The 248,659-nt window shown below is 32.6% G+C and overlaps 5 protein-coding genes across 9 annotated transcripts; 2 read left to right on the top strand and 3 right to left on the bottom strand.

Annotated features, from left to right (window-relative positions):
- Window positions 1–9,907: 9,907 nt before the first annotated feature.
- LOC143063446 (isocitrate dehydrogenase [NAD] subunit gamma, mitochondrial-like) lies at window positions 9,908–36,220 on the bottom strand. 4 transcript variants are annotated; one of them, XM_076235630.1, is made up of 14 exons: window positions 36,074–36,220; window positions 34,184–34,234; window positions 33,222–33,316; window positions 32,490–32,605; window positions 28,006–28,063; window positions 26,656–26,788; window positions 18,374–18,507; window positions 17,797–17,899; window positions 17,273–17,419; window positions 16,181–16,275; window positions 15,411–15,471; window positions 13,913–14,001; window positions 13,289–13,319; window positions 9,908–10,225 (listed from the first exon to the last, which is right to left on the bottom strand). In XM_076235630.1, coding segments are annotated over exons 1-13 (1,155 nt in total). In that variant the 5' UTR covers window positions 36,146–36,220; the 3' UTR covers window positions 9,908–10,225; window positions 13,289–13,318. The 4 variants fall into 4 exon arrangements, with proteins under 4 accessions (XP_076091745.1, XP_076091719.1, XP_076091737.1 ...); XM_076235604.1 differs by lacking the exon at window positions 13,289–13,319 and adding an exon at window positions 13,092–13,148; XM_076235622.1 differs by lacking the exon at window positions 13,289–13,319 and adding an exon at window positions 10,831–10,856.
- On the top strand, window positions 36,201–42,094 carry LOC143063467 (uncharacterized). The gene is made up of 5 exons (XM_076235642.1): window positions 36,201–36,324; window positions 38,766–38,907; window positions 40,403–40,554; window positions 40,824–41,023; window positions 41,310–42,094. The coding sequence occupies exons 2-5, from the start codon at window positions 38,766–38,768 to the stop codon at window positions 41,818–41,820; spliced, it is 1,005 nt and encodes a 334-aa protein (XP_076091757.1). The 5' UTR covers window positions 36,201–36,324; the 3' UTR covers window positions 41,821–42,094.
- Window positions 42,095–56,163: 14,069 nt separating this feature from the next.
- Window positions 56,164–63,726, bottom strand: LOC143063431 (carnosine synthase 1-like). Of its 2 annotated transcripts, none has more exons than XM_076235593.1 (3): window positions 63,511–63,726; window positions 58,126–58,241; window positions 56,164–57,469 (listed from the first exon to the last, which is right to left on the bottom strand). In XM_076235593.1, the coding sequence occupies exons 2-3, from the start codon at window positions 58,237–58,239 to the stop codon at window positions 56,294–56,296; spliced, it is 1,290 nt and encodes a 429-aa protein (XP_076091708.1). In that variant the 5' UTR covers window positions 58,240–58,241; window positions 63,511–63,726; the 3' UTR covers window positions 56,164–56,293. The 2 variants fall into 2 exon arrangements, with proteins under 2 accessions (XP_076091708.1, XP_076091699.1); XM_076235584.1 differs by lacking the exon at window positions 63,511–63,726 and adding an exon at window positions 62,329–62,480.
- Window positions 63,727–64,107: 381 nt separating this feature from the next.
- LOC143063424 (protein O-linked-mannose beta-1,2-N-acetylglucosaminyltransferase 1-like) lies at window positions 64,108–141,133 on the top strand. Its single transcript, XM_076235572.1, has 31 exons — window positions 64,108–64,202; window positions 64,669–64,753; window positions 65,221–65,310; window positions 67,670–67,717; window positions 68,287–68,389; window positions 69,348–69,406; window positions 76,400–76,450; window positions 77,637–77,718; window positions 78,450–78,576; window positions 79,947–80,013; window positions 80,258–80,435; window positions 80,734–80,843; window positions 94,895–94,979; window positions 95,881–96,007; window positions 96,457–96,526; window positions 97,017–97,115; window positions 98,785–98,880; window positions 99,184–99,204; window positions 103,317–103,393; window positions 104,197–104,290; window positions 106,206–106,255; window positions 108,370–108,496; window positions 109,271–109,403; window positions 113,257–113,418; window positions 119,868–120,029; window positions 122,233–122,364; window positions 134,119–136,133; window positions 136,182–136,427; window positions 136,748–137,391; window positions 137,444–137,497; window positions 137,550–141,133. The coding sequence occupies exons 2-27, from the start codon at window positions 64,711–64,713 to the stop codon at window positions 134,228–134,230; spliced, it is 2,505 nt and encodes an 834-aa protein (XP_076091687.1). The 5' UTR covers window positions 64,108–64,202; window positions 64,669–64,710; the 3' UTR covers window positions 134,231–136,133; window positions 136,182–136,427; window positions 136,748–137,391; window positions 137,444–137,497; window positions 137,550–141,133.
- A 25,790-nt stretch (window positions 141,134–166,923) lies between these two features.
- Window positions 166,924–200,064, bottom strand: LOC143063416 (uncharacterized). Its single transcript, XM_076235559.1, has 4 exons — window positions 199,906–200,064; window positions 172,890–172,973; window positions 168,939–169,470; window positions 166,924–167,280 (listed from the first exon to the last, which is right to left on the bottom strand). The coding sequence occupies exons 2-4, from the start codon at window positions 172,954–172,956 to the stop codon at window positions 167,277–167,279; spliced, it is 603 nt and encodes a 200-aa protein (XP_076091674.1). The 5' UTR covers window positions 172,957–172,973; window positions 199,906–200,064; the 3' UTR covers window positions 166,924–167,276.
- Window positions 200,065–248,659: the final 48,595 nt, after the last annotated feature.

Here is a 248,659-nt window from a genome sequence, read left to right as displayed (position 1 = left end):
ATAGATAGATAGATAGATAGATAGATAGATAGATAGATAGATAGATAGATAGATAGATAGATAGATAGATAGATAGATAGATAGATAGATAGATAGATAGATAGATAGATAGATAGATAGATAGATAGATAGATAGATAGATAGATAGATAGATAGATAGATAGATAGATAGATAGATAGATAGATAGATAGATAGATAGATAGATAGATAGATAGATAGATAGATAGATAGATAGATAGATAGATAGATAGATAGATAGATAGATAGATAGATAGATAGATAGATAGATAGATAGATAGATAGATAGATAGATAGATAGATAGATAGATAGATAGATAGATAGATAGATAGATAGATAGATAGATAGATAGGTTTTGGGCTTTCCACTGAAAAGGTCTTCCTTAATTTGAAATATGCTTTCATTCCTTTGTTATAAAGTTCTTTCTTTGCTATTTGGAAACTCCCGGATGATGAAAAATTTATACCTAAGTATGTGTAGTTCTGTACACATTCTAAAGTCTGGTTTCCTAATGATATTTTAATATTTTTAAGTCTTCCTGAGTTGTTAAATACAAGAACCTTGGTCTTTTTTGTGTTAACTGTCATTTTATAAATAGATGTACCTCAAGATTCAATTTTAGGACCTCTATTATTTAATATTTTGCTCAATGATAGTTTTTAACTTCGTAAAACAGAGTTCTTTGTATAATTATGCTGGTGATATTTTTTGTCTTTCAGCATACAAAAACACAAAAACGGGTGTACCTCAAGGTTACGTTTTAGGGCCTGTGTTGTTTTTTACTTTTATAAATGATCTTCCTTTGTCTCATCTTAATCATAACATCGATTTCTTTGCTGATGATAGCACCATATTAGTCATTAGACAAATCAAAAGTTGCATCAGTCAAAAACTTAATACGGTACCAAGTAAGGAATATGACAGTGGTTTTCCATTCGTTTGATGTGTTTTATCATTTGATTTTGCCATTTGATTAGGGACTTTCCGTTTTGAATTTTCCTCGGAGTTCAGTATTTTTGTGATTTTACTTTTCACAAGATATTTTACGCAAATGAATGGTTTCACGTGACACTTGTCATTTTGGAGTCCCTTTTGTCTTGTTCGTTCTGTATGAGCCTAGGCTCTTTGTTTAATACCGTACTTTGGCCTATAATGGTTTACTTTGAAAATTATGACTTGGAGGGATAGATGTCTCATTGCCACTCATATCACCCCCTCTGAAATCTATTTAAATACAAAACTCGATACAAACTTGGGAGTATCGCATATGTATCTGATGAAGTGAATTTCACACGTATTGCTTTTCTTTTTATAATTTGTTTATAATTTGCAACTTGTACGGAATTTTTCCGGACTGGTTTTTATTATTATGTTATCAGTATCACATGAGCAGTCACGTGCTAATCATCGTACCGTCAAAATGGCGAAAGGATTCTCATTTTCCTTCTTCTTCGTACTTTTAGTTTTGACATTATTGTTTCCTGGAGTTCATGCATTTGATGCAGGGGACGCAATAGCCCTCGTCTTGGGACTAATTATTGGAGTTCTTGGTATTTGTGCATGCCTTGGATATTACGCCAGAAAGCGAGCGGGATGAAAAACTCGTGACACATCATCATATTGACTTAAACATTACATTAATTTCATGTTCATCTATGATGTTTCATTAACTATTTATATTTTAACAATGAATATTGAATAACTCGCGGCTTTGTTTCAATCCAAGTATGAAAATTAGATTCCATTTGATGAGAATGGTCGATGTGAACCGAAGACAGGATGAACTGAAGATTCTTACCAAGGAAAATACAGGAGAGATTGTGCAGTTTGAAATTTAAAAATTACTTTACCTATACAAAAAGTTTGAAATAAAGACGGCAGATCAGTGAAATCCAGTCCAGAGACCAAGCAAAGGTGTCCACACATTAAGTTAACAAGAAGAAAACTGTCTAGTGACATTTAAGTTCAAACATTTCATTTTCTGTAAATTTACATAAACAATTATCGAGCATAAACTATTATGTGCAGTATAGATTGTATATTGAACAAATTAGGGCGGGGGTTTTCACAGAAAAAAACTTTCTACACCATAGGCATACAGAATGTGATATAATTTTAATAATGTCAGATTAACATTCCAGTGACTTTCATGTTGCTTAAATATCAGTACATGTACATGTATGTACAAAAATGTATGAGAGTATATAAGTGTATGAGATTAAAAAGTGAGTTATTAGATACAAATGTTGTGCAGGTTTTTTTTATTCAATGTTGACTGATCAATGTAAAAGATTTGACCTTCTTTTGCTTTAAAGGTTCTCGCATTGCATTCACTTTTAGTGTAGGGTTACAGCTAGTTCATTTAAAACTTTATGGTTGTCAGGTCTTTATGTTTTTGCAAATTTAACTTGACATCAAGCTGCTTGGGATCATGCTATACACATGATACTGGCACCCTGTCCCTTTCAATTTCAAGCTGGAGCACTGTGTAATAATGTGTAATGAACTTTTAGACCACCTCTCGTCCATTTCATATTTACCAAGTAAATGTAGCAGTGGTATCATAAGTAAGCACATGTTCACAGTTCAGCTTGTTAAAAGGTGGTTGTTTTCAGGAAAAGGATACATGTACATCTACTGGAATAAACTTGGGGAGGTCTTAAGAGCTATTATCATTTAATTATTTGGCACCTGACATAACAAAATGAATAGTGAAGAATCCATGACAAATCGCCCCACTGGCAAATCGCCCCACACCTAATCGCCCCACTTATGAAAAAGAGTAAAATCCCATTGCAAATAGATAAAATCAAATCTGCTGTTACTCTGTTACTGAGTAATTGGAATCCTTCAATTGTATGAACAGGTTTCCTTTCAAGTGTTATACAAATAACTTATAAGCTTACAAGTATAAAGTTATTCTCAAATAATGATACGAAAATGTATTTGCAATAATATTTTAAATATGTAAAACATCATTTAATTTAAAAAAAATAATGATTAAATAAATTTTGGGTTTTTCTTATTCTGTGTAGATTAGTTTTTATTAAGTGGGGCTAGTTCATAGACCTGAAAATTTGATTTTTATCATACTGTATCCTCTGGTTAAAAAAAAAATGGCAATATAAATAATCAGTAATCACCTTCAAATAGATTAAAAATCTAGAGGATCACCCCTTGAAATTTGAATGCCAGGATGCCCGGATCTGAGAATACATTGAAGTAGATTTTACCTTTTTTTCAATAAGTGGGGCGAGTTGACAGGGGGGAAATTAACGGGATTAAACACTTTTCACAAGTGAGGCGATTTTTCAAAAAGTGGGGCAAGTTGGTAAACCAGTTTGGGGCGATTTTCTTAAAAGTGGGGTGGGTTGGTGAAAAAGTGGGGCGATTTGTCCTGCTTCTGTAGTGAAATTAACCAGTAACTTTAAAAACTATGATTATTGTATTGGTAAATGAACATTATGAAATATAGTCATTAGAAGGTAGAAGACCTAGATGGTAATTGCTTCATGCCTTGTCTTATGAAACAAAGTTTATGTCTATCATATGCATATATCTATTGTCTAATGATCCCCTTTTTATGGTTTAGCCCCTGCTTGATATACATATTTAGAGTGTTTTTGTCATTTGAAATACTCACCATTTTGAGTAATTGAATAAGTGTATTTGATTTATGGGATCCCTGCTAGGTAGAAAATATCTGACAAATACATGTAGTGTTCACCTGAACTTGGCTTCATTTCATTGATGAGTTTCATGTTTCTGACCTTGACTTCATTTCATGGATCAGTTACATGTTTCAAGGTTTATAACAAAAATAAGGAGAAGTGGTGTGATTGCAAATGAGACAACTATCCACCAAAGTTCAAATGGAGTTGATGTAAGCAATTAAAATCAACCAAGAGAAAAGCCCATATACCATATAGTCGGCTATAAAGTACCTGACTTAAAAAAAAAATAAGAAAAAATTCAACTGAGAAAACTATTAAAGGACCTAATTTATGACAAAACAGTCTTTGAAATACAGATATAACCCAACAACAACCATTGAACTATACATGCTATAGGGCATATGCTCATTATTTTGGACAGGCACATACAAAATGTGGCAGGTTTAAACATGTTTGCAAGTGCTCAACTCTCCTCTTAACCAGAGGCAGTGGTGTAACAGTACAACATAAGAACAAACAATGAAAAATCAATTGAAAAGGTTTAACTCATCAGATGGATACAAATACATGTAACAAAAACACATAACGGACTTGGACAGGTGCTTATACATTAATTTGTACATCCAAAAAACAAAAAGTGCAGATCTGAGAGTACTCCCAGTGAATGACATCTAGTTCAAAGCCACAAACAACTCATAAAAAAAACCATGTATCTTAGACAAAAATATCAATCCGTACACATCCAACATCCAATGGATTTAGTGTTAAAATGCATTAACAGGCGGAGAAAAACATGACCTTGTGCAATGCCAAACTGTGAGTATCAACAGATTGTAGTACAGACATGACAGTGAAAGGACATTTGTCGGGCGAAATCGTGGGCATATACAGCTTGTAAACTGTTGTAGGATGAATTTTTGTAAAATATATTATGACTGGAGAATTTCATATCAGGTATCAAAAGCCTTCTCTCTTTTTTCCAAAGTCCGTTTATATTTGTTTCCTTTCTGTTATTTCAATTATTTTTGGTAAAAGTCAAATTAAATTAAAAATTTGCACCGCTTCAAACATAAAACTGCTAATAGACCATTATTATTCTAATAAAATGTGCTTCTAGGACAATCCATCAGTGCTTTTTCTTTCGAGAGCCCTATTAACATGCCAATGGTAGGATTTAAATCTCGTATAATTGACGAAGGCTCATTTGAGAGGTGACCAGTCTGAGGGGCCCTCATCCCGAAATCCCGGGGTTAAAAACATGAAACCCGAGGTGCGTATTTCAACGAAATTCATATCCCAACATCCCGAAATTAAAAAAATAATTTTCCCGCATCCCGTTAAGATCAATTACGAAATCCGGAGCTTAAAAATCCCCAATCCCGACGTACCGAATAAGTCCTGCCTCCCTCTAAATAAGTCTAATTCAGTAGGTCATATTCATGAAAACGGAAAGGGGTTGTAGTTACGACATAACCACAGGCACTTGTTTCTATCCATACGAAGGTCGACCTTCGTATGGATAGAAACAAGTGCCTGTGGACATAACGTATGAGTTAGGAATTGTATACTACATATGCTGATTAAGTTGGAATACTGCTGCTAAGGTGAATAATTTAAAATTGAAATATACTCCTTGTGAACTAGGCCATGAGAATATATTATTTCACGATGTTCCAAGCGGAATAAACTCGACTCAAATTAACTATAGCATTAAAGTAATCTATGGATTGGCTAATTACAGGGCTCTTCAGTGAAAAATCATTTAAACACCAATAAAGAGTGATCAAGGTAGAGCTTGATAAACTTATGAGCCAGAGCATGTGCTATCAATCATTGACTTAGAAAAGGAAGGCTCGTCCCTGAGGTCCGCCGGCATAAATAACGTTTGTAAATAAAGGCAACAGACTAAACCAATCGCCAACATACATGGAGACGGACTATCCATATTCCTGACTTGGTACAGGAAATTTTAAGTAAAAACAATTGTGAGTAGAACCTTGTTTTATGGTCAGACAAACTTGCCGCTTATATGGCAATGTTAAAAATACCATTAAAATAACAACATTATGTGACAGAAATACAGTACAAATAAACGCAAGAACACTTAGGACAGAGAAATATATAAATACATAATATCACAGTACATAACATGTTAACCACAGATAACAACGGACACCTTCCATTAATTTACGACAGTACATCAGTACACCACAATAGAATTGTGAACCGCGGTGTGTCGCATATTGTCAGTAACTTTGACTATTGAATACCACCTTGCAACTAAGGGAGCAACCATTTGATTTTTATGGGAGGGCTAGGATGAAATTTGAAAAAAATAGGCAGGACAGGAGTTTTGAGTAAAAAAAAAAAGGCAGGATGAGACAATTGCCAAAAAAAAGTCAGGACGACAATTTAGGTAAAAAAAGTCAGGATAAACTAAAAAAAAAAAAGCAGGACCAAACAGAGTGAAAAATAAAAAGGCAGGACAGAGATTACAGCTAAAAAAAAATGCAGGACAAAATTTTTCATCCTAGCCCCCCCCCCCCCCCCCCCCCCCCCCCCCCATAAAAATCAAATGGTAGCTCCCTAAATCAAATTCGCCACTGTTGTTTTATTATGGTGAAATCCTTATTGGAACTGTACGACCTGCCTACTGCTGTTACCTACTTCAAATCCCATCGGGAAAATCTACCTGGAAAGAACTAGTGAGACAATACCTATGCTACCACAAAGGCGGTAATAGAATGTGGGATGTTAAATTACAGGCAAGAAACATAAATTACATCATATACGGCTTGTCCATTGTGTAAGGGAGGACCAGAGGACAGGACTCTGTTTTTGTCATGTACAAGCATTTAACTGATGGACTATTGCACACTGAAATCCATGACACACGGTGCGATTTCGACTTCTCATTCTCAGCAGTAACATACCCTCTGCTCCATCGTATGGCAAGCCGTTTTACTATTTATTCTAACTTCAAGATATCTAATAAACTTTATAAGATATCTCTTATAGTTTATAAGATATCTTGTATAGTTTATAAGATATCTCATATAATTTTCTTTATAACATATTCTATTAAGTATATAAGATATCTTATAAACTATATGAGATATCATATAAAGTATATAAGATATCTTATATAAACAATATTTATAAGATATCTTATAAAGTTTATAAGATATCTTATATACTTTATGAGATATCTTATATAGTTTACAAGATATCTTATAATGAAAATTATATGAGATATCTAATTCTTATATACTTTATAAACGCTACTTCAACCATTATTTTTAAATAACAAACGCTCCCTACATCAGAACCGCAGAAAATTAAAAATTATAATTAAATGCGGTTCCTTCAACCAACCTACGTAATATAATTAGAGAGATTTATTACGTATGTTGTTTGAAGGAACCGCATTTAATTATGATTTAAAGGGAGACTTTGATTTTCAGTGCAATTATTTATATAAGATATCTTATAAACTTTAGGAGCTATCTTATAAATAATTTTTATATAAGATATCTTAAAAAAACATATAAGATATCTTATAAAGATATTTCTTAAAGAAAATTATATGAGAGATCTTATAAATGATATGAGATATCTTATAAACTATATAAGATATCCAATAAAGTTTATACGATTATCTTATATCATTTATAAGATCTCTCATATAATTTTCTTTATAAGATATCTTAAATACTTTATAAGATATCTTCTAAAGTTAATAAGATATCTTATAAAGTATACAAGATATCTTATAAAGTATATAAGATATCTTCTAAACTTTAGAAGATATTGTATAAAAACTGAATAATATAAGATATCTTATCATAGGCGGATTTAGGGGGGGCCCAGGGGGCCCGGGCCCCCCCTTTCTGGGAAAAAAATTGGTTGCTTATATAGGGAATCACTGAAGCGTGACTGGAGCGGGCCCCCTCTTAGGTCAGTCAGTGGGCCCCCACTTATGAAAATTTCTGGATCTGCCACTGCTTATATATTATATGAGATATCTTGAAGTTAGAATAAATAGTAAAACAGCTTGCCATACCATCGTATGGTTTTTACATATCTCAATTGAAACGTTTATATGCTCGTGCATGTTCACACTATACCGAGTTTATATACTGGAGTGTGCTCCTTATGCAAAACTACTCCAACAGAGTTATGAGGAAAGATTAAAAATGACACTCGGTAAATTTTATGGACACCATCACGAATTGGTTGATTTACACGAGATATAAAGGCAACATTACTCATGATACCCATTGGCGGATCCAGAGGGGGGGTCCGGGGGTTGGACCCCCCTTTTTTTGGCCGATCAATGCATTTAAATGGGGACATATAGTTGGAACCCCTCCTTTGTCCTTGATTGGGAACCCCCCTTTTTAAAATGGCTGGATCCGCCACTGTGATACCGCTGTTCGAAATATTTGTGTCTAAACTAACTAATGACATTTTTACCATGTATAGCTTCAGTGTTTCTCTTGTTTCGTTGTTTTCCTCTTATAACTGATGTGTTTCCCTTTGTTTTAGTTTGTATAAAAACGGATGTTTTTCTTTCAATCGATGTATGACTTTTAAACAGTGGTATACTACTTTTGCCTTTATTTAGATTGTGATTTCACATGTAAGTTGTCTGTCTGCTGAGTACTGAACGTGACCTATACCCGAATAAAACTGTTATGCCGAGTGTAAATAAGCATTGTTATACGACATGTCTCGCTATTTTGTACATCCAACATTCATGTATTTATTTTTAATTTTCTGTTATGGTTTCGTTTTGATAATGTTATGTCTTATCATTTGCTGCCAAACTAATTATAAGTTTGACTTTCAATGCCATCATTGTCATATTTCCGAATATGACTGTTATAACGAGTGTGTATTTGCAATGCTATACGTCAGGTCTCGATGTTTTGTACGTCCAACATTTATGTATTTATTTTTTATGTTTCTGTTATCATGGTTATGGTTTCGGTTTGATAATATGTTGTCTGATCGTTTGTAGTCGAAAGAATTGTCTTTCAATACCATCATTGTCATGCAAATTGTTTGGATGAGTATTTTGAAAAAAACTTTATAAAGTTCGAAAATGCATATTAGTTACGTAAGCATGTAATAGTTTGTTGTATCCTGTGGTGTATTTCGTTGGTGGAGTATATTTGTTGTTGTTCTGCAGTTTGGATGTTGTTTCGACTCTTTGTTTGTGTGTTTCTCTATGTTCTCGCATGTGTTTGTGCTGTATTTCTGTCACATAGTCTTGTCGTTTTAGCGATATTTCTTATCATTGTCATTAAGCAGCAGGTTTGGCTTGTCATAAAACCAGGTTCGACCCCACATTTTGTACCAAGTAGGAGAATATGGCAGTTGTTATGAAATAGTTCGTTACTGTGTATGTTGGAGATTTTTTGTTTTTGTTGCACTTCAGTGTTTCCCTTGGTTTTGTATGAAAACTCAATAAGTTACTGTATGTGTAAAAGTCATGGAACATATATCTTCTAGAAAAATATATATCCAGAGTCAGACATATATGGTCATGTAAATACAGATTACGATATACCCAAACATCTGGATATGAAGTAGATAAGCTATAACAAAGTGTAAATATGAAAACTGAAACACTATGGCATAAAAGGCAAAATGGTGTACTGGAAATGGCATGGCTCATACAATTTGTTGAAGGTTAAACCTCTAGAGCTTTAAATATGTAAAATTACTGAAAATGGTGTACTACAAGAAACAATGTTATACCCTCTGATATTCTTTTTGTATTAAATGGTATTGAATATTGGAGATGTACATGATAGCCTTTTATACCTGTTAACAGATTGGTATGTACTGCTGTCTTAAATCATGAAAGAGTATTTCAAATTATAGAAAGGCAAATTTTCATATCAGGAAAACCTCTTTTGATGAGATACATTACCTAGGATACTTTTGGCTTTTTCATGATGGGGGATAAACAAGCAACTGATGTTTAATGTAAGGAGCGGATATTTTTTGCTCTATTTTTATCTTGTTAACAATAATCCAAGATGATTGTGGCCAGGTTTGGTTCCAATTTGCTAAGTAGCTTCATAGGAAAAGATTATTATAAAAGTAAATTAATGATGACAAGTAAATGATACCAAGGGATGAGAAACGTTTACTTGGACACGGAATGTTGGGCAATATGCTTGAGCTAAAAGTGAATTCAAATTTTAGACACAACAATTTAATAAATAATGAAACAATATTGCTAATCTGTGTATACAGTAAAACTACAGTTAAAATACAACTTTTACAACAATTTAAGGTCTTATATATGAACTGATTCTTTGTTCTAATCAAGAGAATTTCACGATAAGAGTCTTGAAGATAATGTATTAAATTGATAGCTAAAAGTAATTGACTTTCATCAGCTGTAACTGGTTTTTGTAAAATCCGATATAAACATCCCAATTAAAACATTTGTTACTTTATCACAGTCCAGAAATGTTGAAGCTAATAGATCAAGAGATTCATCTCATCAGTTTCCTGCAAATAAAAAAGTACTTCTTAGTAACAATAAAAAAATATGAGAAATGTAAACATAGTATTTTGACAAAAAGCTATAAATTAACATTAAATAGAGAAAGGTCATAGATTTTAAAACAGATATTTTATATGAATAAAACCTTTATCCCTACTAGTATGTTCAATACAATTAGTCTAAATAACATAAATAGTTAAGCTATTCTAACAACATGATAAAAGAATAAGTCACCTTTGCAAAAATATTTTTCCAGTTTATGATCATTGGTCTGAGAATCAGATTCAAGTAAATATATATTACCTTTGTTTAATATCAATTAGTTTTAAAATAAGACAACATAAATATCACAAAAACAAAAGGTTGAAAATAAATCTGATCATAGAAACATTCAGGTTGGCTAAAATGTTTTTTTTTTAGTTTAACCTTGATTGGGGAGTCAGATTCAGTAAACACAACTTTAATTGTTACCTATACATAATAAATGTTGACAACAATACCTGTATAACAAAAAGATTTTAAAACATAAAAAACATCAATCACTAACAAATTCAATAAAAAATTGACAACAATTTTAAAATGCAACATTCACTGACAATGTGCAACTCACCACTTTAAACATTCAATCATTCCAAGCTACAAGCAACAAGTATTTATATTTTAACTGTTTAGGTTAAATTTCAATATTTCAAAATATGTCTGTCATCAAAGGGAGAGGTTTAGCACTATAAAACCAGGTTCAATCCACCTTTTTCTACATTTGAAAATGCCTGTACCAAGTCAGGAATATGACAGTTCTTTTGTTTTTGAAGTGTTTTGTCATTTGATTTTGCCATGTGATTATGGACTTTCCGATTAGATTTTCCTCTGAGTTCAGTATTTTTGTGATTTTACTTTTTTGAATGTCTTTTATAATAATATCAGTAATAGGTAAACAGCTGCTCCTTGAGTGCATGCTATGTCTATCACTTTATATTGATCATTCAAATCCTATATCTCCAGAAAAACTAATCTTACTTATGAATACAAATTAATTAAAGTAAGAATTTGGGTATATTTACATACAAATTGAATGTGATAGAATTAGGCAGAAGTTTGTTTGTGTGAAATTAAAGATATATGATAAAAGTTCTTCTGTTGGTGATACAAGTTATTGGGAATAGAGTATCTTTTTGATAATATACTGTTACTGTATAGCGGGTTATTTTCGCATGTGTAAAAGATATATATATATATATATGCAATTTGCATTGAAAAAGGTATACAAAATATTTTTGCAGTTATTATTTTGGCGGATTAAATCTTTTATCGAAATCTTGCATGTACACTTTCAAATTGGCAGAATTTATTTTGGTGATTTTGTTCTATCAGCGATAAATAAGTAATAATTTACAACCCACTTAAAATAACCCGCTATATGGTATATGGCCTTAGTTATTCTCCAACTTTTAAATTAATTCTCCCTTGAGCTCACTCGTACAAAATGTCTTAAAAAATGTATGCTGCATTCAACATTTATTGAAAGTCTGATTACTCAACAAGTTATGTTATCAATCAAGCTTTTTAACAATTGTGGACATATTTTCCCCCATTTTTAATTTTTAATGAATTCAATTATCATGTTTTTTGTTGTTTCTTTTGCAGTCTGCTGGAGTAACTGAACTAATAATATAGTTATTCAATAGAACATCACTGAGCTAGTGTCTGGGCACTTGAAAGGAGGCAAAAAAATAATTACACAAATAATTAAACAAATCTTCATTCTTCTTTAATTTGTTTATTGAATGTATTAATTTATGATATGCGTAAAAGAGAAAAATTCGAATTTTTTTAATTCATTACAATATGAGTACTTTCTAATACCAAGCATTGTGAGTAACATCACATGATACAAATTTTGATAAACTGATTCAGAAACAAATGTTTAAGTTAAATATATTTATCTATATACACATTTCTTAAGCTTATTTGTGTATAATTGATTTGTTAACACCCTAGGTGTTATTTCAGTATATTCCTATGATCTTATATAAATTCTGAATACAGACTAGCTCAAGCAGGGCTTAACAAGATATCTTGTACATGTTGCAATAGAATGCTTTTCTGAATACATGTAGTACAACAGAATATTCCAACCTTGCAGCTCTTGATCTAGAAAAATACATCTTCTTTATCTTAATATTTGATTCCTTTATTTTACGTTTAAACAAATGAAAACAAAACAGTAGACACGTTTTAGAAAGGGAAATACCAAGAAATATGTGGTCTCATATTTTATTTGCTTTCAAAAAACTAAACCTAGCAACAATTGAAGAGTGATTTCCCTCAAATTACATAAACATAAGAGGAAAAGTCAGAGGAATATAGCCAGTAATTAAAAGACATATTAACAGGAATATTATTCTAGCTGTGTGCAACTTGTGGAAAATCTGCAATGTATTTGAAATCTGAAAGCTAGAGGTGCTGTTATAAATGACAGAAGCTCCTAATAACCAAATACATTTGTATGTAGTTTTAATTTGTGATGAACGTGCTTATCATATCAATTTTCAATTTCATAGTAGTAGTATCACTAAAAATAAAAATATCAAATCAACCGTAAATTTTTGTGAAGTCTATCAATAATATATATCAACCATTTAAGTTATACCCTTGACTGTTTATTGAAAAAAATTGCTGCAAAATGAATAGATTTTTCTTAGAGATACTTTGACAGCTGATTTTTACAATGATTAACAAATATCTTGAAATACACGTTATCTAAGTCATATGCAAAACACATTAAACATGTGTTATTTGTGTAAGACCTTAAAACTACATACTGAATGCTCTAATGCAAAGGTTTAGTTGGTTGTTCAAGGTGTTTGTTACCAATATGACCGTTGTCATGGTTTTGCACTGTATAAATTTTGTGCTACATTTCCACTCCTAATTGGAAGGAAATAGGAACAAAACATAAAATAACATGATACAGTCTAAAAGTCAATCCTACAAAGAACTTTGCTATGGTTAAATTAATAATTCTATATTAGTTTATATTCAATCTTCACAAACAATGCATTTAATACCAAAGTTTATTTCTTTTGTTTCTCCAACCATCTAAAAGTTAACATAATAAATTTACACTTCCATTAAAAAAGGACATTAGAAAAAATAACTCCATGACATAAACTTAAAATAGCTTTTTATACATTAACATAGCCTGAAAATAATGTTTATGTAATTATCATTTTTAGAGCAAGTAAACATCTATTTACATCAACTTAATAACTCAGTTAAAGCAACACAATCAGTGACTATGTGTTATTACAGTGATTGCAATGTAAACAACAAAACTTGAAGTACCATATCTTATAAATGTGCCATTTCAAATGGAATATGCATACACTTGTGTATATTATTGTTGATGTCTCATGATACAGGTATCAATCTATGTTTAGGAAAAGTCCAGACTCATAATTGAATCTAAATCAAGATATTCTAGTTTGATTACAGCAATGTGTGTTTTGCAGCTGCTTCAGGTAAAAAGATTTCCTGCTAAATTATTTGATAAAAAATCAATTAGACTTATCAATTACGATAGTTGACAAAACCAAACCTTGTCAGTTAAGACATTTTCTGTGTCATATCATGTAATGCAGTATTTGATATTAAAACCTTTAAACTTTCAATGTACTCCAATATTTGCTTACCAACTTCTAGCTTTTGGTTTGATATCATCTATTACAGCCTGTACAACCTCTAATGTTGTTGCTTGTCCTCCCAGATCTGGTGTATGGATCTACAAAACAAAGATTCTTCATTAACTTATACTAATTTTTATCTATTAAAATTCAATTCTGATAGTTTTATATGGATTGTAGAACAATAGACACACATTGTAGATTAATCATTCTATATTGTAGAACAATAGACACACACTGTAGATTAATCATTCTATATTGTTGAACAATAGACACACATTGTAGATCAATAGACACACATTGTAGATTAATCATTCTATATTGTTGAACAATAGACACACACTGTAGATTAATCATTCTATATTCTACAATAGACACGCATTGTAGATTAATCATTCTATATTGTAGAACAATAGACACACATTGTAGATTATTAGGGCCCCGCCAAAGGCGGGTCCCCTATAGTGACCAGTCTGTCCGTCCGTCCGTCCGTCCGTCCGTCCGTCCGTAACACTTTGTGTCCGCTCCATATCTAGAGAACCATTATGATTTCATACTTTTTACTTTACATGTTTATTAACCACCACCAGAGGGTGTGTCATGATGTATGTACAGCTTCCTAGGTCAAAGGTCAAGGTCAAAAAACTTTGGTTTCAGTTGACAACCCTGTGTCCTGTGGTGAAGATAGTGTCCGCTCTATATCTTGAGAACCGTTATGATTTCAAAGTTTATACTTGACATGTATATGAACCAACACCAGAGGGTGTCATAATTTATGAACGACTGCCTAGGGCAAAGTTCAAGGTCAAAAGCTTTGGTTTCAGTTGACAACCCCATGTCCTATGGTAAAGATGTGTCTGCTCTATATCTTGAGAACCGTTATCATTTCAAAGTTTATACTTGACATGTATATAAACCAACACCAAAGGGTGTGTCATAATTTATGTGCAACTTCCTAGGTCAAAGGTCAAGGTCAAAAACTTTGGTTTCAGTTGACAACCCCATGTCCTATGGTAAAGATCGTGTCCGCTCTATATCTTGAGAACCGTTATCATTTCAAAGTTTATACTTGACATGTTTGTAAACCAACACCAAAGGGTGTGTCATAATTTATTTACAACTTCCTAGGTCAAAGGTCAAGGTCAAAAACTTTGATTTCAGTTGACAAACCCATGTCCTATGGTAAAGATACAATTTTTTAATGCACATTATTCACAGCGGGGCCCACAGAGATGGCTCCCATCTCAATGATATCTAGTTCATTCTATATTCAAAGTGCTGCAAACAAATAATGTTATCAAAGTATAAAATTCATTTTTGAAAAACCAATATTTTTTGTGATGAAAAAAAAATTGCAAACATTTTAAGTACCCAGTAGATGTTAGGGTTTTCATATTGTATTGCTCCACCTGACTCCTGTAACTTGCCATATAGCTGAATGACAGTATGTTTAAGTTTTTATTATGAAAACAAGAGTGTAAAAGAACATAAAATAAATGGTACTTACCTTCTTTTCACATAAAACATCCATCACAGAGTCTCTTATTAAAGTGGCATGTTCATATTGTCTGTAAACAAAATAAAAGTTAAAGTAAAATTGTATTAAAAATATTTTTTACACTAAACTGTTAATAAAACACTTGTTACAGTAAAATTTTACTTCATCTAAACTTGAGACTGAAATTTCTTAACAGGTCATGCAATGAATATTATCTAGGTTGGTAACTTAACCTTTAATATCCATTGAGTCAGATTTGAAATCACATAACAGTAGAATTTATTATTTGCTGTCATGAATATGTAATAATTTTAAAATATTCACCAGTGACCTAATTTGAGATTATATTTGGTTTTTCACATTTTCCTTTTACAAAATTTAGAAACAAGTTTAAATTGAAAAATTCTATCCCCCCCCAACAATTTTACAATGACCTTGATCATCCACTAAATATCAATAAGTTTCATCACTATGTATTTCATTTATATATGTTTTATTCAAGCAATCATATGTTATAAATAACTTGTTTCCAACAAACAAAATGATGATCAAATGAACAAATGAAAGTACAGAAGGACAGACAGAAGAAAGAAGGACAACTAACATCCCAAAAATTTTGTTTAGCTGATATAATGGTGTATCAAATAAACATTAACTTTTGCTATGAACAAACTGGCTTATAAATAAATTATATAGCTTTTACTTCAAGCTCCCTTCATAATTTAGCATATTTGCAGTCAATATCAAACATTATGATCATAATATACTACTTATCCTACCCTAAATAATCTAACATGTCACAAGCTGCTAATAACATCCCTGATGGATTGGCTATGTTCTTTCCTTTCAAAGATCTTCCTGAATTCCTCGTACCCTATATACAACAGTAAACTTTTAAGAACATATAATATCAATGAATCCACAGTATGTTCTATAACATTTTCACTGATACCAATGTTCATGGATTAGGAAAACTTGCATATTCATGGATATTTTATTTCACTGTTTTGCAAAGGTCTCCATACCAGCCCATAGAAAATGTGTTATTCATTGAACATGTAATTTCATGGTTATCCTGGCCCCATAAGATCAACGGAAATTGGTATCCAACGAATAATAATAAATCCACAGTAATGTTAACACTTTTCCTATCTTATAGTTTTCCTAAGGAATGACTGTAATATTTTTTCTGTCTATGAAGAAATAACATAAAAAATGTGGTGCACACTGAATAAGGCGCGTAGCGGATTATTTAACAGTGTACACCACATTTTTTATGTTATTTTGAATAGACAGAAAAAATATGACAGTCATTTCTTATAATTTAATTCTAAATTCCATTTCAAACCGTAGAAAACCATGAAAAAACGTTGATGACGTCACAATTACATGACTAAATTATGTCTATGGGCTGATAACAAAATAACGTCAGCCAATCAGAGGATTCGTTACATTCAAAATTAAATTATTTAAGAATAATCTCCCATTTGGAGATTCAAACTTTGAACATTTCAAACTTTAGCTAAGTTCTCGATAATGTCTAATTCAAGTACTTTAAATTCAGAAATTAAGGCACAAATTATTATTGCAAACCCTGGATATCTGGAAAAAATATGAAACAAATAACTGGTAATACATTAACAAATACTATATGAGGAAAATCACTACAGAAATTATGAATGTGAATTTTTGTCATTGCGAAATATCACTGATATATCACAAGGGATTTCTACAACATCCTGAAATGCAAACTTTTTCAACTTCTTAAGAATGCATGGAAAATTAGTGAATGATAACAAATGTACATTTACTGTTTACATTTGGTTGTCAGTGTTCTCAAATTGTGATTGTACCTAAAACTATAAGCTTACTAATTCAAATACTGCATAATCTTCACCCAGATTCATACCGGGTACAACGCCTGGTCCACCAACCAAGCCTGCTGCTATGTTACTCAGGATATTACCATATAAATTAGGCATCACTAACACATCAAATTGCTGGGGTCTAGATACCATCTGAAATCAAACAACATATTAAATAAAATATTCCACGAATACTAAACATAAAAGAATTTTAACTGTTTAAAACCAACCAGTGGACCAAGAAGATATGACTCTTTTCAAGCATTTCAATGGATTTTAGTTTTTTTGCCTTATCTGTCAGAAAAAAATAGTCCTGTATGGTTAATTTGCAATATACATTCCATTCTCAATTTCTATTTATCATTCAAAGGAGGCACTAGTATCCTCAAAATCAAAACAGTTTTTGTGTAATCAAATGTAATCAATCTAAAACTAAAGTAATGCAATGAAAATCTTAGTATTCTCACATCCAATCCACAGTAACATACCAATACTATAATAAAATGAAAGTCATTTACAAAGAGTAATACCTGCATACTAGCATTATCTATGATCATATCATTAAACTCTATATCTGGATACAAACAAGCAACTTTTCTACAGCTTTCTAAAAATAAACCATCTCCAAGTTTCCTGCAAAATAAAACAATGGTCAAAGAAAAAATATCATAAAGACATGTACCATAAACTTTCAACTGACTAATATCTAAATTTTTAAGTATTTTCTTGCTATAATTTTGAATTTTTTACCCTTGAAAATGACTTTGTATGTAAATGGTCACACATAAACTCTTTCTGTACAGAAAATTAGAAAACTTCTTGTAATCTTTAATTTATACAAGATATTCTTTAATAACAAAAGAATTTTCACATTTGTCATTCACACATATTTTTCTCATAAGTTTTTAGGTATATCTAACATGAGTTCTTGAAATTTATTAAATTTTTTCCATAAGTTTATAAATTTATACTAAAACAACTTTGTTTTATGGCTGTGCTAAAATCTTGCATCTAAATTTAAAAAAAATGTTTATCATTAAAACCAATTTGTGTGTTACCAGAAAGGTTATATAATTATCTGCCTTATGAATATCTGCAACTACATACATTATATTAGCCTTATGAATAGCTGTAACTTTCTTTCGTCCATGTCTTTTAGCAAAATCAAAAGCATATTTGGCTATTTTTGTTGACTTTTCTGATGTGATTATTTTCAAGCTTTCTACCACTCCTGGGACATTCTAAAAATAAATTATATAAAACAGTAATTAAATAACTGGATGTAAGATGTAACTACATGAACTAGGCTACTTATTGTTACAACTTTAATTCTAAAATTGAAAATTCCTTTACCAAGTCAGGAATATGACAGTTGTTGTCCATTCGTTTGATGTGTTTTGTCATTTCGATTTTGCCATGTGATTAGGGACTTCCTGATTGAGTTTTCCTCAGAGTTCAATATTTTTGTGATTTTGTTTTTAAATGATATAGTGTTAACAATGATCTTATATGTTAATAAGGCATTATCCAGTATATCATATGTTAATAAGGCATTATCCAGTAGATTATATGTTGATAAGGCATTATCCAGTAGATTATACGTTGATAAGGCATTATCCAGTAGATTATATGTTGATGAGGCATTATCCAGTAGATTATATGTTAATAAGGCATTATCCAGTAGATTATATGTTAATGAGGCATTATCCAGTAGATTATATATTAATAAGGCATTATCCAGTAGATTATATGTTAATAAGGCATTATCCAGTAGATTATATGTTGATAAGGCATTATCCAGTAGATTATACGTTGATGAGGCATTATCCAGTAGATTATACGTTGATGAGGCATTATCCAGTAGATTATATGTTGATGAGGCATTATCCAGTAGATTATATGTTAATAAGGCATTATCCAGTAGATTATATGTTAATAAGGCATTATCCAGTAGATTATATGTTAATGAGGCATTATCCAGTAGATTATATGTTAATGAGGCATTATCCAGTAGATTATATGTTAATAAGGCATTATCCAGTAGATTATATGTTAATGAGGCATTATCCAGTAGATTATATGTTAATGAGGCATTATCCAGTAGATTATATGTTAATAAGGCATTAGCCAGTAGATTATACGTTGATAAGGCATTATCCAGTAGATTATATGTTAATGAGGCATTATCCAGTAGATTATATGTTAATAAGGCATTATCCAGTAGATTATATGTTAATAAGGCATTATCCAGTAGATTATATGTTAATGAGGCATTATCCAGTAGATTATATGTTAATAAGGCATTAGCCAGTAGATTTCACAGGTGCTTGGGTATATGATACAGATAAAAAAAAATTTTAAAAATTGTTAATTAAAATATTCAATTTTCTATATTTATAATACAGATCTATCACCTCTGTGCATGTCTCATCTAATTTCGAGTGATTTAAACAACTCAGAGAAAATACCCAATTTTACTATCCCTACTAATGCTAAGAAACAGAAAGGCAACTAAATCGACACCATTTTTCTGCTATCTATAAATAAATAAATTGACCTACCTGGATTCCCCAAGGATTTCTCTGAAAAACGTGCCTTCCTTGCCGTCAGATCGCATACATCGCTTATATTTATCAAATTGGTATTGTTCGTAACATTTTTATTCCATCTCCAGCATATAGTAAAAAGATATTAACTATTTTGACTACTTTCAAATTTACGTGCCCGGAAGTTGACTGTTTTTCCCGGACTTTTTCAGAACATCTCTCTAAGTACGTATGAAAATAATAAAGTGATACGATGATTTCAGTACTTTTACTAAAAAGGCGCAACTTTCCAATTGTCGAAAAAGAATTTAAAATAATGACAATTCAACAAAAGGAAGTTACTCATGAAAACATTGATTCTTGATAATTTATAAATATACAAATACTCACACAAAATTGACTAATGAGAAATGAAAAAAAAATTAAGCCATGGACCATTTGATCTGATGTTTTTATTTATTTAACTTTTTGGAGGAGGAAGTGCAAGGAAATATTTACTAGTATTTTCTTGCCAGCAAACTGTAATAGATATTGTTTTATTTATTACAAAACAAGGGTCATGTTAACTGAAGTAAAAGCAGTGGCGGATCAAGAACTTTTCCTAAAAGGGGGGGGGGGGGCCGCTCCAGTCATGCTTCAATGATTCCCTATATAATCAACCAAATTTTTTTCACGAAATGGGAGATCTGGATCCCCTTATGTAAAAAAACTACAGGCTCTAAAGAGCCTGTGTCGCTCACCTTGGTCTATGTGCATATTAAACAAAGGACACAAATGGATTCATGACAAAATTGTATTTTGGTGATGGTGATGTGTTTGAAGTTCTTACTTTACTGAACATTCTTGCTTCTTACAATTATATCTATAATGAACTTTGCCCATTAGTAACAGAGAAAAATATTTGGTAAAAATTTACATAAATTTACCAAATTAATGAAAATTGTTAAAAATTGACTATAAAGGGCAATAACTCCTTAAGGGATCAATTGACCATTTAGGTTATGTGGACTTATTTGTAGATCTTACTTTGATGAACATTATCGCTGTTTACAGTTTATCGCTATCTATAATAGTATTCAAGATAATAACCAAAAACAGCAAAATTTCTTTAAAAATTACAAATTGGAGGGCAGCAACCCAACAACCGGTTGTCCAATTCATTTGAATATTTCAGGGCAGATATATATTGACTTGATTAACAATTTAACTCCTTGTCAGATTTCCTCTAAATGATTTGGTTTCAGAGTTATAAGCAAAAAACTACATTTTACCCCTGTTCTATTTTTAGCCATGGTGGCCATCTTGGTTGGATGGCCAGGTCATCGGACACATTTTTCAAACAAGGTACCTCAAAGATGATTGTGGCCAAGTTTGAATTAATTTGGCCCAGTAGTTTCAGAGGTGAAGATTTTTGTAAAAGATAACTAAGATTTACGAAAAATGGTTAAAAATTGACTATAAGGGGCAATAACTCCTAAAGGGGTCAACTGACCATTTCGGTCATGTTGACTTATTTGTAAATCTTACTTTGATGAACATTATTGCTGTTTACAGTTTATCTCTATCTATAATAATATTCAAGATAATAACCAAAAACAGCAAAATTTCCTCAAAATTACGAATACAGGGGCAGCAACCCAACAACAGGTTGACCGATTCATCTGAAAATTTCAGGGCAGATAGATCTTGACCTGATAAACATTTTTACTCCATGTCAGATTTGCTCTAAATGTTTTGGTTTTTGAGTTATAAGCCAAAAACTGCATTTTACCCCTATGTTTTATTTTTAGCCGTGGCGGCCATCTTGGTTGGTTGAACGGGTCACGCCACACATTTTTTAGCTCACCTGGCCCGAAGGGCCAAGTGAGCTTTTCCCATCACTTTGCGTCCGGCGTCCGTCGTCGTCCGTCGTCTGTCGTCCGTCGTCCGTCGTCGTTAACTTTTACAAAAATCTTCTCCTCTGAAACTACTGGGCCAAATTGAACCAAACTTGGCCACAATCATCATTGGGGTATCTAGTTTAAAAAATGTGTGGCGTGACCCGGTCAACCAACCAAGATGGCCGCCACGGCTAAAAATAGAACATAGGGGTAAAATGCAGTTTTTGGCTTATAACTCAAAAACCAAAGCATTTAGAGGAAATCTGACAAGGGGTAAATATGTTTATCAGGTCAAGATCTATCTGCCCTGAAATTTTCAGATGAATCGGTCAACCCGTTGTTGGGTTGCTGCCCCTGAATTGGTCATTTTGAGGAAATTTTGCTGTTTTTGGTTATTATCTTGAATATTATTATAGATAGAGATAAACTGTAAACAGCAATAATGTTCGGCAAAGTTAGATTTACAAATAAGTCAACATGACCAAAATGGTCAGTTGACCCCTTTAGGAGTTATTGCCCTTTATAGTCAATTTTTAACCATTTTTCATAAATCTAAGTAATCTTTTACAAAAATCTTCTCCTCTGAAACTACTGGGCCAAATTAATCCAAACTTGGCCACAATTATCTTTGGGGTATCTAGTTTAAAAAATGTGTGGCGTGACCCGGTCAACCAACCAAGATGGCCGCCACAGCTAAAAATAGAACATAGGGGTAAAATGCAGTTTTTGGCTTATAACTCAAAAACCAAAGCATTTAGAGGAAATCTGATGTGGGGTAAAAATGTTTATCAGGTCAAGATCTATCTGCCCTGAAATTTTCAGATGAATCGGTCAACCTGTTGTTGAGTTGCTGCCCCTGAATTGGTAATTTTGAGGAAATTTTGCCGTTTTTGGTTATTATCTTGAATATTATTATAGATAGAGATAAACTGTAAACAGCAATAATGTTCAGCAAAGTTAGATTTACAAATAAGTCAACATGACCGAAATGGTCAGTTGACCCCTTAAGGAGTTATTGCCCTTTATAGTCAATTTTTAACCATTTTTCATAAATCTAAGTAATCTTTTACAAAAATCTTCTCCTCTGAAACTAATGGGCCAAATTAATCCAAAGTTGGCCACAATCATCTTTGGGGTATTTAGTTTAAAAAATGTGTGGCGTGACCCGGTCAACCAACCAAGATGGCCGCCACGGCTAAAAATAGAACATAGGGGTAAAATGCAGTTTTTGGCTTATAACTCAAAAACCAAAACATTTAGAGGAAATCTGACAAGGAGTAAAAATGTTTATCAGGTCAAGATCTATCTGCCCTGAAATTTTCAGATGAATCGGTCAACCTGTTGTTGGGTTGCTGCCCCTGAATTGGTAATTTTGAGGAAATTTTGCTGTTTTTGGTTATTATCTTGAATATTATTATAGATAGAGATAAACTGTAAACAGCAATAATGTTCATCAAAGTAAGATTTACAAATAAGTCAACATGACCGAAATGGTCAGTTGACCCCTTTAGGAGTTATTGCCCTTTATAGTCAATTTTTAACCATTTTTCGTAAATCTTAGTTATCTTTTACAAAAATTTTCTCCTCTGAAACTACTGGACCAAATTAATTCAAACTTGGCCACAATCATCTTTTAGGTACTTTGTTTGAAAAATGTGTCCGATGACCTGGCCATCCAACCAAGATGGCCACCACGGCTAAAAATAGAACAGGGTTAAAATGTAGTTTTTTGCTTATAACTCTGAAACCAAATCATTTAGAGGAAATCTGACAAGGAGTTAAATTGTTAATCAAGTCAATATATATCTGCCCTGAAATATTCGAATGAATTGGACAACCGGTTGTTGGGTTGCTGCCCTCCAATTGGTAATTTTTAAAGAAATTTTGCTGTTTTTGGTTATTATCTTGAATACTATTATAGATAGCGATAAACTGTAAACAGCGATAATGTTCATCAAAGTAAGATCTACAAATAAGTCCACATGACCTTAATGGTCAATTGACCCCTTAAGGAGTTATTGCCCTTTATAGTCAATTTTTAACAATTTTCATTAATTTGGTAAATTTATGTAAATTTTTACCAAATATTTTTCTCTGTTACTAATGGGCAAAGTTCATTATAGATATAATTGTAAGAAGCAAGAATGTTCAGTAAAGTAAGAACTTCAAACACATCACCATCACCAAAATACAATTTTGTCATGAATCCATTTGTGTCCTTTGTTTAATATGCACATAGACCAAGGTGAGCGACACAGGCTCTTTAGAGCCTCTAGTTAAACTAGATACCCCAAAGATGATTGTGGCCAACTTTGGATTAATTTGGCCCATTAGTTTCAGAGGAAAAGATTTTTGTAAAAGATTACTTAGATTTATGAAAAATGGTTAAAAATTGACTATAAAGGGCAATAACTCCTTAAGGGGTCAACTGATCATTTCGGTCATGTTGACTTATTTGTAAATCTAACTTTGCTGAACATTATTGCTGTTTACAGTTTATCTCTATCTATAATAATATTCAAGATAATAACCAAAAACGGCAAAATTTCCTCAAAATTACCAATTCAGGGGCAGCAACCCAACAACAGGTTGACCGATTCATCTGAAAATTTCAGGGCAGATAGATCTTGACCTGATAAACATTTTTACCCCACATCAGATTTCCTCTTAATGCTTTGGTTTTTAAGTTATAAGCCAAAAACTGCATTTTACCCCTATGTTCTATTTTTAGCCGTGGCGGCCATCTTGGTTGGTTGACCGGGTCACGCCACACATTTTTTAAACTAGATACCCCAAAGATGATTGTGGCTAAGTTTGGATTAATTTGGCCTTGTAGTTTCAGAGGAGAAGATTTTTGTAAAAGATTACTTAGATTTATGAAAAATGGTTAAAAATTGACTATAAAGGGCAATAACTCCTAAAGGGGTCAACTGACCATTTCGGTCATGTTGACTTATTTGTAAATCTAACTTTGCCGAACATTATTGCTGTTAACAGTTTATCTCTATCTATAATAATATTCAAGATAATAACCAAAAACAGCAAAATTTCCTCAAAATGACCAATTCAGGGGCAGCAACCCAACAACGGGTTGACCGATTCATCTGAAAATTTCAGGGCAGATAGATCTTGACCTGATAAACATATTTACCCCTGTCAGATTTCCTCTAAATGCTTTGGTTTTTGAGTTATAAGCCAAAAACTGCATTTTACCCCTATGTTCTATTTTTAGCCGTGGCGGCCATCTTGGTTGGTTGACCGGGTCACGCCACACATTTTTTAAACTAGATACCCCAATGATGATTGTGGCCAAGTTTGGTTCAATTTGGCCCAGTAGTTTCAGAGGAGAAGATTTTTGTAAAAGTTAACGACGACGGACGACGGACGACGGACGACAGACGACAGACGACGGACGACGACGGACGCCGGACGCAAAGTGATGGGAAAAGCTCACTTGGCCCTTCGGGCCAGGTGAGCTAAAAAGGGGGGGACAACATTTCCATATTTTGTAATTCCCCTTTCTATAATAAAATCAAATGGTGGATGATTGTGGGTTTGTTTGAAAATTAAAAGATTATGACCACTTACAATCAAATTAAAGGCTTGATCTTGTTCCTTTTTCATCATATGTTTGTTTACATTTAGTATTAGTTCGGAAATCATTGTATCACTTTATTATTTTCATACGTACTTGGAGAGAAAGTCTGGGAAAAAATTACTTCCCTTTAACAAAAGTTTGGGAAAAACAGTCAACTTCCGGGCACTTAACTTTGAAAGTAGTCAAAATAGCTAAAATCTTTTTATTATATGCTGGAGATGGACTAAAAATGTTACAAACAATACCAATTTGATAAATATAAACGATGTATGCAATCTGACGGCAAGGAAGGCATGTTTTCCAGAGAAAACTTTGGGAAATCCAGGTAGGTCAATTTATTTATTTATAGATAGCCTGTGGTAGAATTCAATAAAAAAAAAAACAAAAAAAACCACAAGATTATTCAAAAGTGCCATTAAACAAGAACTAGGAAGATAGCATTTGTTTGGCATCCTTTTTTATATATATATCAAGTACAACAACCATACCCAAAGAGATAGTTGATTTAAGGTATACTTTACAGTGAACATGATATGAATAGAATATATTTTTTGACAAGACTGTTGATTATATTGAATTCATCAAAATCTATGCAGTCAGACCACATTTTCGGATATTCTTATTGTAAATAGTTTTGAAATTAATGAGACAACAGAATCGAAATTGAAATTGCACTGAAATGGCTAGACTATATTATCCTATCAATTGTTGTTCAAAACTTAAAAAAATAATTCTTTGTTTTGTATTTGGTTATAACTTTTAGCTGTAGACTAAGCAGTTATCAAAATAAATGGATAAGATCGAATTATTCTCTTACATACTATAGTTCTAAGTCTAAAACAAAAAATAGAGAAGAAAATTTATATGTTTCAAATTCATGGTATTACTCTTAAGTTTGTGTATTTATAAATAGATTTACCTCATTTTCTTAATTTGTGTATGCATTTACTGCATGTTACAAGTTTGTATATTTATAGTCTTACCTCATGTTCTAAGTTTGTGTATTTATAAATAGTCTTACCTTATGTTCTAAGTTTGTGTATTTATAAATAGTCTTAACTCATGTTCTAAGGGACGACATCAAAAGTTCAATGTAGGATAAAAAACTTAATTCACATAGTTTTTTCACTGACCCCCCACCCCCCTCTTAACTTAATTTGGGAAAAATTGATTTACCAATAGGGATATATGTAAACAAGAATGTGTCCATAGTACACGGATGCCCCACTCCCACTATCATTTTCTATGTTCAGTGGACCGTGAGTTTGTGTAGCTGTAAATAGTCTTACCTCATGTTCCAAGTTTGTGTATTTATAAATAGCCTTAGCTCATGTTCCAAATTTGTGTATTTATAAATAGCCTTACCTCATGTTCTAAATTTGTGTATTCTCCTTCTGTGTTCTCTCTAATCAGTATCAGATCTATGTTATTATGTCTGGTTTTCACAGCAGGTATAGATCTACACCAAACAACACTTGCAAATAAATTTAACTGTGTTCTGGAAAGAACAATAAATTGAAAATTTTATAGGTCAGACAAATACAAAATGATGTTTATCTTGTTTTTTATATTGGTTTCTATCAAGTCTTTAAATTGAAGGTCTTTCAAATATTATGAATATTCAGCAAGATAATGGCATAACTATTTTAATTATTTATTAATTTTGCTAAATTTTCAGACATAACTGTGTTAAGGAACTATGAGGTGTATGCAAAAATGGATTGAATTTTTGTTAGAAACTTAGAGAGAGGTTATTCGTATAAACAAACACTCAAGTAATTTACCTATTGCTAGTATCGGTTCTATCATGTGACATAAAAAAAACATGGAGATGTGGAATGATTGCCAATGAACAAACTACTCTACAGAGAGTTTAAATGACTTGGATGTAAGCAATTATAGGACGGTGAACAGACTTCAAACAAACTACCCTACAGAGAGTTTAAATGACTTGGATGTAAGCAATTATAGGACGGGGGACAGACTTCAAACAAACTACCCTACAGAGAGTTTAAATGACTTGGATGTAAGCAATTATAGGACGGTGGACAGACTTCAAACAAACTACCCTACAGAGTTTAAATGACTTGGATGTAAGCAATTATAGGATGCTGGACAGACTTCAAACAAACTACCCTACAGAGAGTTTAAATGACTTGGATGTAAAAAATTATAGGACGATGGACAGACTTCAAACAAACTACCCTACAGAGAGTTTAAATGACTTGGATGTAAGCAATTATAGGACGGTGGACAGACTTCGAACAATGAGCTTAACCCATACCATATACATTTTAGTAATCCAAAAAAGACCCTGGCATGAAAAAATATGAAACATTTCAAACAAGGAAACTAACAGCATAATTCACAATATAAATATAATTAAAAAAAAAACAAATACTACAGACATGACCAATGACTACTACTGAATAATAGTCTTCTGACTTTCAACATGCACATAAAGAATATGGCAAGGTTAATAAGTTTGTGAGCACTCAACTCCCCCTAAACCTAACTGTAAAAGCACAATATAATGGCTTATTAGCTGAACAGATCTATATGAAGCACATAAATTAACTAATATAAACACAAAAGATACAAATAACCAAATTAAGAGAACCGGTACTTGTAGTGTCCATAAGCTTGTATAACAAAAGCCAATTAAAATGAATGGTTATCCAGCTAATTGTTACATTATCTCTTCTTTATATTTACCTTAATTCAACATTCATTGATTTGAAACTGGGATCATCAAATTTTGTTTCTATATTTCCTGAAAAATTAGTATAACTTAAATCATACATAGATAAAAAAATATCAATCGGACACTATGTATATTTGTAAATAAACTTAATATCAGTGTTGTCAAATCGTTCACTTTTGCCTAACCAGTTACTCGGATAATCGTGTGACCGATTAACTGGTTAACCGGTAGTATAAGTTGATGTTTGAAGGCCTTATCTATAGTACCCTACACATAGATATAAGAAGATGTGGTATGAGTGTCAATGTGAAAACCTTCCACCCAAGTCATACATTTACGTTTTTATAATACGATGATTTGAAGTTTGTCCTTTGGTATTATAAGGGTTGTCTGTTGAGCTTCCTGGCAAAGTTTAACCTAATAATCAAATACACCATATCAACAATGGCGTTTGTACTAACTTCAGATTGAAAAATATAAAAAAATTATTGATCTCGCAGAATTTAATATGTCTGAAACCGATGATTCTTTCATTTTCTCTTGTTGTCTGTGATAATAATGTGGAGTGTTTCAATTTGAAATGATTAAGCCTGTTACTCGTACTATCAAGTATACATTGATTACATTTATGTTGGTTTGCATTGCACAATTTTTGAGTTAGCATTTTGTTTTTAAGTATGACGAAGCCTTACACGAAGGAGATTGCACATTCAGATGTAGGCCTACATAATATAAGAACAAAAATGAAATAATAAAGTAAATCGTAAAGTTTAATGGTATTATTGATTTAAAGTTACTGTTAAAAAAACATGTATACTTATTATGTTTCCTTAAGATCTTGCCCCAAGCGGAGAGACAAGTTCTAATTAATTTTATATTTTTGGATTAACAATAGCAATCAATATACTGGACAATTGATCTGTCAAATTAATTAACACGATGACAATTTTAAAAGAAAACATATCTATTTAATGATTTCAATACAAATTTATATCAAATCTATCAAAATTGAAAAAGAGTCTGGTTAACCGGTTAGTGTTTTTGGTATTCAGTCTTTCAAACGGTTAACCGGTTAACCGTTGACAAAACTTCTTATTATAGATATAACTAGAGGCTTGTGTCGCTCACCTTGGTCTATGTGAATATTAAACAATGGACACATATGGATTCATGACAAAATTGTGTTTTGGTGATGGTGATGTGTTTGTAGATCTTACTTTACTAAACATTCTTGCTGCTTACAATTATCTCTATCTATAACAGTACTTTCTGTGGAAAATGTTATTGAAAATCTTCAAATTTTAAGAAAATTGTTAAAAATTGACTATGAAGGGCAATAACTCCTTAGGGGGTCAATTGACTATTTTGGTCATACTGACTTATTTTTAGTTCTTACTTTGCTGTACATTATTGCTGTTTACAGTTTTTATCTCTATCTATAATAATATTCCAGATAATAACAAAAAAACAGCAAAATTTCTTCAAAATTACCAATTCAGGGGCAGCAACCTAACAACTGATTATCTGATTCATCTGAAAATTCCAGGGCAAATAGATCGTGACCTGATCAACAATTTTACTTCCTGTCAGATTTGCTCTTAATGCTTTGGTTTTTGAGTTATAAGCCAAAAACTGCATTTTACCTCCATGTTCTATTTTTAGCCATGGCGGCCATCTTGGTTTGTTGGCCTAGTTACCAGACACATTTTTTTAACTAGATCCCCTAATGATAATTATGGCCAAGTTTGGTTAAAATTGGCCCAGTAGTTTCAGAGGAGAAGATTTTTCTAAAAGATTACTAAGATTTACGAAAAATGGTTAAAAATTGACTATAAAGGGCAATAACTCCTAAAGTGGTCAACTGACCATTTTGGTCATGTTTGACTTATTTGTAGATCTTACTTTGCTGAACATTATTGCTGCTTACAGTTTATCTCTATCTATAATAATATTCAAGATAATAACCAAAAACAGCAAAATTTCCTTAAAATTACCATTTCAGGGGCAGCAACCCAACAACGGAATGTCCGATTCATCTGAAAATTTCAGGGCAGATAGATCTTGACCTGATCAACAATTTTACTTCCTGTCAGATTTGCTCTAAATGCTTTGGTTTTTGAGTTATAAGCCAAAAACTGCATTTTACCCCTATGTTCTATTTTTAGCCATGGTGGCCATCTTGGTTGGTTGGGCGGGGCACCGGACACATTTTTTAAACTAGATACTCCAATGATGATTATGGCCAAGTTTGGTTAAATTTGGCCCAGTAGTTTCAGAGGAGAAGATTTTTCTAAAAGATTACCAAGATTTACGACAAGAGTGCACACGCTGAAATGTCTCGCCTTCTTTACTAATCATTGATATTATGTTGATAGCCCTAAGTATAAAGCTTTATTACAACAGTCTCATAAACTTAACATTAACCAAGATAACTAAATAAAGACCAATGAACCATGAAAATGAGGTCAAGGTCAGATGAACCATGCCAGGCAGACATGTACAGCTAACAATGCTTCTATACAATATATATAGTTGACCTATTACTTATTGTTTAAGAAAAATAGACCAAAACACAAAAAATTAACACTGTGCAATGAACCGTGAAAATGAGGTCATGGTCAAAAGAAACCTGCGCTACTGACATAAAGATCATAAAATATTTCCATACACCAAATATAGTTGACCTATGGCATATAGTATTAGATAAATAGACCAAAACTCAAAAACTTAACTTTGACCACTGAACCATGAAAATGAGGTCAAGATCACATGACATCTGCTCGCTAGACATGTACACCTTACAATCATTCCATACAACAAATATAGTAGACCTATTGCATATAGTATGAAAAAAACAGACCAAAACACAAAAAATTAACTATAACCACTGAACCATGAAAATGAGGTCAAGGTCACATGACATCTGCCCGCTAGACATGTACACCTTACAATCATTCCATACAACAAATACCGTAGACCTATTGCATATAGTATGAAAAAAACAGACCAAAACACAAAAATTTAACTATAACCACTGAACCATGATAATGAGGTCAAGGTCAGATGACACCTGCCAGTTGGACATGTACACCTTACAGTCCTTCCATACACCGAATATACAAGCCCTATTGCTTATAGTATCTGAGATACGGACTTGACCACCAAAACTTAACCTTGTTCACTGATCCATGAAATGAGGTCGAGGTCAAGTGAAAACTGTCTGACAGACATGAGGACCTTGCAAGGTACGCACATATCAAATATAGTTATCCTATTACTTATAATAAGAGCGAATTCAACATTACAAAAAATCTGAACTGACATGTGACTGACGGAAACTTCGTAACATGAGGCATCTATATACAAAGTATGAAGCATCCAGGTCTTCCACCTTCTAAAATATAAAGCTTTTAAGAAGTTAGCTAACACCGCCGCCGCCGCCGCCGCCGCCACCGGATCACTATCCCTATGTCGAGCTTTTGCAGGCTCGACAAAAAATGGTTAAAAATTGACTATAAAGGGCAATAACTCCTAAAGTGGTCAACTGACCATTTTGGTCATGTTAACTTATTTGTAGATCTTACTTTGCTGAACATTATTGCTGTTTACAGTTTATCTCTATCTATAATAATATTCAAGATAATAACCAAAAACAGCAAAATTTCCTTAAAATTACCATTTCAGGGGCAGCAACCCAACAACGAAATGTCCGATTCATCTGAAAATTTCAGGGCAGATAGATCTTGACCTGATGAACAATATTACCGACTGTCAGATTTGCACTAAATGCTTTGGTTTTTGAGTTATAAGCCAAAAACTGCATTTTACCCCTATGTTCTATTTTTAGCCATGGTGGCCATCTTGGTTGGTTGGGCGGGGCACCGGACACATTTTTTAAACTAGATACCCCAATGATGATTGTGGCCAAGTTTGGTTAAATTTGGCCCAGTAGTTTCAGAGGAGAAGATTTTTGTAAAAGTTAACGCAGGACGACAATGGACAACGGACGCCGGACGCCAAGTGATGAGAAAAGCTCACTTTCATATAACGTTATAGAGGGACATAACTGAGAACAGTAAAATTGACACTACCCAAATTCTTACTTGAGTTTTGTGGTAATAAGCATTGTGTATAAGGTTCATAGCATTTTGTTCAGGCAAACTTAATTTAGAGAACAGAAACAAAAAATTCAGCCTTTTTTCCATATGTAAAGGGGTATAACTCTTCAAAAGTAAAAAAAAAACACCCAAATTCAAACTTCAGCTGTGTTTTGTGGAAATAAGAATTTAGTATAGTAAGAGAATGGAAACCAATATTGTTTTAATCTTATAAATAAGCTACATATGTCAGAAAACTATTTAGGTACAAAAATAGTTTAAAATGTTTATTGTGATCAGGCATAGCCTATTTCATTTTTCTATGCTATGATAATATTGGAATAATCTCTGAATGTAAAGTATGTGTCAGTTATATCTCTTTCCAAATTACTTCCTACCTTTAATGGCCACACCATTTCTCTGAACAGATAACAGAGCCCCTCTCATTGTTTCTGGATCTTCTTTTGATGCATTAATCTCTACTTCTTCAAAATCAATTGGAGCACCAGCATGTCTTATAAAAACAAAAAACTTAAGTTTAGAAATAGTATTTATATCAAAGTTCATCATGTTTATAGTATTAAAAACCTTTGGAAATAAATTGTGTGTGACTGCTTCCTTGCTGTTCATAACAAAACACAACGAAAATTTACATTATGGGATGTCCACAAAATAATATATGAGCTGCAACAAATAGAAATCCATCATTTGTAAGTGCATGTATAATATACGTAAAAAAAGATTTTGAATCATTTAGGAACATACAAATACAAAATTAAGAAACAAAATATAACAGCCATGACAGCTCAATTTTCAAACATTTACAGACTTTCCATAGAGATTCTTTTTATACCGAAAAAGGTTACGAAATGTATTGGTATTTATTTGCATTGGTTGATTTCTATCATATGCAATTCTATAAGATTTGGCTCCATTCCAATTAATGCAATGCAAACTGTAGTTTAAGTGCTGACTAACTTTCTAATACACAGATAGAAAAAAATAATCTTTGAATATGGAAAACCCTAAAAATTATTTGCATAAAAAAAAAGTCTAATGGTTTATTTTTTTAATTTGGATGGAAAGTTGTCTCATTGACACTAATACCACTTCTTCTTATAAATATATACCTAAAGACTTCCTGTACATGAGACATTAATTCTGGGCCTACTCCATCGCCTGTTAAAAGTGTTACTGTATTTCTTCCTCCATATCGTGACAAGTTCTAAAAAGAAAATTATATACTTCACATGGTAATTCAGAAATTACAGTATCAATTGCAAGATCTGACCATATACTATTAACCTTATATAAACTTAGGTATTGAGGTGCCAGAATTGACCTTTACAAAATAGTTTTTATGTGCGTATTGTTATGTATTTACTTTTCTACATTGGCTAGAGGTATAGGGTGCGGGTTGAGATCTAATAAACATGTTTAACCCCGCCGCAATTTTGCGCCTGTCCCAAGTCAGGAGCCTCTGGCCTTTGTTAGTCTTGTATGATTTTTAATATTAGTTTCTTGTGTATAATTCGGAGTTTAGTATGACGTCCATTATCACTGTACTAGTATACCCATTTTTAGGGGCCAGCTGAAGGACACCTCCGGGTGCGGAATTCTCGCTGAATTGAAGACCCATTGGTAGCCTTCGGCTGTTGTCTGCTCTATGGTTGGGTTGTTGTCGCTTTGACACATTCCTCATTTCCTTTCTCAATTTTATGATGATCAAAGTTAGTAATGATATGATCATATAAACTATGTTGCTAATAATGGAATGCTTGCTTATTTATTACATGTAGTCTTAATAAGCTGTAAACTAACATTTCTTTATTTCTTAATTGTATGCATTATCACACGCAGTAAGTTACAGGAATAAATAAATTGAAATAATAGGGGAAAAAAGAGTTTACCATTCTTTGATCATAATCATGATTAATATCATAATGGATCCCAATCTTAAATTTTGAAAAAAATAATACTCATTACATTTGTACTATCATCAGTTTAATACATATATAAATAAATGCTAATAATGTATTATGAGAAAATAACTGAATATTCTAAATTTAGTTTATACATAAATACATTGTACCTTTGGTTCTGTTTGTTTCTGTGAGTAGTTGACAACTTGTGTTCCATTAATCTGAAGTTAGAGTAACTTTGATATATTTGACATTCCTGAAATGCATTGTTGTCACATTCAGCAGCTGCAATTAATCTTCAATAAATTTACCTATATATATGTTCAATAATCTGAATAATTAGACATTTATTATAATTGGTTGTTTCCTTAATGTAAGTATTGCAAATACATACTCTTGTTGTCTTGAACTTGGTTGATTTGAAATTTTCCTATAGCCATGATAGCCCGAACTTTGTTCCATACAACTAAATTCTCTGTGTTAAACTAATACACATATTCAAAACTAGACATGCTAGATTTGCATCACTGCAAATTTATTTTTCAGTCAGTTTTCTTTTTTTGATATTTTTTTGTAGGCAACTGTTTGTCTTAATATAAGCAAATCTTATTGTATCTGTATGAATACATGTATTATGGAATGTCAATGAGGGTGGGCAGCACAGGCACCTGTTTCTATCAATGGGAAGGTCAACTTTCAATGAATAATAGGAGCTAGAAAGGAAACTTCAGTACATTTGTATGTTGATGGTTTCCTGTAACTGCTTTGAAGAAGCCATAAATAGTCAACCTTCCCATAAACCTTTACAATATTTGGGAATCTGAGACACTTGAACTTTTGACCTCATACAACAACAATTTTTCCTTTGTGATGTTTAAAATTTTCTATTGTAAGGTAAAAAAATATGAGAAACTATGTGATTTCCAGTACTGAGGGAGAAATATTGATAAGGTGTATATTGATAGATACAAGTGCATTTGAAGTCCAAATATAAAATAATGACATCATGAAAGGCTATTTTATTTTATTTTTCTGTGACAATTAGCAAATATCTTTTAGACATCACAGAAAAAAATAAAAAAAGCCTTTCTTGATTTTAAACGTCACAGTAAAAATGAAAATAGCCTTTCAAGATGTCATAATTATTTGGAGATGTTGGACAAGCACATCTGAGAGGGTGGTAATGGGGGTACCTTCATGACGAATAACAGTAAAAAAAATTGCCAAATGATGTTAACAGTTATTTTTGTTGCATGACGATAAAATGTACACATCCCCTTTTTTAGACGATAAAACAATCAATTAATTTTGACGAATCACGTTAATATTTTCCCAAAAATGATGGTAATGATATTATTTGAGACCCCAGATGAATCATGACAACAATATTTTGAAGAATGGCACTAAAATTCTTACTAATTTGACACTAACAGTAGCCGAATATGACCGTTTGATGCCTGGCGGTAAAGGGCATTACTACCCTCATCTGAAGCAGACCCAGTGATAAGGGAGGGTAGTATTGCTCTTTATCGTCAAACAGTAATTTTGGACTATTGTTACCGTCAAATAAGTTAAAATAAGTTAAAACTTTAAAGTGATTAAACAAAATATGCTTCTTTTGATTCGTCAGAGGTCTCAAATAATTATAAAAAATTAACGTGATATTATCAAAACAAGTCAATCTTTTTATTGTATAAAAGAAATTATGCATTTATCTTCATGCACCATTAAGTCATTTGTCAAGATTTGTTACCGTTTATTATAATACAGATTCTCGCATTTACATGACCATGATGGGGAGGTCTCTCACAAATAAAAATATGTTTTTAGATTTTTTTATGTTTCTGATGAATATATATGGAAACTACATATTTGAGATATTTATGTCTTATGTTCAGAACATAAAATTCTTTGTAAATGAAACAATAAAAAAGACTAAAACAAATTATCTGTTTTACAGCAGACGACGTCGGGAGGTCGTTTAAAATTATGCCTATTCCGTTAGGACTGTAACATCTATATATGACTTGGTATATTACAGTGTAACAATGTATATTTACCGAACATTTGGTGATATGTGCTTTAGTCCAATTTAATAGCCTTGGCAGGCTTTTTGCAAGTGACCGCTGCATTATTGCACACTTCAGAGAAAAATCAGCCGGAAGTGAACAATGACCTTCAACTTAACCGGAAGTCAATGAAAATTGGGGCAACGGATTGGGATACAGAATTTTTTTCTATTTGCAAAGAAACCAAGAACGAAAACCTTTTAAAAAGTTGTTGAAAAAAAGAATGAGCTGTCCTTTTGAAGGTTTTTATATAATAAAGCTTTATGATAACTAATGCAACACACAAAGATTCATGACATCACCAATTATTTGTTCAATTTTCATTTTCCTGAGAATATAGACGGAATGGAAATGAAATGTATCCGGATTCTTAATAAATAAATGTTTATATTTGATCATATTTAGATAAAATGCTCGAACATACCATTATCAAATCTGAAACTATCCAAATAAGTGGGAGGGAAACCACGGCTCATATGAAATATAGATAAATGAATTACATAAATGGAACTGGAAAGCCAAGAGGGTAGCAATGCCCTTCACAGCACAGGCGCTTGGGTGTATGATACAGATTTTTTTTTTGGATTTTTTTTTTGCTGATTAAAATATTCAATTTTCTATATTTATAATACATATCTATCACTTCTGTGCATGTCTCACCTAGTTTCGAGTGATTTAAACGACCCAGAGAAAATACCCAATTTTACTATCCATACTTTGTTTCTTAGTATGGATAGTAAAATTGGGTATTTTCTCTGGGTCGTTTAAATCACTCGAAACTAGGTAAGACATGCACAGAAGTGATAGATATGTATTATAAATATAGAAAATTGAATATTTTAATCAGCAAAAAAAAATCCAAAAAAAAAATCTGTATCATACACCCAAGCGCCTGTGCTTCACAGCTGAGCTTCACAGGCACTAGACGTTCTGTCAATAGTATAAAAATATTGGCAATTGGAAGAAAATAGTGTCCATATATATAATATAGATATTATATTTATGGACACTATTTTCTTCCAATTGCCAATATTTTTAGTATAGATATTATATTTATGGACACTATTTTCTTCCAATTGCCAATATTTTTATACTATTGACAGAACGTCTAGTGTCAGGCGTCATTTCAACTACTGTTAGCATCAAATTGTTTAAAATTTTACTGTGATTCGTCAAAATATCCTTATCATGATTCATCAGAGGTCTTAAATAATTATCGTTACCATCAATTTGGGAAAAAAATTAATGTGATTCTTCAAAATCAGTCGATATTTTTATCGTCTGAAAGAAAGTGTACATTTTATCGCGTACACCAAAAATTACCTTTACGTCATTTGGCAAGAAGTTATACTGTTATTCGTCATGAAGGTACCCCCATTACGACCCTCCCTTACCTACAATTGTCAAATGGTCATCTGCTACCATAAGTGTCAAATTAGTTTAATTTTAACTGTGACTTCAAATTCTCATCAGGGTTTGTCTGAGGTTCGAAATAATTATCAAATTAGCGTCATTTAAAAAAAAAAATTGCCTGATGCATCAAAATCTTCAAAAATAAAAATTTAGGCACAGGTCAGCTTCTACAACTACAAAATTTATACACACTGACATAGTTCCCCATATTTCTCATATTTGGGTAAACATTGTAAATCTGCACACTGAACAGCGAAACATTTTGGTCATATCTTTTGAGCAGTTTATTGAAGTATGACTATGTCTTTAAGTTTTCAATTTGCAGGTCATTTTTGTCACATTAATTGCAGGTAAGAGAGTAAAAAATGTGGCGGGGTTCAACAAATGTTCAAAGTTTTGTAAATGAGAATTTTACCCTCCAGTTTTATGGCATTTATCAATGTTTATGGTGTATTTGAGCTTACTCTAGATATTCATTTTATTTCAAAAAAATGATTTATAGATGAAAAAAACTCTCACTGAAAAGCATGATAGGAAAATTTAAAGAAAAAGTCTTGTTTTTTGTAACATTTTCTAAGACAATTTTTGCACATTCAAAAGCCAATTAGAAAGTTTTGATATAAATATCTCAGAAAAATCCAATGCATGCTTACTTTAAAAACGATTTTTTACTGCAAAGCAAAAGTAAGTGCTATATACATGATATATGTATAAGTCTAATGATTATTCAAAATATTTTTATTTTTTATTTTGCGCATTCATAAGCCAATTAGAAAGTTTTGATATAAATGTCTCAGATAAATCCAATGCATGCTTACTTTAAAAACGATTTTTTACAGCAAAAGTAAGTGCTATATGTATGTCATTATGTATAAGTCTAATGATTATTCAAAATATTTTTATTTTTTATTTTTGTAAGATGTATTACATGTATTAATTTTGAAGTTTGTCGCACCTCAGCTCTATTTTTGTAGTTGATGGAAGTCAAAGAAATTGATTAACCATATACTGTTGAGCAAGCATATTGTTCCAAAAGTTTCCCATAATTTGAAACACATCGCTTAAATATAATAAACACTTGTTGTTTCCCCTTTGCTAGCAATAATTGTATAGGCTATCGTTTGTAAGCTTTGCTTACATAACCTTATGCTTATATTTTAGTTTGATTATCATGATTATATATAAATGAAATTAATTGAAAATTGTTTATTTATCTTTATGATCACATATAAAGATAATACCGGTAATGGGTTCAAACTTCTTTTGTTAGATGGCAGTGAACAAGATGTTTATCTCAGCTCTGAAAAGAAATGATATAGACCGAGCTATTTCTCTTATGATTTGTCCAGGATACGATGTCAACTCAATAGCATACAAAGACTGTACACCACTTATATTGTCTACAAAGCTAGGTAAGTTTCATTGAAGGTTTGTGTAGTTTTTACTTGGTTTTCAACTTTTGTCTAGTCACTATACTTATAAAACTGACTTCAACTTTCAAATTTAGATTACAATTATTTATGTCATATTGTATTTAGAAACATTAACACAATGATTAAGGTACATGATCATAAAAACTTTGCCTTTGACCTAGGCCTTCTTGCCATTATTTTTTTTACCTGGGTTAAGGTTTATACACTACTAATACAATCAATGTAAATATAGGATTATTAGGTATGGCATAGTGTCAAGGCAAGGCAATACTAATTGGAAACATTTGAAACTTAAAATTATTGAAAAAATATATACATGTTATATGCCTCAAAGTGAGGAACACAAAAGTAGTTAACAAAACTTTTCTGCAGTGATATTGGACATGTTTCAATTTTTAAGTAGTGACTAAGCTGAAACAACATAGTGGGTAAAGGCAACAAATCACTTACAAATGTAGGTTTCATAAAAAGGAACTTAAAAGACTACTCTAAAACGGTTAAGCAGCACCATATTCAACAATAGTAAGACCTTCAGTTGAATATGCATTGTGGTATGGGACCCAACAAAACCAGGGATGATTCCACTATATAGTTTAGGTCCGCTATATAAAGAACGTTTTAAATGTAAATAGCCAAGAGAAAACTTTTTATGTTTTGTCAGACACTGCGCAGAGTTTTCATAAACATAATACATTCAGTTATTAAATCTGGTTCCGTAGCTAGAAGTAGAAGAACCATTTGTGCAGATATGGAGAACAGAGGACCATGAAATAAAGATGTCAAAACTGTGGAGTTTAAAATGTATGCAAAGAACAACGTGTTAAAAGAATATGAAGAGCTTTTTGTGTGAAAATAGTTTTTTTTACCTTGAGTAGCATCATCTCAAAGGCTTTTCTAAATTACGTAAAAATGAATCTCAGCTTCAAATAAGTCTTCATGCATGTATACAGGTTTACAGTATGTGCAGAGGTATTGATGATTTGTTTAAGGCTACCATTACCACCTACTTGAATTGTGCATTTGTACTACTACTTATATAAAAAGATATAAAAAAAACTTATGATCAAAATGAGTATGATACAACCACCACCATAAAAGCAACAAAAGGATTGTAACTAGAAAAAAATACATGCAAAACCAAAAGATAAAAAAAACAGTGCTTCAAATACTGTTCTTCATTTAAAAATCACAGCGAAGCCCTCATCATGGTGACAAATTTTCACCTGCTTCCAAATTCAAAACAGCCACTGTTTAAGAAAAATTATTTGCTCGATATGGTATAGGTTTTTTCATTAGAGAAGACAGTACAGAAACCTGTTATTGTGCATAAGTTTGTCTGTTAGTTATTATGGTAAACTTGTAATAATTTGTCTTGTTTTGTTAAACTTTTTATTTAAAGGTCCATTTTATGGTTGTTACCATACCTTCTTTATTCATGTTTCCTATCTAATTGGCTACACTTTTATATTTGTAGGATTAGTTAAGGTAGTGCAGCATTTGTTGTCCCTTGGGGCTGATACAAACTGGCAAGATAAAAATGGTAGATCTGCTCTAACTCATGCTTGTATATCAGGCAATACAGAGATAATAAGAGAACTTTTCAAGGCTGGCTGTAATCTAAATAGGGTAAATAGATTGTGTATATAGTACTTAATCCAGTTGACCCGAACCCACATAGAAAAGAAGAGCTAAACCAAAGACCAGGAAAGGTTTGGTAACACATTAAAAGGATAGCTATTTAAAGTCACAAAAAAATAAGAAATATCTAAGCTAAAGTTGCAAAAGTTGATGTTTTTATCTACATCATGTATATTAAAGGATGTTAGTTATGAATTAAACATGGGCTAAATAGTGGTACCTAGAATCTAAGATTTTATATTAAATTCTAATTTTAGCCAACAGTCTTTGGTGATAGACCAATACATGAAGCTGTAGTATATGGTAGACTAGAGGCTGTAGAAGTGCTACTGAAAGCAGGAGTGGATATCAATTCTAAAAATAGTATCACAAAACAGACCGCCTTACAGTTAGCTGTTCTATCAGAGCAAAAAGAAGTTGTTGATCTGTTGATTCAAAAGAATGTAGCCATAGACATGTAAGTGTGACAGTGTGCTTTAAAATCTCAATTACAAAACTTTTCTCTACACTAAAAGAATTAAGCAGCAAGATTAGACTAAAATGCAGAGGATAATTAAAATGTTACATTCATTTCTTGCTTTTGTGTGATTGTTAAATGTTAATAGTTTCTTGCTTTTACTTTGTTTTTATTAAAAAAAAAAGTCTTGTGCAAGAGACCTGGTCATTTAGGGTTTCAATGCTCACATATTTTAGAGATATAAACTAAATGAAAATGTGTATCCATCTTTTCTGTGTCATTGCAGTCCAACAGCTGAAGGTGAAACAGCTCTGCACTATGCAGTTCAAGTTAATGACTTTAGGATAGTTAAAAGTTTAATAGCAGCTGGAGCAAGCATTCATAAAAAGAACCAAATTGGTGAAACACCTTATCTTCTAGCTGTTCAGGAAGGGAAAATTGACCATGTGAAAACTTTAATTTTAGCTGGTTGCAAAATGTATTCCTCCTCCTATCTGTCACCACTTAGTCTGGCATGTACAAACTATAACCCCACTATGGTTAAATATCTTCTATCAGAGGGATACAATGCCAGTGAAGATAAATCATTTAGGCAACATATATACATCAAAATGGAGGAACGACATCCAGAATTGTTGGACTATGTATATAACAGGTGCAGTAATCCATGCTCCCTAAAGGAACATTGTCGCATTTACATTAGACGGTTATTAAATAATAATATGAATGAAGTCGTTCCTGGATTAGCATTACCAAAGACACTTAAAGAATGGATCCTGATAGATGTTATTTATTAATTAGATTTCAGTTTTAAATATCTTATATAGCATTGGGCTTTCACTGAAAATCAAAACAACATGTTGGTTCGATAAGTCCTTTAAAAAAATTATCACGTTCTCAGAAGTTTTTTCATCAGGGCCCTTACTGAAATTACTCTAACATTTTGTTATTGTACATCTTGTATGGTATGGGTGTGTAATTATCATTTACATGCTATTGTAATCAGTGATGTAATATTTTAAAGACACTTATCAGTGTTTCGCTACATTCAGACAATAAAAAAATCAGTGATATTTTTTTTTTAGTATTATAGGGTTATTGCATGAATATTGGGGAATATTGTCCAGAGTAGAATTTAATATTGCACGAGCTTGCGAGTGCAATATATGTTCTGCGAGGGACAATATTCCCCAATATTCATGCAATAACCCTTTTATTGTATAGCAATATAATATTTAAAAGTAAAAGTTGGTTTAAACTAAGATTTTGTCGTTGATGACGTCATGAATTTTGAAGATTTATTGCACTCTAACTTTTGGTTACTTTCTGTAGGAAATATTATATTGCTATGCAATAATATATTATATTTAGTTTTTATAAAGTCATCTTCTGATATATTTTCTAAATTTTCAATTTCTGTCTGCATGTTTATAAATATTTCTGCTGTAAGCCAATGAGTCATTAAGTGTTACCCCTGTCAATTTTTGTCAAGTCAAGGTCAAGTTTCCTCTCTTTGAGGTAACCTGTCAATGGCTTGAATTAGCCTAAACCAAATATATTTTTATTTGCAATTGATTAGAAAGACCTTTTATCATTGTCCAAATTCAATTAATTTGGAAGATACATATTACATATGAATGAATTTTATACTAGTGTTTATGTCACAATGTTACAGAATATAAATATTGGTATGAAAAACAGTTACCATGTCATTAAACAGCTACAATGTCATTAAACAGTTACAATGTCATAAAATTGTTACAATGTCATTAAATAGTTATAATGTCATTCTGTGTTTCCATTTTGTGATATTTTGTATTTATTTTAAGTGAATAAGATCATATATAGTTTGGTAAGCTTTAAACTTTAATAATATGTAGTACTTTTTTGGTTGAGATAAATTATTATAATGTCATTTTATTCTGGATGCTTCATACTTTGTACATAGATGCTTCATGTTACAAAGTTTCCGTCTGTCACATGTCCATGGTCCTTGGCCTCATTTTCATGGTTCAGTGACTACTTGATAAAAAAGTTAAGAATTTTTGTAATGTTAATTTCTCTCTTATTATGAGTAATAGGATAACTATATTTGGTAAATGCATACCTTGCAAGTTCCTCATGCATATCAAACAGTTTTCACTTGACCTCAACCTCATTTCATGCATTAGTGATCAAGGTTAAGTCTTGGTGGTTAAGACCAAATCTCAAGTACTATTAGCAATAGGTCTAGTATATTCGTGTATGGAAGGACTGTAAGGTGTACATGTCCAACTGGCAGGGGTCATCTGACCTTGACCCCATTTTCATGGCTCATTGGTTATAGTTAAGTTTTTGTCGAGCCTGCAACTTTTGTTGCAGAAAGCTCGACATAGGGATAGTGATCCGGCGGCGGCGGCGGCGATGTTAGCTAACTTCTTAAAAGCTTTATATTTTAGAAGGTGGAAGACCTCGATGCTTCATACTTTGTATATAGATGCCTCATGTTACGAAGTTTCCGTCAGTCACATGTCCAATGTCCTTGACCTCATTTTCATGGTTCAGTGACCACTTGAAAAAAAAGTTCAGATTTTTTGTAATGTTGAATTCTCTCTTATTATAAGTAATAGGATAACTATATTTGATATGTGCGTACCTTGAAAGGTCCTCATGTCTGTCAGACAGTTTTCACTTGACCTCGACCTCATTTCATGGATCAGTGAACAAGGTTAAGTTTTGGTGGTCAAGTCCATATCTCAGATACTACAAGCAATAGGGCTAGTATATTCGGTGTATGGAAGGACTGTAAGGTGTACATGTCCAACTGGCAGGTGTCATCTGAACTTGACCTCATTTTCATGGTTCAGTGGTTATAGTTAAATTTTTGTGTTTTGTGTTCATTGGTCTTTGTTTAGTTATCTTGGACTTGGTTAATGTTAAGTTTATGTGACAGTTGTATTAAAGCTTAGCTTTATACTTAGGACTATCAACATAATATCAATGATTAGTATAGAAGGCGAGACATTTCAGGGTGTGCACTCTTGTTGTGTTTTGGTGTGTTTTTCTTATACTGTATGCAATAGGTCTACTATATTAGGTGTATGGAATGATTGTAAGGTGTACATGTCTTGATGTCAGGTGTCATCTGACCTTGACCTCATTTTCATGGTTCAGTGGTCAAAGTTTAGTTTTTGAGTTTTGGTCTTTTTTTTCTTATGCAATAGGACAACTATATTTGGTGCATAGAAATGTTATATATTGTACATGTCTGCCTGGAATGGTTCATCTGGCCTTGACCTCATTTTCATGGTTCATTGGTCAATGTTTAGTTTTCATGGTTAAGTCTGTTTCTTACAGACTATCAGCAATAGGTCAACTATATTTAGTGTATTGAATGATTGTGAGGTGTACATGTATTTCTTGTTTGGTTTATATGACCTTGACCTCATTTTCTTTGATCATGTTAAATTTATGTGATAGTTGTAAAGCTTTATATTTAGGACTTACTATCAACATAATATCATTGATAGTAAAGAAGGCGAAACATTTCAGTGTGTGCACTCTTGTTTCAATTCAAAGTTATATTTTGTATAAATATCTTCCATTCAAAGAAGGGAGAACAACTGTTTCATTTTATCCAATTCTTCTGTTTTTTGTTTTATGTGGCCTCTTTGACATTGGGAGACATTTGTAGGATTTCTTCTTCTTCTAGTTATTATTCTCATACAAAGTTTTAGTCTTCTTACATTAATATGAAACATGTTTTAGTCCTTTTCAACAGTTTCACTTAGTTGCAAGTGAATCATGTGAATATGATCATGTAGTTACGTTTGCTTTAAATTATATATGGTATCAGGTATTTAGTTCAAACAGGAAGAATATAAGCACATAGTTTGGCTTCTCTCAAGTGAAGACATCTTACTAAAGATTAATAGAATTGTATTCAGTGATAGGTATGTTAAGTAATTAATGAAATACATGTATTACTAAAATTATTGTTTTTATGCCCTGTCTGTTAATAAGCAGGTAGGTTAACACTTTGTTATGTTTTCTTCGGATTCTATGGCCAGTGTCAACCAGTAGAATGTCACATGCTTGATAGCAGTATCAAATGAAGAAAAAAACGATTGAGTTAAGTTAAAGTATAAAATTTTCTTGTTTGAGAATTTTGAGCATCAATAAATGTATTACTCTGAAGATACCAACCCATTATCTATTTCAGTAGAATCAGACCCTGTATGTTCTGTATATTTTTTATAGAAATAAATCAAATGTTAGACATATTGCCAGCTTCTGTGTCAATTTTTGGGTTTTAATGTGACTTTTTCATTGAAATGTAATGTGAATCACAGGAAATGCGGCATTTTTAAAAAAGGATATTTTTGCATTTTATTCTGTCCTTATAATCTACTTAATATATAACTTTAAAACTCACCTATACCCTATTTATATGAAGATTGTCTGTCCAGGGATATGTGACTTTTAATAATAGAATTTTGTTATTTTGTGCTATATCTATAGACTTATAAGTTAAGTTACTTTAGTTGATATTTTGAAATAACTTATTCTTGCTTGATTTTTTTTTTAAGACGCCCCTCCTTTAGTTTTTAAGATATTTTTGTCCTGAGTTTAACTTTAATACAGGAACTTAGTAATTTAATCATTAGAAACTGACATTAAAACCATTAGATACATTCTTGAAAGTCCTGACTTTGAATTGAACCTTCATAGTTCTAGAATTAATTTGTCAAAATACAGAGTTATTAATGTTGTTATTTTCACTAGTTACATGAATTATTTTGTCATTTGTATAGTCTGTAAATGCTTCTTCTCTCAATAATGTTTTATTACTTATGAGATTTTAAAGGGCTAATTGTTTAGACAGGTGTATTATAAATGGTTAATTGTATTATATGCTATTAAAAGTAACAGGTGCTTTTTGTCATCATCGGTCATTTTAAATATTTCATTGATTCTTACACTTTTTTAACATCTTTATTTCTTTAGTGTCATTAATTATTATTTATTATAGATTTTGTTTTTGTTATTTGTTGATTTTGTTGTTGAATGTTTTTGTTTTCATGGATTTATAAGTGGTGAGATAGAGAAGAGAATATTGTGAATAAAGTTACTGAAAATTGATAAATGTGTTATTTAATATAAATATGTATATAGAGACAATTTACATCTTGATTCTTCCACAAATGTTAACCCTCTTGTTGTAATACAAAACTCCTTTTTAGCTCACCTGGCCCGAAGTACCAAGCAAGCTTTTCTCATGACTTTGTGTATGATGTCCATCTTCGTTAACTTTTTACATTTTAAACTTCTTTTAGAGAACCACTTAATGGAATGAAACCAAACATGGCTTGAATATCCCTTATGAGGTACTGACCAAATGTGTTTACTTTAAAGCCATTCCATCATCCAAGATGGCTGTCAGAGAGGGCCCCGACTTAGTTTAACAAAGGAACCTGTGGGTAATACAAACAAATGTCTTCTTTGATAAAACCAAAACATAGAATAAAATAAAACATAGCATGAATGTTTCTAATGAGGTGCTGACCAAGTTTTGTAGCTTTGTAGGTGATACATCATTCGAGATAGCCTTTAGCCAACATGGGCCCAAACAAGCATTTCTAATATCTAGTTTCAGGACAATAAGTTGTGTATAAGTATTTCAATTGCTCTGAAATTGTACCACAATGTATAATATTATAAGTAGAAGGTTGGGATTTCTTGTAAGGATTATGGTGCAAACAGTCAAGGAATAAAGGGCCAAAAAGGGGCAAAAAACAAGCATTTTTGTAGTTTCAAGACAATAACTTGTGTAAAAGTGTATGAATCTTTCTGAAATTATACCACAAGATTCCATACTACTAAGGGATGGTTAAGATTGACTTTAGGGGGTTATGGCTCACACCATTTATGAATTAGGAGCAAACAAGAATGTGTCCAAAGTACACGGATGCCCCACTCGCATTATCATTTTCCATGTTCAATGGACCGTGAAATTGGGTAAAAAATCTAATTTGGCCTTAAAAGTAAAAAGATCAACCAATAGGGAACATGTGTACTAAGTTTCAAGTTGATTGGACTTTAACTTCATCAAAAACTACCTTGACCAAAAACTTTAATCTGAAACTCACACTTTTAATTTCTATGTTCAGTGGACCATGAAAATGGGGTCAAAAGTCTAATTTTGTTTTAGAATAAGAAATATCATATCATAAGGAACATGTGTACTAAGTTTCAAGTTGATTGGACTTCAGCTTCATCAAAAACTACCTTGACCAAAAACTTTAACCTGAAGTGGGACGAACGGATGGACAGACGGACAGATGGAAGGACGCACAGACCAGAAAACATAATGGCCCTCTACTATCGTAGGTGATGGGGCATAAAAAGGGGGAAAACAAGGTTTTTTTTCTGGTGAGAGGACAGTTAAGACAATTTGAAAGCAGTGTAAGGGAGGTAATCCAAAAGTAATATTTAAACTACTTCACACTGCTTTTAAATATGTGTATTTGAAATTTGTCAATATATATAACTTCAGTATTAATAAACTTCATTGGAAATTTGCCAATAACTTCAGTATTAATAAACTTCTTTGGAAATTTGCCAATAACTTCAGTATAATAAACTTCATTGGAAATTTTCCAATAACTTATGTATAATTGGAAATTTGCCAATAATTTTAGCATAATTGGAAATTTGCCAATAACTTAAGTATAAGTAAATATAAATCTTTCAAATTTAAACGCAAAGTTTGAAACCACAAAAAAGGAAGGTTTGGATTGATTTTGTTGGTTATGGTCCCTTTGGTTTAGGAATAAGGGGTATAAAAGGGGCCCAAATAAGCATTTTTCTTGTGTCCAGACAATAACTTGTGGAACAGTGTATAGAAATGCCTGAAATTGTATCACAAGTTTCCACACCACAAAAGGATGGATAGGATTAGAGTTGTGGAGTTATGACTCAATCCGTTTATGAATTAGGGACAAAAAAGGGAGAAAACAAGGGTTTCCTGGTTAATGGACAATTACTTTAGCTTTGTTTCTTTATGTTGGTACTCTTTGCTATTTTTTTGCTAGTTCTAGTATGAATTTTTTTAAACTGTCTAGATCCATCAAATACAGTGATTTAAATACATATAATAATTAAGAAAATATTATTATCTTGAGATCATTAGCTGTAAATTTATTTTTAGAAGTTACAATTTATTAATAATATATTAATTTTAACCATGACTGTATGTCTTTTTATATTTTAATATTTTATGATGAATTTAAATGAGTAGTTATTGTTGGAAATTCCATTAGAAATTTGAATTGAGATTATTTTTGAAATAAGGGAAAGGGGTAGGTGAAAAAAATACGATTTTTCTCATTTCAGATTTCAGAAATTAAAAAGAAAATTTCTTCATATATTTGTTTTGAGGCGATTAATATTCAACAGCATAGTGTATTGCACAAAAGCAAACAAAAAAATGTTAAGTTTATTAGACCACATTCATTCTGTGTCAGAAACCTATGCTGTGTCAACTATTTAATCACAATCCAAATTCAGAGCTATATCAAGCTTGAATGCAGTGTCTATACTTGCCCCAACTGTTCAGGGTTCGACCTCTGCGTTCGTATAAAGCTGCGCCCTGCGGAGCATCAGGTTTTCTTGTAGAGAACAACTGAATGGAATGAAACCAAACATGGCATGAATGTTCCTTATGGGGTGCTGAATAAGTGCTGTTGTATTGAAGCCGATCTATCATCCAAGATGGGCACCAGGGAGGGACTTGGGGGGGATACATACAGATGTTTTCTTTTATAGAACTTATGGGGTGCTGACCACGTGTTGTAATTTTGTAGGCGATCAATTATCCAAGATGGCCGCCAGGACTTAATTTAACATAGCACCCTAAGGGAAATACATATAAATGTTTTCTTTTGGAGAACCACTGAATGAAATGAAACCAAACATTGAATGAATGTTCCATTTGAGGTGTTGACCAAGCAAATCCATCAACCAAGATGGCTGCCAACGGGGGACTTGGACCCTATGGGAAATACAAATCTAATACAATAAAATTGAGATTGGAAATGGGGAATGTGTCAATGAGACAACAACCCGACCAAAGAGCAGACAAATGCCTAATGCTCTTCAATAGAGCGAGAAACTCCCGCACCCGGAGGTGTGCTTCAGTTAGCCCCTAAACAAGAATGTGTACTAGTTCAGTGATAATGGACGTCATATTAAGCCGTCTTCTAGAAAAACGCTTAATGGAGTAAAACCGAACATGGTATGATTGTTTCTTTTGTGGTGCTGACCAAGTGTTGTTACTTTATATTTGATTTGTCTTTGTTTCATAAAGTCATTTTCTTCAATTTCAATTAATGTATTGGTACTTTCTGTAACCCCGCCACATTATTTATGTATGTGCCTGTCCCAAGTCAGGATCCTGTAATTCAGTGGTTTTGTCGTTTGTTTATGTGTTACATATTTGTTTTTCGTTCATTTTTTTTTATATAAATAAGGCCGTTAGTTTTCTCGTTTGAATTGTTTTACATTGTCATATCGGGGCCTTTTATAGCTGACTATGCGGTATGGGCTATGCTCATTGTTGAAGGCCGTACGGTGACCTATAGTTGTTAATGTCTGTGTCATTTTGGTCTCTTGAGGACAGTTGTCTCATTGGCAATCATACCACATCTTCTTTTTTATATTTACAAAAGTCTAATGCTTTTGATTAAATTACAGTGTAAATATTCAATCAAATTTGGCCTCAATCATTATTAGGGTAGCTGTTATGATTTTAATCTATTTTTACATGATTTCCAAACCAATGTAAAATCAGAACGACACAGGCTCTTGGGGGCCTCTAGTTTGATATGAAAATGTTGTGGGTTTGCTGGGTAACATCACACACCATACTTTGGTTTTATATGTTGTAAGCTTACCAGAGTATTCATAGATCGATTTGCTCGAAACTTTACTTAATTGGAATTGGTGGACTTCTGAATTTCTTAATTACTTTTAGATTTCAGAGTTAAATTTAACACCATTCGTTTACTCTTGCATGTGTGTATAAACCTAGGACTATCATACATCTACATACACAGTACAATATTGTTTGGATATGTAAATATTGGGGATCAACTGCTGTTCCCCAGGTTTAAGACTTATAAAGATACCAAAGGGATATGCTAACGTTCAATGCCATGGCAATGACAAAGAATAAAAGACAAACAACAGTATACAAACACAGACTTGAAGCAAAAGACTGTCATTGCACTCCTTGCGTTATTTATCATGAATTGATTCCGTTTATTCATGTATATTAGTCAACATCGAGGATAGTGTATTAAGTTGTCTTCTTTTAGGGGAATTCATTATAACACCGATTTTCAATCTAATTAAATATTGATCTCTAATTACGTTATACTACATATGAAGTATAACGTAATCAGAGATCAATATTTTAATTAGATTGACCGATTTTTGAAAATATACTGTGCCCTAAAGCATAATATATTTGTTTATTTATGCGTAAAAACGGTTTCGCGTATAAATCATTATTTATTTGAAAACTCGTAATCACATCAAACGCTTAGTCATTTTGTTAGAACCTTTAATGAATTGTCAGTAAAATATCTTATTTATTTAACCACGACATATAACATGGCAATACGTATGGCCAATAATAACTCGTTTTAACCCTCTTGATGACAGAATTATAAAATGCAATGTCATAACTTGTTTATGTCTGGTAAAAATAAAAAAAACAACAAGTTATGAAGCGCTTTTCTGGAATTTAACTTCACCAGGAACGCTTAAAGCTGAATATTTGAAAGCCAAAGATGTCACAGAACCACTATATGATAACATACTACCTTTTAAAAAATAACCTAATCCATCTAAGGTCAACTTTGACTGAGGCAGTTGAAACGTTAGTTTCTACATAAGTCTTCCCTAATAAGAAACTTTTATTATGTCGTATCCAAAAACAAGACCAATTGCAAAAAGATCATTTTAATCTTGCAAAAGACTATTGCGCAGCGTTATGCAATACATATTACTATAGTGGTATACGATGTTCTACCAACACCCAGAAACCTTACAATGTGGAAACTGATTAAAAACCCTAGTTGTAAGTTGTGCGTTAAGCCAGCAAATCTAGAGCATGTTGTGTCGTCTTCCAGGACAGCTCTGGAGGATAGCAGATATACATGGCGCCATGACCAAGTCCTTCGAGAGAAAGCAGCAGTCTTGGACACACAAAGGAGGAAGAAGACTAAGATAGAGAAGGGCCCAAAGTTCACCAACTTCATCAAAAGAGGTGGAGAGTCATCCAAAAACACATACAGCAAAGCCAGAGGTAACCTAGCAACAGCAAATGACTGGGAGATGCAAGCAGATGTTTTGGGAAAGACCACATTCCCGAGAGAGGTTATCACAACAAGCCTCCGACCACACATTGTGCTGTTGACCAGAATCAGCAGACAGGTCATTCTTGTAGAGCTTACATTGTCATGGGAAACAAGACTGGAAGTAGCCTATGAGAAAAAGCTAGCGAAATACCAGGAATTGATAACAGACATCCAAGAGGAGAACATGGTATTTTCCAGTGGAGGTAGGCTATAGAGGCTTTGTTTCTCAGACATTTTGGAGAGCCTTGGGGTCCACCTGATGATGGAACCAGCTGAGCAGTGGAACACTGTATTTAAGGTATTCAAACATCTGGAGACTCACTTGACTATTAGGAAAAACTAATTGGCAACCATAGATAGGATGGTGACAACAAGGAAGACTGTTGGCAACCGGGGAAGATCGGTACCAAGACATACAACGGTTTGGCAGACCTGGGTTAACTCCAGCAATGGAGAGTCTAGAACATGTTATGGACAGATATATAATAAGACACCCCCTGGTCGTGCGAGAGCGTGGGAGGATGAACGAACAACAGGAGGGACAACGGAAACAACTGGAACTGAAACACGCACAACGAGACAGGAAATGGACATATCTAGAGTTTGTAGTTGTTGGAAGATATTTAAGCAAGATAAAGGACTTAAGATTCATTGCACAAAGATGGCTGTTCAATGACACCAATTCTGGAACGACGCAAAGAGTAACCTGATGAGACAGAGGAGGAAATGAACCAGGAAACACACCACAGTGTTCAAAACTTCCATGTACAAGTGGAGGAACTCATGGGAGAAAACGAAGCTCATGATCAGTTAAGAATGGATCTTAACAGTCACAAGAAGGAGAGAAACCCCAAGGGAAAGAAGAAGACCCACCTACTCCACGAATTAAGTGGACAACAGCAGCTTAAAAAAAAGAGTGGATCCAGTTTGATGCATTGTCAGGAGATGTAGACTAAGATTAAAGCAATGAGTACCATTATCAACGCAATTGGGAAAGACAGGTTTGGAATTGAAGAACAGAAAAAAGGTAAAAGTCAGGCCATGAAAGAGAAGAGAAGAGTAGGTGAAATTGCTAAACTGAGAAGAGAACAACGCAACTTAACAAAGTGCTTCAAGAAAGCAAAAGCACACGAACAAACCTCATTAAAGCGAAAGAATACAAACACTGAGGAGAACAGGGAACCATAGAAAAAACCAAAGGGAAAGAGCAAGAAAGAGTTCACAATTTACAGCTGTAAAAAAACTCCTTGGAGATAAAAGATCAGGCTGGTTTTAGATATGAGGTTGAACAATGTTCGAGAGATACTCACAGTGATCTAGACAGAGATAAAGATCTTAGAGACCAAAACAGATGGGTAAAACAATAGAGTTTGATATGTCATAATCCAAACTTCATTAAATGATGTCAACTTTTAAAAAAGCGAGAGCAGCATCAGCACCAGCACCAGCACCAAACGGTATTCAATACAGAGTTTTTAAGAACTTTCCAAACCTCGCACAACAAGTATGAAGACTCATAAAAGTAATATGGAGAAATATTGGTTACCAGATGAGCGGTTAAAATAAGATGGTTGTTTTATTCCAAAGGAGGAAGATTCTAGAGAGCCGAGGCAGTTTAGGACCATATCACTTCTCAGTGTTGAGGGAAAGGTTTGTCTTGCAATCTTGGCGGAAACGGTAACAACATATATGCTTGAGAACAACTATATTGACACCTCAGTCCAGAAATTTGGAGTAACAGGGTGCCTCGAACATACAAGCGTTTTAACAAAGATTATCTAGGAATCCAAAGAGAACAAATGCAATTTGACTATCATGTGGTTAAACCTGGCAAACGCTTACGGAAATATACCACACAAGCTAGTAGACTTAACCTTCAAGATATGCCACATGCCTGCTATGGTAAGAGAAACGCTTCAGTACTATTTCAACAACTGTATAATGAGGTTTACAGATGCAGATTACACAACAGCGTGGCAAAAACTAAAAGTGGGAATCGTTACAGGATTTATCAAATCAGTAGTTCTATTCTTAACTGCAATGAATCTACTAGTAAACTCAGCCGAGAAGATGTGCAAAGGACCTGTAATGTCATCTGGGGTCAGTCAGTCACCAACAAGAGCATTCAGGGATGACATCACAAAAACAGCATAGTGAGTTCTGGAAGGCATGTGGATGTTACAAGATATGGGTGAGCTCATAGACTGGGCACGGATGAAGTTTAATCCTTCAAAGTTAAGGAGTCGTATATTAAAGAAAGGAAATGTGCAGAATAGAAAGATCAGAATTGGAGGAGATATCATTCCAACAATCATGGAGAAACCAGTCAAAAGCTTGGGGAAGTGGTTTAGAGACTCCTTTAAAGACAGAGAAAGTGCAGATGATATGGTATCACAAGCAGGAAAGTGGACACTATTGACAAGTCTTATTTTCCTGTGAAGTACAAGGCGTGGTGCTATCATCATGGAATATTACCAAGGATAATATGGCCTCTGTTAATGTACGAAGTACCTCTAACCAAAGTTTAAAGTTTAGAGAGGATGTTCAACAGACACTTACGCAAATGGTTTAGAGGTTCCAAAGAGGTTAAGCAGCATTGGTTTGTACACCACCAGTTCAAAACTTCGACTACCACTGTCTATTACAGAGGAGTTTAAAGTCACCAAAACCAGACAAGTCATGATGTTAAGAGACACTGAAGATGACAAAGTGAAAGAAGCAAATGTTGATGTCAGGACATTAAGGAAATGGGTGGCCAAGAGCGCTGTTGAAGATGCAGAGAACATATTAAGACATAGAGACCTAGTTGGAGTGGTAACATCAGGACGACTTGGTTTTGACAATATTCAGCAACCATTATGGCAGTCAGCAGATGCAAGCCATAGAAGGAAACTTGGAAGAAGCTTGGTAGGAAAGTTGGGAGACAGGCGGAGGAAGCTTCTGGTTGGTATGGAGGAAGAGGGAAGAGCAGTGAAAGAGCTTTGTTTGTTTCTGGCTGAGCCTGATTAACCTGGAGATTGTCGGGGACAGCGCCGAAACAGTCGAGGAAACACTGTATTTAAGGTATTCTCAACTTACCATTTTTAACTATCTAGTTCATATTATCACACATATATTCAAAAAAAAGTATTTGCTGGCATTTGTTGTAAACAAGTCTCATGTTGAAAGACACAGAAATGTCTGGAGTGTTTATTTGGTCACAATTTTGTACTCATTTGGTTTTTTTTTTTACACCTAATGTGGACGTGTATAATATTTTTTTACAAATTTATAATGTTGAAATATAATATCACATTTTATGACCCAAAAAATACTTGTGTTTATATCATCAAAAAATGAGGACGTTTCACAACGAATATATAATAAAAATATGTATTTGTGACAAATTTGCTTCTACTGATACCAAATTGATTAATCAAACTATAAATAGTTTTTTTAGGGAGAGATCCGTTTGCGCCAAAAATACATCCTTTTGCGCCACAACTTTTTTCTCCAATGCTACGTTTGCGCCACCTGTTTTAAAATTAGATGGTATCATTTGCGCCAAAAAATAAAACATACGATTGCGCCAGTTAGAAGATAAATTACCCCTCCTCCTTTATTCGGACTTGGAACCGGCAGTTTACACGGCTAATGTTTCCTTTTCTGAAACATACTTTCTTCTTACTACTACTGCATGGGTACTTTCCAATTTAATGTATGTAGTAGCTTGTAACTTCACTTTATTATCCAAAAAGAAAAACATTAAAGGATGAAATGCATAAAACAGTTCATAATAATTCCTGTGGAATACTTCTGTTCCATTACTGATAGATGGTGGGAACACAGCACTGTGTCATCAACATATGTGGCTAAAACATAATCAGTAAAAGCTTCTATTTTCTTCTCTTTTGGCATATCTTGTATTAAATATTCAGCAAAGCAATAAGTTTTCTTCTCTCTCTGTACATGGAATGTCTAATGCACTTCAAGTCATTTCTCTCCAGATGCTCATCTTCATGGTGAAATATCTCCGAACATATGATACTTTTTAAGCCAAACATAAGAATAAACACCAAATGTTAATCATTAATATTTATGATAGATATGTGTAGAGGTAAATTGGCGCAAATGAGTTTCGAATATTGGCGCAATTGATACATTTGGAAAAACAAAATTTGGCGCAAATGATACCCCTAAAAAACAGTAATTAGCGCAAAAGGACTGCTGCTATAAATGACCTCACAATATTTTTTAATCATTGTCTGTGGTAAATGTTTTAATATATAGCAAAATCACGTCGACGACGAAGGCTTATTTCATAAAACTGCACAAAGGGGTTTGTATACCTAATTCTATTCAAGTCCGGAAATGAAAGGTCACTAATAATCGTTTATTCTTCTCACATACAAACATTGCTGCCGGATGTAACACCCGTGTCCACATCGGCTGTGCCAAAGACAACACATGTGTCCACTCCGGCTGTCAGAGGGACACATATGGCCATATTTTTAATTTATGCAAGCACCTTCTCATTATTGTATCTCTTTCAATGAAAGTAAATAATATTTTGATATTACAATACCGATACAAGGAGTAGGACTGGATATTGACATGATTTTAATTAACCCGCAACATTTGATTGTGTCTGTCTCAAGACAGGAGTCAGGTGATAAATGACAGAGAAATATTTATCAAATTAGGTAAGACTTAATTCCTAAACTATCAGTTTTTACAGTCAAATCAACTATTTCACCATTTACGTGATATATACAGCCATGCTGCTATTTATTTTTTTGTATAAATGTATCCTAAGGAGGAACATAATGGTTTTAAGTACAAATGAACAAATTGAAGTGTTTCGAAAAGATAAAAAAATTATTCTATTTTAAAAGTGTTGTAAAAACAACTTAACATCGTAACTGTCCGTGTTGAAACCTATTAAATTCCAAACTTTTAATAGTTTTTCTTTTGTTTTTGTGATACCTTGATCTATGACAGCAAGAGAACAAAATGGTATTTCATTGCCATCATTTTCACACTCGCCTAGACTGTTGCTTAACTGGTGATAACTTATAATTCCCTTTTGATCCATATCTTTGAATAGATCAACCGTTTGTGACTTAGACAAATGTTCTTTGTGTACAGACGGTACACAAGCTATGCCCATTATTTGATGAGTTGAAACCGGTTTTGTCATTTCTGGTCGAATTCCTAAACAAGTCATGAAAGTATACAATAGAAGATCAATTCCATAGCATATCAATACCCAGTCCCTTATATAAAAACTAGGCATTCTAGCATTCATTTCTATAAGCTTTGGTCCATTAGAGGTCATTTTCATTTCAATGTTGAAAACCCCGTCGACCAACCCTATACCAATACAACATTTATGTGCAGCAGTCATAAGTTCTTCTACTGCGTCTTTTGATAGACAGCTAGGCATTGTGGCGGCGGTTTCTGTAAATCTATCCTTCCTTGTTGGGCCATAGTCGGTTACAAACGAAGCAATGAGCTCTCTCTGAAATAATATAAGTTCAATACCATGCTGAGTCCCTTCTATGAACTCCATCAATGTGAAATTGTTTCCATGTGTTAACGCTTCATTCTCATAAGTCACTTTGAACTGCTTTAAATCTGTAATACGTTTTACACCGGCACCACAGCATCCGTTTTCCGGTTTCATAACGGCGGGAACTCCAACATAAGAAAATGCACTTTCGATGTCAAATATAGTATTCATTTGGTAACATTTTACTATAAACTGTTTTGTCTGATCTTTTGTTTTTAAAACCTCATAGGTCGTACCTTTATATTTAGCCACATATGCTGCTTCTTGTCCTGGGCCGTATAAATTTTGTTGGCGACAAATGATTGCGGCTAAAGGGCCACATGTGTCTAAAAATGTAACACAGCCGTCTATTGTTATTCCTTTCTCCTTTAGAATTTTAATTATGCATGTTGCATGCTCCTGGTCCGTTTGGTGACTCAGAAAGTCGTATTCAATGAATGAAGTGACCTTTGAAATGGCAAGGTTTTTATCATCCGGGTCAACCAAAACAATCTACAGTAGAAAATATATAATAAACAACAATGAAATAAAAACAAAAGTCGCTTTGTCCTTAGTCATGCAGGATAGACTATAATAATAGAATAAAATAGAATGGATCAGAACGATTTAAGTTCTATGGTTGTTATTGGTTCATGCTGTCACGAAATAGAACTTCCTTTATAAGTTCCAAGTGGAAGAAATATTCTGTAATATTAATTCTATTTGAACAAATATTACAGTATTTGTTCCGTACGGAACGGAATAAAGGGTATCGAATATTTGTTTCAACAGGAACAAATATTATGACATTGTTTAGAAACAAAGTTTCCAGAAGAACTTCTGTTAGACGAAACAGATATACATTGACGATACCAGTCTGTCATATCAGTTTTTCGTAAATTGTTGTGTTAAAAATTAGGTTTTTTTATATTGAATTTCCCGTTTGCATGCCGGTGACTTTTATTTTCTAATCGGCACTCATACCACATCTTCTTATATATGAGGTTAAATGATAAGTGGCTTTTATTATTTTTATGTTGAACGTGTACTGTTAAGGTGTTATTCGCTTTATTCGAAAATGAATATAAACTATTGGAAACGAAGAATGTATATCAGAATACACCATAAAATAATTAAGTTATGTAAAGCCACTGTCATATGCCACTTACCTTAATTCCGAATTCTTTATAAACATCCCAAATAAATCGTTGACAATAACCACCAACACCAATCACCAACACAGTTTTGCCCTGCATAGCCAGAAATTCTCGTGGTGTGATCATTGCTATGATAAATAAGGTAGACATGTATTAAAAGATCTGTTTGTTTTGTTCACACATCATTGTCAATTTTATGGAATTTTTAGGGACTGTCATACAAGTGAGAGGTTAAGCTAGTATTAAACCAGGTAAAATACACCAAGAAAATGCCTGTACCAAGTCGGGAATATTACAGTTGTTATCCATTTGTTAGATGTTTTTGAGCTAAAGCCTTTTCATTTTGACTTTCTGTTTTGACTAATTTTCCTCGGAGTTTGGTATTTTTTGTTACTAGTATTTTACTTTTTAGTTCTTACAATGAACACGACAGTATTAATTAGTGAAATATAAAGTTAATGACTTTTAAAATCTCTCTTATTCCATTACTGCATATATGGAGTAATGATGTAAAAACGATAATGACTAAATGTGGTAAACAAGATGTGTATTCCAATCAAAACTCAGAACGACGACCAACGGCTCATATCGTATCTTGTGTTAAGAACAAACTTGTTGAACTGCACCAACAGGGATGGCAAAATGCATTGGAAGATATGCCTAAATTACGAACATATAAAAACATAAAAACTGACTACAAGGTAGAGCCATACTTGAAAAAGTGTTTATCAAGACAACAACGATCAGTGATAGCCCGGATGCGAAGCGGAACTTTACATTTAGAAATCGAAAAGGGAAGATTTCGTAATTTGCCACTTGACCAACGCCTTTGTAAAATGTGCAAGTCTCAATCAATAGAGGACGAATCCCATCTCTTGCTGTTTTGTGAACGCTATGAATAATTACGAACAACATTATTTAATGATATCCGAGATAAGTACAACATAGACTTAACTACGCTACCAGCGAACATCAAATTAAAACATTTATTTTGTAATTATTACAGCAAGCTTGTTTCTTACTTTATTTTGAACTGCATGTTTTACCATCAGACAATCTGTGATCAACTGATAACATGCCTTGCTATAATTTGCGTGTAAATTTGACTATATTTATTTATTTATTTTATTTTCAATAATGATACACAATGTACAGTGCATCATAAGCCTATTTGGCTGGCTGAAAATTACTTGTATTTGTGAATGTAATTGTTTGTTATAATGCAGGTTGCACTTTTATATTAAAATATTCATTCATTCATTCATATATAAATCGATGAAAATCATAAAATTAGCTTCCTCAATCTCGTGATAATTTTATTGTTGTCCTTTTTTATTTACCTTAATATTTGAATTTCTCCTTTTGAAAACATTTAATTTTTAAACATGACCTTATCAATCATATTTCATGTCAACACTAAAGTGCTGACTGCTGGGGTTATGATACTATCTATCAGCAGTGACATCGACTCAGTGGTTGTACAACACTAAAGTGCTGACTGCTGGGGTTATGATATTATCTATCAGCAGTGGCATCGACTCTGTGGTTGTACAACACTAAAGTGCTGACTGCTGGGGTTATGATACTTTCTACCAGCAGTGGCATCGACTCAGTGGTTGTACAACACTAAAGTGCTGACTGCTGGGGTTATGATACTATCTATCAGCAGTGACATCGACTCAGTAGTTGTACAACACTAAAGTGCTGACTGCTGGGGTTATGATACTATCTATCAGCAGTGACATCGACTCAGTGGTTGTACAACACTAAAGTGCTGACTGCTGGGGTTATGATATTATCTATCAGCAGTGGCATCGACTCTGTGGTTGTACAACACTAAAGTGCTGACTGCTGGGGTTATGATACTTTCTACCAGCAGTGGCATCGACTCAGTGGTTGTACAACACTAAAGTGCTGACTGCTGGGGTTATGATACTATCTATCAGCAGTGACATCGACTCAGTAGTTGTACAACACTAAAGTGCTGACTGCTGGGGTTATGATACTATCTATCAGCAGTGACATCGACTCAGTGGTTGTACAACACTAAAGTGCTGACTGCTGGGGTTATGATACTATCTATCAGCAGTGGCATCGACTCAGTGGTTGTACAACACTAAAGTGCTGACTGCTGGGGTTATGATACTATCTATCAGCAGTGGCATCGACTCAGTGGTTGTACAACACTAAAGTGCTGACTGCTGGGGTTATGATACTATCTATCAGCAGTGGCATCGACTCAGTGGTTGTACAACACTAAAGTGCTGACTGCTGGGGTTATGATACTATCTATCAGCAGTGGCATCGACTCAGTGGTTGTACAACACTAAAGTGCTGACTGCTGGGGTTATGATACTATCTATCAGCAGTGACATCGACTCAGTGGTTGTACAACACTAAAGTGCTGACTGCTGGGGTTATGATACTATCTATCAGCAGTGGCATCGACTCAGTGGTTGTACAACACTAAAGTGCTGACTGCTGGGGTTATGATACTATCTATCAGCAGTGGCATCGACTCAGTGGTTGTACAACACTAAAGTGCTGACTGCTGGGGTTATGATACTATCTATCAGCAGTGACATCGACTCAGTAGTTGTACAACACTAAAGTGCTGACTGCTGGGATTATGATACTATCTATCAGCAGTGACATCGACTCAGTGGTTGTACAACACTAAAGTGCTGACTGCTGGGGTTATGATACTATCTATCAGCAGTGACATCGACTCAGTGGTTGTACAACACTAAAGTGCTGACTGCTGGGGTTATGATACTATCTATCAGCAGTGGCATCGACTCAGTGGTTGTACAACACTAAAGTGCTGACTGCTGGGGTTATGATACTATCTATCAGCAGTGGCATCGACTCAGTGGTTGTACAACACTAAAGTGCTGACTGCTGGGGTTATGATACTATCTATCAGCAGTGACATTGACTCAGTGGTTGTACAACACTAAAGTGCTGACTGCTGGGGTTATGATACTATCTATCAGCAGTGGCATCGACTCAGTGGTTGTACAACACTATAAAGTGCTGACTGCTGGGGTTATGATACTATCTATCAGCAGTGACATTGACTCAGTGGTTGTGCAACACAACAAAGTGCACACTGACAGGTAAATTAAAGAAAAACTTAATAGAAATCGTGTTTTAATGAACCTAGCTAAAAAATGTAATTATAAGTATATTGAATGCTTCTTTTTGTAACTTCATTGGGGTGTAAAAGCGTTGACCGAAGTACATTTTGTATGAAGCGCGGAAGCGCTTCATTCTAAAAATGTGTTCACGGTTAACGCTTTTACACCCCTATGAAGTTACAAAAATAAGCATTCAATATTCTTATAATTACATTTTTTTAGCTAAGTTCATGAAAACACGATTTCTATTAAGTTTTTCTTTAATTTACCTGTCAGTGTGCACTTTGTTGTGGGACCTCGTGTCATCTTCATTGTGTAATGAATTTTAATTTCAGAAGGACGCGAAATTGCTGTTAGCCAATCAAAATAACTGAACCATAATGAAACATACATCTAATGTAATTATATAGATATATATTAGACCACAGGCACTAGACGTTCTGTCAATAGTAATAAAATATTGGCAATGGGAAGAAAATAGTGTCTATATATATTACTATTGACAGAACGTCTAGTGCCTGTGATTAGACCGATAATTTTCCCGTTTGAATGGTTTTACACAAGTCATTTTTGGGCCCTTTATAGTTTGCCGTGCTCGGTCGGGTGTGAGCCAAGGCCCCATGTTGGATCATGTTGAGGACTGTACTTTGACCTATAATGATTTTTCTTTTACAAATTTTGACTTTTTGAATGGAGTGTTGTCTCCTTGACACTAATACCACATCTTCTTTTATCTATCTATAGTTCATATTAATTTGATAATCGCCATGTTTGTGTATTGAATATTTTTTGTAGTATCATGCGTACGGTGGATCACCTTTACTTTCACCTTTAACTGATACCATCTCTATTCTATACCACCGTTTATGTAATAATAATAATAATAATAAAAACGACCAAATTATATGACTTTTTGTGTATTGTTACTTATAGAAAACAACTGTATAAAATGAACAACAAATAATTGAAATTTTTAATTAGAAACCTAAAACAATATGGTATCTGTCAGTTTTTTTTTTTTCGATAAGTTCAATTTTTATATCAATGTTATTGTTCCTTATTTATGTTAACTTACCGTTCGTGTTTTTCAGTTGTTTATTAAAGTTAATATGTCAGACAAGCACAACTACCCAACGCAAGCTAAAACAGAGTCTCAAGTCTTTTGTTCAACTACATCACTTGACTGAGTTTCATTCCTTATATGAAATTAAGTTATTGTTGCATGAAAATTTTACTTACTTAGCAACTTTTTAAGTGACCCCGTTTAAAGCAAAGGTCGTTTAAGTTCATATGTCAACAAAACCACCCACCGTTCTCGTGATAAAATATTGGCTAAAGATAGTAGACTGAAGTGTCTAATGGTCATTGACATGGCGTAAATAAAATCTAGCATAATACAATCAAAGTACTAACGTACTATTTACTCGGATGATCCCAAGTTTGTAGATTCGTACGGCACGTTGTGTCCACAGATGCATAGACAAAGGCAATATCAAAACAAAGTGAGGAACATCGCACCTTACATTTAAATGTATCTATTCCCTCAAAAAAATCATGTTGAACACTATTTTTGATTGGTTATTTTATAGATATACCAGAGACAGATATATACATGTCTCTGGATATACCTTGGATTTTTCACATTTTTTACTTTATTCTTAATGTCTTTCGAAAATAATAACACAATTTGATATATATAAATTTAAGGTTATATTGGTTAAAAGTCGATAGTTAAAAAACCTTTGATATTAAGTTACCGGCATATATCTATCAATTGACCATTTGCTACCTTGAAATTCAAAGTATATCTTAAACATTGCCCTGCTTGCAAAACTATTCAATCAAGTTTTTAACGTCTAAGAAAAATAAAATTGGAAGAATTTAAGGTAGAATATATAATACAGTAAATGTAAAATGTCTATGCAATGGAAATAAGGGTTACAGGAATATTGTTCATGTTACCAAATCCCTCACACACTTGACAAAAGTTGAACATAAATCAGTACAAATATACTTGGTTAATTATCATTTAGTAATACTGTATTGTATGTTTAGTCTAATAGCGATACTTATTCTGCTCTCATGAGGTAACTTTTATAAGTTAAGTAAAGTTGTTGTATACGTTGCATACCACTTGCGAGCAAAATCATTACGTTTAGGCACAGCTTTTGATAACATTTGCACGCATTCATTTTACAGGTAAACATGGACAAATTTGAATAAACACAGGTAATATTAGCTTTTATTTATTTATTACCTAAATACAAATTCCACTTCCGTAAGTCTATTACGGTGCCTTGCTCACCAAAAACCGTTGATGGAATCCTATGGATTCAAGCAGGATAAGCGTGCGGTCTTTCTCAATATATTAGCGTCTTCTGTGTTCATCAATTTTCACAACAACAATAAGATCAGTGTACATGAAAATGAGTAAATGTATATCTAGTATCAATGATTAGAATTGGTCAGTATCAGAGCCAACAACAATATAATTGTGAATCACAGAATGAATCACGGCACAATAACATGATAATAAAATTCAAATCTGTATGGGTACGTCGTAGCAACCAATATCAGTTGCAGATCTATGTGTGTGTGTAGGGGGGGGGGGGGGGTCTTGGATGAACCCCCCCTTTTTTTCCCTTCCCCATTTTTTAACGAGGGTTGGAAACCCTGTTAAAAATGGCTAGATCCGCTTTAGTCCAAATAATTACAGTATGACGTCTTGAAAGGTTATTTTTTTCTGTGACGCCTTCCTAGATCCGCCCCGGAATACGGGGATACTATATTCCATATACGGAAACTGTAGTCCGAACCGTAAATTGTCTGGAGTTTCAACAAGTTTTATCACTTCCGGATTAAAAATGATTAAAATTTTGTAAAAATATTTTTTTCAGTATATTATTTAGAAAGTTGTGCACAAGCAAAAAATAAAAAAATAAATCGAAGGTAAGAAATTGCTCATTGGCCTCATTGCATCCTAAATATTTTCTGCAAAACGCTTTCCAAAGAACATGAATGAAGAAAATGTACACATTTATCAGCTGTTTATGGGATGCAAAGAGGTGTGGAAGAATCCGTGTCCGTTCGCTACTCTTTCTTTGTGTAATTTCCATCACTTTGATTATTTACAATGCAGAATTTGTTTACCTACAGGGATCATCATTAAATTTTGTTCTACTGTGCTGGTTTAATGGAAAATGGTAACAACATATAATTTAGACTTTAATTGTCGATGGAACTATAGAAAATCATTAATTAAAAGTAATAATATTTAAAAGGCCTGACCTACCATTTACAGTAAAATCTCTGCTAATTCCAAATGCAAAAAAGATACCCTTTTTACAAATGTGTAAACATGATAAATGCTGACACAAACATAAGCTTATAGAAATTATGTGTTTTTCTCTTGCAGGTTATAATCATGACACATGTTTGATTACTTTATAAATTTGTGATGATCAGAAGAATAAGGAGATTGTTTGGAAGAAAGCTTGCAGGTAACTAGTAAAGAGTTTTAAGATGCTTTAGGTCCACTATTTGTTAATCATGTTTATGTTTAAAACTATAGTTACTTTACAATGGTGAACGGACTCAACCATTTACATATATTATTGAGGAATAAGAAATATGTAAAACATAAAAGCAATAACAAGAATCACCTAAAATATAGGACAACAGACCACACCAACCACTAACATCTTACTCCTATAAAAAATGTACAAAACAGAAGTCCTGATTTGGCTCAGGCTTAAACTAAGGTTTGGTTTTAGCAGTTTAACTAGCTAAGTTAGTCTCATTTGTTGGTAAATGAATTCTGCTGCTCAAGAATTAAAAAAAAAAGAAACAACATTCCTTGCAGGTGTTTTAATGTCTTTCCGAAATATCTTTATATGAAATCTTTTTTTTGGTAAATATTTATCATGTTTTATATGCTCTTTTGTTTGAATCCAATTTTTATTTCCAGGTTGCAGTAAAAGTTTGGCATTGCTTTGTTTTAGTTTAGCTGCTGTATATTTATACTTCAATAGATCCAAAAGTCAGTTTGAATTACAAGGTATGAATAAAAAGTATATACATGATCTACAGATTTACTGTTGATAAGTATTGTTTAATGGAAGAAATAAGTAATTTAATTTATGTTTTGTAAGATAATTGACAACTAATAGTGTTTGGCAAAATGTGCTTTATTATAATAATGCATTCAAATATAGTTATACAAAGCATTGTATCAATAAGCTACAATGAACAAAGTGTCAATATGAAGCACCTAATTTGAAAATAGGATTTTTTGGTTAACTGTCAAGCAAAAGGGGATACAGATTTGAGTTTAAAGACTGGTTGGATAGAAGTCCGAATAATGGAAGGGTACAATGGCTTTCTGCACGTTAAAGATCTGATTCATCATGAAGGTTTAATTTTCCAGCTCATTAACCCTTTCTGATTCTAATGCATGTGATATTTTCCACTGGATATTTAATACCAATCCATCATTACTATCATCATTCTAGGCTACATTGCAATCACTATATCTATATCTGTCAGTCCGATTGATCCAACAAAGATTTTGATAATTTTTCTCAGGAACAACTAAAGAGAAACACTTCATATTTGGTCAGCAGCTTATTAAACAGGAATGGGTTGTAACATTTAAGACAGTTAGACACCTACTTTCTGTTTTGTAATTGGGGAAAGACGGCTTCAAGCCGTCAATTCCCGAATGGGGTTGACCAGAGTATCATTCCCTCACGTCAATCGTTTTGTTTTGATAGTTTGGAAACCCCCTCAAAATGTCATACTGAAATTGATGACAAGGAGAACAGATTGACTTTAAATACATTTTTTACACATTTCCCTTCTGTTTCTCATGAAATTATATATTGAGCTTTCCCTTACACTATATACGTTTCTTTTACAGTCCGGAAAAATCAGTATTACGAAATATTTTAAATATATCTAACCTAGTGACGTCATTGTTGGAATGCCACACTACACAGGGATATCCTTTATTCATTATAAAAATCATTCACAGTACTTGTATACTAATTTAAAATCCGTATTTGTTAAATATAAACCTAATGATGTTTGCTGTAGTGTAGATGATTCACACACCAACATGAAATGCTTGAATCTGAGGCTATAATCAGATAATATGTAGGTCAACTTTCGCGGTAAACAATGTCAATGGGGATACATGAGATTGGGGAGAGAAACGGCAGTTTTCATTGTTTCTGTAAAGTTCTGTTTTTAGAATCTTCCTCCAATTCAGGAGCACCTCAATTGATGAGTAATTTTACACTAAAATCAAAGTAAATGTTTCTGAACATTTAAAATGTGACATTTAGTATATGATAAGTAGTCTTCTATATAAAAAAAATGTGTACCAACATAATTATTGAAATGGTTAAAAAAAAAAATGTTGCTTTTTGTAGTTTATACCTATTGAGATTGGGGAGAGCAACTGCAGTTTTCATTCTTTCTGTAAAGTTATGTTTTTAGAATCTTTCTCCAATTAAGGAGCACCTCAATTGATGAGTTATTACCCACTAAAATGAAAGTTAATGTATATGAACACTAAAAATGTCACATTAAGTATATATATGATAAGTAGTCATCAATTAAAAAATAATTTTGCGTACCAACATAATTATTGTAGTGGTCATTTTTTTTTCTCATTTTTTTTTAAATATTGCTTTTTGTAGTTTAAAGCTATTTATTCATGAATTTTACAGATATATCAAAATGTGGGATCTGGAAACAAACTTCACACAGCTTTTATATCAATCATATTTGATTTTATAAGTACATGTATCCCTGTGATGAGAGTTGTAACTGGGAACTTTATCAATGGAAAATTAAAACTGAATAGATTTTTCAGTCCTCACTTTCTTGAGAATATTGTCACAAAAAATTGAGAATAGTCTTAGCCTGCCGTTCAGTTGTACATAATTAAAATTTTAAAATATAATGTAGTAATTGTTAAATTCAATTGAATTTTAGATAATTAACTCCCAACTTAAATCAAATGTTTTGATTTAGAAGGTGCAGATCTCATTGGTCCAAATTGTCCGTATGATGAATTCTTGACTAAGGAAATGAAATAACAATAAACAACAATTAGTTTCATTATTGTCAACTTTCTATATGTTCTAGCTGTTCTTTTGCTCATTCTTTGTATGTAGACTATCAAAAGATACCCCCCTAAAAATTGGAACAATGGCCGTCTTTTCCCTTCAGAGCTCTTCAGCTCTTTGATTCTTTAATTATGAGTGCAGCCTCAACTACTGTGGGGGTGTGCTTAGCACCACAAAAACTGTCTTGAAATTGTTATATCTTAAGTTTAAATGATTATCTACACAACTACATGTAACAAAGTAATATTGATATTATCGTAATTAACTTATTTTATTTTTCAGGAGTGAGAGATGTTTTTGATGCTAATGGTATACAGTCACCAGAAAAAGGTAACTGAAATGGATATCTACACAATTTTAAAAAAAAAAATTCTATTGAATATACTGTTTAACCTTAATTTATACAGTGGGTTTGAAAGTTTGAACAGATGCCAACCTTCACCCTTACCTGAAACAGTAGTGTTAACATTACAACATAAAAAGACGCACTATAATTAATGAATTTCACCATGTCTCTTATGAGATCTTTAAAATACCCAACAAAACTTGTGTTTTAAATTGGAGAATTTAACTTGTCTCCAAAGGAGAAATATTGTATTACAGCCAATAGAGTGATAAAATGGAAATTTATATGGGAATTTGTAAGGCCATATAAAAACAAAGAATTGTTTATATAATAAATTCTTGAAAAATATCAGCAAAAGGATTTTATTAACATGTGAATGTTAATTAATTTTCAATCTAACAAAAAAAAAACGCTTATCTGCAGAACTGAATTTATATCCTGAATGACAAATACAGTTTTGAACAAGCTTTATCCTTGCCCATCCTTCAATACATACTTTTAAAATACACCTGTATCTCAGACATTACTATAGTCTCTGATGATTCTGTTGTAGGTGCAGCGTGTGGTGTTGTATGTGGAATTGGACAAAAATCATTTTATGTAAAAACAGGGACGGACAACACAGTTGGACCAACAATATGTTATGATGATAAAATGTAAGTATCAATATCCATAGACCTCAAAGAATGGACCAACAATATGTTACGATGGTAAAGTGTAAGTATCAATATCCATAGACCTCAAAGAATGGACCAACAATATGTTATGATGGTAAAATGTATGGATCAATCTCCATAGACCTCAAGGAATGGACCAACAATATGTTACGATGGTAAAGTGTAAGTATCAATATCCATAGACCTCAAAGAATGGACCAACAATATGTTACGATGGTAAAGTGTAAGTATCAATATCCATAGACCTCAAAGAATGGACCAACAATATGTTATGATGGTAAAGTGTAAGTATCAATCTCCATAGACCTCAAGGAATGGACCAACAATATGTTATGATGGTAAAGTGTAAGTATCAATCTCCATAGACCTCAAGGAATGGACCAACAATATGTTACGATGGTAAAGTGTAAGTATCAATCTCCATAGACCTCAAGGAATGGACCAACAATATGTTATGATGGTAAAGTGTAAGTATCAATCTCCATAGACCTCAAGGAATGGACCAACAATATGTTATGATGGTAAAGTGTAAGTATCAATCTCCATAGACCTCAAGGAATGGACCAACAATATGTTATGATGGTAAAGTGTAAGTATCAATCTCCATAGACCTCAAGGAATGGACCAACAATATGTTATGATGGTAAAGTGTAAGTATCAATCTCCATAGACCTCAAGGAATGGACCAACAATATGTTATTATGGTAAAGTGTAAGTATCAATATTCATAGACATCAAGGAATTATTCACTCCTTCAGAGATATTTGATAATATTATGACACTTCTTAGGTTACAATTAGTATAAATGGAAAATAATATGTTTTTTTTTATTTATTTTATTGCATTAATTTCTGGAATAGCTCTAAAGAAAGCCATAATCAATGGACCTTATTATTATCTAGAATTGATGGTATAATTGTATGATATATATTTCCAGAATTATTAGTCCAGACAACAATAATGGAGGGAGAGGTCTTAATATATTGGTTATTGACAGTAAGTATGTTGATCAGTCATTAGGTATAGAGAGCTGAGGTGTAGTAGTTAGTGCATCGGACAGTAAGTATGTTGATCAGTCATTAGGTATAGAGAGCTGAGGTGTAGTAGTTAGTGCATCGGACAGTAAGTATGTTGATCAGTCATTAGGTATAGAGAGCTGAGGTGTAGTAGTTAGTACATCGGACAGTAAGTATGTTGATCAAGATCAGTCAATAGGTATAGAGAGCTGAGGTGTAGTGGTTAGTACATCAGACAGTAAGTATGTTGATCAAGATCAGTCATTAGGTGTAGAGAGCTGAGGTGTAGTGGTTAGTGCATCGGACAGTAAGTATGTTGATCAGTCATTAGGTATAGAGAGCTGAGGTGTAGTGGTTAGTACATCAGACAGTAAGTATGTTGATCAAGATCAGTCATTAGGTGTAGAGAGCTGAGGTGTAGTGGTTAGTGCATCAGACAGTAAGTATGTTGATCAGTCATTAGGTATAGAGAGCTGAGGTGTAGTGGTTAGTGCATCAGACAGTAAGTATGTTGATCAGTCATTAGGTATAGTGAGCTGAGGTGTAGTAGTTAGTACATCAGACAGTAAGTATGTTGATCAAGATCAGTCATTAGGTATAGAGAGCTGAGGTGTAGTGGTTAGTACATCAGACAGTAAGTATGTTGATCAAGATCAGTCATTAGGTGTAGAGAGCTGAGGTGTAGTGGTTAGTACATCAGACAGTAAGTATGTTGATCAAGATCAGTCATTAGGTGTAGAGAGCTGAGGTGTAGTGGTTAGTGCATCGGACAGTAAGTATGTTGATCAGTCATTAGGAATAGAGAGCTGAGGTGTAGTGGTTAGTATATCAGACAGTAAGTATGTTGATCAAGATCAGTCATTAGGTGTAGAGAGCTGAGGTGTAGTGGTTAGTGCATCGGACAGTAAGTATGTTGATCAAGATCAGTCATAAGGTATAGAGAGCTGAGGTGTAGTGGTTAGTACATCGGACAGTAAGTATGTTGATCAAGATCAGTCATTAGGTATAGAGAGCTGAGGTGTAGTGGTTAGTGCATAGGACAGTAAGTATGTTGATCAAGATCAGTCATTAGGTATAGAGAGCTGAGGTGTAGTAGTTAGTGCATCGGACAGTAAGTATGTTGAGGTGTAGTGGTTAGTGCATCAGACAGTAAGTATGTTGATCAAGATCAGTCATTAGGTATAGAGAGCTGAGGTGTAGTGGTTAGTGCATAGGACAGTAAGTATGTTGATCAAGATCAGTCATTAGGTAAAGAGAGCTGAGGTGTAGTGGTTAGTGCATCGGACAGTAAGTATGTTGATCAAGATCAGTCATTAGGTATAGAGAGCTGAGGTGTAGTAGTTAGTGCATAGGACAGTAAGTATGTTGATCAAGATCAGTCATTAGGTATAGAGAGCTGAGGTGTAGTGGTTAGTGCATCAGACAGTAAGTATGTTGATCAGTCATTAGGTATAGAGAGCTGAGGTGTAGTGCATCGGACAGTAAGTATGTTGATCAGTCATTAGGTATAGAGAGCTGAGGTGTAGTAGTTAGTGCATCGGACAGTAAGTATGTTGATCAGTCATTAGGTATAGAGAGCTGAGGTGTAGTAGTTAATCCTTCGGACAGTAAGTATGTTGATCAGTCATTAGGTATAGAGAGCTGAGGTGTAGTAGTTAGTACATCGGACAGTAAGTATGTTGATCAAGATCAGTCAATAGGTATAGAGAGCTGAGGTGTAGTGGTTAGTACATCAGACAGTAAGTATGTTGATCAAGATCAGTCATTAGGTGTAGAGAGCTGAGGTGTAGTGGTTAGTGCATCGGACAGTAAGTATGTTGATCAGTCATTAGGTATAGAGAGCTGAGGTGTAGTGGTTAGTACATCAGACAGTAAGTATGTTGATCAAGATCAGTCATTAGGTGTAGAGAGCTGAGGTGTAGTGGTTAGTGCATCAGACAGTAAGTATGTTGATCAGTCATTAGGTATAGAGAGCTGAGGTGTAGTGGTTAGTGCATCAGACAGTAAGTATGTTGATCAGTCATTAGGTATAGTGAGCTGAGGTGTAGTAGTTAGTACATCAGACAGTAAGTATGTTGATCAAGATCAGTCATTAGGTATAGAGAGCTGAGGTGTAGTGGTTAGTACATCAGACAGTAAGTATGTTGATCAAGATCAGTCATTAGGTGTAGAGAGCTGAGGTGTAGTGGTTAGTACATCAGACAGTAAGTATGTTGATCAAGATCAGTCATTAGGTGTAGAGAGCTGAGGTGTAGTGGTTAGTGCATCGGACAGTAAGTATGTTGATCAGTCATTAGGAATAGAGAGCTGAGGTGTAGTGGTTAGTACATCAGACAGTAAGTATGTTGATCAAGATCAGTCATTAGGTGTAGAGAGCTGAGGTGTAGTGGTTAGTGCATCGGACAGTAAGTATGTTGATCAAGATCAGTCATAAGGTATAGAGAGCTGAGGTGTAGTGGTTAGTACATCGGACAGTAAGTATGTTGATCAAGATCAGTCATTAGGTATAGAGAGCTGAGGTGTAGTGGTTAGTGCATAGGACAGTAAGTATGTTGATCAAGATCAGTCATTAGGTATAGAGAGCTGAGGTGTAGTAGTTAGTGCATCGGACAGTAAGTATGTTGAGGTGTAGTGGTTAGTGCATCAGACAGTAAGTATGTTGATCAAGATCAGTCATTAGGTATAGAGAGCTGAGGTGTAGTGGTTAGTGCATAGGACAGTAAGTATGTTGATCAAGATCAGTCATTAGTTAAAGAGAGCTGAGGTGTAGTGGTTAGTGCATCGGACAGTAAGTATGTTGATCAAGATCAGTCATTAGGTATAGAGAGCTGAGGTGTAGTAGTTAGTGCATAGGACAGTAAGTATGTTGATCAAGATCAGTCATTAGGTATAGAGAGCTGAGGTGTAGTGGTTAGTGCATAGGACAGTTAGTATGTTGATCAAGATCAGTCATTAGGTATAGAGAGCTGAGGTGTAGTAGTTAGTGCATCGGACAGTAAGTATGTTGAGGTGTAGTGGTTAGTGCATCAGACAGTAAGTATGTTGATCAAGATCAGTCATTAGGTATAGAGAGCTGAGGTGTAGTAGTTAGTGCATCGGACAGTAAGTATGTTGATCAAGATCAGTCATTAGGTATAGAGAGCTGAGGTGTAGTGGTTAGTGCATCGGACAGTAAGTATGTTGATCAAGATCAGTCATTAGGTATAGAGAGCTGAGGTGTAGTAGTTAGTGCATCGGACAGTAAGTATGTTGATCAAGATCAGTCATTAGGTATAGAGAGCTGAGGTGTAGTGGTTAGTGCTTCAGACAGTAAGTATGTTGATCAAGATCAGTCATTAGGTATAGAGAGCTGAGGTGTAGTGGTTAGTGCATCGGACAGTAAGTATGTTGATCAAGATCAGTCATTAGGTATAGAGAGCTGAGGTGTAGTAGTTAGTGCATAGGACAGTAAGTATGTTGATCAAGATCAGTCATTAGGTATAGAGAGCTGAGGTGTAGTGGTTAGTGCATAGGACAGTAAGTATGTTGATCAAGATCAGTCATTAGGTATAGAGAGCTGAGGTGTAGTAGTTAGTGCATCGGACAGTAAGTATGTTGATCAAGATCAGTCATTAGGTATAGAGAGCTGAGGTGTAGTGGTTAGTGCATCGAACAGTAAGTATGTTGATCAAGATCAGTCATTAGGTATAGAGAGCTGAGGTGTAGTAGTTAGTGCATCGGACAGTAAGTATGTTGATCAAGATCAGTCATTAGGTATAGAGAGCTGAGGTGTAGTAGTTAGTGCATCGGACAGTAAGTATGTTGATCAAGATCAGTCATTAGGTATAGAGAGCTGAGGTGTAGTGGTTAGTGCATCAGACAGTAAGTATGTTGATCAAGATCAGTCATTAGGTATAGAGAGCTGAGGTGTAGTGGTTAGTGCATCGAACAGTAAGTATGTTGATCAAGATCAGTCATTAGGTATAGAGAGCTGAGGTGTAGTAGTTAGTGCATCGGACAGTAAGTATGTTGATCAAGATCAGTCATTAGGTATAGAGAGCTGAGGTGTAGTGGTTAGTGCATCGAACAGTAAGTATGTTGATCAAGATCAGTCATTAGGTATAGAGAGCTGAGGTGTAGTGGTTAGTGCATAGGACAGTAAGTATGTTGATCAAGATCAGTCATTAGGTATAGAGAGCTGAGGTGTAGTGGTTAGTGCATAGGACAGTAAGTATGTTGATCAAGATCAGTCATTAGGTATAGAGAGCTGAGGTGTAGTGGTTAGTGCATAGGACAGTAAGTATGTTGATCAAGATCAGTCATTAGGTATAGAGAGCTGAGGTGTAGTGGTTAGTGCATCGGACAGTAAGTATGCTGATCAAGATCAGTCATTAGGTATAGAGAGCTGAGGTGTAGTAGTTAGTGCATCAGACAGTAAGTATGTTGATCAAGATCAGTCATTAGGTATAGAGAGCTGAGGTGTAGTGGTTAGTACATCGGACAGTAAGTATGTTGATCAAGATCAGTCATTAGGTATAGAGAGCTGAGGTGTAGTGGTTAGTGCATCGGACAGTAAGTATGTTGATCAAGATCAGTCATTAGGTATAGAGAGCTGAGGTGTAGTAGTTAGTGCATCGGACAGTAAGTATGTTGATCAAGATCAGTCATTAGGAATAGAGAGCTGAGGTGTAGGGGTTAGTGCATCGGACTACTAACTCAAAGGTTCCTGGTTCGATTCCCTTTCCGGGATGAAAATTTCAGGAACTGAATTTTCGGCTCTCCCTTGACACCATTTGCTAGTATGGTCTTGAGGAAACGATGATAGTCCATCGGTAGGGGATGATAAATGGCTGACCCTTGTTAAGAGAGACTCAGAGCCATATCTCTTGCATGTAAAAGACACCCTTGTAGATTTCGAAAAAAGAGCAGACTAATGCCGCTACAAGGCAGCACTTGCACCTGCAAAGTGGAAAGGGATTAATATAAGTTGCAAAACTTGTTTCCCTATCCACTATAAATAAATATGTTTAAACTAATTAGGTTCTTTCAGGGGGAAAAGCTTTTGTTGTCAACAAATAAATTTTCAGTTTAAATGTAAACAGTTTCACTTCAGTTTTGAATTGAAGTCATAAAATTACACCTATGTGTTATTTTTTGTTTTTACATTGTAAATTAGGGTAATTAGCATACTACCCAAATTTGACTGTCACACCACAATCATCACCTTTTCTCAAAAAAAAGTCATATTTATATAGTCCTATTGTTTTCAATTTTTCATCTTAAGGCCACACCAATTTAATTTCTTGTTCTACGGATTTTTGGACTCCAAAATTTGGGGCGAGCGAGCGATTTGAAAATTTTAATAAAAAAATATTTAATTTGCAAATTTTTGAGCAGACGCTTGAAAAGTAAAGGCGAGCGATTATAATTTTTTTTTGTAAACATAAAATAGTAAGTTTTGACAATATTAAAGCTTGATTTATCACTTGTACTTTGACATTTCTTTAATTTCTGAAGTATTTTTTCCCTGTTCACCAAGAAATAATTAAATCTGGTATATGTATGTGTGACTGACAATGGGACAATTCTCCATCCAAGTCAAAATCAGTTTGGGGACAACCCCTTAATGTTATAAATATCCCTTTTACATATTTTATGAGGGATCAATATAAGTTATAATATATTTGTTTGTACAAAAGGGCTCATATTTTCTCAAAGAACTATATATCTATCTTGTATTAAATGGTCAAAACATGTCCAAGAATTTTGTAATATTCCTGGACTTTAACCATGTAAACACATTTACTTTATCAGTTTAATATTATTCAAAAGAAGTGGACCCCTCTTTTAGAAAAAGTTGTTTAAAATATGATGTAACTCTCCTCTTTTTGAGTACAAAATTCTAAGTTTTCAAAGGTTTTGTATAGAAGAACTATACAAATCCTTGGTATTTCTATTTTCTTTTCTACATCAGTAAAATGACCCCTTGTCTGAGGGAGAGTTGTTCTAAACCTGAAAACAAACACAGGTCAAAGTACGGCCTTTTACACAGGGCTTTGATACAGACCAAACAGCAGGCTATAAAGGACCCCAAAATTATTAGCGTACACAATTCGAACAGGAAAACCAACGATGTAATTTATATATCATGTATATCCAAACGGGAAAATACCAATGAACAAACGATAACTGCTAAACGACAGGCCCCTCAATCAATCAGGACACGTCAGGTGCATAAACATGCAGCGGCTATGGATAGTTTTGTTTCGCCAGCATACAATATAATTGCAATTGAAGGCAAATCCTTCAGAAGTTCTTTGTACTTTATTCTAACAATCAACATTTTTTCATAGGGAATATAAGTAAGGGGGAAAGTAACCAATTTTTTGTTCTTTACAGGTATTTCCGCTGAACATTATAAATTTATATCGAAGCACTCCCGCTTTGGATAAATAGGTTTCATGCTGAAACAAATATTCTCACAGATATTTACAAAGTGTGGTGGGGTGCTTTTATGTTTAAAATCGTTATATACAGGTTAGACTGTGATTTAAAAAACAAATGTTGATATCTTTTTATAATATTTACAACTAAAAAAACGGTGCGGGAAATGGACATAATTACATTTCCGGATGCGGGAAGCGGGAAAATAAAAAAAATAAAAAAATTCTGTTTTGAAAAAAATAGGTGCGGGCGGGTCCGTCGAACAAGGAATCAAATTGGTGTGGCCTAAGATGGCAATAAATAGAATCTAACACACAAACAGTAACTTTTGATGTACATTTGTTCAAAATTTCTGTGTTGAAATGTTCCTCTAGGACCATCATAACCCTTGTATTGGCAGTAATTTTGTACATAAAGTGTAGTTATTTCATTTACTCAAAAACTACCACTAATTGAGAAATTACAGAAAATGACACTTTCAAAGGAAACAGAAGTGTTTTCAAATTTACTGTCTACATGATTAACATTTAATGTATTTTTTTTACTTCAGTCCAGAAGATGGAGGTTGCCGATGTTAAGACTTTTGACACATATACTGATGGTAGGTGCCATTTAATTGGTTTAAATTTGGGCATATAACTTTCTGTAGAACTATCATAAACTTTTATTTCATATGCAGATTTATTTTATTTTTTCTTTATTTGCTCTTTGTCAATTAAATTTATTTACTTCAGATTAATTATGGTGTTAACTGTGAAGTTATTAACTTAAGGATATTGTTAGGTTAAATCATTAAATTTATTTACTTCAGATTAATTATGGTGTTAACTGTGAAGTTATTAACTTAAGGACATTGTTAGGTTAAATCATTAAATTTATTTACTTCAGATTAATTATGGTGTTAACTGTGAAGTTATTAACTTAAGGATATTGTTAGGTTAAATCATTAAATTTATTTACTTCAGATTAATTATGGTGTTAACTGTGAAGTTATTTACTTAAGGATATTGTTAGGTTAAATCATTAAATTTATTTACTTCAGATTAATTATGGTGTTAAATGTAAAGTTATTAACTTGAGGATATTGTTAGGTTAAATCATTAAATTTATTTACTTCAGATTAATTATGGTGTTAACTGTGAAGTTATTAACTGTGAAGTTATTAACTTAAGGATATTGTTAAATCATTAAATTTATTTACTTCAGATTAATTATGGTGTTAACTGTGAAGTTATTTTTAAGGATATTGTTAGGTTAAATCATTAAATTTATTTACTTCAGATTAATTATGGTGTTAACTGTGAAGTTATTAACTTAAGGATATTGTTAGGTTAAACCATTAAATTTATTTACTTCAGATTAATTATGGTGTTAACTGTGAAGTTATTAACTTAAGGATATTGTTAGGTTAAATCATTAAATTTATTTACTTCAGATTAATTATGGTGTTAACTGTAAAGTTATTAACTTAAGGATATTGTTAGGTTAAATCATCAAATTTATTTACTTCAGATTAATTATGGTGTTAACTGTAAAGTTATTAACTTAAGGATATTGTTAGGTTAAATCATTAAATTTATTTACTTCAGATTAATTATGGTGTTAAATGTAAAGTTATTAACTTGAGGATATTGTTAGGTTAAATCATTAAATTTATTTACTTCAGATTAATTATGGTGTTAACTGTGAAGTTATTAACTTAAGGATATTGTTAGGTTAAATCATTACCTCAGTAATATAAGAGAAATAGATAAGTTAAAATTTTTAGTAAATTTTATTCATTTCAGATGCAGCATTTTTACAATATATGAAGAAAGCACCAAAACATGCAGTCATTATCTTAGTTACTCATGATGAAATCACAGAACGGTTTGTAATATTACTAAGTAGTCTTATGGTTCAACAGTTCTGATGGTTTTATAAAAAAAATATTTCAGATTTTTACTGCTTAATGTTTGGAAGTAAACATTCTTTCCACCACACAGAAGTAACACTCAATAACAAGTATACTGTGCATATTGATTGGTCTATTCTAGTTGAAAGTTCATCTTTTTATGCCCTAACTAGTGGGGATTTTGTTCTCTGGTCTGTGCATCTGTCAATTAATCCATCTGTCTGTTCATCTGTCCTTTATCAGATTAACGTTTTGGGTAAAGATAGTTTACAATGAAGTTATGGTCACATCTATTTGAGTCTCTGTAAACATGTTTTGTGTGATGTGAACTTCACGACAGATTACGGTGTTGACACCAATATCATTGTTCACTGAACATATAAATGTGATAGGGTGAAATATGTAAATCTTAGGCCAAGCAATGGTACAAACTTTCATATGTTTAAAGAAAAAACAAATCTTAGGTCAAAGTAATTAGTTATGGTAATTTACCATGAAGTTGTGGTCATTCCAACTCAAGGTTTTGTTCACTATGATTTGAAATTTTAACACTATGTACCGGTATGTATTGTAATAAAGCAGGTAGACAGTCTCTAAAGAATACTTTGCCCCTAATTTGCATTTCATTTGAATAAAAAACCTGTGCTAAGTTTGTAAAGTTTGTTAAAGAAGAATAAATTAAATTGTTTTTTTATCTATTTTGCAGCCTTAGCAATGAAGGCAGACAATGGTTTAGGTTAATGGGTAGTTACTTGATAGACAATGTTGGCTTTAGAGATGCCTTTGTAATGGTGGGACAAATTGGACTGGAACAGAAACAGGCTATTGAATTTGTAAGTTGAAAAATATTTATATTACCCATGTCAGTTTTGGAAGTCCCAAATTTTATACGACCGCTAAAATTGAAAAATATTTGGTCGTATATGTATATTAGTATCACGTGGGCGTTGTTATCGTCGTCAGCAAAGTACGAGGACAAATGTTTTCGGTATAATAAGTTAAGTATAAGTAAATAGAAATCAATAACATTTTAACATAAGGTTTATAACCATTAAACGAAGGTTGGGATTGATTTTTGGGTTTTTTGTCCCAACTGTTTAGGAACAAGGGGCCCAAAAGGGGTCAAAATAAGTATTTTTCTAGTTTCGAGACAATAACTTGTGTGTAAGTGTATGGATCTTTCTGAAATTGTACCACAAGGTTCCTTTCCAAAAAAGGAAGGTTGGGATTGATTTTGGGGGTTATGGCCCAAACTGTAAAGGAATTAGGGACCAAGAACAATACTTTTCTAATACTTTGTATAAATTGCTTATTTCTTGACCAATTTCAATGGGGTTTTATTCTTGAATTCTTGGGGTTCTTAAATATGCTGAATCTAACCGTGTATTAAGTTTTTGGAATTTGGTCCACGTTTTTAAACTGATCCACATGAGGTCCAAAAGGCCAAAAATTAAACTTAGTTTGATTTTAGCAAAAATTGGGGTTCATTGATATGCTGAAGCTAAATGTGTATTCAGATTTTTGATTATAGGCCCTGTTATCAAATTGGTCCACATTGAGATCAAAAGGGTCCTAAATTAAACTTTGTTTGATTTCATAAAAACTTGAATTCTTGGGATTCTTTGATATGCTGAATCACTTCATGACCATGTATTTAGATTTTGGATGTTGGACCATAATAGGTAAATATAATTTTTTTTATGTTCATTAGACCACATTCATTCTGTGTCAGAAACCTATGATGTGTCAACTATTTAATCACAATCCAAATTCAGAGCTGAATCAAGCTTGAATGTTGTGTCCATACTTGCCCCAACTGTTCAGGGTTCGACCTCTGTGGTCATATAAAGATGCACCCTGCAGAGCAACTGGTTATTTTTTTGGAGAATTATAATTTTACTTAACATTATATGAACTACAGCTTGATAAGAAGTTGAAAGTAAATGAGTTTCGTTCCCCTTATCTATATAAATCATATTAAAGAAAACTCTATAGTTACCCCCTCATTAGAAGACAACAGTTAATTAGAAGGAATATTGTTATTTATAATGATTCTTGTAAACATGTAGTATAAAAAAAAACTGAATGATTCAATTTCTGTTAACGCTTGAAACTGTATTATCTATATATAAGTCTTCAATATTACAAAGACAAGTTTAAAGACTTTGAGGAAAAACTGTTTAACTTTTCTTTTTCTTTTCAGCATAAAAAGAGAGAACATGGTGGCTACAGCTTACCCATTGAAAAGAAAGGTTGTTTCTCTCTACCTCGTAAGTAGGACATATGTAGATTATAACAGTTACAAATAAATTTTAAACTAAAAATAGACTTAGAAAAAAGTCTTTTGAAGCATCAACACTTGCTAAATATAACAAATTTCACTCTAAACATGTGTAAAATAACAAATTTCATGCATTTGATTAGGTTAGTTTGAATTTTACCTTGACATATATATATAAAAAGAGAATTATGTTTACAAAGAAGTATAGTTAAAATCTGTCTCCTATATTTCAGTTGGTCCATTGAGAGATATTTCACAGTTTATGCCAAAAGTGACAGAATATAAGATGGTTATAGAAAAGTTAGACAAGTGTGGATTGACTACAGAATGTGGAGAAGATAAATTTACTGCTATGGTGGATACTGGTGATGGTGATCAGAGGAAACCTACAATCTGTATTAATGGGGAAATGTAAGATCTATTTATAGTATTAATGGGGAAATGTAAGATCTATTTATAGTATTAATGGGGAAATGTAAGATCTATCTGAACGTATAGTATTAATGGTGTTAAACGACTTAAATTGCTTTTTCATGGGATGAATTGTTATGTCATGCGACAGCAACCCAACTAAACAAATATTCAAAAGACCCCTAGAGGTCAACATATAGTCTTACATTATAGGCATATGTCTTTACAATTTAACAAATTCTAAATTTATCCCCAGTTTGTTAGACTGATTTTTCAAATAACTTTGTTCTGTCTGCAGTGTTTTAGGTGAAAGGGTGAACCATGCAGGGAGAGGATTTAATGTAGCTGTATTGAGTTCTACAGAGAAGAAAGTCTCCACTGTCACAGTGTTTGATACATATGAAAAAGGTTGGTTTATAAAGTCATGTTGTTATTAGAAATATTGGTTCTCATTTAGTAAGACTTTGGATTTTGTGAAATGGATCACATCCTGTTCAAACACATATATATTGTTTATATATTTTAAGTTTACTTCATCAGATGTAAAACATGGCTGCCATCAGCAATCTTTGATTCTGTTTATCTAATTGTCAGAAATGTCCTCTGTGAAATGTTTTTAAATTTGATGGGATAGATGAAAATAAACCAATCTGAAGCATAATTCATGATTTATCTTCACTTGAGTTATAAGGGGGGGAATTGTCAACTAAGAGATTGAGGCTTCTAGGTGACTCTTGTTTCTGACCATATTTATATTTAAAGTTTTTACTGACACATTTTGAAATCTTATATATCATAAATTAACAATGAATATTAACAGTTGATAGACAGTCCATCTCAATAAAGGCATGTATTGATGTTTGTGTTATGTTTAATGCATGTTTTGATAAGAAGTTGTTTAAAATTATATTAGAAATGTTATTTGATGTTATCTGTTATTGTTTTTATGTTATTCACAAATACTGAAGTGGTATAAATTTGTAAATCACAAAACAAAATATATTGAACATTTTATTTCCATTTGAAAATCTTATACATTAAGGTAAGAAAGATGTAAGTTTTTCTGTCTGTCCGTCGGGTATCTGGTTAATGTTTTGGGAAGGTAGTTTACCATTAGTGATGGTCACATCAGATTGGATCATCATACACATGCTCCTGTTTATGTGAACTTTTTTATATGCCAAATAACATTTTTGAATTAAATTTTAAGGTTCAATGAAATTGGAAATATTATCATGTTTAGGTGGTACCAAACACCTTCACTAAAATTAATTTGGCTCGTTTAATTTCATAAAATTTTGACAAAATATTAACTTTGACCCTTTGACAAAATTATAAAAAATTTTAAAATATTTGAACCACACATTTTATTTGGAAATTTTCCTTAAACTTATATTAGTTCGACTAACACCAATTTTGATCATTGAGAAGCTTAATATTTTTTTTAAAATAGAACGTAGTTAAAATGTTCAGCTGATTTTTACAGAGTTGACTCCCTGTAGTGTTATTTACCACCTTAAATCACTACATCTCAGGTTAAAGTTTACAGAGTTGACTCCCTGTAGTGTTATTTACCATCTTAAATCACTACATCTCAGGTTAAAGTTTACAGAGTTGACTCCCTGTAGTGTTATTTACCATCTTAAATCACTACATCTCAGGTTAAAGTTTACAGAGTTGACTCCCTGTAGTGTTATGTACCATCTTAAATCACTACATCTCAGGTTAAAGTTTACAGAGTTGACTCCCTGTAGTGTTATTTACCATCTTAAATCACTACATCTCAGGTTAAAGTTTACAGAGTTGACTCCCTGTAGTGTTATGTACCATCTTAAATCACTACATCTCAGGTTAAAGTTTACAGAGTTGACTCCCTGTAGTGTTATATACCATCTTAAATCACTACATCTCAGGTTAAAGTTTACAGAGTTGACTCCCTGTAGTGTTATGTACCATCTTAAATCACTACATCTCAGGTTAAAGTTTACAGAGTTGACTCCCTGTAGTGTTATGTACCACCTTAAATCACTACATCTCAGGTTAAAGTTTACAGAGTTGACTCCCTGTAGTGTTATGTACCATCTTAAATCACTACATCTCAGGTTAAAGTTTACAGAGTTGACTCCCTGTAGTGTTATTTACCATCTTAAATCACTACATCTCAGGTTAAAGTTTACAGAGTTGACTCCCTGTAGTGTTATATACCATCTTAAATCACTACATCTCAGGTTAAAGTTTACAGAGTTGACTCCCTGTAGTGTTATTTACCATCTTAAATCACTACATCTCAGGTTAAAGTTTACAGAGTTGACTCCCTGTAGTGTTATTTACCATCTTAAATCACTACATCTCAGGTTAAAGTTTACAGAGTTGACTCCCTGTAGTGTTATATACCATCTTAAATCACTACATCTCAGGTTAAAGTTTACAGAGTTGACTCCCTGTAGTGTTATTTACCATCTTAAATCACTACATCTCAGGTTAAAGTTTACAGAGTTGACTCCCTGTAGTGTTATTTACCATCTTAAATCACTACATCTCAGGTTAAAGTTTACAGAGTTGACTCCCTGTAGTGTTATGTACCACCTTAAATCACTACATCTCAGGTTAAAGTTTACAGAGTTGACTCCCTGTAGTGTTATATACCATCTTAAATCACTACATCTCAGGTTAAAGTTTACAGAGTTGACTCCCTGTAGTGTTATGTACCACCTTAAATCACTACATCTCAGGTTAAAGTTTACAGAGTTGACTCCCTGTAGTGTTATATACCATCTTAAATCACTACATCTCAGGTTAAAGTTTACAGAGTTGACTCCCTGTAGTGTTATTTACCATCTTAAATCACTACATCTCAGGTTAAAGTTTACAGAGTTGACTCCCTGTAGTGTTATTTACCATCTTAAATCACTACATCTCAGGTTAAAGTTTACAGAGTTGACTCCCTGTAGTGTTATTTACCATCTTAAATCACTACATCTCAGGTTAAAGTTTACAGAGTTGACTCCCTGTAGTGTTATGTACCACCTTAAATCACTACATCTCAGGTTAAAGTTTACAGAGTTGACTCCCTGTAGTGTTATATACCATCTTAAATCACTACATCTCAGGTTAAAGTTTACAGAGTTGACTCCCTGTAGTGTTATTTACCATCTTAAATCACTACATCTCAGTTTAAGTTTACAGAGTTGACTCCCTGTAGTGTTATTTACCATCTTAAATCACTACATCTCAGGTTAAAGTTTACAGAGTTGACTCCCTGTAGTGTTATTTACCACCTTAAATCACTACATCTCAGGTTAAAGTTTACAGAGTTGACTCCCTGTAGTGTTATTTACCACCTTAAATCACTACATCTCAGGTTAAAGTTTACAGAGTTGACTCCCTGTAGTGTTATGTACCATCTTAAATCACTACATCTCAGGTTAAAGTTTACAAAGTTGACTCCCTGTAGTGTTATTTACCACCTTAAATCACTACATCTCAGGTTAAAGTTTACAGAGTTGACTCCCTGTAGTGTTATTTACCACCTTAAATCACTACATCTCAGGTTAAAGTTTACAGAGTTATCTCCCTGTAGTGTTATGTACCACCTTAAATCACTACATCTCAGGTTAAAGTTTACAGAGTTGACTCCCTGTAGTGTTATTTACCATCTTAAATCACTACATCTCAGGTTAAAGTTTACAGAGTTGACTCCCTGTAGTGTTATGTACCACCTTAAATCACTACATCTCAGGTTAAAGTTTACAGAGTTGACTCCCTGTAGTGTTATTTACCATCTTAAATCACTACATCTCAGGTTAAAGTTTACAGAGTTGACTCCCTGTAGTGTTATTTACCACCTTAAATCACTACATCTCAGGTTAAAGTTTACAGAGTTGTCTCCCTGTAGTGTTATGTACCATCTTAAATCACTACATCTCAGGTTAAAGTTTACAGAGTTGACTCCCTGTAGTGTTATGTACCACCTTAAATCACTACATCTCAGGTTAAAGTTTACAGAGTTGACTCCCTGTAGTGTTATTTACCACCTTAAATCACTACATCTCAGGTTAAAGTTTACAGAGTTGACTCCCTGTAGTGTTATGTACCACCTTAAATCACTACATCTCAGGTTAAAGTTTACAGAGTTGACTCCCTGTAGTGTTATTTACCATCTTAAATCACTACATCTCAGGTTAAAGTTTACAGAGTTGACTCCCTGTAGTGTTATGTACCACCTTAAATCACTACATCTCAGGTTAAAGTTTACAGAGTTGACTCCCTGTAGTGTTATTTACCACCTTAAATCACTACATCTCAGGTTAAAGTTTACAGAGTTGACTCCCTGTAGTGTTATTTACCACCTTAAATCACTACATATCAGGTTAAAGTTTACAGAGTTGACTCCCTGTAGTGTTATTTACCACCTTAAATCACTACATCTCAGGTGAAAGTTTACAGAGTTGACTCCCTGTAGTGTTATTTACCACCTTAAATCACTACATCTCAGGTTAAAGTTTACAGAGTTGACTCCCTGTAGTGTTATTTACCATCTTAAATCACTACATCTCAGGTTAAAGTTTACAGAGTTGACTCCCTGTAGTGTTATTTACCATCTTAAATCACTACATCTCAGGTTAAAGTTTACAGAGTTGACTCCCTGTAGTGTTATTTACCACCTTAAATCACTACATCTCAGGTTAAAGTTTACAGAGTTGACTCCCTGTAGTGTTATTTACCACCTTAAATCACTACATATCAGGTTAAAGTTTACAGAGTTGACTCCCTGTAGTGTTATTTACCACCTTAAATCACTACATATCAGGTTAAAGTTTACAGAGTTGACTCCCTGTAGTGTTATTTACCACCTTAAATCACTACATATCAGGTTAAAGTTTACAGAGTTGACTCCCTGTAGTGTTATTTACCACCTTAAATCACTACATCTCAGGTTAAAGTTTACAGAGTTGACTCCCTGTAGTGTTATTTACCACCTTAAATCACTACATCTCAGGTTAAAGTTTACAGAGTTGACTCCCTGTAGTGTTATTTACCACCTTAAATCACTACATCTCAGGTTAAAGTTTACAGAGTTGACTCCCTGTAGTGTTATTTACCACCTTAAATCACTACATATCAGGTTAAAGTTTACAGAGTTGACTCCTTGTAGTGTTATTTACCACCTTAAATCACTACATCTAAGGTTAAAGTTTACAGAGTTGACTCCCTGTAGTGTTATTTACCACCTTAAATCACTACATCTCAGGTTAAAGTTTACAGAGTTGACTCCCTGTAGTGTTATTTACCACCTTAAATCACTACATCTCAGGTTAAAGTTTACAGAGTTGACTCCTTGTAGTGTTATTTACCACCTTAAATCACTACATCTCAGGTTAAAGTTTACAGAGTTGACTCCCTGTAGTGTTATTTACCACCTTAAATCACTACATCTCAGGTTAAAGTTTACAGAGTTGACTCCCTGTAGTGTTATGTACCACCTTAAATCACTACATCTCAGGTTAAAGTTTACAGAGTTGACTCCCTGTAGTGTTATTTACCACCTTAAATCACTACATCTCAGGTTAAAGTTTACAGAGTTGACTCCCTGTAGTGTTATTTACCATCTTAAATCACTACATCTCAGGTTAAAGTTTACAGAGTTGACTCCCTGTAGTGTTATTTACCATCTTAAATCACTACATCTCAGGTTAAAGTTTACAGAGTTGACTCCCTGTAGTGTTATTTACCATCTTAAATCACTACATCTCAGGTTAAAGTTTACAGAGTTGACTCCCTGATGTGTTATGTACCACCTTAAATCACTACATCTCAGGTTAAAGTTTACAGAGTTGACTCCCTGTAGTGTTATTTACCACCTTAAATCACTACATCTCAGGTTAAAGTTTACAGAGTTGTCTCCCTGTAGTGTTATTTACCATCTTAAATCACTACATCTCAGGTTAAAGTTTACAGAGTTGACTCCCTGTAGTGTTATTTACCACCTTAAATCACTACATCTCAGGTTAAAGTTTACAGAGTTGACTCCCTGTAGTGTTATTTACCACCTTAAATCACTACATCTCAGGTTAAAGTTTACAGAGTTGACTCCCTGTAGTGTTATGTACCACCTTAAATCACTACATCTCAGGTTAAAGTTTACAGAGTTGACTCCCTGTAGTGTTAGGTACCATCTTAAATCACTACATCTCAGGTTAAAGTTTACAGAGTTGACTCCCTGTAGTGTTATTTACCATCTTAAATCACTACATCTCAGGTTAAAGTTTACAGAGTTGACTCCCTGTAGTGTTATTTACCACCTTAAATCACTACATTTTATTCAGGTTAAAGTTTACAGAGTTGACTCCCTGTAGTGTTATTTACCACCTTAAATCACTACATCTCAGGTTAAAGTTTACAGAGTTGACTCCCTGTAGTGTTATTTACCATCTTAAATCACTACATCTCAGGTTAAAGTTTACAGAGTTGACTCCCTGTAGTGTTATGTACCATCTTAAATCACTACATCTCAGGTTAAAGTTTACAGAGTTGACTCCCTGTAGTGTTATTTACCATCTTAAATCACTACATCTCAGGTTAAAGTTTACAGAGTTGACTCCCTGTAGTGTTATTTACCATCTTAAATCACTACATCTCAGGTTAAAGTTTACAGAGTTGACTCCCTGTAGTGTTATGTACCATCTTAAATCACTACATCTCAGGTTAAAGTTTACAGAGTTGACTCCCTGTAGTGTTATTTACCATCTTAAATCACTACATCTCAGGTTAAAGTTTACAGAGTTGACTCCCTGTAGTGTTATTTACCACCTTAAATCACTACATCTCAGGTTAAAGTTTACAGAGTTGACTCCCTGTAGTGTTATGTACCACCTTAAATCACTACATCTCAGGTTAAAGTTTACAGAGTTGACTCCCTGTAGTGTTATGTACCACCTTAAATCACTACATCTCAGGTTAAAGTTTACAGAGTTGACTCCCTGTAGTGTTATGTACCACCTTAAATCACTACATCTCAGGTTAAAGTTTACAGAGTTGACTCCCTGTAGTGTTATTTACCACCTTAAATCACTACATATCAGGTTAAAGTTTACAGAGTTGACTCCCTGTAGTGTTATTTACCATCTTAAATCACTACATCTCAGGTTAAAGTTTACAGAGTTGTCTCCCTGTAGTGTTATTTACCATCTTAAATCACTACATCTCAGGTTAAAGTTTACAGAGTTGACTCCCTGTAGTGTTATGTACCACCTTAAATCACTACATCTCAGGTTAAAGTTTACAGAGTTGACTCCCTGTAGTGTTATTTACCACCTTAAATCACTACATCTCAGGTTAAAGTTTACAGAGTTGACTCCCTGTAGTGTTATTTACCACCTTAAATCACTACATCTCAGGTTAAAGTTTACAGAGTTGACTCCCTGTAGTGTTATGTACCATCTTAAATCACTACATCTCAGGTTAAAGTTTACAGAGTTGTCTCCCTGTAGTGTTATTTACCATCTTAAATCACTACATCTCAGGTTAAAGTTTACAGAGTTGACTCCCTGTAGTGTTATGTACCACCTTAAATCACTACATCTCAGGTTAAAGTTTACAGAGTTGACTCCCTGTAGTGTTATTTACCACCTTAAATCACTACATCTCAGGTTAAAGTTTACAGAGTTGACTCCCTGTAGTGTTATGTACCATCTTAAATCACTACATCTCAGGTTAAAGTTTACAGAGTTGACTCCCTGTAGTGTTATTTACCATCTTAAATCACTACATCTCAGGTTAAAGTTTACAGAGTTGACTCCTTGTAGTGTTATTTACCATCTTAAATCACTACATCTCAGGTTAAAGTTTACAGAGTTGTCTCCCTGTAGTGTTATGTACCACCTTAAATCACTACATCTCAGGTTAAAGTTTACAGAGTTGACTCCCTGTAGTGTTATTTACCACCTTAAATCACTACATCTCAGGTTAAAGTTTACAGAGTTGACTCCCTGTAGTGTTATTTACCACCTTAAATCACTACATCTCAGGTTAAAGTTTACAGAGTTGACTCCCTGTAGTGTTATGTACCACCTTAAATCACTACATCTCAGGTTAAAGTTTACAGAGTTGACTCCCTGTAGTGTTATGTACCACCTTAAATCACTACATCTCAGGTTAAAGTTTACAGAGTTGACTCCCTGTAGTGTTATTTACCACCTTAAATCACTACATCTCAGGTTAAAGTTTACAGAGTTGACTCCCTGTAGTGTTATTTACCACCTTAAATCACTACATCTCAGGTTAAAGTTTACAGAGTTGACTCCCTGTAGTGTTATGTACCACCTTAAATCACTACATCTCAGGTTAAAGTTTACAGAGTTGACTCCCTGTAGTGTTATTTACCATCTTAAATCACTACATCTCAGGTTAAAGTTTACAGAGTTGACTCCCTGTAGTGTTATTTACCATCTTAAATCACTACATCTCAGGTTAAAGTTTACAGAGTTGACTCCCTGTAGTGTTATTTACCACCTTAAATCACTACATCTCAGGTTAAAGTTTACAGAGTTGACTCCCTGTAGTGTTATTTACCATCTTAAATCACTACATCTCAGGTTAAAGTTTACAGAGTTGACTCCCTGTAGTGTTATTTACCACCTTAAATCACTACATCTCAGGTTAAAGTTTACAGAGTTGACTCCCTGTAGTGTTATTTACCACCTTAAATCACTACATCTCAGGTTAAAGTTTACAGAGTTGACTCCCTGTAGTGTTATTTACCACCTTAAATCACTACAGTTTGTTCAGGTTAAAGTTTACAGAGTTGACTCCCTGTAGTGTTATTTACCACCTTAAATCACTACATCTCAGGTTAAAGTTTACAGAGTTGACTCCCTGTAGTGTTATTTACCACCTTAAATCACTACATCTCAGGTTAAAGTTTACAGAGTTGACTCCCTGTAGTGTTATTTACCATCTTAAATCACTACATCTCAGGTTAAAGTTTACAGAGTTGACTCCCTGTAGTGTTATTTACCACCTTAAATCACTACATCTCAGGTTAAAGTTTACAGAGTTGACTCCCTGTAGTGTTATTTACCATCTTAAATCACTACATCTCAGGTTAAAGTTTACAGAGTTGACTCCCTGTAGTGTTATTTACCACCTTAAATCACTACATCTCAGGTTAAAGTTTACAGAGTTGACTCCCTGTAGTGTTATTTACCACCTTAAATCACTACATCTCAGGTTAAAGTTTACAGAGTTGACTCCCTGTAGTGTTATGTACCACCTTAAATCACTACATCTCAGGTTAAAGTTTACAGAGTTGACTCCCTGTAGTGTTATTTACCACCTTAAATCACTACATTTTGTTCAGGTTAAAGTTTACAGAGTTGACTCCCTGTAGTGTTATTTACCATCTTAAATCACTACATCTCAGGTTAAAGTTTACAGAGTTGACTCCCTGTAGTGTTATGTACCACCTTAAATCACTACATCTCAGGTTAAAGTTTACAGAGTTGACTCCCTGTAGTGTTATTTACCACCTTAAATCACTACATCTCAGGTTAAAGTTTACAGAGTTGACTCCTTGTAGTGTTATTTACCACCTTAAATCACTACATCTCAGGTTAAAGTTTACAGAGTTGTCTCCCTGTAGTGTTATTTACCACCTTAAATCACTACATCTCAGGTTAAAGTTTACAGAGTTGACTCCCTGTAGTGTTATGTACCACCTTAAATCACTACATCTCAGGTTAAAGTTTACAGAGTTGACTCCTTGTAGTGTTATTTACCACCTTAAATCACTACATCTCAGGTTAAAGTTTACAGAGTTGACTCCCTGTAGTGTTATTTACCACCTTAAATCACTACATCTCAGGTTAAAGTTTACAGAGTTGACTCCCTGTAGTGTTATTTACCACCTTAAATCACTACATCTCAGGTTAAAGTTTACAGAGTTGACTCCCTGTAGTGTTATTTACCATCTTAAATCACTACATCTCAGGTTAAAGTTTACAGAGTTGACTCCCTGTAGTGTTATTTACCACCTTAAATCACTACATCTCAGGTTAAAGTTTACAGAGTTGACTCCCTGTAGTGTTATGTACCACCTTAAATCACTACATCTCAGGTTAAAGTTTACAGAGTTGACTCCCTGTAGTGTTATGTACCACCTTAAATCACTACATCTCAGGTTAAAGTTTACAGAGTTGACTCCCTGTAGTGTTATTTACCACCTTAAATCACTACATCTCAGGTTAAAGTTTACAGAGTTGACTCCCTGTAGTGTTATGTACCACCTTAAATCACTACATCTCAGGTTAAAGTTTACAGAGTTGACTCCCTGTAGTGTTATGTACCACCTTAAATCACTACATCTCAGGTTAAAGTTTACAGAGTTGACTCCCTGTAGTGTTATGTACCACCTTAAATCACTACATCTCAGGTTAAAGTTTACAGAGTTGACTCCCTGTAGTGTTATTTACCACCTTAAATCACTACATCTCAGGTTAAAGTTTACAGAGTTGACTCCCTGTAGTGTTATTTACCACCTTAAATCACTACATCTCAGGTTAAAGTTTACAGAGTTGACTCCCTGTAGTGTTATTTACCACCTTAAATCACTACATCTCAGGTTAAAGTTTACAGAGTTGACTCCCTGTAGTGTTATTTACCACCTTAAATCACTACATCTCAGGTTAAAGTTTACAGAGTTGTCTCCCTGTAGTGTTATTTACCACCTTAAATCACTACATCTCAGGTTAAAGTTTACAGAGTTGACTCCCTGTAGTGTTATTTACCACCTTAAATCACTACATCTCAGGTTAAAGTTTACAGAGTTGACTCCCTGTAGTGTTATTTACCACCTTAAATCACTACATCTCAGGTTAAAGTTTACAGAGTTGACTCCCTGTAGTGTTATTTACCACCTTAAATCACTACATCTCAGGTTAAAGTTTACAGAGTTGACTCCCTGTAGTGTTATTTACCACCTTAAATCACTACATCTCAGGTTAAAGTTTACAGAGTTGACTCCCTGTAGTGTTATTTACCACCTTAAATCACTACATCTCAGGTTAAAGTTTACAGAGTTGACTCCCTGTAGTGTTATTTACCACCTTAAATCACTACATCTCAGGTTAAAGTTTACAGAGTTGACTCCCTGTAGTGTTATTTACCATCTTAAATCACTACATCTCAGGTTAAAGTTTACAGAGTTGACTCCCTGTAGTGTTATTTACCACCTTAAATCACTACATCTCAGGTTAAAGTTTACAGAGTTGACTCCCTGTAGTGTTATTTACCACCTTAAATCACTACATCTCAGGTTAAAGTTTACAGAGTTGACTCCTTGTAGTGTTATTTACCATCTTAAATCACTACATCTCAGGTTAAAGTTTACAGAGTTGACTCCCTGTAGTGTTATTTACCACCTTAAATCACTACATCTCAGGTTAAAGTTTACAGAGTTGACTCCTTGTAGTGTTATTTACCATCTTAAATCACTACATCTCAGGTTAAAGTTTACAGAGTTGACTCCCTGTAGTGTTAGGTACCATCTTAAATCACTACATCTCAGGTTAAAGTTTACAGAGTTGACTCCCTGTAGTGTTATTTACCACCTTAAATCACTACATCTCAGGTTAAAGTTTACAGAGTTGACTCCTTGTAGTGTTATTTACCATCTTAAATCACTACATCTCAGGTTAAAGTTTACAGAGTTGACTCCCTGATGTGTTATTTACCACCTTAAATCACTACATCTCAGGTTAAAGTTTACAGAGTTGACTCCCTGTAGTGTTATTTACCACCTTAAATCACTACATCTCAGGTTAAAGTTTACAGAGTTGACTCCCTGTAGTGTTATTTACCACCTTAAATCACTACATCTCAGGTTAAAGTTTACAGAGTTGACTCCCTGTAGTGTTATTTACCACCTTAAATCACTACATCTCAGGTTAAAGTTTACAGAGTTGACTCCCTGTAGTGTTAGGTACCATCTTAAATCACTACATCTCAGGTTAAAGTTTACAGAGTTGACTCCCTGTAGTGTTATTTACCATCTTAAATCACTACATCTCAGGTTAAAGTTTACAGAGTTGACTCCCTGTAGTGTTAGGTACCATCTTAAATCACTACATCTCAGGTTAAAGTTTACAGAGTTGACTCCCTGTAGTGTTATTTACCATCTTAAATCACTACATCTCAGGTTAAAGTTTACAGAGTTGACTCCCTGTAGTGTTATTTACCACCTTAAATCACTACATCTCAGGTTAAAGTTTACAGAGTTGACTCCCTGTAGTGTTATTTACCACCTTAAATCACTACATCTCAGGTTAAAGTTTACAGAGTTGACTCCCTGTAGTGTTATTTACCACCTTAAATCACTACATCTCAGGTTAAAGTTTACAGAGTTGACTCCCTGTAGTGTTATTTACCATCTTAAATCACTACATCTCAGGTTAAAGTTTACAGAGTTGACTCCCTGTAGTGTTATTTACCACCTTAAATCACTACATCTCAGGTTAAAGTTTACAGAGTTGACTCCCTGTAGTGTTATGTACCATCTTAAATCACTACATCTCAGGTTAAAGTTTACAGAGTTGACTCCCGGTAGTGTTATTTACCATCTTAAAATCACTACATTTTATTCAGGTTAAAGTTTACAGAGTTGACTCCCTGTAGTGTTATGTACCACCTTAAATCACTACATTTTGTTCAGGTTAAAGTTTACAGAGTTGACTCCCTGTAGTGTTATGTACCATCTTAAATCACTACATCTCAGGTTAAAGTTTACAGAGTTGACTCCCTGTAGTGTTATTTACCACCTTAAATCACTACATCTCAGGTTAAAGTTTACAGAGTTGACTCCCTGTAGTGTTATTTACCACCTTAAATCACTACATCTCAGGTTAAAGTTTACAGAGTTGACTCCCTGTAGTGTTATTTACCACCTTAAATCACTACATCTCAGGTTAAAGTTTACAGAGTTGACTCCCTGTAGTGTTATTTACCACCTTAAATCACTACATCTCAGGTTAAAGTTTACAGAGTTGACTCCCTGTAGTGTTATTTACCATCTTAAATCACTACATCTCAGGTGAAAGTTTACAGAGTTGACTCCCTGTAGTGTTATTTACCATCTTAAATCACTACATCTCAGGTTAAAGTTTACAGAGTTGACTCCCTGTAGTGTTATTTACCACCTTAAATCACTACATCTCAGGTTAAAGTTTACAGAGTTGACTCCCTGTAGTGTTATTTACCATCTTAAATCACTACATTTTATTCAGGTTAAAGTTTACAGAGTTGACTCCCTGTAGTGTTATGTACCACCTTAAATCACTACATCTCAGGTTAAAGTTTACAGAGTTGACTCCCTGTAGTGTTATGTACCATCTTAAATCACTACATCTCAGGTTAAAGTTTACAGAGTTGACTCCCTGTAGTGTTATTTACCACCTTAAATCACTACATCTCAGGTTAAAGTTTACAGAGTTGACTCCCTGTAGTGTTATTTACCATCTTAAATCACTACATCTCAGGTTAAAGTTTACAGAGTTGACTCCCTGTAGTGTTATTTACCACCTTAAATCACTACATCTCAGGTTAAAGTTTACAGAGTTGACTCCCTGTAGTGTTATGTACCATCTTAAATCACTACATCTCAGGTTAAAGTTTACAGAGTTGACTCCCTGTAGTGTTATTTACCACCTTAAATCACTACATCTCAGGTTAAAGTTTACAGAGTTGACTCCCTGTAGTGTTATTTACCATCTTAAATCACTACATCTCAGGTTAAAGTTTACAGAGTTGACTCCCTGTAGTGTTATTTACCATCTTAAATCACTACATCTCAGGTTAAAGTTTACAGAGTTGACTCCCTGTAGTGTTATTTACCACCTTAAATCACTACATCTCAGGTTAAAGTTTACAGAGTTGACTCCCTGTAGTGTTATTTACCATCTTAAAATCACTACATTTTATTCAGGTTAAAGTTTACAGAGTTGACTCCCTGTAGTGTTATGTACCACCTTAAATCACTACATTTTGTTCAGGTTAAAGTTTACAGAGTTGACTCCCTGTAGTGTTATGTACCACCTTAAATCACTACATTTTGTTCAGGTTAAAGTTTACAGAGTTGACTCCCTGTAGTGTTATTTACCATCTTAAATCACTACATCTCAGGTTAAAGTTTACAGAGTTGACTCCCTGTAGTGTTATTTACCATCTTAAATCACTACATTTTATTCAGGTTAAAGTTTTTGGTTAAGGTAGTTAACGATGAAGAAATAGTCACATCAACCTTATATTTTGTACACATGTTCATTACGATATAAATAACATGTATTTAGATAACCCATTTTTTCTTGGAACAAGCCTGATTCCCTAGCATGTCAGTAACAAAACAATAAAATGTTTATATTTGTGTCAGCATGTGTGTTTTGACTAATCATTAACCTATATGACTGTAGACAGTTCAAGCATGGAAGTTTTCTTGGAGAGTTTGGTGGAGGGAGACATTATTATAGCTGTTGTAAATGATGATGGACAGAGAAAGTAAGTAAGAGTTCACCCAAGGGAGATCTTATGTTATGGTCCATTGACTGACTTTTACATAGTATGCATGCTAAAGGTTGCACTTTGTAAATACAACTGTTTCTCAAACCACACCTCTTTTGGGGAGATATATAATATTTTATAGAAAATTAATTTTGTTTACATACTAGTTCCCAGTTATGATCTCTATGTTAAATCTCATAGAGACAAAACTTGGGAATGTTACCAGTAAATATACATATGCATATTGGTCATATTGAAATCTGTGAGATTCCTAAAGTCAAGATAAGGGTTGTTAAGAAATTTAGTGTTAGTTTCAACTCTTAGAAGTTCGGGCATTAAACATTGAAAATATGGCGTGCAGCCCTATATTTTGATCCTTTGAAAAAATTGTAGTGCAGTATGAACTTTCCAATCTATGTTATAATTTTTAAAATTTCTTCATAGTAAAAGTGGTACAGTTTTGGTTGTAAAAGGAGTTCTTATGGAAAAATTGCATTGTAGATATTTACAGAAATGCAACCTATAGCTTTTGATTGGAATTATCTTTACACCAATATTAACAAAGGAAATGAACGGTACAAAATAAAATTTACGCTTACTCCCAAGTACTTTGCTTGATTTGAAGCTGGAATATTTTTAAGCAAAGACCTCAGTTTTCCTTTATTGTACTGTACTCAGGATGTTCATTTCTTGTTTTGCCAAACTTACTTGCATTAAGATAGTCAGACAGTGTATCATTTACTTTACATGTGGTTTACATTAAAATACCTACTAAAATCATATCAAAACAAAACCAAAATATTGGTAAAATATATTGAAAATCCAAAAAATGGTTATATAGTGAGAGATTAAAACCACACTCAAAAAGCAACTATATTTAATAATAATTATGTTATAGGTTGAATACTCATGCCAGAGACATATATAACCAACTTGGTAGTAGCATGATACAGAACCTCAGATTCCGTGATGTTTGGTACTTTGTTGGTAAGAAAGGAATCAAAGGATTTACAACCACTGAACAGGTAAGCATGATTAGGCCCCATTGGGGTGTCACAAATTTTCTATAATGACGTAAAAGAAGTTCTAGGTGAACCTTTGTGATGTCAGTAATTGAGGACAAATTGTACTGACAGAATACCATGTCATCTGCATATTAAAGAATGAAAGCAAACATTTCTCTATAAATGGCCTTTTATAGCTGGCTCTGCTGTATGGGCTTTGCTCATTGTTGAAGGCCGTACAGTGACCTACAGTTGTTAATTTCTGTGTCATTTGGTCTCTTGTGGAGAGTTGTCTTATTGGCAATCATACCACATCTTTTTTTTTTATATAATGGTAGGTAAAACTCAACTCATCAGCCTGAATAAAACTCCTTTATTGCCTTTATTGTGGTTCCAAATTCAGAAAAAAGGGACGGACTAAAGAAAAGGCATCAAGCAAAAGGCTGAATATAAAACATTTATAATTGCAGATAAGTTTTGCTGGATATGATGGTAGCTGGCCAGCAGCTATGAAGGAGTCTTTTTGTCTACCTTATAACTGTAAGTAATAGAAAGTACACAAAACAGAAATTGTAATTAAATAAAAAGGTGGTTTTATCATGGTAAATTCAGACTGAAAAATAAACTTGATTATTCAAGGAGAAATATCACCCACAGAGTACCCTCTCCAGTTTTTTTCAGACCAATACTGTGTCATTGCTTTAATTTTTGACAAGAAAACTGGATTCTATGATTAATGGGAAAACGAGTTAACCAAGAAAGCATCCATTTAAAATAGATTATTTTGCATTAGTTTAATTAGGAACAAATTTTCTTTTAATTATGAAATGAAGTTACCTCACAGACATTAATATTGTAATGATTTTGTATGAGGGTATGACCAATGATCTTTTTTTTATAAATGATTACTGCTGATACAATTTATGTTGTTAAAACTATCTTCATACACAGTACTATAAGTTTAATACTATCATTCTGGGTTGTCATTCTCAGTTTGAACTGATACATTACTGATTGATATTGATTACAGTTAAAGGTACAGATGTTCCCCCAACACCTAAATCTAAGAGAAATGAAGCCAGGAGAGAATTCTGTAAAAAGTATGATGGCTATGAACATTTATGTGATCGTAAGTATATACAGTGCTTTCTATGGATTTGAAATAATGCACAATATATTCCTAAGAAATCGTGTATCTTTTATTATATAAACAGGAGACTTTTGTATCCTTGTATTGTTCGTGTACCATGAAAATTAGTATCCTTTAAATTTAAATGAATAAATCTTCTGTTATAAGCTTACCTGAGGATGGTTACAGGACAAGTTTTATGGGTGATGTGTGTGCACCTTTTTTCAATCTTCTTAACAAGTACTTTCAGTTTGCAAATACTTTAAATTAAGAATTTGGATTGACAGTTTACTTATTGTCGAGTCTGCAACTTTTGTTGCAGAAAGCTCGACATAGGGATAGTGATCCGGCGGCGGCGTTAGCTAACTTCTTAAAAGGTTTATATTTTAGAAGGTGAAAGACCTGGATGCTTCATACTTTGTTTATAGATGCCTCATGTTACGAAGTTTCCGTCAGTCACATGTCCAATGTCCTTGACCTCATTTTCATGGTTCAGTGCCCACTTGCAAAAAAAGTTCAAATTTTTGTAATGTTGAATTCTCTCTTATTATAAGTAATAGGATAACTATATTTGGTATGTGCGTACCTTGCAAGGTCCTCATGCCCGTCAGACAGTTTTCACTTGACCTCGACCTCATTTCATGGATCAGTGAACAAGGTTAAGTTTTGGTGGTCAAGTCCATATCTCAGATACTATAAGTAATAGGGCTAGTATATTTGGTGTATGGAAGGACTGGAAGGTGTACATGTCCAACTGTCAGATGTCATCTGACCTTGACCTCATTTTCATGGTTCAGTGGTTATAGTTAAGTTTTTGTGTTTTGGTCTGTTTTTCTCATACTTTATGCAATAGGTCTACTATACTTGTTGTATGGAATGGTTGTAAGGTGTACATGTCTAGCGGGCAGATGTCATCTGACCTTGACCTCATTTTCATGGTTCAGTGGTCAAAGTTAAGTTTTTAAGTTTTGGTCTTTTTATCTAATATTATATGCTAAAGGTCAACTATATTTGGTGTATGGAAATATATTATGATCTATATGTCAGTCCCGCAGGTTTTATTTGGCCATGACCTCAATTGCAAGGTTCATTGCACAGTGTTAAGTTTTTGTGTTTTGGTCTATTTTTTTTTAAACTTTCAGTAATAGGTCAACTATATTTGTTGTATGGAAGCTTTGTTAGCTGTACATGTCTGCCTGGCATGGTTCATCTGACCTTGACCTCATTTTCATGGTTCATTGGTCTTTGTTTAGCTATCTTGGTTAATGTTAAGTTTATGTGACAGTTGTAATCAAGCTTTATACTTAGGACTATCAACATAATATCAATGATTAGTAAAGAAGGCGAGACATTTCAGTGTGTGCACTCTTGTTATGACAACACAAGTATTTTTACAGACAGAATTTATGCGAATTTTGATGAAATTTTGATGAAATTGTTATTTGAAATACCTGTCAGTATGATTCATAAAAAAAAGAAGGAGAGTTTTATCGACTTGAATTTTCTCTCCCTCTCATTTGAGAAAAGTTGTCTTCTCTTTTGATTAAGAAGAGGGAGAAGGTAGCACCATGCTCTGTGTAAAGAATTAGCTAATATCCACACTATTAAGTTACAGCAGTCCATAGGCATAGTTATTTCTTTATGCATCCGACACACATTATTATTATAGCTGCAGCAGTAGATGAAACCTTAAAAGGGGTAGAGTTATTAGACAGAAGCCATACTAATGATGCAATATATAAAGTACCTATAGTCATTATACCAGGTAAGAATTAAACTTAATACAGCTGCAGCTTTCTTTATTACCAAAACATTATTTTAGTTATAAGGAATATCAATTTAAAACTGCTAAATGATTCCAAATGTTTTTATCAGTCCAACATTTATTTCAATTAAATAAGTATCATTGTGTATTAGATAAGTTACTATTGGCTCAATTTGATAGTTAACTGACCTTTTAAAAAGTTTGTTGTATATCATTTGATTGAGGTTTGAAATTTTAAGATGACTGAGTATATATATGTAATTAGCAGTCATTTTTATACCATTTACATCGTAAACTTTCTAGGATTAGTGCCACTGTTTAATAGTATGTATAATATAATAAATCTCATAGATATTTGCTGATTTTTAGCATCTAACCCAGAAATCTCCCTCCAAAACGGGATAGTAAATTAGGGAATTATACCTGTGTTCTTAAGAGCACTACTAGAGAAAACAATAATTCAAATGATTAAACAAAATGTAAAGTTGCCTTCTTGGAAATCATTAAATTAGACAGCAAAAATAGTGAAATTTTAAAGATTTAAATTAAAAAAAAAACAGATAAAGCTTGACAAGTTATTATATTAAGAGAGGGAGATTTGAATCCACAGTGAAATTTCTTCCCTTCATTCAGAAGAGTTAGATGGTTTGGTCATGATTTTTGTTAGGGAGTAGCTTCCCTTACCATGGTATAAGGACACTAGCTTCTCTGCAAATTTTGTTGCTTTAAAACATTAGTATCCCATACACATATTGGTGGTATTTCCTATTTAGTGTGGATGGGTGAAAACAAATATTCCCCATACCTTGGGGGCACTTCAATACCCCATCCTTTTCTTATAGTTTAAAATTCAAAAATGTATACCTTTTCATATATTACTTAGGTAAAACTGTTACTTGTTTTCAAAATTCCAATAGGGAACATACCTTTTATAATATACAATTATAAAACTGTTACCTTTTCCAATAATGTTTAGTTTGGTATGTTATGTAACAGTGGAATACCAAAGTGCCCAAAAAGATAAATAGGTTGATAAAACACAGCCAGGAACACCAAGAAAGATGACAGACAAAGTTTATTGACCTTATCATATATTTCTGATAGTTTTCACCACCTATTCACATATTTTCAAGCTTCATAAGGTGACCTATTCCAGCGGCACGTCCTATCACCTTGTATATAGGAAGTGGACCCCCTGAGCCCCATGCATAGAGTATTTGTGTAAAAATGTACAAATAGTACCAATACATAGTCCACAAATACAGATTGTTAATAAGCACTGATTGTTAGAGTTTTCATACACCGACATAAACCCTAGGCATGATGACTATAGTGTTTATTAGCTCACCTGGCCTAAAAGGCCATGTGAGCTTTTCTCATCACTTGGCGTCCGTCGTCGTCTGTCGTCGTTAACAATTTTTCAAACATCTTCTCCTCTGAAACTACTGAATGGATTTGAATGAAACTTAGCATGATTGTTCCTTACATTATCCTGCACAAAGTCTGTGCTTTGATTTTTGATCCGTCAAAAAACATGGCCGCCGTTACTTAAAATAGAACATAGGGGTCAAATGCAGTTTTTGGCTTATATCTCAAAAACGAAAGCATTTAGAGCAAATCTGACATGGGTAAAAATGTTCATTAGGTCAAGATCTATCAGCCCTGAAATTTTCAGATGAATCAAACAAACCATTGTTGGGTTGCTGCCACTTAATTGGTAATTTTAAGGAAATTTTGCAGTTTTTGGTCATTATCTTGAATATTATTATAGATAAAGATAAACTGTAAACAGCAAAAATGATCAGCAAAGTAAGATCTACAAATAAGTTAATATGACCAAAGTTGTCAATTGACCCCTTAAGGGGTTATTGTCCTTTAATGACAATTTTTCACAATTTGTTCATCACATTTGCTAACTTTAAAAAATCTTCTCCTCTGAAACTACTGAATGGATTTGGATGAAACTTAGCATGATTGTTCCTTAGATTATCCTGCACAAAGTGTGTGCTTCGATTTTTGATCCGTCAAAAAACATGGCCGCCGTTACTTAAAATAGAACATAGGGGTCAAATGCAGTTTTTGGCTTATATCTCAAAAACGAAAGCATTTAGAGCAAATCTGACATGGGGGTAAAAATGTTCATTAGGTCAAGATCTATCAGCCCTGAAATTTTCAGATGAATCAAACAAACCATTGTTGGGTTGCTGCCACTTAATTGGTAATTTTAAGGAAATTTTGCAGTTTTTGGTCATTATCTTGAATATTATTATAGATAAAGATAAACTGTAAACAGCAAAAATGATCAGCAAAGTAAGATCTACAAATAAGTTAATATGATCAAAATTGTCAATTGACCCCTTAAGGGGTTATTGTCCTTTAATGACAATTTTTCACAATTTGTTCATCATATTTGCTAATTTTAAAAAATCTTCTCCTCTAAAACTACTAAACCAAATTCAACCAAACTTCAACTGAATGATCAGTAGGGTGTATAAAATAAAGTTTTTGCTTTATTTTTTATTTCGTCAAAAAACATGGCCGTCATGGCTAAAAATAGAACACAGGGTAAAATGCAGTTTTTGGCTTATATCTCAAAAACTCCAGCATTTAGAGCAAATAAGACAAGAAGTTAAAGTATTTATTAGGTCAAGGTCTACCTGTCCTGAAATTTTCAGCCGAATCGGGTAACTGGTTTTTCAGGTATAATGCCCCTGAATTGATGATTTTAAAGAAATTTTGCAGTTTTTGGTTTATATTATCTTGAATATTATTATAGATACAGATAAACTGTTAATAGCAAAAATGTTAAGCAAAGTAAGATCTACAAATAAGTCAATTTGACCAAAATTGTCAATTGACCCCTTGAGGAGTTATTGCCCTTTAAAGACTTTTTTCACAATTTGTTCATCATGTTGACTTACTTTAAAAAATCTTCTCCTTTGAAACTGCTGTATCAATTTCAGCCAAACTTAGGCTAAATGAGTTTCAGAGTATCTAGTATAAATTTTATATTTCATTTCCTTGTATGTCAGAAACATAGCTCCTATGGCTAAAATAGAACATAGGAGAAAATGATTTTTTTTTTGCTTTTAAAGAAAATAGGACGATTCAAAGAACATTTAAATAAATTGAAAAGCCAAAATAATCATTGATGAGAGATTTAACCAAAAAAATTAAGGTGAGCGATTCAGGCTCTTGAGAGCCTCTTGTTATCAAATCTTTGGTAAATACAAAAGCTTCACTCACACTTACATTTATATATGTAAATGTAATCATGTATCATTATACAACTGGAGTACATATAACATTTATTTATTATATACCTTTTACATGAGTATGAATTGAACTAAGTTATACTTTTTGAAATAATGATATATTACTCATTTGATTTTAAATTAAATATTATGCTGAGGTGTAACACTTATACTTTGTAGTAGGCTTAGTTTAAAGGTGAAGGGTCATGTAGTCTGCATTAATTTGTGTAAAAATATTATGGAAAATATCTAAAGTACCAGTCCATTTATGAATCATGTAATTGGTTGGAAAGTTCACTTAGAAATAGTTTAATATCAGATTGAGAATGTACTCTTACCAGATGAGGTATGCACTTTGATCTTGTGCTATGGGAAACAACTCCTTTATTATCCTATAAAATATATTGTAAAATACATGCAGTTATCTGTCCGTGCAAGACTGTAGATGGAAAATATAACATTTTCCTTTTATCAACACCAATATTACAGCTGATTGACAAAAATATTGATTTGTCTTTCACAAGGTGTATTGCAAAATATTTATGTTTTGCATGATTCATGTATGGACTACTACTTTAATATACATACCAGTACATTGTATATACATACATACATACATATATACATAAAGACATTTTTTGTTGTTGTAATATTGTTATTACATTTATTTAAAGATGAAGTCTTAAAGACAGTATTGGTAAATTAAACACCTTGACTAAAATTAATTTGGCTTTATTAATTTTTCATAAAATTTTGACAAAATATTTACTTCTTCTCTTTGACAAAAATATATATATTTTCAGAATACTTGAGCAAAACACTTTATTGTAATAAAAAAAATATTGGATATATAGCAGTTTGACAAACACTAATTTTGATCATTGAGAAGCTTAATATTTTCTTAACAATGGAATGTGATTAAAACATTCAGCTGTTTTTTACAGAGTTATCTCCCTGTAGTGTTATGTATCTAGTGTCTGGAAAATATAATAGAACATAAACTGGGCCCTATAAACTGGGACTAAAATATTATTGACACTAAACTTTAAAAAGTGGTTTGTTGTAAGGAAGACAAAAAGAAACAGATAATACTGTTGTTGCATGCAGTGTCATCAATAAATGTTCATCTGATATCAAGTTGTTGTATTTCTTGTTAAATATGTTTTAATTATTTACATCTAGGTGTTAACCACAATGCAATAGTAAGAACCATGGAAACCACACTGATGCAACCTGGGATAAAACCTAATATGGTTCTGGTATGTAAAGATCATTTTGAGATGTGCAAAAATGCAATTTTGTTTATAATAAAAATAAAACAAGGTGATGTGTTATGAGTGCTAATGTCGTAATGATACAATTATCTTACACAGTCTAGAAGGTGGTATGAGTGCTAATGATACAATTATCTTACAGAGTCTAGAAGACGGGGATGTGGTATGAGTGCTAATGATACAATTATCTTACAGAGTCTAGAAGACATGGATGTGGTATGAGTGCTAATGGTACAATTATCTTACAGAGTCTAGAAGACGTGGATGTGGTATGAGTGCTAATGATACAATTATCTTACAGAGTCTAGAAGACGTGGATGTGGTATGAGTGCTAATGATACAATTATCTTACAGAGTCTAGAAGACGTGGATGTGGTATGAGTGCTAATGATACAATTATCTTACAGAGTCTAGAAGACATGGATGTGGTATGAGTGCTAATGATACAATTATCTTACAGAGTCTAGAAGACGTGGATGTGGTATGAGTGCTAATGATACAATTATCTTACAGAGTCTTAGAAGACATGGATGTGGTATGAGTGCTAATGATACAATTATCTTACAGAGTCTAGAAGACGTGGATGTGGTATGAGTGCTAATGATACAATTATCTTACAGAGTCTAGAAGACGTGGATGTTATTAACAACTCGTCTGGTATTATATGTGTGCCAATTCATAAAACTTTGTATCAGATTTTTAAAACAAATAATTTATTTATATACTTAATAATTATTAACTGCATGTTACCGATTTAATAAATTCAATTTCTGTCACGTTTTATTTAGGTTGCCTACGATGAAAATTTTCCAGAATATGGTGAGCTATCAACATTATTTGGTTTCCACAATATTAGTGTGAAAGCTAGCACTACCTATGAAGGTAAGTCTTTAATTTAAATGGTTAAAAATACTAACAGTTAACATTTTTGTTCTCACCTGCAACAGAAGTGTTTTTGCAGTTTGATTTACTCTTGGGTTAAAGTTTTAGATATCTTTGACAAACGTTATAGGAATTTAATAAATAAAAAAAAGGAAACTAGATGAAGCTACTTCATTATCAAGAACTGCCATCTGATGAAGTGTTTTGATGCCCCATTTATGGTCATTATGTTTTCTGGTCTGAGTGTCTGTTCGTCCTGCTTCAGGTTACAGTTTTTGGTCGAGGTTGTTTTTGATGAAGTTGAAGTCCAATTAACTTAAAACTTAGTGCACATGTTCCCTATGATATGATCTTTCTAATTTTAATGCCAAATTAGAGTTTTCCCCCATTTTCACGGTCCACTGAACATAGAAAATGATCTGTATTTTAGCTAAATAAAACTAGGTTTAATTTAAAATTTTCTACACCATCTTGTAGCAAAGATGTACATCCTATTTTGCAAATTAATAGTATATTTTGTAATGAATAGTTTGTTAATTTGCATTTTTTGATTGAGTTAAGCTTTCCAATTGATATTTTATAGTGTATTTTTCTATGTTGTGATGTTATACTATTGTTTTCAGAAAAGGGAGAAGGTTCGGTACCATTAAACCGTTTAATCCCACTGTTTGCACCTGTCCTAAGTCAGGAATCTGATGTACAGTAGTTGTCGTCTGTTTATGTAGTTCATACATGTTTCTTGTAGCTTGCTGTTCAGTGTGAGCCAACACTCTGTCTTGAAGGCCGTACCTTGACCTATAATGGTTTACTCTTATAAATTGTTACTTTGATGGAGAGTTGTCTCATTGGCACTTATACTACATATACCACATCTTCCTATATCTATTTACATGTAGTTTTTCATTTCATTTTGCATCCTGAGAGTTCAATATTTTTGTGATTTTACTTTTTCCTGATAGATTGTATTAGTATTTGTGTTTTTGTAGTAAAGATGTGCATCTTATTCTGCCAATTAATAGTATATTTTTTAATAAGTAGTTACATGTGGTTTTCATTTCATGTTGTATTAAATTAATTTAACTGCACCTCAAAGTTGGAAATTATATGGCAGGCACAATTTTCCTGTATTACCATCACAGAATTTGATCTGATTACAAACTAGTTTTGATATAATTAGATTATATTTAAGGTATAGCAAATCCCTGAACAATATTATACTGAAGGAGTTCTAAATAGGTCATTATTCATAGTCAAAAAAAGGGAGAAGACATCTAGGGGCAATTAAAAACCATACATAAGATAGAAATTAATAGCAAACAACAAATACCATGACAAAAAAAGGACACAATCAACAGAAAACAAAATACCACTGTACACAGAAAACTAAGGTTTGAGCAACATCTACATCACCAAAAGGGTGCTCCTGAATGTTCAGTATTACAAAGTTCAACTGGTTGAAAAATGATGTTTATTATCCTGCGACAGAGTTGTTGTCCAGCAGTATTATAGGTCAGATGTCACACAAACTCCCCAGCTGGGTATGTGATACAGAGAAAGTGAGAAGGCTCTAATGAGAATGTCATTTTAATGTAGAGGCAAACACTTTATGGCGCAAAATTTTATGTGATTACAAAAGACTTAGGTTTGAATGACTTGGCTTCTCTGGGGGAAAGATATATATACCAAAAAGACAAACAACATTAAACACATGTTCTAGATAGTCTAACTTGGTACAATCATATAATGTGGTGGTGTTAAAACCAGTTTGACATGTACAAACAACTCCCCTTTGCCAACTAGGCCATATATTGTAAAAGTAAAACTCAAAATAAGAAACCTGCACAATAGAGAAATATATTCTAAAAAGTTTTAAGTTTGCTTTGAGTTTTAATGAGTTAAATGTTATATCTTTTAGATGTATTAAACAAAGCTATAGAAGCAGGCTGGAATTACTTTGATGCAAAGGTAGGCATGAATTATTCATAATAGCATTTGATAAAATTATTATAAAAGATTTTGGAAGAGCTAAATGTATTGACCATTTTTACACACAAGTACATTCTCAGTGTGTGTATAATTCATTAGTTTAACCAAGTTTATTTCATTTTTCTGATGATATAAACATGTAGTGTAAACTGAGAAATTATTGCAATGTTTTGATACCCCTGCCTAAAAAGAGGGCGTATACTGTTTTATCTTAGTCTGATTGTCCATCCGTCCCATGAATATTTTTGTATCATCTTCGCAGGAACTACATTACAAGGATTTCTGAAATTTGGTTTCAGGGTATATATGAGTTACCTGTACCATGTGATGTGTTTTCTGATTCATCACTCAACAACTTCCTGTTAACTTTTTACTTTAAATGGGACATCATTAGTGAGCAGTAGCTCACATATTCACATGTTATTAATGTAATAAATGTGATAAATGTGAAGGTATCAAGTTAGTGATAATAACAATTTCATTCATAATTTCAGTAGTGATTTTCCTTTATAAAATGTTTGCAATCTCATTAATTAGATTTTGGATTTGCTAAAACAATTAATTTCTGAATTACAGAAATACTTAAATTAAAAGTATGTGACACTATTAAAAACATGTTGCATCAAGACAAAACAAATGCAATATTCAGATATTCTGATTGTTTCTGGTCATCTGGAACTGAAGGTAGATTCTATATGTGCAATTTGGTTTTTTATCATCCAAGCTTAATAGTTCATGTATATGCATATGTAGAGGTACAGTAAATTCACCAATACATTCAATGTGCCTAATTTGTCTTTTGACATGGAAAATAGAAATTCTAATGCAATTATTTTGTATCAATGGTTCTGATTGGATGACAGTTAGCATAAAATTCTCTATCTCCTTGTCTGTAACTAAGGAAGCCGACATTTTGAATTGCTGAATGTATTGACATGTAATTTCTACAATGATAAGCTAAAAAACTCACTTGTTGTAGCTAAAAATCTTCTTTTTATCAAATTTTATTACATTTTGAAGCGGCACAAAAGCCAGCAAACACCTGATGTTTATTTTTGATGCCGGAAGCATACCTATGACGTCACCTAGTGTAGGGACCAAAGAAGATAACATATTTTCGCGGAATTTTCTTAAATGAAGATTTTACACTAAAATAATGATTTAAGTTTAATTATGAACTTGTTTTGCATTAGAATAGAGATAACTGTATTGTATTTGAAGCTTTGCGGACGTCCATCGGTAGTTTTACTGTCGCAAATACCCGTTTACCTGTCTCCGCTCTGCGTCGCCAGGTAAACTAAATTTGCGACAGTAAAACTACTGATGGACATCCTTAAAGCTTCAAATACCATACAGTTATCTCTTAATTTAACTGGCACAGTTGATGCTTTATGGTTCTTAGTGTTAGTTCTCTTAAATTAGTGATCATTAGACTTAAACACCCTGGTCAAAGTAAACACAAGCACTGTTTAAATTATATGTATAAGACCTTTTATAGTTTACTATATAGTTTGGCTTTTGCTCATTGTTGAAGGTTTTACCCTAATCTATGGAGGATAGTTGTCTCATTGACAATCTTACCACATCTTTATTATTTCTTTATGTGGTTGAAGATTAAAAATAAATTTAATGCATTTCGTCAAGTATTAAACCAAAGGTGTAGTTTGTTTTGAATGTAATGTTTAAACATGTCATGTTATGAAGAAAACATATTTTTTTGTTGGTTTATAATCAAGTTATATAGATATAAGAAGATGTGGCATGAGTGCCAATGAGACAACTCTCTATCCAAGTTGCAATCTATAAAAGTAAACCATTATAGGTCAAAGTATGGTCTTCAACACGGAGCCTTGGCTCACACCGAACAGCAAGCTATAAAGGGCTTCAAGAATTACTAATGTAAAACTATTTAAAATGGAAAACCAACGCTCTAATCAATTTAAAATAACAAGAAACAAGAAACACTTATGAACCACATCAACAAACTACAACAACTGAACATCAGATTCCTCATTTCTCCCCATCTGTCAGAAAATTAAGAATTTTCTATATGTCCTTCGGAATATTATAATGAAGAAAACATTTGATTTCAGGACCACATTATTATAATAGAAGAAGAACTGATCCTAGCTCCAGATTTCTTATCGTTCATGCAGCAGTGCCTTAGTGTATTAGACAGTGATCCTACCATACTAGCCGTCTCTGGGTGGAATTACAATGGTATAGTACAAAGATTACAACTGTTTTCTATATTTACTGAACTTCTCTTTCACTGATAGATGAGATTTCTCTATCATTTTTTATAAAAAATACAATTTAGAATAATTATGCTTTGTTTGTTTTGATTTTATGTGAGATGTCTAATTTTTTTAATATAATTGGGTTATTTCAAGTTTAAACTCCTTGTGATGAACCAACGCCTTTGAAATCGTTTTGGTAGAGTCCCTGAAGGGGATACCTTGGTATGCCGGGTTGTCAAATCATGCAAATGAATGCAATACTTAAAAGATATTCAGACTGACAACAACACTTCAAATGGTCTGCAATTTTATTATCTAAGGTCTACATGTTTCACTTGCAAGGCAGGCGTCTTTAAGACAATTTATATACAATTTATTCTGCTTGAGGTACTCAAAGAGGTACATATAAAGTGATGTTATAATTAACAATGGTAGGTATTGGTAACGTAATGGTGATTATTATTGTACAAATAAAAATAGAATGATCTAAAAATAGATTGAAAACGAAAGTGTTCAAGTTATAAATAGAATGATATTAAAATGTTCTGTATGTGGTTAGCATACGGTGGTGTCACTGGTGCATAGGTCGATTATGCTTTCATCTTTAGTTAAGTCTATTGTGGAGCTTGGTTTTTCTTTCAAGTTTGTTGAATATTTAACGTGAATATTGTGAATATTTTAATTTCTTCATATTATTTAAACTTCTACTTTTACTTTTTCCTCTGTACTTAAGCTTTATTATTTTTGATACTAGGTTATGATGTAACATCAGGGGATAGAGAGGTGGTTTACAGAGTAGAAGAATTTCCAGGATTAGCTTTCATGTTACGTCGTAATGTTGTAGAGAAATATATGTTAGGGAAACTCTCCAAGTGTTGTCATAAAAGGTAATTAGATGTAAGATTCTTGCTTAAAAAAGTGATTTGGTTTATATGTTTAGTATATATATAATTTTTTTTACAGAAATTTCCTTCTATACATAGATTATAAACATAAAAATGTAAAGGTTAACACATCGACTTTAATTAGCCCTAAAAAATTATTGCATATCAGATATAATATTTCCACTTTACTGATTATAGCTTTTGAAACTGATAATAATATTTTTTTTCCACTTTACTGAAAATAGCAAAGGTTAAAAATATTTAATCATTTTTGAATTTGATCTATGTATTAAGTATGTCATGTATGTAGATTATTAAGCAAGGATTATGTTATAAAAAGGTTTTATTTTTCACAAGTTTAAGCATGTAATGCCAGCTGACATTATTTTTTAACAGATCAAGGATAAGGCGTACACAGGGTGTTTTTGTATATTATATTACATATCATCTAAATGTTCAAAAGTGAGATTTCAGAAAATCAGGGATATTATTTAAATTCTGTTCATTTAGAATCAATGACTGAAAAGAGTCATAAATGGATATGAGTAATTAGGGCACCGCCAAAGGCGGGTCGCCCTATAGTGATCAGTCTGTCCGTCCGTCCATCCGTCCGTCCATCCGTCCGTCCGTCCGTCCGTCCGTCCGTCCGTCCGTCCGTCCGTCTGTCCGTCCGTCTGTCTGTCCCTCCGTCCGTCCGTCCGTCCGTAACACTTTGTGTCCGCTCCATATCTAGAGAACCATTATGATTTAATACTTTATACTTTACATGTTTATTAACCACCACCAGAGGACGTGTCATGATGTATGTACAACTTCCTAGATCAAAGGTCAAGGTCAAAAAACTTTGGTTTCAGTTGACAACCCTGTGTCCTGTGGTGAAGATCGTGTCCGCTTTATATCTTGAGAACCGTTATGATTTCAAAGTTTATACTTGACATGTATATGAACCAACACCAGAGGGTGTGTCATAATTTATGAACGACTGTCTAGCGCAAAGGTCATGGTCAAAAACTTTGGTTTCAGTTGACAACCCCATGTCCTATGGTAAAGATTGTGTCCGCTCTATATCTTGAGAACCGTTATTATTTTAAATTTTATACCTGAAATGTATATAAACCATTATCAGCGGGTATGTCATAATTTATGTACAACTTCCTAGGTCAAAGGTCAAGGTCAAAAACTTTGGTTTCAGTTGACAATCCCATGTCCTATGGTAAAGATCGTGTCCGCTCTATATCTTGAGAACCGTTATCATTTCAAAGTTTATACTTGACATGTATATAAACCAACACCAAAGGGTGTGTCATAATTTATGTGCAACTTCCTAGGTCAAAGGTCAAGGTCAAAAACTTTGGTTTCAGTTGACAACCCCATGTCCTATGGTAAAGATCGTGTCCGCTCTATATCTTGAGAACCGTTATCATTTCAAAGTTTATACTTGACATGTTTATAAACCAACACCAAAGGGTGTGTCATAATTTATTTACAACTTCCTAGGTCAAAGGTCAAGGTCAAAAACTTTGATTTCAGTTGACAAACCCATGTCCTATGGTAAAGATACAATTTTTTAATGCACATTATTCACAGCGGGGCCCACAGAGATGGCTTCCATCTCAATGATATCTAGTAAGTTAATCTCTGTTCATCATTATGCCCCTTTAACATGTTCTCAGCATCTACAAGTTGTAGCTTTAACAAGTTCATTTGGCTATACCACACTGTATGATACATTTTTGATCCTTTATTAATATTGTTCTACTTCCTGTTGGCTGAAACAAGTGATATCTTCTAGGATATCATGCTACTACCAGTACATGGAATTTTTTATGATATTTTTATATTCAACAACAATGTTGGAGCAGGGGTATATTTGTTGAACAATAACTCAAAGTACATTTTCTTTTTTTAATGGCCCAACAGCGAAATTGGAGCCATATAGTTTTACCTAATCCATCATTTCCTCATTATGTCATTTCTTCATTCCGTCATTCTACAACAAACCATTATACAGACTTCTTTTCTAAATGCCTTCAGATATTGGGCTGATTTTTAGTATGAGAGTTAACCATGATGAGTTACAGATCAAGTTTAAGTTTTGTTCTGTTTTTTGTGAATTACGGGCTTTAGCACCTGTCCTAAGTCTGGAATCTGATGTACAGTAGTTGTCGTTTGTTTATGTAATTTATACGTGTTTCTCATTTCACGTTTTTTATATAGATTAGACCGTTGGTTTCCCGTTTGAATGGTTTTACACTAGTAATTTTGGGACCCTTTATAGCTTGTTGTTCAGTGTGAGCCAAGGCTCCGTGTTGAAGGCCATACATTGACCTATAATGGTTTTCTTTTATAAATTGTTATTTGGATGGAGAGTTGTCTCATTGGCACTCACACCACATCTTCCTATATCTATTTAGACCTTGATAAATTGTTAAAAATCACAGTTATTGGGCTTTTTTTGGTATGTGAGTTAACCATGATCAGTTATAGATCAAATTTAAGTTAGGTTCCAATCCACTGATTTTTGTCAAAATTGAGGGTTTACGACTTTAAAAATTGTTGAAAATCACAATTATACAGACTTTTTATCTTTACGACTTCAAATTTTGAGTTGATTTTTGATAGGTGAGACTACCATCATGTTTGTGTTCACTTGTGTTGTTGAAATTGCAGTTTTTCAACTTTATGAGGCGGGGCCATTTGTGTCTTTTTGACACATCTTGTTTTTTAGCTCACCTGGCCCAAGTAAGTTTTTCTCATTACTGTGCATCCATCGTCCGTCGTCACCGTTGTCGTCGTCCAGTGTCGTCTGTTAACTTTTTACTTCTCTTCTAAAACTACTAAGCCAAATTAAACCAAACTTCGCCACAATCATTATTGGGGTATCTAGTTAAAAAAATGTGTCTGGTGACCCGGCCAACCAATCAAGATGGCCGCCATGGCTAAAAATAGAACATAGGGTAAAATGCAGTTTTTGGCTTATAACTCAAAAACCAAAGCATTTAGAGTATATCTGACGGGTTAAATTGTTTATCAGGTCAAGATCTATCTGCCCTGAAATTTTTAGATGGATTGGACAACTGGTTGTTTGGTTGCTACCCCTGAATTGGTAATTTTAAGGAAATTTTGCTGTTTTTTGTGATTATCTTGAATATTTTTATAGATAGAGATAAGCTGTAAACAGCAATAATGTACAGCAAAGTAAGACCTAAAATTAAGTCAATTGGCCAAAATGGAGTTATTGTCCTTTATAGTCAATTTTTAACAATTTTCATAAAATTTGTAAATTTTTACTAGCATTTTCCACTGAAACAACTGGGCCAAGTTCATTATAGATAGAGATAATTGTAAGCAGCAAGAATGTTCAGTAAAGTAAGATGTAAAACACATCACCATCACCAAAACACAATTTTGTCATGAATCTACCTGCTTCCTTTGTTTAATATTCACATAGACCAAGGTGAGCGACACAGGCTCTTTAGAGCCTTTAGATTAACAACAAGTACAACCTGCAATATCTATGATCTAGTTATTCTTTTCTTTGCAATTTGATTGATGTATTCATCATACTGAGGATCAGTTTATTTTCTTGGGTATCAATGTTTGTGGATTGGGGAAATATGTGCTTTGAGAATAATTGACTTTATTGTTTTGTAAAAGTCTGAATACAAACCTTTAAAAAAAAATCACATCACTGAATATTCAATTTCTGGTTCACCTGTACTGAGAAAATCCATGAAAATTTGTAGCCTAGGAATATTAACTAATCCACAATAATTTAGATAAGATAAATCCAAAGCAAAAAAAGGAATGAAAATTGCAAACAATTATCATGTGTATAAACTGAATACCTTTTCAGAGTTTGGGATCATTGGATTCTAACTGATGAAGGAGGAAATGCAATAATAGGAGATGTAATAGTACCAGATGTATCTAGAGTGTTTCATCAACCGTATCAAAGTGCCAAAGATGAAGACAAACACCTAGTGGAACTGTTCCAGAAACCCAGACTCACTAATGTGTAAGTTAATTTAAACTTAGTAGAACTGTTCCAGAAACCCAGACTCACTAATGTGTAAGTTAATATAAACTTAGTAGAACTGTTCCAGAAACCCACACTCACTAATATGTAAGTTAATATAAACTTAGTAGAACTGTTCAAGAAACCCACACTCACTAATATGTAAGTTAATATAAACTTTGTAGAACTGTTCAAGAAACCCAGACTCACTAATGTGTAAGTTAATATAAACTTAGTAGAACTGTTCCAGAAACCCACACTCACTAATATGTAAGTTAATATAAACTTTGTAGAACTGTTCAAGAAACCCAGACTCACTAATGTGTAAGTTAATATAAACTTAGTAGAACTGTTCCAGAAACCCACACTCACTAATATGTAAGTTAATATAAACTTTGTAGAACTGTTCCAGAAACCCACACTCACTAATGTGTAAGTTAATATAAACTTAGTAGAACTGTTCCAGAAACCCAGACTTACTAATGTGTAAGTTAATATAAACTTAGTAGAACTAGAAACCCACACTCACTAATGTGTAAGTTAATATAAACTAAGTAGAACTGTTCCAGAAACCCACACTCACTAATGTGTAAGTTAATATAAACTTAGTAGAACTGTTCCAGAAACCCAGACTCACTAATGTGTAAGTTAATATAAACTTAGTAGAACTAGAAACCCACACTCACTAATGTGTAAGTTAATATAAACTTAGTAAAACTGTTCCAGAAACCCAGACTCACTAATGTGTAAGTTAATATAAACTTAATAAAACTGTTCCAGAAACCCAGACTTACCAATGTGTAAGTTAATATAAACCTAGTAAAACTGTTCCAGAAACCCAGACTTACTAATGTGTAAGTTAATATAAACTTAGTAGAACTGTTCCAGAAACCCAGACTTACCAATGTGTAAGTTAATATAAACTTTGTAGAACTGTTCTAGACACCCAGACTTACCAATGTGTAAGTTAATATAAACTTTGTAGAACTGTTCCAGAAACCCAGACTTACTAATGTGTAAGTTAATATAAACTTAGTAGAACTGTTCCAGAAACCCAGACTTACCAATGTGTAAGTTAATATAAACTTTGTAGAACTGTTCCAGAAACCCAGACTTACTAATATGTAAGTTAATATAAACTTTGTAGAACTGTTCAAGAAACCCAGACCTACTAATGTGTAAGTTAATATAAACTTAGTAGAACTGTTCCAGAAACCCAGACTTACCAATGTGTAAGTTAATATAAACTTTGTAGAACTGTTCTAGACACCCAGACTTACCAATGTGTAAGTTAATATAAACTTTGTAGAACTGTTCTAGAAACCCAGACTCACTAATGTGTAAGTTAATATAAACTTTGTAGAACTGTTCCAGAAACCCAGACTCACTAATGTGTAAGTTAATATAAACTTTGTAGAACTGTTCTAGAAACCCAGATAATATAAAGTTAATATAAACTTTTTTGTCCATCTGATGAGTTAAGCCTTTTTCAACTGATTTTTATAGTTCGTTCTTATATTATACTGTTATACCACTGTCCCAGGTTACATTGTCTTATTGGGGCCTTTTATAGCTGACTATGCAGTATGGGCTTTGCTCATTGTTGAAGGCCATACGGTGACCTATAGTTGTTAATGTCTGTGTCATTTTGGTCTTTTGTGGATAGTTGTCTCATTGGCAATCATACCACATCTTCTTTTTTATATTTTGAGCTTAATTTTCCATCAGTAAAACGTCCTTTGACTCAAACTACTTGAAAAAAGAAGTGGATTTCTCTAGAGAGAAAAAACACAGAATGGTTAAGAAACTAACAGAATTAAATGGAGAATTAATTTTAAAATCTTTCCTCTATAGTATACTTATTACAAAACTGATGTAAATTCATTTAAATTTTTACCTAAAAAAAAATAGTCTGTTTATTAATTTTTAATTTAATTTTCTTGATGAGTATGTATATGATAATCAGACAATATATGTTAGAAATATATTCCCATTTGTATTTAGATAAATTTGATTTTGACTAATGATGGAGTATGACGTCTTTGAAGTTCCTGTTGAGGCTTATCTAATTCATTTATATCAGCATTATATGATGAACATGAACTACATGTTAGGTTCACCTGTTTTATGAAAAAAGAAGATGTGGTATGATTGTCTATGAGACAACTCTCCATAAGTGACCACACAGAAATTAACAAGTATAGGTCACTACGTCCTTCAACAATGAGCAAAGCCCATACCCAATAGTCAGCTATAAAAATGACAATGTAAAACAATCCAAACAAGAAAACTAATGGCCTAATTTATGTACAACAAATGAATGAAAAACAAGTATGAAACATCTAAACAAATGACAATCACTGAATTACAGACTCCTGACTTGGGACAGACACATACATAAAGAATGGGGCGTGGTTAAACATGTTAGCGGGATCCCAACCCTCCCCTAACCTGGGACAGTGGTGTAAAAGTGCAACATAAGAATGAACTGTAAAAATAAGTTGAAAAAGGTTTAACTCATCAGATGGATACAAATACAAATACAGTGGATGTGGCTTATTTCATGGTTCTTTGATGTTTTGTGATAAAGTATGGTTTCTCAATAATTACAAGTAATTATGTGCTAATCATATTTAAGGTGTGCATGTCTGAATTTCTTGGACCTTATTCTTCAAGGTTTATTACACCCTTGTGTCCCTCTGTCTGTCTGACCGTCTGACCACTTGGTGTTTGGCCTATAACCTTTGAACAATTTAACTTAAGTAGACCAAACTCAGTATACTGATGCATCATGGGATGGAATTATCAAAGTCAAGTCACTCTGACCTTGACCTAAACCTTTGATTCCTATGATACTCAAATACTGTATGTCTGTGACTGTCCGTTTGTACCACTGGGTGTCTGGCTTATAACTTTTGTACTATTGAACTGTCTGATTTGTGTTCTCTGCACAACTTATTACCATAGCACCAAGATTAAGAAAACTTTGTATGCAGAAGCATCATACTGACCTTGACTTTGACTTTTAACATCAATGCTAGTACAACGTTGTCTGATTTGTATATGGTGTATAACTTTTATATCATAGCACTTAGCTAAAACTTATTTGTAATTTGTATGCAAATGCATCATTTGATGGGAAGTGTCAAATACTAAAATCATGTCACTCTTACCTTGACCTTGACCCATATACTTGTTATTTGTGTTTGGGGCATAACTGTTTTCTCTGGTTATGAAGTGTGCAGATGCATTATGGGTAATTATCGGTAAGATAAGGTCAATGACATTATACTGAACTTCACAACAGGAACTAAAATACATGCTTATTATTTTATTGCTATATTCTGTGAATTAAAAAAACACCAATATGCGCTATGATTAGATAATTGATAACATATGCATATTCATGAATCGTGATATATTTACCAGTGACAATTATTGAAAACAAATCAGTAGGTTTTTTTTTAGTCGTTTTCATAGAAAAGAATTGTCTTTTAACCAATATTAATGGCAAAAATATCAATAATAAAAAAAATCCCAATATTTTTTAATTTGTCATAATATAAAAAACAGCATATCATGATGACGATTAAGAAATCAATTAATGTTGATATTACAAGAGATTAATACTTCTTTTGTCAATAAAAAAAAATATTATGTCTTTTTCACATGTTTAATAAATTGAAACTACAATAGAAAAGAAATAAAATTTCAGAATAACATAAAAAAATGTTTGCACGTTAAATAGAGATATTTCCTTGGAGATTATAAAGATTAATATTATATAGAAAAGTGTGAATCTACACTTATAACTTCTCTCCATCCTAATAATCAGTTATATTAGATCAATATTATCTTGTTCCTATCAAATTGACAACAATATTGCTTCCAACATATTGGTCCCTGGGGCTTTCAACAGAAATTTAGAAAGGAATTTATTTTAATTGGTCTCTGGTTTGGAGCACCTGTCAGATTAACATATTTTCTTGCTAAATGAATTTGTCAAATAGAATTGATGTTCTATTTCTATCCTTGGTTCAGCTACTTTTCCTCTTTATGTAAAATAGTGTTTAATTAATAGATTTCACACATTTTAAGAATGACTAAAAACAGGGTTTGATAACATAGCTGTTAACTGCATTGCAGTAGATTCTTAATGATATTAAATTTCAGTTACAAGACATCTTAATTATACCCCACGCAATGAAATTACGATTCAATTTTTTTTCTAAGAGTTACGTCCCTTTGAACTTATTTGCTTTAATGTACGTCTGCAAGAGTTTTTCATCCCAACTCCTCTGAAACCACACTACAGAATTTCATGAAACTTTGTAGATGATAAGGACATACTACATAGTTGTGCATATCGACAGGAAATTATGATTCAATTTTTTTTCAAGGAGTTACACCCCTTTGAACTTATTTGCTTTAATGTACGACTGCAACAGTTCATCATCGCAACTTCTCTGAAACCATACAACAGAATTTCATGAAACTTTGTAGATGATAAGGACATACTATGTACATGATGTAGAAGTGCACATTGACAGAAAATTATGATTCAATTTTTTCATCTTATACAATTTTCTTTTCTTACACTTATTTCATTTCTCCAATGACAATGTGCGGACATGGGGTATGTGAGAGCGCTCACTAAGGTTTTTTAATTTTGTAATTCATCATGTTCTAGAATCCTGGAAATTTGCTGTCAGTTGACATTTTTTATTTCAAATGCATAAAAAAGACATCATTGTCATCAACCGGAACCATGTAAAATAGTTTTATTTCCCAAACATACTAACTGCTAAAATTGAGAAAGGAAATGGGGAATGTGTCAAAGCGACAACAACTCGACCATAGAATAGACAACAGCCGAAGGCCACCAATGGGTCTTCAATGTAGCGAGAAACTCCTGTACCCGTAGGCATCCTTCAGCTGGCCCCTTCAAAAATATGTATACTAGTACAGTGATAATGGACTTCATACTAAACTCTGAATTATACACAAGAAACTAAAATAAAAAATCATACAAGACTAACAAAGGCCAGAGGGTCCTGGCTTAGAACTGGCACAAAATAACGGCGGGTTAAACATGTTTATGAGATCTCAACCCTCCCCCTATACCTCTAGCCAATGTAGAAAAGTACAAGCATAACAATACGCACATTAAAATTCAGTTCAAGAGAAGTCCGAGTCCGATGTCAGAAGATGAAACAAAAGAAAATAAATAAAATGACAGTAATACATAAATAACAACAGAATTCTAGCAGTTAACTGACCTGCCAGTCCAGACCTCAATTAAACTGATTGAAAGATTATGTCTTCATCATATGAATATCAGGCACAATTCCTCCCGTTAGGGGTTTAGTATCATACTATCATGAAATATATGAGAAGAACATAAAAGAGGGACGAAAGATACCAAAGGGACAGTCAAACTCAACCTGTGTCATGCCAACAACTGTTTTTTAAATAAATATGTTTAGTTCCGATGCAAAGACCCTATAAGTGAATCAATATTAAAGCCAAAATATGCAATCTGTAATGACCTGACAACAGTATCGTAACTATATCCCTTCTTAATAAGTCTGTTTAAAGGTTTTGTAAGCTTTTGAGGTGAATACTGACATTTTTGTGCTTTGTAAAGAATGTTACCATAAAAGATTGGATGTGAAATACCTGAACGTATAAGATGTCTGCATGTTGAGTTATATTTACAAATTATTTCCTTATACTGATGATAAAATTTAGTAAATGTTTTGACTAGTTTGTGATATCGAAAACCCTGGTGTAATAATTTTTCAGTCACACATAAATTTCTCTCGCTAAAATCTAATACATTATTACAAACACAAGCGAATCATACAAGTTGAGATATATAAACACCATAAGATGGTGACAAGGGAACGTCATCATCTAAAAATGGATAATTAACGATAGGAAATGAAAAATCATCTCTTTTATCATAAATTTTTGTATTAAGCTTCCTATTAATGATATAGATATCAAGATCGAGGAAAGTGCTAAGTTTAGTCTTGCAAATTGCACATGCTTATATTATTAATATATTGTCCTGAAACTCCTGAAGGTGTTTAAATGCTGCATCCTGAAGTTAGATAGGATTTATCTTATGAAAGGCTGAGCCTTGAAAATATTCTGTAAAAGCAGACATTTTCTGGGAGGATTTTTAATTTCGTTTACTTCGTTCCTGGGAAGTTAATATTAAATTTAACCTACATATAATATCACTTCCATTTACAGAAAACCACCAAATTAAATCCCAATGAAATTCTATATAGAGACAAAAACCAAGATATTCTAACCCTAAGAAAATTAATGTTTCTACAGTAGTTTGCTTTTAATATTTTAGAATAAAAGAATTCTATACAGAGATTCCTTATTAAAATAAATTGAAAATGATAAAATAATTTTATTTTTTTCTTTTACAGTGAAGGAGATATGACATTAAAAAACATGGATGCTTTGAGTTCAGAAAAATATGATGCCTTAATACAAAGCTTTATTGAAAACAGTGAAGAATTTACACTTGAACATCTACAGAACTGTATACAAGACCCAGTACTGAAAGTACCCATAGTGGCAGATTCAAAGTAAGAATAAAAATGGGTGACAATTTTAGTGATTTTTTCATGCAACATTCACCGGTCCCATATAATATTAAACAGATATATCATGTTAAGGAGGGGTATTTGCGAAAAATACCAGTGGAGAGAATGTTAAATTTCACGAGCCGTAAGGCGAGGGAAATTCATTCTCAAGGCTGGTATTTTTCGCACCAAATGTTAACGCTCAAAAACACATTGATGATCGTAATGTTACAAGCGTCCAGTCGTGTAGAGTATTTTTTGGCAAATTCCATGGCAGAGAGGGTAAAAAAATACACTGTCTATCAACCAATCAAAACCCAGGATTCTTACATAAGGTGTAATTATCATTGTTAGTGTGTTTTTCACCCCTGTCCCTCAATACTCAAGGTAAATAGTGATAACTGGATGCTGGTGTTAAAATGAGAAAAGATTTGTAAGCAGTTCTTAACCAAGAAATTCAAATGCCTAAAAGTGCTATATATAATGCAGTACAGTAACCAAAGAGATCTGCTTTCCGAGGAGTTTCTTTATTATATGGCTGTCATTTAATGATATCTCATAAAGTTATCATAAAAGGCTATATATGATCTGTAGGAAATCTGCATTTAGCATGTTGAGCAGAAGTGAATTCAAACTGTCTGACTGGCTCCAGCAATAGTTGACCTTTAAGTGTCTTGGTTTTCAAAAATGAAAAACAGCTACATGTACATGTAACCATTACGATATGAAAATAAGGAGATGTGGTATAATTTTCAATGAGATAACTATCCATTTATATATACTTAACTGCTGCTCTACAAAAGTGAAAACTATTTTAGCCAAGTCACAAGTGTATTCCTCTCAATACTAGTAAAGGAATGAATGGATGTTTAAAACAGACAAATAAGTGTCTCTGTTTTCAAAAATTGAAAACAGCTGACTATTACAATATGAAAATAAGTAGATGTCGCATGATTTCCAATGAGACAACTTTGTTACAACTGGTATCCATTTATATTTACTAGACTGGTGCTCTACAAAAGTCAAATGTATATCCCTTTCAATGCAAAAAGACATCACAGCACTATGGATGCATTATATGATGAGCTATTCACAGATGATATACTTTTCAAAGAATGATGGACTTTTTTCCTCATGCCTCAAGATAATGATCTACTTGAAGGTTTATAAATGAATAATGGTGAGGTACTGACTGAGGTGATGTGTCATTAGGGATCACAAATCTTTTATCGATGATATGGCCTATGAACTTTAACTTTTATATATATATATATTTTTTTAATATATGCCTAGAAAAGTGTTGGTAATAATACCTTAATTTCAAAAATGAGAAAAGCAAATTCAAGTATCAATAAATATTTCAAAAACCATAAGAATTATTTTACATCATACTGATGAAAGGTATCAAAAATATTTATTGGTTTTTTTTTGTACAATTTTTTTTTTTTAGAGGTATTCAATTATTTATTATGTATGGTATCATTTTTCCAAATGTTCAAACACCCACGAAAGAATGATCAAAGAATAATGACTAATTATCTAGATATTTCATATATATATATATTCATCTTAATTGAAATCAAATCTAAAATGCTGATGACAAAAATGATAATGGCATTAAAAAGTACTCCAATGAGCTTAATTTTAGTTCATAATCATTTAAAATTGAAAAAAAAAAATTAAAAATTCATTTTAATTCATTTGTTTTTAGTTTTTAATCACATGCTCCAGAAAATACTTAATGCCTCACATAATACATTTTGTAATTTGTTAATTATTTGTTTTTTTAAAGATATATATCAGTAGTTTATAATAATTTCTATTAGATCAAATGAAATAATAGAATTGTTAATGATAAAGTAAAAAATTAACTGTAGCACTATAATTGACAAAGCTTTGTACGCAAAATTTTTACTGACTTTGACATTCAATTTGAGAATTTACAGCAATTCAGTTGTTAATAAAAAAAAAAATAAGTAATTTACAGAATTATTGAAAAGAAAATTCCTGTCACATTTGTTGTGTTTAGTATTAACCAGACTTTTCGGACTTTCAACCTACTTTTCAGTAAAACTAGTTATGCTGGATAACTTAAGGCATTTGGACATCCTCTTCTGTAAATATAATGTGCTTTGTTCTTGCCTCAGTGGTATTTGAACCCATGTCCATCACATATTGGCACTTATATATATTTGTTTATTTTCAGACCCAATTTTATAATATTTTACCATCAGAAGGATAAGAATGATTATGCTGTGCTACAGAAGATAAGTCGGTGCTTTGGATTGTTCTGGGTACCAGATCATCCTCCAAGGAACCAGTTTAGAGGAGTCATAAGGTTAGAAAATTTATATTATTCTTCAAATACTGTTTTCAACACCAATAGTTATAGTTTTAACTGGATATTGTCTGGGCTGGTCAATCTTGGCTTGAATACCAGCCTTATCTAGATAAGATAAAACTGGTAGAACAATTACTTGATGCTGGAGGAAATGGAATTACAAGTCTTCTACAGTCAATTGTTATTTTTTTTTTTCAATTTTGTTGTCAGCAATTCAATCGAATTCCAGAGGTACATTTGTGAATACTGATTAAGTTCTATGTGTTAATTATACCCCCGCTTTAAAAAAGGAGGGTATACTGTTTTACCTCTGTCTGTCCTCCCGTCAGTCCGTCAGTCCGTCCGTCCATCCCATGAATATTTTTCGTCGCATTTTTCTCAGAAACTACAATACAAGGATTTCTGAAATTTGGTTTCAGGGTTTATCTAAGTCAGCTATACTGTGTGATGCGTTTTCAGATTGATCACTCGACAACTTCCTGTTTACCGAACACTTGTATGATTTTACACATGATAGCCAAGTTGAAAATTTTTGTCACATTTTTCTCAGGAACTACAATACAAGGATTTCTGAAATTTGGTTTCAGGATTTATATAAGTCAGCTATACCGTGTGATGCGTTTTCAGATTCATCACTCGACAACTTCCTGTTTACCGAACACTTGCATATTTTTACACTATTAATATTATCCACTTGCGGCGGGGGTATCATCAGTGAGCAGTAGCTCGCAGTTTCACTTGTTAAGCTAGCTATTTTCAATCATAAGGCATCATTAGGGTCAAAGTTGAAAGATCCACCATTCTAATTAGAATAAAACTGTGCAATGGCTTATTTTGTATGCTTGGTCACAGTACATTACAGCAACTTTAAATGTATCTCCTTATTGTTATATAAACATAGTACTTATTCTACCTAACAAAGATTGTCCATTGTCAGTCTGTCCATTCAATGGTCCATCCTGCACCATGTCTGGGACGTAACTGTTGTAACTAAGAATTAAAGTCGACCAAACTTTGTATGCTGATGCATCATGGGAAGCCTATGTGTAACATTTTAACATCAGATCACTGACCTTGACTTTGACATCTGACCTCTCGGGTAGGAAATCTAGTCAGATTGCTATATGGGCATAACTGTTGTTCTGTGGAACTAAGGTTGACCAGACTTGGTAATTGAAGGCATAAGGGGTAGTTAATGTATTAAATACCATTATCAGGACACTGTGACCTTAACCTTGATCTTTGGTTCTTGTGATACTAATGCTTTGTCCAGGTGATGTGCATTACTAAATTGTGATACTATAAAACTTAGGTTGCCTAGGATTGGTATATGGATGCATTAGTAGAGTATGATGTGTCACATACTAGAGTTAGATCATATGTCAGGGGGTCCCTTTAATAATATTAAAATGAAAGCATTATATCCTAAAAACAAACTGAAAAATTTAATTCTTGTCAATTTCTGACATTTTTATTTATAATTGTGCCATTGGATTTAAAAAAAAAACATTTGTTTTAAGCATTGACCTTTTAAAACAGATTACAATTATACAAAGAAAAATTAGTTTGGGACTGAAAAGGGCTCTGTGCTCATGCTAGAAGGTCAGCACATCACCAATGATGAATTAAGCAAAGCTGTAGGGTAGTAAAATTCTGGTTTAATCACTCACTGAAGGGGAATGCACATTTTAAACTTATTACATTAATGAAACCTGTATCCATTAAACCAAGCTGCTGTTATGTAGATACAATTTATTTTGACAAATGTTCATTTCTCGTCTTTAAATAGAAATAAAACTTTAAACAATAATTAATTCTCCGATACAATGTTACCATTATCTGCATTACTGAATTTTAATTCTATATTAAACAACATTATTGATAGAATGCATATGTTTGAATACAAAGTTGACAATAACATGGAAACAACAGTCGGTCAAACTCAGTAAACAGTTTTAAAATTTTTATTCAATAAACAGGATTTAAAATTTGACCTGTGTTGATAATTCCAGACAAAGTCATTTAGTATTCATCATAAACTGGAAGCCACTTTCTTATGCTTCCTTTTTATGGTCTACTTAATAAAGGACTTCTAAAAATCATTACATTTAAATGCTGATTCAAATATTGACATCAAATGTCATCAACTGTCAGTCAATCAGCATGAAGATAAAATTCTCTGCAGACAAGTTAATACATGTGGGGACATATGAACTGTCCTATGTGTAGTTGATTGGCTTCATATTCTATCACTTTATTACTGAGCACAAAATAAAATAAAAAATGAATCATTCTATACTAAATGAGTGTATATCCACTATAGGACGCTTTTCTGAACCGTAGTAGAACTGTTTAAATGCAATCAGTTCAATAATGATTTTATTAGCACCATTCAATTTTACGGTAGAAGAATACCACTGATTTTTCAAATTGTTAACAGTATGTTTGTTGGAGTTTGTTGCATATTCTATGATTTCTTAGTCAAATAAAAACTATATTTCACATCTGAAATAAATATTGAAATTTTACTTTTCTGACGTCATACAACAACATGTAATATGACATTGTCAACAAAGTTGCATCAGAACAGAGTAGGGATGCATAGAAAGATATATAGACTAATTGTTAGCATTTTCTACATAAAACGGCAATAAAATTGAGAATGGAAATGGGGAATGTGCCAAAGAGACAACAACCCGACCATAGAGCAGACAACAGCAGAAGTTCACCAACAGGTCTTCAATGTCTGTTTTGTCATATGAAAAGCATTTTCTAAATAAAATGCCAATGTTATATGAAAGTATATAATCTAACAATTAAAAACTAAAAAAAAAAATCAAATTGTCACAGACCAACACTAAAAATAAACTAATGTGCTAAAACTATCTACTCTTGCATATTTAAATTGTCACAGAACAAGACCAAAAAAAAAAAAAAACTAATTTGCTAATTCCAATGTAAATTAATGTGATGTTTGGTCTCTATTTGGGGCTCTTGTGAGTTTTATCATCTCTGGCCCAGTGACTTATGTTACTGTTTATTGATTATTTATCTTAATAGATGCTGTTTAATTAAAATGAGAATCTTATTTTTTTGAAAAGTTATATTGGTTTAATTCAATTTAATTTATTTATGACAAGTTTTCTCAACCCTGATCAATTTAGTTAACTAATTTAGTAAAAATAAATGATTAGTCCTGCAACAAAGGTTTTCTAACTATTAATTTGTTTAAAGAAGTTTGGGAATATAAATGAAAAAATGATAGAACTTTTTGATTCTTTGCCAATATGTAATATAAATTGTGACAAGTTCAAAAATATAATCAAAATTATAGTTTGCTAAGCTTGTTTTCAAGCTACATGTTGTGTTGAGAAAGAACATATTTTGTATATATTATTCATAGAAAAAGTATCATTATATAAATAGAAGGAAAACAAAATGATAAAGATTTGAAATATAAAGAAAAGAAGATGTGGAATGATTGCCAATGAGACAACTCTCCACAAGAGACAAAATGACAACATTATGAGATGATCATTTTTGTAAAATCCTTTCACAATGGAAAATGAAAAATTAGTTTTCTTTGTGTTTTTTCTTTTCCCTTGACACCATTTGCAAGTATGATCTTGAGAAGCAACTATAGTCTTGTCGGAAGAGGAGGATAAATGGATGACCTGTGTTAAGAGAGAGCCATATCTCTTGCATGTAAAAGACACCCTTGTAAATTTTGAAAGGAGCAGGCTAATGCCCCTACAAGGCAGTACTCACACCTGCAAAGTGGAAAGGATTTCTATCAAGTTGCAATAACTTGTTTCCCAATCTACTATAAATTCGAATAAATAAATAATTAATGAAATTAACAGCGTCATCATAGTTAAAATAGCAATAAACAGATTATCATTGGTCATCTAAACTTGATTGCTTTTCTTGCTTTTTGGCTGGACAATCAATGTTGTAGAGATGAACTATGATAATCTATAAATTTTTGAAAATAGCAATAATATTTTATCTTTATAAACAGCAATAATATTTTGTCTTTGTAAAAGTATTAGTAACTATATGATCACATAAATTTGTTCATTTAATGAAAATTCTTAATAGTAAATTGCATTGCTGAAAATGAATTGTCTGTTTTGATTGAACATTTAAACCTATATCTTGTGTTCTGTTGTTTTACAATCCTTGATTACAAAAGACTCAAATAATACCTTAAGGTCGTTCAAAGGTGAAACGAAAAACTACTTAGTTCTTATTTGGGTATGATATATTTAAAAAATCATTGCAAGTAATATGAAGTCAGAAACAATTAAATACCCATGCACTTGTTTTGGAGATGTTAGCATTTACAAATTTATTAGGAAATAGGAGTTCTCTTGATTCTTCATATAATTTGTTTACAGATGTTTATCAACTCATAGTATGCAACCTAAAGTATGTCACTTTACGTTGCATATATATGAAAAATGGTTGAAAAAAATTATTCCCTTAAATTTGACAGTTAAAGGATATAAATCTTATATTTCATTGCAGTAAAATATTTCAGTCATAAAATTATATCTTGGGCGTTTTAAAACACCATAATTTTTTTTTATTTAGAGTTTCTATAGGATATTTTGGAAACTGAGGTTACATGGTTATTTATAAAGCTTGTACACTGGATAAAAAAGGGTGAACATTTGATTGGATAACTTCTAGTGATGCTTTATTTCTTATATGCAATGAAACTTTATGTGAAATTATGTCTGTAGTACTCGACAGGATAAACATAATAAAACTTGACTCATGCCAAGTATGTCTTTTTTATGAAGCAAAATTAAATTCTGCACAATGTTTAGAAAAGTGTAAATTTAACAAAGACTTAAATAGGGGAAACAAATGGTGGTATTACACCTTGTATCATACTCCTGGCCATTTATATTCAACATGTGACACACTGATCACATGTACTCTTGATGATTTCCCCAAGTACCAATGAAGTATGAAAGCATGTAGATGCACGACACACAATTTAACTGTGTGTAGATGTTATAAATGAAGTACACGTCTGGGAATGATGATTTCTAGATCAATAGAAATTAAATGATATAATGTTTGATTTTGACGTGATTTGTATAATTATAACCACGATATGTAGTTTGAGGGTACATTTCTCATTTCATTACCGCATTGTATAAGTAATTACTCTAATGGAAAACCAGATTTACCCTGTAGCAAAGTAAACTCTATTTTACAAATGGGAAAAGAGCATCTGATTATTATAAAGTGATAGGATGGCACTTTGTTCTTGTATTGAATGCAATCAAAAGGTGACAGTTTTTTTAATTTATAGTTTAGAATCACTGTATAGCTCTAATGTGTCTAATGTTATATGATTCCAAGACCTGAAAGGCCTAAACAATACTTATATATTATGTAATACTATAGATAATATGGTGCTGAAAATACCTTGCCCTGAAGAAAGGATAAAAACCACATTGAGAAAGTTAAAAGCTTGATTGCTTCATTTAATGAAGGATTGTTATAACATTGTTAATGCACTGTTTAGATTTTTTTTTAATTCCTAATGATTTTTGTGAAATCATATCAAATTCATATACAACTTTTAATTCATAAAAAATACAGCAACATTAACAAGTATTTTTTCTAAGCTGATATTTAAACTGTTAATGCCATTGCATTTTCATTCTGTTTGCCCACAACCTATGAACATTTTGCTATGTATGCATCAGTCTCTTTGCCTCAGCTTGGGGAACATACTGTACCAAGATTTTATGGTGACCTGTAGTTGCCAACATCTTTTTAAATCTGGTGGAAAGTTGTCTCATTGGCAATCATATACCTATTATTCATATTTGCAATATCCCGACAATCATACAATCAAAACAATTTTTCGTTCAACTAGGGTTTTCATGGAGAAATAAGGCTATAAATTAAACCTGACAACAGTTTAATAAATTCAGTTTTACTGCTGTAGAAATACTCCTATAAACTATATAGATATCTGTTTTCAAGGAAACTTAATAACTATGTCAAGAGAAAATTTATTGCTTGAATTATCATGTGGATATATTTATGACAGCCAATGGAATAATAAAAAAGATTTACTTGTCTTACTAGGAAAAACCTACTTTTTCACATCTATTCCTTATCATATATGACAATTCTTTTGAGACTCAAAATTATTGCTATCTAGCTGAGTAGTATCATAAACAATTAAGCTTCAGATATCAATACGTTCGCTTCTTAGTGATCAAATGGGGAAGATGGCCCAAATATTAACATGCCAGCCTATTTGTAATAAAATGGGGAAGATGGCCTAAATATTAACATGTCAGGCTCTTAGTAATAAAATGGGGAAGATGGCCTAAATATTAACATGCTAGCCTCTTACTAATTAAATTGGGAAGATGGCCTAAATATTAACATGCTAGCCTCTTAGTAATTAAATGGGGAAGATGGCCTAAATATTAACATGCTAGCCTTTTTGTAACAAAATGCATGGGGAAGATGGCCTAAATATTAACATGTCAGGCTCTTAGTAATAAAATGGGGAAGATGGCCTAAATATTAACATGCTAGCCTCTTACTAATTAAATTGGGAAGATGGCCTAAATATTAACATGCTAGCCTCTTAGTAATAAAATGGGGAAGATGGCCTAAATATTAACATGCTAGCCTCTTACTAATTAAATTGGGAAGATGGCCTAAATATTAACATGCTAGCCTCTTACTAATTAAATAGGTAAGATGGCCTAAATATTAACATGCTAGCCTCTTACTAATTAAATAAGTAAGATGGCCTAAATATTAACATGATAGCCTCTTACTAAACAAATGGGGAAGATGGCCTAAATATTAACATGCCAGCCTATTTGTAATAAAATGGGGAAGATGGCTTAAATATTAACATGTCAGGCTCTTAGTAATAAAATGGGGAAGATGGCCTAAATATTAACATGCTATCCTCTTACTAATTGAATTGGGAAGATGGTCTAAATATTTACATGCTAGCCTCTTACTAATAAAATGGGGAAGATGGCCTAAATATTAACATGCTAGCCTCTTACTAATTAAATTGGGAAGATGGCCTAAATATTAACATGCTAGCCTCTTACTAATTAAATTGGGAAGATGGCCTAAACATTAACATGCTAGCCTCTTACTAATTAAATTGGGAAGATGGCCTAAATATTAACATGCTAGCCTCTTACTAATCAAATGGGGAAGATGGCCTAAATATTAACATGCCAGCCTATTTGTAATAAAATGGGGAAGATGGCCTAAATATTAACATGTCAGGCTCTTAGTAATAAAATGGGGAAGATGGCCTAAATATTAACATGCTAGCCTCTTACTAATTAAATTGGGAAGATGGCCTAAATATTAACATGCTAGCCTCTTACTAATTAAATAGGTAAGATGGCCTAAATATTAACATGCTAGCCTCTTACTAATTAAATTGGGAAGATGGCCTAAATATTAACATGCTAGCCTCTTACTAATTAAATTGGGAAGATGGCCTAAAAATTAACATGCTAGCCTCTTACTAATTAAATAGGTAAGATGGCCTAAATATTAACATGCTAGCTTCTTACTAATTAAATTGGGACGCTGGCCTAAATATTAACATGCTAGCCTCTTACTAATTAAATAGGTAAGATGGCCTAAATATTAACATGCTAGCCTATTTGTAATAAAATGGAGAAGATGGCCTAATATTAACAAGCTAGCCGCTTACTAATTAAATGTGGAAGATGGCCTAAATATTAATATGCCAGCCTATTTGTAATAAAATGGGGAAGATGGCCTAAATTTTTACATGCCAGCCTATTTGTAATAGGGGAAGATGGCCCAAATATCACTTTTCTAATTGGAGTTTTTGCATTGAATAAAATTGAGAATGGAAATGGGGAATGTGCCAAAGAGACAACAACCCGACCATAGAGCACACAACAGCAGAAGGTCAAGTCTTTTTTACATGGATAAATATCTCAGTGTATTTAGAATTATTTTTTTTAAAGCCTGTGAGTTTGTTTATTTTTTCCTCAAAAAGATTTATACTTTCTTTTAATATATTGTTTTAGTTGCTGAGTCATTGTTATACACCGAACCTTTAATATAAATTATATAAACAATGTTATTGGCACAATAGGTCTAGGTTTGGTAAAAAAAAGATGGAATCACAATAGGTTCATGTCAGTCCAGTATTACTCCAATTATCTTGTTATTTCCATTAATGTACATATGCCATTGTATGTTTTAATGAGTATGAACTGGGTAGAAACTTTTTAATATGATCTGCAGCATACTTCTATCAAACAGTGCTGTCTAAATATCAAAGAATTTGTATAACAATTGACCATAAAGTCAACCTACATGTATTTATGAAATATTTGTATAACAATTGACCACAAAGTCAACCTACATGTATGTATGAAATCTATTATCATAATGATATGACTATAGAATGCAGATTTCTACACCAAACAGATAAAGTATGAAATAGTATATCTTGGTAGAAAGCTTAATAATGGTCTCTTAGGTAGGCCAAGCTTATTAGATATTACCACAATATTTAATTTGAGATGAATACTGTAAGAACTCAGTTATGATTGTTTCAGAAAGTACCCCATTAAAGTTCAGATGAAGTTCTTTGGTGTAACTACATGTATTTATCCACAGACATTTTTCCCTAAAAACTAATTACTATTATACTTTTATATCATGTTCATATAACACATACAGGTATTTAGCTATTTTTATACTACCGCAAAAATTGAAAATTTTTTGGTCGTATATTGGTATCACGTTGGCGTCGTCATCTGTGTCGTCGTCGTCGTCGTCGTCGTCCGAATACTTTTAGTTTTCACACTCTAACTTTAGTAAAAGTGAATAAAAATCTATGAAATTTTAACACAAGGTTTATGACCACAAAAGGAAGGTTGGGATTGATTTTGGGAGTTTTGGTCCCAACATTATAGGAATTAGGGGCCAAAAAGGGCCCAAATAAGCATTTTCTTGGTTTTCGCACTATAACTTTAGTATAAGTGAATAGAAATCTATGAAATTTTGACACAAGTCTCAGTTTATGACCACAAAAGGAAGGTTGGGATTGATTTTTGGAGTTTTGGTCCCAACAGTTTAGGAATAAGGGGCCAAAAAAGGGCCCAAATAAGCATTATTCTTGGTTTTTGCACAATAACTTCAGTATAAGTAAATAGAAATCTATGAAATTTAAACACAAGGTTTATGACCATAAAAGGAAGGTTGGGTTTGATTTTGGGAGGCTTGGTCCCAACAGTTTAGGAATAAGGGGCCCAAAGTGTCCAAAATTGAACTTTGTTTGATTTCATTAAAAATTGAATATTTGGGGTTCTTTGATATGCCGAATCTAACTGTGTATGTAGATTCTTAATTTTTGCTCCAGTTTTCAAATTGGTCTACATTAAGGATCCAAAATTATTATATTAAGTATTGTGCAATAGCAAGAAATTTTCGATTGCACAGTATTCAGCAATAGCAAGAAATCTTCAATTGCACAGTGTTGTGCAATAGCAAATATTTTCAATTGCACAGTATTGTGCAATAGCAAGAAATATCTAATTGCACAATATTGTGCAATAACAAGAAATTTTCAATTGGAGTTATCTTTCTTTGTCCAGAATAGTAGTTGAATCAACTTAAATCATTGTTTTATACCATATACAATGTATATTCACTTTTACTACCAACTGATAAAATAAAACAATCTTTACCATTCAATGATAACAAGCACTTTATTTTACATTTTAATATTTTATGATGTATTTAAATGAGTAGTTATTGTTGCAAACTCCATTAGAAGTTTGAATAGAGATCAGTTTTGGAAAAAGGGAAAGGGGGATGTGAAAAAAAAATGGGGATGGGGGGTTAAATTTTTCTCATTTCAGATTTCATAGATAGAAAGAAAATTTCTTCAAACATTTTTTTGAGAGGATTAATTTTCAACAGCATAGTGAATTGCTCAAAGGCAAAAAAAATATTTTAAGTTCATTAGACCACATTCATTCTGTGTCAGAAACCTATGCTGTGTCAACTATTTAATCACAATCTAAATTTAGAGCTGAATCCAGCTTGAATGTTGTGTCCATACTTGCCCCAACCTTTCAGGGTTCAACCTCTGGGGTCGTATAAAGCTGTGCCCTGTGGAGCATCTGGTTTTCAGTCTGTTATTTATTCAGTTTTATATATATTGTTATGTCCTCAATAGGCCTGAAATGTTTGACCTTGGCAGTCAAGTAGGTCAAATTGAGCCAAAATCAGCAGAACAATGCAAACTATTGACTTCACAAGAAACCACTCTTTTATCAAAACTAGCACTAGAAGAAGTCTAATGAAAAATATATCTTTGTTGTGAATATATGTACTGTTGATTTGTTTTGAGTAAAGGTAGTCATTAAGCTAAAAAAGGAAAAACTTTTTCTGTTTCTATGAGATTTTGTTAGAGGATTAACCCCACTAATGGAAGATATTGTTAGCTCTCTCAGATCTATATAATGATAAAAAGTCTCTAACACATTGAAATGTCATTCTCTAAGAAGACTATATTCATTAACACTTCATTTGATGCAATTAGCAGTGATAAATCCTTGTGTTGAATACCTATGCCATTTATAATTAAATCAATTGTTAATCCACTAAGATTTCAGTCAAGACACTATTACACAGCATCTCCTAACATAGACTTATCTCTGATTGGCTAATTTGAACAGGTGCCCTTTAAATGAGTTCATTATCACCCCAGGAGTGGAGAATGTTCTTCATTAAGATCAATGATTGATATATCACCAACAGAAGTTTCAATGGGGAGGTATTGTTTAGAAAACCGATACCAAGAGAGTTCTGTGTCAATGGGGAGGTATTGTTTAGAAAACCGATACCAAAAGAGTTCTGCATCAATAACACAAAAGTCAATGGCTTTTACCATCATTTGTATGAAAAAATGATTTTGTCTTCATGTGGGATTTTCTTTTTGATTTAATGGATAAATTGTAGGATCAAAGATTGAATGTTTTCTTACAGTGAACATCTGTGGTGTTAGTAAATATTGTGATCAGATTAACACTGTCAGTTTGCTGTAGGTGTTGAGTACTATTAACACTGACACTTTTCAAGAACAATTTTCATTTTTAAACCTGGATACGACAACTCTATTTTATAGATTACTAACTACAACCAATTTAATTAAGATTGCCAGTTTTCCTACCACAGGAATGGTTCTCTGGGCACTCCAGCTTTCCAAACCATTAAAAACTGACGCCATGAAATAGCCAATATGCTGAAAGTGGCATTAAATCCAATCAATCAATCACTTTACCCAATGAGCAGATCAGTATAAAATATTAAAGATGTTATTATTATTGTCAATGCGACAACTATCCATTAATGAGCAAAACTCATACCATATAGTCAGCTATAAATGGCCTTGACAAAATTTGAAATAATTCAAGCTCAAAAAATTGAAGTCTGATTTATGACAAAACAATAACCAACAGCAATTTTTTTTTCAGACAAACAGACATCAAACAATGACAATCACTCCAATTATTTTGTTTTTTCATTTGACAAACTATTCCTCCATTTAGCATTGCTAAGTAAATATATGTACATGTATTATATTTTTGTATAAATCCTTTTTCAAGGTTAAATTACAAATGATGAATAAATGTCTGTTGCTCAAATGTAACCATTGTATTTTCTTTCCATTTACAGGTTCTATTATGATGACAGAAATGTTCTTTTAGTTGGATCTTTATCTAAGTTTTACAAATATAAACAAGAAACTAGATATTTACTGACCATTGATAATGTTGGTAAGAGCTGAGACAGGCCAAAAAGAAATACTAGTATTTGTTACAACGAACAAGTAATGTCATCAATAGTGTCAAACAATTTATGCCAATTTGCTTTCTGCAAAAAAAAAAGAAAAGGATTTTAGCCTAATTTATCGGATGCCAATATATTGTGTCAACTGCTATTGTGAAACATGGTGAAACGTATTATTTTGTTTCCAGTTGGTGTATTTAATTTAAAATGAAAATTGTATCTCAGCTAGACAGCTGTAAGTTTGAATGCCGTACCCGACTTGTCATTTTAAGGTGATGGAGTTTACCTTTATGTTAGTGTTTCTTGTTAGTTAGTTTTATTGCCAACTGAGAAACAAATTTAATATCAACAAAAATCGGTTTTATAAAATGCTTCTAATCAAATTTTAATTGAGAAAACTGTTAGGTTGCAAAAATAGGAATAAACGTTGTAGATATTTTTAAATTATCTTTATTAGAATTATGTGAACAAAATATACTCTGTATTAAAGTGAAACAAAATGTTTGTCAAATAAACAGATAGTTACTTGTTAGAATACATACTCAGATTAAAGTCTGTTAGGGTGCTGTTATACCCTGTTCATACAAGCTTATTGCCAACAGGGCATTCACTTTTTTATTTTATTTTATATTGTTTGTTTATCTCAGTATTATTATGTTGAATATTGATGTATTTACTTTATTATTAGTGCAATACTGCTGGTTACAATGTTAATTAGTAATGATTCTATAATAGTTGATTGATATGTGTTACTGAGACTTGAAATCCATTTATTATCCATATACAATTAAAACTCATATAGGGTTCATAACATTCCAAAAATATTTGATGTTTTTTACTGGTAGTTTTATCTTTGTAATCAAATATTTTGGACGAATCTTTCTTGAAGCTGTCAGAACAACATAACTTAGTTTTTGAAGCAAAGTCAGTTGTAAAGAAACATTGTCATCTTAATAAAAACAATTACTGGAATTACATTTACATCTACCTTCTTCCACAGTCAATATGAATAAATCCACCTTATTCTGCCACAGTCAATATGAATAAATCCACCTTATTCTGACACAGTCATTAATTGTAAAGTAATAATCATGATAAACTATTAAGATTGTTATAGTATGTACTGATACATTGTGTGTTGTACTGACACATTGTGTGTTGTACTGACACATTATGTGTTGTACTGACACATTGTGTATTCTGATAGAGAACATATTGACACATTATGTGTTGTGCTGACTCATTGTGTCTTGTACTGACTCATTGTGTCTTGTACTGACTCGTTGTGTGTTGTACTGACACATTGTGTGTTGTACTGACACATTGTGTGTTGTACTGACTCATTATGTGTTGTACTGACACATTGTGTATTCTGATAGTGAACATATTGACACATTGTGTGTTGTACTGACACATTGTGTGTTGTGCTGACTCATTGTGTCTTGTACTGACTCATTGTGTGTTGTACTGACACATTGTGTGTTGTACTGACTCATTGTGTGTTGTACTGACACATTCTGTGTTGTACTGACTCATTGTGTGTTGTACTGACTCATTGTGTATTCTGTTAGAGTATGCAACCTGTATTTGTCAATGAGTGAATGCTGTTAGATGTAAATATAGGCTTGAATTCCTATAATTATTTAAATATTATAAAGTTTTATTTTGATGGCTAACTATGGATGTGTATGTGTATATAGATTTGTTCATGTCTGTTGGTACAAATGTATTTACATTTTGATAGCTTATATATGTGTATGTCAAAGTTTTATTGATGTCATTTAAATGCTAATGATCTCTATCAAAGTCTTTTTATAGGTTTGGTGCTTCACAGTTTCTCATACAGTACATTACAATTTACACCAGACACATCATTTTACATCAAAGTAGTTATAAGCAAGGTATATTTAGTAGTTATAAGCAAGGTATATTTAGTAGTTATAAGCAAGGTATGTTTTACTGGAAAACATTTTTCTGTAGATCAACAATTGGCTAGCCTATGTATAGTTTGAAAATTTTACCCAACCCAATACTTCTCTACTTAATAATGCAGGGTATTTGTCAAATAACATAGAGTAAATTATTCCTGCATAAAAAAGTTAAACAGTCTTGTATTTGTCCATAAGATTATTTAGCTGTATTTGTTTCTTTTATCTAAATTAAAAACGTATCTTCAGAATAAACAGCAGTTACAGGTGCATATACTGTTAACAGTTCTAGCACACCCATAAGTTAAAAGAATTACAGGTACATATATACTGTTAACAGTACTAGCACACCCGTACGTAAAAAGAATTACAGGTGCATATATACTGTTAATAGTACTAGCACACCCATAAGTTAAAAGAATTACAGGTGTATATATACTGTTAACAGCACGTACACCCATAAGTTAAAAGAATTACAGGTGCATATATATTGTTAACAGTGCTAGCACACCCATAAGTAAAAAGAATTACAGGTGCATATATACTGTTAACAGTTCTAGCACACCCATAAGTAAAAAGAATTACAGGTGCATATATACTGTTAACAGTGCTAGCACACCCATAAGTAAAAAGAATTACAGGTGCATATATACTGTTAATAGTGCTAGCACACGCATAAGTAAAAGAATTACATGTGCATATATACTGTTAACTGTGCTAGCACACCCATAAGTAAAAAGAATTACAGGTGCATATATACTGTTAACAGTTCTAGCACACCCATAAGTAAAAAGAATTACAGGTGCATATATACTGTTAATAGTGCTAGCACACCCATAAGTAAAAGAATTACAGGTGCATATATACTGTTAACTGTGCTAGCACACCCATAAGTAAAAAGAATTACAGGTACATATATACTGTTAACAGTTCTAGCACACCCATAAGTAAAAAGAATTACAGGTGCATATATACTGTTAACAGTACTAGCACATCCGTACGTAAAAAGAATTACAGGTGCATATATACTGTTAATAGTGCTAGCACACCCATAAGTTAAAAGAATTACAGGTACATATATACTGTTAACAGTACTAGCACACCCGTACGTAAAAAGAATTACAGGTGCATATATACTGTTAACAGCACGTACACCCATTAGTTAAAAGAATTACAGGTGCATATATACTGTTAACAGTGCTAGCACACCCGTACGTAAAAAGAATTACAGGTGCATATATACTGTTAACAGCACGTACACCCATTAGTTAAAAGAATTACAGGTGCATATATACTGTTAACAGTGCTAGCACACCCATAAGTTAAAAGAATTACAGGTGCATATATACTGTTAACAGCACGTACACCCATTAGTTAAAAGAATTACAGGTGCATATATACTGTTAACATTACTAGCACACCCGTACGTAAAAAGAATTACAGGTGCATATATACTGTTAACAGCACGTACACCCATTAGTTAAAAGAATTACAGGTGCATATATACTGTTAACATTACTAGCACACCCGTACGTAAAAAGAATTACAGGTGCATATATACTGTTAACATTACTAGCACACCTGTACGTAAAAAGAATTACAGGTGCATATATACTGTTAACAGCACATACACCCATTAGTTAAAAGAATTACAGGTGCATATATACTGTTAACATTACTAGCACACCCGTACGTAAAAAGAATTACAGGTGCATATATACTGTTAACAGCACGTACACCCATTAGTTAAAAGAATTACAGGTGCATATATACTGTTAACATTACTAGCACACCCGTACGTAAAAAGAATTACAGGTGCATATATACTGTTAACAGTACTAGCACACCCGTACGTAAAAAGAATTACAGTTGCATATATACTGTTAACAGCATGTACACCCATTAGTAAAAAGAATTACAGGTGCATATATACTGTTAATAGTACTAGCACACCCATAAGTTAAATGAATTACAGGTGCATATATACTGTTAACAGTACGAGCACATCCATTAGTCAAAATGCCATCCATCAGCTTAAACTTCAATTTAATAAAAAAATATTTATTGTGGCTCAGGATTTTATTACTATTAATCTTTTTGGTTTGCATAACTCAGTTTGCTGTAACTATCATAAAATAAAATAAGTTTAAAGACAAGGAAATGTCATCACAAATGCCATATAGTCAAAACTGCGCAATTTATTAGGTACACATGTACCAGTTGAAATATTAATTGTTAGAACAAGGGAAATTTAAGATACCAAGGGGAGAATTAAAAACTAAAATGAGGAAGAGAGACCTGCTACAAATCATAACAAAAAATTAATAATTACGAAAAGACAGCTGTCTACAAAATACTACATCAAAATTGGTGAATGAGCAAAACTGAGGCATTTTCTAAAGTGGCATCAATTCATCTTGCAGTCATTGTTCAACAATAGCAATTATAAATGCATGTAAACATTTCTGAATTTACAGTAGCTGATTATGTATGAAGACTGATTTTAGTATGTTCATGTAAACATGTGTTAACATTTATATTTAGTTGTATTTCAATATGAACAAAAAATCAAGAACAAAATATGAAATCCAATTATGTGATTGATCATTAAATATAATTTAATGACTGATTCTTAATATTAGTTTTAGTGTGCAATATTTTATAGCTTTAAAGATAATCTGTCTCTTTTAGTATGTGTCATTGTTTTCTTTCTGTCATTTGTTTCTTTAACTGTTTGTAAAACATATCAGAAACAGTGATCAGAAAATAAAACAAAGAATTTTTACCAATGTAATAAGCATGTTTGATTTCAGAATTGTTTCTGACCTTAAATTATAATAATTACTATTGTATTTTGTTTACTTTATAAGTCAAATATATACAGAAAACACAAGCGGGTTATTTCTTATTGACCAATGGTTGGGCAATTTCTATTTTTCATATCTGATTTACATATTTTGTATTATTTATCATTGTAATGGGTCATCAAGACTACACTTTTCTTTCCTTTATCTTTTTATTATAAAAAATTTGAAAACAGAAAAAAATTAAATCATAATTGTTCTTTTATTTTGAAAGTTTTATAGCTCTATTTTCATTGGTGATAGTTCTTTCAGTATAGTTCATTTCTTTTTGTATGTTCTCTTCTTCTTTCATTTATAGAAAGAAAGATATATAGATATGCTATTAGCATTATTCTTTTTACTCCATAGTTGCATTTTGTATAATGGTAGGCAATGCTGATATAATTCACAGTTTTTAGAAATTTTATTATCTTTATTTTAATTCAATTTTAAGCTGCTTATTTCTTATTATACTATATAACTATATATACAAGACAAATATCCATAACATAGCAAAAGAAAGGTATTCACAGAAAAAAAACTCAACATTATGTGTTACCCCTTATTTGGAGATTTAGAGTATACCTCAATTGGACAGCAACCTAACAACACAGACCTTTGACAACAACATAAGTTTAAAAAAAGAAAAAAACAAGTGTCATACCATTTGTCAAGCTTTAAAGTCTGGTACACACAAGCTCATGATGGTCTTATCCATGTTTCTGAATTCTTTTCTTTATTTTATCATACAGGGCATCAGTAGCCAAGTGGTCTTAAGTAGTTCTACCACTGTAATCACTAGCAGTCAACAATGAGGTTGTGAGTTCGAACCCCACTTATTTGGGTGTACTGGACTCCAATCTTTATTGACTAGGATTGTCAGTTTTCCTATCGAAGGTCGGTGGTTTTCTCCTGACACTCCAATCTTTATTGACTAGGATTTTCAGTTTTCTTATTGAAGGTCGGTATTTTTCTCCTGACACTCCAATCTTTATTGACTAGGATTGTCAGTTTTCCTATCGAAGGTCGGTGGTTTTCTCCAAGCACTCCAATCTTTATTGACTAGGATTGTCAGTTGTCCTATTGAAGGTCGGTGGTTTTCTCCAAACACTCCAATCTTTATTGACTACGATAGTCAATTTTCCTATCGAAGGTCGGTGGTTTTCTCCAAACACTCCAATCTTTATTGACTAGGATAGTCAGTTTCCTATCGAAGGTCGTGGTTTTCTCCAAACACTCCAATCTTTATTGAATAGGATAGTCAGTTTTCCTATCGAAGGTCGGTAGTTTTCTCCAAGCACTCCAATCTTAATTGACTAGGATAGTCAGTTTTCCTATCGATGGTCGTTTTTTTTTTTTTTCTCCAAACACTCCAATCTTTATTAACTAGGATAGTCAGTTTTCCTATCGAAGGTCGGTGGTTTTCTCCAAACACTCCAATCTTTATTGACTAGGATAGTCAGTTGTCCTATCGAAGGTCGGTGGTTTTCTCCAAGCACTTCAATGTTAGTTGACTAGGATTGTCAGTTTTCCTATCGAAGGTCAGTGGTTTTCTTCTGGTACCCTGGCTTCCTTCATCAAAAAAAAATTAGCCGACTCAAAATAGCCAAAAAGTGGCACATGAAAATGGCTTTACAACAACATTAATCAATCAATCAATCATACAAATTATTTGTGAGCCAAAATATAGATCTTTTGATATAAATTGAAGTATATAATAACATGCTATTATTCCAATTTTGAATTATTTTTAATTATGGAAATTGCATAATTTCTTGTGCTTGAAATTTTTAATGAATTTCATCTTTATTCTAAATTATAATTTTTAAAGCATTATTATATTAATTTGTTGATATTAATTTATATTTTTCAATTTATATCAAAATTGCTTAACAATAACAGCAAAATAATTGTATATTAACATGATGCATATCTAACTAAAGAACAAAATTCCTTAAGAACTTCAGTTATAAAACTATGTCCACTGGGAGAAGGCAATAGATTAAAATTTTAATTATTTGTAGTTGTGCTGGAAATGAGCATGTATATGTTGATGTATATGTAAATGTTAATTTATTCAATAGTTTTATACTGTTATGATATGTAATTACAATAAACATATTTAATGAATCCTTGTTTCTTTAAATATTTACTTTCAAGTGTAAGATTATTTAAACAATCATGCAATGAATCTTATTGTAAAATTGTCACTGGGTATCAAACAAGCCAACAACCAACCTTATGGTATTTCTCTTGGTTTGTAACATTTCAAAAATAGAAAGAATTGACCGGTATATGCAGTAAATGATTATCTACTGGTTGAAAAAAAATGCACGTTATGTATTGTAAACTGTCTTGAAGGAATATTTGTTGGTAATTGATGAAAAAGAACAAGATTTACCACTGATGTACAAGACTATTAACTGGCATCTAATTATACCTCTGTTTCAGAATTTGTGTTATATATATATATATATATATAAGTACGTCTGAGTCAGTGACAACTCTACAACAGATTTATCCATCGGATCGCCATCAATGATGGTGATACATTGCTGTGTACATTCGAATCCTGGCGAGGGAAGAACAAAAATTTGCAAAAGCAAATTTACAGATCTAACATTGTTGGGTTGATATGTATATATATATATATATATATATAAGTACGTCTGAGTCAGTGACAACCCTACAACAGATGTATCCATCGGATCGCCATCAATGATGGTGATACATGGCTGTGTACATAATGTATATACAACTATATATATATATATATATATACAGGCAAGTGATAAGTTTGTTTTGTTTGCACAGTATCCACATTTAATTAAATATGGTACACTGTTGCTTTAATTTAGGCAACGGTAGTGTAGTCACTATGCAAATTCTTCCTCACAACACTTGCTTTTGTTTATAGGGAGAATATAAGTTCCATGTCCTCTTAGTTACACCTAACATCTCCAGAATTATGACAGAAAAAAACATATTATATTTACATAACAAATGTTTTTACATCAACCAACTATTAGTTCGCGGTGATGTGTGAGGTTGACACGGCTAAGTACGACTTTAAATTTTAATTCTTTTTTTTTATATATTTCGCAGCCTAGGAGGGGGGTCTCCTCTTCTAACTTGAATCAGCTCGAATTGGAGATAAAGGATACTACAGATACAGTTAAGTCGGCTTCATATCTCGACTTACATCTAGAAATTGACAATGAGGGTCGGTTAAAAACAAAACTTTGCGACAAAAGAGATGATTTCAGCTTTCCAATTGTGAACTTTCCATTTCTAAGTAGCAACATTCCAGCAGCACCTGCATACGGGGTATATATCTCCCAATTGATACGATATTCCCGTGCTTGCATTTCCTATCATGATTTTCTTGATAGAGGGTTACTGCTCACAAGGAAGCTATTAAACCAAGAGTTCCAAATGGTGAAGTTGAAATCATCCCTTCGTAAATTTTTACGGACGCCATCACGAGTTGGTTGGCCGTTATGGAATAACCGTTTTAGAAATGATATCGGATATGTTCCTTACGTCGTAACTACATCCCCCTTCCCTTTCATGAATGTGACCTACCGAATTAGACTATTTACCGGATTTGTAATCACATAAGCAACACGACGGGTGCCACATGTGGAGCAGGATCTGCTTACCCTTCCGGAGCACCTGAGATCACCCCTAGTTTTTGGTGGGGTTCGTGTTGTTTATTCTTTAGTTTTCTATGTTGTGTCATGTGTTCTATTGTTTTTCTGTTTGTCTTTTTCATTTTTTAGCCATGGCGTTGTCAGTTTGTTTTAGATTTATGAGTTTGACTGTCCCTTTGGTATCTTTCGTCCCTCTTCTTTTACACTGAAGAGCCGGTCCGAATTTCCTGTAACTTGAATCGGGGACAACATCAAAAGTTCAATGTAGGATTAAAAAAACTTTATTTATATATTTTTTTTCACTGACCCCTCTACCCCCTCTCTTAACTTAATTTCAATAAGGATATATATAAAATCGATGTCAATTAAACAAAACTTGCAGCAGTTTTGACACCCCATCCCCAAACTATTTGAATTAAGGTTTTTTATCCTTCATTGATTTTTTTGATGTCGTCCTAGGTTTAGGAATTAATACTATAGAAGAGGGACAGTCAAACTCATAGATCAAAAATAAACTGACAACGCCATGGCTAAAAATGAAAATAGACAAACAGACAAACGATAGTACACATGACACAACATAGAAAACTAAAGAATAAGCAACACGAACACCACCAAAAAATAGTGGTGATCTCAGGTGCTCCAGAAGGGTAAACAGATCCTGCTTCTCATGTGGCACCCGTCGTGTTGCTTATGTGATAACAAATCCGGTAAATTGTCTAATTCGGTAGATCACATTCATGAAAGGGAAGGGGATTGTAGTTACGACGTAAGGGACATATCCGATATTATTTATGAAACGGTTATTCCATAGAAGGCTCCGCACATATTTATTTTTCTTCCCTTTTTTGATCCTTATTTGAAATTGTTTCCGTTAATCAGACCTAATACTGGACAGCTTGTCTCTCGTTAACATGGACCTAGATCTATACTGGATATCTTGTCTTTCTGTAACCAGACTGATGCCTTATACTGGACAACTGGTCTTGCCGTAACAGGAATCATGTTTTATACTGAACAGCGGTTCTTTCTGTAATATGGATCAGACCTTTTCTGGACAGAATGCCTTACCATTATATGAATCAACCTGTATACTGGGAGCCGGTCTTCCTGTTACTGGAATCAGCTATTACACTGGACTGCCAGTCTTCTTGTAACTTGAATCAGCTGTAAAACTGGACAACAGGTCTTTCTGTAATTTGAATGAACTATTTTACTAAAAAGCCGGTCTTCCTGTCGCATAGATCAGTTCTTATGCTGAACAGTCGGTCTTCCTGTAAATTGAATCAGCTATTATACTGATCAGCCGGTCTTTCTGTAGCATGGGTCAGTTCATGTACTGGACAGCTTGTCTTCCTGTTACTTGAATCAGCTATTATACTGTATAGTCGGTCTTCCTGTACCATGGATCAGCTCTAATACTGAATAGCCAGTATTTCTGGAGCATGGATCAGCTCTTATACGTGACAGCTGGTCTTTCTGCAGGAAGTATCAGTTCTTATGCTGAACAGCTGGTCTTTCTGTAGAAAGTATCAGTTCTCTTATACTGAACAGCTGGTCTTCTTGTAACTTGAATCAGCTCTTACCTTGGTCAGCCGGTCTTTCTTTAACATGGATCTTATACTGGACAGCTAGTCTTCTTGTTACTAGTACTTGCATCAGCTCTTATGCTAGACAGCCGGTCTTTCTATAGCCTGGATGAGCTCTTATTCTGAACAGCTGGTCGTGTTGTTACTTGAATCAGCTCTTATACTGGTCAGCCGGTTTTTCTGTAGCATAAAGCAGTTCTTGTACTGAACAGCTAGACTTCTGTTACGTAAATCAGCTCTTATACTGGACAGCCGGTTTATCTCTAGCATGAATTAGTTTTTATACTGGTCAGCCGGTTTTTCTGTAGCATGGATTAGTTCTTTTACTTGACAGCTAGACTTCCTGTTACTAGTCATTGAATCATCTCTTATGCTAGACAGCCGGTCTTTCTGTAGCATGAATCAGTTCTTATACTGGTCAGCCGGTCTTTCTGTAGCATGGGACAGTTCTTGTACTGGTCAACTGGTCTTCCTGTAATTTGAATCATCTATTTTACCGTACAGCCGGTCTTCCTGTAACTTGAATCAACTCTAATACCAAATCTTTTGTTTCATGCAACATGTAGGTAGATTTTATTGGACAAAGACTCCTTGAAATGAAGTGTGAATAGTGCCTCCGTATTGCATAACATTTCTTCGTGTGAAAATGTCAAACTTAATTTTAAAACTTCCTTATAGCGTGTGAGTATAGAACAAATTCATGTCCATAAAAAAAAATTCTTCAAGATACCAGACTTGTAATTGTAAACTCCAGACTTCAAACTTCGGAGGAATCTTCAGTGACGCTCGAATAAACAAAGTTAAGGGTCTATCGGCATGTTCTGAGCCTTTTCAGTTTGAATGTGTTTGGTTGATCTGTTGCGGGATATTACACTCACCTTAAAAAAAAAACAGTCGAATCTATCCCTTTAAAAAGAAAATGTTAACAGTACATTCAAATGGCTAATTAAAAACAAATCTTCATATGAGTTTACTTAAAGCTAACATCTTCATTCACGAATTTAAAACATCAATAACTAACTGCTACACGATCTGTTCGTTACAGCCATAAAATAGTGTTTGACGAATATATATTGTCTTAGTTTATATCTGCTCAAAATATCAATTACCAATTCCAACACATCCTTAGGAAAACTACAATCCTCGAATTAGAGAACGCATCATTTTATCAATTCTTAATTGCGTTATTTCTTAAACTCCGAAGACACGAATATATTGAATTTACTTTAATCAAATTAGATATAACATTTAGTGCAGAGCGTTTCAACATATGTTATTTTTTTTAATTCACTGAGATGTTTTTGAAGTAATTTATATCAATATGACCAATCATCTACCTCGACCAGTAAACCAATAGTTTACCTTAATGAGATGGCTTCTACTACCCCTTAGCCATCCATCCAACCACAAACACAAACCAAAAACACATGCATAGTGGTGATGGACTAAGGCTTCGAATGTCCATCTGTCAATTGTTTATTTTCAACCAAAGACGCCAATTATATACAAAATGCGTACATACAAAATTTAGTCCTGGTATCTATGATGACTTTATTTACAATCAGAATAATCTATTTACATTTAGATATGCACAAATTATTACCATTACAATTAAGTAGAGAAAGAAAAGAAAACAGTATTGACATTGATAAAGGCAGTGATCCTAAACTAAATACTAAATGAAATGTTCCGGTGTTCGACATCTGCACATGCATGAATAGTATTTATATAAATGAAAATGGTGTTCTTCATTGATACACAGAATTATAAATTTGAAATGGAATAAACATCAAAACAAACATAAATGTCAAAGGTCTATATAAAGGGAACAGTAGTATACCGCTGTTCAAAACTCATAAATCTATGGACAAAAAACAAAATCGGGGTAACAAACTAAAACTGAGGGAAACGTATTAAATATTAGAGGAGAACAACGACACAACATTAAAATGTAACACACACAGCAACGGACTAAGCATTAGACAAAATCCGATGAGAATAACCAATATAACATCAAAACCAAATACATGAATTTGGGATAGAAAAGTACCGTGACACGTCTTATAAAAATGTGAATTCACACTCAAATATAGGAGAAAACCAACGACACAACGAAAACACAAGGTAAAAATGTTACACACACCGAAACGAACTATGATTTAACAATGGCCATTTTCCTTTTATCCTTCACCGAACTTATCAGCACTTAGCAACGTCCTTCTATACAATTGTAATAGTGCAATAAAAGACATCCTCAATATCGAATCTTTACTATATTGTTCAAATTTTCAAAATAAGTTGAATATATTTTATATACTTGAATGGTTATAATTACTGTGGCTTGACTGTTAGTGTTGCTCTCGCCTATTGCAACTTATTCAAAATTCTGACCAAATTACAATTTGATATACATAATACAACTGTTCAACTGGTCAGACATTTTAACATATATTGTTTAGAAAACCACACCCAAGTCATGAAATTGCAAGGTGATATAATTAAACATTCTTACATTTCTATAAGAGTTTAACTCCACCGTAATGTTGTTGTGCAAATTATGTTTAACAGTTTTATGCACGTAAATATTCTATGAAAGATCTCAACTCTGTAACAGTAGTTGGTTCATTTTCTGTAAAAATATGAACTAAGTACTCTATCAGTTTTGCAAACAATTTAAAACATTTTGAGTTTGAGATTTGCAGCCGAAAATCTTTCATAAATTAAACCAAGGTTTGTTAACATTTCGTCGAAGGTTTTTCCGAAATAAATTACATCATCTAAATATTTTAAACAAACCTCCCATTGCAAACCTGCTTGTACGGTTTCAGTTCATCGTTCAAAGGTGACTGGGGCGTTCCAAAGACAGAACCCAATCACTTGAAACTGAAAAGTTCTTGCGGGTTTTGAACGGTCTTTAGCCTCAAATTCTACTTGTCAGTATCCTGTTCACATATCAGTAGCGCTGAACAACTTTGCTCCGGACAACTTATTCAAAGTATCGTCAGTCCTAGGAAGAGGATATGCATCTTCAGTGAAAACCCTCTTTAACTTACAATAGTCTACACAGAAACGTATTGATTCATCCTTTTTCTGACAAAGAACCACCCCTGATGCCCAGGGACTTGTAGATGGTTCTATCACATTTTTGTGTAGCATAATCATACTCTCACTGACGATGGAATGGAACTTGTCTGATGGTTATCTTGTGAGCTTTGCATTTTGAACATTAGTTCTATGTTTTGCAATATTTGTCCATCCGAAGTCTGCGTCATGTTTGGCAAATATGTGTGAAAACTTTTGTAAAAGTTCTCGAATTTTTGTAGCTTTGACCGAAGTTAAATCCTTCGCCGTTTCATTGTTAATAATGAGAAACAACGTCGTTACCTAAAATCTACACTTCAAGACCATAGTATATTATTTGTAAAGGTGATACTTCATGTTTATCAGCAAGGCCTTGATATCTTCCAATGGACTTTCGAGAAACACGTCGAGACGTTTTTTTTTACATATTCTTGGCTCATCAACCTTCTGATCAGACACTGGTGACGTTTTATAAAGACTGAGTATCAACTGTAAGATTTTGAATACCGAGATAAAAATTCTAACAACCTACACATAAAGTAACCATGCAGTGACTTCACTCCAGAGTACCTATATGAACAGTAAATATGGACATGGTATTGTGCAATCTTTAAGTAAATATACGGAGCTCTGACACAAAGGAAAAATATAAAACCATTGATACGTGTATATATTTTACACAGAATAGCATAATAATTTGGTTGAGTACACATAAAAGTGGATAATAAGACAACTATCCACCAGAGCTCAACTGTCATCAGCGGCATACACAAATATTCGCTCTGTGCTTTAAGTTTTTGAAATTTTAATAACTTTCCTATCCTGAATTTCTAACAAACTTGGACAGAACCTTGTTTATAATCATAAGATAATATCCAAAACTGAATTTTGAAAAAGAAAATCCTGTTTATCCATATTTTACTTATAATACACTTAGTTTTTCTGCCAGTTTACATTACATTCATCTGTGGTTAAAGTTTTAAAATTTTAATTATTTTCTTAAGCTATCCTGGATTTTTTTTTACCAAACTTGGACAGTAAACTGTTACAATCAAAAGATGTGATCCAAAGGAAAATTTTTAATTATGTTTTCCCCATTTTTGTTAAGCGTGTGATTAACAGAACAAGTAGGCAAAACACTGGGTTCCTCGGAACCATTACAAATTTTCTCCTATATCAATTGGAATCTCCTACCTACCCATATTTATTCTCTTATACCAATCAGAATATCAGCAAAAGTAGGCGAGTCACAAGGTTCGGCGAAACCCTTACGGTTCGTTTTATAACCGACGTTAGTAGATTTTTTTTATTATTATTATTATCTTGGCATAATACTTATACTAGTGAATTGTTGTCGTCATTGTCAGCTTAGTCAATAACGAAAATACATTTCAAATCTTTGTTTATTCTAGTCTTGGTATACTTTTTTTTTAAAACAATATTTTGAACTTCAACTAATTTCAAACAATATTATCTAGATTTACCAAACAATGTATTCATATGGATTGATTTTGCAAGCTACCTTTAGTCTGCGACCAGATTTACCAAACAATGTATTCATATGGATTGATTTTGCAAGCTACCTTTAGTCTGCGACCAGATTTACCAAACAATGTATTCATATGGATTGATTTTGCAAGCTTCCTTTAGTCTGCGACCAGATTTACCAAACAATGTATTCATATGGATTGATTTTGCAAGCTACCTTTAGTCTGCGACCAGATTTACCAAACAATGTATTCATATGGATTGATTTTGCAGGCTACCTTTAGTCTGCGACCAGATTTACCAAACAATGTATTCATATGGATTGATTTTGCAAGCTACCTTTAGTCTGCGACCAGATTTACCAAACAATGTATTCAAATGGATTGATTTTGCAAGCTACCTTTAGTCTGCGACCAGATTTGCCAAACAATGTATTCAAATGGATTGATTTTGCAAGCTACCTTTAGTCTGCGACCAGATTTTCCAAACAATGTATTCATATGGATTGATTTTGCAAGCTACCTTTAGTCTGCGACCAGATTTACCAAACAATGTATTCATATGGATTGATTTTGCAAGCTACCTTTAGTCTGCGACCAGATTTACCAAACAATGTATTCATATGGATTGATTTTGCAAGCTACCTTTAGTCTGCGACCAGATTTACCAAACAATGTATTCATATGGATTGATTTCGCAAGCTACCTTTAGTCTGCGACCAGATTTACCAAACAATGTATTCATATGGATTGATTTTGCAGGCTACCTTTAGTCTGCGACCAGATTTACCAAACAATGTATACATATGGATTGATTTTGCCAGCTACCTTTAGTCTGCGACCAGATTTACCAAACAATGTATTCAAATGGATTGATTTTGCAAGCTACCTTTAGTCTGCGACCAGATTTACCAAACAATGTATTCAAATGGATTGATTTTGCAAGCTACCTTTAGTCTGCGACCAGATTTACCAAACAATGTATTCATATGGATTGATTTTGCAAGCTACCTTTAGTCTGCGACCAGATTTACCAAACAATGTATTCATATGGATTGATTTTGCAAGCTACCTTTAGTCTACGACCAGATTTGCAGTACAAAAAATTAATATTGAATTCTTCTAAATGTATTTATACTCGATGATATTTTAAGTTAAACTGTCAGATATTCCTTTTTTTCGCAGAAGACTGTGAATATAAATATATTTATCATGAGTGAAAATATTTTCTTTAAATATCTTTTGGAAATATAATTCGTTTTTGAAAAACGTAATGTTTGTTTTTGCTTTCAGAAAAGTGGATTTTGATAGTTGAATGGCGTTAATGCAATAAATTAAGTAAACCAATGGGTTAAAACAATTTTGTACATAAAGTGTGCATATATGAAAATATATCTGATGACTTTTGTATTGCTTTGGGACAAACAAATACTGTCTTATCTGCGGGAAACCCTCTTTTGTAGTAACATGGGATCTCGACAGTCTGGATTAAATCTGATTTTGTCATTTTCCATGTCGAGTCCGATTTTGTGATTTTTCTTATGATTTTTTAAAAATTATTTCTCATAGAAAGATGGTATCGAACTTTCATAATGATCAGTTATTACTTTTTCTTATCTTTATTATAATTTCTGTCTTTGTAATAAAGACATAACAACAAAAATATGTATGACATATAGCAAAAGTGGAAAGTTTCCCGAAATGCACTGGTTTGACGCACTAAAAGTTACGATGGGAATAAGAGACGATAAAAAAGATACTGGTTTAACAATAAAAGGGACAACGAGGAAGCATTAATGAATTTTCTTTTTATGAGTATTAAAAATATGAAAAAGTATATATGAGATGTTAAAACCAAAACAAAATGACATCAATTCATTCTGGATCTGTTAACACTAACCACAATTATATTATTTTTAACCAATAAAGGCGTTGATAGCTGAAGATTTAGACCAGCAAGATTCACTGACCTTTTAAGAGATAAAATGAAACAAAGCTATTTGCGTCCAGTATCAAATGACACAGAGTGGGGACATATTTTATGTAAAACAATAAAAAAAAATGGCACATATATCTAATTTAAGGGGAAATATTTTCTTATTAGAATCAAATCTAGATCACGAAATGCTAAGCTTACGTTTGACTTCCTGTATTCTTATCATAAATACATTCTCCCACTCAACTATTGTATTTTTGAAAACACTGGCACAATATAAATCAATTCAAGACACTACGAAATGACCAACATTTTTATTTCAAAATTCAGAATGAATACCAAGCTTCATAGTAACGAAATAACCAGTCAATGAAATTTTTATTTATGTTAGAACGAAAAGCCAATTAAATGTCCATTGTCAATATCGGCACGCTCATAGAGAGGCACATGTACACATGTAGAATTAGGACTAACCAAGAATGATTTAAATGTTACAACCTTCAACTAATGACTATGCCTTTTTATTGATAAATGCAAATTAAAGAGACAGCAAATTCATAACAAAACAAAGAAGACTGCTTTGACATTTCGAGTCGCCTTTCGAAAATTGTTATCTGAAATGATAGGGTAAAAGTACCTATGACTGATTTGTAGATGGTTCTTGTAGATATCATACACATGTATACTGTGTTATATTCATGAATGCTTGTATGCTTAAAATATTCCTTTTCGTGATATTCACGTGCACTGTATTTTCCTCGTAGTGCTTTTTAATTGTTATATAAACTAATAAGACTTCTCTAAAATATATTCATTCATATAAAAATAAGAAAACAATAAACGAAAACAAATATAAAACACAAATAACGAGACAGCTCATTTTCCTAAAAAAAAAATAGTTTATTCTTAGATTGAAATCACAGGAAAAAAACTCCGGTATTTACAGGTAACTTTGCACAAACAAGAGGCTTGCCATATTCAAATTCTCGACAATGTAGGTTGCCCGTCAAAACCAACTTGTCTGTCATTAAGAAAATAAAAAAAAAGGTTTTCGATCTATCTGATGTTTTAAATTGTCATTCTAATTTGTGATAATACCTGACGAAGGTTGTATTAAAAAACAACACACGTGGTGTGTTGTTTGTGATAGATTTTTACGTCGATTTCTTATCTACAATTTTTGAACTAAGTAATTAGCTTGAAGGGGCACTAGCTACGAGATATCTGAAAAGTCTAAAGTATGATTTTGTTTTGTTCAATCTTTAATGAAAGTGAAATGTAAAATAATAATTCGCCTTCAGCAGCCAGTATGGTTCAATTTTGTCAATATATGATGAGAAACATTGATGATGAATTATTCGCTTGCAAGTGAATTATTCGACCTCATTGACTCCGTATTCATGTGAACTTCAATTTTTATCCTTAGCTAGAGATGGATACCGCATGAATTGTGCGTTTTCGGTCATTTAAAGGAAAAGAATGTCAATATTGAAAGTGAAAAAAAGGTAAATCATTTGATTGACTGATCATCGTATATTTTTAATTTATTTTTAATTTATAATATGAAATCGAATATGGTCGAACGTTGGATTTTAACAGAAAATAAGTGCGCTGACACATTTTGTCTTTGGTGAAGTAGTGTGACAAAAAGGAGACGTCAAGTATGAGACAATGATACAGAAAACAATAATAAAGATAGAGCTAAGCATACAGTCCTTAAATTACATTTAACTACTGCTAACAAATCTTGATTCGAAAGTTCTGTCAATGCCAAAATCCCTATTTCTTGTTAAAACATCATCATTACATAACAGAATGCACATGCAGGCCATCGGTATAAAAATGATCGGGTATTCCGCTCAGCAGATATTGGCCGATTCAAACACTTTTAAAATAGATTTGAAAAAATGAAAAATGTTGTTTATGCGAAAGTCTCCCAACGTTTGGTCTGAGCTTATTTCCATATCTTGGGGACTGGAAGTAAGTTCCTCTAAAATAGTTGATAGGGAAAGTTAATTTCATCTCCAATAACATTAAGGGTGGTTCATCCTCCAATGTTTGTTCACGTTCTTCGTGTTGTCGGTATATTTTACTGATATTATAAAGTGTAGTGCTTATTCTAACTGCTTTTCATTGTATTTTCTCATATAACTTTTTGTTATATCACTTATCAAGATACAAAACAAAGTTTTTGATTGATTTTAGGTGTTAAATGTCACTTTCATCACTATAAGCTATATTCATGGAAGCTATTTTCTCTGGGTGGTTAAAGTCAGATATCCTTAAAGAAACACCGACCTTTGATTTGAAATCTAGCAATCCAAGTTAATTTTAAAAGATCGGAGTCGAACGCACCTGTAACATGTGTATGTGGTTCTAACTCACAACCTCAGTTTTAACAGGCTATTGATTGCTATAGATGAATATTCAGCCACAGAGGCCCCTAAACAAAGAGAATTGAGACCATGAATAACTACTTTCTTATCGTCGTATGTTCATGTGCCTATCACAAATAAGACACTAGCTCGTCAGTAATTTTCTGCAATTTTAATTTTACACCATTTCGCGATGCCTGATCTTTGATAGATATAACGTCTTTTCTATATATGCTTTTTGAGACTTTAGTGCTGGACATATTGTGTTGACATTTTTCTTCAAAAGAAGACAGTAATTTGACCTCCAGATGTTTTTGGGTTGTTGCGTTGTTGGATTGCTGTCTCATGGACGTATGAACTACACATCAGTTTATTCATATTTCTGTCATGAACAAATGCTTTAATTTTTAATATATTTAATTCACATAGTAAAGAAAAGTAATATGTGCTCTTTGAATAAACTTATTTCCCAAACACATTCATGTAAACATTAACAAGTGTATCCCATGAATAATTGTTTGCGCCTGAACTAAGAACATATTAAACGCCTGTTACCGATGTCAGTGCTCGTGTACGTAGTGTCTGAAAAGGTGTATGCCCTAGGGACGAAACTATTTATAAGCATGTACAAGTACATACAAAGTTTCTATATTCATCAAAGTAACAACCAAAGCCATCCAAGGCTAAAATTTCTGAAACAGTTCAAACCTCAAATTTAGTGCAACACATAATTTATAAAATAAACAAATTTATTAGAAAATTGCTGATTCTAATCATGTTGGACGGAGGAATGTCACAATGGGATTGCTGAAGCGAGAACAATCTTCTTATGAAAAGGATGATAGTTACGATCAATAGGATTTTTTACATTGGTAACGATGCTGATTAAAAGTTTTTTTACGAAACCACAATCGTAATATTTGAAAATGCCTGTTAAACTATTAAATTTGAAATAAACATTGAAATACACATTGTCTTATTTTTATTATTATAAAAAAGAAAAAAATTGAATTTCTAGAAGTTTGTTACACTAATATCTAATAATGCTGTTCTGATCGATTGCTATTATGAGAAGGGATAATGATAGTTTTTGTCAGTTCATTTTTTACTTCAATTTATTTTCGTTATCAACTTTTAATAGAAAGTATTTATAAATGTATCCATGAATTTGTTCGCAATTTAATAAATAAAGGTACGGTTAATGTGTACGGAACTCGGATTTTTTATTTAGTATTGTTTAACCTGTAGATTCGGGGTTTATATAAAAAAAAAAAAAAGAGATTCTGTTCGTATAAAACTGATAATATGTTGATATATGTTTTTCATTGGTGATTTATATAATGCGATTTTTTTTTCTCTTCTGAATAATTATATTACTCTTCATTATAGTTTAACCTTGTAAAATTGGTGGTTGTCGTTGTGTCTTTGTTTGTTTTTGTCCATAAGACATTTGGTGTCGATTGCAGATAGTTGGTGCTTTCTTTATACACAAATGTTTAACCCAAGTTATGCAGAGCAAGGTTTTGACTGCAGGTTCCTGACTTTGGACATTAAAAATATTTTTGTTGACGCTAAGAACTTTCCTCACATAGGACAGTGGTGTAACAGCACAACATACGAACAAACTGTAAAAATCAGTTGCAATTGTCTTAACTCGAAAGATCGGTACGAGGCACAAAAACCAAAGCACCGAAAGCAAAGAGCCCACAGGTAGTGAAAGCTAGTTTAAAACTAAATACACCTAAAACATAAAGCATGTTCCTCAATACTAAGTATCAATCAGTACACATCCAACATATTTAGTATAGAGACACCTTAAACAGTCTCATAAACGCATATATGGAATAACTTTATTGTTATCAAAATCCCATGTGATTGCTAATTTAGATCCTAAACGTTTTGCGGTCGTCACCATTTAGAAGTTCTGTTTATTAAAAATAGAATTTAAAGATATAAAATGAGATATGAATACATTGAAAGTGAAACATAGGTAAATCATTTGATTGAATGATTCGATTCACAAAAAAAATCATTATTATACGGGTAAAACGATGATCAGCATATATTTTTTAATCTATTATATGAAATTAAACAGGCCTAGAAAAATCCAATTGCACGAGTTCCCTTTCTATTCACGAATATAAATTTGACAGCTAGTGCCCCTTTAATTAAGTGTAGTAAATTCTGTATTTGAAATTTCATTCCTCGTGCTTATATACTAGTAGTTACTTTGAAATATTTTTTCGAAGGAATCGAGTGATATTGGTTGCAGGTTTTGTTCGTTTGGTCTGGTACTGACCAATAGTTTTGGTATTTTTGTTCGACTTCTTATGTTCTACTTTAACACAATTTATGTAACCAAATTAACTTTTCATAACCACCGGATTTTTTCTGCCCTTTTCCCTATTCCTCCCATTTTATCTATTGTAATAAGTAACCATCATAGTTTTTGTGTAAAGGGTATCAGCAAAATGCCCTAAAATCGCTAATCTGTTTATCAATTCGACTCGTTAATATTTTGTTGAAACGGTCAAAAGAATATGGTCGGACGTTGGATTTTAACACAAAAAGAAGTGCGCTAACACATTTGTCTTTGTTTAAGCAATGTGCCAAAAAGGAGACGTAATGTAACGATATCGCCTCGTCTTAATAATATTAGTGTTGGGGTTGCGACTAGCTCATGAACAAAAACACATCTTACGTTAACGACATTTTAATAAGAGAGAGAGTAAAACAAAAAGGCGTTTCCGGACATCAATTGTACAGTTCCGTAAAACATATAAACTGAATTACACATAAACATATAATATATATTTAAATATATAACATCCCCCGGCAGAAAGAAAATTCCCAATGAATTTTTGCATATGTGGAATTCATACCATAATCAAATAAAATACATGATCAATAATACCAATATATCTTTCTAACTTTCATAATATTCAAAATTCTCTCAACTTTCAATATATAAAAACAAACAAGTAACTGGTATGGATAATTTTGTGGAATAAGCATCTTGTAACAAATTGCAGAGTACTACATGTATAGAAAATATCTTGTTCGTCATAAACGTGACAGTTAATATCATATGATATAAATTACTATGAAATCACCAGAAACCTTACTCTTATTTTGTAGATAAATGCTAAACGTGATAAAATATGCACACTTTCAAAGAGTCTCACACAAAAATACAATATAAGACCAGATCATAAAACTCTCATGCACTCTGAATTTCTCGTGAACCATACTATTCACAGCAATACTACTCAGGTTATTCGTGATTAACATATAAAAGTCACTGACAGGTATTCATACAATCTCATTTGGTTATCTATGCCTTACTATTCCAATTTCCATGTTTTGGGGGTATTAAACTTATTTCACTAACAATTCGCACTACAGAAAAAACAATGTTCATTTCTTAAAATAAAGTGTAGTTTTCTTTATAAAGTTTTGACAATACGATTAAGTCTTTAACTAATCCTTGCAACTTTCGAAATTACAAACAAAAGTTTTATACGATACGCAAAATCCTATATTCAAAATGAAAAAAAAACCACAAAAAAACCCTTCTTTTAACTACATGTTCTAAAGTCAATGAATTTGCCTTTCAAAAGTAATTTAGGCTAACTGCCTTTAAATTCTAATAAAAGCTTCATTACAAAAAAAACATGTTTATCAAACAAAATTATTCATGTTATCAATAATCAATACAAAATATTGCAATAATCATATATGTAAGTGATGCCGGAATGATATAATAAAACATCAATGCATAATAATACAAAATATAATAGGGAACACACAATAAATGTTCACAATTCTCTTTTCTTTTGCCTCTTGGTCTTCATTTACGGATATCCAGTATAACGGATATCTCACTATGAGATAAATCTCACAAGTAAGTTTGCGAAAGAATAAAATACAGACGGCAAACACAGATCCTTGACGAATTATTAATATCATGAGTCGATGTTCCGAATTTCGATAAATGTTACGTTGTACATAGCTACTTCATTAAATTGTCATGAGATTAATCTCACAGACGAATAGTAACTTGTGAATATATACAGTTGTATTGCGCATGTAGTCATGAGAAAACTCTCACAGACAAATAGTCTACTTGTGAATATATATATAGTTGTATCGCGCATGTACTCATGAGATAAATCTAACGAGTATATGAATGGTGGACGCTAATTAAATAAAGATGATGATATGACAATAAAAATGTTTAAATTTTTGGCGGAGGTCGAGATTTTAATTTGGCCTTTGCTTTCGGTCCAAGTTGATGTTCTTGAAGCCACATAGCGTGTTGGGCTGGTTCACCAACTATATGAGCAAGATACGCTCTTTTTCCATTCATAATTTTGTGCGCTAGAAATCTTTTCACTTTTAACTGACTTGCAGACGTTGATTCGCTAGATACGTCAACCTCACTAAAATGAATGAAATTATTATCTTTGAACCTAGCGGGTAATTTCTTAGTGCGCTTTGGGCGAGACATGGCTGTATTATTTTCAACAATCAAAATATTGTCTGATTTGCTTGTATTATCAGAATCGGAAGTATTTTCAGATAAATTGTCATAATTGGTGTTCTGGTTGTCCTTAACAGGCGTATTATCCTCATCCATAGATGTATAATCTTGGACTTCAACATCGTCTAGTTTCGTATGAACAGGGTCCATAAAATATTTTGACGGATTTGGTTTTCTCACATACGCAGATTTCAGTCTATTGATATGCACTGACTTTGATAGAATTTTGTTCGTGTGTGGGTTCTTCAGGGTGTACATATGAGGGCTATTTACTGCAGAAATCACATATGGACCGGCAAATTTATTCTTAAATTTTTGTCCTGACCCAGTTGGCTCTTTCAACAAATAAACATAGTCGTTTTCATTAAATGAAATATTTGATATTTTGTCCTTATTTACTCGGTCCATCATTTTAACTTTTGAATTGATAGCATTTTTCTCGACTTCAGTACGTATAATGTTTAATTTTTCACATTGCTGTTTCAGATACGTATGGCAATCTTTAGGTACAGACGAAAAGTCGGTGTCCTTAATATGTAGAGACAACGGAAATTGGGGTCTTTTCCCAAACACTATTTCAAAAGGCGAAAATCCAACACTTTGGTTTGGCGTATTGTTCATCGAAAATATTATTCCCGGTAATACGTCCTCCCATGGTTTTCCTTTTACAATAAACGGTGTTAGTCTTTCCGATAAAGTTCTGTGAGGTCTCTCACATGCTCCCAAACAATGATGAGCGAAGCTAGGGGTATATTCCTGAATAATATCCAATAAACGACAAACTTCTCGGAAACATTTACCAATAAATTCCGATCCTTGATCACTAACGATAGTTCGACAAACTCCAAATTGCGTGACTAATCTAAAAAGAGAATTTCCGACTGTTAACGGATCAGTGTTAGGTATCGGCTCTGCAAACATGTATTTACTAAATAAGTCAATTGCAGTAAAAATGTAAGAATTGCCACTTCGAGAGACAGGAACGGGTCCATATTGAAGGTCCATTTCCCAAACTTCAAATGGTGCACATGGCGTAGGAAATGACGTAATGGACGCTTTTGTTTTTAGAGTGGTATTTTTTCTGCTTTGACATTCATGACATGAACGAATATAATCAGTTACTTTTTCACTCAAATTCGGAAAATAGTACTGTTCTTGGATTAAATCAAGAGTATTTTGTATACCACAATGTCCACCTAATGTCGAATCATGATGTAATGCAATTATTGTTTTCAATGAAATTTCCGGGACAACTAGCTGAAAATTATTCATTGTTTTTGCACGCACTGATTTCCTATTTCGTGTATGAAATAATATTCCATTGATCAAGTGAAAATTTGGTATTAATAAAAGAAGTCTGCGGGCTTCTTTCTGCAGCTTTGGTAGTTCGTTTCTTTCAAGATACTGAATTAAAGGTCTGCAGTTTGTGTCATTGCGCTGCAATTCATGTATCGACTCTATACTAAATCCTTTTTCCCTAAAAATGTCAATCGATTTCAAAATATTTACATTTGGATCACTATCAATACCAGTATCAGAGTCTCGTTTGTTGGTATAATTGTTCGTGATTTCATTTTCACTTATATAAGTAACCTGCGTTTCATTAACGTCAGTAGTTTGCTCAAATATTTTGTCCGAATCCTGTACATTATCACTTGCAGTGCTTTGATTAAATATTTTGTCTGGCTCTTCATTTTGAGAACTTTCAGTGCTTTGATTGAAAAATGTTGCATCACATTGAGAAGTAGCACTATCAGTACTTTGATCAAATATTTGATCCGATTTTGGTAAATTAGTCGACTGACCTTGCATTCCATATTGCACTTTTCCATTTACGTGTCCCCAAATAAGGACTTCTGAATTCGGAGGTAAAGAAGCAGGACTTTGAGTTAGAACTTTGAACTGTTTAGATTTTATGCAAAAATCACTAAAGTCAAGAACGATATTCTTGGAATACAAATAATGCGTTCCTAAAATTAAAGGATGCGATGTTTGCGCTAAAATATATACATAAATCCAGTGCTTTCCTTGAGGCACAGTAATCTTAACCTTAGCAGTTCCATAAATTTGCACTGTTTGATTATTCGCTAAAGTAATTTTGTCACTCGTAGCACTAAACTCGGACTTCATGGAATCGGGTATTGAATTAAAAAGTTGCGAAGACATGACATTTATTGAGCTACCTGTATCAATTAATGCTGAAATTTCCTGATTTGCAATTCGCACAGGCATATACAAAAATTTACAAACAAATGTTGAATCGTCGTCACTTGTACATTCAGTTGATTCTGAATAATTTACAGTTTTATTAGAAATGTTATTAATAACATGGGCAGACTCGTGTACAGAAATTTTATCTAGTCGCCGCCCCGGGGGTCCTGCCCTGTGAACCCCGGGTTCCTCCGGTTTCCCGAATAGTTTACACACTGTGGACTCTTATGGCCCGTTTGGCCACAAATATGACAAATAAATGAGGAATCTATATTACCCTGTTCATTCCAATTGCAGGCACGTGCAAAGTGTCCTGGCGCTTGACATTTACGGCACAGTCCACGGTCATATTGATATACTTGACGATCTCGATTTCGTGGACGAGAAAACCGATCGTTTTCTTTTACATCACGAGAATTATCTAGTTGCTGTGAAAAGTTTGTGGCAAGTTTTGACACGGCTTGGGTTAGACTGTTTATTTGTCCTTGTAATTCACTAACTACATCGGTTTTGAAATTGTTTAAATCTTTCACCGCAGCGGGTGTGTTATTGGCAGATTTAGTAACAGCAGCTACAAGTGGTGCTTCGTCCTTTCGATAACCGTAAGCTTCACCCATTTTGGCAGCTGCTAGGCAATTTGCGCTATCACTATGGTGACCTGCCCGAACAAAAAAGGCGAGTTGATCAGGCAAACCCTTTATAAATTTAATCAGTATTTCGTGATCACTTTTGTGCAAAATTGTTGCTTTTTCAAGGAGTTGAGCGTAAAAATCGTCAATTGATTGCCCTTTTGAAAGCTTTAATGTTTCAAATATTTCACCTTCAAGAAGTATAGTTGGACTTCGAAAATCAACATCAATATATTGCTTCTTGTACACCTGTTCAAATGTTTGCCATACATGCTTATTGTCTGCTGGAAGAGTATTGAACCAAGTAAGAGCTGGACCACAAAGGTGCAAATGAAAAGCGGCAATTTTTCTAGCATCTTCTTCAGGTAATATATGATGTAACACGGCATAAGACTCAAACTCACTCAAAAACTGAAATGCATTTTCATGTGGGTATCCCCCAAATTTACGGCAATTTGCTAACTTTTCCATTTTGAGAAAAGAATTATGTTTGAAATTTGATATGGGAGGTTGAACTTCGTCGTCAAGTGTTGAAGAAACTACGGTATTTGGCGTACTAGAATTGGTAAAATCTGAGGTTTGAAATTTATCAAATTGTGTCCAGGCAGGGGTAATTGGTGTCTCTACATTTGGCAGACTAAACGAAGTATTTAACTGTAGTGGAGAAGCCGGTGGTTGCAATAAATAGCCAATATCGGGTTCTATGTCGTCTGTTATTTGGTTATATAATAGAAAATCGTCTGTAAATACAGACTCGTTGTCAGATTCCGACATTTACCCAATAAAAATACAATGTTTTATATATATCACACGGAAAAATCAGTAATGAGAAAAATCTCACATACTGTACGCTCAGCTGTAAGTAGACGAGCAGAAATGAGATAAATCTCACATTCTACATAAATGAAAATAAATACAGGCAATGCATACTATAATTAATCTTTATTTTTACAATCTCATATTATTCCAATTTATTCCGTCTATACAAGACCATATATATTTGAATATACCCACGGACGTCCATGATATTTTCTGACACGGGGAAGAATCATCTACTATGAAATGACGATTCAATGTATTAAAATAAGTGTCTCTATGTTTGTTTGGATGTATAGCTTTAAAATAAATATTTGTTCGAATAATTCACTAGTATAATGCTCTCATAATGTATCCATATTGACGAATCAACCACGTGTGTCGTCCTCGTGGATGGGGTCTACATGTATTATCAACGGGAGTCACATTTTCAAAAATAATTAAAATGTCTTTTAAAAACGGCAAATATTCTCATAAAATTGTTAAAAGTCTCCTATTAATCTTTTTAGGGTCACTCCACCATGTAACGATATCGCCTCGTCTTAATAATATTAGTGTTGGGGTTGCGACTAGCTCATGAACAAAAACACATCTTACGTTAACGACATTTTAATAAGAGAGAGAGTAAAACAAAAAGGCGTTTCCGGACATCAATTGTACAGTTCCGTAAAACATATAAACTGAATTACACATAAACATATAATATATATTTAAATATATAACAGTAAGGTATGCGACAATGATACAGAAAACAATAATAAAGATAGAGCTAAGCAAAGAGTCCTTAAATTAACTACTGCTAACAAAACTTGAATCGAAATTTCTGTCAATGCCACAATCCCTATTTCTTGTTAAAAAATCGTCATTGCATAACAGAATGCACATACGGGCCATCGGTATAAAAAAAAACTCGGGTATTTCGCTCAGCAGTTATAGACTGATTCAAACTCTTTTAAAATAGATTTAAAAGAATGCAGAATGTTGTTTCTGTGAAAATCTCCCAACTTTTGGTCTGATTTATTTCCATTCTTGGGAGCAGGAAGTAAATTCCTCTAAAATAGTTGATAGGGAAAGTTAATTTTGTCTCCGATAACATAAAGAGTGGTTCATCCTCCATTATATTTGTTCGCGTTTATTCGTGACTTCGGTCTATTATACTGGTAATATAGAGTGTAGTGCTTATTCGAGCTGCTTTTTATTGTATGTTCTTATATGACTTTTTTTATATCACTAATCAAGATACAAAATAAAGTTTTTGATTGATTTTAGGTGTTAAATGCCACTTTCATCACTATTGGATATATCATGGAAGCCATTTTCTCTGGGTGGATGAAGCCGGATATAGAAACACCGACCTTTGATATGTAATCTAGCAATCAAGTTAATTTTAAAAGATCAGATTCGAACGCACCTGCAGCATGTGTGTGTCATTCGAACTCACAACCTCAGTGTTGACAGGCTGGTGATTGCTGTCGATGAATATTCAGCCATAGAGGCCCCTAAACAAAGAGAATTGAGATCTTGAATAACTACAATGTACTTTCTTATCGCCGTATGTTCATGTGCCTATTAAAATTATATAACTAGCTCGTCAGTAATTTTCTGCAGTTTTAATTTTACAGCATTTCGTGATGTCTGATCTCTGATATTTATAACGTCTTTTCTATATAGCTTTTAAAAGACTTTAGAGCTGGACATATTATGTTGATATTTTTCTTCAATGGAAGAAACTAATTTGACCTCCAGATGATTTGGTTTTTGCGTTGTTGGATTGCTGCCAAATGGACGTATGAACCACACATCATTTATTCATATTTCTGTCATGATCAAATGTTATGATTTTTAATATATTTGTTTCACACAGAAAAGAGAAGTTATTTGTGCTCTGTGAATAAATTTATTTCCCGAACATATTCCTGTAAAAAATTAACAAGTGTATCCCATGAATAATTGATTGAACCTGAATTAAGAACAAATTAAATGTCTGCTACCGATGTCAGTGCTCGTTTACGGATTGTCTAAAAAGGTTAATGCCATCAAGACGAAACTATTTTATATTTATTAAAGTAACAGGAGAACAACCAAAGCCCTTCCATGTCAATTTCTGAAACAGTTCAAACCTCAAATTTAGTGCAACTCATGATTTATAAAATGAACATATATTAGAAAATTGATGATTTTAATTATGTTGGACGGAAGAATGTCACATTGGGACTGTTGAAGCGCGAACAATCTTCTGATGAAAAGGATGATACGATCAATAGGGTTTTTTACTTTGGTAACGATGCTTATTAAAAGATTTTTTCGAAACCACAATGATTATCGTAATAGTTTGAAAACATCTGTTCAACTATGAAATTTGAAATAAACATTGAAATGCACTTTGTCTTATTTTCATGATTATAAAAAAGAGTTTAGAATTGTAATTCTAGAATATAAACTCATTATAGATACCTGGATTAAAGTTTTTATTTCTTTTGCAGTAAAAATACTGCAATCTGAGTGGTTAATTACCCCGGTGTAAATAGCACCCTATCCTTGTTCACCCCGGGATGAATAAAATTTTGCCCAAAAAAAAAAAAAAAAAAAAAAAAAAAATTGTTCAAAAATAATGAAAAAAATATTAAAAAAGGACAAAATAAAAAAGGTCAAAAATTGAAAAAAAAGTTGAAAGAAATGCAGCATCGACATTGAAAAAAAGTTACACTGGAAATTCTTCATTATCATTTTTCAATTTTACATCCTGGTTTATAAATGAGTAGTAAAGGAATTGTTCATAAGATGAGAGATTTTCCACTATGAGTGCATAGAAATATGGGGGTAATCTCCCATACTTATAATGCAACACTTTATTTTTCCGAAACTTTTTTCTTTTACCAATTTAGACGCTTAATGTCTACGTCTATGTTGTTAAATGCAAACACATATATAAGATGTGATATGATTTTTTTAAGGCAACCTCTCTGCCTAATCAACTACAGGTGAACGTGTTCGGCCTTCAAAAACGAGCAATAAACCAAACAATATAAAACTGTAGTAGGCATCAGAAATACTGAGTGTGAAACAACTAACCATATGGACAAAAGTCATGTCGTTTCCAATATTTTCACGTATATCTTTTACAATTTTGCAAATTCTCAAAATATAACTCCGATCTAATTCTCCATGAATTTGTTCACAAAATTTGCAAATAAAGGTACGGTTATTGTGTACGGAATTCGGATTTTTCTAGTGTTGTTTTATCTGTAGATTTGGGTTTAATAAGAATAAAGATATTCTGTTCATATAAAACTGATAGTATGGTGACATATGTTTTTCATTGGTGATTTATATAATGCGATTTTTTTCTCTTCTGAATATTACTCTTCATCATTGTTTAACCCTGTAAAGTCGTTGGTTGTCATTGTGTTTTTGTTTATTTTTGCCATAAGACATTTGGTGTTGGTTGCAGATAGTTGGTGTTCATTTTATACACAAATGTTTAACACAAGTTATGTAGAGCAGATTAAACAAGGCATTGGCGGACAATGGACCACCATTTACTGCAGGCTCCTGACTTTGGACATGCACATAAATAATGTGGCGGTGTTAAAATATGTGTATTAACGCTAAGCACTCTCATCACAAAGGACAGTGGTGAAACAGCACAGCATACGACCAAACTGTAAAGATCAGTTGGAATTGTCCTAACTCGAAAGATCGGTACGCGGCACACAAACCATAAAAAACAATAGACACAAAGCACCAAAAGCTAAGTATCCACAGTTACTGAAAGGTAGTTAAAAACAAATACACCTAAAACATAAAGCATGTTCTCCAATACTAAGTTTCAATCAGTACAAATCCAATGGATCTAGTATAGAGACGCCTTAAAAGTTTTTTGTACATAAATAAGGCCATACATATGACTTAAAGATTATCTAGGGTAATTAAAATCGCAGGTGATTGCACATTTAAATCCTAAATGTTCTACCGTCGTCATCATTTAGTAGTTCTATTTATTAAAAATAGAATTTAAAGATATAAAATACGGTATGAATATATGTAGGGTAAATGGCATTGAGGCTGCTAGACTGCTACTGAACGATTAAAAAAAACAGAAAAGATATCTAGAGTCCATACTATGTGTCAATGACTCCTTAATCTAGAAAAGTCTGGACAAGTTTTACAAAGGAGGTCAAATTCCCTAGAACGACCAAACACATTTATACAAAATACACGAAAACTCAAGACTATTTGAACATGTGGTAGGGTAAAAGTAGATTTTGGTTACACAGAAGTGAGAAAAAGGTAAGTCAAAAACAAACTGACAATGCCATGGCTATGGACGAAAAACGGTCAAAAGACGGAGCAACACGAATCCCGCTAAAATGGAGAATATCAGGGTTTCCGGAAGGGTAATCAGATCTGGCTCCACATATGGCAACAGTCGTGCTGATCATGTAAATTAGTTGTTAATTTCTGTGTCATTTTGTTCTCTTGTGGAGAGTTGTCTCATTGGCAATTATACCACATTTCCCTTTTTTATATTTACAAACCCGGTAAAAAATCAATTTCGTTAGGTCACATTCAAGGAAAACAGGACTGGATTGTGGTTGCGACAGTTGGACACATCCGTCATCATCTGTGAAATGAGTATCCTTTAATGGTCAACCAACTCATGATATCTTCCGTAAAATTTGATTTGAACTTTCCCACTCGGAACTATTGGTTTCAAAACGTCCTTGTAACCAGCAAACCTCTATCAAGGAAATCATGATAGGAAATGCAAGCTCTGGAATAAAGTATTAATTGAGAGATATGTAATACGTATGCATGAGCTCTGGGCAGTCACAAATGAATTTTAGAGGGGAAATCATCTCTTTTGTCGTAAAGATGTGTTATCAACCAAAGTTTCTTGTCAATTTCGCAAGTTACAGTTGCACCCTCTATTTAAATTTCAACGTGATAGATGCGCAGCCATAAAAAATAGTATGTTAGCGATGTTAGCGAACATCATCTTTATAGCGGAACGTGAAGTTGTAGAATCAAAGCTTCTTTTCTTCCTTCATTTCAATACTCTCCTTTTTAAACTCAATCAAAGGAATAAAAAGTGTAACATAGAAAAAACGTACAATAAAATAATTAATAAAATGCTGAAAGCTAGCTCAAAGTACTCAGAACTGCTGATACATAAATAATGAATATATAAATGGGAGTCTTAAGGCATTATTTAAAATCAAGTATCCAAATTTAGCTTTTTATTCTCACTCGTCGCACCCGAAACATTATTAACAAACTATGTATGTACACAATACAACGCAAAAAAAGAACATTAAAATAAAATTTGAATGCATAATGAGTTATGATTTGATGGGAAATATTTACAAAAGCAATAATATCTAGAACTTTCGGATATAACCGGACCCATATTTAGCTACTTAAAACGTTTAGTAAACAAACGATGAATATTTAGCCAATCCAATCTCCGCGGCGTCTTTGTTGTAATTTTCCATATCTGTAAGAAGGGTAACGTTTACCGAGAAATTCCATTGTGCGTTTACCCAAAAATTCCATTGCGCGTTTCCCAAGAAATTCCATGTATCGTTTATCTACAGGAATAGTATTGCGTTTTCCTAAGAACTCCATGTTTCTTTTGCCAATAAATTCCATACCGCGCTTTTGACTGACGCTACTTTGAAATGGTTTCCAGCTCGTTCTTTTACCAATAAACTCTGCATATTTCTTGTCTTTTTTCCCTAAAAACTCTAAATATTTTTTTAATTCTTCTTTTTCATCGTCCTGACCGGGGTCCGTTAAAGCTAAGGATTGAATACTTGGTAGTCTGCCATGTTCCAGATACTTGACACTAGAAAGATATGGAATGTCTAACGGAGGCGAGTCATTATCGGGTGTGGTGAGGAGATTAGCAGAAATTTGGAGAGCTCGGTCTACGGCGTCAGAATCGCCTAGATCATCTACAATATGAAGAATATAATTAAAATAATTAAATATAATGAGTAAGTGAGTAAAAATGATTCATTATATTATATCAAAATTCCTACAGATTCTTATAAAATATTTAAAAAATTAAATAGAAAATAAAACAATATTCTGCTTCAAAATATAATTTTAACAAATGAATTTGGTCAATATTGATCCGAACAAATAACCAGGCATAAAGAAATAATTGTATAAAAGTAAAAGATATTTAAGTTATTTTAAAATTAACATATACTTCCCTCGACAATAAATCTGAACCTGACAAACAAACACAATGGTTATGATATACAACAACAAACTTGGACAATTCTTTGATACAGTGGGGCTTGCTCAAATTCAAAACTATTCCTAATACGGGTTTCTTTCATCCTTTAGATATTTTTAAGACTATAATTTGACAATGTTTGATGCAGCATGTAAAAAAATCTTTCTTGTGTTATGAAACTTTTACATTCCTGCCACGTTATATACTGTCAATATGATTACATGCATTAATTGCTTTTCCATAATTTGTTTAAAATTTAATTTTAGAAAAAAAATCAAAATATCAATTTTATCTGCTACACTTTGATCTAATTACATTCGAAATAAAAACATGAAATATTCGGGTTTTCATCCTTATAGGTAAATATTTGAGTTTTTGCTTTTATTATTTATTGAGTGTTACATTTTTTTTACATTACTTTTACATTCGTCATAAAGATATTGATGATGCTTGGACAGAGAGGATGCAGAACGAATGTGTGATACTTTGTAAAGTTATTTTTAAATTTCAGTTAAATAAAATCAGGAAGAAATATCTACAAAGATAATTAGATAAAATAGATTAAAGTGTTAAAACATATTTCAATGGTTAAGAAAATAAAATGCAAACAAAGAATTGTCGGTGATTATAAATATGTATTACATTACATACAGTATATTATATTATATAGATATAGCACACAGTTGCCCTGCAATATTGAAACCTATATAGCCATGCGCATGCTATTATATAATACTTTCCCAATACATGTGCGTGTGCGCCCGGAAATCGCAGAGGTAATTGCTGACTGTTTGTGCATATATATTGTATCTTGTAAAACGTATTAGAGTTATTTGACTTTATCTATTCATAAAATACAAAAACAAATTTTTAAATGTTTTAGTCGAATTGTTTTTTATTAGAGGCTCGAAAACGTTTTACAAGAATCGCGCATGCGTACGTTTATACTCTAATATGACATAAGGATTAATTGTGACCACCAAACAACATCGCACTTACGTCCTGCCATTCTCATTACTTATTAATTCTCGTTGCATTGTGGGTACTACATAGCTTAAACCTGGATTTAAATCATCTAATGCAATATCAGCGCTGCGCCGCCGCCCGACAAAAAACGGAGTGTCAAAGCGCTTCTGTGAAAGAATATTGGGCAAACTGTTGCCTTCCCTTTTCCCTACAAATTCTGGTACAACAAATCGTTTTGAAAAATCAGAAAACATGGGATGGCCATTAAAAATTTGCATTTCCTGAGGTAAATAAAGCCGTTCCCTTTCCCTTTTGTTCTTTATATCATTGTTTAACATATCGAAATTTAAACTGTTTAAACTAGCGCTATTTTGCTGGTATTCGCTTGCTGCATTAACTGACCTTTTTCCTCCAACATAATAACTAGTATCAGCTGGTCGAGCATTTTCTCTTTTACCAACAAACAATGGGGAATCGCGCCGTCCAACAAACATAGGGGATCCTCTCCGTCCTACAAACATTGGTGCTCCTCGCTTGCCAACAAATCTTGGTGCGTAGCGCTTTCCAATAAATAAAGGTGCTCGCCGTCTGCCAACAAACATAGGCGACCGCCGTTTGCCAACAAATCTCGGAGCCCATTTTGCTTCTCTCTCAAATGGCGATAATTCTGAATTTGACTCTGCATCAGTCTGTGTATTAAAATCCCCTGAAAGGTGTTGCGATTCAGACAAACTTTCATCATAACTTTTGAGCAAATCTATTAAGAATTTTTGTTCATTTTCTTGGTCATCATTTTCTTCTTGTTGTTTAATAAGTAACTTTTCAACTTCGTCCTCGCCCATTGTCCGTTTACCAACAAACCGTGGTATATGCGAAGCACGCATCCTTATTGTATGCGCAAGATCTGCATCTTCGCTTTCGCTTTGTTCAAATCCTGTCAATGCAAAAAGAAATGATACAAAATTAGAAATAATATAACCAACTTAAATATCATTTTACAGCTTCAAATAGCAAAATGTTTTGAACTGCTGAACTTATATACTAATGGTGTGAACGCGCAAACACTGGTCTAAATATTTTGTGTGTATTGACTGAATAAAATTTATGAAAATAGTATATTGTTTAAAAAGCGAGCAATGATCCTGTGATTACATGTAAAAAAAGTGTTACTAAATATTCACGTATGAATATTATGTTATTTACCCAACAAATAGATTGTTTTCAAATATCAGTATATTTACAAATAACACGAACAGGACATTTACAATTGAATGTGATTTTCATCAATACAGTTTTCATTGTTCTATCTTTATTTCATCAACAGTAATGTTCAAGTGAACTTTTATTTTATGGAAGTATTGCATGTATGCCTCGTTTTTAAATTTTACCACCAGGTTTTGATTTCTGTTTAAAAGACGTTAAAACATAAATCGGCGTGATAATCCAAGCAAAGGGGACAATTTGAAAAGACTTAAATCCACGCAGAGTTTTGAAAATTAGTAAAGTACTGGTAAATAAAACTGTAGGTTTCAAATAGCCTCTTTTGATGGCCTTTCAGCATTCAATATTAATGAATCCGTCTAAGTACCGGAAATGTAAGCTTATTTGCCACGCGGAAGGTCAAATCATCGGATACATTCCTTGCTAAAATATAAATTTTACGCCGATATTGTGCGAAGTATGATCAAGTAAATTGTTTTACTAAATAAAATCGCAGGACATAACTCATACTAATAAGTCTCCAATAAAACACAGGAAACTATTTTTGTAGTTCCGTAATTTTACCTATTATGTCAACGTAAGATAGCGTGATTGCATTGTAACCTATTATGTCAACGTAAGATAGCGTGATTGCATTGTGAGAGTCAATTCTTTCTTTTTCAATTTCTACTGTAAAGGTTGACATGATTTACCTCTTATATCGCAATCGAAAAATTAAAAACATAAAAACATTGGAAACATTGAGTGCTTAACAGGTGTATTACAATTTGCTTTAAAATAAATAGTTGAGCAAATACGTAGTTTCCGTTCTGATTTCAGACCCTGTAATGAAGGGTGCATTTCTTTCTTACACAAACGATGCAAACGACTAAGCGAGCGCATGTTTCGATCATTTGTTTCTAACATACGTTTGCAGAGTTTACATAAACTTTGACAAACTTTGCAATCGCTAAAGATGCGTCTACAGCTTGTCGTTCGTCGTTTGTTAGTACAAACGCTACATTTGTTTCTAACTTGAACTTGATAAAACGATATATTTTTTCTACGTTTGTAAAACATCTGTTTACCAACAACATGTGCTTGCATTATTGAAAGTCCAAACAGAGTCAGTAAACACTGATTAAACCATGTATTTGTTTCTACTTTTGTAGCGTTTAGAAAACAACAACAAACGCCACAAAACGTTTACAAAATTTTGGTTAGAAAGAAATGCAGCCGAAGAGTGCAAAAGTAGAAACAAATACATGGTTTAATCAGTGTTTACTGACCCCTTTTGGACTTTATTGGTAAACAGACTTTTTACAAACGTAAAAACAAATACATCGTTTAATCAGGGTGAAGTTAGAAACAAATGTAGTGTTTGTTCTAACAAACGATGAACGACAAAATGTAGACTCATTTTAGCGAGTGCATAGTTTGTCAAAGTTTATGTAAACTTTGCAAACGTATGTTAGAAACAAATGACCAAAACATGTGTGCGCTTAGCTGTTTGCATCGTTTGTGTTAGAAAGAAATGTACCCGAAATATTCAAGCAGGTTTAACACATTTTAGGGATTGCTATATCAAAAATTCATTCAAAATTTAATCTGGGAAAATGTATATCTTTACCATCTATAAAGATCGAATTGTGATTTTAAATTATCGTCTATTACTTTATATCGCATTAACAGTGACTATAGTACTTTCTATTGAAATACGGATACACTATTTGTGCTATTTGTATGACAAAGTGTTTTAATATGCTTGAACAAAACATTATATCTTTATTTTGATCTTATTGCTTGCACATGTATAGAAGAATGTTGAATAATAAAATTGAGAATGGAAATGGGGAATGTGCCAAAGAGACAACAACCCGACCATAGAAAAAAAAAACAACAGCAGAAGGTCACCAACAGGTCTTCAATGTAGCGAGAAATTCCCGCACCCGGAGGCGTCCTTCAACTGGCCCCTAAACAAATATATACTAGTTCAGTGATAATGAACGCCATACTAATTTCCAAATTGTACACAAGAAACTAAAATTAAAATAATACAAGACTAACAAAGGCCAGAGGCTCCTGACTTGGGACAGGCGCAAAAATGCGGCGGGGTTAAACATGTTTGTGAGATCTCAACCCTCCCCCTATACCTCTAGCCAATGTAGAAAAGTAAACGCATAACAATACGCACATTAAAATTCAGTTCAATAGAAGTCGGAGTCTGATAATCCAACCGCAAATATTTTCATTAACCAGTGTTCTGCGTCTGTACACAACATATGTACATGCAGGTTTATAAATTAAATATCCTAAATGTTTCCCAATTTTCATTTTCATTTTATTAGGTAAAGCCCTACTTCCTCTAGAGTGAGACGATCTCAGCGGCTACGGCTCTACTCTGTATGTCCTTTAAGTTTCTTACTCCCATATAAATTCTTCTGACAGACAGCGTGAACAGTAAGAAGAACGTAACACAAACACGTGATATTTGTGTTCTTGTCAAAATTGATTCGGAGTTTGTCAGGTTGAACTACTAACTGATGTCATAACTAAATATATATAGAAGTTTTACTTTCACCATAATAAATTTTCAATAGTCATCTTGTAGAAACTTATTTGCTGGATTTTGTATGTAAAACAGAATATATTTAGTCTCTTGGTTCAGTTATTTCTACTAAAGATATTGATAGATAAAAAACCATAGTAACTGTAAACCATGTTTGACTTTTGTGTGCAATATTGTCCTCTTCAATCTGTTATACTCAACAATGTGTTCTTCCATGACATGAAGTCACGTCACGAAGTCGCCCTTTGACTTCATAGCTAAGTCTTTGTCCTGTAACTTAAAAATCTCAACAAAATCACATGAGAAATAAATTTAAAATGTTTTGTAATCTGTTTTTAGATCATATTAAGATACTCTCATGGGTAAAATTCGCCGCGATTTAAGCTATTTGCGCTTTTATTCACATTACCAGTGTAAGATAAACAATAATTTATAATACATGCCTACAAAACATATCATTGTAAATAACGGAAACGATCCTTTGCCTTTAAAGATTTTACTTGATGTTATTTATCATGTCAAATGTTAGAATATACACAACCATTATTATAAATATGTAAACAAAAAATACAAAGCAGCCGTACCTGTTCCATTGGCGAATGTTCTTACAATTAAACAAGAAATGGTCAGAAAGGTTGTTGGTAAATTCATTCTGTGCCCCGGAATATCTGGAAAAAATCAAGATAAATGTGAGTAAAACAATTAAGGTTTAAAAAAACACTAAATAAAATATATTAACTATAACATACTATTGCCATTCGTTGTCCTGTTTTGACATTTTTTCAATATGTTAAATAAAAGATCGCCATGATACTGTACTTATTTTTTTAGTTTTTAGAATTGTTCAATTTATCAATTGTCGTTTGATGCATGCGATGTGCTATTGTGCACGATTAACACATGGTTACATATAAGTATTATTCTGAAGAGTGACATAAGAATAGTACGCAGATACAAAGAGGCAAGAATGAAAAAAACACACTTTTTTAAAAAGACCAATGATGAAACGAAAAATTAAAGACATAACACTAAAGAACAAACAACACTGAAACACAGGCATACACGCTGAAACCTGTGTGTAAATTGCACTAAAATATGTGGCATATGCCACTAAAACAGGTGTCATACACATTGAAAAACATGTCAGACGCACAGAAACAGTTAGCATACGCACTGAAAAAGTTTCCGTACGCACTTAAACACGTGTCGTATATATTAACTCTGATATATATAGGTGTCGTACACACTAAGATAGATGTCTACGCACTGAAATAAGTGTCATACGCACTAAAATGGGTGACAATCGTTCTGAAATAGATGTCATACGCAATATATCGCATGCACTGAAATAAGTGTCGATCTTACTGACACATCTATCGTTTTTACTGAAATAGTTATCGCACGCACTTCAAAACATGTGATTAAGGGCATACGATACAGTTACAGGGGAGGTAATGACGTTGCTAATTTTAACTCAAAAAGTAGCACATGAAGGTATATTTTCTATTACATATTTGATTTAATCAGGCAAAAAATAGCCTATATGTAAATTTTCATCAAACTGTAAATACAGGATCAAAGCTGTATCGTATGCCCTTAACGCCCTTATTATATTTCATAAAGGCATTTCGGGAACGTCAACTTTATATATATATATTTCACCCATGGGATAGACAGAATTAACCAATTTGATATGGAACTACTTAATGCGAATGTGGTTTTATTTTTTTTTTGTTTAATCTTTTCAGTTAATACGATTTTGATATGTTTGATATCGTGACAGATTATCAATGGGGTGTTTTCCCAAGTCGTGTAAGCAAGTACAGATTTAATTACAAATCACACTCTCGGTAGAACAATTATTTTTTTATAGCATTTAAAAGATATATTCTTACTAACACTGCTATCATCTCTATAAGAGTTGAAATAAATCCATTCTTTAGACAACAAATGTATAATTGTATTATTAAAACGTCCGTTACAAAAACAAATACCATTATATAATTTATCGCACGAATAGTTATAAATATTGTCCCGAGTAGATGTGTTTATTGCACGAGCTTGCAATATATATTTACAAGCGAAGTTCATTCATTCGTTTATTCACTATTCACTATACAATAACCGTTTTATTGCAAAGCAAAACCTAAATAATGCTATTTTGCGATTTTAGGGAAATATTGTATTTCAAACAATAAACTGATATATGCATACTAGTATATAGAGAAATAAGAAGATTTGATATGAATACCAATGTGAAAAATCCATTCTCCACAAGATACCAAATGACGTAGAAGTTACAACTATAGGTCACGCTTTGTATGGTTCAATATAGGATCTTTAATTATTGGACCAACATTCAAAGCTTTTAATTGCATTTTGTTAAATTAAAAAGAGGCACCAGAAGCCCTGACAAATGGACTTATGTGGTATGCACAAATTAATGTCCAGTATAATATACAAAAAGTATAATACAGAACTACTTAAATTTCATCGCTTTGCTTTTATCAGTCTTTTTAAGCACACACTATATATATTACGGATTTGAACGCTTTCGTCTGCGAGTACGTCTAACAAAATTATAATTTAATGTACAGGAGCTTTCGTTATGGTGTACAAAAAAAAAAGAAAACAAAAGTTTAGCATCCCAACTTTTAACTGAAAATAAAATAAAACAAACTGTCGAGTAGTCTTCAATATGTGTCTTTTATTCTTTAACTGATTGATTGTAGATTGATTGTAACGTTAGTGGCAAATATTTCATGTATGTTCAGGACGAAAACAACTTTTATCTTTAATCATTCATGTATTCAAAAGTACAACAGTTATGTTGGTCAAATTTAAACGGCTACACTATGCACACAATTTGACAAAGGGTAAAAATTGAACGTGGCCTGGTTTAAAATGCATATAACATCTAAAATGCTGAAGTCGTGAATCTGATGGCATAATTGATTGCATACGAAGCTAACTTTTCCCTCATACAAAAAGGGAGCGACCAATCTATTCAATATTCTATAACCTATTCAATGTCCTTTAAACATGAATGCTGTTAATTTCAGATTATTTTGGGAATTTTCTACAAAGATATGAGCTTTCAACGTTTGTACCTCATTAACCTCAATGGAAGTATTGCAGTACTATCTTTGAGGGGTATATTTCGTATGTTTTGATGTACTTGACTTTTTATAATTGACTTGATTGTCAGTTATGTGTATACCTCGAGAGAATTAAGCAATGACATTTTACTTGTAAAAAGTAATTGTCGTTTCAGACGGGTGTAGGAAAAGCAGCATGTATCAATTAAAATTTAATTTGTAATTGTCTACCAGTTCTCATGTCTCTTTTGAGATGTTTACTTATGTAAAAGAATCGCCAAGTCATCTGAACTGAAGTAAGTAATTCGAAGTCGTATTTATCTATGTTCATACAAAATTATCTTTTAGCATTGATTCCTGGTTCTGATAAATACTGCATGTGAATAGTTTGAACAGTTACGCAATTAGAGCACTGATTAATGAAGTGTGAAATAATACGTGCACAGTGGAAAGTAATGTCAATTAACAACTGAAATATGGCGGGAAAATGACGATTATTACTTCTTGTCTGCTATTTTGTTTACACCAGCCATTAATCTTAAACTTCTCATTTCTTTTCGCAGTTTTCCTTTTTAATATGTTGGTTAAGTATTTTCACCATATGATATCAGGTAATTCTTAATTGACCCGAAAAGCCAATTATCTAATGTTCTCACTTGTACGACTTATCAGGTCATTCTTTTTTTGACCTAGAAAAATAAAGTTCTCACCTATACGATTTATTAGCAACACCCAATGGTCGTATTTCAAAATCGTTGTTAATCTGTTAATACATTTCTTAATATGTGTGACTTTTTGTGATAAATTAAAAAAAAAACATAGATAAAATTTATCGGTATCAAATTTCGTGCAAAAAAAAAAACCTAGGGGAAAGTATCTGTATCCAATATCGTTTTTCTGAATCGCTTGTTTCTGAAATTCGTATAGTGTATCATATATGGAATGCACAGTTTGCTGATAAATGGGTGTCAAAATGTATTGAGCAAAAACTCAAGATCAGTTTCAACAAGAATACTTTGCATTTGTTGCAGAATCACCTAAAACGTTATGCTATCGTATTTTTAAAAATAATTTTCAATTGGAAAAATATTTTTATGTTTTACCTTACAAACTCATTTATACATTATACAAATATAGATGTGGTAGTCACCACTTGCCGATTGAGTCTGGAAGGTGGCAAGGTTTACCGAGAGAAGACATAATCTGCCGTCTCTGTGACTCAAACGACATTGGTGACGAGTACCATTAATGACATTATGAATTGTGGATCTTTTATGTTTGAAAGAACGAAATTTTTACCTACATACTGCTGGTCAAACCCTAATATCTGTTTAATTCACGTAATATTGTAATATTAGAAAAACTATGTAAATTTATCAAAGTTATAAATGTGAAAGTCAGTCCTCCAAGTTAATTTCAATGTATTTTCACACATGCTTGTAAAAATTGTACCTTATAGTTATAATTATGTATGTTCTCTATAACTATGTAATTGTAGTTTTATGAGACATAAAGTATTCGTATTCGTATTCGTATAGTGCATATTTAAAAAGCAGAGTACAAAGAACAATATGACACATTCATGTTCACTTGTTTGTCAATATTATGAATCCTAGTAATAGTTTAACTCACTTTATACGTATGTAATGATGATAATGAACAACGGTTTTTCTTACCTTCTTTAAAAAGTTTATACGCTTGTCTGAGCTTGAATTTACTTAACGATGTTTCTACTATGTTAAACGCTTTTTATGAGCTTGGTCTTTTTTCATTGTTGAAGACTGTATCACTATGTTGTTATGTCGTTATTTGTAGATGACATATACCATGTGATTAAAATACAGATCATATGTTCAAGCTTTCTTCATTCTACTTTGATTAAAGACCTTTCGGGATCCTCTTGTTTTGTAGTAATGATACATATTTCAAAATTTTAAGGATAACATTTTATTGGCTGATGTTATAATTACCAGAACAGAAATTAAAACGGAGTACTGATCATATTAAATATGACTATTGTCAACTGATCGTGAAGTTAAACTGATGCACCACTGTCTAAGGTGTCAGCCCACAAACCAGCTAAAAGAACCATATTCTGTCACATGACTGTAGTCAAGTTGTTGTCATTGGCTGTATTCTGTCACATGACTGTAGTCAAGTTGTTGTCATTGGTTATTGTCTATCATAATAAATTTTCGTTTACTGCTATATTAAATTAGGTCATATATAGGTTTTCTGCTTCCGGCTTGTTAAAGTTTACTGTACTGTATGGGTTTTGCTTACTGTTTAAGCCGCAAAGATGATCTGCAGTTGTTAATATCCATTTATTTTTGGTCATGAGTGGATATATATAATTGTCTCACTGGAAAGATATGCTATATTTGTAAAACGATCCATGATACGGTTAATCGCTATGGATGTTATCACGGCAGCTGATACTATAAATTATTTTTTAGGCCCATGGGCTGTTGCAATAAAAAATATCACGCCTCACGCCTAAAAGTGTTATATTTATATTACCGGAAAATTATTTAAATTTCATTGCAACAAACTAAGACTGCGGTTGAATTCCAAGACACTGAGGCGCTTACAAATGTTAATGTTCGTTCATTCTTGTATGTATATAATCAGCTGGATCGGAGACGGCCGTCATACTGTGGTAGTTTGAACCGAGACAAAAACCGCTCTTCTCTTACATGATTAATTGACATTTCATACAGAGTCTACATCCTGGTCACGTGTTAATGAGATTTAATCAATGAACATGAGATATTAATAAGCGAGGGTTAAACTGTGTCTCTCTTGGGACGTATCATCATAATTGACGTAAAAACTACTTATATCAATATCATCCATCACTTATCTAATCCTAAGACCGATACGCCACAGTCACAACAATCTCATCTCTACGTAGATGCAATTAGCTCCATCGCGGTACTGATCCATGAAGTAATATCGTAGGAATTTGTGGTTCTCACTCAGGAGTTGGTCTTCAACAATTAATCAAAAATGTTGTTGATTGTTTTATAAGTCTTATTTCCATAACCAAAATCAACTTTTTAAAAGACATGGGAATACTTGATATACACGCTTTTAAAGTTTGCTCCGAAATTTGTTTGACATAGGATTATGTTTTATATTTGCATCATTAGTTTCTACCTAAACGATTATTCTTTATCATATCAAAAGCAGTATATCTGTCGTTATTTTAATATTTCTAAATAAAATAAATCCTCAATGACCTGTAGCAAAAGTTCTTTTGTGATTATCGCCAAATTGTTTGACAAAGACTAGTTTCTTGCTCGTTTATATTCCATTTTATGTACGTTTCCACTCTATTTTAAGTTATTTTTTTGTTTTCAGTACGGTTCCACTCTATTATATGGTTATTTATACTTTTAAAACTGTTATCTAATATATATTATCAATATCATATTTTGATGTTTGTATGTCTACTATATATAATCTATTATGTCCAAGTCGTGTATGGGACGTTTTACCTAAGAATCGCTTCTTAAGCATGCAATTCCTATTTTGAGTATTTTAGTTACTTAATTTGTTAATACTGCAATCTTAGTTTGTACCCATAAACACAAACAAAAATGTTGTGTTTTCAAAAATTTTGGTTTGTTTTAATCCATATTGGCGCAATAAATGGGTGGATAACATTAAATGTAACTTAAAGGACATATCGTCGCTATTTTCCCTTGTGCAAGTTATATATTGGCAACTATCTGAAAGGTTCACACAGACAGCTAACACAATGGTACCAATAATCCGACAAATAACCTTTACTGAGAGGTCAGCATCTGATGACCAGTGTTAAACAGGAGGCTGTACAATAATACAATTAAGTCTTTGTTTTTCAAAATTTCTATTTTATTATTTTCCTATTTAGATCTTTGAAAAGTGTACGCCTAACAATGAAAACAAAGCCGTATCGTATAATTATTAACAGCTAAAGTGCCTCTAGACATATGCCTATAATGTCAAACTGGTTACATGGAAAGGCTTCTTAAATCACTATTAATGAAAAACCTATTTTCCTACAACTTTTGCCTGTTGGGATCTGATGCTTGTGTCGAGATTAATCATGGTTTCTGTCATAAAAATTACCCGTAGACTAGTAACAGTTGACAATCTATTTCTGGTATCAGATAGAAGACTTACATAGGCATCACTTTCATAGGACATTGCTGTATCAAGTTTTCCGCTAGGTTTTGGCAGTGAGCTTTAATATACAAATATAACCTTTATGTTTATCGTGTAACTCAGAGGCAAATAGTTTTGTTGTTGAAATTGCATGAATGTGAAATCATAAAAAATTTAAACTGATTGGTTTCAAAATATTTGAATATAACAACTTCTGATACCACTTTACTACGACTACTACTACAAATATTATATGTTTATATATTATTATTATTATTAGGTTTTTCTACTTTTCGTGGAAAGACCTTTTGTTAGTCTTCTGATTATTATTTTTTTTTTTTTAGGTCTTGACTTTTCGTGGAAAGACCTTTTGTTTTTCTTCTGATTATTTTTTTTTCTTCAGCCGTCTGAGATGCTTTTTTTTCCAAAAAATTCAATTCGTGTTGGCCCCAGGTGACTTTTAAAATGTAGATATCATTGAAAAAGCTCCAAATTATCTCCCTTTGGTGCAAAAATGCCATTTTTTTGGCATTCAAATTGAAATATCTTTTTTAACTCATCGGTGACCCATATTTTTTATTTTTGTTTTCAAAAAAGCTGTACATAAACTAAATAATTGTAAAATTTAAGCGATTTCTGTAATTTAGTTCTTTTTTTTTTTATTTCGATATTACCTCTAATTCTCCTATTAGTTCAACAGAAAAAAAGGACATTAACGAAAATGTATGCTTCTTTCGATGGCAAATTGTGGGCGTAAATGAACGGTGACCCCATTTTTTTTATTTCATTTTTCTATTAGGTATAAGATAAAGTTCATTTATAGAAAAATATAGCGAAATCCTATATTAAATAAAAAAAAAAACTGTTTTATACCCGCGAGCCCCCTAAAGAATGATTTGGTTAATTTTGACTGGAGTGATCGGAAGACATCTCATGGGAGTTATTTCCCTTTGAAAATTTAAGATAGGCGATTTGTTTGATAAATTCATACGTTATAAGTCGTAGAGGCCTACAGTCTTTTGAAGTCCTTGGTCCATTTGAAGGAAATTGAGGTCAAGGTCTTGTAATAAATTTTTAATTTTGCTTGTAATCGTTAATCCAAAGAAACTGTGACAGTAAATGATATGATGTGTTTGGCAAATAACTGTTTACAAAAAGGCACAACTTCAACCTATTTAAGTCGAAGAGTTTGGTTAACCCTTATAGAAGTTTTCTCCCTTTTTGTATTTGAAATCAGTATTTCTCCACAACCATATAAGTGATTGACCTGGGGTCTTTTGATTTGAGATCACTGACCTATGAACTCAAAATTGAGGGCAAGGTCAAAGGTCAACTTGACGTTCTACATTTTGAATTTTGCTGAAAATAATTTCTGGTTCATTATAAAACAATTAAGTCTTCTGCATAAACCTATTAATCTTACTTTTTATCAGTTTGATTTACCACATTACATCAACACGGAGTAACATTTTCTCACATCGTTTTTTTCAAATTTCATTCTTATTATCGAGGTGGAAAGACCTTCAATTGTTCTCTGAAGAATTGGTAATTAATTATTATTATCATTATTTTTAATGTTATTATTTGTCTGTTGTTGTAAAAAATAATCGATTGATAGACAAATTCCACTTTGTGAAATTAATTGACTTCATCACATCATTCACGAAACGAAGTCAATCATTCGAAAAATATTCTCCATCAGATTCATACTAAAACGATATAAATCACGAATCCCCAGACCTATGGGGAAATATTTTCCTATACATTAGCCTTTTCCCCATGTTTTGTTTTAATTCTTAGATTATTTTACTTTATAAGACAATAATTAACGTATCACTTATCACAGACTAGTTTGTAAACCGGATTTGTTTTTTTCTCAATCGATTTATGAATTTCGAACAGCTATATACTACTGTTGCCTTTATTTATCTATAAATTATGAAATACAGAATCACGACAGCCCACAAATACAACTATCCTATGCCTGAACCAGCCCACAAATACAACCATCCGATGCCTGAACCAGTCTACAAATACAACCATCCGATGCCTGAACCAGAACAATCACAGATACAACCATCCGATGCCTGAACAAGAACAATCACAAATACAACCGTTCGATGCATGAACCAGAACAATCACAAATACAACCATCCGATGCCTGAACCAGAACAATCACAAATACAACCATCCGATGCCTGAACAGTTTTTAGTGTTTATGTGAGGTACCCTATAGAATAATTCAAAAATAATTGAAAGTGTTCAAAAGAGAAATTGGACAGTATTGAGATTGTTCCTATTATTGACATTCTAACTGATTAATATGGAACCTTAGTAGACATATCAGGTATGTATTAACCTATCGCTTTACGAAAACGTCAAAAAGCAAATAAAGCAATTGCATTCTCGAGATAATGAGTAGATTCCTTTTGATTTGTTTTTAGAACTCCTAACTATTCAAACCTTTAAAATATAAGTAAAACAGAAACTATAAAAATCACACCAAACTGCTGTTATATTCTATAACCAACAACCAAGATAACTCAAAGAAACCAAACTAGCTGATATGGTTGAACACTAGAAATTAAAAAAAAAATATTCTTAAGTGTATATCAGGTATTCCTTTATACAACCACAAATTTGGTGACGTTTCATCTGTTACGAGCGTCTGACGTACCAAGTATAAGCCTGGTAACTTGGAAAACAATTTACCTAAACTATCAGGGTATGAGTCATGAGTATGAAGAATCCAACCAACCAAACTAACCACCAAGTACACAAAAACCTACTCATTTACACGTGTACTGTACGGCTACCAAACTAACCACCAAGTACACAAAAACCTACTCATTTACACGTGTACAGTACGGCTACCAAACTAACAACCAAGTACACAAAAACCTACTCATTTACACGTGTACAGTACGGCTACCAAACTAACCACCAAGTACACAAAAACCTACTCATTTACACGTGTACAGTACGGCTACCTAACTAACAATCAAGTACACAAAAACCTACTCATTTACACGTGTACAGTACGGCTACCAAACTAACAACCAAGTACACAAAAACCTACTCATTTACACGTGTACAGTACGGCTACCTAACTAACAACCAAGTACACAAAAACCTACTCATTTACACGTGTACAGTACGGCTACCAAACTAACAACCAAGTACACAAAAACCTACTCATTTACACGTGTACAGTACGGCTACCAAACTAACAACCAAGTACACAAAAACCTACTCATTTACACGTGTACAGTACGGCTACCAAACTAACAACCAAGTACACAAAAACCTACTCATTTACACGTGTACAGTACGGCTACCAAACTAACCACCAAGTACACAAAGACCTACTCATTTACCAATAACGTGTACAGTACGGCTACCAAACTAACAACCAAGTACACAAAAACCTACTCATTTACAAATAACGTGTACAGAACGGCTACCAAACTAACAACCAAGTACACAAAAACCTACTCATTTACACGTGTACAGTACGGCTACCAAACTAACAACCAAGTACACAAAAACCTACTCATTTACAAATAACGTGTACAGTACGGCTACCAAACTAACAACCAAGTACACAAAAACCTACTCATTTACACGTGAATAGTACGGCTACCAACAAGAAAACATCAAGTATTGAACCAGTATATAAATACCCGTACATAGGTCTAAATGTTCTCTAAAATAATACTTATCTTAATATAATATGAACAAAATAACAAAGAATGTGAAGAAATACTTTGAAGTCATTCGAGTATTATTGTGTATAAGAAATCGATTACAAATTCATCTTACAAAAGTTTAAAGAAATAAGTGCGTGTAATGTAGCTTTCATCAAATTAAAATAAAAGTTTAAATTGTCAAGGCTTCCCAAGGGATTGCAATTATTTTGTCTGTAGTTCCCAGTTAAAATAATCAAACTCAAATTTAGTTAGGAAAATTATTTTTGTTTAGGTATTTCTTCAGATTACGTGCTCGTGTTAACGTCGTATGATCATAAATTTGTGTATTTAAGGTTTTAATCTTTTCTTTGTTTTCAATTGTAAAGGTTACATTGCGTTCATAGCAAATCAATCTTTGATATATTGAAGAATATCCTGTATCAAATAAGATGATCTTATTGCCAATGAGTCAACTCTCCACCGAATCCCAGTCAACTTAGGAGTTTAAAAAACAATACGCATAGTAAGAGACCCCGAAATGACAATTTTAAACAAAATCATATCAAATTGCTAAACTACAGCTCCTACATGGACAAGCACATACTTTATGTGGCGAGGTAAGACATGTTTGCTGTCACCAAACCTTCCCCTAACATGGGTCAGCGATGTGACAGTTAAACAAAAGAACACATTAGACCAGTTAGTCGACAAGAGCTGAACTGATCAGATCCATAGAAAGCACACAAAAAATATAACGAAAACACAAAAGACAAAAAGTAAACATCTCGGGGTATTCACGGTTACTTAAAGCTAGTCCAAAGCCAATAACAGCTAATAAAAACATATGTTTCTTAAAAATGATATCAATCAGTACGCATCCAACATCCGATGGATTTAGTGCAAGACGTCATTAACAGTCATTACAATAATCCAAGAAATAAAAGTGAATTGTTCTAACATAAGTTTGTTTTTCAATTGAAAAGAAATATTATCAAACAAATCACGCAATGCAATTTCTATGCTATATTAAATTAACAGGATTAGTTCAAAATATACAGTCAGACAAAAATTAAGCAAAACCGGCTTAAAATTCGATTAAATATTGTAATTTTCTATTTTTTTTCACATTTTATACTACAATTTGTTAACTAAGTGCGAGGCATATATTGAGCTCAAATTTCATAACTCTATCTTTATGCCTTTAAATGAACAGTATAACGTGCAGATTGAAAAGATGATATTTGGATACTAGTGAATAACTATTAAGATTGTATTTACTCACAAATGACATCAACGTGTGTAGATATTATGATCTGTAACTTTGCAAACGGAATTGTGTTTTCAAGAATCCTTTCTAATCCAATTATAGTTTAGTTGTTTTACTAATAAAATCATTGAATGAATAAGTTATTACCGAACAGTTAAATGTTTCTGCATATCAACCTTAAAATCACTTTCTAAACTACTTTCTTCAAATCATATTCACCTTATCATGCCATGCATACAAAGCCTGTGACTTGAAAAATAATAAATTAATTCAACATGTTTTTAAAATGGCCCCTCTGAGGCAGATCCAAAAATGGCTAAATGTTACAACGCATCAATATCGTGCTGCTGATCAAGTATGACGTCATTCTGTTCAGCAGAAAAATATTTAAAATATCGTACTCCAAGAAAAATTCAAATCGGATTTTCCCTTAACAAATGGAAAAATCAAAAGCTCAAAAACATCAAACGAATGGATGACAACTGACCTTTTACAGACATATCCTTGTGTAGAAAATGATTCAAACTGGTTTTAAACTGGTTTTGAAGCTAGCTAAACCTCTCACTTGTATGACAGTCGCATACAGTTCGATTACACAAAAGTGTGACGAAATTTTGTTCGAAAAAATGATATCGAAAAATTCCAACTATTGGAAAACAGTTTAAACTTGTCTGATAGATCAGAAGTTTGTATAAACCTTCCAGATCAACACCGTCAAGCTGTTGGCAAAATATAATGCTATCTTGTCAATAGTATCTGCAGTAAACAGTGTGACAAAAATGTTTGTTAGATGAATAGACGGACAAGGGAAATATACTCAGAGAGTTCAGATATAAAAAAAAAATTAATTTAATTTTGACATAAACATAATATTGTATATTTATCTGGCGATAGTTTAAGACTTCAAAAAGAATGTACAAAGAAGTTCCTTATTATATATGACGCCCAATACCATCTTTATTGTATAAATGTTTTAATTCTTTGTCTTGTATTCAATATATATAGATATAGTAAACAAGTTTGATACAATAGAAATATGACATTCGTTTAACATTTATTACGTTAGCTAAATTATTAGTTTTTGTCTCCCGATTCTGCTATGGATTTTGGATTTTTTTATGCAGCCAATATTTTGTCTTTTCTTGTCATTAGAATGTATTGGTTATGAGTTTAACTTGTTTATTTGTTTTCACATCAATTCGGTTACAATTAATTTTGCACGATTACTATTCCTGTACAGCTGTAATGATAATGCTATTAATATGCAAGATATTTTTTTATTTGACTCTAATTTAACGTCACATTCACAACTGACATGCCGTTTTAAAATAAGATGACAGCTTGATAAGATTTTTTTCGTTTAAATCTTGTGTCAAGTTATACTGCCTTCGTGACCGTCAAATCTCCAATCGTAGGCGACAACTCCTTAAATACAGCATTGTCATACTGCCTGTACCAAGTCAGGAATATGACAGTTCTTGTCCATTCGTTTTTGATGCGTTTTGTTATATGATTTTGCCATGTGATTATGGACTTTCCGAATTCATTTTCCTCTGAGTTCAGTATTTTTGTGATTTTACTTTTTATACTCTGATATTACGATTGCTATAGGAACCCTGTTGGGGACAACTAACTTAATAACTATCGTTTATTTATTTTTCTTTATGCTTTTTCCATGATTATTGAATTCATTCTTGAACAATGTTCTTGTAGGTTTTCCGTGAACAGATAATTAACTCCTTTTGTTTGGGTTCATTTACGAACGAATCATCAGATGAAAGTCTGCAAACGAGTGAAAACTGACTCCTCTACTAATGGAAATCAGCAGGGTAAAATGTTTTCTAACACCATAGAGAACACAAAATCATATATCAGAATGTACTTACAAAATGAAATGTATTTGAAAAGATTTTATATGAACAACGTCAACTTGGCGCATTTTGTTCAAAGTAGACAATAGAGGAGAGTAGTCCGTTTTTCTCCATTTAGATGGTCAGCATTGGTGGAATAAAAAGTAAAATAACAAAAATACCGAGCTCAAAGGAAAATTCTTAAAGAAAAGCCCTTTATCAAATAGCTCAAACACATCAAACGAATGGAAATCAATGTTTTTGCTTTACTTCACCTTATCAAAAATTGACAGGAAACTAAAGTCAATAGACTAAGTGCTTGATTGCGCCTTATATCATATGTGATAAATTTTGTTAATACTCTGTTTTAAATACAAGTACTAGTAATTTTTTTGTTTGCATTATCGTTGAACTTTTAGGATTGTTTTTGCGAAATTTGATACAACAAAAGTTTGGAACATTTTCTTGAATATAAGAATAGATATATAGAGTTGTGGTATATGATTAAAAAGACATCCATCCACCAAAGAATGAAGGTCAAGGGTGTAAATAACTCCAGGGCACCGTAATGGCAATCAATATATGCAAAACCCGAACCGTTTAGTAAGTTATATAAGGCAGCGGGGTAACAAATTGTTAAACAGTTCCGTAGATTGATGTCGCATTTCGTGGGAAAATTGCGTAAAATCAAAACATTAGAAGAAAAGTCAGTATTAAATCAATTGAAAGGATTTGACTCATCAGATCTATACCAGGTACAAAGACGGATAAAATGACAAAAATACACCCGTATTGGTTTAAGATTACTCCCTACTACTAACAACTGTTCAAATCACAATTTCAACTTATAAGAAGAAACTGCTTACCAGCAGATATATCAATCGGAAATCATCAGACTGATTTAGCTGAAAAAAAATATAAACAATATCAACAAAGCGTAACTTTGACCAATGCCAAAAGATAAGTATATCTACAGGATGTCATTTATTCAAATTACCCGGCAGATAGTTTACATGGATCATATCTCTTTTTGTGAGTTCAAATAACAACAGTGCCGAAAAACAAAATTGGGTTTTGATATCCAGTTTATAATAATACGTCTACAGGTACAGCCAATCTTCCAATCATAGTCTTTAACTCTATGTACGAATTAAGAAGAGATTTACTATGCAATACCCAATAACAGTATCCCCGACTAAATACTTTACATATCAATCATATAGATTACGATCATTGAAACCTAAAAATGTCAGTTAAGACACGGGCTATGCTATTTGGAATATATACACTCCGTAAGAAGGGACCAAAAGGACAATCACCGTTCAAAAGAAGGAAAGTAAACATTGATGAGCGAATAATTGTCTGTTTTGTCGTTAACTTAGTATTCAGCTTGTGAAACAGTTGGTTCTGAAATCTGTATCTTAAACATCGAAAGAGTTGTACATTCCATAAATAAATTCATTATTTGCATATGTTCTAAAGAAAACTTCATGAATGATTATCAAAGTTTCAAGGCATGCTGCATGCTTTAAATATCGGTTGTCATTGTTGATTGACTGATATATGTTTGCGTAAAGGTCAAGGAAAATGCATCATACAAATGCAGGACGAAAACAATTAATCAAATATGCAAGTTCTACCAAACGTATCAACTGTGGAGATATTTGGATAATAATTACTGTCATTTCAAAATAGTTATCAATAAAGGCAACAGTAGTATACCGCTGTTCAAAATTCATAAATCGATAGAGAAAAAACAAATCCGGGTAACAAACCAAAACTGAGGGAAACGTATCAAATATAAGAGAACCACGACACAACTAAGACACAACAGCGAAATGTAACACACACAGAAACAAACTATAATGTAACAATGGCCATTTTCATGACTTGGTACCAAGCTTATAATTTAATACGCCAAACGAGCATTTCGCCTACATAAGACTCTTCAGTGACGCTCAGATCAAAATAGTTAGAAAGCCAAACAAGTGCAAAGTTAAAGGACCAAAAATTCCAAAAACGTTGTGCCAATTCGGCTAAGGTAATATATGCCTTGGCTAAGTATATCTTTAGTCAAACGTGGGTAAATAAGGAAGAGGTAAAGACATTTTATCCTGCAATGTGTACAGAAGAGAAACCGGATTTAACATCAATGTTCCGATTGGTTGTGTCTGTGTTTTGCTGTGCGGTATATAAGATACGTAGCTGAATTACGTATCTAATATACCGCACAGCAAAACACGTGGCTGCATATTTACATATCTCGCACATCAAAACATGTGTCCTACGTATTAACATATAAACATCAAGAATTATTAACATATGCAGCACAAACGGATAACAATTCCCTCAATAAGTGCCTAAATGTTTTACCTAAACATTTTATGTTGATCATATTTCTATACGCGGGTTTAAACGGTGTAATTCATGCTAGCTTTTGTTATCTCTTTTACATGTTGTCGTCTGTTCACCTATACAATGTATTATTGAATTTAGTCCTTTTAACAATTATGCATTTTGCTCAATAATCTTCTGCACTCTGGAGTCAGTTAACGGATTGATAGTAGTCAGATAATGGAACGATTTAAGTAAAGATAACAATTAAAACCATTTAATATTTATTCAATATGTGGACTTATTGTTATTTTACTACAAAATCGGCTATGAAGAACAGCGCCTTTGTTGTCATGGGGATCAAAAAAGGGAACATGACTTGGGCAAAGTGGTTTTCATGGATTGATTACATTTCAATTGAGTACGATAATACGCTAAAAATATTTTTTACACCATATGCCTCTTAAGCTCTGTAAACATTCCTCTTACACATCAATTTTCAGAAAAAGATCAAATACTTAACTAAATAAAAATTTTGGATACCCGGAAATAATTTACAGACAGCATAGTAGAACAATCAGAGAAGCGTTATTTAATGACATTTGACATCAAATCGTAAAGATTTCCTAATTTGATGTTAATACATATTTACCAAACACTTACAAAGAACATAAAAGAAAAATCATAGATACATATAAATGTATTTGTTAGTTTTCATCAAGACGATCCCCTTGTAGAATTGCATCTTAAGCAGTCCTTTTGGTTATTTCGCATTTCACGATACATGTATTTTGATAGTGATAAAAGTGCTCGTTCTATGGTATTAAAATGAAATGAAAGGATTGAGTAATGCTAATGACAATGTGCACGGAACAAAAGTCGTGTTCAAACAAATGCATTTTTAGGGACAAAAGACGTGGTTAAACAAATGCAATTCTAGTCGTCTGCTGATTACCATCTTAAGTAATTCTTAGGATTGAATTCAATATTCTAAAACTGATAACTGGGCCATGAAAGACAAACTCCTCATATTATCCGAAAAACAAACAAATCTACTATCGACCATCATCGTATGACAGACTGCACTAAGACAAATATCTTAGCAACACTAAACATTTCTTACTGATCCTACTCATGTTTACAAATCTATAAAACCAACCTAAACCATGGAAACTATATTATTTGATCAAATTTAAAGCTCATAAGTTAACATGGTTCTAAATTATTAACTGAATAAAAAGTCAAATGACAAAAATACCGACATGGAAAATTGAAAACGGAAAGTTCCTAATCACAAGCAAAATGAATGTTCATACACATCAAATGACTGACATATTCCTAACTCAGTACCGGCCTTTCTTATGTGGAAAATGTTGAATTAAACCTGGTTTTATAGGTAGCTAAACCTTTCACTCGAATTTAAGTCACATACAGTTCCATTATATTGACAACGATGTTTGAAAAAAGCAAACAGCCATTATAAAAAAAAATGTCAAATAAAGGCAACAGTAGTATACTGCTGATCAATACGGGATGCAAACTAAAACCGAGAGAAACACATCAACTATAAGACAAAAAGAACGAAACAAAGAAAAGATCAAAGTTTTACATATTCTCGACGATTTACTTTTACGTTATTTTTCTACTTGCGAAAGTCGTGAAAATTAATCGTTCGCGAAAATAAGATGGTTTATAGTATTTGATAACAATTTATTTATTGTAGCCCTGTCGTGTAATGTTGCCATTTTAATGTTATAATTAACACTGCCATTAAAGCGGGAGGTTTGGCATGCCACAAAACCAGGTTCAACCCACCATTTTTTCATAAAATGCCCTGTACTAAGTCAGGAAAATGGCCACTTGTATTTTTGTCCATCTTATGAGTTAAGCCTTTTTCAACTGATTTATAGCTGACTATGTGGTATGGCCTTTGCTCAATGTTGAAGGCCGTACGGTGACCTATAGTTGTTAATGTCTGTGTCATTTTGGTCTCTTGTGGACAGTTGTCCCATTGTCAATCATACCACATCTCCTTTTTTATATTGTTACATTATAGTTCGTTTCTGTGTGTTACATTTCGGTGTTGTGTCTCTGTTGTGTCGTAGTTTATATTTGATACAGTTCCCTCAAATTTAGTTTGTAACCCGGATTTGTTTTTTCTCTACCGCTTTATGAATTTTGAACAGCGGTATACTACTGTTACCTTTATTTAAAAATAGGGAAACGGCAGTCAACACTTTTATAATCTTAATTACTATAAAAACAAATACATATGTAAAAGATAGAATCTCAGTGAAAATTTGTGATTGGGACATCTCGTTTTTCCAGATTTCATTGCCTATCTCTATGATATCAACACACTCGCTCCATGGTATAAAAGCTGTTCTTGCAAACAATATTTAAGAATTAAACAATCTGGGTAAATTTAAAAATTAGATAAGAAACAGCGTTATTAAAATATTGAAAAGTTATACGTGGGTCACACTTATGTGTCTGTAAATGTTATATGGAGCATGTATGCTTAATTTGTCTAAAATTGTGTATCATCTTTTAAACGGCACTTGCTTTCGGAATTTATTTTTCAAATACCGTCCATTTCTGTGTTCTATCCACTGAGGATAATGTGTGTGTGTGTATGGTGACAGATCTGTAATACGATTACAAGTTTGAAAACTTCAGAAACCAGGAATAGCATAATTAGGTTTGGCATTGCTACAACGATTTTATGAAGACAAATTTGAAGCAATAAACTGAGTTCACACTATTGTAATGCAATTTGTCACCTAAAGAGCTATTACACTAAGGATTTGTTAAATAGAGTCTGATTATAACTAAGTCATATGTGCTATGGTAACGACTTAGATCGTAGAGACAGAGACTGAAAAATAGCAGTCATATATTGGTGACGCTTCTCAGTATACTTCTACTGAATGTGAAAAAAGCAGGTTGAAATCATTAAAAACACTACTTCCTCATACTAATTTGTCTGAACTTAGTTACCACTCACTCAATTTTCCCTCGTGATCTTAAAAAACATAGGAAATATTTTTTCTTTGCGCATTAGATTCTCTAATTTGTTTATATGTCTAGGTCACTGTTTGATAATGTTTCATGGCGTAGGTATTTCTCTGACTTCCGGCTTATAATTGTCGTATGGTATCTTCTTACTTAACCCTCCTTTGAATGAATTCACTTTAAAAACCATATTTTTATATTAGTCATTCCATCGATGCCATGCATTGATCTGACTTTTATCATTCGGTCTTCCGGTTATTGTTTCTGATTCTCAAGGACTTGAATACGACGATCTTTTCCTAGGTAGTATGTGGTTAATTCTATATGTCTTATGGACATGTCATCAGTTCTTTCAAAAATTTAGAAACCGCAAGAATTCAGAAACATTGAAACTTATATCTACGAATACAACTGCCTCATGTTTATCCTTTATTAAAGTGATACAATTTGATAGCGAATTGATCAATGTATGTCTTTAAGACTTGTTTTCGACATATATGAATGTGTCTTAGTCTATACTATTCCTTATTTATAGAGTTATTGTAGGATATATGATGAGTCAATTAGATTTCAGTAGTGAGTAGTTTATATATGTATATGTATAAATTTATGATTTTCTTTAGAGAAGGTCTTTGCATCTGATATTAGTTGGCCTATCTTAGTTGTGATTGAATTGATTTAATAGTAGAAATGTTATAGGTTCAATTGACAAGATATTAGTTCGATGACTTATTAGATCATTCAAATTTCCAATAAACATTATTTCTTAGTGAAAAGCTTGTAGTATTATTTGATTTCAATTCACACATGCTAAGTTAGTAAATATTTAAACAATCGTATGTTTAACTGTCAATAAAGTCCGTGTTTGGATGGTAGTGATTTTTGATACTGATTAATGAGACATGCTACTTTAACATTTAGTCAAATCAACGATCTGGTTAAATCATCAGTGGGCAGAGTTCCTTAACACTGTATTTTTTTTAAGCTTTATAAAAAAAATGCATGCTATCCTTAAGAGGCGTTGGGGGAAGTAAATCGGTAAATTTGTAAAAGGTATTTAATTAACATGCCCTTTAAGTGAAGACTCCATTTTCAACATCGTTCACTCTAGCTTAATTATTTTCAATATAGAATGAATTACTCCTCTAGCAATGCGAATTAACTAACAACTTTTGTATGGTTGTTACACTTATTTTAAAGAAAAGAAATAAATTTCAATTATTTAGTTATTCTTCGTCCAATTATTCATTTCCTTTAACAATTGAAAGCAAAAGAAGCCATATCGTTTCTCGTGAGAGCCTACGGTTGTTGATGGAAAATATATCTTAAATTCAATAATTATGTATAGTATAACAAATGAAAAGTCAAGTTTTTAGATGGAGACAAAATGAGGATTCTGTAACTTGTCTTATCAACTGTTAAGAGTACTTCGGTATTGGCATGAAAGTACTAATATTGTGTATTGAAATTTGGTGTTACAAAATTTTGGAATTATTTTAAATATAGAAATATATCTCTTTCATGCAAAGCTCTGATTCCTGGCCCGATTTTTTAAAAAAAAATATGGTTTTTAATGTTTTTAATTATGTTCGAGTTATGAAATATTCTGGCATCGAGTATCTCTATAAATTCATACTAATTTTATGGACGTCCCCTATTTGAATTTGCCTCTTGGAGTTAGATCGGTATTTTTGTTATACTTTTTTATTGTCAAATGCGCATCTGGTAGAGTACCGCTAATGTTATAAGTGACATATCAACTTCCTTATGTTTGCAGCAGTAAACCTTTTAATTTGACTTTGACATTTGAATTAAAGCAGAATGTTGATAATTTGAACAAAAACTTAATCAAAGAACAATATTATGTTTCGATGATTTTATAACACCAAACATATGAACTCTTACAATGTTTTATTGCAGAAATATAGAGGACGATAGTTTTTTTAATAGTATTTCCAAATTACTAATTGATTTAAAGTATAACGCGATATTCGGTGACTATGACAACCTCCTCCATTGTAAATAGAGAAGAAGTGTGAAAATATTATTGAATGTGTGAAATATCTGTCATATAATGCCACACATAAATCTAATAAACTTTCTAATTAACTGGATGATCATCACTGGTAATTACCATTCTGGTCATGTTAGCCTTAAATTGAGAATCAAGTTAAATTAAGCACATCGAATATACTGTTATTATTAAAGGACATGTTTTCCTGGTTGATATCAATGTGACACATGTTTAGTCGATATATATACATATATATTATCGTCTATCTAATTGCTTCCGTCCTGGGCGATATAATTTTGCTGTAAATGAATCGAGATTATTGACAATGTCAAAATATTAAATAGGAATCTGTTGACAAAATTGGCTTTTTATATTTGCTTATTAGTTATTCATGTATTAAAATAAGAAATCATAATAAATCACAATAAAGAACTCTTTCGTTCTTGTTGCTCGTTAATGAATTGAGATGAATTGTTGTAATAAATATTTTAATATTCAAGTTGTACTCTTGTTTGCTTCAACTATGTTGAATGTCCTTGAAGTCAAAATTTATTATAAATATAAATTCTGGATAAGAATTTTATTTTGTTTCCAAATAAAAAGATGTCGTTTAACTAGTTTTTCTTTGATTCTCATTAATGCCTGAAGAAATGACTGAATATGAACGATGGAAAGTTTCTCCCCTGAGACCAATTGATTTACTAAATGATTTTCACCTGATTCACATGAGCGAGTTTTTCTTTTCTTAATAATATTAAGTTGTTGTCTCTTGGAACCAAATACACAGAACAAAGACATTCTAAGACTCTTTAGGAAATATATAATCGTAAATATACATATATAAACTTTTAAGCTAATTTAATATTTTTCGTAATGCTTGGTGATACAATATTTGGTAATTTTGAACGCCACAATGAAAGCATTTGATGTTATATGTATAAGTATTTTTTGTCAGAAGACATCATTGGGTTTGTTGTAGCAAGGACTGTTAAGTAAAAATATCAGATTCGTAGTAAAATAAATCGTTTATCATGAGTTGCTTCTAAATTACATTTAATTTTTTTTTGCATTTGAATATTATATTATTCTGGAACGTCAAACAGAAAATACGACATTAAATGGAACCAATACAGTTGAAATGCACTATTAGTTTTTTTATTTTTTGCCGGTCTGCCAAAGTTGAAATGACGGTAAAAACTAAGTATAACTATATCATGTCACGTGACCAATTCAATATAATAGTCAATTGTATTGTTCTGGAATTTATCCTCTTTGCTAAATATCCAACTGTTTACACAGCTCTTGAACGTTACGAAAAACCAAGATGTCCTCGAATATTGACGGAAATGCCCGACATTTCAACCGGAAATTGGTGTATTATTGTATTGAATGTCAGGTTATTCAAGAAAACAGTGTACATAGGAATCACTGTGCAAACTTATTTTATGTACATAAATAGTAATTGTCCATATTGTGTAAGATAAACTTTTATAACACAGTGTCGTTTTGAGATCAGTTTGACAAACATTGCATTAAGGCACTTGACATCTAAAAGTATTATGACCTAAAGAGCCTAGAAATAATTTCATTGAAATATATCGGTAGCGCCATTAGTAATTACACTTAACAGGTAGTTCACATCACTGTCACTTGCATTGAAATTGTTGTCGAATGCATTGTCGATCATGAGAACGAGCAAATAATAGGTAATAATACATTTTGGACATTTACCTGCTTTAGCCCCGTAGTCAGCATTTTGATGTTGACATGAATATCAATTTTTTTTATATGGTCATTTTTATAAATTTACTGATTGGAAAAGTATTAATCATTCGAAATACTAAGGATTTTCTTATCCCAGCCATAGATTACCTTAGTCGTATTTGGCATAACTTTTCGTCAATGCTCTTCAACTTTATATTGTTAGGCTTTCTAAATATTTTGATCTGAGCGTCACTGATGAGTCTTATGTACACGAAACGCGAGTCTGGCGTATCAAATTATAAGCCTGGTACATTTGGTCACTTTAAGAAGGTAACATGTTATATACATGTAGATATAACGTATAGATTGATTCATATTTAATTTATTTCCATGTTAATAACATATTTGGTTCAATACCTATTAAATAAGTTTACTGGTTTTTTTTCATAGACTATTTCGTTTTTGTGACCAGCCTTTGAAATAAATCTGTCAAAAATATTATCAGGATTGTTGTCAAGCCCGTGGTCAATTTTTCACGAACTTGATAAATGAAGTCAATGTACGCTAAATGTCTTTCCTAGAAGTGAGACATATACCACCGTGAGAAATGCTTGTTTCGTTAAAATTTCTAAGCACTTTTCTTTTTCATATTTAACAGAAACATTCAATCTCTATGAACAGGGAACCCTATAGGGGATTGTAACAGACACATTTACAGATATGCTCATAAGCTTTAGCACCGTATTTCCTTATGACACCATAATTTTATCATGCACCATTCGAGATATTAATAACACATAAGGTATAAACTTGTAATATGTTCTGATATTGAGCTCTGGGAGCAGTTATTGATCGGAAATCGTAACTTGTTGAAACACATTAAAGGGCTTATTTTTACATTTGATTCTGAACGCTCAATGAAACCTTGTAATAATAGATTTTAAAGGAGTTTTTACTGCTGTTCACTTATTGATTCTTACAAAATTTTCGCCTTCAAAAAATGAAAGTATTTCTCGATCTATTAACGTGTTTGCATCTTCTTATCAACAACAAAACCCTACGATAGCTTTGTATAGGATGGGTTTTCATGAAGATAGTACTTTTAATCTCTCTGTATTGATAGTTTAGAAAGTGATGAACAATTGTGTTGTCATCTGATGTTATACATGTGAACCAATTAATTTTTTATTATAAAATTTGTTTAACGAAGATGCCATCCGTTATATATTTCGACCAGTTGCAGTTAATAAACGAACTTAATGCTTAAACAGTTCAGAAGCCTATTAACCGATATAACCGATATATTTTAAGATGGTTCGAATCTCTTTAACTTATCATAAGACTACCGCCCTAATATTAACCAAGTATGATATTCTCATGAGTCTAACTTTCGTAAAATATTATTTTAAAAATCAGGCTTATCTCAAAATTCAAATAGAAAACATATCTCAAAAAGACATAAAATATTTTATTGTTTAGACTAACAGCTTATCCACGTCCTAAATCATTTTGGCGTAATAATATATTTCTTTAGAGGCTCATTAAACTGATTGACATTTTTGATTTAAAATACCAACAGCCTGTTGGGCCAATGTGGGATTATTTTATTAAGATGATAGAAAACAAAACAATCATACAATGATTTTATATAGAGTCATTGTTCGAATTGTTCGAATGTATTTGTACAATCAGATATTCATTTGAAATTCTTAACTGTAGAAAAAAGGTTAATCTTTATCCGATCTATTTTTGTCACCCCGTCCTTCATTTTGACTCTGGTGATTTAATTTCTAAGACAAAATATACTACTTTAAATTGATTAGTTGGATATATGTATAATTTTCAGTGTTATATTGTCCAGCACTATTTCAGTAGATGCATTCGTATGACATAATAATGCAGTGACAAATGGATACTATACACTAAGCCTTCCAGTTATCATGCTTTTAAAAGTTATAATACTCCACTCATTGGCCGTTCGATAAGTTCAGTATTTCTGTGATAATAGATTGTGCCGTTTCTAGATTTCTTTTGACTCAGGTCAGTTTGGTACTTGATGATGTTTTTTTCAACATTTATTTTTCTTTTCATTACACATGTTTCGTACTTTTCATTCTTTATTCAACTCTGTACTTGTACCAACGTGTTAACCTTTCCAATTGAATTTATTCCAGGAAAGACTTTCTAACGAGATAAACTGCAGGAATGATTTCAAACGAGATGTATTGCAGTGACGGCTCTCTGGTGATATATGTATTGCTATTGTGAATTCCTGTGTCATATATTACTGTAGCGACTTTCTCTTTGCTGTAGAGAGTTTCCACTAATATGTGTTACCACAGAGATTTCCCAATGCCATATATTACTACTGAGTTTCCAATGAGATATTTTACTTCAGAGAGTTTCCAATGAGATATGTTTGTCTCCTTTGAGGTACATTTATTGCTCGTATAATATTGAGAAGAAAAAAACATATCTTACCATGTATCAAGTCAAGAAGACAGTTGGTTTCCATTCGTTTTAATATGAAACTTGCATAATTTTTTTTTTCCTTGAACTTTTTGATAAAATACATGTTTATTCTGTATTTTAATCGTTTAAGAGATTCATAACACTTTCCATACAATGTATTCTGTATAAATAGTGTTGTAAGCCGCACAGTACATTTTATTGAATAAATGCTATCTTCTTTGTATTAAAAAGTGTATAGTGTCGCACAGACCATTAAAATTAAAGTACAGAATAAACATGGAATTTATTAAAAAAAAAAAATCACAAGAAATTATGCAAACTCCATATTAAAAAATGATTTCAGGTGATTCATATAAAATAATGGGGAGTATCGGACTATTAGTCATGACATCTATAAAAAAAAACAAATTAAAAAGTATATTTTCTATTTTATTGATAGATGTCCATTGAATATACTCTGTGTTGGAAATAACAGGATAGTACTTCACAGAAAGAAACAAGATGTCTAATAGCATTTTGAAAAAATGTCATTCGTCCAAACCGCGTTTCTGGATGTACCTTAATTTTATTAGGAACACTTTAAGTCGAATATTTGAAAGCCAAGGATGTATACGAAACGAAAATTTCAAAGAGTAATATGACCAAAAGGAACTACACACAATAAATACATATATGATAAGCTTTGCCTTATGAAGTTAAAACTTAATCACAAGTAAGTATTTTTCGACGTGTATTTATTCCACCTAACAAAAGTTCCCTTTTGAAACTTTGTTATAAACTATGCAATAATATGTGTTCCGGTTGGAATAAATATCCTATAACCGTTATTACACAAGGAATACATACTGTGATATTTGTTCCAATGGAAATAAAATTACAAATATTTTTTTTCCCACACAATGAAATTCCTTTACCAAGATTAGAATATGACAGTTGTTTTCCATTTATTTGATGTGTTTGATCTTTTGTTATTGCCTTTTGACAATTGTAAGGACTTTTCATGTTGAAATTTCCTTGGAGTTCGGTATTGTTTTTATTATACTATTCAATAACATGTCAGTGCCATCTGACATAGCCTCGTGGATGATAAAGAATGACACGTTTTTATTAATAATCTTGGTATTGTTGGGAAAATGAGGAATAAGGTAAATGATTAAAAACCTTTCGGAGACTTCTAGGTGATATAGATCATCACTAACGAAGACTACCAAATGGTTGCATACAGTGAACTAAAAAAAAAGCATGTTCATAAGATGTCATTAACCATTCGCGTTTAAAAAAAACTTTAAACTATATTGTATTGAAATAATTAACATATATTGTAATAAATAACCTTTTCTTTGTATTAGACTTAGTAAATAACTGAAATTTTATACATGTGCCATCCAACATACTTTGCTAAACACTTAGTACATGTTAAATATTTTTTTACTATCTAAACTTTCATTTCACAATTCAACAGTGGTCTTTTGATGTTTTCTTTTGGAAAGAACTTGTCGGTTTGCTACCCATTGTTGTTGTCCGAACAATTTATTTTACCTTTGGAATTTTATTTGGTTGAGATATTTAGATAAATGATAAAAAATAATGTCCAATAAAAAAGAAATTTTGAGTTGATTAATAAATTGCACATTGGTGGCAAATATTATATGTTACAAATATGTAAATGATTTTTACGATTCAATTAATCAAATCAATTTTCTGTTTTTCTCTTTCTGTATGTTTCTATGCCAACAGTATGGGTCCTTTTTATTATAAGTATGTTATTAATGATTTCGTATGAATGTTTTTTAAAAGTATGAATGTTTATTAAAAGTATGAAAGTTTATTAAAAGTATGAAAGTTTATTAAACGTTTGAATATTTATTAAACGTATGAATGTTCATAAAACTAAAATGTATTTCAAAAACATCTTGGTCTTAAGAAGTCCCTTTAAAATATTGCAAAAAAAGTATTATTTTTTCAAAGGGCACTTTGTTTTTAAATAGAGAAAGTTATTACTTACGGTTCCAATTATGTCTTGTTCTACTCCTCTTCTGTTGCTGTTAATGCCAATGATATAAAGTTAATTGTATGTAGTCCTTTTTTGATCTTTTCGTGTATCGGTAATCTACAGAAATTTACTTTTATATGGAATTGCCAATAACAGGGCGTGACTATTGACGCAGACCGCCTTACGCTTCCCACAATACATACGTCGACTTATCGTTCCAGTCTTAGAAAAAAAATTATAATTAGTTTCTGGATGTCTCTATTAGCTTTTAACATTGAATTTTTTTTCAAGTATCATATGCCTCCTTGAGAAAAAGCTTTTAACGATTTAAGCGTAGGTGAGATAGATATATATTTCAGGCCTATTGAAAGAATGATTTCTCAAGAGAAAACTAACTTGCGAATCAAATGTAAAGTTAATAATTTATTTTAAACGACAACTTCTTGAAAGCGTTATTAGAGCTATAATTGAAAAGCAAACGCATCTCCTGTAAAAAAAATATGGTGATGAAAATATTGACTAATTTTAATCAATTATCTGAGTAAAAATTAAGGTGATAATTGGTATATTTTTACCGGACATTTAATAGAGTTAAACGTGTTACATAGGAAGAGAAACTTTATATATTCTTTTATCCTATGAATATAATATATATTATGAAGGTTTATATGGGGCTAATGCATTGTAAGTTACCATCGTGCAAGTATTATTTAGATTTTGGACATTGTAGTGAACAAAATCAAAAGTACAAATGTATTATAAATCTTTTCATGACATCCTTTTGATTTTTTCAAGGCACGAATTTGCCAAAGATCAGCACTTCTAAATTCCTTCAGATATTTCCAATGATATCTTGTCAGATATTTCAAGTATGACAATTATGATTAAGAGAAAAAAAAAAGGTACGAAAAGAGAGTGACGATTTAATGAAAACTGACTACAGGATTATCAAAAATATAAACGGTCGGAAGACATAGCCTTGCACTTGATAAGGAACATTCCGATTTGAATTTTCCATAGAGTACGGTATTTTCGTTATCTTACTTTTTGTATAGAAAACATTAGATCGAGTAACACGAACCCCACAAAAACATGGTGAACTCAGTGATCTCAGTGTGTAACATTAGATCGAGTAACACGAACCCCACAAAACATGGTGAACTCAGAGATCTCAGTGTGTAACATTAGATCAAGTAACAAGAACCCAACAAAAACATGGTGAACTCAGTGATCTCAGTGAAAAACACTTTATTCTTTTGCTCAACAAAATTAGTATAATTCAATTGAATTTGTAGAGAAAAAATTCCTCGTAGCATGCCTCCTACTTTAAGCACAATCTCTTCCGTATGCTGAGAATATTGAACAAACAATACAAAAATATCCTGTTTTAAGAGTCTTGTATCGCAGGACATTCTGAACGTGTATACCTAATAGACGAACATATGATGAACTTACAATATTTTGTTAAGATCAGTTTAGAATATAGTTCTTCTTAGGGATTTCTTTTTGAATATTCCAAAGATCTTCAACAAAAAATTAAATGAAGATAACCTCCTATTAGAAACTTTTCTTTAATCCAAAAACAAATGCATAAACAATAAAATATAAACGGCCAATATTTGGGTATGAGCTTATTTCCACACCAGTATTTCGTGGTCAGAGTTTGTGGTTTTTTTACTTTTTCTAATTATAAGGCTTAATGCTAAACAATATGCATGGTCTTGATTTAAAGAACAGCTTCTATGTAATTAACTAGTAATAATTAAAAGAATACTCGAAATTTGAAATTCAAATCGTGCCAGCTTCAATTTGTACATTAGTTGATTGGTATATCTATGAATGAATATATACCTGTCCAATGATTTACACCTTGAATTTTAGTAAATAGTGATTAAAATGCGCATCAATATTTTATATTCCTTAAGGGTACGGATGAAACAATAAAATCATTAAGGGAAATGTATGCATCCGGATTCTTCGATTTTTAAACTATCATTAAATCTATAATCTATGCTCCTATTGAATATTGTTCTATGGTACTGACCAGGATACAATTAACCATCATCATGGAGGGAAATGCATCTTTGAAAAAAAAAGTTCAAAGTGAAAAATTCAAAACTGGTTTTATGACTACTGCAAATTGAAAGAGGTGGCCATCTCGTTTTTAGCAAGAGTTCGTTTGTTTTTATTTTGTTTACTTTATAAACAGTACCTACAGAATTTAGCTCTTATATTTACAGTTTATTGAATATTTTTCTTATCATTATTTTGAACCTAAACATAAACCTCTAAGCACCGAATTTCAAAAGTGAACATGATACGTCATTACGCTGATACGCTGGCATTTTTCTCGGCATTCGGTATTTTTGTGATTTTACTTTTTGTTGTTAACCTCTAATAGCTGATGCGTTCCCCTCGGTTTTGGTTTGTGTTTGGATTTGGTTCAGTCAAAAAGATTTATGACTATTCAACAGCGGTATACTACTGTTACCTACATTTATCTTGTAAAATATGTTTCTCCCAATTATTCATATTACAATATATTTATATATTAAATGACATAACTGTTTGCATGTTATCTAAAAATTGGTAAATATAGTGTTGATTTATTCTATGATCCATGCAAGTAATTCTGTATCGTTGAATGTCTTTATTCACGTATGTTGCTTTCACACACATAGGTTGTTTTCATGCAAATTGAGAAAACATCATTTTGATTTTTGATGTTCCTTTTTGAATTTTCCTCGGAGTTCAGTATTTTTGTGTTTTTACTTTTTATGATACGATGATCAGTGTTTCTATCAATAATAGAAAAAGTACCTGGAGAGTTTATACAAGCTGTTTTGAAACTGCTTCAGAACCATTTTGAGTACCATTAAAAAAAAAAAAACCATGAATTTTGATAAAGATATACACGAGGCTATAGTAAAGTCAAAATCTGGTGATCATTTCATGTAGTTGACAGAAGGATGGTCCAAAATAAATATGTGTATACACCATCAAAAGAGAAGGCCAACCTTTTTATTCCTTTAACGTTGACTGATGCCTTTCTTACCTTCTCATGAGTCTTTTGAGTCTTCTTATTGTACTTTATATGAAAACTAATGGAACTAGCATTTTATTGCAAAATTTAAATGGGTATTTATTGTAACGTAATAACAAGTACGCTGAGACATACATTTTCAAACATAAGAATTATCTATTCATTGTTTTATTCATGATTCACTGTCATAGTATCCATCAAATACTAATTTGAAATTTTTAAAATACCCTGTATCATCACGGCATGTACTGAAACTCAGTGAATATACTTTTGTACTATTGCAAATAACTCCTCCTCATTTAAGTGACTTTAAAGAAAAATACTTATTGCAACATATCTGATGAATTACAATAGCTTTTAATAAATCATGGACACACGATACTTGTCGTCGACTGTAATATTTAACAACATGGGCGTTGTTTTGTCATCTAAGAAAACGTTGTTTTTTTTTTGTTTTTTTTTTTTTGTTGTTGTTGTTTATACACGATTCACTTTTGTAGTTTAAGCTTGTTGAAACCTTTATTTTCTAAGGAAACAACTGATATCAGAGGCATCAGTAGTTAAATGCTGTTGAAATCTCTCTGTTAAACAATGTTCTGCATTAAACTCTAAAGGTATATAACCGTCAATATGCTTCTCTCTTATTGAAATGTGACAATAGCTAACATATTGAACATAAGGGAACAATAAGTGGCCGTTCTATATATGTACAAGATAATGTAAAAAACAAATGATAAGTATTTCATAAATATATTTAGCGTAAAGCTAAACAGATAAAAAAAACTTGAATCTTTTCCAAAAACCGGAAACACCCAAACATAAGATAAACAAAACAGTGCAACAATGACGTTACGTCCTGTGAGAAATAAAAAACGCTACACTTTAAATATTTATAGTTATTTTAACGATAATTGTATTTCAAATAAATATATACCAGGTCACGTCCACTTGTACTTTTGTCCATCTGATGAGTTGAGCCTTTTTCAACTGAATTTTATAGTTCGTTCTTATGTTGTACTGTTATACCACTGTCACAGGTTAGGGGAGGGTTGGGATCCGGCAAACATGTTTAACCCCGCCAAATTATGTATGTATGTGCCGGTCCGAAGTCAGGAGCCTGTAATTCAGTGGTTATCGTTTGTTTATGTGTTACATATTTGTTTTTCGTTCATTTTTTGTACATAAATAAGGCTGTAAGTTCTCGTTTTAATTATTTTACATTGTCAATTCGAAGCCTTTTATAGCTGACTATCCGGTATGTACTTTGATCATTGTTTAAGGCCGTGCGGTGACCTTTAGTTAAAATTGAGAATGGAAATGGGGAATGTGTCAAAGAGACAACAACCCGATAATAGAGCAGACAACAGCAGAAGGTCAACAACAGGTCTTCAATGCAACGAGAAATTCTCGCACCCGGATGCGTCCTTCAGCGGGCCCCTAAACAAATGAATACTAGTTCAGTGATAAAGAACACCATACTAAACTCCAAAGTGTACATGTTCCAGACCGTATGAGTATTTGGACCGTACGCGTACGGTCTGGACCGTATGCGTACTTTTTCAATATACGCATACGGTCGGACCGTACGCGTACGGTCTGACTAATATTAAGAATTTGGTCAAGTTTATTAGATACAAATGTATATAACAGATCAACATAACTTGTATCTCAAATTAATATAAAAAGTTGAATAGTTATTGAAATAAAAACTTAATATTTTAATTATTTGTAAAAAATCAGGCTTATTTAATCTGTTAATCTCCTGTACTTAGCATGTCAGTAATTCATTAATTACAGCCCAATATGCTCATTGAAATTGAAGTTATCGGAAGTAAACATAATGTGGGAGGACAATTGTTTTAGAATATTTAGGAACTTTACAAAAAATGCATATGCAAAGGAACATGCATGAACAAAACATGTTAATGTTAAAAATATATGACGTTCCTTGTGGAATCAAGTGTCATCTTGGGCCAGAGTAACAAAACAGGATTCACGGATATAAAATTAAACAAATATTTAATTTTAATTGTTCGCTTATTCACTTTATCCATCTAATTGTAATAATAACAATTTGTATAACTAGAAATAAAGATTTTGATAAATGTTTGTTAACATTTAACCCATATGATCCCAAAACATGTATGGTCAGCTGGACCGTACGCGTATACTCATACGGTCCGACCGTACGCGTATGGTCGGACCGTACGAGTATACGTATACGGTCCGGACCGTACGCGTACGGTCCAAATACTCGTATGGTCTGGAACATACACAAGAAACTAAAAGTTAAAATAATACAAGACAAACAAAGGCCAGAGGCTCCTGACTAGTTGTTAATTTCTGTGTCATTTTGGTCTATTGTGGAGATTTCTCTCATTGGCAATCATACCACATTTTTTTTTAAATATAAATATCTTTAAACAAAATCATTGATTGTCGAATGCTTACCAAAGTTTAATGATATCTTGAATAGAATTGAATTTAACAAGTAGCAAGTCAGGAATATGACAATTCTTGTCCATTCGTTTTTGATGTGTTTTGTTATTTGAAATTGCCATGTGATTATAGACTTTCCAAATTGATTTTCCTCTATGTTCAGTATTTTTGTGATTTTACTTTTTTTCAGTTTTGTTATATGTCTATTTCTACGTCACAATTTTTATAGAGCGTGTAGTTTTCTATTTCTATTTTAGTTTTCATCGTTTGTATTGTAATAGCTTCCTATTTTAATAGTTCGTAGTAGTATACCATCTTGATAAAGATTTAGTCACTATTAAATATTGTTCTGTATATATGATATACCTAAGACTTATCCCTGATAACAGTACATTAAACAGAAAGGTCAATCAACTCATAGTGATAACATATTCAATTAATTTGTCTTCATTCTACAAGGAAGTTTAGTAAGAAATATCAAGTGATACCTATAAAGTGAGATGCTAATTTTAGTTGTTTTTTTTAAATTGCTTGGTTAGAGCCTTTAGACATTAGGCAACCTTCAATGATTAAAAAATTGATATTCAAAATTATATTTTTTTTCTTTTTATATAGATCCTAAGGCTTTGGTCTCAAGTGGTTTTACATGGTATGATTAAAAACTGTCAATTTTGAAACTAGGAGATGCCATAGAAAAATAGTAGATGAAGGATAAGGAACATAAAAAAAAACAATGACAACAACTATATTCCACAAATCATAATTGAAATCAAAAGATAACTCGAACCCCACTTAAGTTCGGCTAAACTTATTAAGATTTTTTTGTATTCTTAAAGTCATATAAAACGAGTAACTGGTGAAAAATAATATTTATTCAATTCCTAAACCAATGCATGTATAGATCAAAAACTTAGTCCTCTCATCTGTGCACGTTTTTTGTTTCTATAATGTGAAAATATGGCACCTAATCAATTTGCTGAATTTTGAAGCCGTAGTTTACCGATTGGCATCTTATAATAAACAATCAACAATGAATCATGCGTATTGTGATCACCGGATTTTTACGATTTTTACGAGAAGGCTCACACTCAAGATACTTGAATACGGAAAATATTTCGCCGAATTGCTTCCTGGAAGCAAGCTATTAAAAATAAGTAAATTTCTTCTAAATATTGACAAATTAAAGATTTTTCTTTAAAAATAAGTATATGTTCATAAGTTTTATTATGAAAACTATGCATTTAGTTATAAAAAACCTATGCATATTTTTTTTTTAATTTGAGGTTTCATATGACTTTAATACTTTTCAACTATATACTTATGTTGGCCTTTTAACCTTTTTATTCGAGTGTCATTGATGTGTCTGTTGTATACGAAACTCGCACCTGGCAGAAACAATTATAAGCCTGGTATCTAAAATGAGTTGTGTTCGTCAAATTATGATATGGCAAGATGTCGTATATTTAATAATTAAGGTACTGTTACAATATAACAAAAGAAAAGAAAACAATACAATACAATAAAAAGTCTTTTATTGTCAATTATGACGGTCAATAATTTGAGTAGTTCAATTTAGTTAAATTTTATAAAAGTGATTACATATTGATTACATTGATTGGTTATCATAACAATTAAATCAAATCAAATCTTTCCGTGCAGAATAATTTCTGCAGATGAGATAGATGGTTTTCTTTTATATAATATAACATGGATGAACAAACTATCGATGACTTAACTAAATCTATAACTTACAGAGAATTGAATTTTTCTCTTTATATAAAGTACACATTAATAAACTTTCTTTTTAATGAGGACATATTCTTCCGATGACATTAAAAATCTTATTATTTTTTTAACGACATTATATATGTATTTACCAAGTATGTTTGTTACAAGTAACCAAGCTTTTTTTTATTTATCCTGTAATGTTCAACTGATTACCCAGGTTAGTAATCAGCTACTGGTATATATTATCATACTATCGGTATAAAGACATCATTCGTAAATATAGCTCAACATGCAGACTTCTTATATGTTCAGGTATTTCACATCCAATTTTTTATGGAAATATTCTTTATAAAGCACAAAGGTGTCAGTATTCACCTCAGAAACTTACAAAACCTTTGAATAGACTTATTAAGAAGGGATATAATTACGATACTGTTGTCAAGTCATTAAAGATTGCATATTTTGGCGTTAATATTGAGTCACTGATAAGGTCTTTGCATCGGAACTAAACACAATTATTCTAAAAACAGTTGTTGGCATGACACGGGTTATGTTCTTCTCATATATGTTATGATGGTATGATACTAAACCCCTAACGGAAAGGATTGTGCCTGATGTTCATATGATGAAATCATAATCTTTCAGTCAGTTTAATTGAAGTCTGGAGCTGGCATGTCAGTTAACTGCTAGTAGTCTGTTGTTATTTATGTATTATTGTCATTTTGTTTATTTTCTTTGGTTACATCTTCTGACATCAGACTCGGACTTCCCTTGAACTGAATTTTAATGTACGTATTGTTATGCGTTTACTTTTCTACATTGGTTAGAGGTATAGGGGGAGGGTTGAGATCTCACAAACATGTTTAACCCCGCCGCATTTTTGCGCCTGTCCCAAGTCAGGAGCCTCTGGCCTTTGTTAGTCTTGTATTATTTTAATTTTAGTTTCTTGTGTACAATTTTGAAATTAGTATGGCGTTCATTATCACTGGACTAGTATATATTTGTTCAGGGGCCAGCTGAAGGACGCCTCCAGGTGCGGGAATTTCTCGCTACATTGAAGACCTGTTGGTGACCCTCTGCTGTTGTTTTTTATTTGGTCGGGTTGTTGTCTCTTTGACACATTCCTCATTTCTATTCTCAATTTTATGTGTAAGTTTCTTGAAATACAATTGTACAACATTATAGTTCAGTATGTTTTATTCTATCAATCGTCTAAACTTCGTTTTAGTGACTTCATTAATGGATTAGATTTCATTGTTCTGTTTTCGTTATATCTTTTAATGTTGCTTGAAATTTGATAATCGTTTACTTTTGTCAATTTTTGATTAGATATATAATATGATTTGTTTATATTAAATTTGGTGTATTTTGGAGGCATTGATTTTTTTTGTTTACCTTATTTAAGTAATTATATATATTAGATCTTCTATTTTCTCAAACAGAACACTGAAGAAGAAAACAAACTTCATCTTCAACTTCAGTGTTGCATAACTTACAAGTTCTATTTTCCATTTCCGAATGATGTGCACTGATTCTGAACTTATTGAGCAATCGCCTTTCATCCTCATTTAAAATTAATAGGTATTTTTCCATACAAATACTTTTTTTTGAGATATTTACAATTACTCCAAGAAATAAAGGATATCTTTCCATTTCAACCAATACAGCTATATTTGTAGATTCCATGCGTTATCCCATAGAACATTTACAGAAATTGACATGAATACTTTGTTGTTTCATATCCTTGCATAATTTATCTAGATTATGTTAATTTTAATTTAGTTAGATTTACAAAAGAAAATACGAGAATGGAAAATTAACAGTTGGAAAAGATTTCATTTTGTTGCATTCTCAATAATCCCTTCGGAGTCGATATATGAAGCAAAACTAACAGTGTCTGCGGTATATTTCTTTTCAAGTTCTGTGGAATATACTAGTATATAAACCTTAATTATTTGCCATGCCTCAAATCTATGGCCGTTCCTCAAATCTGTGTTCTTTTCAACAAATGACTTGAAGTCAGAATCAACATGATATCATTAAGTCATTGTGGAAAAGAAATGGTTGCGTATCAGGACACTAAGTAAGACGAGGGATACGTTAAATCAAGCAAGAGGAAAAGAGGAAGAAAGTCTTATTTTAAATAAGTCTTACAAATATTCGACCAATGTCGCCATCAGTTAATTCGGGGGAGGTACCTGATATTAATCTAAAAAAAATATTTTCTTCACATCTAACTGTATATAGGGTGAAAAATAGAACATTCAGAATTAAACCAAATTTGCTTTATCTCACAGATTGTAAAGAAATTAACTCAAATATGAAGTTTTATAAATATTTCATGAAGATTGATAGAATCCTGAAATTTCAACTATTAACTTTTTATTACTTTTTTAATATGGTCTAAATGGCGTGTAGTTTCTGTTGGATAATCTGTTATGTATTATTGTTTGTGGTCCAAATAATTATAAAATAACCTTTTTCCATACCATCATTATCATAAATGTTTCTGGACGAATATTGTAAAATAATTGTTTGCATGTTGTGCCGACTTTTATATTATTTGATAATGTGTTTCTCTGTTATGAATATTCTTGTGTGTGTTTGTGTTGTGTTTCTGTCACGTAGTGTTTAGCGATATTTTAACATTGTCAAGCGGTGTGAGTTGTGCATGCCATTATACCATGTTCAACCCACCATTTTTTCTATAAATTTCCTGTACCAAATCAGGAATAGGGCAGTTGTTATCAAGTTATTTGTGTCTATGTGTGTTTTTGTTTTTGTTGCACTTCAGTGTTCCTGATATGCCTTTGTATTCTCGTTATTTTTTATGTGTTTCCTGGATTTTTTTCTCTCAATATATTTATTACTTTTGAACACTGGTATAATACTGTTGCCTTTATCCAAATGTATAGAATGCTAGTAAACAAATTGTCATGTGTCAAATATGACACGAGTCTTTACCCTATAAAAATAAGGTGATATTTAGCGATATTTTTAAAGCTCTTCACCAACTAATTGACGTTCGTTGAAATGTTTCCTGTGAAAATGTCGGGAAATTACATTTATATATAAACTCATCATAGACACCTGGATTGACAAGTTTTGCTTAAGGAAATGTGGATCTGCCAAGTGGGAAGAGGATTTTGATGTTACAACATTTTTTTTTCTCGAAAATATAACAAGTTTAACAAGGAAGATAGGCTGTGTTGTTCGTTGATTGATTAATGGTCGATGAAAAATATTTTGTATTATTCAGAATAAAACAGGCAAACAAGCATGTAACTGTTGGCTATGTCTGTAACGAAATAACGAGAGTAACGAAGGTTGCCGTTTGAAACTGGTGGCTTCTTTAATATGTTCAAATGTCAGTACATCTCACCTACAAGGCGATAACATAGGATTTTTTTTTAAAGGCCAATGCCAAGGTAACCAATTAAATTTACAAATTGAATCGGATTAAATTCTAATCTTAGCTTTGGAAATTACAACTTGAAAACCAAATACATGTAACATCGTGTTGCACGAAAGGCATATCCCCAAAAGAGAGAAAGTAACATTCTGAAATAAAATCTCTTAAAATCTTCTGCAAATATTCTTGATGCTCCCTTGTGACCTTTTGAATGCCAAATATAGATAATTATGTGTCTTCTTTTTGGTTCATAACATTTAACTAGCAAAAATCTTATAAGATTGCATTTGACAAAAATAAAGGCAGATTTCATGGGAATTTTAAAAAAATATTGTTGGAACTGTGTTTGGGGAAATACATAAAAAAAATAAAATTAAAAAAAAATACTGAACTCCAAGAAAAAATCAAAACGGAAAGTCCCTTATCAAATGGCAAAATCAAATGATAAAACACATCAAACGAATTGACAACAACTGTCATATTCCAGTACATTCAATCTCAATTATACTTTTTACCTACATATTTTAAATTCTGTTACATTAACTAATTATGTTTATTTGTGTTGCTCATCGAATTTTGTCAATATAACGGAAATGTTAACAGCTTTCATACGAGTTAGACGTTAACTATCTATACTAAAACCAGGTAAAAAGTAGAATTACAAAAAATGGACTCCAAGGAAAATTCAAAACGTAAAGTCTTTTATCAAATAGCAAAATATACATGAAACGAATTGAAATAAAATCTGTATTAATTTTTACTACGTACAGGGTTTTTTTTTTGTGTGTGGAAAATGGGGAATTAAAATGGGGGTTTTAAAAGCTAGCCAAATTTCTTACTTGTATGACAGTCAATCAGAAGTCCATTTTATTGAAAATAATGTATGAGCAAACAAACGTATAAATACCGAGCCACGCAAAAAGTAAAGTTAAACAATATACAATACAAATAAAACTACCAATGTTACACAGAGTTACGATGATAAACAACGTCAGAAACTAGAATCTTTACTTTAAGAGCATCATGTACTATTTGTGAAATTGATACGGAATATTTATCAACAAGGTCTTGGTTCCATCTAATGAACTATTTTAGAAAAAAGAACAAGACGTTCTTTGACATAACCCTGATTCATCGACTTTTCTGCTCAGACACTGGTGACGAATAATGAAGAATGATTACAGTGGCAAGCTGTTGAATACCGAATGAGTTTGGAAATGTGCAGGTAAAGTTTGTATATTTCTGATAAGGGGACATCACCGCTGTTGTCAAATTCAGTTCTGGGGAATATATTAAAAGACCAATCACAAAAGCTTAAATTATTAATGAACATCATACATTATCTGAATGTGAAAATTAAATAACATGATTTCTTTGATCTTCTGGTTTTTACAAATGTCTGAAAGAACACTAACTCACATGAAATAATAAGAAGTCAACAAGAAGAGCGCATTATTTGTTTTTATAGAAATGACGAAAATTGTAAAAAAATTCTACCTCTATATTCAACAAATATGTTTTCAATAAAAAACGTCAATATAATTATCAATAATTTCTCTGTGTAGCATGTTTTAACACAAGAAGCCGTATGCTATCTCAAAGCAATACATTTTTTTATCGTATATCGAAAAGCACTGTGGATTATTTCTTTTAGGGACTGGTCAAAATTTATCTACACATAGGACCGGTGCAAAGTGCAGTAGGACAGATACTTTTTTCCAGAATCGCTTTTGTTGGGACATCTTTTTTTTCACAGATAATATCCATAGGACACAAGTTTTTTTTTCAAACGATTACTTTGAAATAATTTTTTTTAACATTTATAACAAAACTTGAAATAACCGGGTATAATATACAATATGTAAAAATAAAAATTATTATATAAAAATTCAGACAGACATCTTTAATTTTTTTTATAACTTTTTCAAATCAAATTGGATTTTCATCATACTATGCAGCTATCTTAGATATATATCAAGCTTACTGAATCCCATTTCATTCAGTTTTTTTTTTGTATTGCTGTAAAATTTAAGAATTAAAGTAATCTTGGAAAAAAAGGCTAGGATTTGCAATTCTGACAAAATAGAGATAGTACACTTTTAATTTTTTTTATAACTTTTTCAAATCAACTTGGATTTTCATCAAACTATGCAGCTATCTTAGATATATATCAAGCTTACTGAATCTCATTTCATTTAATTTTTTGTTGTATTGTGGTAAAACTTAGGAATTAAAGTAGTCTTGGTAAAAAAGCTAGGATTTGCAATTCTGACAAAATAGAGATAGTACACTTTAATTTTTTTTTATAACTTTTTCAAATCAACTTGGATTTTCATCAAACTATGCAGCTATCTTAGATATATATCAAGCTTACTGAATCTCATTTCATTTAGTTTTTTGTTGTATTGCTGTAAAATTTAAGAATTAAAGTAATCTTGGTAAAAAAAGCTAGGATTTGCAATACGGACAAAACAGAGATAGTACACTTTAATTTTTTTAATAACTTTTTCAAATCAACTTAGATTTTCATCAAACTATGCAGCTATCTTAGATATATATTAAGCTTACTAAAACCCAGGTCATTTTGTTTTTTTTTTTTTTTGTTGTATTGCTGTCAAATTCAAGAATTAAATTAATCTAGGTCAAAAAAGCTAGAATTTGCAGTTTGAACAAAATAGAGATAGTACACTTTAATTTTTTTATAACTTTTTAAATTTAACTTGGATTTTCATCAAACTATGCCGCTATCTTAGATATATATCAAGCTTACTGAATCCAATGTCATTTAGTATTTTGTTGTTTTGCTGTAAAATTTAATTTCACTTATATGGTGAAGTGCAACAAACATACATCATGTACATTACATCAACCAACAAAGTAGCAAAAATCATTCGGGGGTCACATCAGGTACATTTTCTGTAAATGGGAAAATGTTAAAGCAATTATTACCATTTCTTATAAAAAACACATTCCAAGGCAACCTATGGGTCTTCAGGTTAAAATATATATAGAGAGTTAAACCAAATGCTATTCAGTTTCATGTTTCTCCTGGAGCTTGTTTTTATAATTAATATTTAACGGTATTGATAAAATTCTATATAAGATACATGCAGCTTCATTAATTTTTCAGTTTAACAAACACCTATTTGTGGTTTGATTGCATTATGCAATGTCTTTGTTTTTTTCAATGCTTTATTCATAGTATAATTTATGATAATGCCATGCCTGTAATTGTATGTGAATCAACAAAATAAAACATGAAACTGTTGCTTTTGATCATATTATAAAGACAACATATGTTAAATGCCTCTATTAAGTATACTTTTATTTACAATACATTGGAAAAGTAGGATAGGACACCAACTTTTTTATCACTAAGTTGGCATAGGACATGATTTTTTTTTCAGTCAGAAAGCCATAGGGTTGTAACTTTTATTAAATGTTTTTATTTTTTGCACCGGTCCTATGTGACGATAAATTTTAACCGGTCCCTTAGACGATTTTTCAATTTCACAAAGGGGGGGGGTGTTGGTATGCAGGATTGAAAATTAAATGTTTTCATAGAATTATTTTCAGAGTAAGATCGACATTTATAATCATCCAGTAGTTCTTTAGAGTTTTTTTAATCCACATAGGTTAATAACAGTACGTGAGTAAACAGTTTTACATAATGTTTGAAAATACTCTTTCCCTGCAGACAGAATTTTTGTCAATCTGATAGACAAATAGACAATTCCTTTGCAAAAAATAAATAATAATAATAATAATAAATAATAATAATAATAATAATAATAATAATAATAATAATAATAATAATAATAATAATAATAATAATAATAATAATAATAAATTAGCTGGCAATGTTCTGTTGTGAAAATTTGTGAAGCTTGTGAACCCACCATTTTTCTTCAAGAAAGTCAGGAGTACGACTTTTTCCTTTTATTGGCATTATTTGATAAAGTGAAGCGTTCAGTTTTATCCTGTTTTGATGGAAATTCTCCTTGTTTTGGAATTTACATTGAATTATTTTTGTTCATGTTTTGTTCCTAGAGTGCGCGTGTTCTTAACACAACGATGTACAGCAAACAGGACAAACAATCAAAAAACGAAACGAAACGAAACAAAAAAAAAAAAAAAAAAACAGAACAAAAATACCAAAAAGTGAATAGATGAATATGCTTATTTAATTGTTTTGTTCTGGTTTTTTTTTCTTTTCAATTGAGGCTCATTATGTCATACATTATAAATTATTTCTTACATTTTCTATATAGGCTCTTCAGGTTTGTATCATTATTGACCCATATCATGCCCAGAATGAAGCTTTCGGTCAGATCTGGCAGTCTCAGAATGATAACAGTGCCGATAGAAAGATTACCATGAAATAATCTTTTAAATGTCAAATGAAACCACTAGCAATCGTATACGATCGTTTCCAACACCAGTTCCTAATAACTGTTTGGCTATGTTATGCAATGCTGCATTATGGGTTATAATTTCAGTGCTACTGTATAACATGTTAGAAAACTGATGGAAATCATATTTCTCTGTATGGTGTATGATGTTTAACATTTAGGCGACTGTCATACAAATGAGAGGTTATGCTAGCTACAAACCCAGGTTCAAGTTTGCTTTGTTAGGAAGATGACAGTTGTTTCCCATTCGCTTGATTTGTTTGAGCTTTTGATTTTGGCATTTGAGAAGGGACTTTCCGTTTTCCGTTTTATCTTGTAGTTCGGTATTTTTATTATTTCATTTTTTTGGAAAAGATGAACTGTATCGTAAGGGTTAATGCGCTAATGCAGAGGCTGATATAGGTCATTGGAATTTGGAGTGATTAATATTAATAAAATATTGCTATAATCGGATTTGTTGCTTCTCGTTGCTGCAACATTTCATGCTCTACCAAGTAGGAGTTAGACTGCCTGAGACGTTATGGAAGGGTAAACTAATAAATGCTTATTATCATTGATATTAAATTAACTGTTTACAAGCATTGAATTTTTGAAGTACTAAGGCTATTCTACCAGGAATATTACCTTAACTGTTTTTGGCAAAACAATTTTTAGTCCTCAATGCTCTTCAACTTCGTAAAATGAGGATGTTAAATTTGATGCATGCCTTTTTGTGCTTCTTCGTTACATTTGTTGTTAACACAATGTTGACTGCTGTACCCCTATTTTTTTTACCTTTTTACCTATTGTGTCTGTTTGTTTTATTCACGCATCGGTGACAATATAATGAAATTTGATGCGACTGTCATACAAGTGAGCGGTTTAGCTAGCTATAAAACCAGGTTCAATCCACCATTTTCTACATTTGAAAATGCCTATACCAAGTCAGGAATATGAAAGTTCTTGTCCATTCGTTTTTGATGCGTTTTGTTATTTGTTTTTGCCATGTGATTATAGACTTTCCCAATTGGTTTTCCTCTGAGTTCAGTATTTTTGTGATTTTACTTTTTTCATACTATATTTGGGCTGTTTTACTTTTTAATTTTGGTGTCATTGACGAGTCTTTTGTAGACGAAACGCGCGTCTGGCGTAAATATCAAATTTTAATCCTGGTATGATGAGTTTATCTCAACTTTAATTGTACAGAATATAACTTGAGGTTATACACATTTGTGTCCATATTTGTCCTATTGTTTAATTACCAATCCTTTAAGAAGACTGAAAAAAGATGCAAAATACTATAACTAAATAATACATGAGATTTTTAAGAAAAAACAACATCCCAATTTTTTAATTGTCTAAAACAAATAATTGTAAAGCATCCTACTGAAAATGTTGAGATCTAAAACTAGTTTACGATGACTCAAATGTGTCGTTTAAATAGTTTGTAATGATAAAATGTTGTTGACATATTACCATAGTTGTCTGCGAAAAGAGGAGATACCGCTAAACTAAGAAATGTAACTGAGGCGCATTTCATTGTACTATAAATCGTTGACAAATTACCCGATTGTTTTACAAATTGGACATATATGTACGGAATCTCCAATTCAGTCACCTAAGCGTTAAGTATTATTCATAGTTTTCAGAAATTGTGTTAACGTTCCTGCTTTCTTGATAAAAACAAGAAACTTTTTTAAAGATTTTAATGATTAGTGATTGTGTTATTATAAACCAATATGTATAGAAAGTCAACACTGAATGTTTTCATCAATTTGTTTACCCCTGTAAACTTTATTTCAATTTCTTTTTATAACACGTTGTCTAAATACTCAGAAGAAATATGTGTCTGAATTCATTTGAAATAACGTTAAGGAGAAGATAAGAAAAGGGTTCAGTAAAACAATGTACCATTAGTACAGATTATTATATGTGCATAATTTGAACAGTTACGTGATAGAAATTTTATTTATTACAAGTATGTTGTTCTGCTTTTGATTTGTAGATACTGAGATAGTTGTGAATTAATATGATTATTTAAAGGATGATCTAACTGCTGATTGATGCACGTTTCCCGTATGTGTGTAAATTAATATATATGACGTTAGTAGCCCCAATTACCAATAAGAAAATTAAATCATAATCCAAGATTATTCATAACACACAAATATTAATAGGTATTTACCAGTATGTTATCAATTTAACGCTTTTAAATTACGACAGCTTTTAGCATGAAGCCTTCAAGCTTCTATTTGCCAAGATGACGGAACTTCTACGGTCTAGTATATTAAGCTGTCAAGATTCAGTCATAATAAGAAGACTAGTTCTGATGCAACACTTAAGTAAATAAGATATTGTATTTGGATCTTAAATACAATATGGTCTGTTTCGTATTTGGACGACACACAAACTACATTTTGTTTTGTATTTGGATAGAACACACATAATCCCTTATGTGTCGTATCGGACAAAGTTCACATTAACAGTATCTGTGTTTGATTTGGACATCCAACATAAACACAATTCGGTATGTTTCGTGTATGGACATAACACACACAATCCCTTCTGAATAGCATTTAGATATATCATATACCGTACTGTTTGTTTCGTATTTGGACATAATCAATGTACGTCATGTCTTTTTTCATTACATAAGCCTACCGGTTAAACCGAACATGTATGGCGTACGTGTATTATCCTCTATCCCTATGATGTCACTTTCAGTTTTTACAAAAGGGTTTGTTTTGAGTTATGGTTCGTGTGCTTACTTATTTTCTTGTCCTTGTACAGTAACTTTTTTAACTTTAACTTTATTTTGTGTATTGGTTTTGTTTACTCCGTGTTACAGGCTGATTGTCAATCTGTATTTTCCGTCCATTACTAAGGGACCGGTCAAAATTTATCGTCACATAGGACCGGTGCAAAAAAATAAAAACATTTAATAAAAGTTACAACCCTATGGCTTTCTGACTGAAAAAAAATGATGTCCTATGCCAACTTAGTAATAAAAAAGTTGGTGTCCTATCCTACTTTTCCTATGTATTGTAAATAAAAGTATACTTTTAAAATAGAGGCATTTAACATATGTTGTCTTTATAATATGATCAAAAGCAACAGTTTCATATAAAAAAAAGAAGATGTGGTATGATTGCCAATGAGACAACTATCCACAAAAGACCAAAATGACACAAACATTAACAACTATAGGTCACCGTACGGCCTTCAACAATGAGCAAAGCCCATACCGCATAGTCATGTTTTATTTTGTTGGTTCACATACAATTACAGGCATGGCATTATCATAAATTATACTATGAATAAAGCATTGTTGCACTTCACCATATAAGTGAAATTAAATTTTACAGCAAAACAACAAAAAACTAAATGACATTGGATTCAGTAAGCTTGATATATATCTAAGATAGCTGCATAGTTTGATGAAAATCTAAGTTGATTTGAAAAAGTAATTAAAAAAATTAAAGTGTACTTTCTCTATTTTGTCCGAATTGCAAACCCTACCTTTTTTTTACCAAGATTACTTTAATTCTTAAATTTTACAGAAATACAACAAAAAACTAAATGAAATGAGATTCAGTAAGCTTGATATATATCTGAGCTAGCTGCATAGTTGGATGAAAATCAATGTTGATTTGAAAAAGTTATTAAAAAAATTAAAGTGTACTATCTCTATTTTGTCCGAATTGCAAATCCTACCTTTTTTTACCAAGATTACTTTACTTTAATTCTTAAATTTTACAGCAATACAACAAAAAACTAAATGAAATGAGATTCAGTATTAAGCTTGATATATATCTAAGATAGCTGCAAAGTTTGATGAAAATCCAAGTTGATTTGAAAAAGTTATTAAAAAAATTAAAGTGTACTATCTCTAATTTGTCCGAATTGCAAATCCTAGCTTTTTTTACCAAGATTATTTTAATTCTTAAATTTTACAGCAATACAACAAAGAACTAAATGAAACGAGATTCAGCAAGCTTGATATATATCTAAGATAGTTGCATAGTTTGATGAAAATCCAAGTTGATTTGAAAAAGTTATAAAAAAAATTAAAGATGCCTATCTGAATTTTTATATAATAATTTTTATTTTTACATATTGTATATTATACCCGGTTATTTCAAGATTTGTTAAAAATGTTAATAAAAATTATTTTAAAGTAATCGTTTGAAAAAAAACTTGTGTCCTATGGATATTATCTGTGAAAAAAGTGATGTCCCAACAAAAGTTATTCCGGAAAAAAGTATCCGTCCTACTGCACTTTGCACCGGTCCTATGTGTAGATAAATTTTGACCGGTCCCTAACCTTAATAATGTAGAGACTTCGTTATCATTCAATTAATGTGTATTGAGCAATAACGTATTTTATACACAATGTATTTACGAAGCGATGAAGTCTGCTGCAAATATAATACATTTGTCACTGAGGCCAGAATTTTTTAATTTGTTGGTTTACGGATCCGCCGATCCGATTTTGCCGATTTCCAGAATAAAAATAAAATTCACTTTTCATGCTTTTTTATTCCCGCCGACCGTAACAAATGCATTATCCCTGAAAAATAATTAAAATACTCGTTTTTTTATGAAATGAAATGCATTAATCACTATTAAAATTGATAACACTTTCTGTAGTGAAAAAAATAAAACTTCCATTTTACGTTTCTAAAAATAGACAAATCAATTATAACTGACCTTGAAATGTGGTTTGCGCAAATAATTTTGCGAAACGAAACCTGTGTTTAAAACCAATTACAAAATCAATTCGTTTACCGTATTTGTCATCAGTCCGTAAGATGCATCATCTGATAGAAATAGACTTGTCCAAATGTGGACAGGTAGAAGACGTCAAGTTTAAGTACTAAATATTAACAAATCATTTGAAATTTTCTTGCTTCATAGATCATAAAAAAATATCGTCCATTTGGCCAAAATAAACGGGAATGCATGACAACAGATTAATCCGATATTCTCGTTTTTCCAGTGGACGAGTCCATTACGTTTGTTGACATGTGTGTTGAAACTTATTTTCGTACGACGTTTTTACATTTTTTCTTCTTTATCAGTTTTCGTGCTTGAAGATCGTAATTCACCAAGCCCACCAAGTTATCGGGAATTGATTAAGAGCTACGCGAATCTGTTTTTCATGTTTGTGAAATGACGATATCCAAGCAGTCCCCGTCCACTTTTTGTTTACGGGAAATTATTAGAATGTCATGCGATGTTTATGACAGCTGATTTCATCGAACTAAAATCTAAGAAATGATGACAAAATAGCATTTTTTTTTTCTTTTTTTTGCCGACCGACCGACCCGACTTTTTCATTGATAAAATCCGTAAACCAACAAATTAAAAAACCCTGGCCTGACCTTATATATCGTAATAATGATATTTTGTCTACCGAATTAGAAATAGATGTTATTTGAAATTTAAATTAAAAGAGTTTGAAATAAAGTTTTCATATGTGCAGAGTATGAATCCTTGCAACGGATACTCTCTATGAAAAAGTATATGATTTTTCCGTAATTGCGTGACACTTACACATCATACAGATCATGAACAGAAGATCAGTACAATTTGATGAATGCAGCTGAGTACATATCAACTGTGGCGATATCACACCACAAATGTATGAGTAGTAGATGAATTAAAAAGGGTTTTCATGAGAATGTCCATCATGTTCCACAATAATATTGACAGATTAACTTTATATAGATAAAACTATATTAAAGGCAGAGGTCGTCGATATAAATATTTATGAAATGTACAGAAAATATATTACACTTTATCGAAAAATAACTGAGTACAATGGAGTGATAACAATATTCCAGATATTGAAAGAATAACAGACGTAGACAAAAATCTGTCAAGTAAATAAACCCAACAATTATGGTATGGAAGTCAATAAGTTCATAGAATACTTGACAACACTGTTTAATCCATACAAAACCTACACGTCAAGATAACATATCAGACCCTTTACTAAGAACAAGTCTGTCATGAATGGAATTTTTATCAGTTAAAGGTGGAATCAGTTGCAGTGTCATGACTGACTTTAATTTCAAAAGCAAAATTAAAACAGTATTTATAAATCCATAAAAAGGGTATATAAATGGAGTTTAATCGTAATTAAGAGCTGATCAATTTTATTTAAAATTTAAAAACAAATACCCTACAAAAACAAGAATGTGTCTATAGTACACGAATGCCCCACTCGTACTATCATTTTCTATGTTCAGTGGACCGTGAAATTGGGGTCAAAACTTTAATTTGGAATTAAAATTAGAAAGATCATATCATAGGGAACATGTGTACTAAGATTAAGTTGATGTAACTTTAACTTCATCAAAAACTACCTTGACCAAAAACTTTAACCTGAACTTCGCACTATCATTTTCTATGTTCAGGGGACCATGAAATTGGGGTCAAAACTATAATTTGGCATTAAAATTAGAAGGATCATATCATGGGGAACAAGTGTACTAAGTTTCAAATTGATTGGACTTCAACTTCTTCAAAAACTACCTTGACCAAAAACTTTAACCTGAAGCGGACGGACGAACGGAGGCACGGACCAGAAAACATAATGCCCCTCGACTATCGTAGGTGGGGCATAATGAGTGGTTCATTTTACAACAGATACATGATGAAAAGCAATAGTATCTCATTTTCAAAACTACTTCACAGGGAACTGGAAAAATGATTCGAATAATTAACTTATAATAGTTTACTAGGTAACACATTCTGACGAGTACAAACAGGTGAATATATGAGATACAGTATATGTACACATTGATACATGTATAGGTTGATAATTGTGTAACATAAAAAGGTTATATTAAAGCTCTATAGAATGAAATTTAAACTGATCTACACCGAGAAATGATATAATTATGAGAATTTATTCCGAAATACTATACATTTTGTGTGGAGAGATAAGGTTCTACTAGATTGAGTTTATAAGTTGGAGAAATATCTAAAATTTTGAAACTTCTGTTTGGAAATGTATCTGGATCTGAAACCGTGTATAAATTACTAGTAGTGAAAAGGGCGGAAGTTAACATGATTTCCTTTCCCTTAAAAACGGGAGCAAAATGAATTTATTTTAAGCTGCAGAAATATCGAATAACAACGTGAAAAGTAAAATTGAAAAAAAAAATACGAGAAAATTCAAAACGGAAATTCCCTAATCAAATGGCAAAATCAATATCTCAAAGGTATGTTCTCATTTCGCCTTAGCTGTGAATTCCAGGTGAAAAAGGTAAAAAATATACTAAGGCCAGATGGGAATTGAACTAAGGCGAAATGTGAATTTAGATATAAATATTAAATAAACAAATTAAACCGCTGTGTTTTTATAGCAATTTTAACAAAAATTAATTAGGGAATTGTTTCTCTTGAATTATTATTTTTAATAAAAGTGACAATTTTGTGACAATTTATATCATTTTCTATATAAGTATGCAAATTTAAAAATGGGTTTTGACTGATTCAGTGCTGATTTAGATATGAAATATTTGTTATTATAGTATGCTATTTGTCTTTTCTTTATTCATTGGAATATGAAATATCCATATACAATGTGTCATATCTAATAAGACTTTATTTACAAAATATTACATGAGTAAAAAAATATCAGAAAATGAAGAGCAGCTATAAAAAGAATTATTTAAAAAGTGGGACACCAAACATAAATTATATTTCATGGTAGAATTTGACATCAAAATAACAAATAATAAATAATTGCAATACAAACAAAACATAACTTAATTACAATGTTTACAGAAGCTCCCATTTCGCCTTAGTTAATTATTATGTACCTGAAAATTTGTACTAAGGCAAACTGGGATTAATTTTATATAATTATTTTGACAGCTAAGGCGAAATGAGAATATCTCAAATACATCAAACTATTGGATAACAACTGTCATATTCCTGACTTGGTACAGGCATTTTCTAATGTGGGAAATTTGGATTAAACCTGGTTTTAATTTATAGCTTGCTAAACCAGTCACTTGTATGACAGTCGCATAAATTTTCATTACATTGACATAAGATTAAGAATAGTAAGGGTTTAAAATTTATCAAGTACCTCAATATTCAATCTGCTATATAAGTGTGAGATTAATCTGCTTTCTATAAATAAAGGCAACAGTATACCGCTGTTAGAAACTCATAAATCGATAGAAAAAAAACAAATCCGGGATAAAAACTAAAACTGAGGGAAACGCATTTAATAAAAGAGGAGAACAACGACAAAACAGAAACACAACATTAAAATGTAACACACAAAGAAACGAACTTAGCATTAAACAAAATCCGATGAGAATAACAAATATAACATCAAAACTAAATACATGAATTTGGGGATAGAAAAGTACCGTGACACGTCTTATAGCAATGCGAATTCTCACTCAAATATAAGAGGAAACAAACAACACAACAAAACACAAAACGTTAAAATGTAACACACACAGAAACGACTTTAATATAACAATGGCCATTCTCCTGACCTGGTACAGGACATTTTTCCAACCTATAAAACCAGTTTAGACCAAGTCGGAAATCTGGCAGTGGTTCTTAACATGTTCCATTGATTGATGGCAATTGATTTTGTCAATTTTTATGGACTGCCCCCTTTTTGAATTAGCAATGAATTTCCTTATTTGCGTTATACTTTTTTTTTCAATTATAATTTATTCCCCCATTTTAAATGAGGGATTGTTTATATTATTTGGAAGTTCAAACTCAATTTTCATTTCAAAAGTTATAACAAATGCGTGTTTAAAATGTCAGCTATATTCGTATTCACTGTATGTGAACTATATTTGACTTTCAGATTTAAGATAAAATGTAGGATCACCACAATTTAATAATTTAGAAATAGATTTTATAACCTCTTCAAATTTATTACTGCCTGGTGGTATGATTTTATCTGTTAATTCATTTATAATTTCTTGTTGTTTTTGTACTAGAATATGGAGTTTTATACTGAATCATAAATGAGAACTTCCTACTAATATGAAACGGTTGTTATATGTAAAAGAGGAAGAAGTACGTCTCAATAGTGTTCAGCCATTGATAAGCTTATTAATTAGAAAAGACAAAATCATTCAGTTTTGAAGTAAAAACAGATTTCGAAACTTCAATCTGAAACTGTAAAATTACATTGATATTGTGATTTTACTTTTTTCTTAATAGATAAAGTTTTAAAACAATTTTCCGTTATGAAGTGGAAGATATTTACGTTGATATTCTTCGCAACATAAAGGGTTAATCAAATAGATCAGTTAATGGTATAAGACCTGCTACCACTAGACAATTAATTTATTAAACGATATCATTTTTTTTGGCACCATATGCGTTTTTCGACAATCCATGTCTCTTCAGTGATGTCCGAGGCATAATATGTAAAAATCAAAAGCTTACTTCAAAGATACAGAGCAAGAAACCAAAGGGGACAAAATGTAAAGCCAAAGCCAAGCAAGGAATCAGAGCTTTGTGACCGTCTTAACAGTATCATTAGAAGAGAAAACTTGAGTCACTTACTTTGTAGACAGATACGAAAAACTCAGATAGTTGATAAATACAAATCAGAATATGCCAAACTTTTATAAAAATATGAGGCTCTTATGGTATTTTCTAGGTACGAGTAGTTATCAAACATTACAAACAAATATTGATTCATTCTCGTTATAAAAGTATTTTAATATACAAATGCGAAAAGCGATTGTTTTAAAACAAACAAAGCCGAATGTCTTGTGTATACATTGTACAGGTGTATGACATTTCAAAATTGATTTAAATAGAAAAGAAAAGACATCTACGAGATAATTTGCAATGTATGCTGAATGTAATTTCTCCGTTATAAAATGATATTTCGATAATCATCTGGCATCATAATCATCTTTTTATAAAAAAAAATGTTTAATAGTTGTCATTTGAAAGAGGTTTCTTTAACGTGTCAAACAGAAAAAAAAAAAAACAAAGTGAAATAGACTTTGTTCGTTGTTGTTCTGCGTTTAACATGTTGTGTAGACTATTATATCATTTGTTTGTGCTTTTCTAAGTGAGGAGTGTTCTTTTGTGTGTTTGTGCTGTATTTCTATCGGTAGTGGTGTCATTTTGGCAATATTTCTTAAATTGCCATCTAAGCGGGATGTTTGGCTAGCCATATTTTTGAACAGCGGTATACTACTGTTGCCTTTATTTATCCCTTGTGCTATGAGATGACATTTCCTGATTCAGAAGTCAAAATGCTTTTATACATTCCATGTGTCATATTCAAATATATTTCAAATAAATCTAATTAAGAAAATAAAGGGAACAATTAAAATAATGATGTTATAGTGGCTGATTAAGCAAACATTGATTTCAAAACAAACAAAAAAAGACCAAAAAAGGTTTCTCAAATACTAACTGCAGATTCTCAGTCATCAGTGTGAACTGCAGGGATAAATGTATTGCTTTTGAATCAATTTGTGGAATAGGTTTTGGTTATTCTCTGCCATTGACAATGTTTAAAACAACTATACATGTGTTATGTGCAAGTAAAATGAAAACTAAATGTTTTAACAAAAATATATTTCTGGATTTCATGTTAATGTCAGCAAAATTTATTATAAACATTCAGTGACTCTTGCATGCATCTCAAACCACAACATGTACGAATACGTAGTATTGCAAGTCGTTTATACATTTTAAAATGAAAAGTGCAGAATTACACCAAGGCAGAACTGTTGTATTTTTACTTACAAAGGACTTTTCATTCACTTTTACTAAATCGAGGGTAAATTTGTGCTCTAACTTTTTTTTATCATCAATGAAATGATAGGGATGAAAAGGTAGCTTACTAGAATTTTTACGGAATTTTGCGTTCAATATATATTTGAAAGTAACTCGCGCTTATGTATGACGAAGCTACAAAAACTTGTTGCAGCGTATCGAATTGAAATTAAATGCTTTGAGTTGAAACTATGTTTTTTCTTCAAGCCATTCGCTTTTGTAGAAAAAGTAAAATAACAAAAATTCGAAACAGAAAGTCCGTAATTAAATGGAAAAATCTCAAACATATCAAACCGTTGTGTCATAATCTTAATCACTAGAAAACAAAAGTTTAACAAAAAAAACAAAAAGGCATATAGTCAAAGCACAACAGCAAAAGAGAAAGACAAGAATACAAATTTACCATAGGACAACAACACAATGACGGGATGTACAAGTACAGAGCCCTGTCAATTGGATATCACCAAAAGCAGACAGAAACATATCTTATCTCTACTAAATAAAGGCAACAGTAGTATACCACTGTTCAAAACTCATAAATCTATGGACAAAAAAACAAAATCGGGTAAAAAACTAAAACTGAGTGAAACACATTTAATATTAGAGGAGAACAACGACACAGCATTAAAATGTAACACACACAGCAACGGACTAAGCATTAGACAAAATCCGATGAGAATAACCAAGACTTACTTAGTGGGTAAATAGTTATGGGCAAATGAAGTAACATAAATCCTCGGTATTTAGAGGCTGACTGTCTTTTAAGGAAGATGATTATGACGGTTGCAGAAAAATACCAACGACTTGTGTTTGAAATAGGCAGTCTGATATAATAAATTGAACCGACCGGTAACTTCTTTTTTGTCGAATTTCAACAGGTTTGAATGAAATATTTGAACATTAATAACGCTTTACTGTACGATGTTGCCACCAAGATCCGTTGACAAATTAGATCCATTCCCACTCGAATTTAGGTGCGTCTTGTTATTAAAATCAATGACGAATATGTGAATATCCATAGTATAATTCAGAAGGAATGTATGATTGTCAGTTGCATACCACGTGCCTGTTGTAATCCATCGCTTAATGGGCTCTTAACGGAAAATAAAAGTATTTGTAGTTGGTATTTGAACTTGATCAAACAGCAAACAAAAATACAAAATGTTTCCATGAATTATGCTTTAATGTTCTGTTAAGTATTACATAAAATAACGAATAATTACACGGGTAGTAAGGTCGTCATATCGAGGAGTGTTTAATACAGTGATTTTTTCATAGTTTAGTTAAGTTGGTCATGGATAAGTTAAACTAAATGTTTGAATCTATATTGTAAGTCAAACTATCTAAATTGAAATTGTTGTTTTTAAGAAATTAACGCAGGATAACCAAAATATTCAAATTGGTATGGTTTGGTTACGCGATTGATATGGTTCAGTTAAGAGTCTAGAAATTTGTCATGGTTTATATCCAGATAAAAACATATTAGTGGCACCTACATATTGATAGTTTGTTTGAAGGCGATCCCTTGTAGAGTCCAGCTACTTAGAAATGATATAATCCATGATACTGTGACGTTTTTGACAGATAACAGTGCCTAAATTTTTATTGAAATTGTCTACATAGTTTTGGCTATAGTTCTTCCAACCCTACTTTGTATTATTGTATATAGCAAGGAGTGTGTGTATTTTATGTCATAATTACCTATGTATTGTATAAATGTTTTTATATTGTAAGTTCCGGAGTAACAGAAAGCATGGTTTTATGACCGGTAGCTTGTAATAATATGTACGTTACTTTCACTTTTGCTTTAACCGGAAGTCACGTATTGTGATAAATATAGTGACAATCCTGAGAAATCGTATAAATTGTATACTGTCTTGGACATGTTTTAGTTATATTTTTGTATGTTTTTCAAAATAGAGATAAATGTTAGAGTATTTTATGTAAGGTTTATGTAGAATAGAGTTTTATTCTGAATATTGTAATAACTTCATATGAACTATTTTTGCACCGACGTTACGCACCTTTTCACAGTAATAGGGCTGTATTGACGTCATTCCATCAGACGTTAAGTGCAAAGATATGCACCTTATAAGGAAGTTTCCTTATTAGGTCATTGATTTCACCCATATTTGGAATTTCTCTCACGCGAAACAACAACACTAGCGTAAGATTCGTAGAATTTTACGTTAGTTCCAGCTTGTCCCTACCGCCGGCTAGCAGCTTTATTTACGTGTCTCATAAACTTCAAGGTACAGTTTTTCTAAAGCAGCAGTTTAAGTTCCAGAATGTTGCAATATATATGCAATATAATTATTTATGCAGTTCATTTAATTGTTCAAGTTTCCAGTTTTTAACGGAGGCAGAAAATTAATAGTTTTCTTGTTTTCTAAATATTATAAGTTTTGAGAATAAAGTTTGATAATGAATTTCAACTTTGAATAGAAGAAAGGTGCGTAAAGTCGGCAAAAGTGTCCGTTTGTTTTCATTAGTCAGGATTGCTGTTAATATATCCTAATAATATAGAGGGTTAGGAAAATTGTGACTCAATTATTTGTGTAGTATTTTACATGTATTTATATGGAGAGTTGCTGATAGAATCTGTGTTTCTTGAATGTTGATTTTTGGTGTAGTTGTTTTAGAGTATTATCTGTTCGTCTAATCTATACTGAATATTGTTATTTGTTGATTGCTGCTTTAAGAGATTTATATCTGTCAATTGTGTTCCAGTTGTTTTTAATATTATGTCTGGTGAATAAAAGTTATTATACACTTGAAACGATTTTGTGTTTGCATTCAGAGCATCAACGTAAAGGCGGATCTGATACCTTATTACATTACATATAAAAATACAATCCGTCTCACACACACACATAAAAAGGAGACTGCGCTGACCTAGAAACTATATTTGTGTGATATTCAGTATGTAGTAGCAGTATTAGTAATTATTTCATGTATTCTGAGCCTTCATATTTCCTGTTAAATTCTTTTGGTTCGTTGTTGGTGTCTGTCTGTTCTGGTGATTGGTTTGGTTGGTTAGAAAGTTCTCACCGGTTTGCGAACACGTTACATTTGGCGTCGTCGACAGGATTCTACAGTCTCAAGGTAGAATCAAAAGATCCTTTATAAATATATTGTTTATTTTTTTATTTTTTTGTGTTACAAATTGGTGAGAGGGCAGTGGTATATCAGTAAAGAGATGACAGACAGAACACTTCAGCGGCTTTAAAATTATACCGGTGCTGGTGGTAGGGACGACCTGGAACTCAACCCCTCTCATGAGATTAGAAGGGAGGCAGATAAAGGAGATGGCGGTGAGAAATTAACGGAAATATGCAGAATTACTGCAGCAGTTTGAGAAATTGAGCGAGGAGTTTAGGGTAGCGCTAGATGGTTCGGACTCTGTGGATATTCTACATCCGCCTTCACAGCCTAGGCAGGTGCAGGGGAGGAGTAATTGCGCACTGGCGGCATCGGGCAACGAGGGGCTACACCATCAAAGTAGTACTGATCTTTGGGCCATACTTAGATCAGGTTTGCGCTAATGCTGCTGAGGGGTCCACAGAGGGGTTCCAGTAACCCGGGAGAGTACTTGGGCCTATGCATCTAAGGGGTGAGACTTCGACCGTGCTTCTGCAGCCTGCAGCTTCTGTTTGTGAGGCTGCAGCTGTATTACTGTAGCTTTATAAACTCACTTATATATGCAATATGAATCCCTTAATCCATAAGTAAGGAGATAGTTGTAGATTTGTAGAAGACCTTGCCATCATAACTCGGAGGTTCTCCGCGCGGATCAGGGACATATTGTTTTACCTCTGTCCATCCACCCGTCAGTCAGTTACTTGGTCCGGAGGATCCACTAGAAAGCATACAAACCTATTACAAGTACGTCATTATTGAATTCCCCCTGAAGATATTCGATTGACTTATATGAATGCAACACCAGTTTTCCAAGCAACCATTGACATAACATTGGCTAGATATTTTGTATATGGACGGTCAGCTTGTGTACTCCAAATTGAGGTCTGTCTCTATCCTTATTGTCTTCATTCCCGTGGGAAATATAGTTGGGTTATCTCAATGAATAGAAGCTTACATATTTCTTGTTAATTACGGTGATTGAAGATTGTTTGGATTAAGGCGGTTTCAGCTTGAAACTTCAAGTTAATTTCTCGATAATTTTCCGGAACTTCTGGATCCGCCCCTGCTACCGCTGTTAAAAAATTCATAAATCGATTTACAGAAAAAAAAATCAGGGTTACAAACTATAACCGAGGAAAAAACGAAACAACAGAAACACTGGATTGTAACAAAAAAAAAAACAAACGAAAATGCAACATACTTATAAACAAACAATTACATAACAACTGTCAAATTCCTAAATGTTCTACTGCATATGTTTTCCTTCCTCATACAGTAGTGATAATATTTTTATATGTCAAATATTCGTATTTAGTGCATGTTAAATGAGAATAAAGATACTTTCAATATTGTTCCATCTGATTAGATTTATTGAACAATAACATCAGAACAATTTATCTTTCTAATGTCTTTTTTTCCTTTTCACCTTATGCTTTTCAACTTAACATTAGATATTTAGATATTTGAAATGTGTGAAGTTTTTGTAATACACAAACAGTTACGGGGCGATTAAAGTTTGACATAGTGTGATGTCATTTTTCCATTGTTGGAGACCACATATTGACGCCTATTTAGTTGTCTTGTGTCATCGTGTTGCGGTCTCACTGACGTAAATCATATATCTCATTGTATACATATAGAATAAACTGATCTTTCGGGAGGAAAGGAATTACATATAAAGGAAGGAATGATGTTATTACATGTAAGCTTTGTTTATAAATAAATTGCCTACTATTTCTACTAATGACGTTTTTGTTGGTTGATTTGAGGACAATGAAGCACTATAAACCAGACTGTCGATAGGAAGACTACACAAAGTCATTTGTTATATATTTCCGCTATTTATAATTAATTTAATGCAGTCAAGTGATTCTGTAAACTAACATTTATCAAAGACTGCTCTGCTGAGTACTTGATGCTAAAACTTCCCCCAAGGTTTGACCGACGTGCTTCCCGACTGAATATTGGCATTCCCATGATAGTTACTCTGTATAAACACCAATGATGTAATTGAATGCTTGAGGTCAGTTGTTTTGAAGGTTTGCAATTTATTGCTCAACCTAGCAGCCATATATTGGAATTGGTGATAATATCATTGAAACTATCATACAATCTGGAGCTGTTGGAAAGTATTGATTTCAATAATTGTATAGATCGTTAGTGAAGCATTTAATATGATCTTGGAACCACCTATAGCATTTTGTTTCACAAGTTATCATCGTTAAATGTATAAATGCTATATTTTATTAATAACTTGTTACGCTATACAACTTCTATTATGATAGAATAAAGAATATTTATAACTGACTTCTAGGATGACATATTGGCACTTTGTAATTATCCTCAAAAGTCAAGTAAAGTACATTGTAAAACTAGATTTACACACTCTTTGATTATACCCAGCAACAAAAAAATGAACAAAAATACAAGTTTGTTGAAGATCTAAGATTAAAAAAAAAAAACACGTTGATTTCAGCAATTTCTTAACACCTAAATGGATTATTTTTTTGTTTCTATTAATATATATTTCTGAATTAAAGTTACAGTAGGTAGCATTTTGTTTCACAAGTTATCATCGTTAAATGTATAAATGCTATATTTTATTAATAACTTGTTAAGCTATACAACTTCTATTATGATAGAATAAAGAATATTTATAACTGACTTCTAGGATGACATATTGGCACTTTGTAATTATCCTCAAAAGTCAAGTAGAGTACATTGTAAAACTAGATTTACACACTCTTTGATTATACCCAGAAAAAAAAAAAAAAATACAGGTTTGTTGAAGATCTAAGATTAAAAAAAACACGTTGATTTCAGAATTTCTTAACACCTAAATAGATTAATTTTTTGTTTCTATTAATATATAATTCTGAATTAAAGTGTTACTTAATAGTTATCCCACGATGACGCGGTGTGTCAGTGTAAGATCACCCCGATGGCCGGAGGCCAGAGGGTGATCTAACACTGACACACCAAGTCCGAGTGGGATAACTATTTTACATCCCAGCTGTTTTAGATTAGACGAAAAACCATTTACAATTCATAAAATCTAGTTTAGAACGCCACACAACCATTATAATATACTTTATACATTACTATATGATTTATACCCTTTTTGACCCCCGAACACGATGAGTAGATATCAAACAATGTCAACTCGCCCCACTGGCCAATCGGCCCAACCTATATCGCCACTTTATGAAAAAAATCGCCACTCTTGTTTACCGACTCGCCCCACTTTTGAAAAAGTGTAAAATCAAACTGAAAAATCACTGACAATCACTTATTAACGAAAAGGGTTTAAACCTGAATAAAAACTGAATAAAGGTCTGCCAACTCGCCCCACTTATAAAAATATCTTGCTTCCTTTAAGTATGTTTACCGACCGTGCAAGGGCTGTATAGCCAGTCAAGGTCGTTAAAAACTTCCATTTGTTTGTTAAATTGCTGAAGGTTGTGTCGTGGCTTGATTTGCTAAAGGTCTTGAGTTCGAATCCCAGCATATACACTGGATTTTTTCTATGTGAATTTTGATAGATAGTCTTTTCCGTATAATTGTATATTTAATTATAAGTTTTATAGTGCATTTGACATTCCCGCCAAAATATTACAGAACAAAGGAAAGAATGCATAACAAAGAAACTCAAACTTTGGTGATCTGGTAGGGGTGATCTGGTAGGGGTGATCCGAGAGGTTATTTCAGTGTTCCTGTTGTTAGGAGCTGGGATGTAAAGTAGGTTGTATATATTGGGTATTTGAATAAAGGGTTTGCCTCTGTTTGTACCAACTCTGTAATATCGTTGTTGAAAACGTGCTCTGCGGATCACCCTGTTTTGATGGGGTCCGCCTCTTTTGTAAACGGCTCCTCACTCCTAAAATAGCATGTTCTGTGAGTTACAGGACTATTAAAACCATAACAATAATTTTATAGTTTACCAAACCATGCATATTTTGTAAGACAAAATTTTTTTACTCCAGGAACAGATTACCTTAGCTGTATTTGGTAAAACCTTTCGGAATTTGTGGTTCCTCGATGCTAAACTATGATCATGATTTGGTATTTCAACTTTTTCTTATTTATTCCAACGTCACTGATGATTCTTTTGTATACGAAACGTGAGTCTGGCATATACAATGATAAGCCTGGAATCTTTGGTGAGTTTTTTTCTGTCTCCTGTATGGAATAGTTCTTAAAACCTTTATCATATTTGTAAAATTTGTAAAATGTAGAGGACGTACAGACACATTGTCCTTAATAAGGATTCGTTTCCTCATTTATATATTTCACATTTTATGGTAGGATGGACAATTTCCTTCCAAATGATAATCATAAATGAGTTTGTCATTATAAGATAATTATTTACATTGGAAAACAGCCGGGAGAAATGAACTCTCATTTGAAAGTAATACTATTGGTTTAAATAAATTAATTTTGTTGTATTTTTTTTTTTTTAATATGAACCAGATAAGTGTATTTTGCTGAATAATTTTTCACATTGTTATTTTATTTCAGTGTTCCTGTTGTTCCTTTGTTAACCTCTTTTGATGTTGGTGTGTTTCACTCGGTTTTTGTTTGTAACCCTTATTTGTTTTCGCTCCTGTCGACTTTTGAACACCGGTATACTGCTGTAGCCTAGGTTACTTTAACTTTATTAACTTTTTTCAAGATGATTTCATGACGATTTATTCTTTCTATTCTACTATCTAACTTGATTTATATTTACATATTAGAATATCTGAATTTGGCATGTTTGCGACGAGTTATTTTCACTTTATCCCTGTCTCCGGGAATAGTCCGTTTGCTAAAATTAGTTGACAATTTTTTTTCTCTCAGTCATTCTTTACCCTCTCTGTAGAGAAATGACATGCTCTAGCATGCGATATTATTAAGCACTGAAATCATTAGTTCTTATAATGTATGATGACTTCCTTTAGCTTTTAGTCAGAGTGTATTCATGTTTAACTCACAGTTGCTTTCAAAGTTTAAATACGCGCATGTAATTGGATGTTCACGTGCAGACTACCAACAATTAGCATTCAAAATTATTTGTACCAGCTGTTTCCCTCGCGGACAGAACAGATTCAATTTATTCCGCCATTTTACCTTTATTATTGTAATGATGCATACTGTGTTTACGTATATTCAATGTTTATAACACCAACACTTTCAGACAAATATGGGCTTTCAATACAATATAAGCGTCAAAGTCTATAGAGAATGTGATTAAAGAATTTAATGCTTCTTTTTGTAATGTTATTGGGTTGAAAACCCAATGATCGAATTGCACCTTCTCACCAGCCCAGAAGTCGGCACTATTGTATTGGCTTGATTTACCCATTTCCATTCTAAATGTTATGCGTCTTATTTAAAAATTAACTGTTTATTCTAACTGTTTGCAAACTTCAAATTGTTCGAAATACTAAATATGCTGTACCCTAGAATTAGATTAGCTTAACTGTAGTTGGCAAAATCGTTTGGAAGTTTTGACCCTCAGTGCTCTTCAACTTCGTACTTTATTTGGCCTTTTAACTTGTGAGCGTATTCTTCAGGCGAAATGCGAATTAATCACAGGCACTTGTTTCTGTCAATGTGGGGTTTACTATCCATACCAGTACAAAAAAAACACAAGGTAGCTAACGGAAATTTTCAATGTGTTCGCTTCAACCAATATTTTTTTAATTTCTCTTGATTTTTTCCCAAATAAAAGTACACCAGTCTGTCGGTAATTGATTTATCTTTACAATGAAACAACTTTCACGTACCTTGAGAATACCCCTCAAACAGAATAACACACTTCAGATGAGAATTATTGACCTTTTTCCAGACCATTGAATTTGTAAGGACTTAACTTCCGGTAAACGTAGGAAGTTAATATAACTGTGCAATCCCATTGGTTTAATTCATCTGGTTACCTGTTTATTTATACTAGTTACCAGTAACCAGAAAAATGTGACCAATGGGATTACACAGTTATATTAACTTCCTAAGTTAACCGGAAGTTAAGTCCTTACAAATTCAATGGTCTGGAAAAAGGTCAATAATTCTCATCTGAAGTGTGTTATTCTGTTTGAGGGGTATTCTCAAGGTACGTGAAAGTTGTTTCATTGTAAAGATAAATCAATTACCGACAGACTGGTGTACTTTTATTTGTGAAAAAATCAAGGGAAATTAAAAAAATATTGGTTGAAGCGAACACATTGAAGATTTCCGTTAGCTACCTTGTGTTTTTTTGTACTGGTATGGATAGTAAACCCCACATTGACAGAAACAAGTGCCTGTGGAATTAATGTAAAGATGTGTGCCTACATTCAATTCTTTAACAACACTATACAATTAAAAAAAAACTCAATTCTTATCATTACATCTGCATGCTATAAACATAAAATTAAGAGTTAAATCTGGCCTTTTGTTTTTTTAGTTTTGAATTTCTTAGCGTTGGTTGCATGTTATTAATAGCACGTTCAGGCATTGGTGTTGCATGTTCAACGGAAATAAATGTAACAATAGGAATACCCCGCGGCCAATCAAAATAACGTAATCGTAAAAATCTTCTAGTTATGTAATTTTATTGTATAACACATAATCAAAATGTACTTGTATTTAGAACATAGTATATAGGACGCCCCAGCTCCGCCCATTTTTGAATCTATTAAGATGTATTATCACGGCATATCGTGTGACGTCATGATGATATTTTTGAGGATTCAAATGTGGGCGAGACGGAAGTGCCCTCTGAAATTCATGAAAACTATAAGATTACTTCGAATTGAAATGTTAAGTCACAGGAAGAATAAATTATGAATTTTATTCATAAATTCATTCAATGGTACTTGAAAGCGACGGTACATGTTATATTACCCACCCCACAACAAAAGTTCGGGATCTGCATATACTGGGAACGGTATATCTATGTATGCCAATGTATCTGTTCCTGGCCTAAGTAATGTGAAATTTGAAAATGTTTGCTCAAAAATAGGTCGTGCAAAGAAAAATGTTTGAAATGAAAAGAGAAACAAAACAAAAACACATAACAAACTGCAAAACAATCTCATATGAATGATCTTGTGTTATTTTTGCAGGGTATATTTCATAGACCAAAATAAAATTATTCATTGTAGACATTAAAACGAGTGGTCAGTGGACCAATCGCAATGACAATATGATTATCCTTTTGTAATAATTAACCTTTTATCCAATTTAATCTGTGGTTGTATGGTATCTATCCTTTGGCAAATACTGTGACCTGCTTCATTGATAATAACAATAATGTAGATTCTTAAATTGGTAAAACGGAGAAAAGGTACTTTGCTTTAAATATTCTAGTCTTCGCATTTATTGTTTTGTTTGTTTGTATGTGTGTGTTGTAATGTGACTTGTACTTTATTAAGTTTTTTTCAATGAATAGAAATGTTCTTTCCTGAAAGAGAGGAAAACGATACCAAAGGCATAATCGAACTAATAATTCGAGAACGATATCAAAGGCCTAATCAAACTTATAAGTTGAGAATTATACAAAAGGCATAATCAAACTCATAAGTCGAGAAGGATGCCAAACGCCTAATCAAACTCATAAGTCGAAAACGATACCAAAGGCCTAATCAAACTCATAAGTCGAGAAGGATGCCAAACGCCTAATCAAACCCATACGTCGAGAACGATACCAAAGGCTTAATCAAACTCACAAGTTGAGAACGATATCAAAGACCTAATCAAACTTATAAGTCGAGAACGATATCAAAGGCATAATCAAACTCATAAGTCGAGAACTATACCAAAGACTAATCAAATCATAACTCATAAGTTGAGAACGATATCAAAGGCCTAATCAAACTCATAAGTCGAGAACGATACCAAACGCCTAATCAAACGCATTAGTCGGGAACGATATCAAAGGCATAATCAAACTTATAAGTCGAGAACTATACCAAAGGCCTAATCAAACTCATAAGTCGAGAACGATGCCAAACGCCTAATCAAACTCATAAGTCGAAAACGATACCAAAGGCCTAATCAATCTCATAAGTCGAGAACGATGCCAAACGCCTAATCAAACCCATACGTCGAGAACGATACCAAAGGCCTAATCAAACTCATAAGTTGAGAACGATATCAAAGACCTAATCAAACTTATCAGTCGAGAACGATACCAAAGGCATAAAAAAAACTCATCAGTCGAGAACGATACCAAAGACTAATCAAATCATAACTCATAAGTTGAGAACGATATCAAAGGCCTAATCAAACTCATAAGTCGAGAACGATACCAAACGCCTAATCAAACGCATAAGCCGGGAACGATATCAAAGGCATAATAAAACTTATAAGTCGAGAACTATACCAAAGGCATAATCAAACTCATAAGTCGAGAACGATGCCAAACGCCTAATCAAACTCATAAGTCGAGAACGATACCAAAGGCCTAATCAAACTCATAAGTCGAGAACTATACCAAAGGCATAATCAAACTCATAAGTCGAGAACGCTGCCAAACGCTTAATCAAACTCATAAGTCGAAAACGATACCAAAGGCCTAATCAAACTCATAAGTCGAGAACGATGTCAAAGGCCTAATCAAACCCATACGTCGAGAACGATACCAAAGGCCTAATCAAACTCATAAGTTGAGAACGATATCAAAGACCTAATCAAACTTATCAGCCGAGAACGATACCAAAGGCATAATCAAACTCATAAGTCGAGAACGATACCAAAGACCTAATCAAATCATAAGTCATCAGTTGAAAACGATATCAAAGGCCTAATCAAACTCATAAGTCGAGATCGATACCAAATGCCTAATCAAACGCATAAGTTGGGAACGATATCAAAGACCTAATCAAACTTATAAGTCGAGAACGATATCAAAGGCATAATCAAACTCATAAGTCGAGAACTATACCAAAGACTAATCAAATCATAACTCATAAGTTGAGAACGATATCAAAGGCCTAATCAAACTCATAAGTCGAGAACGATACCAAACGCCTAATCAAACGCATTAGTCGGGAACGATATCAAAGGCATAATCAAACTTATAAGTCGAGAACTATACCAAAGGCATAATCAAACTCATAAGTCGAGAACGATGCCAAACGCCTAATCAAACTCATCAGTCGAAAACGATACCAAAGGCCTAATCAAACTCATAAGTCGAGAACGATGCCAAACGCCTAATCAAACCCATACGTCGAGAACGATACCAAAGGCCTAATCAAACTCATAAGTTGAGAACGATATCAAAGACCTAATCAAACTTATCAGTCGAGAACGATACCAAAGGCATAAAAAAAAATCATAAGTCGAGAACGATACCAAAGACCTAATCAAATAAGTCATAAGTTGAGAACGATATCAAAGGCCTAATCAAACTCATAAGTCGAGAACGATACCAAACGCCTAATCAGACGCATAAGCCGGGAACGATATCAAAGGCATAATAAAACTTATAAGTCGAGAACTATACCAAAGGCATAATCAAACTCATAAGTCGAGAACGATGTCAAAGTCCTAATCAAACTCATAAGTCTAGAACGATACCAAAGGCCTAATCAAACTCATAAGTCGAGAACAATATCAAAGGCCTAATCAAACTCATTAGTCGAGAAAGATGCCAAACGCCTAATCAAACCCATACGTCGAGAACGATACCAAAGGCCTAATCAAACTCATAAGTCGAGAACGATACCAAAGGCATAATCAAACTCATAAGTCGAGAACGATGCCAAACGCCTAATCAAACTCATAAGTCGAGAACGATACCAAAGGCCTAATCAAACTCATAAGTCGAGAACTATACCAAAGGCATAATCAAACTCATAAGTCGAGAACGCTGCCAAACGCTTAATCAAACTCATAAGTCGAAAACGATACCAAAGGCCTAATCAAACTCATAAGTCGAGAACGATGTCAAAGGCCTAATCAAACCCATACGTCGAGAACGATACCAAAGGCCTAATCAAACTCATAAGTTGAGAACGATATCAAAGACCTAATCAAACTTATCAGCCGAGAACGATACCAAAGGCATAATCAAACTCATAAGTCGAGAACGATACCAAAGACCTAATCAAATCATAAGTCATCAGTTGAAAACGATATCAAAGGCCTAATCAAACTCATAAGTCGAGAACGATACCAAATGCCTAATCAAACGCATAAGTTGGGAACGATATCAAAGACCTAATCAAACTTATAAGTCGAGAACGATATCAAAGGCATAATCAAACTCATAAGTCGAGAACTATACCAAAGACTAATCAAATCATAACTCATAAGTTGAGAACGATATCAAAGGCCTAATCAAACTCATAAGTCGAGAACGATACCAAACGCCTAATCAAACGCATTAGTCGGGAACGATATCAAAGGCATAATCAAACTTATAAGTCGAGAACTATACCAAAGGCATAATCAAACTCATAAGTCGAGAACGATGCCAAACGCCTAATCAAACTCATAAGTCGAAAACGATACCAAAGGCCTAATCAAACTCATAAGTCGAGAACGATGCCAAACGCCTAATCAAACCCATACGTCGAGAACGATACCAAAGGCCTAATCAAACTCATAAGTTGAGAACGATATCAAAGACCTAATCAAACTTATCAGTCGAGAACGATACCAAAGGCATAAAAAAAAATCATAAGTCGAGAAAGATACCAAAGACCTAATCAAATAAGTCATAAGTTGAGAACGATATCAAAGGCCTAATCAAACTCATAAGTCGAGAACGATACCAAACGCCTAATCAGACGCATAAGCCGGGAACGATATCAAAGGCATAATAAAACTTATAAGTCGAGAACTATACCAAAGGCATAATCAAACTCATAAGTCGAGAACGATGCCAAAGTCCTAATCAAACTCATAAGTCTAGAACGATACCAAAGGCCTAATCAAACTCATAAGTCGAGAACAATATCAAAGGCCTAATCAAACTCATTAGTCGAGAAAGATGCCAAACGCCTAATCAAACCCATACGTCGAGAACGATACCAAAGGCCTAATCAAACTCATAAGTCGAGAACGATACCAAAGGCATAATCAAACTCATAAGTCGAGAACGATGCCAAACGCCTAATCAAACTCATAAGTCGAGAACGATACCAAAGACCTAATCAAATAAGTCATAAGTTGAGAACGATATCAAAGGCCTAATCAAACTCATAAGTCTAGAACGATACCAAACGCCTAATCAAACGCATAAGACGGGAACGATATCAAAGGCATAATCAAACTTATAAGTCGAGAACAATATCAAAGGCCTAATCAAACTCATTAGTCGAGAACGATGCCAAACGCCTAATCAAACCCATACGTCGAGAACGATACCAAAGGCCTAATCAAACTCATAAGTCGAGAACTATACCAAAGGCATAATCAAACTCATAAGTCGAGAACGATACCAAAGGCCTAATCAAACTCATAAGTCGAGAACGATGCCAAACGTCTAATCAAACCCATACGTCGAGAACGATACCAAAGGCCTAATCAAACTCATAAGTTGAGAACGATATCAAAGACCTAATCAAACTTATAAGTCGAGAACGATACCAAAGGCATAATCAAACTCATAAGTCGAGAACGATACCAAAGACCTAATCAAATCATAAGTCATAAGTTGAGAACGATATCAAAGGCCTAATCAAACTCATAAGTCGAGAACGATACCAAACGTCTAATCAAACGCATAAGTTTGGAACGATATCAAAGGCATAATCAAACTTATAAGTCGAGAACTATACCAAAGGCATTATCAAACTCATAAGTCGAGAATGATGCCAAACGCCTAATCAAACTCATAAGTCGAAAACGATACCAAAGGCCTAATCAAACTCATAAGTCGAGAACGATGCCAAACGCCTAATCAAACCCATACGTCGAGAACGATACCAAAGGCCTAATCAAACTCATAAGTTGAGAACGATATCAAAGACCTAATCAAACTTATAAGTCGAGAACGATACCAAAGGCATAATCAAACTCATAAGTCGAGAACGATACCAAAGACCTAATCAAATCATAAGTCATAAGTTGAGAACGATATCAAAGGCCTAATCAAACTCATAAGTCGAGAACGATACCAAACGCCTAATCAAACGCATAAGTCGGGAACGATATCAAAGGCATAATCAAACTTATAAGTCGAGAACTCTACCAAAGGCATAATCAAACTCATAAGTCGAGAACGATGCCAAACGCCTAATCAAACTCATAAGTCGAGAACGACACCAAAGGCCTAATCAAACTCATAAGTCGAGAACAATATCAAAGGCCTAATCAAACTCATTAGTCGAGAACGATGCCAAACGCCTTATCAAACCCATACGTCGAGAACGATACCAAAGGCCTAATCAAACTCATAAGTTGAGAACGATATCAAAGACCTAATCAAACTTATAAGTCGAGAACGATACAAAAGGCATAATCAAACTCATAAGTGGAGAACGATACCAAAGGCCTAATCAAACTCATAAGGGGAGAACGATATCAAAGGCATAATCAAACTCATAAGTCGAGAACAATATCAAAGGCCTAATAAAACTCATAAGTCGAATGTTATACCAAAGGCCTAATCAAACTTATAAGTCGAGGACGATGCGAAACGCCTAATCAAACTCATAAGTCGAGAACGATATCAAAGGCCTAATCAAACTCATACGTCGAGAACGATACCAAAGGCCTTATCAAACTCATTAGTCGAGAACGATACCAAAGGCTTAATCAAACTCATTAGATGAGACGTGATAATCTGATAGGCCGGTCGTAGCAAAACCTCATTTTGGATCATGGGATTTATTCACTATATGGCCTTTTTGGGGAATATGATGAATATCTTAAACTTTTGAAGTTGACAGTTAAAATTTGTAATTGAGTTCTATTTATAGGTTTGATTAATAGCCTCTACGTGAAGAAATATAATACAAATAAAAACACCAGAAAAACAAAAATCAACAAAAAATAACTAACTGAAGGTTTGTAGCAGACAGATTGACAAATGATATAATGGTTGTTAATATTCGACTCTAATTTCCCCACCCACTAGGAGAGTGCGTAAGAGCAGAAATAACATGGGACAACCTTTGAAATTCATAAAGACATAACCAAGTCAGGCCGAACATAGTTATCAAAGGTACCATGATTATAATCAAGTACGCCAGACGACCGTTTCGTCTACATAAGACTCATCAGTGACTTCATATCAAAATATTTATAAAGCCAAACAATTACAAAGTTGAAGAGCATTGAGGATCCAAAATTCCAAAAAGTTGTGCCAAATACGACTAAGGTAATATATGCCTGGGATAAGAAAATTCTTAGTTTTTGCATTTAATATGAATTGCAAGATAGATCAATTTTCATAAAACGAACATACCACATCTCCATATCTTTATATATTTAACATAGAGATAAAATATATTACTGAGGTATAACAGTCACATAGTCATGTTATTACTGAGGTATAACAGTCACATATTCATGTTATTACTGAGGTATAACAGTCACATATTCATGTTATTTCTTATTTACTGAGGTATAACAGTCACATATTCATGTTATTACTGAGGTATAACAGTCACATATTCATGTTATTACTGAGGTATAACAGTCACATATTCATGTTATTACTGAGGTATAACAGTCACATATTCATGTTATTTCTTATTTTCTATATTTCTTTAATGCAGAACCGATAGAATGGTTTTTATCAAACAAGATCTTGCTTCACACCTTTAATAAGAGAATTGGAAACACAACACAGTGGGAGTTTATTTTATTTCATACATCTACAAGCAAAAACACGAAAAAAGATAAATGAAACAGAACAAAATCGCCACGACCAATAATTAACACGAAGTGACAAAACCAATTATAGCGTAGAAAATCATCAATTATCATAACGGTCATATCTCACAGTAGAAATTCTTATTAAACTTTCACCAACTGACGAAGAAAACCTTTTAAAAGACACGACTCCAGACAGTGCATTTCCTGTAAGTATCGAGTTCTACTGCCAAACAATTGTAAATAAATCGGAGAATTTCCAAAGAAACACAAAAATCACAAGGAGTTATTTTTGTTGAACTGATCTGTGCATGTTGTTTGGTTAAATGATTTACTGGTAGAGACAAATATACACGATTTTCAATTTTGTTTCCGCTCAGATTTCATTCACATTAATGGAAATAACAATATGCATCAAGGATAAAACTTAATATGGCTTGTGTGTCAGAAAAACTTAATATTAAAGTCGATATAAAAAAAGAAGATGTGGTATATATGATTGCCAATGAGACAACTATATTTTATTCAAGTTTTCCATCAAAGATTAAAAAAATAATAAATCACTACAACTTGTGTTTCACTTATTGTAACTTCAAAATAATTAGGTTTCTCTTTCTAAATCTGCTGTTTAATATCGGAGCATTACTCGGCATGAGCAAATTGATGGTTTTCATCACTATAGTGAAGTAGGAACTGTTGACACATTGGAAAGCATGGGTTCAACACCTGTAGTTTTGAATTGAGGTTCTTATTAATTCAAAACATTTGATCTACTGTTTTATGAAATGTGGTATGATTGTAAATTTGACAATTGCCTACAAAAGACAAAAGAACAAACGTTTACAAATACAGATTACTGTACTTAAAACAATGAACGAAGACAATTATGAACCATAACCAATGTCTCACAAGCTTGGAAAGGTCATAGGTATAATATTACAGTCTTGGAACGGTCACAAATAGAATTTGACAGGATTACACATGTTTATAAGTGCTAAACTTTCTCAAAAAATGGAAAAGATTAGTAACAGCGCAAAAATATACCGATTTGTAAAAATCGTTTGAAATTGAGAAAGACTCCTCAGTTCGGTATGAAATACAAACAACAACTAACAAAAGGTAAAAGTATCAAAAAGCACCGAAGTAACTGAGCACTGGTTTAAAGATTTAGAATCCATTGGATTTAGGAAAAAAAGCCTTATGGTGACCTATAAAACAAAGAATGGAAATAGGGAATGTGTCAAAGAGACAACAACCCGACCATAGAACAGACAACAGCAGAAGGTCATCAACAGGTCTTCAATGCAGCGAGAAATTCCCGCACCCGGAGGCGTCCTTCATCTGGCCCCTAAACAATTTTATAGTTCAGTGAAAATTTAATAGTTCAGTGATAATGAACGCCATACTAAACTCCAAATTGTACACAAGAAACTAAAATTAAAAATAATACAAGACTAACAAAGGCCAGAGGCTCCTGACTTGGGACAGGCGCAAAAATGCGGCGGGGTTAAGCATGTTGCTTACTTCTACGTATTTGCTCTGATTGGGAGTTGTCCGTCATTGGCAATCATACTACATCTTATTTTTATAAGGATTTAAGTTTAATGCATCATCTTACTATATAAATTCATAAAAGTAGTATATGAATAGCTACATATGATAAGTTATTGGTATGAAACATTGTAAATAAAACCAATGCTAGTACCAAACGGACAAGATTTAAAGACTTTACCGTATAGAGGAATGGGCTTCGATTGAAACAAAAAATATAAAATGTGATATGTTTTTTTTCAAACACTTAAAAATGCCGAATGGTGAAATATTTTTTCTATGATCAGCTTAATGTCAAGTCATTCGAGCTTGCAATCGAGCAACCTTCAATTTGACCTTAGCAGAGATACGTAACACCTATTCTGATTCTTCCAACAATTGTCTCATACAAAGCCGTAAGACAAAAAATAAAAAAAAGACCAAGCAAAATCGTTTTATACTTAAGGAATGACTGTAATATTTTTTCTGTCTATGAAGAAATAACATCACAAATGTAGTGCACACTGAATAGTGCGCGTAGCGGGTTATTTTAAAGTGTGCACCACATTGTTTATGTTATATCGAATAGACAGATACAATATTACAGTTATTTCTTATAATTTAATTCTAAATTCTTACATCCAAAATTAAATTATTCTTGTATATATTTCTATGTTTTTGTATTTATAGGTGAGTAAACATTAAGTCCTATGACTATCGGCATTCTTTAGATGTCATCTCGATGGTTAGTTCATGCTACACTCTAAAAAAAAAAAACGCAAAATTAATGTGAATTAACACAATCAACTTAAAAAACACCTATCAATTTATTCATACAAAGTAGTTACAACGATTTTGATTGTAGTAGAAAATTCTGATACCAGGAGCATCTATCTTTAACTTATTATTTCAAAAAGGCGTTAGGTTCAACTTTTTTTAATTGTCTTATAAGAACAATTAGAAAGCACTGTTCTTTTTTTCGAACTTATTATATCGGATTGTTATTTGTACAACGAAGAACAGAATGTTTTCTCTTTAGATGTTTCTCTCTTTTATTTTCATGTAAAACCATTTTTCTATTACCATTGTAATTCTAGACATCTAGAGAAAAAAAAATGTAATTGAGCCGCAAAATCGGAAATTCAATCAAATAGAAAACCACAAGAGTAAAGGAGAAAAACTACTGCACTTAGACAGCGTTAGATCGTACCTTCCCCTGTGTTTTAAAGCTGTTTATAAGAACAAAAGGTACAAGACGTCCCATCAAAATCACGTGACATCAGACGTCGACTATATGTTTGTTTTTGATAACTGAAGGAAAATGTTGACTTCTTGTTAGAAGTATTTGCAGGGTGAATTCCCTAGCTACAACGGCTTCTGTCATCAATCGACCTGTAAATGGATTAATTTAGTTATTAAAGTCTCTTAGGGGAAAGAAGTCAAGCCAAATTCAAGTGTTTTCACACAATTAGCGACACAATTTTTATTGAAAGGATTGGAGACGGCTTAAAAAATCGTGTATATCTTAAACAGTAAAAAAATGCCTAGTTTTATATTGGATATTTGGTGTTGATTAACAAAATTATGGAGAGAGTAGACTTCCCAGTAATAATGAATTACTAAATTACATATAATATTTATAAGTATAAAAAAGAAGATGTGGTATGATTGCCATGAGACAACTATCCACAAAAGACCAAAATGACACAGACATTAACAACTATAGGTCACCGTACGGCCTTCAACAATGAGCAAAGCCCATACCGCATAGTAAGCTATAAGATCTATCATGTAAAAAAATAGAATCCATTCTTTCACAAAAGACCATTTGTATTCCTATTTAGTAGAAAATTATTTGGACAAATTATTAGTCATCTTGTCAGAATGATAAGTTCTTACACGCAGACGCACACAACACACTTAAATTTAGCTTGTCACAAATCTGGAGTCAATTTCACAAAAATACTTACGCCTAAGATTGGTCGAAAGTATATTGATTTGTTCATGACTTTAACATGTTAAGACCAATCTTAGTCAAAAGTTTTTTTTTTGTGAAATCGACTCCTGATATTAAATAGTGCAATGATAGTTAACAAAGAGTGAAGACCAATCAGATTGACAGTGTCTTGAAGTTGTCCGCCATAGAGGAAGACGAGGTCTAAGCTGACGAAAAGTTTAATTGTGTGGGCTTTTTATAAATGTGCCTTTTTTTATTTACCAAACAACGACTTTTCTGTATAAAACTTTTCGAAATAAATTCAATCTGGAAATTTTACATAAACTACGCACATGATCTATCTTGAAGTTCATGTTTCAGCCAATCACAATCAATCTCTGATCAGAATAGCCTTGACATTTTGTTTAATACTACAAGGCAACCGTGAAATCGTGGGCTGTAGAAGTTGATTATAATGAAATATAATAGTAATACCACGTTTATTGTGTACTATTATACTACGCACTTCTACCACAGATTATTGTTCCTTTTATTTCAGAATTCTGACTGTTTCTGCATTGGCATAAAACATATAAAAACTAAAATCACAAAAATACTGAACTCCGAGGAAAATTCTAAACGGCAAAAACATCAAACGAATGGATAATAACTGTCATATTCCTGACTTGGTACAGGCATTTTCTTATGAATAAAATTGTGGATTAACCCTCTTTTTATAGCTAGCTAAACCTCTCACTTGTATGACAGTCGCATCAAATTCCGTAATATTGACAATAATGTGTAAACAACAACAAAAAACAGACATAATAGGTAAAAATGTCACAATAGGTGTACAGCAGTCAACATTGTGTTATACTCTAAATCACTATAAAAACAAACAGATATGTATCAAAGAAGCACAAAAAAACATACAGGCAAAGCACATCAGCCAAAAATAAAAGACAAGAATATTTTTTTTTTACAATAGCACAATAATAGGATGTAAAAGTACAGAGTCACGTCATATGTATCAAAGAAACACAAAAAGGTATATAATGAAAGCACAAATAAGACGACAATTACTTTATAAAAGTTATTCATCATGATATTGTCGACTAAGATGAATGTGTGCAGTAGTATATTTATATAATTCAATTTTTGAAGTCTTTTGCTGCAGATTTTGTGCAACAATAAAAACATCTGTTTTACAAAGTTAGCGATACTTTCAGGATAAGTATTTAGTGGTAAGGCCAATTTTTCCAGTCTTCATTTCGCACACAGCGTCAGTATCTAATAAAGTTATGAATGGAAATTGGGAATGTGTCATAGAGACAACAACTCGACCAAAGAGCAGAAAACACACCAAGGCCACAAATGGTTCTTCAATATGTAGCGAGAAAATCCCATACCTGGAGGCGGGCTTCAACTAGCCCCTAAACAAAAATGTGTACTAGTACAGTGATAATAGACGTCATACTGAACTCCAAAAAATATAAATTCCTACAAGACTATAAACAAAGGCCAGGGTCTCCTGATTAGGACAGGCGCAAAAATGCATAAAAACCCCACTTTACAAATCCTACTGGTAGATGAATATTCTAGAATATGTCATTATGGTATTGTTCTATTATAAATTTGATTATACTTTGAACAACAAACGACAAAATTATTTTACTCGCGTAGTGGTATTAACCATATGTGGATTCTTAGAAATTCTAAAGAACTTCTGATAATTTTAAATCTCGATCTGTTTCTGAAATTAAATTCTTACATAACTTTTGATTTTTAACCCTGCATACCACCATTCCCCTTGTGAAATTATAATGGTTTTAAATACACATGGAATGACAAAATTTCTTCCTATGTGACGTTTACATTTTCTGACGCCCAACACGCGAAACAAGGAATGTGTTTTAAATTTGATAGATGCTTTTTGTGTTTTTTTTTTGTAAATGTTTGTTTGTTTTTTGAGATTGTAACACTGTGATGACTGCTGTAACCTTATTTTGACTATTTTACTGATTTGTCACGCATCGTTGTAAATATAACGGAATTTAATATGACTATCATACAAGTGAGAGGTTTAGCGATATATAACCAGGTTCAATACCCCATTTTCTACATTGAAAATGCCTGTACCAAGTCAGGAATATGACAGTTGTTGTCCATTCGCTTGATGTGTTCTATCATTTGATTTTGCCATTTTATTAGGGATTTTCCGTTTTGAATTTTCCTCGGAGTTCAGTATTTTTGTGATTTTACTTTTTAATATAAAAACAACGTTTTTCTTCGCTATATTTTGCTGTTAAGTGTATTCAGATACAAAATTGACAATTTTACATGTTTTTGTCAAAGTTTTATCGGAAGATGTTTCCTTTCAACAGAATTTTGGTATTTGGTTATGGGTGGGTCCTATTTTGGGTAAATGTGACAAATTTGCTAAAAGCTGTAAAAATTGACTTTTGGGGGTACATTAAAGTATTTTTAATATAACATTGTTAAACCCTTACAGTACACACATAGATACCTTGGAATGAAATAACTTCAGGGGTTTT

The sequence above is a fragment of the Mytilus galloprovincialis genome, chromosome 1 (assembly GCF_965363235.1).
Source record: "Mytilus galloprovincialis chromosome 1, xbMytGall1.hap1.1, whole genome shotgun sequence".
In the NCBI taxonomy this organism is placed as follows: Eukaryota; Metazoa; Mollusca; class Bivalvia; order Mytilida; family Mytilidae; genus Mytilus; species Mytilus galloprovincialis.
Note: the sequence above shows the minus strand (reverse complement) of the source record. Positions and strands in the feature narration are given on the sequence as shown.

Coding starts and splice junctions, on each gene's coding strand:
- LOC143063446 (XM_076235604.1), bottom strand. CDS start 36,145: ATGCAGCGGTCACTTGCAAAAAGCCTGCCAAGGCTATTAAATTGGACT. Junction 16,276..17,272: donor ATTATGCAGTATTTGAATTA/GTAAGCTTATAG, acceptor TGTTGTATATAG/GGTACGAGGAATTCAGGAAG. Junction 14,002..15,410: donor ATGTTTTATGTGAAAAGAAG/GTAAGTACCATT, acceptor TTTGTTTTGTAG/ATCCATACACCAGATCTGGG.
- LOC143063467 (XM_076235642.1), top strand. CDS start 38,766: ATGGCAGTGAACAAGATGTTTATCTCAGCTCTGAAAAGAAATGATATA. Junction 40,555..40,823: donor CTGGCTGTAATCTAAATAGG/GTAAATAGATTG, acceptor TTCTAATTTTAG/CCAACAGTCTTTGGTGATAG. Junction 41,024..41,309: donor AAGAATGTAGCCATAGACAT/GTAAGTGTGACA, acceptor GTGTCATTGCAG/TCCAACAGCTGAAGGTGAAA.
- LOC143063431 (XM_076235593.1), bottom strand. CDS start 58,239: ATGATCACACCACGAGAATTTCTGGCTATGCAGGGCAAAACTGTGTTG. Junction 57,470..58,125: donor ATAAAGAATTCGGAATTAAG/GTAAGTGGCATA, acceptor TTTCTACTGTAG/ATTGTTTTGGTTGACCCGGA.
- LOC143063424 (XM_076235572.1), top strand. CDS start 64,711: ATGATCAGAAGAATAAGGAGATTGTTTGGAAGAAAGCTTGCAG. Junction 80,436..80,733: donor ATCTGTATTAATGGGGAAAT/GTAAGATCTATT, acceptor TTCTGTCTGCAG/TGTTTTAGGTGAAAGGGTGA. Junction 120,030..122,232: donor CCCATAGTGGCAGATTCAAA/GTAAGAATAAAA, acceptor GTTTATTTTCAG/ACCCAATTTTATAATATTTT.
- LOC143063416 (XM_076235559.1), bottom strand. CDS start 172,956: ATGAATTTACCAACAACCTTTCTGACCATTTCTTGTTTAATTGTAAGA. Junction 169,471..172,889: donor AACATTCGCCAATGGAACAG/GTACGGCTGCTT, acceptor TTGCATTGACAG/GATTTGAACAAAGCGAAAGC.